The sequence below is a fragment of the Kogia breviceps genome, chromosome 4 (genome assembly GCF_026419965.1).
Source record: "Kogia breviceps isolate mKogBre1 chromosome 4, mKogBre1 haplotype 1, whole genome shotgun sequence".
Lineage (NCBI taxonomy): Eukaryota > Metazoa > Chordata > Mammalia > Artiodactyla > Physeteridae > Kogia > Kogia breviceps.
The window spans coordinates 181,760,931-182,014,175 of NC_081313.1; the positions used below are offsets into that span (position 1 = coordinate 181,760,931).

Genomic DNA, 253,245 nt, shown 5'->3' on the forward strand with positions numbered 1-253,245 from the left:
GGCTCCCAGAAGCTGGAAGAGGCAGGAAGGACCCTCTCCTGGAGCCTCCAGAGGGAGCACAGCCCTGTGACACCTTGATCTTGAACTTTCGGCCTCTGGATGGTGAAAGGAAAAATTCCTGTTGTCCCAAGCTACCCAGTTGGTGGTGACTGGTTACAGCAGCCCCAGGAGACTCACAGGCTCACCCTACACCCTGCAGTCTCTGACAGGTATATGCGCAAGACAAATGAGAGCTCCGCTCACCAAAGGCTGCTTCTAGAATGTTCCTAGCAGCTTTAGTCACAATAGCCCCCCACTGGAAACAAATATAACACCCATCAGCAGCGGACTGAATAATTCTCTGGCCCTCACAGAATGACACGCGCTCTGCCAACGAAAAAGAATGATGAACCAATCATTCCCACAGCAGCGTGGTGAGTCTGAGTCAGACAGGAGGGGACAGAAGACACCGTGGACACGACACAAGTGGTCTTCAAGGCCAGAGGCAATGGAGGCAGGATTGGGGTTACCTTGGGGGGGAAGTGACTGGGAGGGGCCGGCCCTGTTGTGATACTTGCCCCCAAGTCGCGGGTTACACTTTTCTGCACATTTAAATTAAAACCAAAACAAATCTGAGGGGCTAAGTAAACGTCACTGCTTCCAGCTGGGAAACAGGTGTGTGTCCGCTCACCTGTGCTCCCAGGTGACCTGACCCGGGGGGGCGGGGCCCAAGGACAAACTTCAAGGGGCACAGGGGGCGGGGCAAGGCCCCATCTCCTGCCCTGGACCCAGGCCACACCACCTACTTCAAACCCCCCGGGCCAGCAATAAGCAGATTAAGGGATCACTGTCCCCAGAGCCCAAGTGGACTTCTCGGCAGGGTGGGGGCTCATTAATAATTACCCTGATCCCTTCCTCCCAACAAATCCAACATCCTCAAATAAAAGTCAAAGTCCTCACCACACCTTGCAGGCAGGCTCCTGCATGGTCCACCCCCAGACCCACCTCCTCTCTCACCCTGGCTCATGTGGCTCCAGCCACACCGGCCTGCCTGCTCTTCTTCTAACCCACCAGGCATGGTCCTGCCTCAGGGCCTTTGCACATCCTCCTGCCTGGACCACACCCGCCCCCGTATTCACAAGACTTGAGCCCTCACCTCCTTCATGTCTCTACTCAAGGGTCACTTCCAGGGACTTCCCTGGTGGCACAGTGGTTACGAATCTGCCTGCCAATGCAGGGGACGCAGGTTTGATCCCTTGTCCGCGAAGATCCCACATGCCGCAGAGCACCTAAGCCCCACACTCTCTGGAGCCCAGGCGCCGCAACGAAGACCCCGCGAGCCTCAACCAAGACCCGACGCAGCCAAATAGAGAAATCAGTCACTTCCATAGAGAGGCCTTTCTCTGACCCTCCAACCCCTGCCCCTCCCCCAACTCCTAGTCACATATTTCCCCATATTCTCTTCCTTCTGACCTGTGACCCGTTTATCCTGTTGATTGTCACCTCCCCAAATCCTCAGGAACGGGGATTTTTGTCTCTCTGGGTCATGACTCTACCCTTGGAGCAAGGCCTGGCATACAGTAGGTGCTCAATATTTGTTGAGTGACTGATTGAATGAACTGGACCCACTGCTCACCAGTAGCACTCTCTCTGAGCTGCTTCCTCCCCCGCCGGAGTTCTCAAGCATGAGGACACAGGGCTGCCAGGTTGGCAGCTGCACAGAGCTGCCTCCTTTTCAGGAAAACTGTCTGTGATGGATAGATCACCAGCAGCTGGGGGCAAGCTGGGCCGCTCAGTGGGGAGAGGAGTGACATGTCCAAGGATTGCAGCACTTGGCTGATGTGTTCGGGCAGGAATCAAAAGTATCTCCAGATATGGCCCAATGGCCCTGGGACAGAATCCTCCCCCCCGCCCCCCGGTTGAGAACCACTGACTTATGGCCCTGAGAGCCACTGCCCTGTCAGGGTTCGTGGTTTCTCCTCCTAACCCTCCCCTTTGTTGGCACCAGAAGTTGTAAGCAACCGGAACCTGGGAGAAGCAGAGCTCGGGTCGGGGGGCGGACCGTGATGGACGCTACAGCGTCCTCCCGGCTGTGGCTGCAGATGCCTCGCGGGAGATTCGTCTCTGGGCGACAGTAGCTGCCCCTCGGAGATGCCCGTGGGGTTAAGGCCCCCTCCCCGGGGGTGGGCTGAAACCAGTGACTGACGGATGTGAAGGCACAGAACACGGGCCCCCGGGCTCCAGGAGGGCCGATTCCAGGTGCAGTACCAGCTCCAGACACCCCCCCCCCCGGACTGCTTCACTCAGCTCCCCCGACCCCCCAGCTTCCAACTCAGCCTGTGCTTCCGGGGACATGAAGTTGAACGGGGCAGTGGGGGGGGAGAGTGTTCTGGCTTTTCATATCCTATTGGGTAGGATTTGCTATCTTTTGCTTCGATGCTTTTGCGTCTATATCCACACGACAGGTGCATCACATTCCTTACTTGTTATGGCTCTGCCTGTTTTTTTTTTTTGTTTGTTTTTTTTTTTTTTTTTTTTGCGGTACGCGGGCCTCTCGCTGCTGTGGCCTCTCCCCTTGCGGAGCGCAGGCTCCGGACGCGCAGGCGCAGCGGCCACGGCTCACGGGCCCAGCCGCCCCGCGGCATTGTGGGATCTTCCCGGACCGGGGCACGAACCCGCGTCCCCTGCATCGGCAGGCGGACTCTCAACCACTAGCGCCACCAGGGAAGCCCCGCTCTGCCTGTTTTTACAATCAGGGTTGTGCTGGCCTCACAAAGGAAAGCAACGGCAGGTCCTAGGAGGTCCTGTCCGTGCCCACCGAGCTCCCGCCTCCCAGTTTCCATGAAGGCCAGGCTGACGTCCATGGCCAGCCTCCCAGGGCCTCTTTGCTGAAGGCTGCCTGGCCCTGGCCCCTGCGCTGCCTGCGGGGGCGCCGCCTGCGGGGGCGCTGGCTGGAGTGAACGGCCACCACTCCCCGCAGTCACCGGCAGGGTGGTGGATCCAGCCCCTCAGCACCTGGACAGGATAGGTCTCAGCTGTGCACTCAGCATGGGCGGGAGAGCAGCATGCTGGCAGGTGTGCTGCGTTTAGCCACACCTGCGTCATTGGTTTCTTTCCCCTCCCACCTCAATCTTCTCCCTCTTGGCTCTTCCTGGGATCCCTCCCACGTAAAGGACTTGTACTCAAATTCTTGCCCGGCCATCTGCTTCTAGAGGGAACGCAAGTGAGGCGGGGCTATTGCCTCTGGCTTGCTTGTCTGGAGGAGTTTTCACAATAAGGGGATTGTGAGGCCTTCCCTGGGGGTCCGGGGGTTAAGGCTCCGTGCTTCCACTGCAGGGGGCATGGGTTCGATCCCTGGGCGGGGAACTGAGATCCCGCACGCCGCACGGCACAGCCAAAAAAAAAAAAAAAAAGAAGGGGATTGTGGTGAGTGGGCCTGAGAGCTACCCCAGGAGGGGAGAGAGAAAGCGTGAGGACAAGGAGTGCCCGGGCTCATGTCTTTCGCAGCCACTTGGTGAGACCTCCATTCTGAGCCTCGGTTTTCTCATCTGTAAAGTGGGGCTGCCCAGCGCCTGCCCCGGTTGGAGGAGACCCTGTGCCCAAGAAGCCCCGCCCCCTGGAGCCCAGCGGACAGACGGTGAGATAAGGCTGGTCCAGATGAGCTTTACTGAGCCCTCCCTTAGCAGGCCAGGTGTTTCAGCCGCCAGCAGTGCTGCAGGTAGCGGAACCCGTGTCTGTGGTGGGGCCAGCTGCAGGTGGCCTCAGTGGTGGACTCCGAGGAGCGCTCCAGGGAAGACATGGATTGGCAGGAGGCGGGCAGCTTGGGCACCGAGGTGCTGCTGGTGGCTTCTGTTGTGGGCTGCTTCTGATGCCGTCTGCTGGACTTGGGGGCTGAGGCCCCTGGTCCATCGGGGGTCTTGTTGGGGGGCTGAGGGGGCATGGTGGTGCCACTGGGAGACTGCACAAGGGGGGCTCCCTGGCTGGAGGACGCGCTGGGACCCTGCGTGGAGCCTGAGGACTGGCGGGCCGTCTGGGAAGGGCCTGAGGAAGTGATGGAGGGCCGGGCGCGCTGCTGGCCGTGGACCTGGGGCTGTCGGGGGGACTGGGACTGCCCGGGAGCCTGGGGCTGCCCTGGGGCCTGGGGCTGGGTGGAGGAGTTGGCTCGAGACCGAAGCCCAGCCCGGAGCTTGCCGGGCAGCTGGGTGCCATTGCCAGAGCCAGTGGTGGGGGGGTATTGAGGCTGAGAGTGGCCCAGGTCGGTGGAGCTCCTGAGGGCCGGCTTGCTTGGGGACGAGGGGCTGGTGGTGGGCTCCACTGGGGAGTCGGCTGGGGGATCCACCGAGGACTTGGAGTGTAACGCGTCCTCCAGCTGGCCGGCCGGCTTTTCTGCACAGGGCCTGGGCAGGGACTTCACCTGTTCTTCTGGGGCTGAGTCACGCTTGCTTTGGCTGTGGAGAGAGCGCCCTGAGTGTGAGTGAGGCGGGTCTGGCTGTGTCCAGGGGCCCAAGGGCTGCGCTAAGCCGGTGGAGACCGGGACAGAGGCTGCTGGAGAGTGCCGGGGGCCAGCTTCACCTGAGCGGCCAGCAGCCGGCCTTGGCAGGGAGAGAGGCAGGTGCAGGCACTCACGCACGCACGCACGCACGCGTGCACGCACACACGTGCGCGCACACAGGTGTGGGCCCTCCCTACCTCCCAGGGGCGGGCGTTACGTACAGTCGGCTCCGAGGGCAGTGAGGGGCCCACTGCCGCAGCCGCCGGGGTGACGAGAGCCCGGCTGCGGGCCAGGGCGTGCAGGACTGGTTCCGGAGAGCGAAGGAGAGAGAGGCGGACAGTGAGAGGGGAAGATTTAGCGAGCACCCAGTGGAGGTGGTCCGGACGCCAGACAGAGGCCAGTCAGAGTCAGGAGGACAGCAGGCAGGAATGAAGGTGAGTGGGGCAGAGGGAGCCGGGAGACAGACAGACAGACAGAGACCGGAGAGACAGACACCCCTCGCCCTGCGGGCACGCACTGTCCCTTGTTATTCCGGCTGCCACGTCCAGGGCCCGCCCGCTGAGGTCGCTTATGATGCTGTCCACGGCCTCGTGATGCTTTAGGAACAGTGGACGTATGACGCGATGATACAGCATGTGAGCCCCGTTCCAGGGGCCGGGAACCATGCAGAACAACAGGAAGGCGCACTGCGGACACAGGGCAGGAGTTACACTCGGCCCCTGCTCTGTGCCTCGGGTTGGGGGGGGTCTCCTCCATCAGACGCTGGGCTGGGGTGGACCTGGCCACACTCATCAGACGCCTCTGTGGATGGGCCTGGCCTCCCCATCAGACACCCTTAGGGATGGGCCTGGCCTCCCCCATCAGACACCCCTGGGTACCCGCTCCTGGGAACCCCAGCCGCCATGGTGTGTCCCGAGTGGCGCCCACCTTGCCCGCGTAGTAGAAAGGGAACCAGGACAGGAGTAGATCGCTGAAGAACTCGGCCAGCCCAAACAGGCCGTACACTACCCAGTAGGTGAGCCACACGGTGTCGTCGTCTTTGCTTGGGCTCTCGATAGCTTTGATCCTGGGGGAGGCGAGGCAGGGTCAGGGGCTGCTCTGAGCCCCAGACGCCCCCCCGCCGTGCCCCCAAACCAGCGGGCACTCACGAAGCATATGCGGGGTATGCAAAGCCGATGAGATTGCACAGCAGAGACGCCCCGTACCCGAACAGAAGATACAGGCTTAGCAGAGTGGCGGCTCCTGCGGAGAGAGGGGGCCGGGTGTGGGCTACACGTGCTGAGCCCAGTCTCCAGAGCCCCGTTGGCCTGGCCCATGCAGCCTGCATCCATCACTCCTCCCAGAAGCCTCGGCTGCCCCTCTAGGAGGGGTTATTGCCCTGCAGCACCTGGGCAACCCTCATCGTGGCCCTGAACCCCACTGACATGTCAGTCTCCGCCGCGGGACTGTGAGCTCCCCAAGGGCAGGCTGGCACCTCAGGACTGGTCTGTACCGAGTGGCTGCCCCGTGTTTGTTGAATGAATATGTGATCTCCACAATTATAACCACCTCACTCTGGGTCCTATAGGAGGGGCTGAGCACAAGAGGCTAGAGTTTGAATATAAGTAAATGGGAGAAAAACCAAGACATGATTCCTGGAGAGCAGAGAAAGGCAACGATTTCTAACTTTTTGCTTAGTCCAGGGTCCCTTCCCCTCACCACTGCTGACTCTGGGGCGGGGGGAACCTCCCTGGGCACTGCGTCTGGGGTGCAGAGCAGCATCCCTGGTCCCCACCCACTTGATGCCAGGAGCTCCCCCCAGTCGTGACCGTCAGATGTCCCCAGACATCGCCCAGTGTCTCCTGGGGGCTGCACAGCCCCCTCTGAGAGCCCTTGTCTCAGTGGGAGGATGCAAAGCACCGTACTGAGAGTCCCCCTGACTGAGGAGAGCTCTCACCCACGACAAGACACCTAGCAAGTGTCTCTCTGCTTGCAGCCTCAGTTTCCCCAACTGTCAGTGGGGCGGGTAGTGGCCCTGTCTCCTAGGGCTGCTGTGGGGTTAGCTAAACAAGACTCAGTAGAAGGGACCCCGCCCTACACGTCTCCGGGGGCCCAAGCGCACTCCCAGCGATGAGGGCTCAGAGGAGAACGGTGTGGGGGATGGGGGCCAGGAGCATTAGCCACTCTGAAATCATAATGGTCGCTGCTGCATTTATGAAGCACTTCTTGTGTGCAGGTCTCTGTCCCGCCCTGCTCTGTTTCATTCAACAGCCAGGATGAAACGGAAGCTGGGGGTGGGGGTGGCGGAAGAGGCTCACGCTCGATCACTCGGGGAGCCTCTGGCCCCTGGGAGCATTTACAGCCTCTTCCCCCACCTCCAGGCTGTTATCTGTAGAGAGAGACAGAGGCCACTAGAGGACCAAAGGGCAGAGTCCCCTCCACCCTCCCCTCCACATGCATTAGCCTTTATCCCGGGGGTCTGGGGTCGAGAGAGGGAGGGGAATCCCCAGCTGGCCCTAGGAGGCCTGGTCATTGCTTCTTCTGGGTTTCCTCCCCGGTTACCTTGGAGGGGGTATTTTGTCCATCTCAGGCCGGTAGGGCCCAAGGGTCCCAATATCTGGGAGAGGGGGTGGGGGAAATGGCACCTCTTCCCCGGCGATTGCTGCTAGTTGGGGAGAAGTAGCTCTCTCAGAGCCCCTCTCTGCTCAATCCCTATTCCTGCAGCCTCAGCAAAGGGAGGATGACCTTGGACACGGGCGGGGACAGTCCAATCAGCAGCAGATGGGGTGGGGGTGGGGTGAGGGTGGATGCTCCAAACAGGGCAGACAGCAGGGGCAGCCTCCCACTCCAGGCCTCAGTTTCCTCCCTGTGACCCCCCCAGCCTACCCAGCAGGCCCCTCCCAACAGGCCCCTCCCCTGTGTTCTATGACCTAAATTCCCCTCCCACTGGTATCAGGGATGTTGAAAACAAGGCAGGAGGTCAAGGGCTTGCTCTCAGGGGCAGGTCCCTGGCTGACCCGACACAGATTGGGCACCAGGAACCTGGGGGGACAGGTTTTGGACCTTCCTTGGGCTGTCTGGCATGGGAATCCCCCAGCTGGCAGGGAAATGGGAGGAAAGTGGACTCCAAGGATCTGTACACAGATGCTCAAAACACGTGGCCTGTCCTCAGCCAGAGCTGCCCCCCAGTGTCCAAAGTGTCCTGTGATTCATTCCAGGGGGGCTTCCTGGAAGAGGTGGCAGAGGGCAGTAGGGTCTGAAGCACCAAAAAAGAGGGGAGGCACTTAAGGGACACTTACTGGACAGTTTCAGAGGGTGGCAGGGGCCACCCAAGGTCATTGAGGAAGAAAGGCAGAGGAGGGACTGGAATGGAGGTGACAGTTGGGGTGGCTGGACCTCCCTCTCCGTGGGCCCCATCCAACCGTTCTGCAACCCCATCACAGCAGTCAAACAACCCAATTCCGGACAGGGGAAGGGAGAGGGCAGGCCAAGGGCGGGGGTAGGAGGTGATATTAGCAGGAGAACAACCTGAGGGGAGGTGGGAGTGATCCTTCCCCTCCACGTCTGGAGCATCCCCTGGGAAAACGGGAAGATCTCTACACTTGCTTCCTTGCTGGAGTCCATCCGGGAAGAGGGTGTAAAGACTGGCAGGGCACTGGCTGCCTACCTGCCCCGTCCTCCCCCGGGGCCAGCAGGACAACTGGAAGAACCGGACTTCTGCCTGGCGGGCACCCATGGCCCAGAGGGAGGGGGCAGAGGACGGCTGCGGGGCCGAGAGAGGGGGTGGTCCTCGACCGAGGTCGCACAGCGGGGACGGGGAGGGGCTACGGGTAGACACAAGGTCCCGGTCCAAGACCCCTCCCCAAGATCTCAGTCTCCTCCCTGAACTGTGGGCTTGCCCCGCCGCCTGAGCTGGACCCCGCAGCCGGAGCTGGCCGGAGGGTGCAGGTCCGAGGCCCCGGTGGCCCAGGGCCTCAGTGTGCCCGTCGGAGAAATGGGGAGGCGGCCCCGAGAGCCCACCGACGGCTCACCCGCGGCCAAGTAACGCTTCTCGACACCGGTCTTGGCTTCGAGCGCCCCTAGCGCTTCGGTGGCCAAATTCCTCTGTTCCAGAAAGCGCTCGAAGCGCTGGCGCAGGCCATCCATGGCACCGGCGGGCCCGGGGCTGGCAGCTTGAACTTGACCGCCACCCCGCGCACCTGCCGTAGACCGTGCGCGCTGCCTTCCCTCCCCGCGAGCCGCACCGCCGGACCCCGGGGCCACTCTCCGCCCCCGGGCTGGTCTCCGCCCCCGGGCTCTTTTCCACCTCCTGTCCCCCGCTCTGTCCAATGGGAGGGCGGAGAGGACAAAGGAGGTGGGGCCCGCCCCGTCTCCTCGTCCGCATTGCCCCAGGGCCGGCCGCGGCTGCCGCAGCCGCGGCTTTGGAGTAAGGGGGCGGGGCGCGGGGGCTGAGGGCGCCGATTGGCCCAGCGGGAGCGGGGCGTAGCTGATTGGAGGGGCGGGGTCATGGGGATTATTGGCTGAGCAGTTGTGGGTGGAGCTGGGTGAGGAGCGAAGAGTGCTAGGGAGGCGGAGCTGGTGGGAGGGGCAACTGAGAAGGTGGGACTTATTCTAAAGAGCAATTCTGGTTGGACCGGGGAGGAGGCAAGGCTTATTCTAGGGGGAGGGTGTGTATAGGAAAGTGGGCGGGGCAAATAAGGGGCGGGGTCAATTATAGCAACAGTGAACCCTCACCTCTGGGTCAGAAGAATTGGGGAATCATTGTACAAATGGGGAGACTGAGGCTCCAGAGGGTTCGAGTCTGGGGAAAAACAGGGTGGGCATGTCTCTCCCCCAACCTGCTGTCAGATCTTCGCGCCCATCAAGTTGGAGAGCTGCAAGGCCCCCTGGGAGTTGAAGGATTTCAGGGGTTGCTATGGCGCCGGGGGCGGGGCGGGCGCTTGGGCCATCTCGGCGGTTTGGTCAGGAGGAGGGGCTTTCTGAGGCCCCGCCCCCGCCGGCATGCGGCTCGCCCGGAGTGCGCTCTGGCTGCGCCTGACCTTGGCCTTGGGCCTGGCACTCGTTGGCTCCATGGCTGTGGGTTGGGCGTCACCCCGGGCTCCCATCTATGTCAGCAGCTGGGCCGTGCGGGTGTCACAGGGTTACCAGGAAATCGAGCGCCTGGCGCGCAAATTCGGCTTCGTCAACCTGGGGCCGGTGGGTGGGACTCGGTCTGACGGGAGGGGGCGGGGGATGGACGACCCCAGACCCCGGCAGATGAGAGGGTCCCTCGCTAGGTTCCCCAGATATCAAGGACCCCCCAGCTCACTACTGCCTAGACCATCTCCAGATCCTGGGACCCTCAGAGGGCATCTGAAGCTCCCACCCGGGCACCTGGTTGGGGGAAACATAAGGAAGGGGGGCTGGCCCCTGTCCTGGGAGGGGCTCCATCAGGGGAACCAGGTCCCAGCCATGCAGCTGCTCCCCTTTATTCCCAGATCTTCCCTGATGGGCAGTATTTCCATCTGCGGCACCGGGGCGTGGTCCAGCAGTCCCTGACCCCACACTGGGGCCACCGCCTGCGCCTGAAGAAAGACCCCAAGGTGAGCCTGGCCTTGAGGCTGCCCCCTGAGGGATGTCAGCACCTCTCGTTATTCTTGTAATTGTAATAAATGTCTGTGTGACCTTCGGCAAGTCACCAGCTCTCTCTGAGTCTTGGTGTCCATTTGGCCCCCTAGTCTATACAGTAGGGAGCCAAATGGGGAAGATTTGTGCACAGCACTCACCCCAGGGCAGGTGGACTGTCAGCAATTTCTTGTCACCTCCCCTTCCCTCCTCTATCTCACCCTGAAAGATCAAAGTTCCCAGGTACCCCATAAAGAGACTGGGCTGGGGGAGGCGGGCCTGACTGGCAAGGAGGCAAGAAGCACGACAGCTGGAAACCCCACCAGGAGCACTGGGACAGAGAGAAGTGGTTGGTTCGAGACGTGGTTTGCAGGACAGAGGCCAGTCAGGGCTTGCTGATGGATTGGATGTGTGGGACAGAGAGAAATCAGGATCTGGAGTTGAGCAATCGAGGAGAAGATGGCCCTGATTGCTGAGATGGGGACGTGGGAACATGAGCCAGGTTGGGGGGGCTATTGGGAGCAGAACAAGGAAAAGGGGGAAAGGGCAAGGTCTGAGAAAGGGAGGCCTGGGGCAGGCAGAAGGGCATGTGCAAAGGCCCTGGACTGAGGCAGCCACTGTGGCTGCAGCAGAGGAAGACTGCTGGGGGACGGACAGGCAGGGGGCCTTGTGGGCTTTGGAGAGGTAGTGTTCAGGTACGGGTTTCACAGAGAGGGTTCCACAGAGAGTAATGCTGCAGTGTGCCAAGAATGGGTTGTAGAGAGGCAGCAGGGCAGGGCTGCTGGAGGACAAGGGAGGAGGTGGGTGTGGCCATACAGGGGTGACCTGCACCAGGGAGGGTGCGGTCGAGAGAAGTGAACACTGCAAGAGGATATGGGCATGTCTTGGGGAGACAGATTCTAGAACAGGGATGGGGACGGGGGCAGGGTTGGGACGCCAGGAGCCGCAGCCACCCTGAATAGCAGCCACCACGTGTCTGTGGGCCGCAGGGGATGGGTGCTCAGAGGGCTTCAGTCCCCTCCAGAGGCAGAGCCCCAGGCACACGGGGACCCCCAAGAGCAGCCCCAGCAAACACGGGGTCCCTGGCCCCAACACACACCACGTGGGCCCCAGGACAAGTAGGTGACAGCCCAGACACACTATGCCTCAGCCCCACACCGCTGCCCCTTGGCAGATCCAGGGAAGAGGCCGACGCCAGATCCTGGAAGCAGATTTGGGCCCTTTGACCAGGAATTGGTGGAAGGGCTGAGGGGCAGGGCCCTCTAAAGCAGCCTGGTGTGAGGGCAGGAAGCTGGGAGGAGGGTGGGCTGCTCGTGGGTCCAGCCCCTCCCGTGGTGTGGTCTCCCCGCCCACAGGTGCAGTGGTTCCAGCAGCAGACGATGCAGCGGCGGGTGAAACGCTCCTTGGTGGTACCCACGGATCCCTGGTTCTCCAAGCAGTGGTACATGGTGAGCTGGCTGGGCTGGGCGGCGGGGCCAGGCCAGGCCAGAGCCCCACTGACCCCAGCCCTGCCTTGCACAGAACAAGGAGGTGCAGCCGGACCTGAACATCCTGCAGGTCTGGAGCCAGGGGCTGTCTGGCCAGGGCATCGTGGTCTCTGTCCTGGACGACGGCATCGAGAAGGACCACCCAGACCTCTGGGCCAACTATGTGAGCCGGTGGGGCTGGGGAGGGGGCTGCCCCAGGTCCCACGGCTGGTCGCAGCCCCTCATGTCTCCATCCTCCAGGACCCTCTAGCCAGCTACGACTTCAATGACTATGACCCAGACCCCCAGCCGCGATACACGTCCAGCGATGAGAACCGGTGAGCCCGGCATCCCACAGGGCATGGGGGCAGCCCCCGCTACCCTACGAGGGGCCAAGGGGCTGTGACGGGCACCTGTCTCTGCCCTGGCACCAGGCATGGGACCCGCTGTGCCGGGGAAGTGGCAGCGACGGCAAACAACAGGTTCTGTGGTGCTGGCGTCGCCTACAATGCCCGAATCGGAGGTACTCAGGCCAGGAGGGTGGCGGGGCGCCTTTCGGCCCCACACTAGCCACTGGGCCGTGTCAGGGCCCCAGGCTCAGGGTCGGGGAGAGCTGAACCCCCCACAGACACCTCCACCCCCAGGGCGGGGAGAGTGCGGGGCGCAGGCGGGGTGTTTACCGAGGCCGCCTGCGCAGGGGTGCGCATGCTGGACGGCACCATAACCGACGTGATCGAGGCCCAGTCGCTGAGCCTGCAGCCGCAGCACATCCACATCTACAGCGCCAGCTGGGGCCCCGAGGACGACGGCCGCACAGTGGACGGCCCGGGCATCCTCACCCAAGAGGCCTTCAGGCGCGGCGTGACCAAGGTGAGCTGCTGTGGGGCACGGAGAGCCTGGGCCAGCATGCGAGGCCCACACCCCGTCCCCGTCTCTGGCCTGGTTCTCCATCTGCAGGGCCGAGGCGGGCTGGGCACCCTCTTCATCTGGGCGTCGGGCAACGGCGGCCTGCACTATGACAACTGCAACTGTGACGGCTACACCAACAGCATCTACACGCTCTCGGTGGGCAGCACCACCCAGCAGGGCCGCGTGCCCTGGTACAGCGAGGCCTGTGCCTCCACGCTCACCACTACCTACAGCAGCGGCGTTGCTGCCGACCCCAAAATCGTGAGCGCCCCCCCACACCGGTGCCCTGCCTTCCCTCCTGTCCCCCACCTTGCCTCTTCCCAGGACTGCCCGGTTCGCGTCTGACACACAGACTGGGGTCCGGGGACCAGGCCCCACGGTTGGCACCCCTTCACGTGCCCTCCCAGGAGGCTGGCAGCTGGGCGGCTGTGTTCAGGGCCCCAGACCTGCTGTCGTGCTCTGAGGTGTCTCTTCCTTGGAACGCTTGGGCCGTTTTGAACAAGGCCTGGGATTTCCTGTGCACCAGGCGCCTGAGTCCCTCTCTCTGTGCCCCCAGGTCACCACAGACCTGCACCACCGGTGCACGGACAAGCACACGGGCACCTCGGCCTCTGCCCCGCTGGCTGCGGGCATGATCGCCCTGGCTCTGGAGGCCAAGTAGGTGACGGAGGGATCCCGCCTACTGCCGGAGCTCCCCAGTGTGGCCCCGGCTCACCCTCCCTCACCCACCCCCAGCCCGTTCTTGACGTGGCGGGACATGCAGCATCTGGTGGTCCGGGCGTCCAGGCCAGCGCAGCTCCAGGCCGAGGACTGGAGGACCAACGGCGTGGGGCGCCAAGGTGCGGCAGGACTGGGCGGGGTTGGGGATGCCACGCCCACAGCGGGCGTGACCACCGGCGTGGGGCGCCAAGGTGCGGCAGGACTGGGCGGGGTTGGTGATGCCACGCCCACAGTGGGCGTGACCACCGCCCCTCCACGCAGTGAGCCACCACTATGGCTACGGGCTGCTGGACGCCGGGCTGCTGGTGGACTTGGCTCGCTCATGGCTGCCCACACAGCCCCAGAAGAAATGCATCATCCGCATCGTGCACACCCCCACGTGAGCGCCCTCCTCTGCCCACCTGCGCACCCACATCTAACCCCAGCCACGTCCCCACCGCCACGTCCCCAGACCTCTCCCCCAGCACCTGTCATTACCACCCTGGGGGGTGGACATGTGGAGGCAGGCCCCGAGGTCTCAGTCCAGCCATCTGTACAAGGAGAGGGCAGACTCTGAGCCCAGACCCTGCCTGCTGGCCGCCCATCCTCTAGCAGGCCAGCAGGAGGGGCCCTCGCCTCGCGTGCCGCAGCCCCCAGCCCCATCCTGCGGGTGATGCACGTGAGGAAGAACGTGTCAGCCTGCATCGGCCACGCCAACTACATCCGCTCGCTGGAGCACGTGCAGGTGCAGCTGTCCCTGTCCTACAGCCGCCGTGGGGACTTGGAGATCTCGCTCACCAGCCCCATGGGCACCCGCTCCACGCTTGTGGCCATCAGGTGCGGGGGCAGGGGACCGGGCCACAAACTCTCTTTCCTGGGCAACCCCACGAGGAGGAGACAAGTGCCCCGTGGGGTCAGGCGGGCTGGACCCCCCCCCGTTGGCATCACAGACACTTAGTGTGCTCGTGGCCGGTCAGGACTGTGGTTGTGAAGCCCCCCTCCTCCCCGCGCCTGCCTCTCTGTCCCAGACCCTTTGACATCAGTGGCCAAGGCTACAACAACTGGATCTTCATGTCCACCCACTTCTGGGACGAGGACCCGCGTGGCTTGTGGACCCTGGTCCTGGAGAACAAGGGCTACTATTTCAACACAGGTGAGAGCCGGGCACAGGCTGGGGCTCGAGCCCCACCTGCCCCGTGCTCTGGAGCTGGTGGCCTCCTTACTGCCCCCAAGCCCAAGGCACAGGGCTCCCGCTGGTCTCCTCCAAGAGGCTGAGCACACAGTGCTGGCATGTAATAGGTGTCTGGTTACCAGCGCACAGTGGGGGTTCAGGTATTTAGGGGGCAGGAGGTGTCCAGTTACCAGCGCGCAGCGGGTCCTGGGCGACCCAGGGCACCGTCTGAGGCTGGGAATCTGGGGAGGGTGGGGGCCCAGAATGGCAGGACGAGGCTGCTGACAGCCTTTTCCTCTTCTGCCCGTGCCCACCACCACCCCTGCCCAGGGACGCTGTACCGCTACACGCTGCTGCTCTATGGGACGGCCGAGGACATGACGGCGCGGCCCTCAGGCCCCCAGGTGACCAGCAGCGCGTGTGTGCAGTGGGACACAGAGGGGCCGTGCCAGGGTGAGTGCCCGGCGTATGGCTCACCTGCTGGGAGGTGGCAGGCGGGCAATGTGCGTGTGCGGCCTGGGGCAGGTCACGGCCTCACAGCCCGGTGGGCGTGTCCCTCCCTCGTGCAGATTGCCAGAGCCCCACCTACATCCTGGGCCACCTCTGCCTTGCCTACTGCCCACCGAGGTACTTCAACCACACCCAGCAGGCGGTGACGGCTGAACCTGGGTGCCCAGCCGCGCCTGCCCTGCGGGTCTGCTGCAGCTACCACTTGTCCTGCTATACCTGCCGCGGCAGCTCCCCGCTGGACTGTACCGCTTGCCCCCCGCCGTCCACGCTGGACGTGCAGCGGGGCTCCTTCTCAGGACCCGACCCCCCTGAGGGCCGCATCCCCCAGCCCACCGCGACCGCCTGCCCCTGCCACCACGGCCCGGCCCAGGCTGTGGTGCTGGCCCTGCTGGCCGTGGCCTTCGGGAGCCCCTCCTCTGCCGCGTCCTTCTTGTAGGCTGCCCGCCACCATGGGTGGGACCCCCCGGATCGGGGCGCCACTACCTCACCACTCCAGACCCCGCTGCGAGCTGGAACCCGGAGCTGGTTGACGAGGACAGCCAGCGTGCGCCTCCACCCAGGTCCCCGGTGGGCACCACTGCCCCGCTGCCCAGACGGGCGCCCCGTGGGAACCTGCCCCGGGAAGGCCCCGGCTGCCACTGAGGCCGCGGGCCAGGGGCAGCCTCGTGGGACCCTGCACCCCGGACCTGGCAGGTCCAGGTGAAAGAGGGGGAGAGAGAGAGAGAAGTCTTGTTGCACAGTTTGGGTCGGGAGAGGGTAATGGGGCAGAGCCCGGCAGTGACCACCATCCCTTCCCTTCCCGGAATGGGGGAAGCGGGAAGGAGAGCAGATGACACTGTCCAGAGTCTCGGGTACCACGTGCAACCTCAGAGTTTGCAAATAAAGGTTGAATAGGAGGTGCAAGTCTGTGGGCTCCTTTGGGGCACCGGCCCCTTCTCCATGGCATGATTGCGGGAGTCCCCTGCATATCATGTGGAGTCTGCCTTCCCCTGGGCGTCTGTCCCTGGAGAAGGAAGGGATCAGCTGGGGTTCTGGGGGTGGGATAGGGTCCCAAGTGATACCCACCCATGTGCTGCAAAGCCTCTGAGGCCCCACAGTGCGGCCTGGCCCCCTGTGGCTCTGGCTCCTCTTCCATCCTTTTTTCTTTTTTTAATTTATTTTTGGCTGTGTTGGGTCTTCGTTGCTGCATGTGGGTTTTCTCTAATTGCGGCAAGTGGGAGCTGCTCTTCGTTGCGGTGCGCGGGCTTCAGTAGTTGTGGCTCGCAGGCTCTAGGCATGTGGGCTTCAGTAGTCGTGGCACATGGGCTTAGTTGCTCCGTGGCATGTGGGATCCTCCTGGACCAGGGCTCGAACCCATGTCCCCTGCATTGGCAGGCGGGTTCTTAACCACTGTGCCATCAGGGAAGCCCTCTTCTTCCATCTTTATGCGTGAGTTTCTCTTTAATGCTGAGAACTAACAGAAGTGCAATTTGCAGTTGACAATTCACGCAGCATTCCATCCACTCAGCCTGTCTACCAGCTTCCAGTCATTACACCTTTGTCTATTTTCTGAGGTTGTCGGGAGGCTGAGGGAATTATGAGCTGGGGTACATTGATCTCACTCCTTCAGGCCTCGACCTCCTCATCTGGAAAATGGGTTCTCCACCTCTCTGGAACAGAAGGAGAATCCTGAGGTGCAGGGGTGTGGGGATGGGGGTGGAGTAGGGCATGGATGGAGTTAGTAAGAGTCCCTCCTCTGTCCTCACACACACCGGTGGGGTGAGGACATGTTCCTCCTGATTTTCAGAGCGGGGAGGCGATTTCCACAGGAAGTGGAGGCTGGTTGTGCCTTGACCATGGGCTTCACTTGAACTCCAAGGGGCGGTCCTGGTTTGTTTCAGGAGCCCCAGAGACACCCCCAGTATCCAGTGGCCCTGGGCCCCTGAGAATCTCCTTGGTCACCAGGCCCAGGTTGGCCAGCCTCATGCTGTAAAAGGAATGAGCCTCTGTCTAAGGCTGCAGCTGGACCCAATGGAAGCAGGTGGCTAGTGAGGGAAGGGAGACAGCCAGCTGCTCTCCGAGTCCTGCCCACGCCCCCCAGAGTCCCACCAAGCTCAGCCCCTAGTTCTGAAGTTAGGTCCAGTCTGTGTGTCCAGAGGCACCTGGCCTCCCTCTCAGAACCTCAGTGGCTCCACCCGTGCAACAGCATTAAGCCTGGCACCTGCCTCACCAAATACTCTCAAGGATCCAAAGAGGTAGTTTTCCTGCCTGGCACATAGTAAGTGCCCAAAATATGCCATCTTGGGGCAGTCGCTTTGGGAAATAGTTCCACAGACAATTAAACATAGAGTTACTGTAGGACTCAGTGATTCTGCTGCCAGGTACGTGCCCAAGAAAACTAAAGACACATTCACACAAAAACCTGTGCAAGGATATTCACAGCAGCCAAAATGTGGAAACAGCCTAAATGTCCATTAACAGGTGAATGAATAGATGCAGTGTGGTCCATCCACACATGGGAACATCACTCAGTCATGAAAAGGAGTGAAGCACTGACACTCCTTACGACATGGATGGACCTGGAGAACACGATGCTCAGTGAGAGAAGCCAGGCATAAAAGGACACACGGTGTGTGATTCCACTGATGTGAAATGTCCAGAACAGGTCTCTCTATATATTCCCAAACCATTGACCTGTACACTTTAAACAGGTGGGCCGCGCCTTGTGGCTTCTGGGATGTGAGAGCTTAGTTCCCCGACCAGGGATTGAATCCAAGCCCTCGGCAGCGAGAGCGCGGAGTCCTAACCACTGGACCGCCAGGAAATTCCTTGTAAATTACTTTTTATGAAGTTGTTTAGAAACGCGAAAACCTCCCTGGGCTCTGATCCTGTCTTCCCAGGCTACCCAAGAGGGGAGGGGCCAAGATCACCATCCAGCGCTACGCCCCCATCCCGGTGGGGAGGGGGTTTTAGAGACAGAACAGGCGACCCTGACGGGGATCTGGGAGGCCGGACCAGACGCGCGTGCTACGCCCCTGGCCACCTCGCTGGGGCTGGCGCAGCTAGCATTCACGGAGCGCTCGCTGTCCGCCCGCCACCTGGCGTGGTCTGCACAGTAACTGCTCCCACGACAGCCACGTGGGTTGGGGGCCGTGTCCCCCTTTTGCAGAAAACCGGGCTTCGGATGCCTTGTTAGGCAGCGAGAAGAGACGGGATTGGACCCTACGCCCACACCTTGGGCTTCCAGGCCCGGCGCGGGGAGGATGATGTCGCGTCCTTACTGGTTTTGGTCCAGTCAACTTCGTTGTTCGGATGGTACCCGGCCCCTCGAGGGCCCGGCCCCTTTAAGGGGGCGTGGCTTCGCGGCAGGCACGAGCCGGAGGAGGCCGGAAGTGCGCGTCACGGGCCTGTAGGGTGGATCCGCGCGCCAACCGGAAGCGGAAGTGGCCGCTGGGCCGCGGTTGCGGCTGAGGGGTTGTCGCGAGGTGAGGAGGCTGTCGCCCTGGGAGCTTCAGCGGGAAGCTGGGGCCTGGGTGGAGACGGAGGCTGAACCCCCGGCCCTGTGTTGTTCGGCCCTGGGAGGAGCGGGGCAGGACGGGCTTCCCCGGGAGCGGGTTCCGGAGAGCGTCTAGGTTTCGCTGGGCGGCAGCAACGGCCCGGTCCACCCTACTTTCTCCCACCTGCAGGAATGGGCTCCAAGGCCAAGAAGCGCGTGGTGCTGCCCACCCGCCCGGCTCCCCCCACGGTGGAGCAGATCCTGGAGGACGTGCGGGGGGCGCCCGCCGAGGACCTAGTCTTCACCGCCCTGGCCCGGGAAGGTAGGGGCAGCCCAGGTTGGGCAGGGGAGAGGCGGCCCAGAGACCCCAGCAGGAAGGGGCGGGGGAAGCGCCTGGCTGCCTTTAAGACATACTGGCAGAGCTGAGTAGTCAGGACGGAGACTGGCCCTACAATGCCAAAAATACGTAGGTCTGGCCTTTTGCAGAAAACGTGTGTCCACCCCTTGTTCGGAAGGTGGAAGCACATGAGTGGCATACAGTTGTAGGGTGAATTTTGTGTTCCACCCTGTGAGGTTCGTTTATTCATTCAACAAACCTTCACTGAGAACCTGTTGTGGGCCAGGTTCTGGTCTAAGCACTGAGGTGGATAGGTGATCAAAAAAGATGGAAGTGCCTGGGACTTCCCTGGCGGTCGAATGGTGAAGACTCGGCGCTTCCACTGCAGGCATCACGAGTTCGCTTCCGGGTCGGGGAACTCACATCCCTCCTGCTGCGCGGCGTGGCCAAGGGGGTGGAGGGGGAAAGTGCTTGCCCTCGGGCCATTCTAGTGGGTAGAGCCATTCAATATGTAAGGCTTGCGGGACGATAGAAAGTGAGAAACGCTTTGGGGCTTTGTTTTTTGTTGTTGTTTGGTTTTGGTTTGTCTTTGTGTCTTTTTTTAAAAGTTGAAGTACAGTTGATTTACAATGTTTTGTTAACTCCTGATGTATAGCAAGGTGACTCGGTTATACATGCATATACATTCTCTTCATATTCTTTCCCATTATGGCTCATCACAGGATATTGAATATGGTTCCCTGTGCTCTACAGTAGGACCTTGTTGTTTTTACATTTTGTATATAATAGTTTACATCTGTTAATCCCAAACTCCCAATTCGTCCCTTCCTCGCCCCCCCTCCTCTTTGGCAAGCACAGTTCTGCTCTCTATGTCTGTGAGTCTGTTTCTGTTTCATAGATAAGTTCATTTGGGTTGGTTTTTTTTCTTTTCTTTTTTTTTGGCCGCCATGTTCGGCATGTGGGATCTTAGTTCCCCGACCAGGGATCGAACCCGTGCCCCCTGCAGTGGAAGTGTGGAGTCTTAACCACGGGGCCACCAGGGAAGTCCAATTTGGGTCATTTTTTTTTTTTAATTTTTAAAATATGTATTGAGTATATATGGTGTACTGCTATAAAGTGAATTTTTTTTTTTTTTTTTTTTTTTTTAAATTTTTGGCTGCACTGGGTCTCCGTTGCTGCATGCGGGCTCTCTCTAGTTGCAGCAAGTGGGGGCCACTCCTCACTGTGGTGCGCGGGCTTCTCACTGAGGTGGCTTCTCTTGTTGCAGAGCATGAGCTCTAGAGCACGGGCTCAGTAGTTTTGGTGCACGGGCCCAGCCGCTCCACGGCGTGTGGGATCTTCCTGCACCAGGGCCCAAATCCGTGTCTCCTGCATTGGCAGATGGATTTAACCACTGCGCCACCAGGGAAGCCCTGGGTCATATTTTAGATTCCACATATAAGTGATAAATAGTTTCTGTCTTTCTTTTTCTGACTTACTTCACTTAGTATGATCATCTCTAGGTCCATCCATGTTGCTGCAAATGGCATTATTTCGTCCTTTTTATGGCTGAGTAGTATTCCTGTGTGTGTGTGTGTGTGTGTGTGTGTGTGTGTGTGTGTGCGCGCGCACGTACACACACCATATCTTCTTTATCCATTTATCTGTTGATGGACATTTAGGTTGTTTCCATGTCTGGCTATTGTAAGTAGTGCTGCTGTGAATATTGGGGTGCATGTGTCTTTTTGAATTAGAGTTTTGTCTGGCTATATGCCTGGGAGTGGGATTGCTGGATCATATGGTAGCTCTATTTTTAGTTTTCTGAGGAGCCTCCATACTGTTCTCCACAGTGGCTACACCAACTTACATTCCCACCAACAGTGTAGGAGGATTCCCTCTTCTCCACACCCTCTCCAGCATATATTGTTTGTAGACTTTTTTTTTTTTTTTTGGCTGCATTGCGTCTTCATTGCTCTGCATGGGCTTTCTCTAGTTGTGGCAAGCGGGGGCTACTCTTCGTTGCAGTGCGTGCGCTTCTCATTACGATGGCACGGGCTCTAGGCACGTGGGCTTCAGTAGTTGTGCCTTGCAGGCTCAGTAGTTGTGGCACACGAGCTTAGTTGCTCCGCGGCATGTGGGATCTTCCCGGACCAGGGCTTGAACCCGTGTCCCCTGCATTGGCAGGTGGATTCTTAACGACTGCGCTACCAGGGAAGCCCCGTTTATAGACTTTTTAATGATGGGCATTCTGACTGGTGTGAGTTGATACCTCATTGTGGTTTTGGTTTGCAGGTCTCTAATGATTAGTGATGTTGAGCATCTTTTCATGTGCTTGTTGGCCATCTGTATGTCTTCTTTGAAGACATGTCTATTTAGGTCTTCTGCCCATTTTTTGATTGAATTGTAAGAGCTGTTTGTATATTTTGGAGATTAAGTCCTTGTCAGTCACATTATTTGCAAATATTTTCTCCCATTCCATAGGTTGACTTTTTGCTTTGGTGGTTTCCTTCGCTGTACAAAAGCTAGTGAGTTTGATGAGGTCCCATCTGTTTATTATTGCCTTTATTTCTGTTATTCATTTATTTATATATTTTTGTCTGCATTTGGTCTTTGTCGTGCCACATGGGATCTTCATTGAGGCACGCAGGCTTCTCTCTAGTTGTGGCGCATGGGCTCCAGGGTGCGTGGGCTCTGTATTTTGCGGCACGTGGGATCTTAGTTCCCCCACCAGGGATCAAACCCTCATTCCCTGCATTGGAAGGCAGATTCTTTACCACTGGACCACCAGGGAAGTCCCAGTTTTGCTTTTATTTCTGTTGCCTTGGGAGACTGACGTAAGGAAATATTGGTATCATGTATGTCAGAGAATGTTTTGCCTGTGCTTTCTTCTCAAAGTTGTATGGTGTCATATCTTATATATAAGTCTTTGAGCCATGTTGAGTTTATTTTTGTGTATGATGTGAGGGAGTGTTCTAACTTCACTGATTTACACGTGGCTGTGGGACGATTATTTTTTTTGTTAATAGTAAAAAAAAAATTCCGTTCTTTGTTCTATGTGGCCACATTTCAAGGGCTCAGGAGCCTCTGGTGCCTCAGCTGGAGGGTGTTTCCATCACTTGGAACGTCATGTTGGATGGGGTATCCCCAGGAACAGGAGCTGTATTTATCCCTGGCCCACGGCTGGGTCTTCAGAGGCCACTTGAGCCCCAACTTAAGGATCCTGGGCCCAGTTCCCCCATGAGCAGTGCCGGGGCCACTCGAGGGCGAGGGGCTTCCCCTGCCAGCCTGTGTTCATGTCTAGGACCGTACCTGGCCTCAGTGTGCACTCTCTGGCCTTTCCCACCTTGTTACTAAAGCAGATAAGGTGATTTTTAATTAAATCCCAGCGTTTCTGGGCCTGTTTGTAGACAAGGGAACCAGGCAGAGCGTAGAGGACCTTGGCATGTCTCCAGGTGGCCCTGAAACCTGTGCTTTTCCTGCCCTGGTCCCCCCACCCCCGCCACGCCCTTTAGGAAGCGTGGTCATTGGGAAATGTGCGTCCATGCCCTCCTGGCCTCCTCTCACCTCCCTGATTGCTGAGAGCACAGGTGAGGCCGGCCGGCTCATGGTCAGGGTCAAGGCCCTTTCCAGGAGCTGGAGCCCATCCCCAGGCGGGGCCGAGGGACGGTGGAGTCTGGCCTTTTTTGTGACCTGTCCCCTTCAGTCCACTGCTTTCTTTAGGGGGTAAACTGAGTCCCCTGTGTGGCCAGCAGGCAGTGATACTGCTGTGTCCTGTCCCCAGAGCCCCCAGCCCCCTCTGGGAGGGCCGAGGACACTGAGGCCCAGCGGGAGCAGCTCTACCAGCAGAGCCGGGTCTACGTGGCCACGAACCAGCGGCTGTGGCACGCGGGCGCCCAGCTGAAACAGCAGCGTGAGGAGCTGTGTCAGGCACGCGAGGAGCTGGAGCAGGAGGTCAGCCATGTGGGCCAGGTGGCTCTGCCGGGCGCTGCGGCCGCCACCTCCTTGGGCTGACCTGGCTCCCCGGAGCCTCGGGTCCTCCGCTCGACACCTGGCCCGGCGCACCTCACCTGACACCTGGCCCCTGGGTCCGGGAACTGGGGTCCAGGCTCTCTGTTCCGCGGCCTAGACACGCCTGGCACCCAGAGACCCCGGGGGACACAGGCCGCCCAGGGGGTGGGATTGCCTCAGCCAGGCACAGGCCCCTCCCCGAGGGTGGGGTCCGGGTTGTGCGCATGCCCCTCGCCCTGAGGAGCCCCGACTGGACTTCCTGCGGGGCCCAGCCCCCGAGGGCCCTCCATCCATCCTCCCTTCCTTCCTCCGGTGACCCTGCTTCACTGCCCCCCCATCGGGCTGAGCTGGTGGGACCCACCCCTCTGCTTCGGCGGTCTCCGTGTGAACTGGGGGGGCCCCAGAAGAGGGTGGGGAGTTCAGTGTCCTCCCTGACGCGTGGTGGCTAAGGTTATGTGAGGAGCTTGTGGCCCCCCAGGGCCCAGATCTGAGATAGGGCCTCGTGGTGGGTGCCACCTCTCAGGGCCCCCGGCACCCTGACCCAGGGCCTGGGCGCTCTCCCAGGGCACTTGTCTGTCTGTCAGCTGTGGGGTTCTGTCACATGGGGGTGCCATGAGGATGTGGTCAGTCCACTGCCCCGGGCCATCACCCAGCTGCCCTCCTGTCCGTGCACCTTCGTCTGCGGGCAGGTGGGTGGTGGGGCAGGAGAGGATCTTAAAAAAGGCATCACCCTAAAAAACCCTTCCCATGAAGACCAGAGAAGCAGTAGGCCGGCAGGAGGTGGCCCTGGGGCCAGGCCCGTCATGGATGAGCCCGAGCCCCTCCGATGAAATCCCCGTGTGTAGCTGCCTGAACAGTGCCCCCATGGGCCACTCCTTTGCAGGGTCCCCAGAAGCTCGGGGCAGTGCTGGGACCCAGCACGCAGGGCCCTGATAAGGGAGACCCTGCACATCCCAGGAAGAGAGAGAGTCTGCTTTACCCTCAGAGACCCCAAAACTGGAGACTTGACCTTGGAGGCCCAGGTGTGAAAAAAGTGCGGGCTCATCTCTAGTGGCAGCAGTGGACGCCAGGCTGCCTCCTCCAGGTGCGCTGGCTAACAGCGGGCCCTTGGGGAGAGCTGCTTCCCTCTCCCTGCCCAGCCTGGCCTCCGGGTAGGGCCGCCTGTCTTTGGGGCACGGTCCACCCTCCGGATCCCCCCTGGCATCAGGCAGAGACACTCCACTGACTCCTGCTGGGTGCCTCCCCCTGTGCCTGTTCTGAGCGCTCTCCCTGCACCCCCGGGTCACGCTGGAGCGAGGCTCTGCAGGCGGCACGTGGACCCCCACCCCGGCTTGTCCCCTCTAGAGACGGGCGCAGGCATTGTGGAGCGCAACTCAACAGCTGTTTATTAAAGGTGCATGTGAGACGCCTGGTTCCGCGGCCTTCTTCCGCCAGATGATGGCTTTACGGTTGAGGGGACGGGATGGGACGGCGGGGGGGGGGGGGGCTGTACGTATTTACACATGTCCGGTGGCACTGCAGACCCAGGAGGGAGACGCAGGGTGGAGGGGGAGTCTAGACAGCTGGGCTGGGACGGCAGGGTTCAGTGATGCACCGAATCCAGCACCCAGCTCGTGGTGTCCGTCTGCCCCTGGGCCGAGGTCCGGGAGTGGGTGCCCTGTGTCCCCTCAGCGGGTGGCCGGGCGGCATCCTGAGGGTTTCAGACTTTGGTCCTCCAGCTCCTGCCTCAGACGACTATCCAGCAACCGCCAGTGCCTTCCTCCAGGAAGCCCATCTTCTCAGGGCCCTGGGCTCCCACTGGTCTGCTGGGCTGGGTGATGAGGCGTGGCTGGCCCCGCTGCAGGGGTTGGAGAAGGCAGAGGTGGCCCTGACAGGATGGCCCCGGCCTGGGGAGAGAACGCCTGGGCCAGACAGAGGGCAGCGGGGGCGGCCGGGGAGGGTCCTCTGCCCCCAGTCACGGTGGCCGCACTGCTCGCCGAGAGGTAGCTCTGGGAGTTCGCCCCACGGCCCACGTGGGGAGACAGGCACACAGCGGCCAGAGTGCCGTCTGGGTCTCCCAGTGCAGGGGGCTCCCACCCTGGCCCTCACGGCTGGATGAGCTGGGGTGGGTCCCCCTTTTCCAGGGGAGGCTGACCCGTGGTGGTGGGGGGCAGCATCCTTCAACCCCCATATCTGAGAAGGCGCTCGGAAGACCCCCAGCCCCGCCCTTCTGGCTACTGACGGGGACTGGGGGCCAGGGGCGGCCGGTATCTGAGCCGCGTCTGATCCTGATCCGCCCTGCGGCTGGGTTCGTAGCACCCTGCTCAGCCTCCGGCCTCCTCCGCTGCTGCCGGCTGGCCCTCCACAGGAGGGGCATGTGGTGCAGCCCTTCCCGCGTGCTGCATCCAAGCCCTCAGGCAGAGTCCTGGCGCCTGTCCTGCAGGACGGTGTGTCGGGTGTGAGGGAGAGGTTGCAGCGAGTCTGTGTGTCTCAGCGGCGGCACGGTGTCCGAGGGAGGGGAGGGACAGTCAGTGGCGCCCGGGGTGGAGATGGGGCCCCTCCAGCACCTCCTCTTGACTCAGCCCTGCTCCCCCTCCTCCCAGAGAAGGGACGGAAGCCGGCACAGCGTCCCCCGGCCTCTCTGAGCAGCTCTGCAGGGCGACTGTGATTGCAGATCCGCGGGGCGGCCGAGAGCAGCCCCTTCCAGAGCCGGGTTCTGCAGGAAGGCGGTGGGCGGCTCTTCCTGCAGGTGTGCCGGGGCTCCCCCTCCGCCTCCTCTGGGACCAGCTCCCTCCAGCACCTGTGGGCTCCAGGGCCCCGCCTCCGAGTCCCACAGCTGTGCTGGACCTCAGGGAGGAGGCCGTGCCCGCATGGAGCCCACAGATCCAGGGCCTCCCGCGTCGCAAAGGAGATTAAGATCGAAAAGGGAAAGGCCGGGGACCGGGCGGGCGCCTGCCGGGACGTCCTCCCTTAGAGTGCAGTCCAGGCCCGGCGGCGGGGCGGTCAGCCGGGCCCCGGCCTCCCCTCGGTGTCCCGCCCGCCTCGGCCAGAGCCCTCGCGGCACGCCTGCCTCTCCGAGTTCCTTACGAGGGTTGCGGGGGTGCTCCAGGCTCCCTACACTCGCCGTCTCGGGTGGGGCTGCCTTTCTGTGGGGCTCAACCACGCCCCTCCCCCGTGCCCCCAGCTGAGGCTGAACAGGCAGGCGAACCGGCTAAGCCCTCGTGAACAAATTACTCAGCCTTGCCGGTAATTACAGGCTTCCTGCTGCGCCTGCTCTGCCACGGTTGCCTGCCGCTGCCCCCAGCTGGCAGGCTCCCGTCCCCCAGGTCGGCGGGCGGGCACTGCCACCTCCCTGCGGCTCCCCGGAGGGGAGGGGAGGGGGTGTGGTGCTGATGCTGGGCCCGGTGGGGTCAGGAGCCCAGGAGGGCACTGCCGAGGACAGCCCCAGCCAGGAGGGTGGTCTCCGCGTGGGGGCCAAGCTGGGACGGCGTCCTCGTGGGCGCCCCCTAGCGGGGACGCAAGATCCACCCAGCAGCTCACTTTCCTTGCGGAGCCCCCTGAGCACGGAAGCAAGCGTTTACGCGGTGAGGGTCGGGCCCGTACGGGCAGGGCAGAGGCTCAGAGGGTGGGGGCCCGGGTGGGCAGGCGGGTGCTGGGACCACCCTCAGGGCAGCCAGACGGCCCTGGGCCGGAAGAGGACGTTCTGGAAGGCCAGCCCCGGCCACTATCCCAGGAGGCCGGTAAGGACGGGGGCGGGGGCTTTCTCCACGGCAGAGTCAGTGGTGGCTGCCACCATGGGGCTGGGCACGTAGTTGAAGGGGGGGACGCGGGCGGAGCGGCTGGGGGAGCCGTGTCGGCTGGCGGGGACGAAGGGGCCGGGAGCGGGCGCCTTGGCGGGGCCCGGCCCGTCCACGTCGCTGCCGAGGAGGAGGGAGGGGGGGCCGCCGGTCGTGGCCTGTGGGGTCGCCCAGCTCTCCAGGCTCGGGGACGTGCTCGAGTTGGTCTTGGCAGCCGCGAAGTCCTCGGTCTGGACCACGGCGTCGCTGGTCTTGCGCTGCGGAGGGCCTGTGGGGCCGTCCTCGGGTGAGGAGCCCAGCAGGGGCAGGGCGCGGGGGGGCAGCGTGCTCCGCAGGATGTGCGGGACGTCCTCGTCCCGGATGCGACGCCACGTGGTGCCCGGAGCGGCCTCCCCGGTGCTGCTGCGGGGCGCGTTGTCCGCCACAGGCCCAGGGGCGGGGGCGTCGGGCCCGCGGGCCACACTGATGTGAGGCAGGGAGGCATAGCGCTTGACCGTCTCGGGCCGGGCGGCCGGCGTGCGGACGGGCAGGCGAGACGGGCTCTCAGAGCTGGTGCGCCGGGGCGGCCGCTCGGCCGGGCCGGGCCGGGCCGTGGCGGGCCGCTGGGGGGCCGGAGCCTGCCGGGGGGCCGCCCGCAGCTCATCACAGCGCGAGGAGCATAGGAAGACGGCGGGTAGCGCGGGCCGGCCACGGCGGGGCAGGCCGGCCTGGGTAGCCGGGGTGGCGGCCTCGGCGTCGGACAGTTCGGTGCGTCGGCGGCGCAGCAGGCCCGGCGACTCCTTGATGAAGGTCAGCTGCCGCCGGAAACCGGAGCGGTCGGAGGCCTCGCTGCCGCTGGAGCGGGCGGAGGCCACACGCACCAGCCCTGGGCGGCCCCCTCGGGCCCTTGGACCTGGCTCCGGGGCAGCCCTGGCCAGGGGTGGAGGCCCCCGCCTGGTGGGCCTCTGCATGAAGGGGATCCGCACGGGCGACTTCTGTGTCTTGTGCTGCTTGGCCAGCAGCGCCCGGGCGGGAGTCTTGGTTGTGGGGGAGGCCCCGGGGCCGGGCAGGGGTCCTGCAGCCTGGGCGGCTGGGGGTGACCTCCTCGGCAGAGGCTGGGAGGCCGGGGAGGTCTGGGAGGAGCTCGACGAGGGGGTCTTGGCGAGGCGGGCGGGTGGCGTGGCACTCCTCTGAGGGGGGCTCAGCGCCGCCAGCTCCGAGATCTTGCCGGGTCGGTGCAGGCTTCGAGACCGCTGCTGCCCGGGGCCGGGGGTTTTGGCGGGGGCTGTTGGCTGCACTGGGCTTGGGGCTCCCGTCTTTCTCGGCACATTGCGGGGCCCAGGGGCACCTTTGGGCTGGGCCCGGGTGGCCGGGCTGGGCATGTAGATCACCGTCCGTCCCCGGAGCACGGCTGGCACCCCGGGCGCGGCCTTCTGATTGCCACGTGGCTTCTCCAGGCCGCCGCTGCGCTGGGCCAGAGCCCTGTCCTGTTTCTCTGGCCGCGTGGCACTGCCTGCTTGGCCCTCTGCCCTTGGCCGTCGCCCCTTCCTCTGCAGGGGAGGCTGCAGGGTGGAGCCCACCGACCGCCCCGAGGCGAAGGACAGGACGGAGTCGGACTCAGAGGAGGCCTCGCGGGTGGCCTCCGCCGCCGCCTGGTGTAGCCACGTGACGATGGAGTTGGCCCCCTCCTGGATGGCGCGCCACTCCACGCTGTCCAGGTCTGAGGCGTGGTCCGAGCCCGGTGCCTCCTCGCTGTGCTCCCGGGGCCCCTCTGCTGGCCTCTTCTGCTGCGCCGCTCTGGACGGGCGGCACCCTGGGCCAGACACCTGGGGCCGGCGCCTGGGCACAGCTGAGCCAGTGCAGCGCCGGAGCAGCTCTGCCTCGGCCCGCGGGCGTGGGGCGCCGTTGCGCCTGCCCCCAGGGCCCGGGTCCTTGGTGACCCCCGGCTCACGGGCTCGGGGCCGGCTGGCTGCGCGCTCAAAGGGCTCAGGCTCGCTCAGGGAGCTGGCGGAGGAGCTCAGGGAGTAGCATGGTGGTGTCTCATCAGCGATGAGGCTGGGCTGGGCCCGGTCCGGCGGCGCGACCTTGGGCGCAGCAACCTTGGGCGGCACGACCTTGGGCACGGCCTGCACCTCCTTCCTGCCACCAGCAGGGGACTCCCTCTTCACCGCGCGGGGGATCGCAGATGCCCGCCGCGGGGGTGCCACTGCCGCTGCTGCAGACGGCTCCTCGTCTGAGTCGTTGCCGTAGAAGCAGTACACGGCCTCCTCGGTGGGCGTCGTGAGGCACAGAGACTGCAGGGCCCCGTCCCCACGTGCCCGGCCCGGGTGGGAGCTGTCCCTGTCCCTGCAGGCACTCTGGGGCCGGCAGAGGGGCAGCTCCAGCCTTGTGCGGCTCCTGCCAGCCCCCCGGGGCTGCTCTGTGCTCCGGCCCGTGCCCCCCGCCCTGTGCCGGTGCCCAGCGGGCAGCCTGGTGGGTGCGGCACGGCCCGCAGCCTTCTGCCCCTGCGCAGGCCCGCCATCCCTGGGGGGTCCCTGCAGCGTCTCCTCACTGAGGGAGGTGGCGCTGGAGAAGGTGGCCGGCGTGCCCTCGGCCGAGTCGGTGCAGGACTCGTCCTCCCGTGCCGGGGCGGGCACCAGCATGTAGACGGGCACGGGCAGGGCGCGGCGGCCAGGCACCAGCGCCGAGGCCACCTTGCGGAGCCGGGCGGGCACGGCCCCGGCCCCACCCAGGCGCTCGCACAGCAGCTCCAGGTCCCGGTCGGTGGATGTCGGCCCTTCGAGGCGGCCGCCGGCTTCGTCCCGCCGGCGGTGCCCGGGGCCCGCACCTCCCCCACTGCCGCGCTCGGGGCAGGCCGGGGGCAGCAGCCGCAGCTCCACGTCCTTCTGCACGTACAGCTCGTGCAGGGCCAGCGCGCTCAGGCTGGAAGCACAGGAGAAGTTCTCGTCGGGCTTCTCCACGGTGAAGCGCACGCTGCCCGCGTCCAGCTCGGACGGCAGCCGGCAGCGCTCCCGGCGGTCGGCGATGTCCAGGAAGCGCTTCACGTAGCTCTCCCACTGCAGGCTGAACTGGGTGACCTCACGCTCGCCCGGCGGCGCGGGGGCCGGCGGGGGCGTCTTGCTGCGGCTCGGGGGCATGGTCTGACCGGGGCTGTCGGGCAGCTCGCTGGGGCTGACTGTACCGCTGCCCAGCCCGCTGCACGGGTCGCTGGCGACGGAGCTGGCGATGGATGGGCTCTCGAAGCTGCCCAGCGAGCTGACCGAGCTGCAGCGGCTCAGCACCAGCGGCGTCTCCTGCACGCAGTTCTCGGACGAGCTGGACGGTGTGGCGTCCTCCACCCCCAGGCCCCGGCCCCGCTGAGGCACCGGGATGGCCATGGGCAGGGAGGCGGCCCCCGGCCCCTGCCAGGCCTCGCTGGGGCCGGCCTCCTCCAGCCCCTCCAGAGATGAGTCGCTGTCGTCCAGGTCCCCGGCCTCACTGGGCCCTGGGCGGCCGGCCGAGGACAGCGAGGACAGGGAGCTGCAGCGGGACAGGCAGAGGGGCGCCTTCTCCGCCGCCAGCTTCTCGGGCACCTTGCTCAGGTCCTCTGCGGGCAGCCAGGCCTGTTTCCGGGCCCTGGGGGCCAGGGACCCTGCGCCCGCTCTGGCGGTGCCCTCGAGCAGCGGCACATGCTGGTAGGTGGGCGACAGCTTGATGGTGCACACGCGGGCATCTGTGGCCACGGCGTCCCGGGCCTTGGGCTCTACCTGGCCGCCGGGCAGGTTGAGGTCAAGCCGGCTGGGCCGCGCCTGGCCGCACAGGGGCCCCTCGCAGTGCTCGGCCAATGCGGCCAGCAGGCAGGGCCGCGAGTGCTCGCGGGGACAGTGCCCGTCGCTGATGCTGCCGCTGTTAAGACTGTCATTAGAGAGGCTGGCGTGGGCCGCCTTGAGCCTCAGCAGCGGGTGAGCCCGGCCGCCGGCCTCTCGCCGCCCCGCCTCGGGCCCCCGGCAAGGGGAGCAGGATTGCGCGCGGCCCTCCCGCGGGGCCTCCTGCCCGGGATCCCCAGAGCTGAGGCTGAAGCTGTCGTCGGACGAGGTGTGCAGGGCCGAGATGTCCTCCACAAGCCGGTCGATGCGTGCCACTGCCAGTGCCAGCTTGGCCTTGGCCCTGGCTGCCACAGCTGCCTCCCCGCCGGCCTCCTTCTCGGACTCCAGGCCGCCCCGGCGGGCGGGCGGGGCGCGGGCCAGCGCCTGGCCCTGCAGGAAGGGGCTGCCCAGGAAGAGGGGCAGCACGGCGGGGCTGGCGGGCTCGGCGGTGGCGGCCCCAGCGGTGGCCAGGGAGGGTGCGTCGTCGTCATCGAAGCAGCCCGAGTCGGAAGCGTAGTCCCGGGCCAGGCCGTCCAGGTGGCGCAGGGGCGGCAGGGGCTTCTTGGAGGCGGCCTCGGCCTCGGGCAGGCCCTGCTTCTCCAGGTGGTCGAGCGCCTGCGCCAGGTGCCGCGCGTCCAGCGCGGCCTCCAGCGCCCGCTGCTTGCGCACGTACAGGCTGGGCGCGCAGGCGCCGGGCGAGACGGCGGTGGCTGCCGCCTGGTACTTGGCAGGCCGGTGGGCCAGCAGGTTGCGCAGGGCGGCGGCGCTGCCCATGGCGATCATCTTGTGCTTGGAGTGCACCAGGTTGCGCAGCATGCCCACGGCGCCCAGGTCCCACAGCAGCTCCTGGTCGCCGGCGCTGCGGGCCGACAGGTTCCAGAGCGTGCCGCACGCGTTGCTCACGATGGTCAGGCTGTGCGACGTCAGGTGCTGCAGCAGCGTCTGCAGGCAGTTGTGGTCCCGCAGCACCTGCCTGCGGGGGCCCGAGGGGATAGGGGGGCGGGAGGGGTGCGTCAGGCCCCCCGCCCAGCCTGGACCCCAGCACCCCCTCCCCCGGCCGCCCGCCTACCAGCAGGACCGTGTCCACGTGGGGCAAGTCAAAACAGAAGGTGCCCAGGTAACTTTGCATTTCAAAGGAAGGGATACATTTTTAGTAAAAGCATATCTCACATATTGAATGTGCTGTACTTGTGTGAAAGCTTTCATTTATTAATGTCAACAAACTATTTAAGAAACAATACTAATGTGTTAATGTTATTATTTAAAATGAAATTTCATTAAAACCATCTCATTTTACTTCTTTAATTTTTATTTTACATTGGACTACAGCTGATTTACAGTGTTGTGTTACTTTCAGGTGTATAGCTAAGTGATTCAGTTATACATATACATATATCCGTTCTTTTTCATATTCTTTTCCCATTTAGGTTATTACAGACTATTGATTGGAGTTCCCTGTGCTACAGTAGGTCCTGTTGATTACCTATTTTATGTATAGTAGTGTATATAGTATACCTCATTTTAGGGCACCTGAATCTTGTGATATTTGGGATATACTAAAGACAGGTTTCTGTTTGCTTTTAAAAATAACTAAGTATTGTTTCTTAATTATTGGCATTACTAGTAAGTAAAAGTTTTATTTTACATGGTAAGATCTTTTTTTTTTTTTTTTTTTTTTGCGTTATGTGGGCTTCTCACTGCTGTGGCCTCTCCTGTTGCGGAGCGCAGGCTCCGGACATGCAGGCCCAGCGGCCATGGCTCACGGGCCCAGCCGCTCTGCGGCATGTGGGACCTTCCCGGACTGGGGCACAAATCCGTATCCCCTGCATCAGAAGGCGGAGTCTCAACCACTGCGCCACCAGGGAAGCTCACATGGTAAGATCCTTAGCGCAAGTATCTCCCATGCAACATTCGGAAATATATTAAAGATAGTATTTTTAAAAGAAAACAAAAATCTAAGTATTGTTTGTTAATTATTAGCATTATTAGTAAATTAATGTTTCTTTTTTTTTTTTTTTTTTTTTTTTTTTTTCCCGGTACGCGGGCCTCTCACTGTTGTGGCCTCTCCCGTTGCGGAGCACACGCTCCGGAAGCACAGGCTCAGCGGCCAGAGCTCACGGGCCCAGCCGCTCCGCGGCATGTGGGATCTTCCCGGACCGGGGCACGAACCCGTGTCCCCTGCATCGGCAGGTGGACTCTCAACCACTGCGCCACCAGGGGAGCCCTGGGATATGCTTTTTAAAAGTTATGTGTTTTCATACATCTGAAGCATTATTTATTAGTAGTATTAACAAATAATTTTATTTATTTTAATAAAGAACACATTTTTTCTTTCTTTTCTGCGGTACGTGATCCTCACCGCTGTGGCCTCTCCTACGTTGCGGAGCACAGGCTCAGCGGCCACGGCTCACGGGCCCAGCCGCTCCATGACATGCGGGATCCGCCCAGACCGGGGCACGAACCCACGTGCCCTGCATCGGCAGGCTGACTCTCAACCACTGCGCCACCAGGGAAGCTCACGTGGTAAGATCTTTAGCACAAGTATCTCCCGTGCAACATTCGGGAATATACTAAAGATAGTATTTTTTAAAAGAAAACAAAAATCTAAGCATTGTTTGTTAATTATTAGCATTATTAGTAAATTAATGTTTTATTTTAATTGATAAAGTATTTACCACAAGCATTTCCCATGCACTATTTAGGATATGCTTTTTATTTATTTATTATTTATTTATTTATTTATTTATTTTTGCGGTACGCGGGCCTCTCACTGTTGTGGCCTCCCGCGTTGCGGAGCACGGGCTCCGGACACGCAGGCTCAGCGGCCATGGCTCACGGGCCCAGCCGCTCGGCGGCATGTGGGATTTTCCCAGACCGGGGCACAAACCCGTGTGCCCTGCACTGGCAGGTGGACTCTCAACCACTGCGCCACCAGGGGAGCCCTGGGATATGCTTTTTAAAAGTTATGTGTTTTCATACATCTGAAGCATTATTTATTAGTATTAACAAATAATTTTATTTATTTTAATAAGGAACATTTTTTATTTCTTTTTTTTTTTTTTGCAGTACACGGCCTCTCACTGCTGTGGCCTCTCCCGCCGCGGGGCACCAGCTCCGGACGTGTAGGCCCAGCGGCCATAGCTCACGGTCCCAGCCGCTCCGCGGCATGTGGGATCCTCCCGGACCCAGGCACGAACCCGCGTCCCCTGCATCGGCAGGCGGGCTCTCAACTACTGCGCCACCAGGGAAGCTCATATGGTAAGATCTTTAGCACAAGTATCTCCCGTGCAATATTCGGGAATATACTAAAGATAGTATTTTTAAAAGAAAAATCTAAATATTGTTTGTTAATTATTAGCATTATTAGTAAATTAATGTTTTATTTTAATTGATAAAGTATTTAGCACAAGCATTTCTCCTGCATTATTTAGGATATGCTTTTTATTTTTTTTAAATTTTTTAAAATCATTTTTTATTTATTTATTTATTTTTGCGATACGCAGGCCTCTCAGTGTTGTGGCCTCCCGCGTTGCGGAGCACGGGCTCCAGACACGCAGGATCAGCAGCCATGGCTCACGGGCCCAGCCGCTCCATGACATGCGGGATCCTCCTGGACCGGGGCACGAACCCACGTCCCCTGCATCGGCAGGCTGACTCTCAACCACTGCGCCACCAGGGAAGCTCACGTGGTAAGATCTTTAGCACAAGTATCTCCCGTGCAACATTCGGGAATATACTAAAGATAGTATTTTTTAAAAGAAAACAAAAATCTAAGCATTGTTTGTTAATTATTAGCATTATTAGTAAATTAATGTTGTATTTTAATTGATAAAGTATTTAGCACAAGCATTTCCCATGCACTATTTAGGATATGCTTTTTATTTTTTTATTATTTTATTATTATTTATTTATTTATTTATTTTTGCGGTACGCCGTCCTCTCACTGTTGTGGCCTCCCGCGTTGCGGAGCACGGGCTCCGGACACGCAGGCTCAGCGGCCATGGCTCACGGGCCCGGCCGCTCCGCGGCATGTGGGACCTTCCCGGACAAGGGCACAAACCCGTGTGCCCTGCACTGGCAGGCGGACTCTCAACCACTGCGCCACCAGGGGAGCCCTGGGATATGCTTTTTAAAAGTTATGTGTTTTCATACATCTAAAGCATTATTTATTAGTATTAACAAATAATTTTATAAGAACATTTTTTATTTCTTTCTTTTTTTTTTTTTTTTTTTGCGGTACGCGGCCTCTCACTGCTCTGCCCTCTCCCGCTGCGGGGCACCGGCTCCGGACGTGTAGGCCCAGCGGCCATGGCTCACGGGCGCGGCATGTGGGATGTTCCCGGATCGGAGCACAAACCTGTATCCCCTGCATCGGCAGGCGGACTCTCAACCACTGCGCCACCAGGGAAGCTCACATGGTAAGATCTTTAGCACAAATATCTCCCATGCAACATTTGGGAATATACTAAAGATAGTATTTTTAAAAGAAAACAAAAATCTAAGTATTGTTTGTTAATTATTAGTAAATTAATGTTTTATTTTAATTGATAAAGTGTTTAGCACAAGCATTTCCCATGCAGTATTTAGGATATGCTTTTTAAAAGTTATGTGTTTTCATACATCTGAAGCATTATTTATTAGTAGTATTAACAAATAATTTTATTTATTTTAATAAAGAACACATTTTTTCTTTCCTTTTTGCGGTACGTGACCCTCACCGATGTGGCCTCTCCTACGTTGCGGAGCACAGGCTCAGCGGCCACGGCTCACGGGCCCAGCCGCTCCATGACATGCGGGATCCGCCCAGACCGGGGCACGAACCCACGTGCCCTGCATCGGCAGGCTGACTCTCAACCACTGCGCCACCAGGGAAGCTCACGTGGTAAGATCTTTAGCACAAGTATCTCCCGTGCAACATTCGGGAATATACTAAAGATAGTATTTTTTAAAAGAAAACAAAAATCTAAGCATTGTTTGTTAATTATTAGCATTATTAGTAAATTAATGTTTTATTTTAATTGATAAAGTGTTTAGCACAAGCATTTCCCATGCAGTATTTAGGATATGCTTTTTAAAAGTTATGTGTTTTCATACATCTGAAGCATTATTTATTAGTAGTATTAACAAATAATTTTATTTATTTTAATAAAGAACACATTTTTTCTTTCTTTTTTGCGGTACATGACCCTCACCGCTGTGGCCTCTCCTACGTTGCGGAGCACAGGCTCAGCGGCCATGGCTCACGGGCCCAGCCGCTCCATGACATGCGGGATCCTCCTGGACCGGGGCACGAACCCACGTCCCCTGCATCGGCAGGCTGACTCTCAACCACTGCGCCACCAGGGAAGCTCACGTGGTAAGATCTTTAGCACAAGTATCTCCCGTGCAACATTCGGGAATATACTAAAGATAGTATTTTTTAAAAGAAAACAAAAATCTAAGCATTGTTTGTTAATTATTAGCATTATTAGTAAATTAATGTTGTATTTTAACTGATAAACTATTTAGCACAAGCATTTCCCATGCACTATTTAGGATATGCTTTTTAAAAGTTATGTGTTTTCATACATCTGAAGCATTATTTATTAGTAGTATTAACAAATAATTTTATTTATTTTAATAAAGAACACATTTTTTCTTTCTTTTTTGCGGTACGTGACCCTCACCGCTGTGGCCTCTCCTACGTTGCGGAGCACAGGCTCAGCGGCCGCGGCTCACGGGCCCAGCCGCTCCATGACATGTGGGATCCGCCCAGACCGGGGCACGAACCCACGTCCCCTGCATCGACAGGCCGACTCTCAACCACTGCGCCACCACGGAAGCTCACATGGTAAGATCTTTAGCACAAGTATCTCCCATGCAACATTCGGGAATATACTAAAGATAGTATTTTTTAAAAGAAAACAAAAATCTAAGTATTGTTTGTTAATTGTTAGCATTATTAGTAAATTAATGTTTTATTTTAATTGATAATGTATTTAGCACAAGCATTTCCCATGCACTATTTAGGATATGCTTTTTATTTTTTTATTATTTATTTATTTATTTATTTATTTATTTATTTATTTATTTATTTATTTTTGCGATACGCGGGCCTCTCACTGTTCTGGCCTCCCGCGTTGCGGAGCACGGGCTCCGGACACGCAGGCTCAGTGGCCATGGCTCACGGGCCCAGCCGCTCCGCAGCATGTGGGACCTTCCCGGACCGGGGCACAAACCCGTGTGCCCTGCACTGACAGGTGGACTCTCAACCACTGCGCCACCAGGGGAGCCCTGGGATATGCTTTTTATTTTTTTTTATTTTTTATTTTTTTTATTTATTTTATTTTATTTTTTTTTTGCTGTATGCGGGCCTCTCACTGTTGTGGCCTCTCCCGTTGCGGAGCACAGGCTCCGGACGCGCAGGCCCAGCGGCCATGGCTCACGGGCTTAGTTGCTCCGCGGCATGTGGGATCTTCCCGGACCAGGGCACGAACCCGTGTCTCCTGCATCGGCAGGCGGATTCTCAACCACTGCGCCACCAGGGAAGCCCGAGGGATATGCTTTTTAAAAGTTATGTGTTTTCATACATCTAAAGCATTATTTATTAGTATTAACAAATAATTTTATTTATTTTAATAAAGTATCAAGTATCTCCCGTGCAACATTCGGGAATATACTAAAGATAGTATTTTTTAAAAGAAAACAAAAATCTAAGCATTGTTTGTTAATTATTAGCATTATTAGTAAATTAATGTTTTATTTTAATTGATAAAGTATTTAGCACAAGCATTTCCCATGCACTATTTAGGATATGCTTTTTATTTTTTTATTATTTATTTATTTATTTTTGCGGTACGCGGGCCTCTCACTGTTGTGGCCTCCCGCGTTGCGGAGCATGGGCTCCGGACACGCAGGCTCAGTGGCCATGGCTCACGGGCCCAGCCGCTCCGCGGCATGTGGGACCTTCCCGGACCGGGGCACAAACCCGTGTGCCCTGCACTGACAGGCGGACTCTCAACCACTGCGCCACCAGGGGAGCCCTGGGATATGCTTTTTAAAAGTTATGTGTTTTCATACATCTAAAGCATTATTTATTAGTATTAACAAATAATTTTATTTATTTTAATAAAGTATCAAGTATCTCCCGTGCAACATTCGGGAATATACTAAAGATAGTATTTTTTAAAAGAAAACAAAAATCTAAGCATTGTTTGTTAATTATTAGCATTATTAGTAAATTAATGTTTTATTTTAATTGATAAAGTATTTAGCACAAGCATTTCCCATGCACTATTTAAGATATGCTTTTTATTTTTTTATTATTTATTTATTTATTTATTTATTTATTTATTTATTTATTTATTTATTTATTTTTGCGATACGCGGGCCTCTCACTGTTGTGGCCTCCCGCGTTGCGGAGCACGGGCTCCGGACACGCAGGCTCACTGGCCATGGCTCACGGGCCCAGCCGCTCCGCGGCATGTGGGACCTTCCCGGACCGGGGCACAAACCCGTGTGCCCTGCACTGGCAGGCGGACTCTCAACCACTGCGCCACCAGGGGAGCTCTGGGATATGCTTTTTAAAAGTTATGTGTTTTCATACATCTGAAGCATTATTTATTAGTATTAAATAATTTTATTTATTTTAATAAGGAACATTTTTTATTTCTTTTTTTTTTTTTTTGCAGTACGCGGCCTCTCACTGCTGTGGGCTCTCCCGCCGCGGGGCACCAGCTCCGGACGTGTAGGCCCAGCGGCCATAGCTCACGGTCCCAGCCGCTCCGCGGCATGTGGGATCCTCCCGGACCCGGGGACGAACCCGCGTCCCCTGCATCGGCAGGCGGGCTCTCAACCACTGCGCCACCAGGGAAGCTCATATGGTAAGATCTTTAGCACAACTATCTCCCGTGCAATATTCGGGAATATACTAAAGATAGTATTTTTAAAAGAAAAATCTAAATATTGTTTGTTAATTATTAGCATTATTAGTAAATTAATGTTTTATTTTAATTGATAAAGTATTTAGCACAAGCATTTCTCCTGCGTTATTTAGGATATGCTTTATATTTTTTTTAAATTTTTTAAATTTATTTTTTATTTATTTATTTAATTTTGCGGTACGCAGGCCTCTCAGTGTTGTGGACTCCCGCGTTGCGGAGCACGGGCTCCGGACGCGCAGGATAAGCAGCCATGGCTCACGGGCCCAGCCGCTCCATGACATGCGGGATCCTCCTGGACCGGGGCACGAACCCACGTCCCCTGCATCGGCAGGCTGACTCTCAACCACTGCGCCACCAGGGAAGCTCACGTGGTAAGATCTTTAGCACAAGTATCTCCCGTGCAACATTCGGGAATATACTGAAGACAGTATTTTTTAAAAGAAAACAAAAATCTAAGTATTGTTTGTTAATTGTTAGCATTATTAGTAAATTAATGTTTTATTTTAATTGATAAAGTATTTAGCACAAGCATTTCCCATGCACTATTTAGGATATGCTTTTTATTTTTTTATTATTTATTTATTTATTTATTTATTTATTTATTTATTTATTTTTGCGATACGCGGGCCTCTCACTGTTGTGGCCTCCCGCGTTGCGGAGCACGGGCTCCGGACACGCAGGCTCAGTGGCCATGGCTCACGGGCCCAGCCGCTCCGCGGCATGTGTGACCTTCCCGGACCGGGGCACAAACCCGTGTGCCCTGCACTGACAGGCGGACTCTCAACCACTGCGCCACCAGGGGAGCCCTGGGATATGCTTTTTAAAAGTTATGTGTTTTCATACATCTAAAGCATTATTTATTAGTATTAACAAATAATTTTATTTATTTTAATAAAGTATCAAGTATCTCCCGTGCAACATTCGGGAATATACTAAAGATAGTATTTTTTAAAAGAAAACAAAAATCTAAGCATTGTTTGTTAATTATTAGCATTATTAGTAAATTAATGTTTTATTTTAATTGATAAAGTATTTAGCACAAGCATTTCCCATGCACTATTTAGGATATGCTTTTTATTTTTTTATTATTTATTTATTTATTTTTGCGGTACGCGGGCCTCTCACTGTTGTGGCCTCCCGCGTTGCAGAGCATGGGCTCCGGACACGCAGGCTCAGTGGCCATGGCTCACGGGCCCAGCCGCTCCGCGGCATGTGGGACCTTCCCGGACCGGGGCACAAACCCGTGTGCCCTGCACTGACAGGCGGACTCTCAACCACTGCGCCACCAGGGGAGCCCTGGGATATGCTTTTTAAAAGTTATGTGTTTTCATACATCTAAAGCATTATTTATTAGTATTAACAAATAATTTTATTTATTTTAATAAAGAACATTTTTTATTTCTTTTTTTTCTTTTTTTTGCGGTACGCAGCCTCTCACTGCTCTGCCCTCTCCCGCTGCGGGGCACCGGCTCCGGACGTGTAGGCCCAGCGGCCATGGCTCACGGGCGCGGCATGTGGGATGTTTCCGGATCGGAGCACAAACCCGTATCCCCTGCATCGGCAGGCGGACTCTCAACCACTGCGCCACCAGGGAAGCTCACATGGTAAGATCTTTAGCACAAATATCTCCCATGCAACATTTGGGAATATACTAAAGATAGTATTTTTAAAAGAAAACAAAAATCTAAGTATTGTTTGTTAATTATTAGTAAATTAATGTTTTATTTTAGTTGATAAAGTATTTAGCACAAGCATTTCCCATGCAGTATTTAGGATATGCTTTTTAAAAGTTATGTGTTTTCATACATCTGAAGCATTATTTATTAGTAGTATTAACAAATAATTTTATTTATTTTAATAAAGAACACATTTTTTCTTTCTTTTTTGCGGTACGTGATCCTCACCGCTGTGGCCTCTCCTACGTTGCGGAGCACAGGCTCAGCGGCCACGGCTCACGGGCCCAGCCGCTCCATGACATGCGGGATCCGCCCAGACCGGGGCACGAAACCATGTCCCCTGCATCGGCAGGCTGACTCTCAACCACTGCGCCACCAGGGAAGCTCACGTGGTAAGATCTTTAGCACAAGTATCTCCCGTGCAATATTCGGGAATATACTGAAGATAGTATTTTTTAAAAGAAAACAAAAATCTAAGTATTGTTTGTTAATTATTAGCATTATTAGTAAATTAATGTTTTATTTTAATTGATAAAGTATTTAGCACAAGCATTTCCTATGCACTATTTTGGATATGCTTTTTATTTTTTTATTATTTATTTATTTATTTATTTATTTTTGCGATACGCGGGCCTCTCACTGTTTTGGCCTCCCGCGTTGCGGAGCACGGGCTCCGGACACGCAGGCTCAGTGGCCATGGCTCACGGGCCCAGCCGCTCCGCGGCATGTGGGACCTTCCCGGACCGGGGCACAAACCCGTGTGCCCTGCACTGACAGGTGGACTCTCAACCACTGCGCCACCAGGGGATCCCTGGGATATGCTTTTTATTTTTTTTTTATTTTTTATTTTTTTATTTTTATTATTATTTTTTTTTTTTGCTGTATGCGGGCCTCTCACTGTTGTGGCCTCTCCCGTTGCGGAGCACAGGCTCCGGACGCGCAGGCCCAGCGGCCATGACTCACGGGCTTAGTTGCTCCGCGGCATGTGGGATCTTCCCGGACCAGGGCACGAACCCGTGTCTCCTGCATCGGCAGGCGGATTCTCAACCACTGCGCCACCAGGGGAGCCCTGGGATATGCTTTTTAAAAGTTATGTGTTTTCATACATCTAAAGCATTATTTATTAGTATTAACAAATAATTTTATTTATTTTAATAAAGTATCAAGTATCTCCCGTGCAACATTCGGGAATATACTAAAGATAGTATTTTTTAAAAGAAAACAAAAATCTAAGCATTGTTTGTTAATTATTAGCATTATTAGTAAATTAATGTTTTATTTTAATTGATAAAGTATTTAGCACAAGCATTTCCCATGCACTATTTAGGTTATGCTTTTTATTTTTTTATTATTTTATTATTTATTTATTTATTTATTTATTTATTTATTTATTTATTTATTTATTTTTGCGATACGCGGGCCTCTCACTGTTGTGGCCTCCCGCGTTGCGGAGCACGGGCTCCGGACACGCAGGCTCAGTGGCCATGGCTCACGGGCCCAGCCGCTCCGCGGCATGTGTGACCTTCCCGGACCGGGGCACAAACCCGTGTGCCCTGCACTGACAGGCGGACTCTCAACCACTGCGCCACCAGGGGAGCCCTGGGATATGCTTTTTAAAAGTTATGTGTTTTCATACATCTAAAGCATTATTTATTAGTATTAACAAATAATTTTATTTATTTTAATAAAGTATCAAGTATCTCCCGTTCAACATTCGGGAATATACTAAAGATAGTATTTTTTAAAAGAAAACAAAAATCTAAGCATTGTTTGTTAATTATTAGCATTATTAGTAAATTAATGTTTTATTTTTTTTTTTTTTTTTTTTTTTTTAATTTATTTATTTATTTATGGCTGTGTTGCGTCTTCGTTTCTGTGCGAGGGCTTTCCTCTAGTTGTGGCAAGCAGGGGCCACTCTTCATCGCGGTGCGCGGGCCTCTCACTATCGCGGCCTCTCTTGTTGCGGAGCACAGGCTCCAGACGCGCAGGCTCAGTAGTGTGGCTCACGGGCCTAATTGCTCCGCGGCATGTGGGATCTTCCCAGACCAGGGCTCGAACCCATGTCTTCTGCATTAGCAGGCAGATTCTCAACCACTGCGCCACCAGGGAAGCCCCTAATGTTTTATTTTAATTGATAAAGTATTTAGCACAAGCATTTCCCATGCACTATTTAGGATATGCTTTTTATTTTTTTATTATTTATTTATTTATTTTTGCGGTACGCGGGCCTCTCACTGTTGTGGCCTCCCGCGTTGCGGAGCATGGGCTCCGGACACGCAGGCTCAGTGGCCATGGCTCACGGGCCCAGCCGCTCCGCGGCATGTGGGACCTTCCCGGACCGGGGCACAAACCCGTGTGCCCTGCACTGACAGGCGGACTCTCAACCACTGCGCCACCAGGGGAGCCCTGGGATATGCTTTTTAAAAGTTATGTGTTTTCATACATCTAAAGCATTATTTATGAGTATTAACAAATAATTTTATTTATTTTAATAAAGTATCAAGTATCTCCCGTGCAACATTCGGGAATATACTAAAGATAGTATTTTTTAAAAGAAAACAAAAATCTAAGCATTGTTTGTTAATTATTAGCATTATTAGTAAATTAATGTTTTATTTTAATTGATAAAGTATTTAGCACAAGCATTTCCCATGCACTATTTAGGATATGCTTTTTATTTTTTTATTATTTTATTATTTGTTTATTTATTTATTTATTTATTTATTTATTTATTTTTGCGATACGCGGGCCTCTCACTGTTGTGGTCTCCCGCGTTGCGGAGCACGGGCTCTGGACACGCAGGCTCAGTGGCCATGGCTCACGGGCCCAGCCGCTCCGCGGCATCTGGGACCTTCCCGGACCGGGGCACAAACCCGTGTGCCCTGCACTGACAGGCGGACTCTCAACCACTGCGCCACCAGGGGAGCCCTGGGATATGCTTTTTAAAAGTTTTGTGTTTTCATACATCTAAAGCATTATTTATTAGTATTAACAAATAATTTTATTTATTTTAATAAAGAACATTTTTTATTTCTTTTTTTTCTTTTTTTTGCGGTACGCGGCCTCTCACTGCTCTGCCCTCTCCCGCTGCGGGGCAACGGCTCCGGACGTGTAGGCCCAGCGGCCACGGCTCACGGGCGCGGCATGTGGGATGTTTCCGGATCGGAGCACAAACCCGTATCCCCTGCATCGGCAGGTGGACTCTCAACCACTGCGCCACCAGGGAAGCTCACATGGTAAGATCTTTAGCAGAAATATCTCCCATGCAACATTTGGGAATATACTAAAGATAGTATTTTTAAAAGAAAACAAAAATCTAAGTATTGTTTGTTAATTATTACTAAATTAATGTTTTATTTTAGTTGATAAAGTATTTAGCACAAGCATTTCCCATGCAGTATTTAGGATATGCTTTTTAAAAGTTATGTGTTTTCATACATCTGAAGCATTATTTATTAGTAGTATTAACAAATAATTTTATTTATTTTAATAAAGAACACATTTTTTCTTTCTTTTTTGCGGTACGTGATCCTCACCGCTGTGGCCTCTCCTACGTTGCGGAGCACAGGCTCAGCGGCCACGGCACACGGGCCTAGCCGCTCCATGACATGCGGGATCCGCCCAGACCGGGGCACGAAACCATGTCCCCTGCATCGGCAGGCTGACTCTCAACCACTGCGCCACCAGGGAAGCTCACGTGGTAAGATCTTTAGCACAAGTATCTCCCGTGCAACATTCGGGAATATACTGAAGATAGTATTTTTTAAAAGAAAACAAAAATCTAAGTATTGTTTGTTAATTATTAGCATTATTAGTAAATTAATGTTTTATTTTAATTGATAAAGTATTTAGCACAAGCATTTCCTATGCACTATTTTGGATATGCTTTTTATTTTTTTATTATTTATTTATTTATTTATTTATTTTTGCGATACGCGGGCCTCTCACTGTTTTGGCCTCCCGCGTTGCGGAGCACGGGCTCCGGACACGCAGGCTCAGTGGCCATGGCTCACGGGCCCAGCCGCTCCGCGGCATGTGGGACCTTCCCGGACCGGGGCACAAACCCGTGTGCCCTGCACTGACAGGCGGACTCTCAACCACTGCGCCACCAGGGGAGCCCTGGGATATGCTTTTTAAAAGTTTTGTGTTTTCATACATCTAAAGCATTATTTATTAGTATTAACAAATAATTTTATTTATTTTAATAAAGAACATTTTTTATTTCTTTTTTTTCTTTTTTTTGCGGTACGCGGCCTCTCACTGCTCTGCCCTCTCCCGCTGCGGGGCACCGGCTCCGGACGTGTAGGCCCAGCGGCCATGGCTCACGGGCGCGGCATGTGGGATGTTCCCGGATCGGAGCACAAACCTGTATCCCCTGCATCGGCAGGCGGACTCTCAACCACTGCGCCACCAGGGAAGCTCACATGGTAAGATCTTTAGCACAAATATCTCCCATGCAACATTTGGGAATATACTAAAGATAGTATTTTTAAAAGAAAACAAAAATCTAAGTATTGTTTGTTAATTATTAGTAAATTAATGTTTTATTTTAATTGATAAAGTGTTTAGCACAAGCATTTCCCATGCAGTATTTAGGATATGCTTTTTAAAAGTTATGTGTTTTCATACATCTGAAGCATTATTTATTAGTAGTATTAACAAATAATTTTATTTATTTTAATAAAGAACACATTTTTTCTTTCCTTTTTGCGGTACGTGACCCTCACCGCTGTGGCCTCTCCTACGTTGCGGAGCACAGGCTCAGCGGCCACGGCTCACGGGCCCAGCCGCTCCATGACATGCGGGATCCGCCCAGACCGGGGCACGAACCCACGTGCCCTGCATCGGCAGGCTGACTCTCAACCACTGCGCCACCAGGGAAGCTCACGTGGTAAGATCTTTAGCACAAGTATCTCCCGTGCAACATTCGGGAATATACTAAAGATAGTATTTTTTAAAAGAAAACAAAAATCTAAGCATTGTTTGTTAATTATTAGCATTATTAGTAAATTAATGTTTTATTTTAATTGATAAAGTATTTACCACAAGCATTTCCCATGCACTATTTAGGATATGCTTTTTATTTATTTATTATTTATTTATTTATGTATTTATTTTTGCGGTACGCGGGCCTCTCACTGTTGTGGCCTCCCGCGTTGCGGAGCACGGGCTCCGGACACGCAGGCTCAGCGGCCATGGCTCACGGGCCCAGCCGCTCGGCGGCATGTGGGATTTTCCCAGACCGGGGCACAAACCCGTGTGCCCTGCACTGGCAGGTGGACTCTCAACCACTGCGCCACCAGGGGAGCCCTGGGATATGCTTTTTAAAAGTTATGTGTTTTCATACATCTGAAGCATTATTTATTAGTATTAACAAATAATTTTATTTATTTTAATAAGGAACATTTTTTATTTCTTTTTTTTTTTTTTGCAGTACACGGCCTCTCACTGCTGTGGCCTCTCCCGCCGCGGGGCACCAGCTCCGGACGTGTAGGCCCAGCGGCCATAGCTCACGGTCCCAGCCTCTCCGCGGCATGTGGGATCCTCCCGGACCCAGGCACGAACCCGCGTCCCCTGCATCGGCAGGCGGGCTCTCAACTACTGCGCCACCAGGGAAGCTCATATGGTAAGATCTTTAGCACAAGTATCTCCCGTGCAATATTCGGGAATATACTAAAGATAGTATTTTTAAAAGAAAAATCTAAATATTGTTTGTTAATTATTAGCATTATTAGTAAATTAATGTTTTATTTTAATTGATAAAGTATTTAGCACAAGCATTTCTCCTGCATTATTTAGGATATGCTTTTTATTTTTTTTAAATTTTTTAAAATCATTTTTTATTTATTTATTTATTTTTGCAATACGCAGGCCTCTCAGTGTTGTGGCCTCCCGCGTTGCGGAGCACGGGCTCCAGACACGCAGGATCAGCAGCCATGGCTCACGGGCCCAGCCGCTCCATGACATGCGGGATCCTCCTGGACCGGGGCACGAACCCACGTCCCCTGCATCGGCAGGCTGACTCTCAACCACTGCGCCACCAGGGAAGCTCACGTGGTAAGATCTTTAGCACAAGTATCTCCCGTGCAACATTCGGGAATATACTAAAGATAGTATTTTTTAAAAGAAAACAAAAATCTAAGCATTGTTTGTTAATTATTAGCATTATTAGTAAATTAATGTTGTATTTTAATTGATAAAGTATTTAGCACAAGCATTTCCCATGCACTATTTAGGATATGCTTTTTATTTTTTTATTATTTTATTATTATTTATTTATTTATTTATTTTTGCGGTACGCCGTCCTCTCACTGTTGTGGCCTCCCGCGTTGCGGAGCACGGGCTCCGGACACGCAGGCTCAGCGGCCATGGCTCACGGGCCCGGCCGCTCCGCGGCATGTGGGACCTTCCCGGACAAGGGCACAAACCCGTGTGCCCTGCACTGGCAGGCGGACTCTCAGCCACTGCGCCACCAGGGGAGCCCTGGGATATGCTTTTTAAAAGTTATGTGTTTTCATACATCTAAAGCATTATTTATTAGTATTAACAAATAATTTTATAAGAACATTTTTTATTTCTTTCTTTTTTTTTTTTTTTTTTTTGCGGTACGCGGCCTCTCACTGCTCTGCCCTCTCCCGCTGCGGGGCACCGGCTCCGGACGTGTAGGCCCAGCGGCCATGGCTCACGGGCGCGGCATGTGGGATGTTCCCGGATCGGAGCACAAACCTGTATCCCCTGCATCGGCAGGCGGACTCTCAACCACTGCGCCACCAGGGAAGCTCACATGGTAAGATCTTTAGCACAAATATCTCCCATGCAACATTTGGGAATATACTAAAGATAGTATTTTTAAAAGAAAACAAAAATCTAAGTATTGTTTGTTAATTATTAGTAAATTAATGTTTTATTTTAATTGATAAAGTGTTTAGCACAAGCATTTCCCATGCAGTATTTAGGATATGCTTTTTAAAAGTTATGTGTTTTCATACATCTGAAGCATTATTTATTAGTAGTATTAACAAATAATTTTATTTATTTTAATAAAGAACACATTTTTTCTTTCCTTTTTGCGGTACGTGACCCTCACCGATGTGGCCTCTCCTACGTTGCGGAGCACAGGCTCAGCGGCCACGGCTCACGGGCCCAGCCGCTCCATGACATGCGGGATCCGCCCAGACCGGGGCACGAACCCACGTGCCCTGCATCGGCAGGCTGACTCTCAACCACTGCGCCACCAGGGAAGCTCACGTGGTAAGATCTTTAGCACAAGTATCTCCCGTGCAACATTCGGGAATATACTAAAGATAGTATTTTTTAAAAGAAAACAAAAATCTAAGCATTGTTTGTTAATTATTAGCATTATTAGTAAATTAATGTTTTATTTTAATTGATAAAGTGTTTAGCACAAGCATTTCCCATGCAGTATTTAGGATATGCTTTTTAAAAGTTATGTGTTTTCATACATCTGAAGCATTATTTATTAGTAGTATTAACAAATAATTTTATTTATTTTAATAAAGAACACATTTTTTCTTTCTTTTTTGCGGTACGTGACCCTCACCGCTGTGGCCTCTCCTACGTTGCGGAGCACAGGCTCAGCGGCCATGGCTCACGGGCCCAGCCGCTCCATGACATGCGGGATCCTCCTGGACCGGGGCACGAACCCACGTCCCCTGCATCGGCAGGCTGACTCTCAACCACTGCGCCACCAGGGAAGCTCACGTGGTAAGATCTTTAGCACAAGTATCTCCCGTGCAACATTCGGGAATATACTAAAGATAGTATTTTTTAAAAGAAAACAAAAATCTAAGCATTGTTTGTTAATTATTAGCATTATTAGTAAATTAATGTTGTATTTTAACTGATAAACTATTTAGCACAAGCATTTCCCATGCACTATTTAGGATATGCTTTTTAAAAGTTATGTGTTTTCATACATCTGAAGCATTATTTATTAGTAGTATTAACAAATAATTTTATTTATTTTAATAAAGAACACATTTTTTCTTTCTTTTTTGCGGTACGTGACCCTCACCGCTGTGGCCTCTCCTACGTTGCGGAGCACAGGCTCAGCGGCCGCGGCTCACGGGCCCAGCCGCTCCATGACATGTGGGATCCGCCCAGACCGGGGCACGAACCCACGTCCCCTGCATCGACAGGCCGACTCTCAACCACTGCGCCACCACGGAAGCTCACATGGTAAGATCTTTAGCACAAGTATCTCCCATGCAACATTCGGGAATATACTAAAGATAGTATTTTTTAAAAGAAAACAAAAATCTAAGTATTGTTTGTTAATTGTTAGCATTATTAGTAAATTAATGTTTTATTTTAATTGATAATGTATTTAGCACAAGCATTTCCCATGCACTATTTAGGATATGCTTTTTATTTTTTTATTATTTATTTATTTATTTATTTATTTATTTATTTATTTATTTTTGCGATACGCGGGCCTCTCACTGTTCTGGCCTCCCGCGTTGCGGAGCACGGGCTCCGGACACGCAGGCTCAGTGGCCATGGCTCACGGGCCCAGCCGCTCCGCAGCATGTGGGACCTTCCCGGACCGGGGCACAAACCCGTGTGCCCTGCACTGACAGGTGGACTCTCAACCACTGCGCCACCAGGGGAGCCCTGGGATATGCTTTTTATTTTTTTTTATTTTTTATTTTTTTTATTTATTTTATTTTATTTTTTTTTTGCTGTATGCGGGCCTCTCACTGTTGTGGCCTCTCCCGTTGCGGAGCACAGGCTCCGGACGCGCAGGCCCAGCGGCCATGGCTCACGGGCTTAGTTGCTCCGCGGCATGTGGGATCTTCCCGGACCAGGGCACGAACCCGTGTCTCCTGCATCGGCAGGCGGATTCTCAACCACTGCGCCACCAGGGAAGCCCGAGGGATATGCTTTTTAAAAGTTATGTGTTTTCATACATCTAAAGCATTATTTATTAGTATTAACAAATAATTTTATTTATTTTAATAAAGTATCAAGTATCTCCCGTGCAACATTCGGGAATATACTAAAGATAGTATTTTTTAAAAGAAAACAAAAATCTAAGCATTGTTTGTTAATTATTAGCATTATTAGTAAATTAATGTTTTATTTTAATTGATAAAGTATTTAGCACAAGCATTTCCCATGCACTATTTAGGATATGCTTTTTATTTTTTTATTATTTATTTATTTATTTTTGCGGTACGCGGGCCTCTCACTGTTGTGGCCTCCCGCGTTGCGGAGCATGGGCTCCGGACACGCAGGCTCAGTGGCCATGGCTCACGGGCCCAGCCGCTCCGCAGCATGTGGGACCTTCCCGGACCGGGGCACAAACCCGTGTGCCCTGCACTGACAGGCGGACTCTCAACCACTGCGCCACCAGGGGAGCCCTGGGATATGCTTTTTAAAAGTTATGTGTTTTCATACATCTAAAGCATTATTTATTATTATTAACAAATAATTTTATTTATTTTAATAAAGTATCAAGTATCTCCCGTGCAACATTCGGGAATATACTAAAGATAGTATTTTTTAAAAGAAAACAAAAATCTAAGCATTGTTTGTTAATTATTAGCATTATTAGTAAATTAATGTTTTATTTTAATTGATAAAGTATTTAGCACAAGCATTTCCCATGCACTATTTAAGATATGCTTTTTATTTTTTTATTATTTATTTATTTATTTATTTATTTATTTATTTATTTATTTATTTATTTATTTTTGCGATACGCGGGCCTCTCACTGTTGTGGCCTCCCGCGTTGCGGAGCACGGGCTCCGGACACGCAGGCTCACTGGCCATGGCTCACGGGCCCAGCCGCTCCGCGGCATGTGGGACCTTCCCGGACCGGGGCACAAACCCGTGTGCCCTGCACTGGCAGGCGGACTCTCAACCACTGCGCCACCAGGGGAGCTCTGGGATATGCTTTTTAAAAGTTATGTGTTTTCATACATCTGAAGCATTATTTATTAGTATTAAATAATTTTATTTATTTTAATAAGGAACATTTTTTATTTCTTTTTTTTTTTTTTTGCAGTACGCGGCCTCTCACTGCTGTGGGCTCTCCCGCCGCGGGGCACCAGCTCCGGACGTGTAGGCCCAGCGGCCATAGCTCACGGTCCCAGCCGCTCCGCGGCATGTGGGATCCTCCCGGACCCGGGGACGAACCCGCGTCCCCTGCATCGGCAGGCGGGCTCTCAACCACTGCGCCACCAGGGAAGCTCATATGGTAAGATCTTTAGCACAACTATCTCCCGTGCAATATTCGGGAATATACTAAAGATAGTATTTTTAAAAGAAAAATCTAAATATTGTTTGTTAATTATTAGCATTATTAGTAAATTAATGTTTTATTTTAATTGATAAAGTATTTAGCACAAGCATTTCTCCTGCGTTATTTAGGATATGCTTTATATTTTTTTTAAATTTTTTAAATTTATTTTTTATTTATTTATTTAATTTTGCGGTACGCAGGCCTCTCAGTGTTGTGGACTCCCGCGTTGCGGAGCACGGGCTCCGGACGCGCAGGATAAGCAGCCATGGCTCACGGGCCCAGCCGCTCCATGACATGCGGGATCCTCCTGGACCGGGGCACGAACCCACGTCCCCTGCATCGGCAGGCTGACTCTCAACCACTGCGCCACCAGGGAAGCTCACGTGGTAAGATCTTTAGCACAAGTATCTCCCGTGCAACATTCGGGAATATACTGAAGACAGTATTTTTTAAAAGAAAACAAAAATCTAAGTATTGTTTGTTAATTGTTAGCATTATTAGTAAATTAATGTTTTATTTTAATTGATAAAGTATTTAGCACAAGCATTTCCCATGCACTATTTAGGATATGCTTTTTATTTTTTTATTATTTATTTATTTATTTATTTATTTATTTATTTATTAATTTTTGCGATACGCGGGCCTCTCACTGTTGTGGCCTCCCGCGTTGCGGAGCACGGGCTCCGGACACGCAGGCTCAGTGGCCATGGCTCACGGGCCCAGCCGCTCCGCGGCATGTGTGACCTTCCCGGACCGGGGCACAAACCCGTGTGCCCTGCACTGACAGGCGGACTCTCAACCACTGCGCCACCAGGGGAGCCCTGGGATATGCTTTTTAAAAGTTATGTGTTTTCATACATCTAAAGCATTATTTATTAGTATTAACAAATAATTTTATTTATTTTAATAAAGTATCAAGTATCTCCCGTGCAACATTCGGGAATATACTGAAGACAGTATTTTTTAAAAGAAAACAAAAATCTAAGTATTGTTTGTTAATTGTTAGCATTATTAGTAAATTAATGTTTTATTTTAATTGATAAAGTATTTAGCACAAGCATTTCCCATGCACTATTTAGGATATGCTTTTTATTTTTTTATTATTTATTTATTTATTTTTGCGGTACGCGGGCCTCTCACTGTTGTGGCCTCCCGCGTTGCAGAGCATGGGCTCCGGACACGCAGGCTCAGTGGCCATGGCTCACGGGCCCAGCCGCTCCGCGGCATGTGGGACCTTCCCGGACCGGGGCACAAACCCGTGTGCCCTGCACTGACAGGCGGACTCTCAACCACTGCGCCACCAGGGGAGCCCTGGGATATGCTTTTTAAAAGTTATGTGTTTTCATACATCTAAAGCATTATTTATTAGTATTAACAAATAATTTTATTTATTTTAATAAAGAACATTTTTTATTTCTTTTTTTTCTTTTTTTTGCGGTACGCAGCCTCTCACTGCTCTGCCCTCTCCCGCTGCGGGGCACCGGCTCCGGACGTGTAGGCCCAGCGGCCATGGCTCACGGGCGCGGCATGTGGGATGTTTCCGGATCGGAGCACAAACCCGTATCCCCTGCATCGGCAGGCGGACTCTCAACCACTGCGCCACCAGGGAAGCTCACATGGTAAGATCTTTAGCACAAATATCTCCCATGCAACATTTGGGAATATACTAAAGATAGTATTTTTAAAAGAAAACAAAAATCTAAGTATTGTTTGTTAATTATTAGTAAATTAATGTTTTATTTTAGTTGATAAAGTATTTAGCACAAGCATTTCCCATGCAGTATTTAGGATATGCTTTTTAAAAGTTATGTGTTTTCATACATCTGAAGCATTATTTATTAGTAGTATTAACAAATAATTTTATTTATTTTAATAAAGAACACATTTTTTCTTTCTTTTTTGCGGTACGTGATCCTCACCGCTGTGGCCTCTCCTACGTTGCGGAGCACAGGCTCAGCGGCCACGGCTCACGGGCCCAGCCGCTCCATGACATGCGGGATCCGCCCAGACCGGGGCACGAAACCATGTCCCCTGCATCGGCAGGCTGACTCTCAACCACTGCGCCACCAGGGAAGCTCACGTGGTAAGATCTTTAGCACAAGTATCTCCCGTGCAACATTCGGGAATATACTGAAGATAGTATTTTTTAAAAGAAAACAAAAATCTAAGTATTGTTTGTTAATTATTAGCATTATTAGTAAATTAATGTTTTATTTTAATTGATAAAGTATTTAGCACAAGCATTTCCTATGCACTATTTTGGATATGCTTTTTATTTTTTTATTATTTATTTATTTATTTATTTATTTTTGCGATACGCGGGCCTCTCACTGTTTTGGCCTCCCGCGTTGCGGAGCACGGGCTCCGGACACGCAGGCTCAGTGGCCATGGCTCACGGGCCCAGCCGCTCCGCGGCATGTGGGACCTTCCCGGACCGGGGCACAAACCCGTGTGCCCTGCACTGACAGGTGGACTCTCAACCACTGCGCCACCAGGGGATCCCTGGGATATGCTTTTTATTTTTTTTTTATTTTTTATTTTTTTATTTTTATTATTATTTTTTTTTTTTGCTGTATGCGGGCCTCTCACTGTTGTGGCCTCTCCCGTTGCGGAGCACAGGCTCCGGACGCGCAGGCCCAGCGGCCATGACTCACGGGCTTAGTTGCTCCGCGGCATGTGGGATCTTCCCGGACCAGGGCACGAACCCGTGTCTCCTGCATCGGCAGGCGGATTCTCAACCACTGCGCCACCAGGGGAGCCCTGGGATATGCTTTTTAAAAGTTATGTGTTTTCATACATCTAAAGCATTATTTATTAGTATTAACAAATAATTTTATTTATTTTAATAAAGTATCAAGTATCTCCCGTGCAACATTCGGGAATATACTAAAGATAGTATTTTTTAAAAGAAAACAAAAATCTAAGCATTGTTTGTTAATTATTAGCATTATTAGTAAATTAATGTTTTATTTTAATTGATAAAGTATTTAGCACAAGCATTTCCCATGCACTATTTAGGTTATGCTTTTTATTTTTTTATTATTTTATTATTTATTTATTTATTTATTTATTTATTTATTTATTTATTTATTTTTGCGATACGCGGGCCTCTCACTGTTGTGGCCTCCCGCGTTGCGGAGCACGGGCTCCGGACACGCAGGCTCAGTGGCCATGGCTCACGGGCCCAGCCGCTCCGCGGCATGTGTGACCTTCCCGGACCGGGGCACAAACCCGTGTGCCCTGCACTGACAGGCGGACTCTCAACCACTGCGCCACCAGGGGAGCCCTGGGATATGCTTTTTAAAAGTTATGTGTTTTCATACATCTAAAGCATTATTTATTAGTATTAACAAATAATTTTATTTATTTTAATAAAGTATCAAGTATCTCCCGTTCAACATTCGGGAATATACTAAAGATAGTATTTTTTAAAAGAAAACAAAAATCTAAGCATTGTTTGTTAATTATTAGCATTATTAGTAAATTAATGTTTTATTTTTTTTTTTTTTTTTTTTTTTTTTAAATTTATTTATTTATTTATGGCTGTGTTGGGTCTTCGTTTCTGTGCGAGGGCTTTCCTCTAGTTGTGGCAAGCAGGGGCCACTCTTCATCGCGGTGCGCGGGCCTCTCACTATCGCGGCCTCTCTTGTTGCGGAGCACAGGCTCCAGACGCGCAGGCTCAGTAGTGTGGCTCACGGGCCTAATTGCTCCGCGGCATGTGGGATCTTCCCAGACCAGGGCTCGAACCCATGTCTTCTGCATTAGCAGGCAGATTCTCAACCACTGCGCCACCAGGGAAGCCCCTAATGTTTTATTTTAATTGATAAAGTATTTAGCACAAGCATTTCCCATGCACTATTTAGGATATGCTTTTTATTTTTTTATTATTTATTTATTTATTTTTGCGGTACGCGGGCCTCTCACTGTTGTGGCCTCCCGCGTTGCGGAGCATGGGCTCCGGACACGCAGGCTCAGTGGCCATGGCTCACGGGCCCAGCCGCTCCGCGGCATGTGGGACCTTCCCGGACCGGGGCACAAACCCGTGTGCCCTGCACTGACAGGCGGACTCTCAACCACTGCGCCACCAGGGGAGCCCTGGGATATGCTTTTTAAAAGTTATGTGTTTTCATACATCTAAAGCATTATTTATGAGTATTAACAAATAATTTTATTTATTTTAATAAAGTATCAAGTATCTCCCGTGCAACATTCGGGAATATACTAAAGATAGTATTTTTTAAAAGAAAACAAAAATCTAAGCATTGTTTGTTAATTATTAGCATTATTAGTAAATTAATGTTTTATTTTAATTGATAAAGTATTTAGCACAAGCATTTCCCATGCACTATTTAGGATATGCTTTTTATTTTTTTATTATTTTATTATTTGTTTATTTATTTATTTATTTATTTATTTATTTATTTTTGCGATACGCGGGCCTCTCACTGTTGTGGTCTCCCGCGTTGCGGAGCACGGGCTCTGGACACGCAGGCTCAGTGGCCATGGCTCACGGGCCCAGCCGCTCCGCGGCATCTGGGACCTTCCCGGACCGGGGCACAAACCCGTGTGCCCTGCACTGACAGGCGGACTCTCAACCACTGCGCCACCAGGGGAGCCCTGGGATATGCTTTTTAAAAGTTTTGTGTTTTCATACATCTAAAGCATTATTTATTAGTATTAACAAATAATTTTATTTATTTTAATAAAGAACATTTTTTATTTCTTTTTTTTCTTTTTTTTGCGGTACGCGGCCTCTCACTGCTCTGCCCTCTCCCGCTGCGGGGCAACGGCTCCGGACGTGTAGGCCCAGCGGCCACGGCTCACGGGCGCGGCATGTGGGATGTTTCCGGATCGGAGCACAAACCCGTATCCCCTGCATCGGCAGGTGGACTCTCAACCACTGCGCCACCAGGGAAGCTCACATGGTAAGATCTTTAGCAGAAATATCTCCCATGCAACATTTGGGAATATACTAAAGATAGTATTTTTAAAAGAAAACAAAAATCTAAGTATTGTTTGTTAATTATTACTAAATTAATGTTTTATTTTAGTTGATAAAGTATTTAGCACAAGCATTTCCCATGCAGTATTTAGGATATGCTTTTTAAAAGTTATGTGTTTTCATACATCTGAAGCATTATTTATTAGTAGTATTAACAAATAATTTTATTTATTTTAATAAAGAACACATTTTTTCTTTCTTTTTTGCGGTACGTGATCCTCACCGCTGTGGCCTCTCCTACGTTGCGGAGCACAGGCTCAGCGGCCACGGCACACGGGCCTAGCCGCTCCATGACATGCGGGATCCGCCCAGACCGGGGCACGAAACCATGTCCCCTGCATCGGCAGGCTGACTCTCAACCACTGCGCCACCAGGGAAGCTCACGTGGTAAGATCTTTAGCACAAGTATCTCCCGTGCAACATTCGGGAATATACTGAAGATAGTATTTTTTAAAAGAAAACAAAAATCTAAGTATTGTTTGTTAATTATTAGCATTATTAGTAAATTAATGTTTTATTTTAATTGATAAAGTATTTAGCACAAGCATTTCCTATGCACTATTTTGGATATGCTTTTTATTTTTTTATTATTTATTTATTTATTTATTTATTTTTGCGATACGCGGGCCTCTCACTGTTTTGGCCTCCCGCGTTGCGGAGCACGGGCTCCGGACACGCAGGCTCAGTGGCCATGGCTCACGGGCCCAGCCGCTCCGCGGCATGTGGGACCTTCCCGGACCGGGGCACAAACCCGTGTGCCCTGCACTGACAGGCGGACTCTCAACCACTGCGCCACCAGGGGAGCCCTGGGATATGCTTTTTAAAAGTTATGTGTTTTCATACATCTAAAGCATTATTTATTAGTATTAACAAATAATTTTATTTATTTTAATAAAGTATCAAGTATCTCCCGTGCAACATTCGGGAATATACTAAAGATAGTATTTTTTAAAAGAAAACAAAAATCTAAGCATTGTTTGTTAATTATTAGCATTATTAGTAAATTAATGTTTTATTTTAATTGATAAAGTATTTAGCACAAGCATTTCCCATGCACTATTTAGGATATGCTTTTTATTTTTTTATTATTTATTTATTTATTTTTGCGGTACGCGGGCCTCTCACTGTTGTGGCCTCCCGCGTTGCAGAGCATGGGCTCCGGACACGCAGGCTCAGTGGCCATGGCTCACGGGCCCAGCCGCTCCGCGGCATGTGGGACCTTCCCGGACCGGGGCACAAACCCGTGTGCCCTGCACTGACAGGCGGACTCTCAACCACTGCGCCACCAGGGGAGCCCTGGGATATGCTTTTTAAAAGTTATGTGTTTTCATACATCTAAAGCATTATTTATTAGTATTAACAAATAATTTTATTTATTTTAATAAAGAACATTTTTTATTTCTTTTTTTTCTTTTTTTTGCGGTACGCGGCCTCTCACTGCTCTGCCCTCTCCCGCTGCGGGGCACCGGCTCCGGACGTGTAGGCCCAGCGGCCATGGCTCACGGGCGCGGCATGTGGGATGTTTCCGGATCGGAGCACAAACCCGTATCCCCTGCATCGGCAGGCGGACTCTCAACCACTGCGCCACCAGGGAAGCTCACATGGTAAGATCTTTAGCACAAATATCTCCCATGCAACATTTGGGAATATACTAAAGATAGTATTTTTAAAAGAAAACAAAAATCTAAGTATTGTTTGTTAATTATTAGTAAATTAATGTTTTATTTTAATTGATAAAGTATTTAGCACAAGCATTTCCCATGCAGTATTTAGGATATGCTTTTTAAAAGTTATGTGTTTTCATACATCTGAAGCATTATTTATTAGTAGTATTAACAAATAATTTTATTTATTTTAATAAAGAACACATTTTTTCTTTCTTTTTTGCGGTACGTGATCCTCACCGCTGTGGCCTCTCCTACGTTGCGGAGCACAGGCTCAGCGGCCACGGCTCACGGGCCCAGCCGCTCCATGACATGCGGGATCCGCCCAGACCGGGGCACGAAACCATGTCCCCTGCATCGGCAGGCTGACTCTCAACCACTGCGCCACCAGGGAAGCTCACGTGGTAAGATCTTTAGCACAAGTATCTCCCGTGCAACATTCGGGAATATACTGAAGATAGTATTTTTTAAAAGAAAACAAAAATCTAAGTATTGTTTGTTAATTATTAGCATTATTAGTAAATTAATGTTTTATTTTAATTGATAAAGTATTTAGCACAAGCATTTCCTATGCACTATTTTGGATATGCTTTTTATTTTTTTATTATTTATTTATTTATTTATTTATTTTTGCGATACGCGGGCCTCTCACTGTTGTGGCCTCCCGCGTTGCGGAGCACGGGCTCCGGACACGCAGGCTCAGTGGCCATGGCTCACGGGCCCAGCCGCTCCGCGGCATGTGGGACCTTCCCGGACCGGGGCACAAACCCGTGTGCCCTGCACTGACAGGTGGACTCTCAACCACTGCGCCACCAGGGGATCCCTGGGATATGCTTTTTATTTATTTTTTATTTTTTATTTTTTTATTTTTATTATTATTTTTTTTTTTTGCTGTATGCGGGCCTCTCACTGTTGTGGCCTCTCCCGTTGCGGAGCACAGGCTCCGGACGCGCAGGCCCAGCGGCCATGACTCACGGGCTTAGTTGCTCCGCGGCATGTGGGATCTTCCCGGACCAGGGCACGAACCCGTGTCTCCTGCATCGGCAGGCGGATTCTCAACCACTGCGCCACCAGGGGAGCCCTGGGATATGCTTTTTAAAAGTTATGTGTTTTCATACATCTAAAGCATTATTTATTAGTATTAACAAATAATTTTATTTATTTTAATAAAGTATCAAGTATCTCCCGTGCAACATTCGGGAATATACTAAAGATAGTATTTTTTAAAAGAAAACAAAAATCTAAGCATTGTTTGTTAATTATTAGCATTATTAGTAAATTAATGTTTTATTTTAATTGATAAAGTATTTAGCACAAGCATTTCCCATGCACTATTTAGGATATGCTTTTTATTTTTTTATTATTTTATTATTTATTTATTTATTTATTTATTTATTTATTTATTTATTTTTGCGATACGCGGGCCTCTCACTGTTGTGGTCTCCCGCGTTGCGGAGCACGGGCTCTGGACACGCAGGCTCAGTGGCCATGGCTCACGGGCCCAGCCGCTCCGCGGCATGTGGGACCTTCCCGGACCGGGGCACAAACCCGTGTGCCCTGCACTGACAGGTGGACTCTCAACCACTGCGCCACCAGGGGATCCCTGGGATATGCTTTTTATTTATTTTTTATTTTTTATTTTTTTATTTTTATTATTATTTTTTTTTTTTGCTGTATGCGGGCCTCTCACTGTTGTGGCCTCTCCCGTTGCGGAGCACAGGCTCCGGACGCGCAGGCCCAGCGGCCATGACTCACGGGCTTAGTTGCTCCGCGGCATGTGGGATCTTCCCGGACCAGGGCACGAACCCGTGTCTCCTGCATCGGCAGGCGGATTCTCAACCACTGCGCCACCAGGGGAGCCCTGGGATATGCTTTTTAAAAGTTATGTGTTTTCATACATCTAAAGCATTATTTATTAGTATTAACAAATAATTTTATTTATTTTAATAAAGTATCAAGTATCTCCCGTGCAACATTCGGGAATATACTAAAGATAGTATTTTTTAAAAGAAAACAAAAATCTAAGCATTGTTTGTTAATTATTAGCATTATTAGTAAATTAATGTTTTATTTTAATTGATAAAGTATTTAGCACAAGCATTTCCCATGCACTATTTAGGATATGCTTTTTATTTTTTTATTATTTTGTTATTTGTTTATTTATTTATTTATTTATTTATTTATTTATTTTTGCGATACGCGGGCCTCTCACTGTTGTGGTCTCCCGCGTTGCGGAGCACGGGCTCTGGACACGCAGGCTCAGTGGCCATGGCTCACGGGCCCAGCCGCTCCGCGGCATGTGGGACCTTCCCGGACCGGGGCACAAACCCGTGTGCCCTGCACTGACAGGCGGACTCTCAACCACTGCGCCACCAGGGGAGCCCTGGGATATGCTTTTTAAAAGTTTTGTGTTTTCATACATCTAAAGCATTATTTATTAGTATTAACAAATAATTTTATTTATTTTAATAAAGAACATTTTTTATTTCTTTTTTTTCTTTTTTTTGTGGTACGCGGCCTCTCACTGCTCTGCCCTCTCCCGCTGCGGGGCACCGGCTCCGGACGTGTAGGCCCAGCGGCCATGGCTCACGGGCGCGGCATGTGGGATGTTTCCGGATCGGAGCACAAACCCGTATCCCCTGCATCGGCAGGCGGACTCTCAACCACTGCGCCACCAGGGAAGCTCACATGGTAAGATCTTTAGCACAAATATCTCCCATGCAACATTTGGGAATATACTAAAGATAGTATTTTTAAAAGAAAACAAAAATCTAAGTATTGTTTGTTAATTATTAGTAAATTAATGTTTTATTTTAGTTGATAAAGTATTTAGCACAAGCATTTCCCATGCAGTATTTAGGATATGCTTTTTAAAAGTTATGTGTTTTCATACATCTGAAGCATTATTTATTAGTAGTATTAACAAATAATTTTATTTATTTTAATAAAGAACACATTTTTTCTTTCTTTTTTGCGGTACGTGATCCTCACCGCTGTGGCCTCTCCTACGTTGCGGAGCACAGGCTCAGCGGCCACGGCTCACGGGCCCAGCCGCTCCATGACATGCGGGATCCGCCCAGACCGGGGCACGAAACCATGTCCCCTGCATCGGCAGGCTGACTCTCAACCACTGCGCCACCAGGGAAGCTCACGTGGTAAGATCTTTAGCACAAGTATCTCCCGTGCAACATTCGGGAATATACTGAAGATAGTATTTTTTAAAAGAAAACAAAAATCTAAGTATTGTTTGTTAATTATTAGCATTATTAGTAAATTAATGTTTTATTTTAATTGATAAAGTATTTAGCACAAGCATTTCCTATGCACTATTTTGGATATGCTTTTTATTTTTTTATTATTTATTTATTTATTTATTTATTTTTGCGATACGCGGGCCTCTCACTGTTGTGGCCTCCCGCGTTGCGGAGCACGGGCTCCGGACACGCAGGCTCAGTGGCCATGGCTCACGGGCCCAGCCGCTCCGCGGCATGTGGGACCTTCCCGGACCGGGGCACAAACCCGTGTGCCCTGCACTGACAGGTGGACTCTCAACCACTGCGCCACCAGGGGATCCCTGGGATATGCTTTTTATTTATTTTTTATTTTTTATTTTTTTATTTTTATTATTATTTTTTTTTTTTGCTGTATGCGGGCCTCTCACTGTTGTGGCCTCTCCCGTTGCGGAGCACAGGCTCCGGACGCGCAGGCCCAGCGGCCATGACTCACGGGCTTAGTTGCTCCGCGGCATGTGGGATCTTCCCGGACCAGGGCACGAACCCGTGTCTCCTGCATCGGCAGGCGGATTCTCAACCACTGCGCCACCAGGGGAGCCCTGGGATATGCTTTTTAAAAGTTATGTGTTTTCATACATCTAAAGCATTATTTATTAGTATTAACAAATAATTTTATTTATTTTAATAAAGTATCAAGTATCTCCCGTGCAACATTCGGGAATATACTAAAGATAGTATTTTTTAAAAGAAAACAAAAATCTAAGCATTGTTTGTTAATTATTAGCATTATTAGTAAATTAATGTTTTATTTTAATTGATAAAGTATTTAGCACAAGCATTTCCCATGCACTATTTAGGATATGCTTTTTATTTTTTTATTATTTTATTATTTATTTATTTATTTATTTATTTATTTATTTATTTATTTATTTTTGCGATACGCGGGCCTCTCACTGTTGTGGCCTCCCGCGTTGCGGAGCACGGGCTCCGGACACGCAGGCTCACTGGCCATGGCTCACGGGCCCAGCCGCTCCGCGGCATGTGGGACCTTCCCGGACCGGGGCACAAACCCGTGTGCCCTGCACTGACAGGCGGACTCTCAACCACTGCGCCACCAGGGGAGCCCTGGGATATGCTTTTTAAAAGTTATGTGTTTTCATACATCTAAAGCATTATTTATTAGTATTAACAAATAATTTTATTTATTTTAATAAAGTATCAAGTATCTCCTGTGCAACATTCGGGAATATACTAAAGATAGTATTTTTTAAAAGAAAACAAAAATCTAAGCATTGTTTGTTAATTATTAGCATTATTAGTAAATTAATGTTTTATTTTAATTGATAAAGTATTTAGCACAAGCATTTCCCATGCACTATTTAGGATATGCTTTTTATTTTTTTATTATTTATTTATTTATTTATTTTTTTATTTTTGCGGTACGCGGGCCTCTCACTGTTGTGGCCTCCCACATTGCGGAGCACGGGCTCCGGACACGCAGGCTCAGCGGCCATGGCTCATGGGCCCAGCCGCTCTGCGGCATGTGGGATCTTCCCGGACCGGGGCACAAACCCGTGTGCCCTGCACTGGCAGGCGGACTCTCAACCACTGCGCCACCAGGGGAGCCCTGGGATATGCTTTTTAAAAGTTATGTGTTTTCATACATCTGAAGCATTATTTATTAGTATTAAATAATTTTATTTATTTTAATAAGGAACATTTTTTATTTCTTTTTTTTTTTTTTTGCAGTACGCGGCCTCTCACTGCTGTGGGCTCTCCCGCCGCGGGGCACCAGCTCCGGACGTGTAGGCCCAGCGGCCATAGCTCACGGTCCCAGCCGCTCCGCGGCATGTCGGATCCTCCCGGACCCGGGGACGAACCCGCGTCCCCTGCATCGGCAGGCGGGCTCTCAACCACTGCGCCACCAGGGAAGCTCATATGGTAAGATCTTTAGCACAAGTATCTCCCGTGCAATATTCGGGAATATACTAAAGATAGTATTTTTAAAAGAAAAATCTAAATATTGTTTGTTAATTATTAGCATTATTAGTAAATTAATGTTTTATTTTAATTGATAAAGTATTTAGCACAAGCATTTCTCCTGCGTTATTTAGGATATGCTTTATATTTTTTTTAAATTTTTTAAATTTATTTTTTATTTATTTATTTAATTTTGCGGTACGCAGGCCTCTCAGTGTTGTGGCCTCCCGCGTTGCGGAGCACGGGCTCCGGACGCGCAGGATAAGCAACCATGGCTCACGGGCCCAGCCGCTCCATGACATGCGGGATCCTCCTGGACCGGGGCACGAACCCACGTCCCCTGCATCGGCAGGCTGACTCTCAACCACTGCGCCACCAGGGAAGCTCACGTGGTAAGATCTTTAGCACAAGTATCTCCCGTGCAACATTCGGGAATATACTGAAGATAGTATTTTTTAAAAGAAAACAAAAATCTAAGTATTGTTTGTTAATTGTTAGCATTATTAGTAAATTAATGTTTTATTTTAATTGATAAAGTATTTAGCACAAGCATTTCCCATGCACTATTTTGGATATGCTTTTTATTTTTTTATTATTTATTTATTTATTTATTTATTTTTGCGATACGCGGGCCTCTCACTGTTTTGGCCTCCCGCGTTGCGGAGCACGGGCTCCGGACACGCAGGCTCACTGGCCATGGCTCACGGGCCCAGCCGCTCCGCGGCATGTGGGACCTTCCCGGACCGGGGCACAAACCCGTGTGCCCTGCACTGACAGGCGGACTCTCAACCACTGCGCCACCAGGGGAGCCCTGGGATATGCTTTTTAAAAGTTATGTGTTTTCATACATCTAAAGCATTATTTATTAGTATTAACAAATAATTTTATTTATTTTAATAAAGTATCAAGTATCTCCCGTGCAACATTCGGGAATATACTAAAGATAGTATTTTTTAAAAGAAAACAAAAATCTAAGCATTGTTTGTTAATTATTAGCATTATTAGTAAATTAATGTTTTATTTTAATTGATAAAGTATTTAGCACAAGCATTTCCCATGCACTATTTAGGATATGCTTTTTATTTTTTTATTATTTATTTATTTATTTTTGCGGTACGCGGGCCTCTCACTGTTGTGGCCTCCCGCGTTGCGGAGCATGGGCTCCGGACACGCAGGCTCAGTGGCCATGGCTCACGGGCCCAGCCGCTCCGCGGCATGTGGGACCTTCCCGGACCGGGGCACAAACCCGTGTGCCCTGCACTGACAGGCGGACTCTCAACCACTGCGCCACCAGGGGAGCCCTGGGATATGCTTTTTAAAAGTTATGTGTTTTCATACATCTAAAGCATTATTTATGAGTATTAACAAATAATTTTATTTATTTTAATAAAGTATCAAGTATCTCCCGTGCAACATTCGGGAATATACTAAAGATAGTATTTTTTAAAAGAAAACAAAAATCTAAGCATTGTTTGTTAATTATTAGCATTATTAGTAAATTAATGTTTTATTTTAATTGATAAAGTATTTAGCACAAGCATTTCCCATGCACTATTTAGGATATGCTTTTTATTTTTTTATTATTTTGTTATTTGTTTATTTATTTATTTATTTATTTATTTATTTATTTTTGCGATACGCGGGCCTCTCACTGTTGTGGTCTCCCGCGTTGCGGAGCACGGGCTCTGGACACGCAGGCTCAGTGGCCATGGCTCACGGGCCCAGCCGCTCCGCGGCATGTGGGACCTTCCCGGACCGGGGCACAAACCCGTGTGCCCTGCACTGACAGGCGGACTCTCAACCACTGCGCCACCAGGGGAGCCCTGGGATATGCTTTTTAAAAGTTTTGTGTTTTCATACATCTAAAGCATTATTTATTAGTATTAACAAATAATTTTATTTATTTTAATAAAGAACATTTTTTATTTCTTTTTTTTCTTTTTTTTGTGGTACGCGGCCTCTCACTGCTCTGCCCTCTCCCGCTGCGGGGCACCGGCTCCGGACGTGTAGGCCCAGCGGCCATGGCTCACGGGCGCGGCATGTGGGATGTTTCCGGATCGGAGCACAAACCCGTATCCCCTGCATCGGCAGGCGGACTCTCAACCACTGCGCCACCAGGGAAGCTCACATGGTAAGATCTTTAGCACAAATATCTCCCATGCAACATTTGGGAATATACTAAAGATAGTATTTTTAAAAGAAAACAAAAATCTAAGTATTGTTTGTTAATTATTAGTAAATTAATGTTTTATTTTAGTTGATAAAGTATTTAGCACAAGCATTTCCCATGCAGTATTTAGGATATGCTTTTTAAAAGTTATGTGTTTTCATACATCTGAAGCATTATTTATTAGTAGTATTAACAAATAATTTTATTTATTTTAATAAAGAACACATTTTTTCTTTCTTTTTTGCGGTACGTGATCCTCACCGCTGTGGCCTCTCCTACGTTGCGGAGCACAGGCTCAGCGGCCACGGCTCACGGGCCCAGCCGCTCCATGACATGCGGGATCCGCCCAGACCGGGGCACGAAACCATGTCCCCTGCATCGGCAGGCTGACTCTCAACCACTGCGCCACCAGGGAAGCTCACGTGGTAAGATCTTTAGCACAAGTATCTCCCGTGCAACATTCGGGAATATACTGAAGATAGTATTTTTTAAAAGAAAACAAAAATCTAAGTATTGTTTGTTAATTATTAGCATTATTAGTAAATTAATGTTTTATTTTAATTGATAAAGTATTTAGCACAAGCATTTCCTATGCACTATTTTGGATATGCTTTTTATTTTTTTATTATTTATTTATTTATTTATTTATTTTTGCGATACGCGGGCCTCTCACTGTTTTGGCCTCCCGCGTTGCGGAGCACGGGCTCCGGACACGCAGGCTCAGTGGCCATGGCTCACGGGCCCAGCCGCTCCGCGGCATGTGGGACCTTCCCGGACCGGGGCACAAACCCGTGTGCCCTGCACTGACAGGTGGACTCTCAACCACTGCGCCACCAGGGGATCCCTGGGATATGCTTTTTATTTATTTTTTATTTTTTATTTTTTTATTTTTATTATTATTTTTTTTTTTTGCTGTATGCGGGCCTCTCACTGTTGTGGCCTCTCCCGTTGCGGAGCACAGGCTCCGGACGCGCAGGCCCAGCGGCCATGACTCACGGGCTTAGTTGCTCCGCGGCATGTGGGATCTTCCCGGACCAGGGCACGAACCCGTGTCTCCTGCATCGGCAGGCGGATTCTCAACCACTGCGCCACCAGGGGAGCCCTGGGATATGCTTTTTAAAAGTTATGTGTTTTCATACATCTAAAGCATTATTTATTAGTATTAACAAATAATTTTATTTATTTTAATAAAGTATCAAGTATCTCCCGTGCAACATTCGGGAATATACTAAAGATAGTATTTTTTAAAAGAAAACAAAAATCTAAGCATTGTTTGTTAATTATTAGCATTATTAGTAAATTAATGTTTTATTTTAATTGATAAAGTATTTAGCACAAGCATTTCCCATGCACTATTTAGGATATGCTTTTTATTTTTTTATTATTTTATTATTTATTTATTTATTTATTTATTTATTTATTTATTTATTTATTTATTTTTGCGATACGCGGGCCTCTCACTGTTGTGGCCTCCCGCGTTGCGGAGCACGGGCTCCGGACACGCAGGCTCACTGGCCATGGCTCACGGGCCCAGCCGCTCCGCGGCATGTGGGACCTTCCCGGACCGGGGCACAAACCCGTGTGCCCTGCACTGACAGGCGGACTCTCAACCACTGCGCCACCAGGGGAGCCCTGGGATATGCTTTTTAAAAGTTATGTGTTTTCATACATCTAAAGCATTATTTATTAGTATTAACAAATAATTTTATTTATTTTAATAAAGTATCAAGTATCTCCTGTGCAACATTCGGGAATATACTAAAGATAGTATTTTTTAAAAGAAAACAAAAATCTAAGCATTGTTTGTTAATTATTAGCATTATTAGTAAATTAATGTTTTATTTTAATTGATAAAGTATTTAGCACAAGCATTTCCCATGCACTATTTAGGATATGCTTTTTATTTTTTTATTATTTATTTATTTATTTATTTTTTTATTTTTGCGGTACGCGGGCCTCTCACTGTTGTGGCCTCCCACATTGCGGAGCACGGGCTCCGGACACGCAGGCTCAGCGGCCATGGCTCATGGGCCCAGCCGCTCTGCGGCATGTGGGATCTTCCCGGACCGGGGCACAAACCCGTGTGCCCTGCACTGGCAGGCGGACTCTCAACCACTGCGCCACCAGGGGAGCCCTGGGATATGCTTTTTAAAAGTTATGTGTTTTCATACATCTGAAGCATTATTTATTAGTATTAAATAATTTTATTTATTTTAATAAGGAACATTTTTTATTTCTTTTTTTTTTTTTTTGCAGTACGCGGCCTCTCACTGCTGTGGGCTCTCCCGCCGCGGGGCACCAGCTCCGGACGTGTAGGCCCAGCGGCCATAGCTCACGGTCCCAGCCGCTCCGCGGCATGTCGGATCCTCCCGGACCCGGGGACGAACCCGCGTCCCCTGCATCGGCAGGCGGGCTCTCAACCACTGCGCCACCAGGGAAGCTCATATGGTAAGATCTTTAGCACAAGTATCTCCCGTGCAATATTCGGGAATATACTAAAGATAGTATTTTTAAAAGAAAAATCTAAATATTGTTTGTTAATTATTAGCATTATTAGTAAATTAATGTTTTATTTTAATTGATAAAGTATTTAGCACAAGCATTTCTCCTGCGTTATTTAGGATATGCTTTATATTTTTTTTAAATTTTTTAAATTTATTTTTTATTTATTTATTTAATTTTGCGGTACGCAGGCCTCTCAGTGTTGTGGCCTCCCGCGTTGCGGAGCACGGGCTCCGGACGCGCAGGATAAGCAACCATGGCTCACGGGCCCAGCCGCTCCATGACATGCGGGATCCTCCTGGACCGGGGCACGAACCCACGTCCCCTGCATCGGCAGGCTGACTCTCAACCACTGCGCCACCAGGGAAGCTCACGTGGTAAGATCTTTAGCACAAGTATCTCCCGTGCAACATTCGGGAATATACTGAAGATAGTATTTTTTTAAAGAAAACAAAAATCTAAGTATTGTTTGTTAATTGTTAGCATTATTAGTAAATTAATGTTTTATTTTAATTGATAAAGTATTTAGCACAAGCATTTCCCATGCACTATTTTGGATATGCTTTTTATTTTTTTATTATTTATTTATTTATTTATTTATTTTTGCGATACGCGGGCCTCTCACTGTTTTGGCCTCCCGCGTTGCGGAGCACGGGCTCCGGACACGCAGGCTCACTGGCCATGGCTCACGGGCCCAGCCGCTCCGCGGCATGTGGGACCTTCCCGGACCGGGGCACAAACCCGTGTGCCCTGCACTGACAGGCGGACTCTCAACCACTGCGCCACCAGGGGAGCCCTGGGATATGCTTTTTAAAAGTTATGTGTTTTCATACATCTAAAGCATTATTTATTAGTATTAACAAATAATTTTATTTATTTTAATAAAGTATCAAGTATCTCCCGTGCAACATTCGGGAATATACTAAAGATAGTATTTTTTAAAAGAAAACAAAAATCTAAGCATTGTTTGTTAATTATTAGCATTATTAGTAAATTAATGTTTTATTTTAATTGATAAAGTATTTAGCACAAGCATTTCCCATGCACTATTTAGGATATGCTTTTTATTTTTTTATTATTTATTTATTTATTTTTGCGGTACGCGGGCCTCTCACTGTTGTGGCCTCCCGCGTTGCGGAGCATGGGCTCCGGACACGCAGGCTCAGTGGCCATGGCTCACGGGCCCAGCCGCTCCGCGGCATGTGGGACCTTCCCGGACCGGGGCACAAACCCGTGTGCCCTGCACTGACAGGCGGACTCTCAACCACTGCGCCACCAGGGGAGCCCTGGGATATGCTTTTTAAAAGTTATGTGTTTTCATACATCTAAAGCATTATTTATGAGTATTAACAAATAATTTTATTTATTTTAATAAAGTATCAAGTATCTCCCGTGCAACATTCGGGAATATACTAAAGATAGTATTTTTTAAAAGAAAACAAAAATCTAAGCATTGTTTGTTAATTATTAGCATTATTAGTAAATTAATGTTTTATTTTAATTGATAAAGTATTTAGCACAAGCATTTCCCATGCACTATTTAGGATATGCTTTTTATTTTTTTATTATTTTGTTATTTGTTTATTTATTTATTTATTTATTTATTTATTTATTTTTGCGATACGCGGGCCTCTCACTGTTGTGGTCTCCCGCGTTGCGGAGCACGGGCTCTGGACACGCAGGCTCAGTGGCCATGGCTCACGGGCCCAGCCGCTCCGCGGCATGTGGGACCTTCCCGGACCGGGGCACAAACCCGTGTGCCCTGCACTGACAGGCGGACTCTCAACCACTGCGCCACCAGGGGAGCCCTGGGATATGCTTTTTAAAAGTTTTGTGTTTTCATACATCTAAAGCATTATTTATTAGTATTAACAAATAATTTTATTTATTTTAATAAAGAACATTTTTTATTTCTTTTTTTTCTTTTTTTTGTGGTACGCGGCCTCTCACTGCTCTGCCCTCTCCCGCTGCGGGGCACCGGCTCCGGACGTGTAGGCCCAGCGGCCATGGCTCACGGGCGCGGCATGTGGGATGTTTCCGGATCGGAGCACAAACCCGTATCCCCTGCATCGGCAGGCGGACTCTCAACCACTGCGCCACCAGGGAAGCTCACATGGTAAGATCTTTAGCACAAATATCTCCCATGCAACATTTGGGAATATACTAAAGATAGTATTTTTAAAAGAAAACAAAAATCTAAGTATTGTTTGTTAATTATTAGTAAATTAATGTTTTATTTTAGTTGATAAAGTATTTAGCACAAGCATTTCCCATGCAGTATTTAGGATATGCTTTTTAAAAGTTATGTGTTTTCATACATCTGAAGCATTATTTATTAGTAGTATTAACAAATAATTTTATTTATTTTAATAAAGAACACATTTTTTCTTTCTTTTTTGCGGTACGTGATCCTCACCGCTGTGGCCTCTCCTACGTTGCGGAGCACAGGCTCAGCGGCCACGGCTCACGGGCCCAGCCGCTCCATGACATGCGGGATCCGCCCAGACCGGGGCACGAAACCATGTCCCCTGCATCGGCAGGCTGACTCTCAACCACTGCGCCACCAGGGAAGCTCACGTGGTAAGATCTTTAGCACAAGTATCTCCCGTGCAACATTCGGGAATATACTGAAGATAGTATTTTTTAAAAGAAAACAAAAATCTAAGTATTGTTTGTTAATTATTAGCATTATTAGTAAATTAATGTTTTATTTTAATTGATAAAGTATTTAGCACAAGCATTTCCTATGCACTATTTTGGATATGCTTTTTATTTTTTTATTATTTATTTATTTATTTATTTATTTTTGCGATACGCGGGCCTCTCACTGTTTTGGCCTCCCGCGTTGCGGAGCACGGGCTCCGGACACGCAGGCTCAGTGGCCATGGCTCACGGGCCCAGCCGCTCCGCGGCATGTGGGACCTTCCCGGACCGGGGCACAAACCCGTGTGCCCTGCACTGACAGGTGGACTCTCAACCACTGCGCCACCAGGGGATCCCTGGGATATGCTTTTTATTTTTTTTTTATTTTTTATTTTTTTATTTTTATTATTATTATTTTTTTTTGCTGTATGCGGGCCTCTCACTGTTGTGGCCTCTCCCGTTGCGGAGCACAGGCTCCGGACGCGCAGGCCCAGCGGCCATGACTCACGGGCTTAGTTGCTCCGCGGCATGTGGGATCTTCCCGGACCAGGGCACGAACCCGTGTCTCCTGCATCGGCAGGCGGATTCTCAACCACTGCGCCACCAGGGGAGCCCTGGGATATGCTTTTTAAAAGTTATGTGTTTTCATACATCTAAAGCATTATTTATTAGTATTAACAAATAATTTTATTTATTTTAATAAAGTATCAAGTATCTCCCGTGCAACATTCGGGAATATACTAAAGATAGTATTTTTTAAAAGAAAACAAAAATCTAAGCATTGTTTGTTAATTATTAGCATTATTAGTAAATTAATGTTTTATTTTAATTGATAAAGTATTTAGCACAAGCATTTCCCATGCACTATTTAGGATATGCTTTTTATTTTTTTATTATTTTATTATTTATTTATTTATTTATTTATTTATTTATTTATTTATTTTTGCGATACGCGGGCCTCTCACTGTTGTGGCCTCCCGCGTTGCGGAGCACGGGCTCCGGACACGCAGGCTCAGTGGCCATGGCTCACGGGCCCAGCCGCTCCGCGGCATGTGTGACCTTCCCGGACCGGGGCACAAACCCGTGTGCCCTGCACTGACAGGCGGACTCTCAACCACTGCGCCACCAGGGGAGCCCTGGGATATGCTTTTTAAAAGTTTTGTGTTTTCATACATCTAAAGCATTATTTATTAGTATTAACAAATAATTTTATTTATTTTAATAAAGAACATTTTTTATTTCTTTTTTTTCTTTTTTTTGCGGTACGCGGCCTCTCACTGCTCTGCCCTCTCCCGCTGCGGGGCACCGGCTCCGGACGTGTAGGCCCAGCGGCCATGGCTCACGGGCGCGGCATGTGGGATGTTTCCGGATCGGAGCACAAACCCGTATCCCCTGCATCGGCAGGTGGACTCTCAACCACTGCGCCACCAGGGAAGCTCACATGGTAAGATCTTTAGCAGAAATATCTCCCATGCAACATTTGGGAATATACTAAAGATAGTATTTTTAAAAGAAAACAAAAATCTAAGTATTGTTTGTTAATTATTACTAAATTAATGTTTTATTTTAGTTGATAAAGTATTTAGCACAAGCATTTCCCATGCAGTATTTAGGATATGCTTTTTAAAAGTTATGTGTTTTCATACATCTGAAGCATTATTTATTAGTAGTATTAACAAATAATTTTATTTATTTTAATAAAGAACACATTTTTTCTTTCTTTTTTGTGGTACGTGATCCTCACCGCTGTGGCCTCTCCTACGTTGCGGAGCACAGGCTCAGCGGCCACGGCTCACGGGCCCAGCCGCTCCATGACATGCGGGATCCGCCCAGACCGGGGCACGAACCCACGTCCCCTGCATCGACAGGCCGACTCTCAACCACTGTGCCACCAGGGAAGCTCACATGGTAAGATCTTTAGCACAAGTATCTCCCATGCAACATTCGGGAATATACTAAAGATAGTATTTTTTAAAAGAAAACAAAAATCTAAGTATTGTTTGTTAATTATTAGCATTATTAGTAAATTAATGTTTTATTTTAATTGATAAAGTATTTAGCACAAGCATTTCCCATGCACTATTTAGGATATGCTTTTTATTTTTTTATTATTTATTTATTTTTTTTTTTTTTTATTTTTGCGGTACGCGGGCCTCTCACTGTTGTGGCCTCCCACATTGCGGAGCACGGGCTCCGGACACGCAGGCTCAGCGGCCATGGCTCATGGGCCCAGCCGCTCTGCGGCATGTGGGATCTTCCCGGACCGGGGCACAAACCCGTGTGCCCTGCACTGGCAGGCGGACTCTCAACCACTGCGCCACCAGGGGAGCCCTGGGATATGCTTTTTAAAAGTTATGTGTTTTCATACATCTGAAGCATTATTTATTAGTATTAAATAATTTTATTTATTTTAATAAGGAACATTTTTTATTTCTTTTTTTTTTTTTTTGCAGTACGCGGCCTCTCACTGCTGTGGGCTCTCCCGCCGCGGGGCACCAGCTCCGGACGTGTAGGCCCAGCGGCCATAGCTCACGGTCCCAGCCGCTCCGCGGCATGTGGGATCCTCCCGGACCCGGGGACGAACCCGCGTCCCCTGCATCGGCAGGCGGGCTCTCAACCACTGCGCCACCAGGGAAGCTCATATGGTAAGATCTTTAGCACAAGTATCTCCCGTGCAATATTCAGGAATATACTAAAGATAGTATTTTTAAAAGAAAAATCTAAATATTGTTTGTTAATTATTAGCATTATTAGTAAATTAATGTTTTATTTTAATTGATAAAGTATTTAGCACAAGCATTTCTCCTGCGTTATTTAGGATATGCTTTTTATTTTTTTTAAATTTTTTAAATTTATTTTTTATTTATTTATTTAATTTTGCGGTACGCAGGCCTCTCAGTGTTGTGGCCTCCCGCGTTGCGGAGCACGGGCTCCGGACGCGCAGGATAAGCAGCCATGGCTCACGGGCCCAGCCGCTCCATGACATGCGGGATCCTCCTGGACCGGGGCACGAACCCACGTCCCCTGCATCGGCAGGCTGACTCTCAACCACTGCGCCACCAGGGAAGCTCACGTGGTAAGATCTTTAGCACAAGTATCTCCCGTGCAACATTCGGGAATATACTGAAGATAGTATTTTTTAAAAGAAAACAAAAATCTAAGTATTGTTTGTTAATTGTTAGCATTATTAGTAAATTAATGTTTTATTTTAATTGATAAAGTATTTAGCACAAGCATTTCCCATGCACTATTTAGGATATGCTTTTTATTTTTTTATTATTTATTTATTTATTTTTGCGGTACGCGGGCCTCTCACTGTTGTGGCCTCCCGCGTTGCGGAGCACGGGCTCCGGACACGCAGGCTCAGTGGCCATGGCTCACGGGCCCAGCCGCTCCGCGGCATGTGAGACCATCCCGGACCGGGGCACAAACCCGTGTGCCCTGCACTGACAGGCGGACTCTCAACCACTGCGCCACCAGGGGAGCCCTGGGATATGCTTTTTAAAAGTTATGTGTTTTCATACATCTAAAGCATTATTTATTAGTATTAACAAATAATTTTATTTATTTTAATAAAGTATCAAGTATCTCCCGTGCAACATTCGGGAATATACTAAAGATAGTATTTTTTAAAAGAAAACAAAAATCTAAGCATTGTTTGTTAATTATTAGCATTATTAGTAAATTAATGTTTTGTTTTAATTGATAAAGTATTTAGCACAAGCATTTCCCATGCACTATTTAGGATATGCTTTTTATTTTTTTATTATTTTATTATTTATTTATTTATTTATTTATTTATTTATTTTTGCGATACGCGGGCCTCTCACTGTTGTGGTCTCCCGCGTTGCGGAGCACGGGCTCCGGACACGCAGGCTCAGTGGCCATGGCTCACGGGCCCAGCCGCTCCGCGGCATGTGGTACCTTCCCGGACCGGGGCACAAACCCGTGTGCCCTGCACTGACAGGCGGACTCTCAACCACTGCGCCACCAGGGGAGCCCTGGGATATGCTGTTTAAAAGTTATGTGTTTTCATACATCTAAAGCATTATTTATTAGTATTAACAAATAATTTTATTTATTTTAATAAAGTATCAAGTATCTCCCGTGCAACATTCGGGAATATACTAAAGATAGTATTTTTTAAAAGAAAACAAAAATCTAAGCATTGTTTGTTAATTATTAGCATTATTAGTAAATTAATGTTTTATTTTAATTGATAAAGTATTTAGCACAAGCATTTCCCATGCACTATTTAGGATATGCTTTTTATTTTTTTATTATTTATTTATTTATTTTTGCGGTACGTGGGCCTCTCACTGTTGTGGCCTCCCGCGTTGCGGAGCATGGGCTCCGGACACGCAGGCTCAGTGGCCATGGCTCACGGGCCCAGCCGCTCCGCGGCATGTGGGACCTTCCCGGACCGGGGCACAAACCCGTGTGCCCTGCACTGACAGGTGGACTCTCAACCACTGCGCCACCAGGGTAGCCCTGGGATATGCTTTTTAAAAGTTATGTGTTTTCATACATCTAAAGCATTATTTATGAGTATTAACAAATAATTTTATTTATTTTAATAAAGAACATTTTTTATTTCTTTTTTTTTTTTTTTTTTTTGCAGTACGCGGCCTCTCACTGCTCTGCCCTCTCCCGCTGCGGGGCAACGGCTCCGGACGTGTAGGCCCAGCGGCCATGGCTCACGGGCGCGGCATGTGGGATGTTCCCGGATCGGAGCACAAACCCGTATCCCCTGCATCGGCAGGCGGACTCTCAACCACTGCGCCACCAGGGAAGCTCACATGGTAAGATCTTTAGCACAAATATCTCCCATGCAACATTTGGGAATATACTAAAGATAGTATTTTTTAAAAGAAAACAAAAAGCTACGTATTGTTTGTTAATTATTACTAAATTAATGTTTTATTTTAATTGATAAAGTATTTAGCACAAGCATTTCCCATGCAGTATTTAGGATATGCTTTTTAAAAGTTATGTGTTTTCATACATCTGAAGCATTATTTATTAGTAGTATTAACAAATAATTTTATTTATTTTAATAAAGAACACATTTTTTCTTTCTTTTTTGCGGTACGTGATCCTCACCGCTGTGGCCTCTCCTACGTTGCGGAGCACAGGCTCAGCGGCCACGGCTCACGGGCCCAGCCGCTCCATGACATGCGGGATCCGCCCAGACCGGGGCACGAACCCACGTCCCCTGCATCGACAGGCCGACTCTCAACCACTGCGCCACCAGGGAAGCTCACATGGTAAGATCTTTAGCACAAGTATCTCCCATGCAACATTCGGGAATATACTAAAGATAGTATTTTTTAAAAGAAAACAAAAATCTAAGTATTGTTTGTTAATTGTTAGCATTATTAGTAAATTAATGTTTTATTTTAATTGATAAAGTATTTAGCACAAGCATTTCCTATGCACTATTTTGGATATGCTTTTTATTTTTTTATTATTTATTTATTTATTTATTTATTTTTGCGATACGCGGGCCTCTCACTGTTTTGGCCTCCCGCGTTGCGGAGCACGGGCTCCGGACACGCAGGCTCAGTGGCCATGGCTCACGGGCCCAGCCGCTCCGCGGCATGTGGGACCTTCCCGGACCGGGGCACAAACCCGTGTGCCCTGCACTGACAGGTGGACTCTCAACCACTGCGCCACCAGGGGAGCCCTCGGATATGCTTTTTATTTTTTTTTATTTTTATTTTTTTTTATTTTTATTATTTATTTTTTTTTTTTTGCTGTATGCGGGCCTCTCACTGTTGTGGCCTCTCCCGTTGCGGAGCACAGGCTCCGGACGCGCAGGCCCAGCGGCCATGACTCACGGGCTTAGTTGCTCCGCGGCATGTGGGATCTTCCCGGACCAGGGCACGAACCCGTGTCTCCTTCATCGGCAGGCGGATTCTCAACCACTGCGCCACCAGGGAAGCCCGAGGGATATGCTTTTTAAAACTTATGTGTTTTCATACATCTAAAGCATTATTTATTAGTATTAACAAATAATTTTATTTATTTTAATAAAGTATCAAGTATCTCCCGTGCAACATTCGGGAATATACTAAAGATAGTATTTTTTAAAAGAAAACAAAAATCTAAGCATTGTTTGTTAATTATTAGCATTATTAGTAAAGTAATGTTTTATTTTAATTGATAAAGTATTTAGCACAAGCATTTCCCATGCACTATTTAGGATATGCTTTTTAGTTTTTTATTATTTATATATTTATTTTTGCGGTACGCGGGCCTCTCACTGTTGTGGCCTCCCGCGTTGCGGAGCACGGGCTCCGGACACGCAGGCTCAGTGGCCATGGCTCACGGGCCCAGCCGCTCCGCGGCATGTGGGACCTTCCCGGACCGGGGCACAAACCCGTGTGCCCTGCACTGACAGGTGGACTCTCAACCACTGCGCCACCAGGGGAGCCCTGGGATATGCTTTTTAAAAGTTATGTGTTTTCATACATCTAAAGCATTATTTATTAGTATTAACAAATAATTTTATTTATTTTAATAAAGTATCAAGTATCTCCCGTGCAACATTCGGGAATATACTAAAGATAGTATTTTTTAAAAGAAAACAAAAATCTAAGCATTGTTTGTTAATTATTAGCATTATTAGTAAATTAATGTTTTATTTTAATTGATAAAGTATTTAGCACAAGCATTTCCCGTGCACTATTTAGGATATGCTTTTTATTTTTTTTTTATTTATTTATTTATTTTTGCGGTACGTGGGCCTCTCACTGTTGTGGCCTCCCGCGTTGCGGAGCATGGGCTCCGGACACGCAGGCTCAGTGGCCATGGCTCACGGGCCCAGCCGCTCCGCGGCATGTGGGACCTTCCCGGACCGGGGCACAAACCCGTGTGCCCTGCACTGACAGGTGGACTCTCAACCACTGCGCCACCAGGGGAGCCCTCGGATATGCTTTTTATTTTTTTTTATTTTTATTTTTTTTTATTTTTATTATTTATTTTTTTTTTTTTGCTGTATGCGGGCCTCTCACTGTTGTGGCCTCTCCCGTTGCGGAGCACAGGCTCCGGACGCGCAGGCCCAGCGGCCATGACTCACGGGCTTAGTTGCTCCGCGGCATGTGGGATCTTCCCGGACCAGGGCACGAACCCGTGTCTCCTTCATCGGCAGGCGGATTCTCAACCACTGCGCCACCAGGGAAGCCCGAGGGATATGCTTTTTAAAACTTATGTGTTTTCATACATCTAAAGCATTATTTATTAGTATTAACAAATAATTTTATTTATTTTAATAAAGTATCAAGTATCTCCCGTGCAACATTCGGGAATATACTAAAGATAGTATTTTTTAAAAGAAAACAAAAATCTAAGCATTGTTTGTTAATTATTAGCATTATTAGTAAAGTAATGTTTTATTTTAATTGATAAAGTATTTAGCACAAGCATTTCCCATGCACTATTTAGGATATGCTTTTTAGTTTTTTATTATTTATATATTTATTTTTGCGGTACGCGGGCCTCTCACTGTTGTGGCCTCCCGCGTTGCGGAGCACGGGCTCCGGACACGCAGGCTCAGTGGCCATGGCTCACGGGCCCAGCCGCTCCGCGGCATGTGGGACCTTCCCGGACCGGGGCACAAACCCGTGTGCCCTGCACTGACAGGCGGACTCTCAACCACTGCACCACCAGGGGAGCCCTGGGATATGCTTTTTAAAAGTTATGTGTTTTCATACATCTAAAGCATTATTTATTAGTATTAACAAATAATTTTATTTATTTTAATAAAGTATCAAGTATCTCCCGTGCAACATTCGGGAATATACTAAAGATAGTATTTTTTAAAAGAAAACAAAAATCTAAGCATTGTTTGTTAATTATTAGCATTATTAGTAAATTAATGTTTTATTTTAATTGATAAAGTATTTAGCACAAGCATTTCCCATGCACTATTTAGGATATGCTTTTTATTTTTTTATTATTTATTTATTTATTTTTGCGGTACGTGGGCCTCTCACTGTTGTGGCCTCCCGCGTTGCGGAGCATGGGCTCCGGACACGCAGGCTCAGTGGCCATGGCTCACGGGCCCAGCCGCTCCGCGGCATGTGGGACCTTCCCGGACCGGGGCACAAACCCGTGTGCCCTGCACTGACAGGTGGACTCTCAACCACTGCGCCACCAGGGGAGCCCTGGGATATGCTTTTTAAAGTTATGTGTTTTCATACATCTAAAGCATTATTTATTAGTATTAACAAATAATTTTATTTATTTTAATAAAGAACATTTTTTATTTCTTTTTTTTTTTTTTTTTTTTGCAGTACGCGGCCTTTCACTGCTCTGCCCTCTCCCGCTGCGGGGCAACGGCTCCGGACGTGTAGGCCCAGCGGCCATGGCTCACGGGCGCGGCATGTGGGATGTTCCCGGATCGGAGCACAAACCCGTATCCCCTGCATCGGCAGGCGGACTCTCAACCACTGCGCCACCAGGGAAGCTCACATGGTAAGATCTTTAGCACAAATATCTCCCATGCAACATTTGGGAATATACTAAAGATAGTATTTTTAAAAGAAAACAAAAATCTACGTATTGTTTGTTAATTATTACTAAATTAATGTTTTATTTTAATTGATAAAGTATTTAGCACAAGCATTTCCCATGCAGTATTTAGGATATGCTTTTTAAAAGTTATGTGTTTTCATACATCTGAAGCATTATTTATTAGTAGTATTAACAAATAATTTTATTTATTTTAATAAAGAACACATTTTTCTTTCTTTTTTGCGGTACGTGACCCTCACCGCTGTGGCCTCTCCTACGTTGCGGAGCACAGGCTCAGCGGCCACGGCTCACGGGCCCAGCCGCTCCATGACATGCGGGATCCGCCCAGACCGGGGCACGAACCTACGTCCCCTGCATCGACAGGCCGACTCTCAACCACTGCGCCACCAGGGAAGCTCACGTGGTAAGATCTTTAGCACAAGTATCTCCCATGCAACATTCGGGAATATACTAAAGATAGTATTTTTTAAAAGAAAACAAAAATCTAAGTATTGTTTGTTAATTATTAGCATTATTAGTAAATTAATGTTTTATTTTAATTGATAAAGTATTTAGCACAAGCATTTCCCATGCACTATTTAGGATATGCTTTTTATTTTTTTATTATTTATTTATTTATTTTTGCGGTACGCAGACCTCTCACTGTTGTGGCCTCCCGCGTTGCGGAGCACAGGCTCCGGACGCGCAGGCTCAGCGGCCATGGCTCACGGGCCCAGTCGCTCCGCGGCATGTGGGACCTTCCCAGACTGGGGCACAAACCCGTGTGCCCTGAACTGACAGGCAGACTCTCAACCACTGCGCCACCAGGGGAGCCCTGGGATATGCTTTTTAAAAGTTATGTGTTTTTATACATCTGAAGCATTATTTATTAGTATTAACAAATAATTTTATTTATTTTAATAAGGAACATTTTTTATTTCTTTTTTTTTTTTTTGCAGTACGCGGCCTCTCACCGCTGTGGCCTCTCCCGCCGCGTGGCACCAGCTCCGGACGTGTAGGCCCAGCGGCCATAGCTCACGGTCCCAGCCGCTCCGCGGCACGTGGGATCCTCCCGGACCCGGGCACGAACCCGCGTCCCCTGCATCGGCAGGCGGACTCTCAACCACTGCGCCACCAGGGAAGCTCACATGGTAAGATCTTTAGCACAAGTATCTCCCATGCAATATTCGGGAATATTCTAAAGTATATATACTAATATATATACTAACGATAGTATTTTTTAAAAGAAAACAAAAATCTATGTATTGTTTGTTAATTATTAGCATTATTAGTAAGTTAATGTTTTATTTTAATTTATAAAGTATTTAGCACAAGCATTTCCCCTGTGGTATTTACGATATGCTTTTTAAAAGTTATGTGTCTTCATAAATCTGAAGCATTATTTATTAGTAGTATTAACAAATAATTTTATTTATTTTAATAACGAACACATTTTTACTATTATTTAGAAAATGCATTTTTATTTTAATAAATTAATTTAAAATTCAGTATATTCCACAGAATATTTGGGATATACTTAGCTATGTCTTTTCATGCATTAGAAGTATTACTTATTATTAATGTTATCTAGTAGGTAATAAATATTTATGCTAATGAAGAATAAGCATTGTTACATTTATTAATATTGCTTAGTGAATATTTTAATAAAGAAAAAAGTATTTATTATTAATATTTAGAAAATTATGTGTATTACTAAGTTAATTTAAAATTTAGTACAAGTATATCCCATGCAGTGTTTGGGATGTACTTATACTAAATATAGTACTTTTAAAGTAAACAGAAATCTAAATATTGTTTTTTAGTTATTAGCATTATTAATAAATTCATGTTTTATTTTAATTGGTAAAATCTTTAGTGCAAGTATATTCCATGCATTATTTGTGATATACTTTTTAACAGTTACGTGTTTTCATACGTTAGAAGCAGTACTTACTGTTAACGTTACCTAGTAAGAAGTAAATATTTATGTTAATGAAGAATAAGTATTGTTTACTACTTAGTGCATAATAGTTTGATAAAGAAGAAGCATTATTAATATGACTTAGAATGCTACGTATATTTTTACTAAGTTAATTTAAAATGTGGTACGAGTATATCCCAGGCAGTATTGGGGATGTATTTATACTAAAGACAGTCAGCGACCGGGGATGCATCGGGCAGAGCCATTCGCAGGAGGACAGGGCGAGGCTCCCCGTGGTTCAGCGCAGAGGGGGAGCCGCCAGCCCCACGCCGGCTGCTCCCGGCCTGCACCTGCCCAGCGCCCTCCCCTCGCCCCCGGCTGACCTGTAGTCCTCACGGGTGGCGATGAGGCTGGACACGTTGCGCAGGATGCCGCCGCCGCTCTCGATGATGGCCAGCGAGTTGCTCTGGCACTTGTAGGTCAGTGTGCTGACCAGGAAGCCCAGGGCGCCGTCCACCTGGCAGATGGCGGCCTTGTTCTCCGTGCTGTGCGCTGAGAGGTTCCACAGGGCGCTGAGCACGCTCTTCAGGGTGGACTCCTGGGCGCGGGGCAGGAGCAGGAGGCGCTCAGCGGTGGGGCCCCGAGCCCCGCCCCACCCACGGGCCCGCTCCCTCGAGGCGCCGACCCAAGGCACCCAAATGCCTTTTCGAGTAGAAGTCAAGAGTAACACAGCAGCCACGGCAAGATCTTTTGGGTTGGGAGCCCCCAGCCTGGACCCGCTGCCAGGTGGCAGGTTGTCTGTGTGGCTCGACCTCCCCCCAAGGTGGCAAACTCAACACCTGCGGCCAGTGCCTCCCGGCCGCGTGGCTGGCACTCCGCAGCCGTGGCCCCCCCCCACCCTGCCCGGTGCCCACCTTGGCGGCTCGCAGGACGCACTGCGTCAGGGCCGTCACGCTGCCCACCTCCCTCAGCGCCTTCTTGCTGTTGATGTCCGCCCTCCAGGACAGGTTGCGCAGGATGCTGGACACCACCTGGGTGAGTGCAGGGCAGGCTGTGTGGGCCCGGGCCCGACTTCCACGGCGGCTCGCGGGGCCCACCCGCAGGCCCCACGGCGGCGGGTGGCAGAGCCCAGGGGACGCCCCCCACCCCCGGCAGCACCGCAGCCTCCCGGGTACCTGGTGCAGCTCCTCACTGTCAGACGCCAGCTGGGCCACGATGGCCTCCATGCAGCCCCGGCGGGCACACAGTGCGGCCTGTGCGGTGAAAGGGCAGTCATGCCACGGCGGGGCAGGGGGGGGCACCTCCCGGGCTGACTGAGCACCTACTGTGTGCTGGAGCTCGAGCCCCACCCCCCATCTTCACCACCACAGGGGAGGGAGAGCACTCGCCCCGTCGCTCCGATGAGGAGACTGAGGCTCAGGCAGGCGCGGACACCCCCGCCCAGGCCCAGAGGCCCCCACTCCACAGGGGCAGCAGCAGAGGGGCCAAGAGGATGGCGGCCTGGACCCCGGGCCTCAGTCTCCCCGCCTGTCCCCGCCTCTCAGTGCTGCTTCGAGGTGGGGAGGAGGCCAACGGGGCTTAGCCCGGGCGATGCTGCCCCGCCCACTGGCCCAGCCGGGCACCTTGTTGGCGACGTCCCCGAAGGTCAGGTTGGTGAGGGTCATGCCGGCGTATCGGCGCAGGGCCAGGTTGAGAGGGTCCCGAGTCATCTTGTGCATCTCATAGTCGACCTGCAGTAACTCCGCCACGGCCTGCAGCCCACCTGTGGGGACACGGCAGGGCTGGGGCCAGGTGGGCGCCCCTCACCACCCCGCCTGCCCGCCTCCCAGCCTCTGCCCGCGCAGCTCACTCTACCTGCATGCCCTCCCCTCCCTCCGATCTGCTGTCCTCAAGCCCACGTTTGAAGCCCAACTCTGAGGACACCGCCTCCAGGCAGCCTGCTGTCTGGCTGGCCCAGCCCCACTGGGTGCCCTGCACCTTCACGCCCGCCTCTTTTCTGCCCTCAGCCCCCAGTCACACTTCGTCCGGCTGCCGGGCCTTTGCACATGCTGTTCCCCTGCCCAGAATGCTCTTCCCCACGGTTCGCCCAGTGTCCTGGGTCCCCTTCTGCTCAAGAGTGACTTCCTCAGGGAAGCCCCCAACTCCCCAGATGAGAAGCTCCCAAACCATTAGCCAGCAAGCCACTGAGGGCAGCGCTGGTGGCTGCCCCGCTGCGTCCCCAGGACGGACCGGACGGCGTGTGCTCAGGAGCCACTGCTGATGGCCCACACACACGATTTTTTTTTCCCCTTATTTTCTTTTTAAATTTTTTGGCCATGCCACGCAGCGTGTGGGATCTTAGTTCCCTGACCAGGGATCAACCCAGCGGCCCCTGCAGTGGAAGCACGGAGTCTTAACCACTGGACCACCAGGGAGGTTCCTGCACACACAGTTCTTTACTCACTAGGACAACTGGGTTCTCACTTTACAAAGAGTAAATGGTCGGGACTTCCCTGGTGGTCCAGCGGTTAAGACTCCATGCTTCCAAAGCAAGGGACACCCAGGGTTCGATTCCTGGTCAGGGAACTAGATCCCACATGCTGCAACTAAAAGCCTGCATGCCCCAACTAAAAGATTCTGCATGGGGACTTACCTGGTGGCGCAGTGGTTAAGAATCCACCTGCCAATGCAGGGGACACAGGTTGGAGCCCTGGTCCGGGAAGATCCCACATGCTGCGGAGCAACTAAGCCCGTGTGCCACAACTACTGAGCCTGTGCTCTAGAGCCCGCGAGCCACAACTACTGAAGCCCGCGCGCCTAGAGCCTATGCTCTGCAACAAGAGAAGCCACTGCAGTGAGAAGCCCGCGCACCTCAGCAAAGAGCAGCCCCTGCTCGCCGCACTAGAGAAAGCCCACGCACAGCAACGAAGACCCCAATGCAACCAAAAAAATTTTTTTAGTTAAAAAAGAATTCTGCATGCTGCAACTAAGACCTGGTGCAGCCAAATAACTAATTTTTTTTTTTTTTTCAGAGTAAATGGTCAGCGGGAGCAGAAGGGAAAGAACCTGCAGGAACCCAAGCACACGCAGCCCTTCCCCCTCATTCAGCAACAGGCTCATCCTCGGGACCCGGGACCGACGAGGCAGTTTTGCTGAAGAGCCACGCCAGAGGGGACCACGCTGGGGAAGGGGCTTAGCAGCACAAACCTACAGACTTCCAAAGCGAACTTGTACGTGTGTGCACACAGCAGCCAGAAGGGGGAAACAGCCTGAGTGTCCATCACCAGATGATGGAGAAACACACCGTGTCCCTCCCCACACGGGGACGTCCCTCAGCCACGCAGAGGGGTGAAGCCCCGACCCTCGCTGCCACGTGGACGGACCCCGAGAACACGACGCTCAGTGAGAGAAGCCAGACACAGAAGGACCCACAGTGGGTGATTCCATGGATGGGAAACGTCCAGGACAGGCAGATCCGCAGACACAGAGCGTGGCTTTGTGGTTGCCAGGGGCTGGGGAGGGGGATGGGGGGCTGAGTGGTTAATGGGGATGGAGTTTCAGCTTGGGAAGGTACGATTAAAAATGGTTAAGACAGTAAATTTTATGTTACATATAATTTACCACAATTTTTTTAAATGTTTAGGGAACTCCCTGGCGGTCCAGTGGTTAGGACTCGGTGCTTTCACTGCTGAGGGCCCGGGTTCAATCCCTGGTTGGGGAACTAAGATCCCATAAGCTCTGCAGCATGGCCAAAAAAAATTAAAATTAAATTTAAAAATGTTTAAATACGTAATTAGAAGTTGGAGCGGGGAGCTTCCAAAGCCTTTTTGCTTCTTAATCTGGAAACTCCACTCCCCGGAACCCACACAAAGGAAAAAAAAAATAACAATAGGGAAAAAGAGGTTGAACTGAACTGTGCCTGGGGCACTTTCACTGGAACTAAGGGGCCACTCAGCTCATCACGCATCCCTTGCCTCACTGACGGACACCAACGACATGCCAGCATTTTCATCTCGGGACCCCTACACACGCTGAACATTTTTTTGGGGACCCCAAAGACTGCCACCAACAACAAAACAAACATCCCACTCGAAAAACGGGCAGATGACCTAAATAGACATGTCTCCAAACAAGACATACAGGTGGCCAACAGGCACATGAAAAGATGCTCAACATCACTAATTCTTAGAGACCTGCAAACCAAAACCACAATGAGCTACCACCTCACGCCCATCAGAACGGCCATCGTTAAAACGTCTACAAATGACAAGTGCTGGAGAGGGTGCGGAGAAAAGGGAAGCCTCCTGCGCTGCTGGTGGGCATGTCAGTTGGTGCAGCCACTGTGGAGAACAGTGTGGAGGTTCCTTAAACAACTAAAAATAGAGTTACCATATGATCCAGCCATCCCACTCCTGAGCATATACCCGGACAAAACTATAATCTGAAAAGATACATGTGCCCCTGTGTTCACAGCAGCACCATTTACAATAGCCAAGACAAGGAAGCAACCTAAATATCCATTGACAGATGAATGGATAAAGAAGACGTGGTATATATAGATACAATGGAATATTACTCGGCCTTAAAAAATGAAATAATGCCATTTGCAGCAACATGGATGAAACCAGAGATTATCATACTAAGTCAGACAAACACCATATGGTATCACTTTCATGTGGAATCTAAAATATGACACAAATGAACTTATCCATGAAACAGAAACAGACTCACAGACACGGAGAACAGACTTGTGGTTGCCAAGGGGGAGGGGGGTGGGGGGAGGGGTGGAGTGGGAGGCTGGGCTTAGCAGATGCAAACAAGTACATATAGGCTGGATAAACAGCAAGGTCCTACTGTAGAGCACAGGGAACTATATTCAACATCCTGTGATAAACCATCACGGAAAGAATATAAAAAAAGAATGTATATATAACTGCATCCCTTTACACCTGAAACCAACACAATATTGTAAATCAACAACAATAAACAACATTTACCACACTAGAAATGAAAACGGAGAAATCTTTTAAACCCCAGAACGCACAGCCCAGCAGTCCTCAGAGTAGGAGTGCCTGGAAAACCCCTCTGAACACACGCGCGCGCGCGAGAGTGAAAAGGGCAGATCGCATCTTCATGGAATTATCAACATAGCAGTGAGTGTGCAGGCCTCTTGGAAGGAGCTTGGTAACCTCCAGGCGTCCCTGGACCGGCTGGCGGAGGAAGGACTCCAGACCTGTGCCCCCCCGGAAAATGTCTGCCACTCCAGATGCCCCCCCCCCCGGAAAGGCTGCACCTGGGCGCTCCCCCCCACCACCATTGGGTTTCGAGCGCCGGAGTCTATGTGGCCGGACCACGTGAGACCTTACAGAACCTTTGAGTGCTTTGACCACCTGCCGGGTGAGAAGCAGTGCCTCGTTTGGCCCCTGATAATTCCTTTCCCCATGCTTTGATTACTTTTATGCGGAAAAGATGCTGTAGTACTCCCAAACCTAAAGCTTCACAGGGTCGCTCCGCCTCGACCACCCAGTAGCTCCGATTCACCATTTCTCCTGGCTTCCCGGCCTCTCCCCTGTTCTCTGAGCCCCAGGACCACTAGTGCCGAGAACCTGCCCTGCGCTGGGCGAGGAGGCCCGGAGGCCGTCCAGATCGGGGGTAGCTCCAGCTCGCGGGGGCGGCGAGGGGCACTCACCCAGCTCGTTCATGGCGCGGCGGTATTCCTCGTCGAAGGACAGCTTCATCACGGCGCAGGTGGCCTGGCAGATCTGTGGCTCGATGGGGACCGGGGCTGTGGGCAAGGGGGCCGGGTCAGAGTCCTTCCACTGCAGGAAATGTCGCTTGGTGGGTCCCCGCCCCTCCCTGCAGTCTCCACCCTGCAGACCTGCCAAGACCTGGAGCTTTACAGAGTGCTGCCCGCCGGGCGTGCGGGGTCAGCCCCAGAGCATCGGCCCCTCTGAAGTCAACAAGGAGGGGCCTGCCTCCCCCAGCCCGGTGCTTAGCATCTGACAGTAACTTTGCAGACGGCCCCAACAGCTAGGAATCTCAAACTCTGCCCCCGCCTCCCGAGGGTTAACTACAATCGATCCGTTCAATCAACGACCGTTTCTTGAGCATCTATCTACCCTGTGACTATCCCTTCGCCAGTCTGGCTTCACAGGTTCCCAGGAGGCCTCGGCCGGCGCGTGGCACAGAGCAGGTGCCCGGCAAAAGCCAGAGGCCGCTGTTGCTGCCAGCGGTGCTGCCCTGGCACCCGGGGAGCCCAGGCTGCCGCCCAGCGCGCAGAAGCCGCTCGCTCACTCACCGCCGCCGGCGCCGCCGCCCTCGGGCCCGCCATCCTGGGCCTGAAGCCAGTCCCAGCAGGTCTCACAGTAGGCACGGATCTGCTCGAGCACGTGCAGGACGCGCATTTCCTTGCGCGCCAGACCCTGGTCCGGCTGGGAGAAGACGATGTTGTGCAGTGCCGCGTTGGCGCGCATGCGCGCATCCTTGGCTCCCGGCGCCCCTGGGGTCCCGTTGCGACCCCCAGCCCCGGCCTCGGTGCCGTGCAGGATCTGCAGCAGCAGCGGCAGGCAGCCCGAGCGGCGCATGGCCACGCAGCTCTCAGGTGAGCTGGACATGGCGAGCAGCGTCCGTGCCGTGTCCTCCTGGTCACGCGTCGCCAGCATGGACAGCAGCCAGAAGACCACCTCCACCTGCGAGGGGCAGGAGATGTCAGGGTGGGGAGCCCCGCCTGGCTCACCTGGCCCCAGCCGGGCCCACCTGCACTCCCCCTAAACGGATGGGGGTCCTATGACCTCAGCCCAGGAGAATCTCTTGCTCACCCCACTACCCTCATCCTGCATCCTCCCAGGGACACACACACACACACACTCCACTGCAGAGATGCCCCCAGCCCAGGGACACACACACACACACACACACACACACACCACTGCAGAGATGCCCCCAGCCCAGGGACACACACACACACACACACACACACACACACACACACACACCACTGCAGAGATGCCCCCAGCCCAGGGACGGACGGACACACACACACACACACACACACACACACACACACTGCAGAGATGCCCCCAGCCCAGGGACGGAGGGACACACACACACACACACACACACACCACTGCAGAGATGCCCCCAGCCCAGGGACACACACACACACACACACACACAGACACACACACACAACCACTGCAGAGATGCCCCCAGCCCAGGGACGGACAGACACACACACACACACACACACACACACACACACACACTGCAGAGATGCCCCCAGCCCAGGGACGGACGGACACACACACACACACACACACACACACACTGCAGAGATGCCCCCAGCCCAGGGACGGAGGGACACACACACACACACACACACACACACCACTGCAGAGATGCCCCCAGCCCAGGGACACACACACACACACACACACACACACAACCACTGCAGAGATGCCCCCAGCCCAGGGACGGACGGACACACACACACACACACACACACACACACACACTGCAGAGATGCCCCCAGCCCAGGGACGGACGGACACACACACACACACACACACACACACACTGCAGAGATGCCCCCAGCCCAGGGACGGAGGGACACACACACACACACACACACACACCACTGCAGAGATGCCCCCAGCCCAGGGACACACACACACACACACACAACCACTGCAGAGATGCCCCCAGCCCAGGGACGGATGGACACACACACACACACACACACTGCAGAGATGCCCCCAGCCCAGGGACGGACGGACACACACACACACACACACACACACACACACACACACACACTGCAGAGATGCCCCCAGCCCAGGGACGGACGGACACACACACACACACACACACACACTGATGCCCCCAGCCCAGGGACGGAGGGACACACACACACACACACACACACACACCACTGCAGAGATGCCCCCAGCCCAGGGACACACACACACACACACACACACACACACACACACACAACCACTGCAGAGATGCCCCCAGCCCAGGGACGGACGGACACACACACACACACACACACACACACACACACACACACTGCAGAGATGCCCCCAGCCCAGGGACGGACGGACACACACACACACGCACACACACACACACACACTGCAGAGATGCCCCCAGCCCAGGGACAGACAGACGGACACACACACACACACACACACACACACACACACACACACACACACACACACCCCACTGCAGAGATGCCCCCAGCCCATGAGAGCCAAATGTCCACCCCATCAGCCTCACCAGTACTCCTAGCGGTGCCCCCCAAATATACAGAACAGGTATCCACACCCACGCCAGGCTCCGCATCACAACCCAACCTCCCGGAATCACTTCAACTCAGGGTGACACTCCCACACCTGGAGATGCTTTATGGAGGCCTGGAGAGGGAGGGGCCTTCAAATGCAGCAGGGATGCAGGACCCACTTCACCGCGTATCCCAACCCAGCCGCCGCCACTGCCCCCACCCCGCCTCTCAGCACCCTCCTCCAGACTCCCCTCACCTTGCTGTTGCCCGGCTGAGGGGCACCATCCTCAGGGTGCGTGGGGACCTCAGCCTCGGGGTCCTCATCCATCGGCATCGACTTCACTGCCAGCAAGGCCTGTGGGGAGAACGCCAGGCCTGCGGGTTCCGCCCAGGGGCACCCCACAAAGAGCCCAGGCTGCTGATGCCTGCCCTACCCCCATGACGATGTGGCGGGGCCTGCAGACGGATTCCTGAAACCTGGGCAGGGCCCGGGGGTCTCCCTGCTGCCTGGGGCTGTCACCACACACTAGGGCCCTGACTCCGCCCCTCCTGGTACCTGGGGCTCGGTCTGTTGCACCCGGTCCTGCGCCGACAGCAACTCCTTGTCGATCTGCTCCAGGCGGGAAGCACGGATCTGCGTGGGAGAAAGGGCACACTGAGGAAATCCCACCTCGGCTCCGACTCCGCTCACACTCCCAATACGGCCCCGTCCCCAGTCCAAATCCTGCCCCATGCTGACTCCGCCCAGTTCCTGGTTTGGCCCCATCCATTGCCCAAACCCCACCCTGGGCTCTGACCCCGCCTCCCCCTTGATATGGCTCACCCACTCTCAACCCGCCCCCTCCCCCCCCAGTTATCTGACTCCATTCACTTCCTGGTCCCACCCAAGGTCCAACCCTCAAGCCCAGGCTCTGGCCCCGCCCACAACTTAAACCCCAGGCCATCCCTCCGGACCCACCTGTTTTCTGAGTTGGTCCCGCCATTTGACTGTCAACGCCCAAGTCTTCAGACTCGGTTCCTCACACTGGTCGCCCCGTCCCTAGCGTTCTGGGACTCTGTCCTCTGAGCCGGGCTCTACACTAAGCCCTCTCTGGCTCCGCTCATACCCAGCTCTAACTCTGGCTCCGCTTCCTGCGTCAGGCCCCACCCGCAGGAGTCTCTGTCCTCTGACTCGCCCGCAGGCACATATCCCCGCCCATTAACAATATCTGCGCTCCTCCCACAACCGCCCGCTGGTGCATGGCTCCGCCCAGGCTCCGCCCCAGCCGCACCTGCGCCCGCTGCACCATCTCGTCCGAGGTGCCGAAGCGCTCCTCCATCAGCGAGCGGATGTGTTGGGCTTCGAACTCCAACTGCTGCCGAATCAGATCCATCTGCATCGAGAACTGCTGGGAGGGGCGGGTGGGCTTCGGTGAGTTGGGAGGGGGTGATACCCGGGCGAGGGCTGGGCCTCCGCTCCGCTCCGCCCCCCGCCATGGGCGGGGCGGGGCGGGGCGGGGCGGGGCGGGGCACTGCAAAACCCCGGGCAGCTCCGCGCGCTCACCGTCTCCACGTGCGGGAGTTCGTCCAGGCGCTTGGATAGGCCCTGCAGCTGCGAGTAATACCAGAGCTTCTCCTTCTCCTCCTTCTCAATCTCATTCAACAGGAAACACCTGGCGGAGGGCCGGTCGGTGGACGCGGGCTCACAGAGCGGGAGCCGTTGCCATACGTGTTTGTTTACCCTGATTTTTGTAATCACTTGTGGGGTGCTTACTGGGTGCCAAGTTTAATAGGTAGTGTGGCAAAGTCTCGCCCGTGGTGCCCCCGGCACTGGGGTGGGGATGGAGTGCAGAAATTATTTGAAAGTAAAAAAGTAACTCCTTTGTAAATTTGGGTCCTCGGAGAAAGGCTCTGAGGAGGAGGCTGTCCTAAAACCTCTCGAACACCGGCTAATCTCCCTCTAGCCTACGCAGTGCAAAGTTCGGGCTCGGATTGCTCCAGGTGCAGTAGAGTCTCTCTCTTCACACCCTGTGAGGAGACACTGCTATTCCCATTTTACAGAGCAGAAGTCTGAGGCTGGCAGGGGCTAGGGTTCTTGTTTGAGGTCAGACAGCAAAGCATGGACTTAACTCCAGGCTGCTCCAGAACTTCCCTGTGTGACCCCACACAACGCAGCCGAGCTGAGCTAGGCACCCAGACCCTGCCTCCTTCTTCTGGCCTCAGGCCCAGGTTTCTTGGGCTGCAGCCCTTTCTCCACAAAGGCTGCCTTGAGCTTCTCTGGCTCCAGGCCTGACTCTGAGCCCTGGCACTGGACACAGCCCTGTCCCTGGTGACGCCTGTGTGTCCAAGACCCCTGGGGACGTCTCCCAGGAGCCTTCCCCTTTGCCAGGAATGCCCCCCACCCCGCCCTTGTCCTCCAGCTGAGGTCAGTTGGGCCAGGAGAGGGGGCTGAGGGGCCACATGGGGATGGGGCAGGGAATGGGCAGGGAGACTCGTGAGGTGGGTGAAGCCTTATGACCACTGCCTGTGGCAAGGTTCCCCGCCATCTCACCGTTCCCGGTCCAGTTCCTCCAGCAGCTGGATGGTGGCCTGGCTCAGCTCCCCAAAGCTGTCCTTGGAGGGCCCAGAGCTGTGCACCGGGCTTCCCTCGGGGGTCCGGGCAGTGGGCTCAGGGACCAGAGCCGGGGGCTGGAACTTGAGGTTGTACAGGCTGGTGATGTCCATCTGCAGGGCTGGGTGGGCACAGAGGGAGAGGCTGACAGCACGCCCCCTGCCCCCCCTCCTCCCAGCTCTCTCAGGAAGCGGACCAGGGTGGCCCCAACTTGCCTGGGGGAGGGGGGTGTGTCCCGAGGCCAGCCCCTCACCTTTCAGCTGCTCCAGCACCTCAGTCTGCCCCGAGGACACCAGCACGCGGGCCTCCTGCTCCAGCTTTCCCTGCAAGTGCTTCAGCACCTCCTGAACATGGAGGCCGGAAAGAGAGCGGTCAGTGGTCCAGCCCCGTGAGAAGCCCCTGTCCTGCCTGCCTATCCCTGGGCCCAGCACCCTGGTGTCTGTCCCTGTGACCCGGGTCCACGTCCTCCACCGAGCCGCCCCTCGCACCTTCATGCCCGATGTTTCTGTCTCCAGCTTGGACAAGTGGCTTGAGTTATCCCGAAGCTCCTGCCTCAGGTGACTGTTCTCGGCCTTCAAGGCCTCCACCTGCCGCACCAGCTGCTCGTAGGGCGCCACGGAGCTCGTCATCTTCAGCTCCTGCAGCGCCTGGGCCCACGGGAGAGAGGGATCATCCGAGGGTCTGGGTAGGGGGCGGCCCTTGACCTAAGTTCCAGCCCTGGGTTGGGTCTCAGGCAGGGGTGGCTGGCGTGGGCTGCTGCAGGCGGGATGGTGCTGGCCCAGGGAAACCGGGGGACAGACGGCCTGGCAGGTGGAGTGACAGACACAGGCAGGGACAACAGGAGACAGAGGGACAGAACTGTCGGAGAGGTGTTCAGACAGACAGCGGAACTGACCAACAGACAAGACACAGACAGACACTGACCCTCGCTGTGGGGCTTTTAGACACACAGACAGACAGCCGGCTAGATAGACGGACAGCCAGACAGTTGAAACTGGCAGGGGGACTTGCCAGCCCAATGCCACCAGGCTCAGAGACACACAGCCAGAGAGACAGACAGACAGATAGATGGACAGCCGAGACCCTCTACTGAATGAGCACAGCCGCCCAGAGGCTGGGTGGACAGACTGCCAGCTGGCCCAGATGCTGGACAATAAGAACGCCGTTTAGGTTCCAAGAAAGCAATGGACGGGCTGATGGTGGCCCCAGCAGCTGGACGGCCAGCCAGCCAGACCCAAACCCACCGCGGTCCGCGGTCCTCCTGGGGGTCTGCAGCCCGGACACCCCCTCCAGCAGCGGTTGGATCCGGAGTAGCTACCTGCGCAGCCCTGGTGCCCCTCCGGTCAGCCCTCTGTCCGTAGAGCCCCCGGGGGCCGCTGCCCCCTCCCCTGGAACCGCCACTGCAGCTTGCTCTTTGTGTGTCTGGCTGCCCTCCTTGCTCCAACCCAGCCTCCTCCCTCTGTCCAGCTAGCCGGTGCCTCCTCCCTGGCTTGGCCCTCTTGAGCGAGCAGTCCCACCACCAGCCCCCCTTTCCCCTTTGTTCCCTCCCATCAGCCCTCACCCCTCCCTCCTCCTTTGTCTGAGATGCACCAATGGCAGCCCATTCCCTCCGCCACCTCCTCCCTGGGAGCCCCCTCCCCAAATCGGTCAGCCGCCCCTGCCCACAGGGGGGCACCTGCCCCTTCCTTCTCCCTCCACCACCGGGGCGCACCCATTCCTTCACTCGCTCACTCATTCTCTCCTCCCCACAGGAGCCCCCCACCCACTGTGGGCACAGCTGGGCCTGGAGTGGAGGGGGGGGGCTCGGCCCCAAGGAGGAGTCAGTCCATTCTAACCACTCAGAGGACCTACTGCGTGCCTGGCCTTGTCATCTGACGCCTTGTCACAGTCCTGAGCCTTGAGCCTCAGGGATCACCATTTGACTGTTCCCAGAGAGAGAAACTGAGCCTGGGGGGACGCACCAGGCATGACTGGGACCCAGACACTGCCCTGGAAGTGCCCACAGGTCCAGGCAGTGCTGGAAGCACACAAGCCCCGCCCCCGCCGCAGGCCTCAGTTTGCACATCTGAGGAATGGGGAGAACTCGGTCTACCAGGCTTGTCTTATGGGCCAACTAGAGGGCCAGGTGGGATGGCGGTCATGGAGCAGACAGGACAGTCCCATGGGTGACAGCGTGTCGGGTGGGGGAGCCTGGCGCCTGTGGACCACAGTCCCCCCCTCTCACCCTGATACTGATCCTGGCCGAGGCTCAGGCGGGGGTCCCAGCTGGGGATCAGGACCCAATGGCGCTGCGGCAAGATCCCTGGGGTCCGGCTGGGGCCGTGTGTACTGGCTGAGGCCACCATGCCATGCCCAGCCAGGGGGAAGCACTAGTCCCGTGCCTGGCCCTCGCACTCGGCGAACCCAGACCCCTCCTGGGGCCCTCTCCCCAGGTTGCCCCCAAGGGGCTCTCCTGGAATGGCCCAGACCACCGAGCCTCAGACCTTGCACTCCCCCCCCACCCAGTGGTCACTCCTGCGTCCCCCTCAGACTGAACTTGGTAGCAGGGCCACGCATCAGGCTCCCTCCCATTCCAACCTGGGTCCCCAGGTCCCACCAGCCCCCCCGAGCTCTACCCAGCTGGCCCCTCCCAGGGCAGCCTCGCCAGCCTCTTCCCGGCCTCCCACGATCCCCTTTTCACGCACAGCCAGAGGGAAAGTTGGAAGTTGGATTCCATTTCTCCCCTGCGCCAATGCCTCCACGGCTCCCCAGTGCCCTCGGCATAAGCTGGGAACCCTCTGCATACAGCCCGCATCACTGCCACCGGCAGCTCTTTCCCCCAGGCCATTCCACACGCAGTTTTCCTGCCCGGAGCACCTATCCTAACTCCTGCCATGGTCACAAGGCCACCTCCTCCCTCCTGCCTGCCCCTCACCCCCAGGCTGCCTCGGGGGACGGCATCCCAGATGTGTGCACCGATAGAAAAGCACCAATAGCTAGGGGTTTTGTCTGAATGACAGTGAGGGGCCGCACGTCCTCTAATTAAGCTGCCACCCAGAGAGGTGCAGCACCATTCCCCAAGACACACAGTGGCTTGTCCGAAGACTCTGGGAGGTCTGGGTATTGAAACCTGTGAGTGGGTGTTTGCATGGGATCAACTGCAGAGACGCAGACGCCCACCTCCCTGGGACACAGTTTCTCCTCTGGCCCCGCCCTGAAGAAACGGAGGCTCCAGCCTGTGTGCTTACAGGCGCGGCAGAGAGAAAAGGACGGAGACTCCGGCAAGGCGGAGGCCGCACCCGCGCTGCCCTCCACCCAGGGAAGGCGCCCGCTTACTTTATCTCACTGGGGTTGGGCTGACTGCGGTGCCGAGGGCCTGGGGGTTCCTCCCTCCGAGCAGCTATGCCGGCCCCGCCCAAGTTCCCAGTCCTCCGGGGCTGGGGCGGCCGCGGAGCGCGGGCTCCAGGGCTCCGGGGTTTCAGCGGGGCGGACGAGGACTCCGCGTTAGACAAAGCCCAGTCCGGGCCTCGCCAGACGGCGCCGCCACTCCGGGCGCTGGGCGAGACCACCGCGAGCGGGGGAGGATGCGGGATGCAGGCGCGGCGGCCAATGCCGGCACGGGAAGATGGGCTGGTGCCATGGCAACAGCCAATGGCGGCCCGGGGCGGGGACCGCCGGCTGCTGCGGGGCTTCGAGCGGGTTCGGCGGGTGTGTGGGTGTGGGGGGGGGGGGGGGGGGGTCGGCGGGTGTGTGTGTGTGTGTGTGTGTGGGTGTGGGTGTGTATGGGTGAATCCCCCTTAGGGAAGGGAGCCTCCCAATGACCATGACCTTGTGTCCTCCACTCCATTCCGGGGTGAAATGGCCTTTCAGATCCTGCAATGGCTGGATCTGCAGAATTTGAGTGTAAGCCATCCAGTCTTGGGTGTTACATCAGAACCTTAGGGTGGAGGGAGGGAAGCTCTAGGGGCGGGGCAGGAAGCCCCTCCCCACGGATCCGGCCTGGCCTGGACCCGATGGGTCAGGGCAGGCCAGGGTTGGGGATCCAGCTGGACCACCCCGTCGAGCGTCCTGGCTGGCATGGGGGGTGAGCGTGGGGGATGGGCAGGCGCACTGGGGAGCACCTGGGACCCTACATCTCTCCGTGTCCCCCTGCCTGGCAGAGTGTCAGCGCCTCCGTTACTTCACGGCCCCTTCTCGGAATCTCTGACTCTCTGTGTCTCTGTCCCACGTGGGACCCATAATTCACCCTCGCACAAGGGAAGCCAGAGGAGGGAGGGGGCTGGGCTCCCAGGAGTACCCGTCCCCAGCTGTCTCAGATCGTCAGTGGGTCCCCGGAGGCCACTTGAGGGTTTAACACCCAGAGGCCTAATCCGCAGCTGCAGCTCAGGCCGCCTGCTGCCCAAAGGACGAAGGAGACATGGGTTTGGGGCCTGCCTCTGTCTTCTCTTGGCTGGGGGGCCAGGACAAGTCGTTCACCTAGAGACCCTCAGTTTCTCCCTCTGTAAAATGGGGAGGCGGCTGCAGCCTTTGTAAGGGCTGGTACAGGGAAGGACAGGACAGGAGGGGCAGCCAAGGACACAAGGACCACGGCCACCATAGTGTCTCCTGTTGGGCCGGCTGCAGGAGGCCCCTTGTGTCCCACCCTGGGAAAACAGCGCTGGGGGCGCCGAAAGAACTTGGACCTTGCGTGTTCCAGAGCCTCCGGGGCCAAACACAGCTGCCCCCAGGCTGTGGGACCCGGGAGGGAGGGCGACAGGCAGAGGCTGGGAAGGCCGCACTGAGAAGGGGACACCGGTGCGGGGCCTCTTCAGCATCAGTCAGAGTTGGGCATGGGATCAAGGAGGGGAAAAGCATTCCAGGCTGAGGGAACAGCACATACAATGCCTGGAGCCAGGAGAGATCAGGGCCCACTCAAGGTATATGGACTTCGGTGGTGGGGCTGGACCAGGGAACTGATGAGGCGTTGAGAGCAGGAGGAGTCCTGGGGCTGAGCTGACCACGGGAAAGCAGGGCAGCATGGGCAAAGCTGGAGTGGGGGCGGGGAGAGGACAGAGCCCAGGGCCGACTTCAGCTCCACCTTGACTCCCCTGCATGACCTGGGGCATGGCCTCAGTTTCCCCTTTTGTTCACTGGGAGGTGGTTAGAGAATCCCTGCCCCAACCCCCATGGGACGAAGTCTCAGCTCCCCCATCCAGTCCTAGATGCCACTGCTCTCCAGGCCCCTCTCAGCCAGAATGTTAGAGCTGGCAGGGGGCTTGGAGGGTCCAATGGCCAGTCTTGTCCTCATACACAGGGGAAAACTGAGGCTCAGGGCAGGGAGCACGTTGCTTGAGTTCATGCACAAGCCCCCCCAGGCCCTCCCTGGGCGTTCCTCACCACTCTGGGTGGGGCTGGGGCCTGGAAGGTTGAGAGCACATGAGGACTGAGACCCCAGGGCAAAATGCCCGTGTCCCCAAGCCTCTGGAACATCACGTCCCTGACACCACCCCAAATCCTTGACCCTGTAAATCTTTGAGCCACAGCCAGAAAATCGGGCATCACGGTAAATTCTAGAAAGACAAGAACCTTCGGAACCCTCAGAGCCTCTCAGGACCCCAGGCCCAATCTCGGGGTGCCCAGGCCTAGTGGGGGTCCTCTTCCCAGTCTCCCTCCCTGGTATCGTCTGCTCCCTCTACCGCACGGGGCTCGATTCTCCCCATCTCCACCATAAAACAACGCCGCCCCGAGCCTGGCACACAGCCAGGTTCATTCTTGGGCCTTCTGAGCCTGACCCTGGGCATCTCTGCCCCCTTGATTCCCCCCCCCTTCCCCACTGAGCCTCCGCCGTGTCAGGGGCTGGGGATGGAACCAGGAGTGTCCCCCGACTCGGAGCTGGATGGGGGTGGGAGACAGGGGAGCAGGAAGGCAGCAGGTGGTCATGAGATCGCAGAGACGGGCTCAGGCTGTATGACTGGGCAGGGCCCTGACAGGTGAGGAGAGAATGCCACTGGAGGTGGGGGAGGGGTGGGTCCGGCTGGTCCAGGCCGCGTCCCCGAATCCCGACCCGGGATGGGTCGCCTGACCACCGTTCTGGGCCTCAGTTTCCCGGGCTTGGAGCGGGCGGGCTCGCGGCCCCTTCAGCACCGCGGACAGCTCCCGCCGGCCTCCGGGCTGTGTCCTCTGCGGGCGCCTCCGCCCCGCGCTCAGGCTCCAGCCCAGCTCGAGGCGTGACCTTGGGCTCCCCGCTGCACCCTCCCAGCCTCAGTTTCTCTTAAAGAGGGGATGTTATAGCCCCAGAATTCAGATTTCGGAGGCCAGCAAAGCGCTCGGGCCTGGTGGGATGGATATTACTATGAACATCCGCGTGGGCGAACATCTAACTCAGCCCTACGCTCTGCGGCCAGAAGGGGAAACTGAGGCCTGGAGAGGTGCAGGGCGTGGCACGGTCCCCCAGCCGCCTGCGCACGGCGGAGCCTCGGCAGAGCGAGTCCCCGCCGCAGGCCCCCCGCCGCAGGCCCCCCGCCGCAGCCAGTCTTCTGGTCTGCGCAATGAGGAGGGGTCCGGGGGTCTGTCTCGGAGGCAGAAGGCTGGGCCCGGCGTGGCCGCGCCTGCGCAAACCCGGAGGTGGGGGGGTGGGTTGTGGCTGCGGCGCGGGGGAGGGGCTGCCAGCCCTGCGAGCAACCTGCGGCGGTTTCCCTGGTAACGGTCTCCACAGCGACTGCGCTAGACCCCAGACCCTTGGCGATTCCCTGCGCGTGCCCTTGCGCCTCCCGCTGCCGCGACCACCGTTCCCGCTGTCCTCACCCCATTCCGGGCTGCGCCTCTCCCGCCCCAGCCGCGCCCACGGTCAGACCCCACCCCCCGCGGCCGGGACCCCCGCGCCCTACCTGGTCGCCGAAGAAGGCCGAGTGCAGCAGGCTGAGCAGCCCCAGGAGCCCCATGGAGCCGCGGCCGCCTCAATCAGTCTGCGCCCCGCCCCTCGGCCGCCGGGGGAGGGGCGGGAGGGACGGCAGGGAAGCCTGCGCCTGCGCGGAGCAAGGGACGGAGAGGGGGTCACACGGCGGGGCAGGCGGGGACTCTAACGCGAAGGGGGCGAAAGAGGGCGGGACTGGGGGGCCCGCCCGGGCGGGGGAAGGGAGTCTCGAGGGACTGAGGACTTGGGAGGGGCGGCGTGAGGAGATCCCGAGTGAGGGAGATGGGGGCGGGGACCAGCGTGAGCGGAGGAGGAGGGGGGAGGGGCGGGGGTCCAACGGGGTTGGGGAGCCCTAGAGAGGCGCGGGAGGGGTCCCTGGGGGCGGGGGAAGAGCAGGGAGGGGCTCTCACGGGAGCTGGAGAGGCGGTCCGGTGTTGGGAAGTGGGCCCGGGGTAGGAGGGGTTCCCTGGAGGATGGAGATCTCGAAGGGACGGAGGGGGGCGCCGCCCTTCGGCCTCAGTCGTCTGCCCGCTTGGACAGTGTCCCCGCAGTGGCCGGGGCCGCGCGTTCCGTTCATTAGTCATTCAGCAAACGTTGGCTGCGCGCCTGCCGTTTGCCGGGCTCTGAACTGGGCGCTGGGCATGAGGGGGACTGGTGGGCTGCGACACCACACGTAAACCAACTTTCAGTCATTTACCAAACACTTATTAAACACCTACTGCGTGCTGGGCCCTATGCAGTCAACAAAATAGTCAAAACACCTGCCCGTAGGAAGCTGACACTGGGGGGAGAGGGGCCGATAGTCAACAGAACATGTTGGCTAGAAGTGGGCGCTGAGGAGGAAACAGCAGGGGAGGTGGGGGGCTACGGGAAGGGCACTTGAGTGGAGACCTGAGGGGTGACCCAAGAGAGAAGAGCATCCCGGCAGAATCAACCGCTAGCGCAAAGGGACGGGGCAGGGGGTGAGGCCGAGGAGGGGACTGGGCGGGTCAGGCCGTGCAGCGCGGGGGTGGGGGGACGAGGGAGCCAGCCCCCAGGGCGGGGGGCAGTACAGGGACGCACCCCGCTCGCTGCTCACAGGCGGCCCCTGGCAGCTTCGGGAAGAACAGGCCGTGGAAGGTGCCGGGAGACGAGGCGGGGTCCGGGGCGACTGAGGGCGTCCGGGAGGGGTGGGGTAGGGAGGGATGGGAGAGGGGGGATGGAAAGGGACGGTGGGGGTGGCGGAGGGGGCGTTATCACGAGCTCTGCTAAGTCCCGGGGAGTAGAGAACAAGCGACGAGAGGAGGAAGAAGCGCTACCGTGGCCGGGATGGTGAGGGCCGGCCTCCGCAAGCAGGTGCAGGGAATCAACGGGAAGGGCGTCCGGCGGAGAGCGGAGCCCGCGGGAAGGCTGGGAGAGGCCGAGGAACAGCGCGGGGCGGGGCCTCCTGGGGCACGGCGGACCCTAGGCGTTCTTCTGGAGCCTGGGGAGGTCCCAGGATGACACGCATTAAATTGACGTCCAGGTGGGAGATGGTGGAGGGCTGGCCAGGGTGGGTAGCAGTGGGGCGGTGGGAAGCGGTAGATCCAAGTTAGGTTCTGAAGCTAGCTGACCGACGGCGGGGAGGGAGGGGTGTAGAGCCCCGAGTCCCAGCGAAGGAGTTGCCTCTGAGACGGTGGAGATGGCGCGCAGGCTTGGGGGGCCCAGGACAGATTCAGGAGGGACGGGACAAGGAAGTAGGAACGTAGCGCGGCCTGAAGGCGGAGCCCGGGCCGCCACCAGACAGGAGAAGGGCTGGGCGGGGACGTCCGGGTCTGCAAGGACTCCTGCTTCGCCCCCTGGACCGCCCCGACAGTGCTCCAAGATTCGGGCGCCACCCGGCGGCTACAGTGCGCGCCGCAGTCTGGATAAGACAAGGTGTTTCGCATACAACACCAATATACAGTCTCCTAATCATACGTAATTATCATACAAACTGCAGAAAATTTAAAGTGATGATCATTGCCACTCCTGCCCTAAGCCCACCCAGGTGACCTGTGGTGGCCAGGCTGGAAGGTTCCCTGTGAAGGCTCAAAAGGCGACCCTGGTTATGGGGGGGCCCGATGAGGGGTTTACACCAACGCTGCTGTCCCAGGGAGGGTCCTGCTCATTTTTACAAAACAAGTAACTCTGTGCTAAAGGTTCACTCAATAATTTTGACTCCGCGGGCCAGGAAAGCACCGGAACAAATATGAATGGGCATGTCTGTGTGCCAGTAACACTTCATTTACAAACAGATGGCAATGTTTGCACACCCTGTCCAGAACCCATCCCCACTTCCACCAGCACCGCTCCACTCCGCAAGATGGAGGGGCTCACACCGCTGGCACGTGCATTTTGCTCCTGCAGAAGGGCCTAGCAGCTCCAAAGTTACGCACATTTGTACAGCTTTTCGTGCCCAGAGTCAAAAACCACCTCCCTGCAAAGCGTCGGGTTTGCCCAGGGCATTCCTCTCTACTCTTCCAATCCAATGTAAAAAACATGCTTACTTCAACAACTGCTTTATCTTTCCTTGTTTTTAAAATACATTTATTGATTTATTTACTTATGGCTGTGTTGGTCTTTGTTGCTACACGCAGACTTTCTCTAGTTGCGGCACATGGGCTTTCTCATTGTGGTGGCTTCTCGTTGCAGAGCACAGGCTCTAGGACTCCTGAGCTTCAGTAGCTGTGGCACTCAGGCTCCAGTAGTTGTGGCTCGTGGGCTCCAGAGCACAGGCTCAGTAGTTGTGGCACATAGGTTAGTTGCTCCACGGCATGTGGGATCTTCCTGGACTAGGGCTCAAACCCGTGTCCCCTGCAATGGCAGGTGGGTTCTTAAACACTGCACCACCAGGGAAGTCCTTTGTTTTCTTTGTTTCTTTGGCTGCGTTGGGTCTTTGTTACTGCGCAGGATTTCTCCAGTTGCGGCGAGCAGGGGCTACTCTTTGATGCGGAGCGCGGGCTTCTCATTGCGGTGGCTTCTCTCGTTGTGGAGCACGGGCTCTAGGCACGCAGGCTCAGTAGTTGTGGCGCAGGGATTAGTTGCTCTGTGGTATGTGGGATCTTTCCCCACCAGGGCTGTAGCCGGTGTCCCCTGCGTTGGCAGGTTGATTCTTAACCACTGTGCCACCAGGGAAGCCCAATTGCTCTTTTAAATTATGGAATTTCCAAAAAGACAATTGAGGCTACAGTGGGGGGAGGCTACCTACTTCCTTTCTAGTTGTGCGGCCGGGCAGGCAGGTCCTGTTCTGATGGAAGTGAATCTGGTCCATGTTGCCCAGAAACCTTCCATGGCAGCCCTCACAAAGGCCTTTAAACTCACTGCGAGGCAGACAGCTAATCTCACCTGACACCCAAGCCTCTCATGATGGATTCAAGTTTCTAGCTGGTTCTTCTGAAGCCAGAACAGGCTCAGGGGGCCATCCACAAGTGTGTCAGTGTTCTATCCATTGAATGGGCTGCCAGCCCCTCACTTCTCACCTTTGCCATTACCCAGGTATCCTATCTAGTGCACTGGACCCACGGGCTGCCTTCCCCACTCATCCTTCCCTCCTGCCAGGTGTAGGTCAGGCCCACATGTCCTTTCTCAGCCCACGGAAGCTCACTGTTTCTGCAGCGCTCTGGCTCCTGGCATGTGCGCGTGTTAGGAACTAGAGGTGCAGCAGCGTTTTGACGTGTGTCTGTTTATACATCAGCCCTGTTCCTAACAGGCTGCTCTCTTCTTAAGGGTTTTTAGGAGCCCTCCATGAATCAGGGACACAAGACAGACTGCAAAGAATCTAGTCTCAGCACTTGGGTCCTTCTGCCAAACTGGGCCCACCCGAGTGCTTAATCCTGTCTCGTAATCTGTTTCCTGCTTTCTCCACTCGAGGTTGAGGTTACACACAATGAGCTGTGCTTTCTGTTCAATTTAACTCCAGATCAAGATTTAACAGTACGAGCAAATTACGTTAAAACTGAAATTCCGGAAAAGGAGCCCAGAGCAGCAGTCACAGGGGGAGAAGCTCCTTTCAACCATCTCCTCCCCGCCTCCATGGCTGGACTGTGGCCGCCCCTCACATTCTAAACTACGGTGCACACTTGGGCGCCTAAAGGCCGCCTGCAGGACACCCCCTGCTCCCCACCTTGGCTGATGGCAACTCCAGCCTTCCAGTAGCTCAGGCCAGAACCTGGGAGTCCCATCCGCTTTCTTCCACATCCCCCCCGCGAGTCGCAGGGACCCCTTAGGGCCTCACTGCTGCTTGGACAGTCACCGTGCCTGTCCATCCACTGGGGCATCGGCCATCTTTCCCATCGTGAAGGAAAGTCTGACCAGGAAGACGTAGGGAACACGGTGGAGACCCCACCCACAGGACACCCCAGGAAGGCTCAATGCAAGGCTCGGGGCCCCGGGGTTACTGTGGAAGGTTTCTGGAAGCTGATCAGGAGCACACGGAGAGCCAAGAAGAGGCACTGATGCAGGCAGCACAAGCCCCTGGACATCCCGGGACTCATCACAGAGCCCAGCCCACCCGTTCCCTAGCCTCAGCCTACCCGAGAGGGGCTGTGTCTACAGCAGGAAACCCAAGGCCACATGCTGTCCAACAATGGCCCATGACCCACCTGAGCCTCCAGGTTCTGTGACCAGGCCCAGCCCCTTCCCTGGCGGGTGGACCGGAAGCACCACAGATGGCAAGGACTGGTCGCACCCGGGACTAGACAAGTCTCTACCTTTATTGGCCAGCAGGCTACTTAAGGGGGATGAAGCGGGAGGAGTGGGTGGCCCCAATGCCGGGCCGGCCGTGCTTCACAGGCTTGTAGGTGATGGAGAACTCGCCTAGGTAGTGGCCGATCATCTCGGGCTGAGGAGGAAGGGAGCAGGGTGGTCAGGGGGGCGTGGGTGGCCAGGCCCCGCCCACCCCGGCCCAGCACAGCCCCCACGCACCTTGATTTCCACCTGGTTGAAAGTCTTGCCATTGTAGACGCCCACCATGCTGCCCACCATCTCGGGCAGGATGATCATGTCACGCAGGTGCGTCTTCACCACCTCGGGCTTCTCCATGGGCGGCGCCTCCTTCTTGGCCTTGCGCAGCCGCTTCAGCAGCGAGTGCTGCTTCCTCCGGAGGCCACGGTTCAGCCGCCGCCGTTGCCGCGCGCTGTACAGCTGCATCAGCTGCTCACTGCAGGCAAAGCGCACAGTGCGGGCAGCCTAAGCCCCGGCTCACCCCCATCGCCCGCCCACTGACATTCCCGCTTCCCATAGAGCCCCCAAAGCAACACTCGCAGCCAGGCCAGGGCCCACGGCACCCGCGCCGAATGTTCGGGATAAAGCCCTCCGGTTCAAGAACGGCGCCGCTTCCCCCACGCTGTCTACAAACAAGGAAGCCGAGCCAGGAAAAGACGTATAGCTCAGTTGAGGCCGAACTTCGCGGGCAAACTGCTCTGCCCCGAAGGCCTCAAGAACCCAGGAACGGAGCCACCCTGAGAAACCCACAGCCAACGAGGACCCTGTGCTGTGCCCCCAGAAGCCGGCCCCTCCGAGTCAGACCCGCGCACACCTCCAAGAAAAAAGGCGTCCCCGGCCGTCCGCAAGCCTTCCTCCCCACCTGGGGGCCAGGGCGTCGCAGCCACCCTGCCTAAAAGCTTCCAGCTCCTCCAGCCAAACCTTTGACCAGGGATCGGCAAACTCCCCCCCACGTCCCAAATCCCAGCCTGCAGCTGCCCGATCTCAAGAGGCTAGCGAGCTAGGCCAGCGTTTACATTTCCGAGCGGACGAAAACACATCTAAAAGGGACACGTAGAAATCCTCTTAAATTCGATCCTCAAAGTCTCTACGTGGAGTTTTATCCGCACGCAGCCCCGCCCTCTCCATTACACACGGTCTACGGCCGCGGCCGCAGGTCAGGCTGCAGCCCCCAGCCCTCGGGCCCCCGCCCCCACGCCCGGCAGCCACTTACTAGGACATGTCAAGCAGCTGGTCGAGGTCCACGCCGCGGTAGGTGAACTTACGGAAGGTCCGCTTCTTCTTCTGCTCCACTTCCGCCTGCGCGGGCCGGGATACCGGTGAGCGGGACCCCGAGACCCACCTCCCAGCCTGCGGCGGCATCACCGGACCCGCGGCTCCCGCCGAGAAACGTGCTACCCTCCCAGGTACAGAAGCCCACGGGGGCGCACCACCTCGGGCCCGTCCCGGGGCAGCACGGGCGGCCCTGGGCTACGGGGGCTCGGCTGGGACAAGCTGGCCGACACAGGCCTTCCCTGCCCCGGGTCTTTCCGACACCCAGCAGGCCCGCCCTGAGCCCCCATGTCCGGCGGCGATTCCGGAGGCCTTCAGGAGGCCGCCGCAGCCGCGCAGCCTGACCCCGGCCTCCACTGCGCGGCCAGAGCCCGGATGGCGCCGGATAGGCCCGGGACAGACACGATAACCGTGACACTCACCATCTTGTCGGCTTTTCAGAAAGGATCGTCCTTTGTGCGCCTGCGCAGTTATCGCGAGGCCTCTCACGTGCCCCTCCCCCGGGCTGCGCGCGCGCGCTTCCGCTTTCCCAGCGGAGGACGCGCGCCCTCTGCTGTCCGGAGGCCAGAGCGCTGGCTGCGAGGAATAAAGGAGCCTCTGCCAACCTTGGGTGCTCGAGACCCCCCAGGCTGGGGCCGGCCGCCTAGTATTTGGGAGCCCCTTCCTCAACTGGGGGACGTGGGACGCGTCGCCGCCCGTTTTGGAAACTCATATTCGTGCTCCGTAATCTCCATAATGAAATTCACGTAAAAAAGTGTTTATGGAGTGCCTGTTTGCAGTAAGCGCGCTGTCTGGGTTCGGGACTGGCCCTCCCCTAGGGAGCTCGCGTCCCAGTGGGCGAGACAGACCCGTAAGAAACAAGGTCATACAGATATCGGAGCCAAAAGGAAACTCGGGGGGTTGGGACACTGGCTTTGTACAGATGGTCAGAAAAGGCTTCGCTGATAGGGACCAGCCAGCCTTTAACAGACGAAGTTATATCGATATAAAGTAACAACTGCAACATTGCAGTGCTAGGTTTGCAACACATAAGCATGTAATATTTCTAACAAGAAGAGCAAGGACGGGCCGAGGGATGAGAGCTATACAGGAGTACGCTTTCAATAGTCACTAGAACAAGGTGTCCATCTGAAGGCGATTCTGGTACATTAAGATGTATGTGGTCCCATGTGGTCCAGCAATCCCACTCCTGCGTGCATACCCCAAAGAACTGAAAGCAGGGACTCCAACAGATTTGCACACCCATGTTCACAGCAGCATGATTCACAGTAGCCAAAAGGTGGAAACAACCCGTGTCCATCCATGAATGAGGAATAAACACAATGAGGTCCAGCCACACAGTGAAATATAATTGAGCCTTAAAAAGGAAGGAAATTTTGACACACGCTACAATGTGGATGGACCTTGAGGACATCAGTGAGAGAATCCAGACATAGAAGAACAAAATACTGCATAATCCCACCCATGTGAGGTCCCCAGAGGACCCAAATCCATAGAGGCAGGAAGTAGATGGTGGGGGTCAGGGGCTAGGAGAGGAGGATGGGTAGTTAAGAGTTTCAGTTTGGGAAGAGAAAGTTCTGGAGATGGATGGGCGGGGATGGTTGCACAGCAATGTGCATGTACTTAATGCCACTGAGCTGTGCACTTAAAAAATAATTAAAAATAGGGGCTTCCCTGGTGGCGCAGTGGTTAAGAATCCTCCTGCCAATGCAGGGGACACGGGTTCAAACCCTGGTTGGGGAAGATCCCACATGCCGCGGAGCAACTAAGCCCGTGCACCACAGCTACTGAGCCTGCGCTCTAGAGCCTGCGAGCCGCAACTCCTGAGCCCACGTGCCACAACTACTGAGGCCCACATGCCAAGAGCTCGTGCTCCACAACAAGAGAAGCCTGCACACCTCAACGAAGAATAGTCCCTGCTCACCACAATCAGAGAAAAGCCAGTGTGTAGCAACAAATAAAATAAATTTTTTAAAAAAAGTTAGAAATGGCCAATCTTGTATTTTATTTAACTTTTTTTTTTTTTTCTTGGCTGCGTGGCATGTGGACCTTAGTTCCCTGACCAGGGATCAAACCTGTGCCTCCTGCAGTGAAAGTGTGGAGTCTTAGCCACTGGACCACCAGGGAAGTCCCCTACCAATCTTATATTTTGTCACAGTAAAAAGCAACCCAACAGATGCGTGTGGTAAACTATAGAACAGCCCCTAAAAAAGCTCAAAAAGCACAATGAAAAAAATTAAAAGAATTAATTTTCTAGCTACACTAGAAAATAGTCACTGAATGCAAAAGAAAGCCGTAACAGAGGCATACAAGAAAAAAAGACGTGATACATCGAAAACAGTTAAACGTTTGGCAGGGGTAAGCTCCATGAATGGATCAAGGATGCAACCAGCCCTGCAGGGAGGCTGAGGTCCTGGAAGAGGGAGTGAATGTGCAAAGGGCCTGAGGTAGGAATGAGAAGATAAAACAAGAGAAAAGGCCAATGCCCTCCCCTCCCCCTGCCTCATGACTCCACCGCACCTCACTCAGTTTGCCCTCACTCAGGTTGCGTGTGGGGCACACGAGGTGACTGTCTCCAGCCCCCTACCGACTAGGCTTGGCCAAGTGGCTTTGTGAGGAGCTGGGGCTGGCCTGGAGGGGACGGGAAGTCTGAGCCCTCCTCAGCCATTTCCACAATGGGGCGGGGTGGGGGGGTAGCCAATTAGGCTTCACGCAAAGGAGGGGACGTCCCTCCGTGCCCCAGTGGGGTACAAGCACTGTGTGTGGGACTGCAGGAAGTGTCTATCAGGGTGTGAAGGTGAAGCAGGCTTGCCCAAGTTTATGGAGGCAAACGTGGTCCTGGGAGCTCCCGGCTGGCTGGAAGGCCCTTCAGTGATTGCACGGCACCCTTTGGCCAGGAGACTGTAATTTTGCAGAGAATTCATCTTGCTGATGTAAGGAGTTAACTTTTAACAATGCAACGACACGTGGTGGGGACTGGAGGCTGCGGGCACGAGGTCCGCCACTCTGCCTGATCCTGCTGCTTCTGTGAAGCGGAGGGATGGGAGGAGGAGGGGTGCAGTCTTGGAGGGTCATCCTGGGTCTGGGGGAGAAGATGCCCGATTTCACTGGCTTTCTGGGCTGAGCCAAGCTTCCCTTCCCCCACAAAGTGCACTGGGCTGGGGCTCTCCGGCCGTCTAGTTCACCGCATTCTCAAGCCTGGCACACTGGAGCCACATCCAGGATTTATGTTCTGAAATCTTGTCGTTTTTACGACAACAGAATGGCCCCATCACTTGACGTGGCAGAGGGGACTCTGCGGGTGGGAACTCGTCCCACCCCGCCTCCCTGGCCCCCAGGTTCCCTCTGCATCTCTGGGATCCCCCTTTGCTGCTCCACTGCCCAGGCCTGGCCCTGCCTCTCGGGCCCTGTGAACAACAGCTGGGCCCCACCAAGTGCCCACCATGACGACCTTCAGCTCCCTGAGCTGCACCCCACCGGCACTGAACTGGGAGTGCCGCCAGCCCCCCTACCCGTGTCCACAGCCCACTTTGTGGAAAGATGAGCAGCCTGCCCGAGGCCACAGTCCAGGTGTCACTCCCGCAGGGGCGGGGGAGGCTTGGCCAGCCCCACCCACGTGTGTGCAAGTGGCCTCTGAACCCTGGGACCCAGGGTCCCTCTCCCAGTGGGTCTGCAGCTCTGACCAGGCCCGCCCCCAGACCAGATCCCCCAAAGCCCCAGACCCGCCGAGGAGGGCCTGGGCTCCCCGCAAGGAAAGGGGCTCCTCCCAGCCGAGGGAATAACGGACACAGCATGGGTTTCTAATCCAAACGCACTTTCTTTATTCAAACCGGTCAGCGGGGACGCCCTGAAGCCCCAAGCGCGGGAGATGGGCTGGCCCGGCCTCCTGGTCCTTGACGCCAGGGCGGACGCAGGCGAGCGCGGCCCCACGGCGCACCTGCAGATGTGGCCAGGCACGCCAGTCGACAAAAGCAAAGAATAAACAAAAAACAAAACACACTCAGTAGATTTCTTCTTTAAGCTCCCAGAGTTTCTGGACCAACGAGTCCCAACCCTCAAAGCCAGGAGTGAGGGACTAAAAACGCCCCTCACCTCCACCAGTGCCGACAGAAACCCTGTTTTAAATTAAAAAATAAGCGAGTATACATTGTAGAAAATTTCTCTTAAAAATCTCACAATTTGTAAATGTATATTTTTTTCTTTAACATAAAAGTTTACAATATACGGTAAAATAAAGGCTCAGGAAAATAATTTCAAAAAAAAGGAAGAAAAAGAAACCTGAAGTTTTGAATTAAAGCTGAAGAATTTTTTTAACCCTGTTGTTGAACCAGTGACTTTTTTATTGAGCTGATGGGTTAGAGAAAGAATACGTTTAAAAACTTCGGTCCAGATGCCCACAGCCACCGCCAGAAGCCCCCCACGCTCCAGTTGGTATTTTCCCCAAGTCTGTGATTGTCACGAGTTCACAAGTTTGAATCCTGGCCTCCGCCGCCTGACATCCTCAAGGTGCTGCGGCTAGCGTCGGTAGGGGTGGAATCCTTGTACGTTGTGGTTCTGACCGCGTCCAAAGCCACTTCCGCCGGCGGGGGGACCCCCCGATCCGGGCACCGAGGGGCCCCCATAGGAGGGGGGCTGCTGGCTGGGGTCTGAGAAGCCCTGTCCGAAGCCCGCCAAGTCCTGTCCGTAACCTGTGGGGAAGAGCACGGTGAGTTGGGACCACTTCGCTCCCACTGGCACCCAGGGCCGGGGCCCTGCGCGGGGCAGGGAGTGGACCCGGAGGGTGGAGGGCCCACCCGGGAGCCTCGGCAGGACCCTGGGCAGCTGTCTTGCACAGAAAAAAAAGCAGCTCCGAGACCCCTCGGACCCCTCGTCCGTCCCGTCTGCTCTCAGCCCCTTTCCCCACTCACTGCCCTGCCCTCACGGCCAAAGAGGCCCTTGAGCCCGGAGACACAGATTATCTGGCCTGCCTCGGTGGGCCACAGGCTTCTAGAAAGTTTGTCTTCGGGTGGAACACAGGGTAGACTCAGCACAGATTTCAGGATGGGAGGAAACGTGACAGGCCAGCCTGAGGTACAGGTACAGAGCTTGGCCCTGACGGTGCTGCCCGCACAGCCCGTCCAGGTCGGGCAGCCCCTCCTCCAAGCAGGAGCAGACCCGCACCGTGCGCGGCAGAGGGGGTCGTCCCGGGGGCCCAGACGCCCACCGTACTGCCCCGCGGAAGGAGAGCTCGGGGCCAGCGGGGCGGTGGCCGGCCGAGATCCTTGCCCCGGCAAGGGCCCGTCCCCGAGGGCACCGCCGAGTCCACCCCCGCCCAGGATGGCAGAGGAGGCGACATCGTGGCCCGGGCGCAGGCAGTGGGGACCGTGGAGGAGGAGGCGCCACCTACCTAGGCCACATCACTGCTCAGCCTGACCATAAGAGTGTAAACAAAGTGAGGGCCGAAGCCTGGCGGCTCTGGAGAAGAGGTACCCAGGCCTGGCAAGAGACGAGACCAGGCTGACTGCCCCAGGCGGCCTCGGCAGAGGAGCAGGGGTGGGGAGGGGCACACGCGCTGTCGCTCGCACGCCCCCACCGGGGGCCGGCGACCCCACACCCGCCACCGCCGCCGCGTCCTGCTCCGGGCGAGGCGAGAACCCACATGCTCAGGGACCGCGGCCCGGCCAGGCCCCCAGGGGAACAAGAGCGTGCAGTGCAGGGGTGCTGGGGGCATCTGTTCAGCGCCAGCAGAGCCCCAGGCCCACCCTGTCCCCACAGGAGCTCCTCTGCTGGGTGCAGAGCCCAGGCTCCAGCATCTACCTGGCAAGCACCCCTAGGGACGCACAAGGCTGACGTCGCACGACCCTCACACCCGCCCTGCGCCCTACAAACCCAGACACCCAAGGCGGCAGGGCCTGCCGGGGCGCCCCCAGGCACAGGCCCTGGACAGCTGCCAGCCGCGGATGCTCCTCCGTGCCAGTGCCCTGGCCGAGACCCCAGAAATCAAGCGCCTGCTCCAGGCCCACTCGAGACTGGGTCTCTCAAGCTCTCCCCGTGGCGCGTGGACGCGGGGAGCGAGGCACTCACCGTACTGGCTGTACGGGAAGTCGGGCTGTGCCGACGGCGGTTTGCTCATGTCCGGGGCGGCCTGAGACGGAGGCGGTGGGAAGGCCAGAGGTGCAGCCCCCGGAGTGGCTGGTGGTGGGGGGACCCCCGGGGGGGCGAACTGATCTGGTGGGGGAGGTGGAGGCCCGTATCCAAAACCTGCAGGCAGACAGACAGGAAAGAGACACAGACGCGGTGCTCGGCCTCGGCGAGCCGCCTGGACCACCTCCACCCCAGCAGCCTGGCCTTGAGGACACCCACAGGCCGGGCCCACAGCCGAGGAAAGGACGCCCGCTGGGCAGAGCCCGATCAACCGCCAGCCTGGCAGCACATGCCTAGCGGGGCAGGGCCACAGCCCGGGTGGCCTTGGGAAAGCGGGAAGTCGTGAGCCGCCCATGAAGGGTGCCCCGCTCTTTCTCATCAGAAATGAAACTGGCCGGGGGCTAGGCCAGGAGCAGGTGCCCCTCCTGTAAGGGCACGCGGTCATCAGGTGCCCCGCAGGCCCTGGTCCGGGCTACAGGGCTGTACTGCCCGGTCCCGGGGGGTGGGGTGGGGCGGCATCACTGGCCACAGGGGGCCGCTGAGCACGCCGCCCCAAGGACCACGAGGGAAGGAAGGCGGCCGAACGACACACTCAGGTGGCTGCCTGTCGGCCCTACAGGATCAGGTGAGGCACTTCTCTTCCCCGATGGACACAGTCACGTGTGGCCACACCCCCTCGACCCACAGTGCTGGGGGACGGAAGGCCCACTCCAGCCCCCCAGGGGTGCTGACCATCTTGATGCCTCTTCAATTACAGCTGGGCACAGAGCAAGTGAATCAAGCCCCCTCAAGTGAAGCATGGAGAGCAGGTCCCGAGGGATTAAGGTGAGCAAGAAAGGGGGTGGGGATCTCTGTGCCCAACACCTCCCAGCCCCCCCGCCCCCCCAGCAGGGCCCGCGGCCACTTACTGAACTGCGGGGGCGCTCCGTAGCCCTGGGGGAAGCCCTGGGGAGGGGGGAACCCTCCAGGAGGGGTGGACACGATGTAAGAGGTGAAGGGCGGGGGCGGCGGGGGGGCTCCTCTTCCCGCGGGGGGCGGTCCGTAGCCACCTGCAACACAGCGAGCAGGCTGAGGGCGGGCAGAAGCCCCCAGCCCCACCCAGCGGCTTCACACCCTGTTCTCGCCATCTCCTCCCCACAGGGACTCACCGATCGCCTGTCCTGCCGGCACCCACATCCCTGCAGGGAAAACAGAGAGGGGTGGGTGCTGCGTCAGCGCTATGGCGTGGACTGGGGATCCCCGCCCCCCGCGGGACCTGGTGTCCTGACGCATCACGGGCGCAGGGGAGGCGTCAGGAGGGGGAGCCTTCCTTGGGTCGCATGGTCCCAGCTCTTCCAAGCAGCCCCTTGGACGGGAGAGCTGGGACGCCCACAGAGTAGGGACTCAGTCGCGTGTGCGGGACTCAGGCTGGGAGGCAGGAAGCCAGGGCGGCCTCCGGCCAAGCGCTGATTCTTCCCCTGCTTGTGGGTGTGAGGGCATCTAGTCTCACTAGATGGTCCCCTACAGCCGTGGCTTGTTTTGCAATAAAAACCATTCTAAAAGCCAGCCCCGGAGAGACCAGGAATAAAGCCTGGAGCCATGCAGAAACGGGTCTATGAGCTTGGGGGCACCCAGTGCCCTTCCCTGGACAGTGTTCCTTCTCTGGGTTTCTAAAGGAAACGGAGGCTCCTGGATACTGGGTCGGGGCCCCTGGCCAACCCAAGCCTCCCCCAAGCTGTGCGTAAAAGCTCTGCCAGCCCCACACGGAGGGCCCACAGCCCAGGGAGCTGGAATAGACCCAAAGGGCCCAAGAGGCGGGACTCCATGCCTCCTCCCCGCTGGGTGGAAACCCCGCTTTCCCCAGAGCCTCTGACCAGAGCCTGCGAGACAGGCCACGTCCATCTCCCACTCCGGCCTCGTGGCACCTGCCCTTGGGGACACACCTCCGTCTTCCGCCGGAGGCACCAGCCCAGCACTCCCAGCGCCCGTGGGAGGCAGAGGGGATAGACCCACCCAACCCTGGACAGGGAGGGGCCCGGGCCCGGGTTCCAGCCCCCACGGCCCGCACGCATGCCAGCGGGCACGTCCCAGCTACGGACGGGCCTGTCGGAAGGGGCACCAGCCTTACCTTGCGGGCCGTACCCCTGCTGCCACGTGGGCGGGGGCTGACCTGCCCAGCCGTTGGCAGCACTGGGCACCACCCGGCTGCCCCACTGGCTGGCCCCCGGCTGGCCCGGCGCTTGGCTTTTGCTGTCCCGTGGCTCGGCCCGTTTAACTTCCACCTAGACAAATCGAGCTCTGGTTTAGGGAAACGCTGAGGGTCTCAGACCCCCTTCCCTTCAGACACACCCTCAGATAACTTACAACTACACTTAGCATCTTATTATGACTTAAAACTAAATACTTAACTATAAACCTTATTTAGGCCGGTAACTTTTTTTTCTTAAAAAAGTTTTTTAAATTCTTTTGTCTAAAAAATGTTTCTCAGGTACAACAGATCCAACTGTAAGACACACGAAGCCCCACCCACTGCAGAGCAGGGCTGAGGGCCGATAGCCCGCAGAGTTCTGTGCGTGACAGGGGTCTTTCAGTCCAGTTAAGGGGCAGTGTCAACCCAGGGTCACGCAGGCCAGGCTCGTGCCGACCACCGCGGCCCTCCTCTTGGCCTCCCCGGCCGGCCGTGCAGGCCCTCTCCAAAGCCCCCGCCCTGCCTGCGCCCCTCAGCTCATACCTGAGAAACACAGTTGATTTACTTAGGTGTTTTATTTAAAATGTCTAATGGAAGATAAAGACTTACCTTCCCCAGGCTAACGCTTAAAGAATCTCAATTAACTCAAAATAATGTCAGAGGGAATGGATGTGATAAGAGAATCTTACATTACATCTAACAAAAAAGGTAAACAAACATGCAATAAAATGGACATTTGAATCAGTAAGCAATCTTCATACTGTGTTAGGTCAGCAGCCCAGGACCCTTCCGCTTTTGGACGTGCCAGGAGCCACAGCATATGGAGGGCGGGACAAGGGGACCGAGGTACCCATCCCACCAGGTCTAGCCCCGCCTACACAGCCTTTCCGATGTGGGCCGACTGACGGCAAAGACCCCCGATTCCAGGGCTGCGTTAGCATTCTAGAATCCCCAGTTATTCTTGTCTGTAGGATAAATCTTAGCGAGGAGAAAGAGACAATGAATTCACTTGGAGTCGTCCTTGGGGTCTCACAGCCTTGGGGTCTCACAGCCTGGTGCGCCAAGCATCGTATATTCAGAATCCCATCAGTTCTGCCTAAAGGCGTTCCTGGGAGAGAACAGACAGGCGGGGACAGAGGCACAAAGACCCCACCTTCCGATGCCCCGAGGATGCTCCGTGGACAGGAACAAAATCCCCAGTAGCTCAGGGCGGTGGGAAAGCAGGACCAGAGAACCCATTTCAAAGAACTCTAATGAGTCTTCACACTTTCCTTAAGGGAATTTGGTTCCTGCTTACAAAGCACAGCAGCCCTGTGATTTAAAAAGTATACATATTCTTTTAGTCTTCCTATGCTGCCCCTTAGCTTTTAATTACAAGTGGGCCTCAGCCCTTCGAGACAGGGCTGGAGCTGGACTCTGCCCCTGAAGGAGGACCTCACTTCTCCCCAGCTGTAAACGCCACAGGACCTTAAAACACGGGACACGGGCTCCTCTGAACGTGTGTTCGTAACAGCGCACACCCTTGGAATCTGCAAGCTAACCTTAAACTAGGAGCATCAGTGAACGTCTCAAACCGAGAGCATGACTGTGTCTCCTGCAGTCAGGTTCGGGTGGAACTGAGTCAGCCGCCCATCTGTAAAGTGAGGGGGCGGGGGGGGGGGCACCCCTGGGGCCAGATTCCCTCCACGTGTCAGCCAACGAGTCGGCCAGGGCTCCGGCAGAAGGGCTGGGCTTGCCGAGGGGACGAGGACAAGCCGAGGGCCCGGGAGGGGTGGCAGCCGGGCCGACTGCACGGCTCCCCACCAGCTACTCAGGTGAGAGCTAGTTCTCAGCAAGCTCAGGGCCAGAAAATGAGGGGTCGGGCCACCTCCCGAGAGGTTCCCTCCGTGGCAGCAACACAGTATGAAGATGAAACAACCAGAGGTCACTTGACTGCATGGAGTTAAGAACTATCAGGAGCATGTGGTCGGTACCGAGTTCACAGTAAGTGACCCAATTTGAAAACCAATCCTTCAGGATGTTTACGTTGCCTTCAGTTTTACACAGAACCTGTTCTCAAAGGTTCACGGCCCGGCACTTTACGGGCCGGCGTGGGACAGGAGGGGAGGGGAGGGGACACACATCTGAAGGAGTGGTCACTGAAACCAAGCCTGAGGCAACCCGTGACTTCACTGGATGCCAGCCTGCCCGCCCGGCCGCCCTCCCCCCAGGGGCTCCCAGCACCGGGTCCGACCCCCAGCACGGGCTCCCGGGATGACCAGCCCGGCCCTCCTCCTGTCAAGGGGTTTCCTCTCCAGTGAAATCCCTAGGTTGCCTAAGGCTTAGTTTGGTCTTAAGGTAAAATAAAACTACAACTACACACTTTTTTGCCCATGATGTCGTGAAAATGCATGTTGACAGCCTGGTCCACTGATTGTTCGTCCTCGAAAGTAATAAATCCAAAACCTAGCCAACGACGAAGAGTGAATCAAGGTAGCAGGGTGTTGTGACACAAAACAGGATGATGAACAGTATTAGGGACGGGCCGAGGGATCGACCGAGGGTTTCAGCGAAGCCTGTGTGCGAGGCCGGGGGCGTGAGCACGTCTCAGCCCAGACGCCGCTTCCTCCTCAGAGGTGACCTTGGAACCACCGGGGCGCGTCTTAGCGGCAGCCCGAACAGCGGGGCGGTGAGGGCCCGGCCGGCGGGCAGCCCCGAGCGTGTCATGGGTGCGCTTCTGCTTTTCTGAAACCCAGGGTCCTCCCCCTCGGCGGGCAGTCGCTTTGCAGCTAGTGCTGACAGCAGCCGTACACTGTTCTAGCGCCTTAACGGAGGTGCATCTCTACCAGTTAGAGCCTCGCCAAGCTTGCCCAACGCTGTTGGGTAAGCCCGAGGAGTCCTGCCAAGGTAACGTACGTATGTATACAGGTGTCTATCTATACGTAGCTGCATAAATAAATACACAGAGATACAGGCCACGGTGAGTTCCAGCAGGTCAAACACTGCTGTCGGCAGCAAGAGCAAGAGGCACCATGTCATCAAAAGGACAATTTCAAAGGGAAAAACAATTTAGCGTTTCCCAAACACGAGAGAGTGCAGTATAAACGAAGTTTGCTGGTCTGGTGAGCGCGGCCGCCTGGCTAGCGTGGAGTGTCCAGCCCTCAGGCTGCTGCTCTGGCTCCCCAGGGCCCATCTGCACTGAGAACTACAGGCCCCCCAAGGCAGCTGCCGGAAGACCCCGAACAACAAAGGATAGGCCAGGGGAAGGGCCAGGGCCGAGAAGGGGCGGAAGACGGGGGTGGGGGGAGGGCACAGAGCACTGCGGGGAGGTGGCCGCACCCAGGCGGCAGGGGAGGGAGCGCCCAGGAAGGAGCAGCTGCCTCCAGGCCTCTCAAGCTGAGCAAAGAAGGAAGGGGGAGCACAGTCGGGCGGACCTCCGGGAAAGCCTCCTGGCAAAACTGTGGTGGGAGAAGGATGGAGGAAGGAAGGCAGCTCAGAACGGTGGGCAGCAGCCTCGCAGGGAGGCCCGTTCTCTCCGCACACGCACAGCCTGAGCGTGACACACACGCACACAGAACCTGCACACGGCGTGGAGAGGAACTGTGAACAGACCGGAGGAGACAGACCGGAGGATACGGGCCGCAGCGGCGGGCACGCGGGAGGGTGTGAGGGAGCAAAGGTGGCAGCTGGGGTGTGTGGGGACTGAGCCCCGGGGCGGGGACGCTCAGATGAGGCTCAGATGGGGCGAGGAACAGGGAGGGAGGGAGGGAGGGAGGGAGGCTTCGCAGAAGACTCGGGAAGGAGAGAAAGTAGGGACGAGCTCTCAGGGCGCCTGCCAACCAACTGCTGGCTCTGGTGCGGCTCCCGCCCTCCACCTGCCTAGCACTGGGGGCCACGCGGGGACTCGCCAAGCCCCACGGCGGAGGATGGAAGGAGCCACGCGGGAACGGGGCCGAGGGGTGAGCCCCGAGCGCTCTCCCGCAGCCCCTCCTGCCCAGACCCCGCCCAGGCCGCCTGGCGCCCCGGGGTCCGGGCTGAGGACCACGGGCGGCCCACGGGGTGCCTGAGAGCTGCCTCGGGACTCCCGCGTCCCAGGGCATCCCAAGATCAGAGGCAAATGGTGGAACACAACACGGGTGATGAACGGCATGTGAAAAAGTGCACGTTTTCTCCAAGTGCAGGAGTGTCTGAAGCCACAGGGCTCGCGGTCCTTAGAGTGCAAGAGGCGGTGAGTCGTGGGGAAGGAGCCCCGGGGCGGGGCTTCTAGGGATGCGTCTGTCTGTCAAGAGGCGACATCACCGCTGAGGAAGCGGAACAGAAACACACTGAAACTTCGTTTACACCCCACTGGAGCAAAGCCCGCTCCCTCCTCTGACTGCGGGACTGGCCTGTACCTGTGTGATATAATTTAGCACCTGGAGAAGAGAAATCTAAAGAGATATCGTTAATCACAAACAATTCACAGAGAGAAAAAGAAAAACAACTTACTTAACGTTACTGTACTTTACTATGAAACACTTAAGTATGTCACTAAGCATGTACGTCTACGTTAAAATTAAGACTAAGACTTAACAGCTTAACCGACATGAAGTGAGGATACGTTACTTAATCATGGAGGAAGAGGAGGATGAGGTTCAAATGGCAAACTATTCTCCAGCATGGCGGGCGCATGCTGCGGGCGGCGCCGGCCACGCTTGGATGCCTCGAGGGGCTGGGCAGGGCCCACAGGGCCTGGTGCACTTAGCTCACAAGGCCGGTCCAAAAGCGGTTCAGGAACCAAAACACAGAGGCAGGGACAAATAGCAGCAGCCGGGGGGGTGGGGGGGACAAAAAAGAAAAGAAAGAAAAACAAAGGGCATGGAAATGGGGCGCCCAGTGTCCCAGCCCCGCAAACCAAAGTGGACGTGCAGGTGGGCGGCTGGGGGAGCCTGGTGCGGACGCACTGGGGTGGCTCCTTGCCCTCCTCCCACCTGCCCCGCCGACTCAGGGGAAAAAGAACAAGAAAAGAAGAAAAAAATCATGGGATGGATCAAGGGAACTCCACGTTCAAGCCGAGCTGGGGCAGACCTAGCCTGACGACATGAAATGAGACTCCTGACTTCGCTGGAGTGAACTTAAAACAGGAGATGGTCGTAATTTAGGAAGTTCACAATTTAAAAGAAAGACTAATCTTTCAGGACACCCTTAAAAACAGAAACCATGTTGAAATTCATGCCAAGTTGTAAAAACTGCAAAAGAACGAGCTTAAAAAAAAAAAAAAAAAGGTTGTACTGCCTGCCCTCGGGAAGCAGACAGGCTGGGGCTGCATGGGAAGGGACTTCAGTCTCCAAACCACCCTCTCCTGAGGCAAGGCTCGCTAGAACCACCACCTAATTGTGAGATAGTTTGCCATCTGAGGGGAAGGCCAGGGACAAACTCCATCTCTTTTACCTCGAGGCCTCTGCTTTTCCGCGTCGTAGATCATGACCACTTCCGTGACCTGGAAGGGAGATGGGCGTCTGAGGGCCCAGGCCTGCAGGTGGTACAGGCACATCTGCCCACAACACTCCTGGCCCCCACTGCCTGAGACTGGCTGCCGAATGCAGGAAGTCCCGAGGCAAAAGGCCGGCTTCCTGGGCTCTGAGACCCACGGGGCCGAGAGCAGACCAAGGGGTGCTCACAGGGAAGGGTGGGCGGTGGGTCACCAGGGGCCCAGGCCCCACGTTCCAGTGGGGAGAAGAGAGCCAGGACCTCCCACCCGGGATCAGAGTCCCCAGCCTGGCTGGGCCACCACGCTCCCCTCCTCGTCCGCCCCGCACAAGTTCCTGCCAGGCCCTGGGCACACACAGGCACCACCAGGCAAGCACGCTGTGGCCGGGGCATGCGTGGCCGGTGGAAGCCTGGTGGACTTCGTGTCTCTGCTTCGGATGAGGGGACAGCCTCCCCACCCACTGGCCCTGTAAGCTCTCCCTGTGTCCTGTCTGCCCCGCTAGAACCCAGCTCCCCAAAGGAGCCCCCGTGAGATTCTGACGTTTTTTAGCCTCTTCCAGAAAACAAACCCACCCAGCCCCCATGCTAGGGGAGGGGGCGGAAGCCTCACCCAAGCCCGGCCCCTTCTCCCTGACCCCGTCTAGCACTTTCCGCCGCAGTGCCTAGAGCTGACCCGAGGGCCTTCCAGGAGGTCAGCCTGCCCCATTTACAGTGAGTCCTCTCCTGGGATGGTAACAGGCCACGCAGGGAACGCATGGGGCTCTGGTCTGCTTTGTGCCAGACTCAGCCTCCCCAGGACACAGGGCTGCGCCACTCCCGCCCTGACCGACCCGCTGCTGGCGCGGGGAGAACTCACCACTCCGAATTTCTTGAAGTATTCCCTGAGCTCTGTCTCACCACAATTGTGAGGAATTCCACCGACAAATATCTTATTTGATTTACTGTTATCACTCCTGGGTCCTTTCTGCTGTTTCAAGGAGGAGAAGATGGTCAGTTCACGTGGGGAAACTTCCTAACGCTCCCCGCTGTTGTGCACGTTGTGGCCTCTGAAGGTCAGACCAGACACCCCAGGAGCCCAGTGAGTCCAGAAAACCCCAACGGCCGCTGTACGAACGAACGCGTCCACCCGCCGACAGAGGCCTGGGTGCCCCAAGCGCGCCCACCCACGGCGCCTGCCAGCTCTGCGGTGTGGAACTCGGGGCTTTAGGGGAGGAGAAGGAGTACCAGGGTGGCCCGCACAAACCAAACCGGCAGACCAGGCTCGCTTCCAGGGGCAGCGTCTAAGCTGGTGACGCAAGGACGGTGCAAAGTTCGGCTAACTGAGGCTCAGTTGCCCCCTCTTCCGCCTTCTGGCCCGGACCCCACCCTCTGTGGACACCCCAGGTTGCCACCTCCTCCCACCCCCCCAGACACCAGCAGCTGGGGACGCAGAGGCCGCGCTTTTGGGTGTGGGGGCGGGGTGCCAGCGGCAGGGGAAGGCGTGGAGGTGGGTACACACACGGCCGGCCCCTGCAGCCATGGGTTCCGCGTCCTTGGATCCGACCAACCGCGGATCAAAAATATTCGGGAAAAAAAAAAATCCCACAAAGTTCCACAAAGCAAAACTTGAATTTGCCGCACGCCAGCCAACTATTTACACCATATCAGGTATCGTGAGTCATCCAGAGATGGTTTAAAGTGCACAGGAGGACGTGCGTAGGTTACAGGCCATGTTACGTAAGGGACTTGAGCGCCTGGATTGTGGTCACCTCGGGGGTCCTGGAAGCAGTCCCCGCAGATCCCACCGAGGGACGGCTGTGTAGATCACTGACGCTGACCACTGATGAATCTGGGCAGTGTGTTATTTAGGTGTTCACTGTACCACTCTTTTTCTGTATTTGATATTTCCTAACAGAAAGCGGGAAAAATACGCCCTTGGTCTGAGGCTCCTGATGGAAATGCTGGTGCCCGGGCCCCAGCCCCGCATGGCCCCCAGGCCAGCCCATCCAGCAGGGCTTTCCTCGAGGATAGGGCACTCTGGGTGACGGCTGGCCTGGCGCCGGGGGCCACAGGCGGCTCACAGAGTCCCAAGGTGGGTTCTGAACTCAGCAGGCCTCCTCCCTGGAGGGGAGCAGTCAGCAGAGCGCTGAGTAGGGGGTGGCGGGGGGCGCAGGGGGGGGCGGCCGGGAGCAGTCGGCGCGGATACAACGGAAGGTTCCTGACGACAGATGGCTATGAGCCATCGTTTGCAAGGTAGACTAATAAGAAACTTCTCAGCTACAAGATAAAAAACTGCCAACACCGAATCAACTCGAGCAGTTCTCGGCGGCTCAACCTCATGCCGGAAGCCCTCCTGTCGCTCAGTCTGAGTAAGCAAGGACCCAGGTCGGAGACACGGCTCCCCTAGCGTCAGCGGCTGCGGGACACCCAGGAGGAACCCCCAGCCCCTTACCCAGCCTTCCTTTGGCCGCGTCCTCTCCGGCTGCATCCCCCGAGGCGTACATGGCTTTGGGTCGATCTGTTGGAAGTTTCAAAGGAGCAGTGGTGAACAGGAGACTTGTTCCCCCCAGAAGAGAAGGTGTTAGCAGCAGGGCCGGGGCACAGGGCCCATCAGGTGGCCTGGGCCGCATCCTGGCCCAGCGCCCGGTCTAAGCTCTGAGCCTTAACCCCTTCAAACCAACCCCACGGGAAAGCAGTCCTTGACACACACACACACACAGACACACACACACACACACACACTCTGGAGCCACACACAACCAGACGGAGAGCTTTCTTCGGGGACCGGCACTCACGTTTCGGCCATCGAGGGTGTGTGGTCTGCTGGCCAGCACTGTGCCCACGCAGTTTGGATCTTTGAATTTGACGAACCCAAAGCCTCGAGACTGGTTGGTTGTCTTGTCTTTCATGATCACACAGTCCACAACCTCTCCATACTGGGAAAAGTAGCTGCGCAGCGTCTCTGCTCAGAGATTGGGACACACGCACAAGCAGAGCAGGACGTTAGGCAGGTCACACTCTCCCAGCCCGTCAGCCTGACCTGGAAAGGGTGCAACTAGGAACCTTTAAACTGGCTGATCCACTGACGTGGGGGCAGCGGAGAGGGTGAAGGACGGGGTGCCAGGGAAGGGAAGGTGCACCCCAGGTCCGGGGGAAGAAGAAAGGCCACAGCTGAGTAGGCAGAGCCAGCGGATCCCTAGCCCCCCTGGATCCACCTCCACATGCCAACAGCCTCTGCCTTCAGAGCCGGCCACCCTCCCCGGCTGTGACCGTGACCATGACCATGAAGGATCGGGACGAGATCAAGCTCCAAAGCCCACAATCATGCATCTCTGCCCCCATCAACTCCTGACCAAGTGCCCCTTCCCAGAAACCAAGACAATAAACAAGTCAGGAATTAAAGACAATTCACACAATGCAAAGACCGAGGTCCACTCACACCTACCTTGGGTGGTGCTCCAGTCAAGACCGCCCACGAAGAGCTTCCTGCAATGCAACGAGAAAACATTCAGGGTCAAGACGGTTCTGCCCTGGGAACTCCCTGGCGGTCCAGCGGTTAGGACTCGGCGCTCACTGCCGGGACTGGGTTCAAGCCCTGGTCGGGGCACTAAGATCTGCAGGCGGCATGGCCCAGCGCCCCCCGCAAAAAACAGGGTTCTGCCCAAGGTGCCGGCCGCCCAGCCTACCCTAAGGTGGTAAACCAGGGCATGGCCATGGCCCAGCCTCATCAGTCAAAGGCATGAACGAGGCCTCCAAGATCTGCCCACAGGGCGGGAGAGTTAGAACGTCCCAAGTCGCACGTACACGCTGACCTCAACCACAGTAAGGAAAGAGAGACCGACGGCACCCCCTACCGTGCCAGTTTGGGAGCAGGATCACGGGGCAGCTTCCCAACTGCTCAGCAAACACCAAAGGTTTCCAAGTCCCGAGCTGAGATCCCACGCAACGAACGCAGACGACAGCGGGGATGAGGGCTTTAGGACAAAGCTGGGATATGCAGCACGTGGTCACAAGTAAGGACCCACAAATCACTGGGGAGGTCCCTGGAGCTCTGACGTGGCAGGGTGGCCCGGGCTGTCCTTTCGGACAGGTGCCCTAGAATGTTTGAGAGGAAAACTTCGGGTGGCCTCCCTGCCTAGTGTCCACATAGTCCCGGGGCGGGTCCAGAACCCAGGAGCCTTCCACTGCCCGCCACTCTCAGGCTGGCTGCGCCTAAGTGAACGGAGAGGTGCCCTGTGCTGTGGGATCTCAACCCAATCCGGGGCGGGTGTGACAGGGCAGCTAGGGGACGGGGCTCTCCATCCTACCTGCTGCCCCGGGAAAAGGAATGACACTGTCACCCTCAGGACGGCACCCAGGCACTGTCCCCATCCACAGCCAACCCCACCTTGCTTGGCTTGAAGACAAAACAGCCCCCCGAGGCTGAGCGCGCTGAGCCCCGGAGCGCACCAGAACCGGCAGCTGGGATGCAAGGACAGACCCTTGCAGGGCAGTGGCCCTAGCCGCACTCAGGGGTCTCTCCCACTGCGGCTTTCTGCCTGGGGGAGAGAAACTCAGCGTGGAAGAAACAATTTCCCCGCCCCAGACAGGTGGCCCCTGCCATACTCAACATGCCCCCGTCCCCCCCCACAGAGCACGTTCCGGGATGGGGAGGCCAGGAGCTCACACCCGGGCCTCGTGACCTTCCCGTCCTGTCCCCTACGCACCCAGGCTCCTCCTGCCTCCCAGAGACCCTGGGGAGTACAGCCCGCAGCTGTGCCCCACTGCCCCAGGGCCTGGCACCCAGGCGGGCGATGACCGAAGGGCCCTGAGGCTGGCATGGGCCGCCTCTGCGCCCAGGCCTTGGGCACGAGCACAAACGGGTTTGCTGTGGAAGAGCGGCTTGAAGAAACAAAGGACCTGGAGCATTCTCAGAAAACCTGAGGCAAACGCCAGCTCACTCAGAGGAACCCCACCTCTGTTTAGCCTGTGCGCGACCAGGAGAGCAAGGTTGCCAGCCAGTCCCTCGGAGCAACCCAACCCCCATGCCGCTGAGGAGGAAGGAACTGGTCTGACCAGTCCACGTTCCAGCCCTCGTTTAAATTTCAAAATCAGACGTTAAGGGGAAAAGAGAGAGAAAGGCCATCACCTGTGCAAATTGACAAAACCGGAATCTGCCCTGTGGATTAGATGATGATGTGGTGTTGATATGTGCTTCCTGATTTTATCACTGTGCTGTATTTAGAAAATGTTTCTGTTCTTGGAAAACAGGACACACAGGAGCGTCCAGAGGCGCACAGGGCTGGAACGTGGCACGGAAAGCACGCAGGGGGCCGGCGTGAGGAAGTCGTGGCGACTGTGCCCCGTTCCTGTCACTGCTCTGCGAGTCCCAAGTTATATAAACTAGGAGGCGAAAGCTGCTCACCCGAGAAGATGCCAGGAGCACAGCTGGCACAGGAGAGAGCTCTATGTGACCGGAGACCCCATGCCAGTGTTGCGCTGGGTGCTTTATGTATTTCCTTTCCTCCTGCTCCCTGTCTGCAAATGGAAGGTTCTGGAAGGCCCAGGGAGACCTCGCTGACCCGCGGTGGCAGGGACTCGGGGGCCTTAGGCAGACTTGGCGCCATCGCCGGTATCGCAGCCAACACATCTGCACAGGGCGCTGCCCACCCTACGGCCGTCGGGGGGTGGCCCGGACAGACTTGCTTGGCACCAGGTGACCTCAGGCCTTTCTGGGCGCTTACACGCGACTCAGCAGATGAAGGGTCAGCTGACCCCACGTGGCAGCCTCTCTCCAGCCCTTCCCTGCTCTGAAGGGTGCCAGAGTCATCACTCAGCTGAAGCTGGAAGCTGGGGGGCCCTCCCACAGACCCCGCCCCGCCCCCAGGGGACCTCCTGGCTCTGTCACACCCCTCCATCCCTGGAGACCCAAGAGGATGTCTGCAGTCAGCGCTGGCTGCCGGGGCCTGCACCCCGACTGCCGGGATGGGGTCGCTGCCTTCCTCCAGGAAGGGGTTCGGCACAAGTGACCGGGTGCTGGGGTCCGGGAAACACTCACCCTCTTCCGGCTGCTGAATGGAAACCTGCTCTGGATGACTCTCCTGTTCTTGCTCTGGGTACTTTAGGACAACTGTGTGGTATGTACTCCAGAAAGTCAGGCTCCGGTGGCTCCCCCGGCCCAGGCTGCCCACTGCAGGCACCACGGGCCGCGCCCAGGAGGGCAGGGGGCTGAGGCCAGGACTCCTCACACGGTCCAGCAGGCGGCCCTCTCCTCTACAGCCTGTGTTCACAACTTTCTGCAGCCAGGGAGCCACCCCACTTCCAGCCCTTCGGCTGTGACAGACTGGACACCCCAAAGACAGTGGTTGGGGCAGGGGTCTCACCCTGCAGGCCAGGCTCCCCTCCGCCAGCCGGTGAGATCACCTCTCACAAACCATGGGGCCTCACAACACATGGAAAGCTTGGGCCGACCTTCGCTGCACACGTGGGAGGCGCGCCAGCTCCCGACAAGACACCACAGCCCACCGACCCCCGCCAGCCGGAGCCCCCCAGACAGCGACCTCCACCAAAACACAGCCGCGCTCGCCTGCAGGGGTGCCCCCAATCCTAGGCTGGCCACCCTGGGAGTGACCTTGGCCGAGTCCCCTGACCCTTCTAAGCCTCGGTGTGCCCCGTCAAGGGAGGGATCAGAGCTGAAGCTACAGAGGTCCAGCGCAGCCCAGGGCAGGGGCTCTGAGGAGGGGCCCCGCACAGAGGGCAGCACGCCACCAGGTCCAGGTGCTGGGCCCACTGCAACGGCCAGAACCAGAAGGAAGTCAAGCAGAGCAGACCCCAGCATCACAGCCAAATGTACAGGCGTCCAAACAGCCCTGGGACACACATCCTAACCCAAGGGAGCAGGCGGCAAGGACACACTGGGAACCAGGCCTCAAAGAGCAAATGCTCCCAAACAGGGGTCTCACCTGGACAATCCTGCCCCCAGGGGGCACTGGACCACGTCTGGGGACATCTGTGGCTTCTGGCATCGAGGGGGTGGGGGCCAGGGATGCTGTTCCACACCCTGCAGAGCCCAAGACAGCTCCAAAATGCAAGAGAGAAGCCCCAGAGAAAAGGCCCTCCACCCCCACCCCTACAGGGCAGGAGACACCTCTTCCCCCACCACACAGTGGGCCCCCCCCACAGGGCGCTCACACCTACAGGCCTCAGGAAGCTCGGCCTTGCATGCTCCCGGTCTACACCCACGGGTCCAGCCAGAGCTCAACGGAAGGCTCTCTGCCTCTGTAAGGAACCATTCCAGAAAGAGCCGCGCCCATGAGGGACCCACAGGCTCCACCCCAGGACCCCTCTGGTGCTAAGTCACCTGAGCCCTCATGTGCCCCCACATCACCCACCTCCCACATTTCCGCCCTGAGCAGGTGTGCCCACATCTCTCTCCAGAGACCCAGTGCTGCTTTCCCTCCCCTCCCCCAGGTCCCTCGTCGTCCTGGGACCCTCCCCTCCCCTCAGTCACATCCAAGTGTCCCTGTCTCACCAGCCCCAGGGAACGCCAGCAGAACCACATCTGCCAGATAAAACCCCCATCAAACTCCTCTCCGGCTCCATGACACATCAGCCCCCAGAACCTCAGTCCGGGGAGCCCTCTTTAAGCTTACTCTCCAAGGCCACGGAGGAGACCGGGACACAACCCTGACTGCTCCCCGGCTCTCAGCAAGGTGAACACCCGTCTCGACGGGCGGCCCAGGAGGGAGGACATCCACCTGTGGCACCCGGGCTCCACGAGGGCCACACGTGACACCTGCTGCTCCTATCGGGCCTCTGCCCTCAAGACCCGCCCGGGCTCTGCTTGGGCCACTGTGACAACCAAGATGACGAAAATATAAACTAAAAGCAGTGGCCTCACCAGCCCCTGTACAGTCCAGACGTGGAGAAGCTTTGCCTTCAAAGGCTCAAACTCAAAATTGCAGATCCCCGACGCGGCAGCACCCCAGGCATCCACCCACTTCCTGAGGACGCAGGTACCGTCCCCAGAGCCGCCCCTCTGGCCTGGGAGCCGCTCGGGAGGGGCTGACCAGACACCAAAGCGAAGGAGGTCTGAGGGGAAGGTGGGTGTCTTCAGCGATTAGTGAGACTGTCACATCCCCGTAACATGGCTGCCACTTCATCTGAGCATGGCGCGCGCTCCCACACGGCGACCACCGCAAGTGGGCAACGGCGGTCCCACGGGAACCTCCAAGAGGGCCCGTCGCCAGGGAGCCGGATGGGGCCACAAGCGCTGAACTAGCACAGCCACACAGAGCAAGCAAGTCAAGGGGGACCCGGACTTCCCACGGCAAATGGAAAGAAGGCTCCCACAGAAAACAAACTGACCAATGTTTTGGGCGAGGCAATAAAGTTTCTGGGACACCTGACATCTACAACTTTAGAACTTCGGTAATCTGGGTGCATTCACCAGGGTGGTGAGGGGAACGCGGCCAGGCAGGTCCCTGATCCCGATCCGGGTTCAGCTACTTGCTCTGCAGCCTCCCCAAGCTGCCTATGGGTCTGGGGTGGGTCTGCGGTGCCGAGGGTGGGACCCTCCAGACCCAGCCTTGGATCCTGGCTCCGCCCTCTCCCAGGGGTTGGTACAAGCGGTAGGGGTGAACCGCCAGGGACCCCTGTCTGGCCGTCTCCTCGAGGGCACACCGAGGGGCAGGCCTCTTGGATCTGGAGGCTCCCTGCCTTCCCAGGCGAGAGGAAAGGCAGCCCTGGCCTAAAGAAGTCAGCCTCTTGGCCGCAGAAGGCTTGGCTGTCAGGAAAAGAGGCCCATGTAGCTGTGGAAGACCTGCTGGCGCTCCCGCAGGTCCTGCCCCTTTCTGCCGCAACTTTCTTTCTGCCCACATCCTAGCTTCCCAGCGGAAGCACGGCAACTTTTCACTTACCCGACACACAGCTCAGACTTCCAGTGCCTGTACGTCTTTCCTAACCAAAGCAGGCTAGGAGCTACACGCCTTCTTTCTGGTCCTCTAAACGCTGTGGGGTTCTAGAGGGGGGAGCCCACAAAACACACTTTATGTTCTATGGTGTAACGTGCTGCTGGAACCTGGCGGGGGCTCAGTGAGGCCAGCCACCCACCAGCCAACAATGACTTACTCACCAAATCAAGCGTTTTGTAAACACCACATCTGTTCAAAGCTAAGTGCACGGAGAAATGTACACAAGGCCACGGAAACCCAGCCCAGGCTGTTTTGCCGTCTCCGCAAAAAGAATTTAACTGTAAAATTACGCTGATGCTGTAGAAACCAGCCTCTGCAAAGAAAACTAGACCAAACCCCTAGACTAGGGCAGAATGGCATTTCCTAGCTCCTCTGGGATCACTCTCCTCTCCAGCTCGTTTAGCATTAGGCAAAGCTATAATTATTAAAAGGGAAACTTAGCTATAACAAATCTTCTCTCACCAATAGTTGCAACAAGGAGAAAGACCTCAGGAACAAGCCTGTCTGTCCACCGCCCAAGTTTCTCTTTCTCTTTATCTTAAACCCGCCCATGGGAGTTGGGTGGGGGCTGAGCAGGAAGGGGCTCCATCAACATAAAAACAACAGTTGCAGACACCCCATCAGGTGGCGCGGAGGCGCTGAGATGGTGGACACTGCGGGGTGCGCTGCTTGCAGACCGGGGACGGCCCCCCATGACCTTGGCCCTCGGGCCTTCGGCTTGCGAAACTACACTTGGGAAAAGAGTAGACAGTGGAGTGGGCACTCGCTGAGTCCCGGGTGGGAAAAGCTGGGCGGCAGCAGAACTGAAAGCCCCCCGCCGACCGGGCCGCCACGTGCGCTGACCCGCCAAGTTCGTGCACGGGCTGGGGGCTCCCTGGACCCCACAGGTTCCTATTCGAGGTCCCCAAGGAAAAGCATGAGCACGGGGACGGTTCCGCCCCCCCCCCGCCCAGCGAGAAATCCAGGAGCGGGGGAAGACAGAGTGTCCCGGACCCCCACCCCCACCCCCGGTTCCCGATCGAGGGTCTCCCTGCGGTAAACTCCGGCTCGGCGGCGGAGTCTGCCCTAGGCAGGAAACAGCAGGAAACCCCCAGAAACCCCCAGTTGAGGCTCGGGGTTCCTGGCCAGAAAGCGGCAGGACGCCCGGACCTCCAGAACTCCCCGGATCCCCCGGTGGAGGTTCGGGGTCCCAGGCCACGAGGCGGCGGGACACCCGGACCCCCCGGTTGAGACTCGGGGTCCCCGGCCACGAGGCGGCGGGTCGCCCGAACCCACAGAACTCCCCGGACCCCCGGTTCCCGCTCGGGGTCCCCGGCCACGAGGCGGCGGGGCGTCCGGACCCCCAGGTCCCCCCAGGGGCCCCCCGGCCCGTCGCGACCCCGGGCTCCCGGCCGCCGGCTTGGCACGGCCCCGCGGCGTGACCTTGACGGGCCGGGCGGGTCTGGGCGGGGGCCGGCCGAGGCGGCGGCGCGGGCCGGCGCGTCCTCACCCGATCTCGTCGGCACCCGAGTTGTTCATGGCGGCGGCGGCGGCGAAGGCGCTCGGCGTCCGGGCCCCCTGGCTCGCTCCCGCCTCCGGAAGGTCACTGGCCCCGGCGCCCTCCCCACAGCCACGGCCCGGATCTGCGCAACGGCGGCGGTCGCGCTGCCTCCTCCCCTCAGCGCCAACGGTCACCGCGCGACCCCGCGCCCGCGCCGCCGCCCTGCGCACACCCGGGCGCGCTCCCGCACGGGGCCTCCGTAGGCGGAGCCAGGGGTGCGCCCGTGTGCGTGCGTGCGTGCGTGCGGCGGGGCCCGGGCCGTCGCCGCTTGGCCGCCGCGCTTCGGCCTTCCTCCTCGGCGACTGCAAGCGTCGCCGCGGGGCACGTTGGGAAGTGCAGTCCCGCGCGCCGGCGCCGGCCCCGCCCCGCCCCGAGGAGGGGAGCGCGCGGATCGAGCCGCGTGCGTGCGCGTGCTGCGAGCGTGCGTGCGTGCGCGGCGGCGCGGGGCGCGTGCGCGGCCGGGAGCTCGGGGCTAGGCACCGCGGGGCGCAGGCGCGGCTGCGGCTTCCTTGTTCAGCCTCGAGTGCGGAGCGGGGGCGCGCGTGGTGTCAGCCGTGGGAAGAGGCCACGCCCGCACCCCGCCGGGCCGCGGGAGGCTTTGGCGCCACGTTCAGCTCCTGCGCCTCGACTCCCCCGCTGCCCCCAGAAGACGATACCGACGGTCAGAGAGGCTCATTCACCTGCCCAAGGTCACTTAGGGAAAGAACTGGAATCAAATCCAACAGTTGGCTGTAGGTCCAATGATTATGAAAACACATTGAGTCCCTGCCATGTGCCAAGGATTGTCCTGCCCTCATTTGTCCACACCGGTGGTTTTCACCCAGGGTGATTCAGCCTCCTTCTCCCCTCGGGGGACAATGAACCATGTCTGGAGATACAGTTTTGGTTGTCACCACTGGAGGTGGGTGCTACTGGCATCTAGTGGGTGGAGGCTGGGGATGCTGCTAAATATCCTACAATGGGCAGGACAGTCCCTCCAGCAAAGAATAATCTGCCCAACACGTCAACACGGAAGGTGGAGAAACCCAGGTCTGCACGGACCATAATAAAAGCTGACCTGAATGGGGTTATCAGATGGTGGTTTGTGCTGCGTGGTGACTTTCCACTCACTTTCTCAGCCTCTCGGTAGCCTGACAATATAACTGATTCACCATAAAATGAAACAAATGTGAGGAATCAAGGAACCAGGTCACAGGCAAACAGTATAACATGAAACATTTAAAATACACCTCACTTTGGCTACTTTACAGTTTGCAAAGCACATTGGCATCATCAGTTCCACCAGAGAGTAACTCGTTAGTCCCCATTCATAGGTGAGAAGCAGAGGCTCAGCAGAGGGGAAAGGACTGGCCTCAGGTGGCATTGGGCAGGTGTTCTGTCTTCCCCCTGGGGGCTCTGTGAAGTTTTTCTGGTCAGAAGAAACCAGTAACACTTGGCGGGGGGGGGGGGGGGGTGCTGGCTCCACACTGGGGGGAGGCGGGGGGAGCACGGCCCAAGTTCTCAGTCAGACAGACACGCCCTAGGTTGCTCACAGTGCACTATTAGAAGAGCAGAAAATTGGAAGCAACCCCCATGTCCATCCACTGGTGACAGGATAAATAAACCACGAAGGGCGTGAATGACATGTACAGGATGTGGTCAAATGAAGGAAGGCAGACACAAACTGTTTAAAAGAAAATACTTTTAAAAATACAGACACCTACCAGGGATAAAACAACAAGCAGCTATGTACCTGCCACTGAAACGAACACGTTAGCGTTTTTGTCACGTTTGCTTCAGATCTTTTTAAGAAAATGAACTTGACGGTTTGCTTTTCCCTCCTCCCCGTTCACTTCCTTCCTCCCACCCCAGGGCAAACGATGGGACAAAAACGGGTATGTGCACACTTTCCTGAATTTACTCCTAACGTGAGTTCAGGCATACCCAATACACAGAATATAGTTTTGGCTCTTTTTTTCATTGTGGTAAAATACATGTAACATACAAGTTATTGTTGTAACCCTTTTTAAATGCACAGCTTGGTGGCATTAAGCACATTCACATTGCTGTCCAACCATCCTCACCATCATCTCCAGAACTTTCTCATCTTCCCAAACTGAAACTTGGGAAGTTTGACTCCCCAGCCCCTCCCCCAGCCCCTGGCCCCCACCATCTACTTCCTGCCTCTGTGGATGTGACTCCTCCAGGGACCCCCTGTGAGCGGAATCAGACAGTATTTGTCCTTTTTCATCTAGCTTATTTCACTGAGCATCGTGTTCTCAAGGTCCATCCACGTTGTAGCGAGTGTCAGTGCTTCACCCCTTTTCATGGCTGAGAGATGGTCCCGAGCATGGAGGGACCACATAGCGTTTATTCATCATCCGTTGATAGACACTTTGGTTGTTTCTACCCTTTGGCTACTGTGCATAATACTGTTAAGAATGTGGATGTACAAATAAATGCCCATTTGGTTCCTTTTACTTTAAAACATATCTACATGTAACGCTGTATACACATACAGTGTGTGTATAGCTGTGTCCATACAGCTACATGGACATTGCCTGGTAGAGAAGAGACCTGGGCAGAGGGTAGAGATCATGGGGACCTTGTTCTGTCATAGCTGCCACGTGACTTGTAATTATGTCATGTACTTATTACTTATTCTTGTCCATTCCCCCAGTAAGCTGTGAGCTCCAGAGGAGTCAGGGCTGGGCCCCCTGGGGTGAGGAATTCAGTATGTGCTGAATAAATGGGTGACTTTCACTTCCCAGGAAAGAGCTGCGGGCTGCTCTGTAAGGGGGGCTGGTAAGCTTTCTGCTCAGGGCCACACTGTAAGTATGTTTGGCTTTGCCAGCCGTTAGGTCTCCACGGCAATGACTCTGTGCTGTTGTAATTGGAAAGTGCCAGAGTCCATATGTGAACAAGTGGTCCTGACTATAAACTTTATTCACAGACATGCCAGTGTGACTGTTGTATAATTTTCACGTGTCTTGAAAGAGTCTTTGGATTTTTTTTTCAACCATTTAAAAATGTGAAAAGCAGGACTTCCCTGGTGGCCCAGTGGTTAAGACTTCCTGCTTCCCCTGCAGGGGACATGGGTTCAATCCCTGGTCAGGGAAATAAGATCCCGCAAGCCTCACAGCATGGCCAAAAAATAAATAAATAAATAAATAAATACGTAAAAAACATTCTCAGCTCACAGGCTGTATCAAAACCACAGAAGGGGGATGTGACCTGCAGGCTGCAGTTTACCAGCTCTATAATGTTAGAATGTTTTGATCAACTGTGTCCCTTTTCTAATCAGAAAATACATATTTTCCTTCTTTTAAAGCATCTTTTAAGACTGTGGTCTGGAGTCAGGCACACCCCTGTTCGCATCCCTCTGCCACTGATTTGCTGTTGTGTCCTTGAGAAAGCCACCTTCCCTCTCTGAGTCCCGTCTGCAAACTGCAGATAACAGCAGCACACACACGCCAGGCTCTCTTGAGAAAAGTGGACACGATGAATGACCACGTGTCAGTAATTCATTTGAAGCCATCAGCTGGGCAAGAGTGGTCACTCCATTGAGAGAAGAGGACCCCAGCCAAGGCTGGAACAGAGACCCCTTGGCTGAGTCGCCAGCCAGATTGCGCCATGCCCTCAGCCACTCTTGGGGATAGAGTCCAGGCTGCATGTAGGCGACCACTGGGAGGTGGCAGCTTGGCCAGACACGGGTGGTTGCTTATCTCCTGGGCACCAAAGCTGCAGGAAAGGCTCCCAGTTGACCACCACCTCGGCTTCCTCTTACTGTCTGTGTGGGCAGTAGCCTCTGAGACTGACCCCTACTTTCTGATATTCATAGCCTCCTGGGATTCCCTACCCTTGTGTACCTGGCTTCTAACCTGTAGGATACGGCCAGGGTGAGGGGATGTCCTTCTGTGATCAGATGGCAAACGGTTCTGACTTCCGTCTTGCTAGAAGCAAGTTGTCACTTCAGGGAGGCCCGCATGGCCAGGACTGAATGGAGTCAACAGCCAGTGAACAAGCCTGGAAGCGGACGCCTTCCCCCGCTCTGGGCGACACCTTGACTGGCAGCCCTGCCAGAGGTTGTGAAACACAGGACCCGGCTAGGCTAAGCTGCACCTGGATTCCTGACCCACCGAAAAATGATAACCATGTGTTGCTTTAAGTGGCTACATTTGGGGCAATTTGTTACATAGCAGTAGCTGATGAATACAGCCTGCCTTCTGTCTCCAGCCAGGCATTCCAGGGCATTGCTTGAGTTGGGTGACAGTAGTGAGTGCCACCTGTTTACGCGGGTGGCCCAAGGGTGCTGGCATAAGGATGCCTGCAGAGCCCCCGCCACAGTAACCAGGACAGCTGTGAGGAAACTAGACGGGCTCACGAATTCATTCAGCGTGAGCCCAGCCCTGGTGCCTGGTGACATCTACTCATCCTGCCTCCACCTGAGGGTCTCGTGGAATCCATGCTGTCCCATCCAGACCACATTAGACTCAACGTGCCCTCAGGAGTCATCAAGCATTTTCTGTGTGCCAGGCGGGCCGGACAGACAATACAACCGTGAAGGAATACCTTTGGTGAGTGAAATACCAAAGAGAGGTACTGAGAGATGAAACAGCTTTAAATGGGCCATACCCAGCCTGGAGGGACCCGGGGGGCCTCCCAGAGGAGGTGTGGGCTTGGGCATGAAGCAGAAAGAGAAGGAGACCAGGCCAGGAGAGAGGAGAAGCTGTCCAAGCAGAGGGGAGAGCGTGTGCAAAGGCCCAGGGGCAGGAGGGACACAGGAGCTCTGCAGGGGGTGGGAAGGGCCAGGGGGAGGACTCTGGAGCCCCATTAAGGCTGTGAGCAGCCATCCAGAGGTGGACGCAGAAGGGCAGGGCTGCCTGGGTTCAAACTCTGTGACCTCAGCCTCTCGGGGCCTCAGTTTCCCCATGTGTTCGCTTGGATGTGCAAAACACTTGGTCCAGATGCGGTGCTCCAGGCTCACAGCTGGTGGTCCCCTGTGTGCAGATAGATGGGAAGGGGAAGTCATGTTTCAGAACCTGGAGGAAACCCCAGCTCGCCTTGGGGGCCGGTCTCAGCGTGGCCGGCAGAGGACACAGCTGACCCCCAGGGCTGCCCTGCGGCAAGGCTTTAGGGGTGGGCACTGCAGGGCTGTCCTGCCTGCCGTCCGGGGCTGGAGGGCCCAAGGACCGCTGGGGTGGGCATTTCAGTTCCAGCACTGGAGGCCCCTGTGCGCTGAGCCCCTCATCAGGCCCCTGGGGTCTGAGGTGACCTGGGGGAGTGAGGTGAGCTCAGGAAAGGGGAGAGGCAGCACCGCACAGGAGTCAGAGTGGGGTTCATCAGGGGTTCCCACACACCGCCCTGCCGGCCATGAGATTACCCGCTTTGCCTCTGGAGCCTCAGTTTGCCCACCTGTGAAATGAGGGCGATAGAAGAAACCACTGCAGCGCTTCTGAAGATTAAGTGATTGTATTTATTTATTCTGTTTATTTTGGCCCCGCCATGCAGCTTGTGGCATCTTAGTTGCCGGACCCGCGCCCCGGGCGGTGAAAGCGCAGCGTCCTAACCACTGGACCGCCAGGGAATTCCCTACTTCCAACCGTGTCTGGAAAATCCTTAGACCCTCACACCCCGGCAAGGAGGAGGCTATTGACGCGGTGGTGACAGACGAGGAAACCGAGGCAGGAAAGCGACTGGGTGAGGACTCCGAGGTCTCGCTGCTCTGGTGCCGAGTCCGCCCGCCAGGCCTGGCGGCCGGGGAGGCGGGGGCGTCGCGGGGGTCCGGGAGTCAGTGGGGGCCGCCTTCCCCGCCGCGGCCGCTAGGGGCCGCGCGGGCCGCCGGGCAGTGCGCTCGCGCCCCGCCCCCGCTCCGCCTCCCGTCCGCCCCCTGCCCAGAAGGCCCTGCAGGGACGCGACCGTACTCCTCCCCAGCTCCCGGGGCACGCCGTCCAGCCCGCAGCATGAGCGCCCCCGCCGCGACCCCTATCTTCGCACCCGGAGAGATCTGCAGCCCCGCGTGGAGGGCGGCGCCCGCGGCTTACGACGCGTCGGACACGCACCTGCAGATCCTGGGCAAGCCGGTGATGGAGCGCTGGGAGACCCCCTACATGCACGCGCTGGCGGCCGCCGCCGCCTCCAGAGGTAGCGCCCGCCGGGCGCGCGGGGTCGACCGAGGCCGGGGCCGCTGGGACCCGGCGCCCGCCCGCTCTCCAGCGACGTGGCGGAACCTCTGCGTTCCTCTTTCCTCGCCTGGAAACGGGGCCGCTCGCGAGGGCAGCGGGGTAGTCCTGGGGCGCTGCGGGAGCCCTGAGTACCGGGAACCCCCTCTCCGGGGGGGCACCGAGGCCCCGACCCCGCGAAGGGGTCGGGCTGGGTCGGGGGATAGGTTCTCAGACGCGGAACTCAGCCGCCGGCCCCCCCGCCCGAGGTCGAGGACAGGGGAGTGGCGGCTTGGCGAGGTGCTGCCCAGGCCCGCTTGGGTAATGTTCCTGCCCAGGAGTCGCGGGAGGCCCTGCCCTGGCTAAGAATAGCTCTGGTAAAGCTGAGGCCTGGAGACAGCTGTCGGGGGGTGGCCCTGCACCTGGTGTCAGATCCCGCGGGGTGCCGAGGGCTCCCCACGACCCCCAGAGGCCGGGCACACCACCTCTGGGCTTCTGTGTTCCCATCTGGCAAATGGGCACAGCCAGTGTCCCTGCATGGTTAGGGCGTTTCTCCCCTCCTCTATGACCCAAAGGGGCTCGACCCCCGCCCCTCACTGCTCCAGGCCTGGGCCTTGAATCCTGGTCCTCCCTTGCCCTTACTTTGTAGATTTCATTGTTTGTTGCGGGGGCAGGAGACGCTGCCCAAATCAGGAGTTAAGCGCCCTCAGTGCAAACAGCATAGGCCAGGGCTCAAAGTCCAGGGTCTGCCTTGCCCCGTGGGCCAGCCCAGAAGCCGCCATCCGTGGCCTCCCCGGCAGGCCACCCTCTCTGGCTGCTGGACCCGGGCCCACGCTGTTCCCTCTCAGGGCTGCCCTGTTCTGTTCCACCCCCCACCTTTGCTCTGCCAACCGCTCGCTCCTAGTGGCAGTCGTTTCTCTCTGCCAAGGCCCTGCCCCCGCGCCCCCTCCTCCAGGCAGCCTCCCCAGCCCCACCCGGTGTGTAAGGCGTGGGCTCTCTGTCTGCCCAGGGGGCCGGGTGTTGGAGGTGGGCTTTGGCATGGCCATCGCAGCTACGAAGGTGCAGGAGGCCCCCATTGACGAGCACTGGATCATCGAGTGCAATGAGGGTGTCTTCCAGCGGCTCCAGGATTGGGCCCCACGGCAGCTGCACAAGGTGCCCGCCTCTGCCCGAGGTCCCGCTCCTCACGCGGAAGGCCCCGCCCTCGGAGTGGGTTGGGGACCTGGGGTGGCCGCAGACATGGGGGAGGTGGTCTTCTCTCTTGGGAGTTCCTCTGCCCCCTCCCTGGCAACAGGTGAAGTCCTGGGCCCCCTTTGTCCCTCAGCCTTCTCTTTCTTTCTCCCCTGCACCAAGGTGGTTCCCTTGAAAGGCCTGTGGGAGGAGGTGGCGCCCACCCTGCCAGACAGTCACTTCGATGGTGAGGGGCTCTGGGCACTGGGCGGGGGGCCTCTGCCTGGATTGCCAGCCCCTCTTTTGCCTGCTTCTGAAGCACACACGCCTTGATGTGTCACTGGGGGGGCAGAGCCCGGGGGGCAGGCACAGACACGTACAGCAGCCTGGCACTCGGGTGCGTGGACACCTCAAGAACGACCGGATGGGACACAATTCGTAGGGGCGGCTGCAGCATAGCGAACTCTGGGTTCCCAGCCACCGCAGCCAGTGTCCTGACAACGTGGCTTCTGTCCTCCCGAGCAGGGATCCTGTACGACACGTACCCGCTATCTGAGGAGACCTGGCACACACACCAGTTCAACTTCATCCGGGTAGGATCACTTGCGGTGGGACGGGGTCTGCCAGCCCTAAGGCGGGGGTCAGCCCGGTGGGCGCACCTGCTGTCCACACAGGAGGCACCTTTCCGCCGTTCCCCTGACCTGGCGGGAGGCCCGATGGGAACGCCCCTGCACCCCCCCACCCCCTCCTGACCACTGTCGCCCCCACCCCGGCCAGGACCATGCCTTCCGCCTGCTGAAGCCGGGGGGCGTCCTTACCTACTGCAACCTCACCTCCTGGGGGGAGCTGATGAAGTCCAAGTACTCAGACATCACCACCATGTTTGAGGTGCCGCAGCCTGGGCGCTCCCTGCCCCGCCCCCCGCCCCACCCCCGGCAGCGACTTTGGGTGGGGAGGCAGCTGGGGTCACCTGAGACCTGGGGAGGGTCCCTTGCCTCTGGGCCTGGGGGCTCATCTCTTGGGTGGACTCTGAGCCTCCATTTGTGCATCAGAAGAGGTTTCTCCCTAGCTCAACGACCTTAGATGGCTCCCCAGTGCCCTCGAGACACAGGGAATCAGCCCAAGGTCCCCAGCGGCATCTCCTCACTCTGCCCCCCTCCACCCGGGGTGCATCTTTATGGGTCTAGCCGCCCCTTGTCTTGGGCCTTTGCCCACTCGGCTCCCTCTGCCTGCGAGGACGTGCGGGTGAGCGGCCTGGTGATACCCCATGACAGCCAGGAAGCTGTGTGGACACTTGGAGATTCTGACCAGCCCTGGGCTTCAGCATTTTCTTAGCAGCCCCGCCCAGTCCCCAAGGGCCTTGGCACTTGTAGGGGTGGCTGGCACGGTGTCTCCTGAGGCCCCAGGGCCCTGGAGGTGACTCGGCACCTCCCTCTGGCCAGGAGACACAGGTGCCGGCCCTGCTGGAAGCGGGCTTCCGGCCGGAGAACATCCACACACAGGTCACGGAGCTGGTCCCGCCGGCCGAATGCCGCTATTACGCCTTCCCGCAGATGATCACGCCCCTGGTCAGCAAGCACTGAGCCCACGGGGCCCACCGGCTCAGCTGCCCACGCCATCCTGGGCGCTCTGGGCTTCAGGAACCCCTAACCCCCGGGCCCCTACTGAGCGCCTCTGTGGCCGGGAGTGCAGGCTCTGGCCCCTTCCTTGGCCCTGGTCCAGACCCACACCAGCCGCATGGCAGCAAGCTTCCCTAACCTTCTGCGCAAGGGGACGACCACTGCCTTCCTACCATGGTCCTGAGAATGAAATAAACGCTAACACTGGGTCTAGCCAGTCAGCACGAGGACACAAGCGTGTGCCTGCTTTACTCTTCCTGCCCCTCCAAAAAACAGTGCAAGGAAAGAAACCTGTTAAATTGACCACCAACGAGACAGGGGCTATACCACTCCAGTTTCTGATCCTGCCTCTGAGCCCCCGCCGTGCCCACTGCAGACACTGCCCATTAGTCACCCACGGCCCCTCCCACCCTCCCTCTGGTGGGCAGCTGGGGTCCCCAGCGGAGGTGGAACTGGGCCAGGACCTCAGAGCAGGTGGCGGCCCCAAGGCCCAGACCCTCTGGTCCCACCCAGTCAGGCTGCACCGCGATGCCTCGCTCTGAGTCGACGCCCCCCCAGCCCCGGCACCGGGACACCCTGGCTCCGCCTGCCCTGGGCCCTGGTGCCCAGCTGGTCGCCGCGGTGCCGTCTGCTCTACCCCGACCCGCTCTTGGACGCGTCCGCTCCCGCCTTCATGGGTGGGGCCTCCCACTGGGCCACGCTGGGCCCGGCACGGGCCTCGGCATCGCCATGCACAAGAGACAGGCCTGACCCCGCCAAGCAGCACTCGGCCCGCCTACCTCCCAGGCTCCCACCCCCGGCCCACACACCACGTGGAGCAGGGGCAGCCAGGCGGGTTCACCAGGTTTATTGACCGCCTCTGGGGCAACAGCGCAGCAGGGCGGCCAGGCGGCTGGCACTACCTGCGGTACCAGATCTGGAGCCTCTTCTCACGCTTGATCTTCTTCTGCAGCTGCAGGATGCCGTAGAGCAGGGCTTCGGCCGTGGGCGGGCAGCCTGGGGGGCGGGTGACACCTCAGTCTCCCTGCCCTTCCCCCTCCCCTCTGCTCTGCTCCACGTGGGGGCAACCAGGCCACTTTCCAGCGAGGGGAGGGGCAAGACAGGGCTCTGCCCCAGCAGCCCGTTAGGTCTGCACCAAGAGAGCTGGGGGGCTTGGCCCATCACGGGAAAGGAGCCAGAGGGGGGCAGGGTGGGCAGCTGCTGACCCCAGGGCTGACCTCCCAGCCAGGATGAGGGAGGCCTGGGCTACCCCTCCCAGGCCGAGCTGCCCTGTCCCCGGCCCTCCCACCACGTGACCCGGCTCGGGACCCGGGAGGACAATGTGGGCTGCCTGCCAAGCCCCAGGCCACGCCGGCGTCCTGTGAGGACCCTTGGAAAGGAATGGGGGCAGACTCTTCAGGCTGGGAGACCCTCCAGAGACAGCGGGGGGAAAGGCTGCGGTGTCACTCTTATCCTTGGCCCCCAATCTGCTTATTCTTACAAGGGGGCGAGCTGTCTCAGCGGGGCTGCGGGGGTTCTGTGAACCGGGTGGGGGCCGCGTGGTCGCCGCCTGGGGACTCACCTGGGACGTAGATGTCCACGGGCACAATGCGGTCACAGCCCCGCACCACAGAATACGAGTAGTGGTAGTAGCCGCCTCCGTTGGCGCAGCTGGTGGGGAGGGGAGCGCCAGCCGTGAGAGCCTCTCCAGTGACCCCGGCCTCCGTCCCTCGTCGCAGCCCCCCATCCGCACCCCCTCCCAACCTCAAGCAGGTGCCAGGCGGTCAGGAAAGGGCAAGACTGGGACACAGGTCACAGGAAAGACAGCGGCCACCTGAGACCTTCTGTGGGGCCGGGTGGGACAGAAACAAACGGTGGGACTGGGAACAGACGACGCTCAGTGAGAGAAGCCAGACGTGAAAGGACGCAGCGTGTGATTCCACTGACGGGAAACGTCCAGAACAGGCCAGTCCACAGACAGAGGGTGGGTTCCTGGCTGTCAGGGGCTGGGGGATGGGGGTGGGGAGTGACTGCTGATGGGGACGGGGCTTCTATTGGGGTGATGGAATGCTCTAGAATTAGAGAAGATGATTACACAACACTCAGAATGCATTAAAATCCACAAAATTGTATGTTTTGAAAAGGTGAACTCTGTAGTACGTGAATTCTACCTCAACCAAAAAAGTCAGGTGACTAAATGGCTTTTAATGATATGGAGAAATGAGGTGCTGGCTAGACGGTGAGGGGGCTGCAACGAGCTCCCAGCAGGACGTCCTTCCTGTGGTCTTAACACAGAGAAACACAACGGAACTGGACGGGCTGTTGGGGTGGGGGAGCGACTATAACAGGACAGAAGGGGATGTTCTGGACGACCCCAATCAGAAAGCAGCACAGAAACGAAACTGGAGGAGACAAGCCAGCGTGTCACCGGCGTGTCAGTCGCTGGAGCCCCCGCCCCGCCGGGCACTCACCTCCCCATAGACACCACGTAGCGAGGCTCTGGCATCTGGTCGTAGACCTGGAAGAGACGGGGGTCTGTGTGCAGCTCAAGCCTGGGGGGGGTGCTGGGGGGTTGGGGTAGGGGCAGGGGCGGGTGGGCTGGTGGGGGTAGGGGAGGGAGGGGTTGGGGTGGGGGCAGGGGCGGGTGGGCTGGTGGGGGTAGGGGAGGGAGGGGTTGGGGTGGGGGCAGGGGCGGGTGGGCTGGTGGGGGTAGGGGAGGGAGGGGTTGGGGTAGGGGCAGGGGAGGGGGGGCTGGTGGGGGGAGGGGAGGGAGGGGTTGGGGTAGGGGAGGGGCGGGTGGGCTGACGGGGCACACCTTGCGGAGCGCGGGGGCCATCTTGTTGGTGAGCGTCCCGGCCACGATCATCACGTCGGACTGGCGGGGGCTGGCGCGGAAGACCACGCCAAAGCGGTCCATGTCGTAGCGGGGCGCGGCCATGTGCATCATCTCCACGGCACAGCAGGCCAGGCCAAAGGTCATGGGCCACAGGGAGCTCTGCAGGGCAGAGCAGTCGGCCCGTGAGTGGGCGAGTGGCCCACCGTGTTTAAAGAGATTGGACGATTTCACGTAGGAAAATCTGTTTCTAGCCTTTTCTGGGCCCTGCCCACAGCAACCATGTGACCTCCAGATCCCGAAGGCCGTCCCGGTCATCGGCCTGAACCTGATGCCCCAGCCCAGGACTGTGTGACAGGAGGGCCAATTGAGTTAGGCCCGTGGGTCTACACTTCCCAGCAGCCACATTACCAAAAAGAAAAACAGACAAAAATAAAACCAAGTGCAATTAGCCTTAATAATATAGTCCACGTAACCCGGAATATCCTAAATCCCAGCCTCCAACATGGGCGCTTGCTGCTCTGAGTGCCCAGTGGCCACACATGGCACAGATCTAGACCCTGGGGCTCAGCACCCTGGAAGGTCTTGTTCCCAACACCGCCTGGACTCAAAGTGCCAATTCCTCCAGGAAGCCCTCCTGGATGCCCCCTGACTTCCCTCCATCCTTTGGTGCCTGATATCACCCCCGCCCCCACCCACAAGCTGTTCTCCACCAGAGCTTTCTCTGCCTGTCTGTGTCCAGTCTGGGATCTGGCCAAGGTCCCTGCTGCCCTGTGGATGTCCCAATTCAGGTGACAGGGCTCGGGTCACACAGCAGGCAAGGGCTGCCCAACACGGCAGGGCCATGGCTCCACAGCGCATGGCCACAGCGACCATTGCCGCCCTGGAGCTGTGGGCCTGGAGGGACACTCGCTGTGGACTCGCTGGTCACACAGACACCAGGACAGCACCAGCCCGCCCGTCAATGGGGGATTGTTACCCAGCCAGGCACCCCGAGAGCACTGAAAGGAACCACTGTCCTGGGACAGAGGACACATGTCCGGGGGGAGACATGGACAAGCACGTGAGCACGCAGACTGTCCCACGGCCAACGTGGGGGTGGGGTGAGGGATTAGGATATTTGCTGGGAAGGAGCTACTGTCTCTATCATGTATTTCCAGTTAAAAACATGGGTTTCCCGTCAAGAGAGACAAGAGAGGAATGAACACAAGATGGAAGGAGAAGAACAGGAGGGAGGTGGCTCATCTTCTCTGGGGGCCGATGCGGGCGGCAGGGAACGCCGAGGGAAGTCAGGCCAGGAACTGCTGGGGGCAAGGCAGGGGTCCTGAGACAGAATCAAAGCCACAGGTCCCCACACGGAGGGGCCCTGGGGGAGTCCGGCCCACTCCGTAGCCACGGGAGAGTGGCTGAGCAGCCAGAGGGGCCCCACGGACGCAAACGGGGAGGGGCTCACCCGGCGGGCCCAGTTGATGAGGTCGTCCAGCTTGGCCACCACATACTCGCCCCGGCTGCTGGGAAGGGCAGCGGGTTTGGGGACCACGGCTCCGGCCTGGGACACGGCGGGGTGGGTGCTGGGCACGGGACACAAAGCAAGGGGAGGCATCAGCCAGGCAGGTTATCCCCGGCCGGGCCCAGCCCAGAGCAGCCTCTCAGCGGGCAGGACAAAGCCGCGGTCACGGCGGCTCCCCAGAGCGGCACTGGAAGTAGCCGTGAGGCCAGGTCTGCAGCAGCCCTACGTCCCGCCTGGGGCAGGACGCGCCCGCTCAGCACCAGGGTGAGAGATGGTGTGGACAGGCCTCTACCGCCTGAGGCCCAGCAGGACCCTGTCCTCTCGGGGACTGTTTCGCCGTCTGCAAAACAGGCTCGGCTGACATACTCTTTAGCGAGGGCCCTTCCGGTCTGGAGCTGTGCAGCCGTTGGCCTGGGCGCACAGGAGCAGGCTGAGCAGGACTCTGAGGGCAGGGACGCCCTCACATACCCCGCTGGGTGGTGGGAGTGCCCCGGAGTTGCCACGGGCTGCTGCTGTGCTGGGGTGGGGGGATGGGGGGACTTCAGGGTGTGTGGGCTCCCGGGAAGGCTGGCCTCACCTGCTTGGGCTGTCAGCGGCCGAGCTCGGATGGACCCCGCGCACCTGCAGAGCCGCGCCCACGCCAGAGCTGCAGGGAGACAGACCGCCCACGATTAGGAGCCCGGGGCGCCCCAACGCGCTGTGACAGGGTTACCCCGGGGCCAGGATGGGGAAACTGACCAGGGGGTCAAACCCAGCCCACCGCCGGTTTTCGTAAATAAAGTTTTATTGACACATAACCACACCATTCACTTCCTTGGTGTCTGGGACTCTTTGTAGAGAGGCACAGCCAAAAACGGTTACCATTTGGCCCTTTATGGAAAAAAAAATATCTGCTGATCCCTGGTCTAGAGTGTGCCTGGTTTTCATTTGATACTTCCCTCATTTCCCCCATCTTCCCTTTGCTTTGCAGTGAGTGTGTATTTTATTCGTAGGGAAAAGGCCTTATCAAAACAAACTCAGCCCAAATCCGAGAGCCTGGCAGCCACCTACCTTCCTGTCCCAAGGAGGCCTACATGGGGCTGCCATCAGAGCAAACGTGCTGAATGCCTTTCGTGCGCCAGGTAGCGACTGGGCTCTGAGGGTACTAGGGCAGGCAGACGTGGGGTTGGATGCCAGTTGGCCCCTGGCCTGGTGCTGAGGGAGGGCCCGCCCAGATCTGAGGCCCCCTGACAGCCAGCCCCCTCTGAGCCCCTCCCTGCCAGGGCCTCATTGCAGGGTGTCAGGATCAGAGATGCAGACATGCAGGCATTGGAAGGAAGGCAGGCAGGCAGGCACTCACCGAAGAGCAAGGATCCCGCGGAGCAGGCCGGGAGCTGCAGAAAGAACCACAGGGTGGGGGCAGTGAGTTGTGGCAGCACCAGAGACCACAAATGGCCCGGAGGGTCCAGCCTCCAGGTGTTTGCCCGTCAGGCCCCCCACGTGGTGCGCCCGCCCTCTCACTCTATCTCCATTCCATTTAACAAACAATTGATAAAGAGCAATCTTTCAGGGGAATTCCCTGGTGGTCCAGTGGTTAGGACTCCACGCTTCCACTGCAGGGGGCTCGGGGAGCTAAGATCCTGCAAACGGCAAGGTGTAGCCAAAAAAAAAAAAGTGATCTTTCAGAATGTGAACCAGACAGTGTCATTCCCCTGCTTCCAACCCCACACTCCACATCAGAGCCACCTTCTCTTTCCTCAGGAATGTCAGTGTCCCTCCTGTCTCAGAGCCTTTGCACTTGCTGTCCCCTCTGCCTGGAACACCCCTCTCATGGGGCAGCTTTCAGCTCAAATGCCTGGGTCTACACTAGCTCCCCAGGCCCTCTTGATCCTGTCACCCTGTTCTATCTCTATCCACAGGTCCTCCTGTGGCGCCTGCCTCCCCCTGATGCTAGGGCCTCCCTGGGTTCCCCAGTGTCTGTCTCGGCCTCGGCTCAGACTGACAGGCATGTGTCAAGTCAACAAACCCATAGACATCAGCGAGGCTCCAAGCCCTGGGCTGGGAGTTCTGGGGTTTCAGAGGCTGGGCAAGGAGTCCAGGCTAACAGCCCAGCCCCGGACTCTTGTGCAAGCTGCCCCTCTCTGAGCCTCAGCTCCCCCACCTGAAAATGTAGGGCTTTGGGTAATCTCACAGCACAGTAAATGCCCATCAGCTCCAAGGTGAGGGGATTCCAGCCTCTAGACCAGACATTCTTAGCAAGGGGCCGCTGTTGACGATTCAGCAGACCGGTGAGCTTCCACCGGGAAAAATACCCTCTTTATTGTCACCAACGTCTTACTGAAAACTGGCCTTTCCTTAAAATCTGAGTGTAGCCAAAACCACACAGGTATTAGCGAGACCGAGGATTTTTCACCAACAGAAATGACAGTGGTTTCCTAACCCCGACAGAGAGGCTGCAGCCAACTCTGTGTAAAGGAACGTGTCCACTTCTCACTCCTTCAAAGTCACAGCAGTAGGCAGATCCGCCACTAAACCTCGGCTTTCCAGGCATGAATAATGAAGCACCCGGACTGCGAACTGACCCCCGGTTCCCAGGCAGTATCCTGGCAACTGTCAGTATAACCGCTTTCCTTTGCAACCCTGTGAATCCATCCTATGCGTTTAATCGCTAATCGGAGGAAAGGTCCCCGGAGCAACCAGCGTTTGGACGCCTTCTCTGCGGGTGACCGCCCCTTCCCGGGGTGGCAGGGTGCCGGGGGCGCATCCCTGCCCGGCCAGGCCGCGTGACCTCCAGCGGTTCCAGCCGCTCTCTGGGCCTCAGTTTCCTCGGATGTCGGGGCTGCTGTCCCCTCTCCGCCTCCTCCCGGAAACTTCAAGGGCAGCATCCCGGGCCGAGACTGGGTCCCTCCCGCTCCCTCCCCGGCCCCGTCCCGAGGCTGGGAGCCTGCGTCGCCCTCGGCCTCCGCTTCCCCAAGCGGCCGGGCGGAAGGGCGCCCGGAGCGACCCAAGCCCCGACCCCGCCGCCCCGACTCGCTCACCCGCCAGTGCCGCCATCTTGGCCTCGGCCTTCAGACAACCTCTATGGTCCGTCCTCTTCAGAGCTCCGGGTCCCCCGGGCCGTCGCCCAAAGTGCCTCGGCTCGTGCTCGGAAACCGGAACTTGGGCGGGGACGTTCCGACTCTGTGGAATCTTCCCCACCGCGCGCCGCCAGACGCCCCACGCAGGACAGAAGGCTACGGAAGTGCGCGGGGAGGGTCGTGGCAAAAGAAGGCGAGCCGTCCACCCTCTTCTTCTTACCAGGGGAAGGAAAAGACAAAAGAACACACCCGTCCCTGGGTGGGCTCGAACCACCAACCTTTCGGTTAACAGCCGAACGCGCTAACCGATTGCGCCACAGAGACCGTGCTGCAACCCGTTTCTAGGCGCGACCCTACGAGGCATGCGCAGCCCGCAGGGGCGGCCCGAGCTGCGCCTGCACGCAAGCGGCTCAGCGTGGGGCGGAGTCGGGGGCGGGGGCAACCCGTGCTGCGCAGCCGAAATAGCTCAGTTGGGAGAGCGTTAGACTGAAGATCTAAAGGTCCCTGGTTCGATCCCGGGTTTCGGCAGGCGTTTTGGCGCGAACAGCGTTCTTTTTTGCTCCAAGCTGATCCAGCTTCTCCCAGCACTTTTACCCAGAATGTGTCGATTTTGACCTTTCCTCCCCAGAATCCTCTCCATTCTTCAGATGAGGAGCTGGGCTGCTGGCAACGCGGGAGGGCTTTAGAACAAGGCCTCATCCCCACCCACCCCGGTCCACCCCCAAAACTACGATCCCAGCCCAAATGACCCCCTTCCCGACTCCCATTTACAATATTTTTTAAGTGGCAGGATTAGAACGAATGTGATTGTCAAAAGGAACACTACTGAATACCAAAAGCGCCAAAAGGGAGTTTGCAGAGACACCTTCTGCTCGGATGTCGTTTAACTGTGACAGTCCTGCTGGGTACCTATTCTGCCCATTTTACAATACATATGGGGAAACTGAGGTTGCCCCGTTCCCAACGGGGGAACGCAGGTGAGGAGCAGGGCTGGCTCCTGGCGAGGGAGGACCACCCCAGGTGTGTCCTGGAGCCCGACGGCACGGTCCCGGGAAGGGGAGGCGGGGCGCCGGTGGTGACACACAGGAGAAAAGAGCGGGGCTGGGCCGAGGGACAGGTCTGTTGGGAATCCTACACCTCCTTGTCCTCAGTTCCCACAACTGGCCAGGCTGTGGAGCTGGAATTTTTTAATTAAAATAAACCTTGTACTTCCAAATAGTATGATTCAGAGAAAAGTTGTCAAACCTAGTACAGAGTTCGCTGTACTCATCACCCAGTCTCTCCTACTGCTAACATTTTACACTGACGTTAACAATTCATGACCCAATGTGTATACATCACCAACTCATGTCCAGGCATTATTGAGGCTCCTGTTTTCTCCTAACGTTCCTTGTCCTGTGAGCCAGGCACCTGGGAGCCAAGCCCCCCGCCTCACTCGAGCCCTCAGACATCTGACTGCGACCTCCTGAGACCACAGAACAGCCCGGTCAAGAGAGAATGTTGCTTCCAGCCGCCAGGGGCCGGTTCACTGCTAAGGCGGGGATGCATAACTAATACAGCAGGGGCATCAGCTGTCAGGGTGATGGATTGGATGGGGAGGGGAGGTGGACAGGAGGTAAGAGCCTGCATCAGGAAACTGGGACGTCAAGGGAGAGACCTGAAACAGAGAAGGAGGTCTGATAGAGCAGGGGGTTAACAGAGGGTTCACCACAATTCCGGGAACACTGAGGGTCAGTGAGGGGGTGAGGGGCAGGTGGGTAGGTGGGGAGGAGGTAGGGGGGAGAGGAGGGGGAGCCAGGGCTGGAGGAGGTGGGGAGCAGGATCTGGAAGGAGTGGAGCAGGGGCAGGAGGATGGGGGGAGCAGGGGCTGAGAGGGGAACCAGGACACGAAAGCCTGGCCGTAGAAGCCATGCACTCGGGGGAGGGGCACTGACCGCACTGCATAGACGTGCCTGCCTGATTTGAGATTGTGTGTGGGTGTGCATCCCTCGTCTTAATCAATTTCCTAGATAAATGACAGACTTAAAGAGGTGCGCAAGTGAACACAAGGAAAACTCCCCCTTCCAGGAAGTGGTTTTGTTGATGCACCGCTCCTTGCACTGGGGGGTCTGATCGTCCCCTCATGCCATCTGGGCTGGAGTGAGAAAGGTACAGCGACTGTAGGACAAGCATCGCAGGGTCTGGGGTCAGGGGTCTGGCTGAAAAAGGTTCAGGAAGGGTGGCTGTGAGTGGTGAGAGGTGACCGGGGCAGGAGTGGCCCCCCGGGGAGGGGACGGGACACGGGGTGGGGGTGGGGGTGAGCAGGGTGGCCGTGCAGAGGTGCGGGCTGCTGAGACGCCAGCTGGATGGAGCCCAGACAGCTGAGGGGGAACGCCGGGTGAGGGTGGGTGCAGGGAAGCTGGGGCTGTGGTGGATGGGGGTGCAGGAGGCCACGGGCCGGCCGGTGGGGGCCCCGGCTGCACCCTGTGTTATGCTGGGTCTCTCTTCTTGATGCCAAAGCAGCCCAGTGCGCCGGCTTCCCGGGGGCCAGGGCCACCTCACAGCCCCTCCTGGAACATTCCTCACTTAGTCAGCTGGCTCTGCCTTCCTAACCACTACCCAGCGCCAGTTTGGGGCATCAACAGACGCCCACCCAGCACTGCCTGCCCCAGTGGCCCTGGGACAAAGTTTCAAGACGAACAAAAACATAATACAGTGGGAGTCAGGAGCTGAAGACACCTGCTGGGGCGCAGGACTGGGAGGGGCTGGGCGCCGAGCAGCAGAAGCCTCCGGCACCTCTGGTCAGCACCCGGCTCACCTGACAGACACCGGCTCTGCCCGGCAGACAGGGAACCCACCTCCCCAGCCAGGCTAGGGAAGGAGCCTCCAGAAGCAGCCGTAGGGTACAGCGTGGCCGGCCCGAGTGCCCGAGGTGGGCTGCGCGTGGCACCCAGGAAAGAACAGGCAGGGCTGCAAAACGGCATTTAATTCCAGTCTGAATAGTTCAATTCCACAACCAGAGCTCAGAACACAGATATATAAAAATACTTCACGACAACGGAATAGTCCACATGGATGCCTCACCCACAAGGGCACCCTGCTCTCCATCCTGACCCACTTCAAGGAGGCCTGCTGTCTAGACCTTTCTAGAAGGGAGCGAGGCCACGGCACAGATGCTGGTGGGGCCATCCTCCCAAGCCTGGCCCACGTGGGACGCGCCCCCGACCGCCCTGGGGGGCAGCTCAGCAGGACCTCCAGGGCCGTGTGTCTGCACCTCTGCTTAGGTTTCAGCAAAACCAGCAGAGACACCACACGCAGGTCCCCACAGTGACCTCTGCACCTCCTTCCCGCGGGGACCCAGCCTCCTGTCAGGGTCAGGGCCCATGTCCCCAGCGCCCGCGAGAACCTCTCCCCAGCTGTCCTCTGCAGCAGCCGCTCGCTGGCCGGTGCCGGCTTCGGGGAGGACCGGCCGTGCTCAGACGCCGCGGCGCAGCCGTCACGGGCGGGGGGTACTTGGCTGCTTCCTTCCACAGGCAGCCTCGCGTCCGCTTAGAATAAATAATCCACCGTGTGTGGCTTTAAACCAGAACAGAATTTCTGTGACCACGTCAAGGACCGGGCCTTCACACAACTCTCTCCAAAGGTGTGGCGGGCGCGGGGAGGGGGGAGGCCCTGAGCCTGGGAGGCTCAGGCATCGGGGGACCCATCTGTGCTTCGGGCTTCCAGACAAAGGACTGGTTTCCACAGAAGCCGGGCCGCGACCTCACGGCCCAGGCCGTGCACACAATGACCTTGGCCGGGCCGGGCGGGCGCAGCAGCCCGGTGGGATCATCACAGCTATCTGGACAGTTGGCTGCGCGGTGACAAGGCCGGGCGGAGAAACCCACATGGGGGCCGTGCGGAAAGAGGCTGGAAAGACTGCCAGTCTGTCTGCTCTCCTGCACCAGTCCCAGCAGAGGCCAGGGCACGGGAAAGCAGCGGGTCTCGGGTCCTGCCTCTTACAAACACGGGTTTGCCTCAAAAACATGTAACAGAGGCACAGCAAACTTAGGAGCCGTCGTAAGAGGAGCCACACACAGGAGGGAAACAAACGGAAAAAAATACATTGATGTTGCGGGAGCCGTACGTTCATATCAGTCTTTAAAGCTCCTGTTTAATGTTGGGTACAGTGCTTTTCAACATAAAACACAAACGTGCACCTTCTGTGAACCTACACGGTACAGTCACAGGTAATGATGTAAAGTTAAAAAAAAAAAAAAAAAAAAGTCTCTGTCCTTTCAAACCCTTTCAGGAGCTGCACCTTCCACAAGAGCCAGGAAAACAGAGGTGGCAGTCGTCAAGGAGGCCGACGGCCCGCCTGTACTCCAGAGCGCAGGGCCTTGCCTCCACCGGCCTCAGCTTCGCCGGCTCCTTTCTTCCAGGAGCTGCGTATCAAATATTTCTTTTTCCCTGCAAAACCAAAAGGAGATCACTTCGTTTTAGTCAGCAATGGTGTTTTAATAAACATAAACCCTCTCCCAAGGCAAGAGAAATCAAAGAAAAATAAACAAATGGGTTCCTAACCAAACGTATAAGCTCTTGCACAGCAAAGGAAACCATCAACCTATGGACTGGAAGAAAATATTTACAAATCATGTGACTGAAGAGGGCTTGATTTCCAAAATACACAAACAGCTGATACAACTCAATAACAAAAAAACAAACAATCCAATCGAAAAACGGGAAGAAGACCTAAATGCAAATTTCTCCAAACAAGACAGACAGGTGGCCGACAGGCACACGAAAAGATGGTCAACATCGCTATTAGAGACCTGCAGACCAAAACGACAATGAGGTTATCACCTCACACTGGTCAGAATGGCCATCGTTATAAAGTCTACAAGTTAACAGGAGATCTCCCTGGTAGCGCAGTGGTTAAGATTCCGTGCTCCCAATGCAGGGGGTATCACCTGATCCCTGGTCAGGGAACTGGATCCCACATGCATGCCACAACTAAGACCCGGTACAACCAAATAAATAAACATTAAAAAAAAAAAAAAAAGTCTACAAATAGCAAATGCTGGAGAGGATGTGGAGAAGAGGGAACCCTCCTCCTACACTGTTGGCGGGAATGTTAAGTTGGTGCAGCCACTATGGATAACAGTACGGAGATGCCTCAAAAAAGTAAAAACAGAGCTACCATATGATCCAGCAATCCCACTCCTGGCATATACCCAGGCAGAACTCTAAACTCGAAAAGACAGGGACTTCCCTGGCGGTCCAGTGGTTGGGACTTCACCTTCCAATGCAGGGGGTGTGGGTTCTGTCCCTGGTCAGGGAGCTAAGATCCCACATGCATCATGGCCAAAAGACCAAAACGCAAAACAGAAGCAATATTGTAACAAATTTAACGAAGACTTTAAAAATGGTCCACGTCGAAAAAAATCTTTAAGAAAAAACGAACAGATACATGCACCCCAACGTGCATAGATTGCAGCACTCTTCACAACAGCCAAGACACGGAAACAACGTAAGTGTCCACCGATGAGTAGATAAAGAAAATGTGGTACGCATATACAATAGCATATTACTCAGCCATAAAAAAGAACAAAATAATGCCATTTGCATCAACACAGATGGACCTAGAGATGATCATACTAAGTGAATTATTTGTAGTTTTCTTTGGCCATGCCACGCGGCTTGCGGGACCTTAGTTCCCCAACTAGGGATGGAAGCTGTGGCTGCGGCAGTGAGAGCACGAGCTCCTAACCACTGGACCGCCAGGGAAATCCCCACACTGAGTGAAGTAAATCCAGCAGAAAGAGACAAATACCATACGGTGTCACTTATATGTGGAATCTAAAATTTGACACAAATGAACTTATTTGCAAAACAGACACAGACTCACAGACATAAACTTATGGTTGCCAAAGCGGAAGGGTGGGAAGGGATAAAGTGGGAGTTTGAGATTAACAGATGCACACTGGTATATAAAAAATAGATGAACGTCAAGGATTTACTATATAGCACAGGGAGCTATACTCCGTATCTTGTAACAAACTGTAGTGAAAAAAATCTAAAAAAAAAGAACACAGACACACACGCGTATACGTATAACTGAGTCACTTTGCTGTACACCTGCAAGTAACATAATATTGTAAGTCAATTATACTTCAGTTAAAAACAAACAAACAAAAAAAACTCCCATCAACAGAGAAGTGAGTGTTTCCTGGGGACGGAGCTTCCGTCTGGGAAGATGAGAAAGTTCTGGAGATGAAGACTGCCCAACAATGGGAGTGTGCTGAATGCCACCGAGCTGTGCGCTTGCAAGAGTTAAGATGCTCAATTTTACAATATGGGTATTTCACCACAGTGAAGAAAAATACACTACAGAGAAAAAATGACGAAATATCAAATTGTCCTTGAAATGGCTATCTGTTAACAAAAGCATTACACGATCAGTTAGTTGACTGGCCGCCCCTCTGAGGATCAGCAAGGACTGTGACCGTGAGGGGGACGACCCAAAGGTAACCGGAGTGCAGCGGCCTAAGGAGCCCACGAGGAGACCCAAACCTGCCGTGGTACCAAGGCTCGATGGTTTGGGCACAAGAACCTAAACGCAACCACAGTGTGAAAAGAAGCAGGAGGTGGGGCTTCCCTGGTGGCGCGGCGGTTAAGAGTCCGCCTGCCGATGCAGGGGGCGCGGGTTCGTGCCCCGGTCCAGGAGGATCCCGCGTGCCGCAGAGCGGCTGGGCCCGTGAGCCGTGGCCGCTGAGCCTGCGCGTCCGGAGCCTGTGCTCCGCAACGGGAGAGGCCACAGCAGTGAGAGGCCCGCGTACCACAAAAAAAAAAAAAAAAAAAAAACCCCAAAGAAGCGGGAGGTGGACACACCGGGACAGACCCACTGCCCGACTGACAGGTGGCCCAAGGGACCCGTGGCTGCCCAGGCTCGGCGCTCAGACCGTGTCCCTGAGGCGGCAGGGCGCGGCCGGGGCACAGCCCGCGGCCCTCCACAGGCAGCCGGGCGGCCTGCAGCCGGCTGAGGCCGTGGGAAAGTCAGGGCGCCCTCCGCCCGGCGGCCCGAGCAGGAGGGTGGCGGCAGCTGGAGACGGGCCGCTCGGACCTCACTGCCCCGGGAGCACCGTCTCTCTGCTGGGTGTGCAGGGCAGCCGCTGAGGCTGGGGACAGTCTGTACCACCAGACCCTAGTTGAGTCTTCAGCCTGTCACTGGCACGCGGCCCCGCCTGCTCCCAGCGAGGCCTGGCAGCCGGCCCAGAGACGGGATTAGGGGCTCCAGAGCGCCAGTCCAGGGCGCTAACCACGCCAGCATGAGAGGAACATCTTGATCACGGCATTCTTCCCACCAGCCAGGGAGGTCCGGGCAGCGGCTGCTGCTTAATCTCACTGTTTCCTCAAACAGCCGTGGCATCGAGGCAACGGAGGAGAACGTTGGGGAGGCAAACGTCAGCCCCATGAAGGACGTAGGGCGCGGTGGGCCCAGCTCTGCCCGCTCGGACCGGGGCCCCCCAGCCCAGCCACTGCAGCCGCCGGCGTGGGGAGACGAAGCCCTTCAGGACGCAGCGCGGCCCGCCTACCGGTAGCTGAGCGAAGGTCCCCGTATGTACTTCTCCTCGGCCGTCTTGTAGTCCACAGCGTCCACTGCGGAAATGGCGCAGATGATGGCCTGCAAGAGGGCAGCGCACGTCAGGCTCGGGCCGGGCCCGGCAGCTCGCACCGAGCTCGGAGGCAGGCGGCCGCGTGGGCGTGCGGTCCAGCCACGCCCCGGCCGCCAGAGCCCTCCCAGCTCACACTCTGCAGTCTGCGAAATCTCTGCTCCTGATGTCTCCAAATTAAATCTACAATCCTCTTTTGGATGAGATGAGAGTTCATGTCACTGAAAGCAGAGAAAGGCAGAACCTGGGGACTTCCCTAGCGGTCCAGTAGTTAGGACTCCCCGCTTTCTCCGCCAGGCCTGGGTTCAATCCCTGGTTGGGGAACTAATAAGATCCCACAAGCCGTGCGGTGTGGCCATAAAAAAAGGAAAAAAAAAGGAAAAAAACAAGAAAACACAAAGCAGTAATCTGAATATACAACAGATGCCTGATATCAAAAGATCACTGTTGAGCTTCCCTGGTGGCGCAGTGGTTGAGGGTCCGCCTGCCGATGCAGGGGACGCGGGTTCGTGCCCCGGTCCGGGAGGATCCCATGTGCCGCAGAGCGGCTGGGCCCGTGAGCCGTGGCCGCTGAGCCTGCGCGTCCGGAGCCTGCGCTCCGCCACGGGAGAGGCCACAGCAGTGAGGGGCCCACGTACCACCAAAAAAAAAAAAGATCACTGTTACTTTTTTGGTGTGAAATCATAGTATCGTAGCTATTTATTTTTAAAGAGTTCTTCTGGTTCAGAGCAGGGTCTCTCTCCCCTCGGCACGGCTGACACAGGGGCCGTCCTGGACCGTGGGGTTTGGCGCACCATCCTGGTCCCCCACCCACCGGATGGCAGGAGCCCCCCACTCGTGACGACCACAGACAACCCCAGACGTCCCCCAGTGTCCCCAGGGGGCAGGATCACCCTTTTTAGAGACACACACGAAAGTATGCGCGGATAAAAAGCAATCCAGGAGGAGGGACTGGAGGTGCAACTGGAGCAAGGCCACACCATTCCAGCGGGTGACGGACACGTGAGGGTTCACGGCACTACTTAATTTTTCTTAACATATTTGAAATTTCCACAACGATAAAGCTCAACACTTTAGAGCCTGGTGACATCTTCCCACACGTTCCATTCATGGCCGGCAGTGTCCTCCCTGAACTGAAGAACGGCCAAGGGGCCGCGCACCAGCTCCTCGACCGCCTGCGCCCCAGCTGAAGCGCGTCTGCAAAGCTGAAGCTCCCCCTCCCCCGGGTCACGGACCAGCCGAGGGGCCCAGGCCGCAGCACCCAGCCCACGGCGCCTCGGGGAGACGCAGGCCGCCAGGCCCCCCGGCCCCGCCCGCGGACGGCTCAGCAGGCACCGCCCCCGGGAAGGCTTCTGGAGGACGACGCCCAGGCCCCGACTCCCCGGGGTGCCGCAGGGCCTGCTGGCGCTCACCTCGGGCAGAAGCACATCCAGGACGAAGCGGATCCCGTCTCTGTGCCCACGTGCCAGCTGCCTGCTGCCCGCCTCTTGGTACACCCCCTGCAGGTACTTCACCACCAGGTCCAGCTGCTCCTCGTCCTCCAGATACGTCTCCACACAGGTCACGTACTGCCCGGAGCTCAGGAACGTCTTCAGCCACCTGGACGGCTTCCTGTTCTTCAGGATGGCGCGCAGGTGGCTCTCGGCACCCCGGGCCTTCACGATGTACTCCACCAGCTTCTGGTTGGCCCGGTCCCGGGCGGCCCGCGAGCGGTCAGGGAGGACCTTCCTGCAGGCTGGCCTCCTGTCCCGCGGGCTCCCTGCCGAGGCCTCCTCGGGGCCCACCCCGCTGAGCGGGGGGAACCTGGTCCCCTGGACATCCCGCTGGATGGACTTGCGGACGGGGGAGCCTGCGGAGGAAGTGTGCTCCCGTGACTGGGTGCTCTCGGCTGCGCCGGGACAGTCCCCGAGGGCTCTCCCTCCAATAGGCCACCCGCCCCTCGCCCCGGCTCTGCCCTCCACCCTGCTTCAGCGGCACCCTGCAGATGCCAGCGACAGGAGGGCAGAGAAAGGGCTACGCAGAGGCCCCGGCCCCAGGCGGGTGACCTGGGCACTGGCGGCAGGTATGGGTGTGCAGCCGCCCTCCCGGCCCCACAGCAGAGGGAAGCGAGGGGACCCCGTGGACCCAGGCATGGCTGGACCGTACGCCTCAGGCTTGGGGCGCGCTGCCCGCCGCACACACCCCTCCAGAGCTCAGAGAAGACTGCCACTCCTAAAGGGCAGAAGAGCGGGTCCCACCTTAAAGGGGCTGCCGGCAGACTTACTTATATCAGCCGCGTAGTATTCCAGGAAAGAGCCAGCGAAGGAACCACAGCCTGCACAGGGGCGGAAGGGAAGTCAGGTCACACACAGGACTGGACCCTGCCAGGTCGTCCAGACGGTGTGCACCCTGACCTCAAGCCCGAGAACGCCCCACGGCCAGACCTGGGACGGATGGAAACCAGACCGGATTCAAAGGAAACTGCTCTGTTCAGACCCAGGATGAGCCTCCACCAGGCGCCTGCCTGTCCGTCGGGATGGGGAGAAGCCTGCTCGGGAACGGGCCAGACAGCTATGGGGGCCCGGCCACCCTCCACCCTCGGGGGCCCTCAGGGGAGGCCCCGCACTGCTGCCCCCCGTCACTTCGTGCAGGGGCACCGGAGCCCCACGTACCAAGCCGGACCCTGTAGTCGGTGATGAGGGAGACGCACCAGCCGATGGCCTGGTCGAAGTCCTCCTTGGCCTCGTCCTGCAACAAGACCCAGACAGCGGGCGTCAGCCAGGAGCGCCTCCAAGGTCCCGCATCCTCAGTCCCCTCGTCCAGGAAGGGGCCTGCAGAAGCCCCCGCACAGGGCTCCCTGTGAGGCATGTCTGGGGCCGGGGCTGCTCAGAAAACGGTCACCTGTGAGCTGAGCCCTCGGGGCTGAGAGAGACACCACAGACCCTGAGAGCAGGAGGCCGGCTGACGGGCCATCGGATGGAGAAGATGTGAGGCTGCAGGAGATGAACCCCGTGGGAGACGCCTCTGGGCCCGCGGCCCTCCACTGTACACGGTCAGTGGGAAGAAGTGCTGCCCGGCGGAGGGACCCCTGGCCTGTGACCCTCACAGCAACCCAAGGCCATCAGCCCCGGTGAGAACCCCTGAGCTGGGATGACAAGTGAGAGTAGCCCGAGGCCCACAGGCGTGTGATGGGAGGGGCGGGCAGCTCCAGAGGAGGAGGGCGCTTGGGCCACAGCCAGGCTCGCTGGCCAGCACCTGGGACGGCAGGGTGGCGCCGGCACATGCCCGAGCTCCCACGGCCTGTTTCCAGGGAACGTGCCCAGGAATCCGGGTCTCGCGAGGCCTACGTGCCATCTTCTCGAGCCCAGGCGTCCTTGAGATAAAACCCATTCCTCAGGTATTTGAGGCACACGAATCTCAAACTCGATTCCCCCCTCCCCTCTGCCCCCGCCCTCCGGTCCCAAGAGCCCAAGGCTGGGTCCAGTGTGGGTGCTGACCTTCCGAGCAGCGCCCGCACTCGAGGTCCGTGGCCTGCTGCCCTCAGAGAACAGCCCCACAGCATCCCACTCACCCGGGGAACCAGCTCAGACACTGCTTCGCACACGGGAAGGGGTCACCCCACGCAGAGCCCAGAGCCCGCTGACCGGGGGCCAAGCAGACACCCGCATCGGAGCGGGGCTCGTGGGCCCCACTGCCCGACCCAGTTGCAGTCTGTGTTTTTGAAAGTTGGGACAACGAAGTGGTGGGTGTGTCAGAGTTAACAGACGGCACCCTGTGTGGACCAGCTCCTGGGGACTCGTGGGCCGGGCCGGTCACAGGGCCACGGCGATGGTGCTCCCTGACATATGTGGTGCTCAGGCTCACGGCCTCAGGGTCTACGGTGCCCTGCCCGGGGGCGGCTCAGACGCAGCCGCAAGTTGGGGGCCTTGGCCCTGGGCTCTCCCACCTCCCCTCTGCGCAGGGCGCCCTGTCCTCCACGCCAGACCTGCTCAGTGGGGAACGGCCAGCAGCCGCCCCAGGGACGCTGACCCCCAGCGGAGCAGCCGGGGCCAGGCGTCACTCCCACAACTACCGCCGTCTGAAGGGCCTCGCGGTGGAGGACACCGTTACCAGCCACCAAGCCAGCCCTTCAAAGCAGCACAAACCACCATCACGTACCAGAAGTGCCTGCTTTTCTTTACAATCAAAGTGCTTCAATCGCCGAAGAGACACCGTGATGCTGGAAGCAGAGAGAGCAGAGGTTCACGGGAACCAGCCCCACCTTGCGACCTAAAAGCGCCCTTCCTCTGGGAAAGCGTGGGGCCTCTGCCAGCGCCGGCTCGTGGGTGGAAGGAGCCCCTCGGAGCCGGGCCCAGGTGTGCCCACGCTTCCAGGCCGGCTCCGGGCACACGGTGCTTCCGCCCCCAGTCGAGGACTAGGGGCGTGACCGGGCAGGGGGCTGCTCACGGTCCCTGCAGGGAGCCAACTTTGCTGCTGTTTGTGGGAAATGGGGGCCCAAGCAGTGTCTGGCGGGGCTGACTCTGGAAGTCGACAAGCAGTCTGGAAAACCCGACCATCTGGCCGCGTCCCTGAACACAGGCTTTGCGGGGACCCTCGTCGGGGCTCCGGACCCCACCCCGGCCCCCTTCGCCAGCCTCCACCCAGAAGCACTCGGCAAGAGCAGAGAACAGTGGGTTTACCCTCTCCCTTTGGGGTTCATGTTTCCTTCAATGAAAAGCACACTCGCTTTCTTATCTCTTCGCCTGACGCTTTTGACCTGTTGGCAGATCCAAGAAAACCAGGTGTCAAGGACCCAGAAGGTCGTGGGTTTTCGACACTTTCCTGACGTCACACCTCGTCGGGCATGTGGTGAGGAACGCAGTGGCTTTGGGCTGACAGCCGACACCGGGTAACGGGAAACGCTCAGAGAGCGCCGCGTGGCCCTCAGCGCTGTTCCGACCGAGCAGAGCCAGGGCTCTACAGGAGGAGTCCCGGCCGCCGCCTTCAACAGTCCCGCCCAGCTCAGGGCGCGGTCCTCCTCACTCTGTGGGACGGGCAAAGCAAGCTCGGGGAGGCCTGGCCGGGCTCAGCAGAGGGCAGGCGGGAGGCGGCAGGCTGTGGACCCCGGAGGGGCCCCTCTCGGCGTCACCAGCGCCGTGGGAGAGGCTGGAGCCCGCGTGCCACGGGTATCTGCACTGCTGGCACCCATGAACCAGCAGGGCCCCCAGGAACTGGGGAAAGCGGAGAGACGGGGAGAAGGCTGCCAACCGCAGGGGGACCCGGGCACCTCGGGAAGCGAGGGTCCCCGATAACCAGCCCCCGGAACCCTGCCGCGGAGCCGCACGGCACCCCCAGCTCAGCTGCACGTCTGCGCTCCACCTACAGATGCCGCCAAGGTTTCATCCTGTTCTTCCCGGGACGGTCAGTCACGTGCCAAGGGGCCGTGCTGACCCGGATGAGCTCAGACTCATCGCGACAACAAAAGCCGCTCCACCGTGGCAGCTATCTTCTGGATTTACACGCCACTGCCTCTTCCTAAAAGTTAACAGGCTACGGCTAGAACCGTCAAAACCCTGTCCCTGCTGGAAGACAAAGGGGGGGAAATTAAGGTGGAAATGGCAGGGGCGAGGGCAACCAGGTGGTGCCCCTGCCTCACAAATCCTCCAACTGACCGTGGGCACCGTCCACGCGGGCGGAGGAGGCACAGCCAGGACGTCAGCCACACTCGAGGGCGTCTGCTGCACTGGGGGCGCAGCCAGGACCTCACACACCTGCTGTGCAACGGATGCCCACCCTAATCTGCACGCTAAAAAGCGGAAATGTCGAATATTTAAAATGAGCAAACCACGGGCACTTTTTGGAGGCGGGCTTTCTAAGCCTGCTTGATAAAAACCTGACCTATAAGCCTCACGATCCTTGGTGCCAGAAGGCTGAGACCCCCTTTCCTTAGGTAAACAAACGCATTCACTTCGACGCTCACAGACCCAGCGTTTCCCCAGTAACAACAGAACAGTGAACCACCTGCCCGGGTCCTGGCGTCAAGAACGGAGGACACTGGACCTCAGGCTCGGGGGACCAAATGGGCGAGCAGGGGGCGGAGGGGGATTCTTACCACTGCGGGCCAGAAGGGGTATTTTTGGTATTTAAGCCAGACTAGCATTCCTACTTCAAACGAACGTGGTTCTAGAATTGAAAGAAAGAAAGGAAAACAAAAAGAGACAAGTTAGATCCATATCAGGCACCAAAAGCAGCTGCTGGAGAAAACGCAACCACGGAGACATTGTTTAAGCCCAGTGTTGACTAGTTACCCTAACAGACCGAGAGTCTTAGGGGCAGGTTTGTAACTCCTGCCCCGGGAACCCAAATGCCGAGCACAAGCGCGGCCAGGGTGACAGCTGGTTTCCTAGCAGTGACCGTGTGCCGTGCTCGTGGGGACCGGGGCGGGCGGGGGCTCGGTGCCACCTCTGCAACTGCTCTGTCAGCCTCAGGTTACTCCAGAATAAAGCACTTTTTAAAGAGCATGGCACATAAACAGAAAGGAGACCACAGCACACAATGAAGACCCCATACGGGGACCGAACTTCTGAAAAGCTCATCTGTCTGGGAAACTGGGGGCTTTAAAGGGTTAAAAAAATAAGAGAACTATTCAAATAATCGTAAGATAACTACAAGTAACTTCTCAACAAAATTTAACTGCATCCTCAACCAAAAAAGTTCCAGGATGTGTAAATAACTCAAATATTCAAAAACCAGCCACGCTGCGGTGCCTGACAGGAGGAAGGGCTGTGAGAGAAAGGGGACCTGGGGGACAGGGAGCTGCCTGGGGCCCATGCGGAGCACTGGTCACCCGCGAGAGGAGCGTCGTGGCCCCCAGGACAACGGGTCACGGGTGCAGACAGCCAACCTGGGCCAGCCGGCCAAAACACCAGCAAACCAAAACCAAATGGAAGACAAAACTGGGAGAAGAGCCAACGCCCGGGTTTCTGGGGCTGTAACTGACCCCCATGTGGCGACGGAGACAGAAACGCCCTCTGCAAGAAGGCACGGTGGCCCCCTTGCGCCCAGCGAGCCCACGGGGAGCTGACCCCAGTGACCCCCCAGGAGCCCAGGCGGAAGCATCCAGACACCCCAGTAACCAGCCGCCACCAGGAACGATCGGCAGAGGCCGCGGGAAACGCCCGAGACTCGCTTACACAGAAAGGGCAGGGAGCCTGCTGCGTGGGGACAACGGGGGACCGGGGGGGGGGGGGGGGGGGGGGGCTCCAGGCCAGCCCCCCGGCCGTGCAGGAGAAGCCCCCAGGCCTCCCGTGCTGCTCGTGCTACAGCCTGTGAACGCGTAAATGTTTCACAACAAAAAGAGCCAAAACCCAAACCCAAACCACACCCAGACCACGTTAAGACTAACGGTTAACGGGCGAGTCTAATACTGAAACCCGTCCTCAATTATTTCGCTGAAAGCAATCTAGCTTTCCGTTCCTGGCCGGTTCTGACCTTTGGGCCTGTGTCTGACCCCCTCCCGGGGAGGACGGGGGCAGCTGACCTGTGCCCGGGGGAGGGGGCGCTGCGCACACGTGGGGGCAACGAGCCCCTGCTTCTCGAGGCGCCATCCGGGAAGGCCGCGAGGCAGCGCCAGGCCGCGCCCAAGCAGTGGCGACGGAGCCCATCTATTCACTCGGCTGCCCTCCTCCGTCCCCTCCGAGTGGACAGCAGGGAGTCCGGGCTGTCGCGCCCCAGAGAGCCTCCCCTCACGCGGTCGTCCTGCACGGCGGACCCCGGACTCACGAAACCCAGGCAGCACAGCGAGACACCTTCCCCGGACGTCGGGCGCCGCAGGCCTCCCCCCAGGAAGGCGTCGCTCACTTACCGCGGTACAGGAGGATTCTCGGCGGCTCCTCGTCGTCCTCCTCCTCCTCCTCCTCTGCCGCCAGGAGAGAGTTCACGGCGTTCAACTCCACTGACTCTTCAGAAGGTGGACGGGCTGCCAACAAGGGTAGATCAGACTTTCCCGGTCACAGCGCTGGGGACTCACCCCGGGAACAACGTCTCCCGATACGTGGGTATCGGCGCAGAGAGCAAAGCTGCCGCGACGCAGACCTCCCCGTGGCCTCGCTCAGGCAGGGCAAGTCGGTTAAAGCACGTTCAACAGAATAAGAGAGAAAGGAGGGCAGGAGAGACCGCAAGCGCGCGCAGAGAAGGTGGAGGAACTGAGCAAGGAGTCCTTGCACGTGGCCTGTCCCTGCACGCAGGTGCCCTCAGACACGCGGGCAGGGGGCAGCCCTGGGGCCAGGCCCCTTGGGAAACCGTCCCCGCGTCTCCGGCGGCGGGGAGAGGGCCCCTTTCAGGGGCCGAAGAAAGGCAGAAACCCAGGAGTGACTGCGGGGCAGGCACGGCGCAAGGTGCCAGCAGTGCAGAAATGAAGATTTCCAAATTAGCATTTCAAAACTAAGCGGGAGGCTACAATGTCCAAACGGAGGGAATCACAGCACCTGGCTGCAGCCACACAAAAATAAATGACACGGGAATCCTTAAAAAGTCAGGAGCCTCTTAAGCGAGTTAATCACTTTTGAGATTCCTGCCAATTTAATGGGAGTGCATCATGGCTTCTGCGACGGGGAAGAAGAAAGGAACTAATCCTCGGGGAGCAGATGCAGCATTATCACGGCCTCACGCTTCCGCCCCGCGCCCCTCCGCTCCCTCCCTCCGCTTCAAAACAAAAATAAAAACACACAAGTATTTGGGAGCAGTTGAGGTAATTATAGCCCAGTGGGAGAGACAGACGAAAAGGACTTAGGAGATCTCTGCTCGGGATCTATCTTGGTAACAATCTCATTCAGAATCTGGTTAAAAATACACGGGTGCCTGGCTCCGGATGGGCCGTGGGAGAAGCAGACGCCGCCCCCCTCCCCGGCACACGACTCACCCACCCTCTCCCGGGCTTTTACCTCCCTCCAGCATCCGGGAGTCTCTGGTCTCCTCTGCGGGGCCGAGCTGAGTGGGGCCGCGTGGAGCCATGCGGGGCCCCGGCCTCTGGCCGCCGTACAGGCACAGGTGCTGCGCAGGGTGGCCGCGGGCACCGGGGCCGCCAGGAGGAGCCTCGGCCCCGCCTCCGGGAGGCGAGCGCAGGGCTGCCGGCCCGGCCCCGGTCTCACTCTCTTCCTCCCCAGCTCCCTCTGAGGACGGAGGCGCTTCCTGACCCCAGCTGGGCCCCCGTGCCGGGTTCCTCTCCCATTTACTCGGGGTCGTTGTCCGGTTCACCGTCCGGTCTGCCCGGTGTTTTCTGGGTCCCCGTCCGTCCTGAGCACCACTGCCGGCCAAGGAGACAGCTGGGGCGCGCAGGCCTCCCCTTCTCCCGAGCCCCTTCTTGTGGTCCACTCTGCACCCGGGGTCCTCCTTGCAAGCGGGCAGGCCGGACAGCCTCTGGGGCGCACGTTCCCTCCTCGTGTGCCCAGGACTGCCCGACGCGTCTTCGTGGAGCAAAGGCGAAGGGCCGGGGTTGCAGAGCGAGGAGGCCGGTTCCATGGGCTTCGCTCTCAGAGCCCGAGTGGTCCTCTCTTCCCTGGAAGAGCTTTCCTGACGCGGACGGGTTCTCTCATTCAAAACATCCAGAGCCACGCGGAGCGACCGCCTGTAGGCCAGCTCCTCCAGGGGCGCGGCAGCAACCTCGTTCTGCGAGGCTGAAGGACAGAAAAGGAACAAAGCCTGGTGACGGGCAGCCAGCCGGCACCGGCACCCGAGCGGCCCTCCACCGGCTGGGGCGTCTCGCTGGGACCGCTGGTCTCGGCCCCCGAAGGGAGGCTGAAGCTTCCCACCTACATCTTCCCGAAGGAGGGACCCGGACGACAAAACAACAGTTCAGGGCTGCAAGGCTGCCCTTTCCCAGAAGTAAACGGACTGACCCTACCCTGATTGGGTTACAGAGATACATTCCTCCAGGTTACAAAACAATGCCGCGGCAACACGTATTCAGATGTTTCTCCCATCCTCTCTCAGCGTCACAGTTTCAAATTCAATCAAGGTCAACAAAAACCCACACCAACTAAATAAAGAACTCTGCGGGCGGTGTACTCTTGGGGGGGGGGTGGTGAACAGACGACTAAGAGGCTCCTCGTGGGCCAGTAAATCGCCCACGCTTCTCCGCAAGGGCGTTTCCAAGCCAGCAAGCGGCACCAGGGGCCTGGACACTTCAGCCTGACCTCCCCGCTGCAACAGCTTTCCTCGTTCACTCCGACGCGCGCAGGCGCCGTGCTCTTTATCTGAACGAGGGGACGGAGGCGACGCCACAGCTCAGCAGGCATAAATGATGCCTCCATCAGCACAGTGTTTGCCCGTCTAATGGTAAAGGCGCCCACAAGCAAGCGGCCCCCCAACACGGGCTGCATGAACAGTCACGGCCTCCGAGGTGCTGGTCGCCGCCGCCCGAGGCGAGCATCGTGCTCTGAACGAGAGCGGTTTCCCCAGAGACGCAGAAAAATGGACCCTACGTCACAGTCACCTCTGGAGATACCCTGGGCAACCTTTACGCAAGACAGAAAGTTCTCCGCACGTGAAGTAAGCACGCCCAGTCTCAGAAGGCAGAACGCTTCCGCGTCTGGGCCTGTGGAAGGGCGCGCCTAGGCCGGCGCCCGGTCGGTCTCCCACGGGCTGTGTGCACCGTGGGCAGAGCCGGGCCGGGCTCAGGCCAAGTCTCTCTGACCTACGACAAGACGCAAGGAGGCCGGAGTCTGGGCTCCACTTCCAGCCCGCCTCGTGCCGCAACCCCCCGCCCCGACAGCCCACAGACACTGTGGCAGCAAGGCTGGTGCCGGTCACACCCTTTTTTCTCCCCTGGGCTCAGTGATAGAATTTAAATACACATCCAACTGCTTCTCAGACCTTGGGCGGAGGCCAGACCAGCAACAGAAGCTCCTCACTCTTGCTGCGTGATAAGCAAAACACATAAAAAGAGGAAAAGCCTCTCCCCCTTTCTTCAGGGAGGTGCGCCCCTTCTGCATGGTCTGCAGGGCCGCGGATGTGGCCTGTGGACCCTGATGCCACCACTGGCCATCCTGGGAGTCAAGAACAGGACGGGCAGGCTTCCCTGGTGGCGCAGTGGTTGAGAGTCCGCCTGCCGATTCAGGGGACGCGGGTTCGTGCCCCGGTCCGGGAGGATCCCACGTGCCGCGGAGCGGCTGGGCCCGTGAGCCATGGCCGCTGAGCCTGCGCGTCCGGAGCCTGTGCTCCGCAATGGGAGAGGCCACGGCAGTGAGAGGCCCGCGTACCGCAAAAAAAAAAAAAAAAAAAAAAAAAAAGGACAGGACGGGCTCGAGGGGCAAATTCTCGAAAGGGCGAAGAAAGCAGACCCATCTCCTCCGGTTCCCTTGTATGAAGGGGAAAACCCTGAACAGGGTCGCTTTGCAGACCTGAGTCTCCATCTTCTCCCAAACTGCCTCTTACTTTATTAAAACCTCACAGTTACTCAAAAACATGCTCTTACCTAACGAGGAAGCAATGCCTTCAATGTGAGACTTCTTCAGGATCTGGGCTCCCGTGCTTTTCACCTTAATTCTGCAGGGACAGGAACGGCCGTTATACGCCACCAGCCATGCCACCAAGATGTTTTCAAACATGTTTTGCTTTAGACGACAAAAGAATTAGATTCATTTTCTTCCTCTGCACCCTTCCACTCAAACCAAAAGTCACGGCCAACTGGGAATTCATGCACCTGAGGTGAGAGGCACCAAGGACCCTGGTGAATGTTTTTGTTTTTGTTTTTTCCTTTCCCCTTTTAAGACAGAAACGGTTGGCTGGATTTAAGAGCAAAAATGAATTCAAATTGTGACTTTTATGCAGCAAATCCCACTTTCAACTGCACAAATAACTCCTTTGTTAGATTTTCAGAGTAGAGGATAATGTCACTAAAAGCTGTTTATGGCCCAGCAGGTGTGTTTTAGTTTAAAAGGATGGGCTTTCCTTTCAAACTCGAGTATTCAATTACCTTCCCAGCCTCGGGGAAAGTGTGAGCTGTGGACTAAGCAGGCTTAGGAGAGGCTCTGAAGAAAGAGGGACGGGGACGCAGGGAGGCGGGAGCAGGAGCTGACTTGATTTCATTCTCTATTTAGACTTGGGAATTCTCCCGTCAGACACACATGACCTGGGCATTTTAATCATTCCCAGTCATCTACGTCCTTCCACCACGGACGATCAAGAACACAACGTAACGTGCTTCCCCACACCCATACGTTTGCCTTCTGAATGCTAAACGACAGTTTCTTGTCAGAGGCACAGGCTCAAACATCAAATATCCCAAAACTCAGGGGGCTGTCACACAAGTTTCTGAAAAAAAGACACACAAATACATCTGTGGGAAAGAAACAGCCCTACTTGAACCCCAACGAGCGTTTACCTCGCGTTTAATTTACATTCGTTCCATTTTTGTACTGATCTCGCTGGACATCAGTACCTCGTATACATCTTCAATTTCCAAACTTTCGTGAAATAAAATCAGTTGTTTTCCTCTTTGGGTTATTTTGACCCCGTTTATAACTAAAAAGAAGCCCTTAAGAGCGCTCTTTGCTTTTTTGGGGGAGAGAATGGTGGTATCAGAAATCCCATGGAAAAAAGACAATATCACAAAAACACAACACTTAACTTGTTGTCTAGGGAAAGTATCTGAACGTTTAGAAAAAATCCCTTTTTTCTCTTATTTTTGGCTGACTTCTCAGTTCCGGCCAAGACCTACATTAGAAAAAAAAAAAAAAGGAGAAAAAAAAACCTTGTCACTGAGACACAACAAACAGCTAACACAATGTAAGAAGCCGTGGTGACCCCAAAATACAAATGCAGCAGATGATTCTTCAAAGAGCAAAGGACTCCAGAGGCGGGGAAACTGAGGCACAAGGTGCAGCAGCAGATCCAGACCAGAACCAGGGTTTTATCTGGCCCTCTTCCCACTACGCTGCTGGGAAGCCTCCCTGAGATTCTCCCGTTATTTACTATCAGGGCTCCCGGCCAGCTATTTCCTTGAGTTACAGCCTTACATGCCTTTTTATAGCTGACTCGGTTAAATTTTTTTTTTTTTTTTCCCCAGTGTGAGGGGGAAAAAAAAGACACTTCCGGAAGCATAACCTTGTAAGCACTCAACCAAAACCCCATTAGATGGGGAAGGAGGGAGAAGCGGTGCCAACGGAGAGGAGCGCCAACTGTTCAGACTCAATTATTTCGCTGAAGCAGCTCCTAGGTATCTCCTGATAAAGATTTTACTTGTCACCCGAAAGTCATTTCTAATTCCTGAAATTACAGAAGAACGGCTGTCACCTTTGCAGGCCATAATCGCTTTTTCCATCTGCAGAGGACGTACTTGGCATCCGTCATGATTTAGACTCATGTGGTAAGCAGTAATGATTTGGCACAAAGTACTTGAAGGTCTGACGCGATGTGCCCTGCAACAAAATTTGCACGGTGGTTTATTACATCGTTTGCTTCCCATTTCAACGCAGACACAAGCCTCAAGGGCAAAGGTTAGCGGGGCTGATCCTCAAGATGGTTCAATTCCATCATCCTGCACTGAGTGGGCTCAATGCCAAAAAGAAGTCACTGGCCTCAGTGCCTAGGGAGGCGCCTGGATGATTTTCATAAATAAAATACAGCCAAAGTCCCTCCCAAAGGTTCTGTCTAGATTATTTTTAAAAGGCTCCTGAATAAATCAGCCTGCCTCCAACGTCGGCAGGAGAGGCGTTGTAAACAAACAAAGCTTAAAAACAATCAAAGCTTACAACCCTCCCATGTTTGGGGAGTTAACAGTTGACCACAGCGCAAAAAAATAAAAATCAGAGGAAAATGACTGCTCTTTTGGCTGCCGTGTCCCTGAAAGGACTGGACAGCTGCAGACCGTTGATTACATCAATGGGGAAGGCTGGTCTGGCCGTGACAGTAAAGGACGTGGGGGGGGGGTCGTTTGTGCAAAGAGGGGTTCACCCCGGCAGAAGAGGGTAGGTCCAGTTAGCAGAGGATGGGGGCTTCAGGGAGCAGAGGTGGGGCTTCAGGGAGCAGAGATAGGGGTTCAGGCAGCAAACGAGGGGCTTCAGGAAGCAGAGGTAGGGGTTCGGGGAGCAGAGATGGGGGTTCAGGATGCAGAAATGGGGTGCAGGCAGAAAAGGGGTTCAGAGAGCAAAGGGGTTCAATGAACAGAGACGGGGGCTCCCACGGCAGGGCGGGTTACCGCCCTGAGGAGCCTCTTTCGGGGTTCACCCCTCCCCCAGGCCCGGCCCCGCCGCCTCAACCCCCGCCCGGCCGACCCGAGGGGCGCAGCCCGCCGGGCTCACCGGGCGCCCCGCCTCCCCAGCACGGCGTCCCCGAGGCCGGCGCGGAGGGCGAGGTGGCCGCGGCGGTCCAACGGCGGTTGCACCCGCGCCGCCCCAGGCGCAGCCGTCCGCGCCCGCGCTCACCGCCTCCGCCGCCTCCGCCGCCGCCGCCGCCGCTCCCGCGGGCCGGGGGCGGGGCCAGCCTGGCGGCCGTGCCAAGCCCCACCCCCGCCGCCGACCAATGGGGAGCCCGCGTTCGCGCCACGGCCCCGCCCCTTCCGCCCGGCTAGGCGCAGAGAGACAGGCGGGCGTGCGCTAGGCTGTCTGAAGGGCGCGGGCGGGCGTGCAGGCTCGAGGTGGGCGGCGACGGCGGCGACCTCCATCTTCCGGCCCGGGTGCCCGCCGCCTCCTGCCTGCGCCTGTCAGGCCCGCGCGGCCCTCGAGGCCCCTCCCCGCCGAGGCCCTGAGGAAAGCCTCGAGAGCCTTCCAGAACCTTCCACGGCCTGAGGCGCCTGAGGTGAGGCGTCGCGGCGGTTCCGACCCGCGCCCACCAGAGGGGTGGTCGTGCATTTCGCACATGACCCACTCGTGTGGGCGGTGACCCAGGAAGCAGGTACCCCGCCGGCCGCGTCAGTGCGGTGGTCGCCGTGGGGTCGGTGTGAAGACACAGTGTGGGGTTCAGGTGTGCGCAGTGGCGACCCCACGGACGGCCGCACACGCGAATGTGTCCCCTCTGCTCCCGGCCGGACCCAGAGCGTCTGTTGGGTAGAAGGCAGAATTCGGGGTTCGGCGTCTCGTGGCGCCGCGTTCAGGGGCCGGTTCTGCTCGGCCCGCTTCGTTCGGGGAAGTTTTGTGTCCAACGCGGCGGGTCGCGAGGGGGCCGTGGACACCGGTGCAGCCCACGCAGGGCCAGGTGGCCGCTCGCCCCGGTCACGCGGGGGTCGGAGTCCCTGTTCACAAGATCAAGGTGTTGTTGAGTGGGGTCCCTTCGTGGCCTCCTTAGGGCCCCGAATGCATGGAAACACGGGGGGGCGTCTCAGTCCACAGGCCATTTGGATGCTCCATTTCCATCGTTTGAGAAAATACAGATTCCGCCGTGGTGCAGGCTGGCTTGCTCGGTGTGTGTGTGTAAAGACATCTTCATCTTTGACGTGGCTCATGGTTCAGTAACAAACATAATATGTTTTTTCTGCCATCGTCCAATTAGCAAAGGTGAGAGAAATTCTCAGTCCCGGCCCCCGCGCAGGGTGTGAGATGGGCAGCTGTAATTTGGGGCTGCTGAGACGTGTGAATTGGTACCTTTCTGGAAAACGACTTGACGTTATCTGTCAAACGCCTCGAAAACGTTGCAGACCCTCCAACCCCGCAATTTCCACTTCCAGAGATTTATCGTAAAGATATATCAGATGTGCACAAAGATGGGTGTGCAGTGATGTTTTCTGCAGCGTTACTTTTGTCGTGGAAAAAATCAGGAGGCCCTGAGATGTCCAACAGTAGAGGTGTGGTTAGCTAAAATATGATGGAAGTTGTTTTGGGGTTTTTTTTTTTGCGGTACGCGGGTGTCTCACTGCCGTGGCCTCTCCCGTTGCGGAGCACAGGCACCAGACACGCAGGCTTAGCGGCCACGGCTCACGGGCCCAGCCGCTCCGGACGCGCAGGCGTAGCGGCCACGGCTCACGGGCCCAGCCGCTCCGCGGCATGTGGGATCCTCCCGGACTGGGGCACGAACCCGCGACCCCTGCATCGGCAGGCGGACTCCCAACCACTGCGCCACCAGGGAAGCCCGGAAGTTATTTTTTGAAATGTCTTCAGTAACAAGAAATATTTATGATGCATTTCCAGTAGAAGGGGAAATATTTTTAATGAAAGCCAAACAGACTTCTGAGAAGGGTGGATCTTGTCAAAGAATGTTCCCTCACGGACTCTGCCCCTCATTTGTGCTGCTTCAGAAGTAGACCCTTTGGTGCAACTGTGAGTCTCGATGATTTGGGATGTGTGCTTACTCTTTAAACGAATGTTTGAGTGACTGCTTGGTGACAGGAACTGGGCATACAGTGGTGAGGAAAATAGCACTCAGGGAACTCAGCCTGATGGAGAAGACATTTAATAAAACCACAACTAAGACTGAAACACTTTATAATTATTAATTTTATTTAACGCGAGAACCCTAAAATGTTAGTATAATAATCGGCCCTGGGCTTCCCTGGTGGCGCAGTGGTTGAGAGTCCGCCTGCCGATGCAGGGGACACGGGTTCGTGCCCCGGTCCGGGAGGATCCCACGTGCCGCGGAGCGGCTGGGCCCGTGAGCCGTGGCCGCTGCGCCTGCGCGTCCGGAGCCTGTGCTCCGCAACGGGAGAGGCCACGACAGTGAGAGGCCCGCGTACCGCAAAAAAAAAATAATAATAATCATCAGCGCAGTTGTTTTGGTGATCACTGTACAACAGAGGACCACGAAGTCCATTAGCTGAAAGAACCGAGCTGTTCACTCACAGTTGTGCAGTTTGGCCGGGGCTCAGCTGCGTGCTTCTGCCGGTCTTGCCAGTGGCCACGTGGGTGCTTGTGTTCAGCTGGAGAGTCCGCCAGAGCCTGGGCCTGTTGGGTGTGTCTCTCCACATGCTCGCTTCAGCAGGGAAGCAGACTTGTTGCCTACACGGCTGCCCAGGGTTCCCAAGAGCACAACGGTGGACGCTGCCAGTCCTTCTTAAGGTGTAGGCTTGGAGCTGGCACGGCCTCACTTCCACCATGTTCTCTGGGTGAAAGTGACTCACAGGGCTAGTTCAGATATAAGGGGAGAGGATTATACCAGCAGATGTGATTCATCGGGGACTTTCAAGGAAACTGAGATAGAAAGAGGTTAAGTCGCCTGTCTAAGGCAGAGCTAAGACTTGAAACAGGAAGTCCTGCTCCAGAGTCCAGCTTGGTAACCACTGTACCAAAAAATAAATAGAAGTTCTGAAGAAGTTAATACAGGAGAAGCACAGGGAGCTTTGAGAATTACAAAGAGACAACCTTGTCTGGAGCTGGGGTGTGGGTGGGGATCAAGAAAATAACGTTTCACCCTGAAACCTGACGTCTGAATGGGTTGGGAGAGAGCTTTCAGAGCTTAGGGAACTGTGCAAAGGCCCTGGGGTGGCAGAAGGCCCAACTCGTCAGAGGAACTAAGTGAAGCCTAGTGAGGCCAGGACCGAGGTGGAGTGACACAGAGGAGTCCCTCGGGGCTTGGATGTGCCCTAGGAAAATTTTTTTCTATCTTATTATTTTTAAAATAATTATAGATTCATAGAAATTTGCAAAAGTAGTACAGAGAGGTCCCTTGTACCTGTCACCCAGCTTCTTCCAAAAGTTATCTTATTTAACTATAATATAGTATCTAAACCAGAACAGTGACATGGGGACAGTGCGTGTAGACTTCTGAGTCATTGTATCTCTTGTGTGGATTCGTGTAACCACCAGTCAAGATACAGGGCATTTCTCTCCCCACAGAGAGCTCCCTCCAGCTACCCTGGATAGACCCCCGCCTCAACGCCACGCCTCACCCCTGGGCACCAGGACTCCTCTCCATCTTCGTCATCCTGAGAATGTTCTACAGAAGCGACAGTGCAGCACGGAACCTTTGGAGCTGCGTTTCTCTTACTCAGCGCAACACCTGGGAGATGCCTCCAAACCCTCGAGTGTATCAGGACTGCCTTCCTTTTTGTTACCAAGCAGTATTCCATGCTGTTCGTGTGCCGGATAATCTCCCTATCTTAAGGTCCCTAACCTCAATCCCACCTGCAGAGTCCCCTTTGCCATCTCACGTGATATATACAGAGTTTCCAGAGATGAGTGTGTGGACATCTTTGGGGCCCATCTGCCCACTGCAGGGATCAAGGGCAGTGGGGGGCCTGAGTCACCTAGGCCTTGGATGTACTATGTCTGCCCCACATCCCATGGGTCCAAACATACCCACCCAGCTATGCCTAGGTACAGGCCGGCTGGGAGAGTTGTCCTTATTCCGGGGGCCACATGCCTAATTAAGAATGGGGTTCTGGGCTTCCCTGGTGGCGCAGTGGTTGAGAATCCGCCTGCCGAAGCAGGGGACACGGGTTCGTGCCCTGGTCCGGGAAGATCCCACATGCTGCAGAGTGGCTGGGCCCGTGAGCCATGGCCGCTGAGCCTGCGCGTCCCGAGCCTGTTGCTCCGCAACGGGAGAGGCCACAGCAGTGAGAGGCCCGCGTACCACACACACACAAAAAAAAGAATGGGGTTCTTCTATTTGAGGGAGAAGCAATATTGGAGGGCAGCTGACAAACTCATAGCAGAAGCCATCCACACCTCACCCCTATGTAACTCAGAGCAGCATTTTTGTTACTTGGGACCCTTACCCATAGCATGTAAAATAGAGGAGAGGCTGGTGCTGTGACTCCGGGGGGCCAAGAACAAACCCCAGTGAGAAAGGCACCTGCGTGTCCTGAATCGCTCCTGCCGAGACCCCAGGTGCCAACGGCCACACCTCAAGCTGTTGTGCCAGCGGCCTCCTGTTGGCCGTTCTCCACCCAGTCTCCCCCCTGCTGTCAGTGTCTTTAACTGGGTGGCAGGCAGAATCCTAAGCTGGTCCCCAGTGGCTCACGCCCTTGAGCGTGGGTAGAACGTGCGATGGGACGAGAGTCACGTCCTGATCATATGATACTCTGGCAAAGGCAAAGGGATTGTCCCGATGGAATGAAGGTCCCTAATCAGTTGACCTGTAGTTAATTAAAAGAGAGATTATCCTGGCTGGGCCGGGCCAGATCGAAGGAGCCATTTAGAAGAGAAAGAAGACTGGGTTCCCCTGGAGGCTGCAGAGGCTCTCCTGTGGTCCATGGGGAAGGAAGATGCTATGCGTTATGCAGCTGCCAGGAAAGGAACTCAGCCAGCAACCTGTGAACTTGGAAGAGGCCTCAGCCTCGGATGCAACACAGCCCCAGGTGACACCTGGATCACTACCAGGGGACCCTAGCAGAACACCCAGCCACAAGTGCCCGGGCTCCTGACCCACAGAAACTTTCAGATGGTGTTGTTTTAAGCTGCCATTTGCGGTAACCTGATGCAGCGCAGGCGTCCCTTGGTCCACTGAGGCAGAGTTCCCGAGTTCCCTCTCCCGCCTTCCGACGCTTCTGTTCTCTCCAGGGCCACCTCCCCCTCCAGTCCCAGCTCAAGTTTCGTGAAACCCTCCCTGGGAGCCCAGCCCAGGGAGCGGGTTCTCCCTCTGAGCCCCCGGCCGGTCTGAACCTAAAGCATGGTGGTCGCTGGCACTGTTCCCGTCTGTTTGGTTCTCTCTCCTCCATGGGGCGCATCCTGCCCACTTGATGCAGACGTGGTCAGGGCACTTGCTTTGGCTGGTGAAATGTGAGCAGAGCACCGTGGCCAGCATGCATGTCCCCTCATCCCCTTTCTGTCCACCCTGGGGACCGGCTCTGCCCCTGATGCTGGCTGCCCCACCAGCCGGGCCCGAGAGGAAGGAGGATGGTGATACACGGATGAGCGCCACCCGCTCTGCTGGACGGCTGCTGGGTGAGTTCCCGTGGCTGCAAACAATGACACCCCTGGCCCCACACTTCCGGAGACATCTGAGATCGAGGTGTGGGCTGCGCTGGTTCTTTCTGGGGGCTTGAGGGAGATTCTGCCCCACACGCCTCTCCCCGCTGCTGGGGGCTCTGGCAATCCTTGACTTGTAGACACATCCTTCCCCTCCCTGCCTCCAACTTCACATGGCTTTTTCTCCCTGCCAGGTGTCCCTGTGTCTCCTCTTATACGGACACCAGCTGTTGGATTTAGGGCCCACCCTAATCCAGTACGGCTTCATCTCAACTAATTACGTCGGCACAGACCCTATTTCCAAATAAGATCACATTCTGAGGTCCTGGGTGGACCTGAATTTGGGGGGGATGATGTTCAACCAAGTCCCACTAGTGTCTGTGAGAAATGAACCTTAGTTGTTTATACATGCTGAGCTGCGGGGTGTTTGTCACTGCAGCACCACCGCGCGAAGCCTCGCTGATTTACGCTGTGATATAATTATTTGTCTACATACTTGTCTACCCGAGACGCTGACCTCCTGCTGACAAGAGACAGTGTGTCTTTCGTTACTGTATCGTAGACGATGGTTGGAGAAAAAATTAATTTTACCAGCTGGTATCAGAACTCATTTTAGACACCAACTGGGCTTGTTTAGGAAAATACCGTAATTAGTACTAGGGGACAGTGAGCAAGGCCCTGAGGACGTGAGATGAACGGGCCCACGGGGAGACAGCTGAACTCCTCTGTATGAGAAAATAGCTGCGTTCGGGAGGAGAAGGAAAGGAGCCGCGAGAGGTGGGGACCCATGGAGATCAAGAGGGAGATGGGGGAGCAGGTGGGGGTCAGGGACCCTCGACATCCCGTTCGCGGGCCTCGAGCCACGAGGCAGGATTGGCCAGAGCCTTGCGGAGCTGGACCAGCTAAGCTAAAGCAGAGAACTAGCCTGCACGGCCCAGCCCAGCAGCCAGCGGGAGCCCAGCAGCCAGGCGCCCCGGCCGGCACTTGTAGGCGTGCAGTACAACCGTGTCCGACAAAGATGAATGTTAACGTGGTTGTTGGAAGGTGCCCGCGATTCACAAGAAGCCCAAGGAGAACCAAGCTACTAATTAAAACAATGAAACCCTACTGTGCCCAGGTCCCCACAGAGCCGAGGCCCAGCTCATCTGGTACTGACCTCAGCCAGAAGTGGGCGCAGGGCCGAACTGGAGGAGGGGCACGCAGAGTTCTATCATGTTCTTTAGCTTTGTCTGGCTGCCTTAGGCATGTATGACTTCTGTATTGTTTTTTTTAAAAAAAAGAGTAAAGGGCTTCCCTGGTGGCGCAGTGGTTGAGAGTCCGCCTGCCGATGCAGGGGACGCGGGTTCGTGCCCCGGTCCGGGAGGATCCCACGTGCCGCGGAGCGGCTGGGCCCGTGAGCCATGGCCGCTGAGCCTGTGCGTCCGGAGCCTGTGCTCCACAACGGGAGAGGCCACAACAGTGAGGCCCACATACCAAAAAAAAAAAAAAAAAAAAAAGAGTAAAAAATTTTAAGACCACCAACATAATGCTAGCTCTCTTCTCTGATCTGTGTCCGCCTCTGTCTAGGCCCCAAGGGGTGGTCAAGTGCTGCTGAGCTAACTGCTCTTTGCCACACTGTGTTGACCCCCATCCCCACAGCTGCCCCACTACCCGCTGTCCCGGGAGCCCAGACTCCTCCCTTAGCCTTCAGGCCTCATCCATGGCTCCGCTGACCACTGTGAAGGAGCCGTGTGCCCTTCTCAGCACTGACCCCACTGTGCACTGACCGGCTTTAACGCCAGAGTAGGGTCTCCCCGTGCGACTGCTGATGCTGAGGCCAGTCGTTTTCTTCGGGGGGGGGGGGCTGTCGCAGGCACTGTGGGGTGTAGAGCAGCATCCGTGGCCCCCATCCACTCGATGCCAGGGGCACCCTCAGTCGTGACAACCACATATGTCCCCAGACATGGCCCAGTGTCCCAGGGGAGCAGAATCTCCCTCGGGTGAGGCCCACGGCCATAGACTAATTGCATCCCTGCCAGCAGTCCTGGAAGTAGCCCCTCCCGGGTCAGCCTGCTCCCTGCAGTGTCCTCAGGACGAGCCCTGCACCTGCACCCAGGGTATGCTTGACAACTGGTGTCTGAACAAATGAAGGGAAAGGCAACCCTCGCAGCAGGCAGATTTCCTCCAGAACTTCTCTGTGTAGGTCAGCACTGTCCTCTGGGCAGGGGCCACAGCAGGAGGAGGGGAGAGCCCAGGGGTCAGGCGGTCTGTCCCGGGACGTCCTTCACCAGCTCCCGATGTCAGCCCGCCCCATCTTTCTCCCTCCGCCATCTACTGGCATTCCCAACCTGACTTTGGCAAACGGAACTTGGTTTTCCTCTTCACACAAAACCTTCCTGCCTGAGACCCGAGACAGTCCAGCCACGCACCTCAGTGACCAGCCGTGTGCATTTGGCACGTGGCTATTCTCGGGGCTCAGGACTTGGTGCCATCCGCGGGGCCTGTGCTGGCAGGGGACTAGCACCTCAGATGAAATGCTAACGGGGCAGCAGCTGGAGCGCCTGGCCCGGGAATCCCAACACAACAATGATCCCGTCTGTAGAGCGCTCCAGCTACCCCTGGCCTTGGAGAGAAAAGCGTGTCACCAGACAAGGATGTGGCCTGTCTAGAATCTGGAAAAGGCAGGAACCAGAGTCTCCCCTGTAGCCTCAAGAAAGAAATGCAGCCCTGCTCACACCTGGATTTTAGCCCGTTGAGACCCATGTTAGACTCCTGATTTCCAGGACTGAGAGAGAATCAATGTGTGTAGTTTTAAGCCTTTGAAAAAAATTGCAGTTGTGGACAATGGAAGAAGAAGAAAATTATCCATGCTCTCTAATCCCCATTTTATGTATTTCCAACCCACCCTTACAAATACCAAAAATATTAAGCATGGGGGCTTCCCTGGTGGCGCAGTCGTTGAGAGTCTGCCTGCCGATGCAGGGGACGCGGGTTCGTGCCCTGGTCCGGGAAGATCCCACATGCCGCGGAGCGACTAAGCCCGTGAGCCATGGCCGCTAGGCCTGTGCGTCCGGAGCCTGTGCTCCGCAACGGGAGGGGCCACAGCAGTGAGAGGCCCGCGTACCGCAAAAAAAAAAAAAAAAAAAAATTAAGCATGGTGGTATTACTAAGAACACAGTTCAAAAATACATACCATCTCACACCCATTAGGGTGGCAAATGCTAAACAACAACAAAAACACAGGAAATAACGAATGGGTTAGGATGTGGGGAAATTGGAACCCTCTTGTGTGGCTGGTGGCAATGAAAAAAGTACAGCTGCTGTGGAAAGTCTGCAGGGTCCTCAGAAATTTAAACATAGAATCACGATATGCTCCAGCAATCCCACTCCTCAGTACATACCCCAAAGAAGGGAAATTAGGGACTCAGAGATATTTGCATACGCATGTTCATAGAAGCATGATTCACAACAGCCAAATGGCAGAAAAAACGCAAGTGTCCATGGACGGACGATGGAAGAACACAGTGTGGTCCATCTACACACGGGAATGTTATTCCTCCTTAAAAGAGGAGGGGCTTCCCTGGTGGCGCAGTGGTTAAGAATCCGCCTGCCAACGCAGGGGACAAGGGTTCGAGCCCTGGTCCGGGAGGATCCCACGTGCCGCGGAGCAGCTAAGCCCCGTGCGCCACAACTACTGAGCCTGCGCTCTAGAGCCCGCGAGCCACAAGTACTGAAGCCCGCGCGCCTAGAGTCCGTGCTCCGCGAGAAGCCACCGCAATGAGAAGCCCGCGCACCACAACGAAGAGTAGCCCCAGCTCGTGGCAACTAGAGAAAGCCCGCGCACAGCAACAAAGACCCAACGCGGCCAAAAATAAAAATAAATTTAAATAAAAAGAGAGTCTTGACACCTGCTACAGCGTGGATGAATCTTGAGGACGTGATGCTCAGAGAGGCGCGCAGACACAGAAGGACAGATACTGTCTGATTCCGCTCACAGGGGGTCCCCGGGGGAGTCACATCTACAGAGACAGGGAGTAGATGGTGGGGGCCGGGGGCTGGGGGAGGGGGAGGGGGAGTCCGTGTTTCCTGGGGACGGAGCTTCAGTCTGGGAAGATGGAAGGCTCCAGGAGATGGATGGTGGGGACAGTCACACGACAACGTGAATGTGCTTAATGCCACCGAGCTGGGCACTTAAAGATGATACATTTTCTATTTTACCACATAACATTTTTTTTTTTCCCCTCTAAATCCATCCCTACAAGCAAGCATTTCCCGTACCCCGTACCGTGTGGGATGCTTCCTGGTGTGTTCATTGTTCGCATCAGAGGGCGACAGACACCCCGCCAGGAACACGACCCCGTCGTGGCCCCCCTTCATTTCTCCCGTCGCTGCGTCCCCCACTCCGCGGAGATCCGCGGCGTCCCCAGACCAGGAAAGGGCGGCGCGCTGCAGTGTCTCTTCAACAAAGAGTCAAGGATTAGGCCCCGTTGAGTTTCCATCCTGTTTGCCTTTGATTTTTTTTAAAAAGCCTTTCATTTTAACTATTAGGCATTTCAGGGCAGGCTGCACTGTGTCATCTGCATTTCAAAAAAGCGCCGCTGTGAGGATTTGTTTTCTTCCTTTTTTCTGCTTCCTTGTTCTTCTCCCAGACGTCGGTAATCTACAACCGTCTTTTGTTTTCTTCAAGGTCCTCTATCATATTATCTCACATCGTTCCAGGCAGTAACTTTCTTCTTTGTCTGCAACTCGTCCACAGGACACAGCGCTGACCGCCACCCCCCGTCCAGTCCCCCCAGGGTCCAAGCCAGCACTCAATGTGGCACCGGGAACCCAAATTTCTCAGGGCCACCCCAACCCCGTTTCGGTTCCACCCAAGACACACTGAGGGGAAATAAGGATGCTGCCTTTCTAAGTCCCCGAGAAGCTCGGCAGCCACTCGCGGCCGCCAGCTGCAGGAGGAACCCAGAACCGAAGCGCCGGCCTGCTGGCTCCTGGCTCCGGGCTGGGCCCCAGCAGGAACCAGGCTGCAGGCAACCAGAGGCACAGTGGCTGTCGCCTGCCTGCCACTGGGCGGCTGCCCCTCAGTTCCACCGTGTGCATTCGAAGGATTGTTTATTTCGGAGTCTAACTGTCACACGGGGGCAGTTTTCAAAAACTGTGGCGGAACACACATAATCTAAAATTAGCATCTAAGTGCACTAAGCACATTCACACTTGTGCAGCCATCCCCACCCTCCACCCCCAGAACGTTCCATCTTCCCAAACTGAAAGCCCGTCCCCATGAAACCCTGACTGCCGTCCCCCACCCCCCGCCGGCGACACTGGGGCCGTTTGGAAGCTTGGGTTCAACTTTCCGTGTCCATACACGTCTGTCGTTGGACAGACTAGGCCGTCATGGATCTGGTTAAGAGATAAAAACCGCAAGCATTTTATAGTGTTTTAGTTGAGTCATATTTTATATTCGCCACGGTTCGCGGGTCGGCTTACTACACGCACCGTGGTATATTTAGTCTCTTAATTCTTTTAATAAGGAGCAGACGACTTCACTGTACGATCTTACTAAAGCAAAGTGGGACGACGCCGGGAGGTGTCGGTCTCCCTACCATCCAGACGTTCATTCTCTGAATGTGAAACTGATCAATAAAAATTCAAAACCCCACGACTGCGTGTCAGAGCGACAAGAGCTGGAGAATGGTCGAGCTTCCAGCTGATGACGAGCAGGATCCGGAAGCCGTGGCGCTGCCGCCCTGTCCGCGCCCCCCAGTGCACCCCTCTCCCAGGCCGCCCAGGGCTGTGTGTCTCCCACCGCTTGGGACATCAATCGCCGACCCCCTCAGCCTGGCCGCTGAACGGCCCCGCGGCACCCGTCGGCGCTCACCAGGACCCACCGCCTCGGTGGTACGATATAGCTGTGAACGTTTCCGTAAACACTCCCTTTTGTTCCTTCTTTCCTTTTCTTCATTTTTGTATGAAAATCCTAGGCTCTGATACCTGCTTGCAACAGCACCATACATCAGAGTATAAGGGAGTGAGGAAACAGAGGAAAGATAATAAAAAATAAACTTTTGGGGGGATACAGAGTGCGTTTGCCGCGTTCTCAGCCGTGCTGCCGCCCGCTCGGCAGTTTGCCTCGTCCTCGGGGGCACGCGAGGTGGCAGAAGTAGCTCTCAGGATGGAGAGATGGCCTGGCGAGGGCGGGCCTGTGCTGGGGGCCTGTGTCCTTCTGTAACTTGACGGCAGGAGCCGTGATTCCCATCTGCACGTGTAACCGAATGGCAGGGAAACACAGACAGACGCACGCGTGGGGCTGGCAGGATCCGAACGGGCTCCTGGGCTGTGCCGGCAGCAGTGGCCTGGATTGGATGCTCTGCTGTCCGCTTACCCTAGTGCCTGGGGTCTAGCTACCCTCTGGGCGCTGTGGTATCTAGGTGCTGCAGTATCAAGGTGCCGTGGGTATAAGATGTCACTGCTGGGGAGGCTGGAGCAAGGGTGCCCTAGTACGTACACAGCTGCCTGTACATTTCTTTGCACCGTTCCGTGACTCTATAATTACTTCAAGTAAAAAGTTTGAAACTGGGCTTCCCTGGTGGTGCAGTGGTTGAGAGTCCGCCTGCCGATGCGGGGGACGCGGGTTCGTGCCCCGGTCCGGGAGGATCCCACGTGCCGCGGAGCGGCTGGGCCCGTGAGCCATGGCCGCTGCGCCTGCGCGTCCGGAGCGGCTGGGCCCGTGAGCCGTGGCCGCTGCGCCTGCGCGTCCGGAGCGGCTGGGCCCGTGAGCCGTGGCCGCTGCGCCTGCGCGTCCGGAGCGGCTGGGCCCGTGAGCCGTGGCCGCTGCGCCTGCGCGTCCGGAGCGGCTGGGCCCGTGAGCCGTGGCCGCTGCGCCTGCGCGTCCGGAGCGGCTGGGCCCGTGAGCCATGGCTGCTGCGCCTGCGCGTCCGGAGCCTGTGCTCCGCAACGGGAGAGGCCACAACAGTGAGAGGCCCGCGCACCGCAAAAAAAAAAAAAAAAAAAAAAAGTTTGAAACTGCATTTAAACAAATGAAGGCAGGGCTCCAGAAATCAGTTCTCTCCCCAGGCCGGCGGGGCTGCAGGTGGACGGAGGCGAGTGGACACCTGTGTGACCACACGCCATGGAGAAGGCCTTTGAGCCCGCACGGCGGGACGGCGGGGCGGGGAGCGGGAGGCCTGGGGACATGGGCAGGTCCCTCCTCTTGGGGGCTGCACTGTCCTGATTCTGCGTCCCCTCACACTCAAGCCAGGACCGGTTCCCATCTGTCCAGGAGACGTGGGGGCCTCTGAGCAGCCCTGGCTACCCCCCACCCCAGGTTCCTCCCGACCTCAGCGTTCGCGGGATGTCCGCCTGTGCCCAGACCCACGAGCGGGCAGCTCAGAGGGCCTGGACTGCGGGCTGTCCCCGATGGGGCCCAGCTCCGTGGGGACAGAGCCCTGTAATGCATCTAACACCCCGCAGCACGTTGTGTTTCTGCAAACCCGTGTCAAGGTCGGAGTCCCCTACCTGGAGACAGCGCGCGCGTGTCCTTGTTAGGATAAAGGAGGGCGGATATTCTGCTAGCTAGCAACCGGAGGTTCTGGAAGCAAGAGGGAAGCGCCGTCCTGAAAACGCAGCCATGGTGGAACCCACGGGACTCCGGGTGACAGGGAAGCCACCGCTGTGCCCCTCCGGAGGGCAGTGGCTGAAAATGAAGTGCCCCACCACCACAGTGACCCCGAGACCCCCGTGCTGGAAATTGCAAGGACTCCCTGAAAGCGCCTGTCCCATCGGGGCACCGTCTCTGGAATCGGGCAGGCTATCGCGGCAGGACAGTGCCCTCAGAGCTCTCCGAAAACAGCTCCTGTCCCCAGGATGGAGGTGGCGAGTTGAGAGGAAGCTTTTAAGTGCTGCTCCCGTCTCCTGAAGCCAACGGTCCCAGCACAAAGGTGCCGGCAAGGACAGGACTGGAATCCCAACGACCTTGACAAGATAAAGACACCCTTCAGCAGTGGCGGGTGCGTGGGGCTTGAATCGGACCTCCGAGTCCACGTGTGAAAAGACCTGAGCCTCAGGACCTCAGACCGAGACCTTGTTTGGATATAAGGTCGTTGCAGGTGTAATCAGGGGGCCCTGATCCAACACGATGGTGTCCTTACAGAAAAGGGACCACGTGGGCACAGATGCACACAGGGGAGAGCTCTGTCAGCCTAGGGCAGGGTCTCGCCCCCTCCCCACTGCTGCACCTGCTGCTCCTCCTCTCTGGGGCACGTCCTGGCCACTGTGGGGTGTGCAGCAGCCTCCCTGACCTCCACCCCCTCGATGCCAGAAGCCCCCCCCAGTGTGACAGCCACAGATGTCCCCCAGACGTCGCCCAGTGTCCCCTGGGGGCAGGACTGTCCCAGTGCGTCCCATGACTGTGGGTAAATCTCTACTAAAGGTGTCTCAGCTCATGTGCTGCCTTTTTCAGTTGAAAAGAACATATAGTTTCCTTTAAAATGGTCCTACAGAGATGCCACCAGCGATTAAAAGAAGTATTTCCTTCTGAGATCCAAGGAAGGGCACGTACTTTCTTTTTAAATATGAATGACCAAACACCTGAGTATTTTTTTTTAAGGACACAAAAATGTTACTTTTTGTTTTCAGATTCTGAGATCTGAGGTTTTCCTTTAATTTTTTTTTTCAGAGTATGATTCCTGTTAAAGTTCAAAAACAGGACAAAGTAGACATTTCATTTAGGATTGCAGATACAAGTGGTATCCTCTCATTTTTAAAGGTCATAAAATATGAGTAAAACGCCAAAACGAAATAGTTTTAGAAAACAGAAGAGCCCAGTTATCAATGATGTGAAATATGCCAGAGGTGCTGGGTGTCTGTCCTGAGGTCTCCCCCCAGGACCTGAGTCCAGGGGACATGTGACCCGAGTTCACAGGAGACCCCGCGGAGGTGGGCCTGGACCAAGGACTCCTCCCCGAAGCCACCTCCCCAAAGCCACCTCCCCAGGCTAATAACCACGAGAAAAACACTAGACGAACCCCAGTTGTGGGGCTCGTTCTACAAACCCCCTGACCCATCCCCCTCACAACTGCCCAGGGCACCAAACGAGGCACGACTGAGAAACCGTGACAGCCCAGAGGGGCCCAGGAGGCGGGACGCCTGGACATCACGGGGGACCCTGAGGAGGTCAGGGGAGCCCGAGGAGATCTGAACAAAGCATGGGTGTCCGTTAGTCACGTCTCGAGTTCGTTGTTTGTGACAAATGTACTGCACAAGGGGAACCAGGTGTGGGGCTCCCAGCTCCTACCTATCATTATTTTAGCGTAAATCTAAAACCCCTCTGAAACCTACAACTTATTCCGAAGCGACAAGGAAAGTGAGTTTGGTTTTGAGAAATCGGCGCAGAGGTGCGGGGACAGTGGGCCCAAGGGGAGACCGGGTGGCCAGCGCCTGGCCCTTCCGAGGGTGGCGGCCTTTACGATGCCTCAGGACTGCTGGGGGGGGGGGGGAGCCACGGCTCCCAGGACGGGTTTAGCGCCCGCGGGGCAGGGACAAGGCCCGACTGTGGGGGGCGGGGAGAGGAGCCAGCAGCAGGCGTGGGGCCGGCCAGGTCCCAGCCCCCATGCGGCCCAGCCCCGTGGCTACCTCAGGCTCTCCCCTGACCCGGTGAGGGAGGGACTTGGGCAACGGGCATGTCTCCTGCACTAATAGTAAAAAGCAATGCCTGTGTTCGGTTAAAGGGCAGCTGTAACAAAGCACCACAAACTGGGAGGCTTAAACAACACCTGAGATCAGGGGTCCCAGGATGGCTCCTGCCGAGGGACCACCCGCACCCCACCCCCATCCCCACTCTCTCCCAGCTTCCAGGGGACACGGCGCCTCCCAGTGTGTCTGTGTCCAAAAGTGCCCCCTCATAAGGACACCAGTCCTGCTGCGTTAGGACCACCTGCTTCCGTGTGACCTCCCCTGAATAACTACTCCCGCAAAGACCCCGTTCCCACACAGGTCCCACTCTGAGGTGCCGGGTCAGGACTTCAACTTCTGAGTTTTTTGGGGGGGCACAGATCAATCGATAACAAAACCCGAACTCTAAGGACGCGAGTCCACATGCGACCGAAGCCGGCGCCGGCGCCCAGACCGTTCTCTCCCCTCCCTCCTGGGCACGCGGCCCGAGGCCCCGGTGTCCTGGCAGCCCCACGTGGCCACGTGACCTCTCACGTCCGGACGAGGCGCAGGCGAATCTCGCTTGGGATCCCAAGGGCCGGCCGGGCACCTGCGCGTTCCTTCCCGCCGCCCGGCCCCGGCCCGGCGCCCATCCTCACCTCCCGCGCTGGGACACCTGCTCCACACCTGCTCCCCCGAAGCTGCCCCGTGAGCCCCGCCGTGGGATCTGAGGGCGCCGCTGGGGCAGCGTTGCTCTCCCACGGGGGCCCCACCCCCTGCTGTGCGCACGACGGGGACGCCGAGGCCCCGGGTCCACCTGGACCCCCAGAGCCCAGCCAGGGGTCCCGCCCCTTGGCTGTCAGCTTCTGTGGCGATGGCCCCGTTTCCAAACGGCAGAGAGGCTGGGGCAGCTCAGCGATCGACCTGAAACCACACGCCAGGGCCAGGAGAGGAGCTTGCGTGGGCCCAGCGGCTCCCAAGCCCCAGGCTCTGCACTGCAGGGACTGACGCCGCTCCAGCGCCCGCTCCCCGGTCCTCCACCTCGGGCACCAGGACGCAGCCCCTCTCTCGGCAGGATTCTCAGAGCCAGCCTGCGGGGGCCCAGGTGGCTCCCTGCCCCATCTAGTCTCCCAGGGCCCACACTCTGAGGCCCGGGCCTCGGTCTGGGTCCCTGGGGGAGGCTTAGGGGTGGAGGGGCTCTCTGCGTCTGCCCCCTGGCCACGCCCAGCATTCCCCAGACCCTCAGCCTGCCCAGCTCACAGAAGCTCTATATACAGTTTGTCTCAAGGCCACGGACGTGGCTGCTGAGGGCCCAGGCACAAAGAACATTCACAATTTCCAGAGCAGGTGTTAGAACACAGCTCCCAGACGTGTCCCTACCCTGGTCCCAGGACCTGTGGACATGTCATCTCCCATGGTGAGGGTCCTCATAAGAGGGAGGCGGGAGGGTCAGAGGCAGAGAGAGACGGGAGAGGCTGCGCCGCTGGCTGTGGGGATGCAGGAGGGGCCGCGAGCCAGGGATGCGGTGCCTCTAGAAGCTGGGAAAGGCGGGAACCGCTGCTCCCCTGGAGCCTCCGGAAGGACCAGCCCTGCCCAGGCCTGGGTTTAGCCCCGTGAGACCCCAGTCGGACTCTGACGTCAGCACTGCGAGAGAACCAAGCTGTGTGGTTTTCAGCCACCAAGATTGTGGTGACTTGTTCCAGCCGCCATCGGAAACACCCGACAGTGAGAAGCCCCAGAAAATCAGCCTCAGGGTCACGCAGAGCTCCCTGTGGCTCCAAGGACCTAATGCTTCAATGACAGCCTGTCCTAAACAATAAGAACACAGTCTGCTTATCGAAACGCTTTACATGTTCCTGCTCCAGTGGGGGCCCCAGGAGGTGCTGCAAAAGTGCTGAGCAGCCGTTTGAAGAGGATGCCACAAGTGCAGGACCCTGGGTGGGGGACTGAGAACCACCAGCTGGCCGGTTCCCATGCGGCCGCCGGTTCCCATGCGGCCGCCGCACCCAAGCAGGTGTAGCTCTAAGCCCAACAGGAAACTAACAATGCTTCTTGTCCCACCGTTCCCAAGTTGTTCTTTTTTTTTTTTTTTTTTTTTTTTTTTGCATTACGCAGGCCTCTCACCGCTGTGGCCTCTCCTGTTGCGGAGCACAGGCTCCGGACGCGCAGGCTCAGCGGCCACGGCTCACGGGCCCAGCCGCTCCGCGGCACGCGGGATCTTCCCGGACCAGGGCACGAACCCGTGTCCCCTGCATCGTCAGGCGGACTCTCAACCACTGCGCCACCAGGGAAGCCCAAAAGAGTCAATTTTTAAAAATAATACATATACATTTTTTATTTACACATGTTTGTATATGTATAATTAGTTTAGTGGATATTTTCTGCTCTCTTTTCTGAGTTCTCTCCAAAATTTCTACCACTTAAAAACTTTGTAATTTAGGGCTTCCCTGCTGGCACAGTGGTTGAGAGTCCGCCTGCCGATGCAGGGTTTGTGGGTTCGTGCCCCGGTCCGGGAAGACCCCACATGCCGCAGAGCGGCTGGGCCCGTGAGCCGTGGCCGCTGAGCCTGCGTGTCCGGACCCTGTGCTCCGCAACGGGAGAGGCCACAACAGCGAGAGGCCCGCATACCGAAAAAAAAAAAAAAAAAAAAACAACTCTGTAATTTTAAAAAGTGCTTTTATGAAACCTACGATAACAAATGCTGGAGAGGGTGTGGAGAAAAGGGAACCCTCCTACACGGTTGGTGGGAATGTAAGTTGAAGAAAACTCTAATTCAAAAAGATATATGGGGGTTTCCCTTGTGGAGCAGTGGTTAAGAATTCACCTGTCAATGCAGGGGACCAGGGTTTGAGCCCTGGTCCGAGAAGGTCCCACATGCTGCGGAGCAACTAAGCCCGTGCGCCACAACTACTGAGCCTGCGCTCTAGAGCCCACGAGCCACAACTACTGAGCCCATGTGCTACAACTACTGAAGCCCGCGCACCTAGAGCCCATGCTCTGCAACAAGAGAAGCCACTGCAATGAGAAGCCCACGCACCGCAACGAAGGGTAGCCCCCGCTCGCCACAACTAGAGGAAGCCCATGCGTAGCAATGAAGACCCAATGCAGCCATAAATTAATTAATTAAATACTTTTTTTTAAAAAAGTTATGTGCACCCCTATGTTCATAGCAGCACTGTTTACAGTAGGCAAGACAGGGAAACAACCCAAATGTCCATCGACAGATGAATAAATAAAGAAGATGCGGTACATATACACAGTGGAATACTACTCAGCCATAACAAAGAACAAAATAACGCCATTTGCAGCAACGTGGATGGACCTAGAGATTATCACTAAGGGAAGTAATTTAGACAGAGAGAGACAAATACCATATGATATCACTTATATGTGGGATCTAAAATATGATACAAATGAACGTATTTACAAGAGAGAAACAGACTCACAGACATGGAGAACAGATTTGTCATTGCCGAGAGGGAGGGGTGTGGGGGAGGGATGGACTGGGAGTTTGGGGTCAGCAGATGCAAACTATTATACACAGGATGGATAAACAACAAGGTCCTACTGTAGAGCACAGGGAACTATATTCAATATCCTGTGACAGAATATAAAAAAGAATGCATATATGTGTATAAATAAATTACTTTGCTGTACAGCAGAAATTAACACAACAATATAAATCAACTATACTTCAATAAAAAATAAATTTAAAAAAAATGCTTTTATGGACCCTTGGTGCGTATGATGCGTTGATCTTCCTCCCAAAAAGCCATCACCCCAGTCTGACCATGAAAAACATACCAGCAAACCCCAAGAAAGGGGCGTCCACATAACTCCGGACCCGTTCCCCTCACGACTGCCCAGGGCTCCAAACAAGGCACATCTGAGAAACCGTCACAGCCCAGAGGGGCCCAGGAGACGGGAGGCCTGGGTGTCTCGGGGGGCCCTGCAGGGTCCTGGGGCAGAGAGCATGTGGGCTTCAAGGAACCCTGACACAGCAGTCAGTGTGGGATTGTTAGTTGTGAGCGACGTACCAGGACACGGTAAGATGCTGTCTATCAATGGGGGGCACTGGGGGCAGGGCACATGGCAACCGTGCGCCATCTTTGCAACTTTTCTGTGACTCTAAGACTGTCTGAAAAAATAAAGTCTATTAATAATAGTGAGAACAATAATAAAAGGTCCAGAAAATTCTTTACAAGCATGGAGTTCCTTGGCCCGTGAAGCAGTCAGCCCGGTTTGTCCTGGGGGCGGCCAAGGGGTCATTCTCTCACGGGCAGCGGGCGCCCGGCTAAGGCTGGCGCTGCACGCCGCACGTCCGGTCCCCTAGAGCCACTAATCCTTCCGCCCTGGACCAGGGCCCGCCCTGACCTGGGACTGGGAGTCGGGGGTCCCTCTGTACCCGTAGGCATCCACACGCCCCCACTCCCACCCTGCCCCAGCCCCAGGCGGCACACGGAGGCGTCCGTCTCCCGGCCCTGACGCAGTTTTGAAACTATTTACATTTTCACCTCCAGGCAGATGATGGGTTTCACTCGTGTTTGGAAGGTTTCTGTGATACAATTTGCGTACCTGGTGCGCTCCTGGGGGCCAGGAGCCTGGTCCTTCCCGCCCAGGCCTGTGCAAAAGCTCTGCTGTATGTCCCGAGAGATTCCCACGCCCGCAGCAGCTCCAGGGTCCAGCCTCCCGGGCTCAGGGTCTCCCGGTGCGGCGGGCCCTCCCGCACACGCACCGCGGCCTCACCTGCGCCTTTTCGCTGGGCCCTGCAGGAGCGCAGGTGACCCCCTGCAGCCAGCAGTACTGCACACAGATGTGTGTGTGTGTGCCAGAGGGGCCCTGTCCAGAGAGGCTGCAGGTGCAGCGAGTAGGAGCCCAGGCTGTCGGCCGAAAGGGGGTTTCAGAGAGACGACGGGTAACTTTAGTGAAAGCGTGAGCCGCAGCATCTGGGGCCTGCTTACCGAGAATCTGTAGCCATCCAGCGTTCGACCCCACTGATGGGAGATGTCCAGGACAGACAGATCCACAGGGACGGGGAGCGGGTTCCTGGTTGTCAGGGGCTGGGGAGGGGGCGGGGGTCACTGCTGATGGGGACGCGGGGGGGGGGGCTTCCTTTGGGGTGATGGAATGTTCTGGAATTAGATTGAGGTGACAGTTGTACAACAACAAATGCCACTGAACTGTTCACTTGAAAATGGTCACTTTCACTTTATGCAAGTTTCACTTCGATGGAAAAAAAAAGAACTTCAGGCACCACTTCAGGGGGGAATTTGTCCCGTAAGCCGGGGCATCTGACGGGCCCTGCTCTGCTGGTTGGAAGATATTCTCCATAGGTGGGGCCGTGACATCCCCACCCAGGGCTTCACAGAGACAGGGACCCCCCCCACCCCCCAGTGGGAACAGCCACCACCTCTCAGCCCAGAAAGCCGTTCTGTGTGCAAGTGGGGCCCAGACATCCAGCTTCTCCCCTCCTCCCCCCACCTGCAGCCCCAGTTCCAGGAAATACAGACCCCGGGTGGGGGTGGGGATATATTAGGAGACTGGGATTGACATACACACACTGCTATGCATAAAATAGATAACCTGCGGTAGAGCACAGGGAACTGTACTGAGTGCTCTGTAATGACCTATATGGGAAAAGAATCTTAAAAAGAGTGGATATATGTATATATGTATAACTGATTATTTTTGCTGTACACCTGAAACTGACACAACACTGTAAGTCAACTATACTCCAATAAAAGTTAATTACCAAAAAAAAAGGAATACAGACCACAGGAAGGGGGTGCAGCCTGGCCCTGAGGGAGGACGGGGTGGCCAGGTACCTATGCACACCTTGGACCCCCGGTCCCCAGAGGTGCACCAGAGCAAGGACCAGCCGGCAAGGCAATCGGTCCTCGGGTGTGAATCACTGCTTGTCGCTGGGGTGCGGCCCCTGCACGCACAGCTCCACGTCCCTGCTGTTTTGCACTGATTATGCATTCAGCGGAGGAGAGGAAACGCCAACGCCTGGCCTCGTGTTTTATTCATGGATCCCTGGCTATGTGTAACCGGCACAGGTTTTTAGCGGGGAGGCCAGGCCAGCACGAGGAGCTGTGGTCCCCTCGCCGCCAGGCTTCTCTGGAGGTCAGGGGAGGGACAGCTGGCACCTCCAGGCCGCAACCCCACCGCGGGTTCTGCCCCGACAACCGGAGGCTCTGGTTGGAAATGCGCAGTGCCTGGTAACTTCCGGAACAGGCTGATGGGGGACAGAGGGCTGCTTATTAAAAGAAAATAAGACTCACCGCTGCCTGCGAGTCTTTGCTCTGCAAGCGTCTCGGAAGTTGGGTCTGCCCTCATTTCTTTTCAGCGCCTTTCTGTAATTTTGCATTTTCTATAATTTTGCACAAGGCAGCTCAGAGGGTTGGCCTGAGCTGGGCCGGGGGTTCCCGAGCCCCCCTCCCACCTGGTCACCCAGATCGGAGCCACGATCCTTGGTGGTCAGATAATCGCCCCCCGCCCTCCGCCCGAGCCCACCCTGCTGCCAGCCCCTGTCACAGCTGGTCACGGCCGGCACCGTCCCCGTCACTGTGCCCCCGAGGGGAACACACCAATCAAGGGTCAGGACGCTGCTGGGCAGGGGTGTGGCCGGTACCCGCGGAGCTGGCCGGAGGGGCTGCGAGGACCCCTCCCCCGCTGCTCCCCTGAGAGCCCCCCAGTGCCTGGACGACGAGGTTCTGACCGTGGCCACCATCGGCCAAGAGCTGTCAGCCCGCCTTGTTCAGCAGGTGGAAAGGAAGGTGTCGCGTATTGTCTCCCCCAAGGGACGCACGGAACAGCGACAAAGACAGCCAGCCAGGAAGGGCCCCGGGTCCCCACTTTCCACAGCGGCTGCAGGGATGGCAGACAGCAGCAGGCGGGGACGGCAGAAAACCCGGGACGACGGTCGCATTGTGCGCCCAGCTCCTCACCGCGCCACGGGCCGCGGCTTTCTGCAACCGTGTCCATCCGATTTCGGGAGAACCAGACCCCGGGGGAGGGTTCAGCGGCCCACTGTGCCCCCGCCTCCCCTCCACCCCCGCCAGGCCTGGGGTCCCGCTGAGCACTGGCCCGCACGGCGTGTCCGGGGTTGGACGCCAAGGCCTGGGCCTCGTCCCCTTGTCATACGACCGGCGGAGCAGCGGCGGGTCACCCCCTCGCCCCGGCAGCTCACTCGGTCCCTGCCAGCCCACCAGGGTCCCCCTCCAGGCGTCAGTCTGCCCTCCCTTCCACATCGGATCAGGGAGCTCTGCCTGCGCGCTGTGGGTCAATGTTCAGGGCCTGTTCAGGGAGGACTGAATGTAATCTGCAGGAAAATTTCCAGAAGGCTAAAGGAAGCAACATTCTGCTTGCAGCCAAAGGAAAACAAACTCAGAACACGGCACGGAATTTCCTGCCTGGAGCAGTGGGCAGGGGGGCTGGGGTGGGGGTGGGGGGCGGCGGCTCTCCGGCCTGCACGTGGGGCTTCCTGGGCAGGGGAACGGGGTGCGCAGCCAACCTGCACGGCCCCATTCATTCGCCCCCTGCACTTCGCAGATACGGACCATCTCTGCCCGCGGGGTTCAGGGTCATCCTGGGGCCATCGAGAAAGAAGACGGAATGTCCCGCCAGCCCCAAACCACACCGCTCAGCACCGCCACACCTCTCTCCCACCACCCAAGCCAGACAGGAGCGCTCAGTCCTGGCAAGAAGGAAGGAGACAAAGACCCAGAGGAAAAAAATGGACCAGAGACAAGGCAGCAGATGTCAGAAGACACACAACCACTAAAGATACCCGAGGGGGAGAAAAAAGGATCGCATCACCCGTGATCGCACACAAGTTAGAGTAACCACCTACCTCGGGGGCTTTTTAAATCGTCCAAGATGGAAAAGGAGGTCCACCCGGCCTTGCCCGGCCAGCAGGCATGAGGACCTGAGCCGCCCTCCTGGAGGGCAATTAGGTGACTTCTGTCCAGAGCCCTCGCGGGGCGGGGGGGGCTGCCCCCTGGGAAAAGTCCCAGCGAGCGTCAAGCCATGGCCCTGACCGGAAGGAGGACGGTGCAGACACCAAAACCTCTGTCCCAGGAGAACAAGCCACATGGGGAAAGGGCCATGATGGTGAAACACTGTTAAGCTTCAAACGGGTTACAAATCAGCAGGCAAAACACCTCTGATCGGGAAAAGAAAAGTGGATGAGCACGTGCACACAGGCGCTCAGATACACGCACGCACGCACGCAAGCACGCGCGCACGCACGCACACGCACGCACGCGCACGCACACGCACACGCACACGCACGGACACGGCGGGGCTAGGGTCTCACACCCCACGGTGCCAGTGTGGGTCCTGGGAGGAGAACTTTGGGTGAGTTTGTGGCTTGGTCTGGAGTGCTTTTCTGCGCTTTTCACGCCTTCTCCCACGCTGGTGTCCCATTGTCACAAGCAGTAAGAAGACAAGAAGCGTCTGTAATGGGCAACGAGCCACAGCGAGACCCGGGAGCTGGCCAGCCCTCAGGCGAAAGGGCAGGCATCCAGGAGCCAGCTTTGCACCCCGACCCAGCACTGACACTAATTCCCTGTCGGAGCAGGGGTTATCACTGCCCTTGCGTGACCCTCCTCTGGCAAACGGTGACACCTGTAAAATCACAGACTGTCGGCTCTGCAGAGACCACGTATAATGACGGCTTCCAGCCATCCATCCGGGCACTGAAGGACATCACACACACACACACACACACACACACACACACAGGCTGCCCAAAATATAGGCGTGTATTTTCCAAAAATTAAAAACTGCTTTTTTTGTTGTTTGTTTGTTTGTTTGTATGGTAAAAATACCTCCTTGTGTAAAAACTTTGTAAACATTCAGAAAAAGGAGAAAGGAGACACTCCCCCAGACCGGATGGATGTCACCGTCCCGGGAATAACCCCATTGGAGAGTCTGTGTGTTTTTATACGAACAGGATCATATTTTTTATGCTGCTTTATTATTTTTTTTTCTACTGTATTTGGAGCTAATGACAGAATCACATCAACATGCACAGACAGCACGGAGAGGCCCACCTACCCATCACCCAGCTTCCCTCCACGGTCAAAACCAGGAATCTGATGCTAAGATGCTACATAACGTCGGGCATGTGTAGACTCCTTTGTATCAGTTGTCTCACTGCATCTCCCGTGTAGATTCCTGTAACCATCACCCCAGTCAAGATCCATGCCTCACCAACACCTCCCCCACCACCGGCACCACGATTGTTCTCTGCCTCTGTCATCCTGAGAATGTTCTATAGATGCAACCAAGCATGCAGCTTGGAGCCTCTGGAGCTTAGCGCAGTACCCAGGAGAGGCCTGCACCGTGTCGCCCATCCCCACGGCCGAGGAACATTCCATGGCGTGCACGTCCCAGCCGGCACGGCCAGTCACTTCTTTAGGGCATCTGGGTTGTTTCCCATTGGGGGCTTTCGAAAATAAGCTGCCCTGCACGTTTGTACACAGATTGTGTGCAGGACGTGAATGTTCATTTCTCTGGGATGAACGCCAGGGATAAACACAGCAATTGCTGGGGCGCGTCCTAAGTGTTTTACATGCTGTCTGGCGAGCTTGACACCAGCATAGCGGGGACAATATCCCTCACCGCTGGATACGCTCGTTTACAGGGGCTGCGCAGGGTCCCCTCCACACAGAGGTGAGTCCCTGGGTTCCTCGGAGATGAACGTGCAGGTCGCTGGCGGGTATGCAGCCCCAGACACACGGCGCCCGCTGACTGCTGTGACTCAGGCCACACTTTTCTAGAAGTGGGTCAAGGACTTGTGCTCGGGTTGATATGTGGGGCCACATGCCCTCCAGCGCGTTTAAACTTTTTCTATGTTGCCTTTTTTTTGGTACATTGAGATATCATTGACATATAACATTGTGCTAATTTCAGATGTACAACCTAATGATTCCATATTTGTGCATATTACGAAATGATCACCACGATGTCTAGTTCACCTCCTTCCACACTTAGTTACAAATTGTTTTTTCTTGCTTTTTTTTGGCCATGCTGTGCCGCGTGCAGGATCTTAGTTCCCCCTACCAGGGATTTAACTCTTGCCCCCTGCAGTGGAAGCTTGGAGTCTTAACCACTGGACTACCAGGGAAGTCCCAAATTATTTTTTTCTTGTGACGAGAACTTTAAATATCTCTATCAGCAACTTGCAAACACAGGATACAGTGTTAACTATAGTCAGCGAGCTGTAAGTTACCTATCTTGTAACTGGAAGTTTGTACTTTCGGACCCCCTTCGCCCAATTCTCCACCACACCCCCTCTGACACCCACCCATCAGTTCTCTGCATCTATGAGCTTGGGGTTTTTTTTTAATTATTTATTTTATTTATTTATTTATGGCTGCGTTGGGTCTTCGTTGCTGCTCGCAGGCTTTCTCTAGTTGCGGCGAGCCGGGGCTACCCTTTGTTGCGGTGCGCGGGCTTCTCATCGCGGTGGCTTTTCTTGTCGCGGAGCATGGGCTCCAGGCATGTGGGCTTCAGTAGTTGTGGCATGCAGGCTCAGCAGTTGTGGCGCACGGGCTTAGTTGCTCCGCGGCACGTGGGATCTTCCCGGCCCAGGGCTTGAACCCGTGTCCCCTGCATTGGCAGGCAGATTCTTAACCACTGCGCCACCAGGGAAGCCCTGAGCTTGGTTTTTGTTTCAGATTCCACGTTGGAAGTGAGATCGAACAGTATCTGTCTTTCTCTGACTTATTTCACTGAGCACGTGTTAAACCTTTAAAAATAGATGATTCAGACTATATATAAAATAGATAATAAGGACCTACTTACTGTAGAGCACAGAGAACTGTAATCAATACTCTGTAATAAGCTATATGGAAAAAGGATCTAAAAAAGAGTGGATATATGTATATGCGTAACAGATTCACTTTGTTGTACAGCTGAAACTAACACAACATTGTAAATCAACTGTACTCCAATAAAAATGTTAAAAATAGATGACTCAGGACATCGGTAAGAAAAAAAAAATAAGTGTTTTTACCAATATATATCATATATATAATATATGAAGGATATATACAGTGTAGCCAGTTTAAATCTCTATCAGTCACACAGCCCCGTCCAAAACGCACACACACACAAAAAGGCATCTCCTTTTGGGTGACGTCTTTGGCTGTTGGGCTAAACATCACTCCCATCAAGAACTGCATTTTCACTGAGTTTGCCCATTTTTCTCCTGGGTCGTTGGTCGTTGTTGATTCACAGCAGAGATTTGTATATTAAGGATATTAATTGTGTGTCCCAGTGGCTACACATACGTAATCTGTTGTAAACTTTTCAGTGGTCAGATCGCTGCGTGTTTTTTATTGATGGTTTCTGGCATTTAGAGCAGATTTGGGCAGGATTCCCTCATCCCAAGACTAAAAAGAAACTTATCTGAAATTTCTTCTAGGACTTTATGGATCTGTGAGTGACCCAAGGATGTCTTTTTCAAGTGAACTTTTTTACTGTGGAATAATTTGAGATTTTCAGAACATTTGCAAAGGCAGCGCGTTGTGTTCCGACACCCGGATCCTCACGGGAACCTCTGATGGGGGCGGGGGGTGCACCCCTAACAAGGAAAGCAGCCTTTCTTTGATTTCACCCATTTTTCCACTTCTTTCTGCTCCTGGACCCCATCGAGGATTTCCCATTTCAGTTCTCATGTCTCCCCAGGCTTCTCCGGCCAGAAGTTATTGTCATATAAGGATCTGCTTGATTTCCCCACCCCCGGTGGCATTTACACGAAATTTACACAACTTTAGAGTCCATTCTAATCTCTAAAGGCGGGTTTTCTCATCCCTGAGCGTTGTGGGTTGCCTTGTGTTCCCTGGAAAGATAGGTCCACGTCCCAATGCTCGAAACCTGTGAACGGGGCCTTATTTGGAAATCGGGTCTTTGCAGTTGTGATCAAGTTAAGATGAGGTCGCACTGGGTTAGGGTGGCCCTGATGCAATGGCTGGTGTCCTTGTAAGAAGAGGGACATTTGGACACAGACGCACAGGGAGTGGCCACGTGACCACGGAGGCAGAGATCAGGATGATGCATCTTCAAACCAAGGATTACCAAGAAACCACCAGACACTGGAACAGGTGGGAAGGACCCTCCCCTGGAGCCTCCGGAGGGGGCATGGCCCTGCCACACCTGGATCTTCACCTTCTGGCCTCCAGACCTGGAAGGAAATAAATCCTATTGGTTCTGGGGGTTTTTACAATAAATTTATTTATTTATTTTTGGCCGCGTTGGGTCTCCGTTGCTGCGCGCGGGCTCTCTCTAGTTGCGGCGAGCGAGGGCTACTCTTCGTTGCGGTGAGTGGGCTTCTCACCGTGGTGGCTTCTCTCGTTGCGGAGCGCGGGCTCTAGGCAGGCAGGCAGGCAGGCTTCGGTAGTTGTGGCACGTGGGCTCAGTAGTTGTGGCTCGCGGGCTCTAGAGCGCAGGCCCAGTAGCTGTGGCGCACGGGCTTAGTCGCTCCGCGGCACGTGGGATCTTCCCGCACCGGGGCTCGAACCTGCGTCCCCTGCATCGGCAGGCGGGTTCTCAACCACTGCGCCACCAGGGAAGCCCTAAATCCTATTGTTTGAAGCCACCCAGTTTGTGGTCGTTTGCCACGGCTGTCCCAGAAAACCGTATACCCAGCCACCCTGCAGAGCTCTGGGCGCACAGCGCAGGAGGACGACCGGGCCAGGGCCAGGGGACGCTGAGTGGCTGCGGCACGTGGGGACACCCTCCTAAATGCCGCTTCGGAGCTCCCCCCGATGGGGAGCCTCTCTCCAAACCGGCTCTCCTACAGAGGGAGACACCACAGAGGCCGGTGCCCCACATCTGCATTGATTATGAAAACCGCAGGTAAAAGCTCAGAGACCAAATGTAGCATCTCTGCCACAACGCAGGGCAGCCAGGCTGGCTGTTTGCGGGTGCATGGCTGGTGGAGCATGATACAGGCAGCCTCTGTGCAAAGCAGGATGGCGGGCCCCCCAAATTAAACATTGACTCACCATGTGAACCAGCAATCCCACCTCTGGGTCACCTCTGGGCGCAAGCAGGGTCTCAGAAAGATATTTGCACACCCATGTTCACACCAGCGTGCTTTACAACCGCCAAGAGGTGGAAAGAGCCCAAGTGTTTATCAATGGATGATGGAGAAACAAATGTTGTCCATACACACAGTGGGATATTATTCAGCCTTAAAAAGGATGGAGATTCTGGGGACTTCCCTGGTGGTCCAGTGGGTAAGACTCCGTGCTCCCAATGCAGGGGGCCTGGGTTTGATCCCTGGTCAGGGAACTAGATCCCACATGCATGCCTCAACTAAGGAGCCCGCCTGCCACAACTAAAGGAGCTGGTGAGCCACAACTAAGGAGCACGGCTGCCTGAAAGAAGACCTGGCACAACTAAATAAATTAAATTTAAAAGCAAAAGAAAAGGATGAAGATTCTGACACCTGCTACAACGTGGACGGACCCTGAGAACACGACGCTCAGTGAGAGAAGCCAGACACAGAAGGACACACAGGGCGTGATTCCATTGATGGGAAACGTCCAGAACAGGCAGATCCACAGGGACAGAGAGTGGGTTCGTGGTTGTCAGGGGCTGGGGAGGGGGAGGGAGGTAGACTGCTCATGCGGACCGGCTTCCTTTTGGGGTGATGGAATGTTCTGGAATTAGAGGTGATGGTTGCACAATCTTGTGAATGTACAAAATCCCACTGAAATTTTTGCCTTAAAATGATTAATTTTATGTTGTGTGAAGTTCATCTCAATTAAAAGGTTGCCTTCCTAATTTCTGTTCTTCGTATTGCAGAAGTCAGGCATGGTCGCTGCTAACTAAAGCCCTCGGAAAAGTCTGTAGCCCTCCAGGAAGCTCGCACCTGTGTTCAAAGTTCTCTCCGGGGAGAGAGGTCTGTGCAGACAATGCTGTTTTTATGTAACAGTGAAAAAGTAATGTCAGTTACAGCTGTGGTCCCCAAGCTAAGGGCAGCTCACTCCACCCCTGTGGGCTGCGAAGGACCTCAGAGCCCACAGAGTCAGGAGTGGCTGCTGATGAGGGTCCCAGGCCCACCCATCCTTCTGGGGGGGGCCTTCTCCAGCGGGATCGCTGCTCTCGCGTCTGCAAATCTGAGCCTCGCGTCTGCTTCAGGCCCAGAGGGGCTGCTGGGTCCCTGCCCCAGGCCCGGAAAGAGGGGAAGGAGACCCGTGGCCTCTCCCAAGCCCTAGCTCATCCCCACCGGGCACTGCCCAGACATGATGCACTCTTGGGAGACTGGGACGCCAGCCAAGCCCCAGGCCCTGACCGCTGTGTCTGAGCCGCTGCAGGGCTCAGGACTCTGCAAGTGACTCCATACCAGCCCAGGCCGGGGCAGGGGATGGGTGTCCCACTGCTCCCACTTCACAGCCAAGAACACCGAGGCTCACGGAGGTCTCAGCAGGCCCCAGCCCCAGCCAGGGCAGGGCTGAGATCTTCCAGGACCCCCATGCGCCACCTCGCTGTGCTCAAGCCCCCAGCCTCCCGAGGCCCCCTGCCCCCAGAGCTCGAAGCCAGGGCCCTCGCACGGGGCACCTCGGGGAGGGGAATCGTCTGTTCTCCTTAAGCCTCCATCTTTAAGCCGGCCGTTGCCTTGGCAACGGTCTGTGGCTGACCTTTGCGCGGGAAGAAAGGGTGACCCTCCCAGTGCAGCCCCCCTCGCTGCCATCCCCACCCCCCGCCCCACCGCGGTTTAAAGGCATCTGTCTAAACAATACATTATGGATTTCTCTGCCGGTGCTCTCAGCCTGAGAATTTCAACCCAGGAGCTCCACCGTGTCCTAAACTTGAGGAGGGAACGGTGTCCTGGGAAGAGGGTGCTGGAAATGCACGCTCTGGGCTGGGGTGGGCCTGGGAATCAGCGAACGCTGCCCGGAGGGCCCAAGACGCAGTCGGGCCAAGATCGGGGCCCCAGCCTCAGTCTCCCCCTCTGTACCCTGGACCCAGCAGGACCCAGCAGGTGGAGGTGACTGGAGCCCGTAAGAAGCAGTTCCCCAAGCAGAGCCACTGCCACGCCAGGCACAGGGACGCGCTGGTCAGTGTGCAAACCAGGCCCCTCCTCTATTGCCCTGGACGGGGAGGAGACTCCCAGGCTGCAGCCGGTCAAGGCCCGGGGTCATCACTGGGCCCGGTGCCCCCTCAGGGGTCAGACAAGGGCTGAGGGCGGGAAGGGGCGGCTGGCTCAGTCGGGCCACCCCCCCACACGACGGTGAGTGGCTTCGGGCACCAGGACCCTCGTCGTCACCAGGCACAGGAACCCACCCCCAGGCCCTTCCCTCCAATTCCGGAAACAGTGAGGGAAACAAGGAAATGAGATCAGGGAGGAGAAATTTTCCTCCAAGTTCCCGTTGGGAGGATTTCTGCCCTGGGCTCCTTTCCCCAGCTCCAGGCAGCCCCCCCCCCCCGTGCCTGGCCCTCCTGATGGGCCCACCATCGGATCACGTCCCTCCCCTGCTCCAAACTCTGCTGTGGCTCCCCAGGGACCTCGGGGGAAAACCAAACTCCTCCCTGAGGTCCCCCAAGCCCTCACTGGCCTCCCCACACCAGCTGCCCAGAAGACCTGCAAATACACCTGGCTGTCCCCGACCTCAGGGCCTTTGCACTGGCTGTGTCTTCTGCCTCAAGTCACCTCAAGACACTCCTCCCCTTTCAGCTCAAATGACACTTCCTCTGAGAAGGCCTCCTGTTCCCTCCCTTAGAGCTTGTTGAGACAGACAGGGAGAGATTGAGGCAGAGGGAGATCCAGGCAGCTTTTGGAGCTCACAGATTGCCGGCTCCCTGAGGACAGGCACCGGCTCTGTCTTCATTTTTATTTTATTATCTTTTAAAATTTCATTTCATGTTCAGACACAGTGCACGTGGATTCCATGCCACACCCTGTTCCAGGCGCTTTACAAATACAGACCCACTGGACCCCTAACCACCCAGTTACCCCGATGGCTGAAGGTGGAAACTGAGGCCAAGGGAACAGGTCTCTCTTTTCCTGCTGCTCCCCTACACCCAGAGCACACAGTCGGTGCTCAATGAATGCACACGTATTATGTGTTATGATACCAGTCATTGGATGAGGGTTCACTCTATTGACCTCATCTTCACTTGATCACATCTGCAAGGACCCTATTTCCATACACGGTTCCATTCCGGGGCTTGGGACTCGGACACATCTCTCTGGGGACACGATTCCACTCATAACGGCACGTCAGCAGGTCTGGGCCCTCCCTCCTCCGCCCCCCTCTGCACCGAACCCTCGGCCTCCCACCCTTCCCCACGAGGTCTGGGGAGATGCCGTGAGCGTGCCGAGGGCAGCGCCTGAGGCCCCACGGCCTGAAATATTGGGACCTGACATTAAGAGGGGCCCCTCTTAGGGACTTCCCTGGCGGTCCAGTGGTTAGGACTCCTCACTTTCACTGCCGAGGGCACAGGTTCAATCCCCGGTCGGGGAACTAAGATCCTGCATGGCACAACCCAAAAGAAAAACAGAAGGCTCCCCCCTTAGATCCAGAGTCAGGCCAGGAGGCCCTTCCTGGGGGCCTGGGGCGCTCGGGGCCAGCAGAACCCAAGGGTGTCTGAGCCCTTTCCTGAGTCCCTACTGCCACGGCTGGCATACGGCAGGTGCTCACAGATGGGGCCACCCCGGAGCTTCGGGACGCTGGGAGCGGACATGAGGCAGCCCCTAGGCCCCCGGGGGTCCTGACCTGGCGGCATCGGCTCACCCTCAACCCCAGACTCAAGAGGACTCATGCGGCTGCTGGCCCAAGGCCACAGAACAGAACCACCCGAACAGCTGCGGCGTGGGGTTCAGGGAGCTGCTGGGCTCAGGGGGCCCGGGAGGGAGGCCGCTGGCCTGGCAAAATTGTGCCCGGCCCCAGCTCCTCCTGTGTCCCTCTGTGTCCGTCCCTCTCTGTGTCTCCCACCCATTGTGTGGCCTTTGGCCCCCGTCCTCTCTGGCCTCTGTCCAGCAGTCTCCACTCTGTCTCTGAGACCTCCTTCAGGAGAAGGAGATGGATGCGAGGGCAGGGACTTATGCAACCCCTCCTCCTTGAGGACCGGGACGCAGGTCACCTGGCACCCCAGGCAGAGCAGGGCAGCTTCCAGGGAGGGCCCGGAACCTGCCAGCTGCCTAGCCAGCGGAAAAGGGGGCTTTAGTGCCCCCACCAGGCTGTAGGCATCAGGTGGGTGCTACCCACCCCCAGGCCGGGCTCAGGGACCCCATCCCCTGCCCTCCCCACGTCTGCACAGCAGGTGCGAACTCGCTCCTCTGGGACCACCCCTCCAAGGTCAGGGACCAGAGGAGGAAAGTGGCCTTCCTGGATTTCTGGACAGAAAACCGAGGGGTCGTGGACACTGGGACACCCCCTCCACATGCCCAGCTTGCCCTCCAACAACAGCGGTGGTGAGACCCCCATCTGCGGGAGCATACAAGCCGGGACCCGCTGCGCAGTTGCCTTTAAATGAAAAGCAAGTCCGGGCACAGGCGTTGTCCCGGTGTGACATGAACACATTAGGTGCTGTTAAAGCCCTTTGGCCAATGGAGACACCGGGGTCAGGGCAGGGCCACCCGGAGACACTCGGGGTCCATGCCCCTGACCCCGCATGAGTCTTTTTCCCGGAGCTGCAGACGCCCCGACCCGCAATATGCTTCTGGCCTTGGTGGGCCTTGACCTTGTGTGAGGGTTTCATGCACAAGGCAAGGGATGATTAAAGGGTTTTCAAGAACAGCATCCCCTTGGGCTTCCCTGGTTTCGCAGTGGTTAAGAATCCGCCTGCCAATGCAGGGGACATGGGTTCGAGCCCTTCTCTGGGAAGATCCCACATGCCACGGAGCAACTAAGCCTGTGCGCCACAACTACTGAGCCTGCGCTCTAGAGCCCGCAAGCCACAACTATTGAGCCCATGTGCCACAACTACTGAAGCCCACACACTCTAGGGCTCATGCTCCGCAACAAGAGAAGCCACGGCAATGAGAAGTCCGCGCACTGCAAAGAAGAGTAGCCCCCGCTCGCCGCAACTAGAGAAAGCCCACGCAGCAACGAGGACCCAACGCAGCCAAAAATAAATAGATAGATAAACAAATAAAATTAAAAGAAATAAAACAAGAACAGCATCCCTGTCATAAACTCCAACAGAGTGGGAAACAGCCCAAGTGTCTCTCAGTGGTGAAGAGATAAACACCACATGATCCCTCCACACGCAGGAGCATCACTCAGCCACGTAAAGGGGTGAAGCACTGACGCTCGCTGCCACGTGGACGGACCTTGAGAACACGATGCTGTGAGAGAAGCCAGACACAGAAGGCCACACAGTGTGTGATACCACTGATGGGAAACGTCCAGAACAGGCAAATCCACAGAGACAGAGTGGGTTCCTGGCTGTCAGGGGCTGGGGTGACTGCTGATGGGGACGGGGCTTCTTTTAGGAAGGATGAAAATGTTCTAGAATCGACTGTGTTGATGGACACATAACCTTGTGAATATAGTAAAACAAATGAATCATACACTTTAAATGAATGAACTGTAAGGTATGTATCTCAATAATGTTAAAACCATGACATGCCCTCCTGCCCTGTGTCCCATTCCTCCCTGACTTTGGAAGTCCACCCCAGGTAAGGCACAACTTCGCCCTCACCCAGGGCCACATGCAAGGAGGCCTTGTCTGGAAGTCTTGCAAGGTAGTGAGCTTCCCGTCTCCAGAGGCATGCAAGCAGGGAGCAGCAAGCCGCGGGCAGGGCTCCCTGCCCTTGGTGATGAATAGCCTCTGACTCAGGCCCAGCACTGAAAATCCTGGATCTACTGGCTGCTAAAACTACCTGGTATCTCACACACTGTGCCTGGTGTAGGGGCCCCAGGGGTGAGCTCTCTGCTGAGATGGCAGCCTCAGGGCCTGGTGGGGCCGCTGCCATTGCACATACATACATGTACGTTCACATGCACACATATAACTGTTTGGGCATTTTTCCCTTCTTTTCTTCAAGTAAAGGAGCCTGTCATGGTCACGGGGCAACGGTGACACCGTGGATTTCACGGTGCTTTCATCATCGCCGGCCTGGCTCACAAAGGCCCCTCTAAGCCCTCTCCTCTATTCTCTACGTGGGAGCCTCCTCGTTCCCTATTAACTTCAAAAGTCTCAATCCCATTCGGGTGGGGACAGAGGGACAGCAGGCCGGCCGGGGGCCCTGGGGACCCTCCTTAGGCCGGCAGTGTTCCCGCAGGTCTGAGGGTCTCTGACAACCCCCCTCCCCACCTCAGCACCTCCGGAAGCAGAGGTAGAATGCTGAGCCACCCACAAGGGCCACTCCTTCCGGGCAGGAATGTCGGGAGTGGGCAGCGGGTTCTGGGCATCCAGGGGTTCAGCTGACATCATTTCTCGCAGCTGAGAAGCGTCTCTGGACCCCGACTTAGGCCGCATCCCCTGAGCCTCCGTCTCCTTACCTGGAAAATGGGGCCGATCCCACATCCCCCAGCTGTCGCCCACCCTACCCTTCCTGTCCGAGCCGGGACCCTCCCGAGCCTGGGCCATGTGGCCTCGGGAACGTCCGGCCATGCCCTGGAATTCGGATTAACCCTGAGGGCAGTGGGGAGCCTTGGATTTAGGCAGGGGAGGGTCACCGTTTGACTTGGGGTTTTGAAAAGTGCCCTGGTTGCCCCAGGAAGCAGGCAGTGTGGGGTAGTTAACCGGCCTGACCCAGAGCAGAGTCGCGGATGAGGGAAGGGGCAGATGCCATGTGTGTCGTACAAGATGGGGACAGATGGGGGGGTCAGGGAGGAGGCGGATCCCTGCGGGACCCCGGCCTGGGTGTGCTGGCCCACAGGGAGGAAGGAACCAATCAGGCTGCCTACATACGATATTCAGACACGAATCTCATCAGCACCCTGACCAACACGGAGAAAAGGACAGGACAGAATGGGAATATCCACACACGGGAGCACCACTCAGCCACGCAAAGGGGTGAAGCCCTGACACTCGCTACCACGTGGACGGACCCCGAGGACACGACGCCCAGTGAGAGAAGCCAGACGCAGAAGGACACACGGGGTGTGATTCCACTGACGGGAAACGTCCAGAACAGGCCGATCCACAGACACAGAGAGCGGGTTCCTGGTTGTCAGGGGTTGGGGGAGGGTGGGGGGTGACTGCTTATGGGGACAGGGTTTCTTTTGGGGTGATGGAATTTTCTGGAATTAGACAGAAGTCATGATTGCACCACACTGTGAATGGACTTGAAAACACTGAACTGCACACTTTGAACGGATGAAGTATGTGGTATGTGAATTACACCTCGATTAGAAACAAGAGAATCACTGGGTCTTCTGGGTAAGAATGTACCACTCACTCCATCAGTGTATGAAGCCGTCCTTTTTCAAACACATTTGCCTCCTATACTCGACCGTGACTTTCTGGAGGCAGTGGGGCACAACCCCCCCCAGCCTCTTTGTCATCAATATTGCTTGAACTGAAAGTGAGAACGGGGTCGGCACGTGGGGGAGGGTGTGCCCAGTGGGGCTGCCCTTCGCCTGATCGGCCAAGGGTCATCACACACGGGAAGGGAACGGGCCTGTGCAAAGGCCCTGAGGCAGGGACAAGATTCATTTGTTCCAAAGAAGAACAGGATGGCTGGCTCGGAGTGAGCAAGGAGGAGGGGCGGCCTATGGGGCCAGATTCCTTACTCTCAGTGCCGTGAACCCGTATAGAGAGGTGGCTGGGGAGAAGGTTCGGGGGCAGAGCAGGGTGCTGAAAGACGCTGGAACCCCAGTGCCACCCGAACAGCAGATGGCATGCTGGAGAAGGATAGAAGCCGGTGCTTTTGCGGGGGGGACACCTCCCCACAATGAAAACAAGAATGGCTGCCAGGGCAGTGTGGCCTTCCTGGGGCCCAGGACATGGGAAATGGCCACCAGATAGGCTAATCATACCGAAGGAGGGACCCAGGTGTGCTCATTACACAGAAGGGGCCCACCATGTGCTAACTGCAAAGAGGAGGCACCGCGGATGTGCCAGTTGTACAGAAGAGGAAACCCAGATATGCTAATTACACAGAGGGAACTCCATATGTGCTAATTACACAAAAGGGGGCCCACATGTGCTAATCACACAAAAGGGGGCCCACATGTGCTAATCACACAGAGGGAGCCCCACACGTGCTGTGAATGACCAAACCCTCTGTGCCTCAGTTTCCTTTTCTGAGAGATGGGTCTCCCAAGAAGACGAAGCTGTACAGCAGAAACTGACACAACCTTGGAAAGCAACTATACTCCAAAGAAAGGAAAAGAGGATGAAGGGAGAAGCCACTCGCCAGGGGGCAGGTGGAGCTGGCAGAGGCAGGAGGCGGGCACGGGGCAGGCTTGGGGTTCCAGTCAAGGGTCAGATCCGACCCTGAGGCTCTGGCAGACAGGCGACAGCCTGGGGCCGGTGGCCGACACCTGAGCCCACTCTGGCTGTCCACCGCTTGAGCCCTGCGGCTCCGTCCCTGCCCGGGCCCCGCCTGGACCCCACCCAGCTTCCCCCCTGGCCCTGCTGGGCCCCCACTCCTGCCTGTGCCCAGGCAGCCGGAGGGAGCTGGGAAACAAAGTAACTTAGACCATGTCAGTCTCCTGCCCTCACCCACCATGGCTCCCCGGTGCTCTCTGCACAAAACTCAAGTCCCCCCCTACCCATCGTGGCCCACAAAGGCCTGGGGTGGAGGCAGCCCCGCCCTGCCGCTGCCGCCTAGCCTGCGGTCCAGCCTGGGCCGGGGAGAAGCTGCCCCCGTGTGCAGGCCACTCACTCTGCCCGGTATCCCTCATGCCCCAGGTTTCAGCTGCAACACCACCTCCTCAGAGAAGCCAACCTGGGTCCTTGCCCGGGGGTGAGGAGGGGGTCCTGAGGACCTGAGAAGACCCACCCAGCCTCAGCAGCGCCCTAACTCAAAAGGACCCTCGCAGCCCCTGCACGCCGGCGGGCACCCAGCCTCAGCCTCCCCAGCCGCTTACTCGCGCCGCTGCCAGGCTGCGGGCGTTCGCTGGCAGCTGCCGAGTCTGAACTGTGCGTTCGGTTCACACACAGGCATCCGCGCGGCGGCCGGGTCAGGGGGTCGGGGGTCAAGGTCGGCCGGGTCCTCACCGCGCGCGCTCTGGACCCGCCCCTTCTGCTCCCGCGCTTACCCCTCGCAGGCTGTCCGCTCCGCGGGCGGCGCTTCCCTCTCACGGCCTCTGTTTGCAGGGCAGGGGGCTCGAGCGCGGAGGGGTCGCGGGCGTCCACCCAGCAGCGTCCGCTCAGGGCCTCCGCAGCTCCGGACCGCGGGTCCACCCGCGCCGCGTCTCCACCGGCCTCCTTGCTCCACCTAGCGGCGGCCGGAGCCGGAGCCACGCGGGGCCCAGGGAGGGCGCGGGCCGCCAGGCGCACAGCCGGGGTCGGGGCCCAGGGGGCGCGCGGGGCCCCGGGCGCACAGCCGGGGAGAGCGCGGGGCCACCAGGCGCACAGCCGGTGTCGGGGCCCAGGGAGGGCGTGGGGCCGCCAGATGCACAGCAGGGTCGGGGCCCAGGTGGGGTCCTCGGGGCGCACAGTGGGCGTCGCCCCCTGCCAGGTGCACAGGCCGGAGCAGGACTGCGAGGGTGGGGGGCGGGGCTCACAGCCAGGAGAGGTGGAGCTTCATAACGCCCCGCCCCACGCCGTTACTCTGAGAGGGAAGATTCTCCCACAGTCTCTTGTTACAAGGTGGGGAAACCGAGGCACGAAAGGGACAGGCATGCCCCAAGGTCACCCAGAAGGGAAGCCAAGTTCAAACCAAAGTTCACCGACTCCGGACCCCATTTATGTCCTTCCTCACCCCAGAAACTGTGGGGGGCCTGGAGTCCCCGAATAGTGGGGTGAGGATAGGGGTATGTGGATGGGGGTGGGGAGGCGGTGGCTGAGAGTCCACTCTAGAGGGACGGACGATCGCCACCACTGTCCTGCCTGGGACTCTAGGACAGATCTGAGCTGGGACCAAACCCCAGCTCTGTGCCATCAGTAAACTTGGCCAGCAGCCCCCCCCCACCCCCGCGTGGCCTCAGTTTCCGGATCATAGGGTAGTTGATCATAGGGTAGTTGTGAGGGGGATGAGGCATATCGTAGGCACTAAATAAATGTTGGCTGTTGATTAGCATTGAATCGTACTGTCACCAGGCTCATCCACGCTCCCTCTGCTACCCGCTCCTTACCTGCTCCTGCCACACGGTCTCCTTGTGCTCTTCCAGGGCCCTATGCTCCTGCTGCCTCAGGGCCTTTGCACGTGGTCCCCCCCCCCCGCCCAATGCCTGAGAGTCGCCTTACCCTGATTAACTCCAGCTCAGTTTTGTCTACTTTGGTTCCCACTATGTCCCCAGCGTTCCACCTGGGATCAGGCACAGAGTTGGTACTCAAGAAATGCAGGAGGTCTGATGAAACAGGCCTGGCCCCAGGCTCCCTCCCCCCATTTCATTATTCCTGGGAAACGGAGGCCCAGAAAGGGGCAGCAACAGCACAGCCCTCTTGGCACCAGGCGCAGGTGCCTGGGACCTGGTGGGGCAGGCTGAGGAAGCCACCACATCCCCCTCCCTGACCCCAGCCCCCGAGGAGGGCCAGGCTGCAGAGGCAGAGACCAGGCCAAATTGAAATTGATCGTGGGGAACAGCTCGGCAGGGTGGAACAGACACGCGGCCACTGGGGAGCCCAGGGGCGCCCGGGCGTGCGAATGCATCCCAGCCAGCGGTGGAGAATCGTTTAATCTTCGCTGAAGGCTCCTAGCAGAGGCGGCCTCCAAGGAGCCAGAAGGCTAAGTTGCCACAGCTGCCAGAAGCGGGGACACCCCCCTCTCCTCATGCCTTCACCCCATTCTTCCTCAAGCATTTAACAGGCATCTGGTTATTCAGTGTCTTAGTTTCTCCTCGGCCAGCCCTGCCGGGTCGGTAGAAGCAGACGGAGGCAAAATGCTCCTCCACGGTGGCCCAAGGTCAGGTCTGGCTAGCCAGGGCTGAAGTCAGCACCGTCCTGAGCTGCATCTATTGAGTGCCTGCTGTATGCCTAGCCCCGGGCTCAGCCTGATTGGTGAGGTTCCTCATTTTATCTTCACAACAACCCGGGTGTTACTATCCCCCGTAACCAACCGGGGGAGGCCCAGAAAGGAAGAGGGCTCACCCACACCCACGCCCTCGGAGTGGGACTCACCCTGGGGGGCGGGGAACTGAGATTTGAACCCAGGTCACAGAGCTCAATGGCCAGAGCGTTTGCCACTGTTTCTGTGGCCCTCGTCCAGGTGGGGAAACTTGTCTTGAAGACAGTGGGAGTTATGGAGGAGTCTAGAGCAGGGGAGGGCAGTCCGGTCAGAAAGCCCCTCCCGCCCTCCAGGCCAGGGTCTCCCGGGGCCTTCCCAGAGGGAACACAGGAGCCATGCTTAGCCATCCCCCAGCCCAGAGGCGTACACTGAGGCACAGAGCCAGTTAGGAGCCCAACACCCAGCATGGCTGTGGGATGCCTTCCAAGACGCCCGGGCTGCCTGTGACCTTCCTAAGTTCAGGCTCAGAGGGGGCAGCTGCTGGCCTCCGGGCGCCAGCCTGGAGGTGGCAGGCCCTGGGGGCTTCCAAGGGCTCTACCTGCCCTCAGTTTCTCCCACGGGCCTCTGCGGGGTGGTGACCAGACACGTGGCCAACGGGGCAGCCGTGTTCCCTGAAGGCCCTGTGACCCTGACCCGGAAGCCCCCCCTTGGCTCCTGGGGCGGGGGTCACACCCGGGCCCATCTCTCAGGGCCCCTCCCAGTGAGGGCCTCAACCCCGGGATTAGGGGGCCGGGGTCAGGGGTCAACAGCATTTGCCTCAGTCCCTTTCAGGCCTCGAGCAGATCCGTTCTCCCTGCCACGTCGAATTTCCTGGACAAAGGCTCAGTGGCGGGACTGGCCGGAGGGCCGGGCCGAGCACCCCTGGGAAAACCGCGGCAGCTCAGGGACGGTGTCCGCCTCCCAGCCGCCTCTGCCCACACGGCCCCCGTCAATCCCCAAACGACCCGCGGGCAGCCCCGGCGGGCGCGCCCATGCTACAGATGAGCAAAGTGAGGCTGGGAAGGGACTCAGCTGGGCCACCGGGCCGGAAGCCGCTCTGCTGAGGGTCCGGTGGGGGTTCTGTGCGGGCCTCACCCTGCAGGGGCCACAACTGAGTGTGCGGCACCGGAGACGGTGTCCGGGCCGGCGCGCGGGCGGGGCGGGCGGCGGACAAAGGCAGGCAGGCCGGACCCGCGGGGGCGCGTTCCGCTCGTCAGCGCCGGTTCCACTTGAGTCCATCCTGGACAGGCTGGAATAATCCCTCCCGCGACCGCTGCTGGGCCGTGACGACTTGAAGGGGCCCCGCGGGCCTGACTGACGGCCAGGCCGGTGCGGGGGGTGTGGGGGGGGGCGCCGGGAGCCCGCCAACAGCCCCCAGTGCTGGGAACAGCACCAAACCACCACGGATGACGACATGGGGAAACCGAGTCGCGGGGGGCGCACACGACCTCTCACATCACACAGCCGCGCCGGGACCTCCCCGCCCCCACCAGCAACACAGCCTCACCTGTGACCTGGAGGAACTGGGGGGGCCTGGGCCCTGCTGAGTCACGGGAACCACCCGCCTCCTGTTCATTCCCCAGCACCTGGGCGGCGGGTACACACAGGTGTCTGGACTGGAGCCAGGCCAGGGCCCCCAGGAAGGGCCCCGCTGGCTGCTGCGGAGGCCGGTAGACAAGGCTACCTGCCACGTGCCTCCATCTCTCTGGCTCGGGCCTGGAAGGGTTTCTGCAGGAGGGGACAGATCCTGGGAGGAGGAAGCAGCTGGAGGAAGGCCCAGGGGCAGGATAATTAGCAGACTCGTGGAGCGTGAGGGTGGGATGCGGTCGGCGGGAGTGTGGGGGCCAGGCTGGGGAAACTGAGCCCTGGGGGGAGGTGTCCTTGGGGGTCAGTGTTCCGCACAGAATGCTGGGAGGGGGACGGGGACCAGTTGGGCTAAAAACCCTCCCGGGGCTCCCTCGTCACCCTCAGAAGGAAAGACGAACTCCCTTTCTGTCAACCTCCTGCCACACCACCCTCGGGCCTTCCTGGGCTCCGGCCTTTACTGCTTCCACCCGGAGTGCCCTCCGCGTTGGCCTCCTCCCCCTTTGGCCCCCGGAGTTGCTCCCCAGTGGGCATTTCTCTCCCACAAGACCCCTGGCTGCACGGGCCCCGGTCTCCCTCCCCGTTGTTCACTCTTTGGCCTCAGCACCGGGCTTGGCAAACAGTAGGTGCTCAATAAAGCCATTCTGAAACCACAAAGGCATAGGAGCCACTTAAAAAGGCCCGGGTTCCAGGGACCCTGGACTCATAGGCCTGGGATCCGGCTCCTCCCCTGAGGGGCTCTCCGTGCCGGCCGGGGCCTGGGCTACTCCCGGCAGCTTGATCAGGACAAAGACCCTGCCTCTTGTCCCTGCTGTGTGACAGCCATCTAGGCCACACCTCGCCCTCTGTGGGAAAACCCACCTCGGTGTGCAGGCGGAACAGCAGTGGGCCATGCTTGGGCCGGGTCCACTGGGGGTGCCGTGGGGCGCGTGCCCTGGGAGGCCCCCTTTCACTCTGGGTCTCTGGGTCCATCTGGGCCTCAGTTTCCCTCGCCGAAAATGGGTCCTGGCTTCTGCAGAGGAAGACCTCTCTCACTCTGCCTGCCCCGCCCCCGCCTCCCCGGGGATGGCTCCCTTGCAACCCTCCAGGGGCCTCCGCTCGGCTAATCCACCAGCCAGCCTGCGCCTCGGTTTCCCCTCCCGGCTGCCTAATCCCTGGATTGTTGGAGGCCGGTTTTACATACGTTTAGAGGCTTTTCATAACAGATTTACTGGGCCCCAGAACGGCCCTCGCTGGGTGATTAGCTTCTCCTTAATTGAAAACTCCCTTCCCACCCTCTGCCCCTTTGGGCCGAGCTCAGGCAAAGAGATGGGGCCACGGAGCACCCCCACAGCTGTGCGGTCCCCACGGGGGCCTCCCCCTGCGCCCAAATGGGGTCTCCCTGGTATCCACGTTGACGGGGTGGGGGGCTGCCACCCCCGCCCAGGAGGGGCTGAACCTGGATTCAAACCTATTCTGTCACAGCCCCACGTCCATTGATACCATGGCTTGCAGGGGGTGGTCTCCCCAGCGCGGATGTTGGGGGGGTGTCTCACTCAAACCTGGGCCTGTAGGACCAGGTCGTGGGCGCCCACCCTGGGGCTCAGAATTCAGGTCTTGGACCCAGATCTCACTCCCTGAGGTTCCCAGGATGCCCCCCCACCCAGGTCCCCAGCAGGCTCCAGGGGTGCCAGAATGTTCGCCGATAGAATGAGGGATGGTCGAGGGGCAAGAGCCAGGGACGCATCCCCACCCCCCCACCCCAGCCATCGCGGCCGGGTCCCCAGCCGGGAGACTTAATCAAACCTGTCACGAGGTTGTGGGCCGGGTTACTTATCTGGTATATATACGCATTTTAATATAAAGATCTGCCAGCCAGCACGGCTGACACCTGCGGTGCCCCCACTGGCCCCCTCATCCGAGAGAGGCTGTTCCCCACCACCTCCCCATACCCGGGCCTCCTCCCCCAAGGAACAAACGCTGGAGAAAGAGGCCAGCACCTCCAGCGCTGTTGGTGGGCAAGAGCACTTGATTTGGAGTCCATGTACAAAACACACTCAGTAAGTCATTCAACAAATGTTCGCTGAGGGCTGGCTGACTTTGTGCCAGATGCTGGGGCCATGGGGGGAGGGGAGAACCAAAGGTCCTGCCCTTAAGGGTCATCTAGAACCCCCAGGTAGAGTCCCCTCTGTGTGCCATTATAGCTCCATTTTCCAGACTAGCAAACTGAGGCTCTGAGAACAGCGGTGGTTCATCCGTGGTGGTGGCGGCGGGCCGCCTCCCTCCCCACTCACCTCGTGCTGACGGTAGGGTCCCAGCTGTAGGGCCCGGGGCTGGCCCGCCCCTCCTCTGGCCTCAGCATCTCATCTGTAAAATGGGTCTCAGCTGGGTCTCATCTACTCGCAGAGAGGTCGGACTGAGGCCCAGAAGGGAAAATGCCCCCTCCCTCGGGGGGGTCCCAGTGGAGAGAGAGGCTGAGTGGAGGCTGGGACCCAGACCTTGCACCACACCACACAGCTGGGGAAACTGAGTCCCGGGGGAGGGGGCAGCTTAGCCAAAGCTCTCAAACCGGGCCTGTCCACCCCAGACCGGAGCTCACACCCCCACTTTCAGTAAACGGGGAAACTGAGGCCCAGAGCGGGCCCTCCAGGGTGAGATGAGTTCAGGGAACCGCACCGCTGGTTGCGGGGCCCATCTGGGCGGCGGGGGCGGGCGGAAAGGGGGGAGCGCAGTGGACAGGACCTCACGGGAGGGGTGGGGCCTTGTCCTGGGTACCTGGGGGCAGGGATTTGAGCAGGGGAAGGAGTGCGGGATCCAGGACCTCGGGCTCGGCGGCGTAGGGGGCGTTAGGGGAGGGGGCAGACATGCCTGGATGCACCGCCTGTCTCAGGGGCTAGGACTTTTCGGGTGGGGGCACCCCCAGTCTCGCCCCCCGCTGCCCTTCCCCCGCCCGCCCGCCCGCGGGTCCCAGCGGCTGCAGGAGGCTTTTAGGCACTTAGAGCCGGAAACCGATGGGAGAGAAGCAGCTGGTCCTCTGGCCCACCCCAGCCCGGCCCGAGGGCCCCCAGGGGCCCAGCACCGCGTCTCGGCCGCCTCTTCCTTCCCCCAGGCAGCCCGCCGGGGCTGGGGCGACTCCCCGAAGCCGGCCTCAGATTCCCGGGGAGGGAACAGTAGACGGTGCAAAGAAATCCTGGAAGCCACAGAGGAGGGTGGCCTGGGGGCTGCGCGGATCCGGGGGCGCCATAGACAGTACGCCCCCTCACCTCCCTGCACTGGGAGGCCACACAGCCTGGTGTTTCCTGGAGGAGGGGCTTGCAAGGCGGCCCCCACCCTGGCTGCTGTCGGGGGACCCAGGCCTCCTCCATCGCCGGCTGCCCTAGGCCCAACTCAGATACGACTCCTGATCCCACGGAGGCCTGGGGCTCACCCTGGATTCACCCCATTGACACGTGGGGCCTGGTGAGGCCTCAGTTTCCCCCTCTGTGCAGGAGAGGGGGGGGGTCTTCTCCACCACTCGCTGCCCCCCCTTCCCCAGGGACTGAATTATCCATTAGGGCCCATCGATCACCTCCGGGCCTCAGCCTCCGTTTCCGTTTCCGGATCAATGGGGCAGGTGAAGGGCTGTCAGGTGGGCGGCCCCAGAGGGAGGGGCCCCGCCCCGGACACGCCTGCCTCCACCCCAAGTTTCCGGGCTCCCATAACTGAGCCAGTAAGCGTGGAGAGGATGGATGGGGGATGGGGTGAGCTTTCTTCTCCAGCAGGGAAGGCACAGAAGGGTCAGTGGCCTCCTGGACGCCTCCCTGAAGGGAAGCCGGGGTCCTCGGGCTCAGCAGTTCCCCACCCAGCGTCCTCTCCTCCTCCCTGGCCTCCAGTCCTGCCCCAAAGCCTCCCGTGGCGCCCCCCCTACCCATCTCCTTTGCCCCTGCCCGCCTCCCCACCCAACCTCCATCAAGATCAGGCGAAGAAAGGCCTCAATCGCCCAGCACTCCGTCTGTGTCCTGCACCTGCCCCGTGCCCAGCATTTGAGGCCCCTCCCTGTCCCAGGTCCACACCCAGCCCCAGCCCTAATCATCCTTACAAGTATTGTTCCAGTAAGGACCACCGCCAGCAGCTCCGGGGAGGGGGGCGGGGCAGGGAAACTGAAGGTGGGAGGGGCTCCTGGCTCCCCCCGCCCCCACCTGTCTCAGCCCCACCAGCCCAGCTGCAGCCACTTGATTTCCAACTTGTGTGTCATCTCATGTGATTTATGGCTCCTCAGGGGCTCCCGGGCTGTGAACTCGCTTTTTATTTGTCTGTCAGCGGCCGCCTGGCCACCTGCAACCCGGTTCACAGGGCCCGTCACCGTGGCCTCCTCCCATGACCCATAAGCCCGCCAAATATGGGGCCCGGGGCCCCCTGGGGCAGGCCCCGCTGTCCTCGCCCTGATGCCACAGACAGAGGGAGGGCCCTGCACTGACTGCACACAGTAGGTGCTCACTGTTTGCTGGGGGGCGCTGGCATTGACATGAGAAATGGGGGGGGCAGCAGCACCCCAGGAAGACGGAAGGCCCCCGAGGTAGCAGGTGTCAGGAGGTAGGGGCAGCTGGAGGCACCTAGACTGGGGACGTGAGCCCCAGGGCCCCTGGGAGGGTGGCCTTTCCTCCAAGTGACATGACCCTCTCTGTGACTGTGGTCAAGGGACCTGATCGGACTCCTGAAAGCCAGGGGGGGTCCCCATCAGTCCAGAGGGCGAGGCGTGAGCCCCCTCGTCAGGGCCACGGGGGGGGGGCGTCGGGGACCCAGGGTGTGGCCTGGGGCTTCTCCTGAGACAGCGCCATAGATTAGATAGGGACTCAGGGGCCCAGAGAGGAAGGGCTGTGGGGTGCCCTCCTGTGACTGTGGGCATTGATGCCCCCAAGCCGAGGCGGCCATGAATCTGAGGGGGGCCCCCGACCGGGAGGCCTGGCTCCACCCGAGAGCAACCGTCAGGATGTGGGGGAAACCTCAGGACTCCCCCTCCCCACCTCCCTGACCCCCGCCCTTGGGGATCCTCCGGGTACGCGCAGGGCCCCTTTACCGACGGCCGCCCTGGGGGTACCCCGCTGTGCCCAGTGCAGCCCCAGGAGTGAGGGGCCACTCTGCACCTTGGTGGTGGCCCCCGAGGCCGTGGCTGGTGACCGGTGATGGCCAGCGTGGTTCCTGAGAGACCCAGGCCCCAAACGCAAGCATCTGTCGGGACAGGGGTGCGCGCAGGTGGGCGCGGCCGTGGGGTTCCTCCACACACGTGTGTGCACGCGTGTCTGTGCATGTGGCAGATGACAGGTCCCAGGGGAGACTCCTGACTGTGGACCCGTCCCCCCCGCCCCGCCCTCTGGGGACTCCCGGCCGGGAAGACGGACAAGTAAAGAATCAGAGATTTGTGTTGTATGAAAGGAGAGAAGGTTAGCACTCCCCTCGACCAGGATGGAAGAGGCCCTGGGGCCTGACAACACGCATACGTTAAGACATTGCCACCTACTTCGGGCATCTAACCACTGTTTTTGACGTGGACCATAATGTTCATTGCAGCTCTATTTACAATAGCCAGGACATGGAAGCAACCTCAGTGAACCTACTTGCAGGGCAAGAATAAGAGGTAGACATAGAAAAAGGACTTGAGGACATGGGGTGGGAGGGGGAAGCTGGGGCGAAGTGAGAGAAGCATCGACGTGTATACACTACCGACGTATATACACTACCGAATGTAAAATACTTGGCTGGTGGGAAGCAGCCGCATAGCACAGGGAGATCAGCTCGGTGCTTTGTGACCGCCTAGAGGGGTGGGAGGGAGACGCAAGAGGGAGGGCATGTGGGGACATGTGTATGCATATGGCTGATTTGCTTTGTTGTACAACAGAAACAAACATAGTATCGTGAAGCAATTATACTCCAATAAAGATCTAATTTTTAAAAAAGATTCATGTGGTAAATTAGATGTAAATAATGCCTGGTAAATAAATACACATTATTGTGGGGAAAAAAAGAAGAAAAGAATCAGAGATTTGACAGCAGGGGGGTGGGGTGAAGGCCACTTGGCCAGGGAGGTCTAGAGGGGACATGTACCCCTTATGAAGAGGCTGGGGGAGAGAGTCAAGCGGTGGTCTGCAGAAAGGGCACACCAGACAGGGGGAACAGCACGTGCAAAGGCCCTGAGGTGGGAATAGAGCTATTTTTATACTTACCCATCCAAGGTCACCTTTTTGTGTTAAAATTTTGTCTCAAAAGTTCTCAGAATAGCTAAAAGGAAAAAACCCAAATGTCCATAAACTAGTGAACGGACAGAAAGTCACCCCTCCACACACGGGAGCATCACTCAGCCATGAAAAGGAGAGAAGCCCTGACACTCGCTACCACGTGGACGGACCCTGAGACCACGACGCTCAGTGAGAGAAGCCAGACACAGAAAGACACGCAGTGTGGGATTCCGTTGATGAGAGACGTCCAGAGCAGGCTGATCCAGAGGAACAGAGAGTGGGTTCCTGGTTGTCAGGGGGTGGGGAGGGGGATGGGGCTTCTTTTTGGGGTGATGGAATGTTCTGGAATTAGATGGTGGTGATGATGGCACAACCCCGTGAATGGATAAAAATTGTGGAATCGTACTTTAAATGGATGGATTGTGTGGTATGTGAACCATATCTCAATAACTTTTTTTTTAAATAACAAAATCCAAGTGAGCTGCTACGATTCTGCCCCACGACCCCTGCATTTAATCCTCGCCCTCCAGTCTCCTCTGTCGCCGTGGCCGAGTTGGGGTGTTCGAGTGCGGGGTCTCAGGGGAGTGGACATAGGGGGGCCTCCCCCCTCTCTGAGCCCCGGGGTCCTCTCCGCAGAGTGGGGGGGATCCCCTGGCTCTCCCTCCGTGGTGTTGGGCAGTGGCCACCCTCCGTCCCACTGCCGCTGGGCAGGGCAGGCGGGGCGCACACAGGGGTCTTTGTGCTACTTCCCGGCCTCATTAAGAGGCAGCCCCTGTCGCTGGACCCAGCACGGCCGAATTAATTAGCTGAGAGCCTTCCCCCTCGGCTAATTGTGCCTGCGACGCCGCGGTCCCTGTGGGTGTCACTGAGGCAAGGGGCAGCCCCGAGGCCCCAGTCTCTGCCCTGTTCTGTGCCTCTCCGGGGCCAGGATGGGGTGAAGGCCCCTGGGACCCCAGAAGCCTCTGACACGTGTCTTTTGGAAAGCCAGGAGGGAATTCGAGATGACAAGCCCCCACCCTTGCCTGGAGCCGTTGGAGAAACTGAGTCACCCCTCCGCAGAGCCTGGCGACCAAGACGGCACCGAATTTGGTTGGATCCTAAAAGACCTGTCATAGAACCCAAGGACAGCCCCCAAGTGAGGATGAGGGTACAGGAGGCCTTGACTGGCCGTGGGGTCCAGGGATTCCCACCTGCTCAGGTGCCTAGGGTGACAGACACTGAACAAGCCCCCGCTGTGTATTCAAAGCCAGCGCCGTCTCTTCCCTCCAGCCTCCCAGCTGCCCCAGGGGAGAGGGGCTTGTTCCCCTCTCCTAGGGGTGTTATGAAGGGCACAGCACCCCATAAGATGCTCAGTTTGGGGCCAGGCACCCAAACGATACACAAAACCAAAGGATCACCACCGGTCCCGGGGTCCCCAGACATTCCTTAAAGACACCCCTCCCCAGCAGGTTCCAGACCCGACCTGCGGCCCCCAAACAGACACGCAGCCTGGATGCTTACGCTCATTTTATTATAAAAAAATACAGAATCCAAAGTTGATTGTGACGGGGGTGGGGGGGCCCGTCGCCAGCTCCAGGCGTGGCAATGCCGCCCGCCCACGACCCCTACAAAAGTCCCCCACTGGCGTGCCCGAGCCATCCCCCGGCGGCTGCACGCCATATATATTTATATATAATATATATATAAAACACAGATCAGGAAAGGCGGGTAGAAATATGAAATCTGTATAAATGCGCTGTTTACTTCATTAGAGTGTTTTTGGGAGGGGGTTTCTCTTTTTTGGTGGTGATGTTCCCCTCCCCCCCCCGTTTTGTTTTGTCCTGTTTTCCCTTTTCTTACAAACATTATTAGTCATACAGTAGAGGGAAGGGGGTCTGACAGACAAAGTTTATTGTGAAGTGCGGCTTCTACGCTAAAAAGTCTACCCCAACCCCCCCATCAAAATAAAAGCCCCCCCCCCGCCTGCCGATGAAGGGGTGAGAGAAAAAGAAACATTCCAGTCCATCCTCAGGAATACAGTAAAAATAAATCACAGTATATACTTGCTGGCTCTATTTACAGAAATATAACATCTTCTCGGCCTCGGGGGCGACTGTGTGAGGCTGGGGGGACAGGTGGGGCCTACGTCATCTCTAAGACGTTGTGACGCTATGATTTCGAGGGGGCCGGGGCTCCATGGTGGCTGCTGGTGAAACCCCGTGGTTTTCTGCTCTAGGAGACAATCACCAGGAGGGAGGAGGGTAGAGCTGGCAGGACAGGGGTCTGAGGGCCCCCGACCAGAATCGGGGGGACTCACCACCACCCCCTTCTGCCTCAGGCCAGCCTGTCCCGTGGCACCTGGGGTTCCACTCCATGGTTGCCTCCACCCAGGACCCAACAAATGGGGTGACCACACCGAGGGTGTCCCAATCCCCCTCCTCTCAAGGGGGCCAGGGACCCCTGCCCCGTCCATTCTGCTTCCTTCCCAAAGTCACAGGTGACAGCAAGGAATAAGTTAAAATAAAAACTCAAGTCTTTCTGATGCAACCATGAAAAATACACTTAAAAAACAAAAACGAAAACCAACGTCACCAAGAGATCCCAGGGTTCAGCATGTCTCCCGGACAAGACAGCACGGCGAGGAGCTGAGCAGACATCCAGCCCCTCTGGCACAGGATGGGGGGACCTCGGCTGCCCTCACCCCCCTCCAGCCCTGGGGCGGGTGGACGGCCCCCTGCCTGGCAAAGCAGCACCAGTCGTGGGAGAAGCGGCGTCCCTATTTGGTCTCAGAGGCGGGCCATCAGGGCGGGGCCAACGTCCCATTGGGGACTAGGAGCCCAGGAGGGTCCACAGCACGGGGACGGTGCTGAGGAAGAGCTGGCAGCTGCGCAGGCCGCTGCATGAGTTATTGCTGGTGAAGATGGGCTCGGGGGCCTCATACAGGGTCTCGTCTGGGGGGACAGGGAGACAGGGGGGTCAGTAGCAGGCCTCCCACCCCCCACCCTGCTTCCTAGACCTCACCACGACCTGACATTCTTAAACATCTCCATTACGGGACTTCCCTGGCAGTCCAGTGGTTAAGACTCCGCACTCCTAATGCAGGGGGTACAGGTTCCACCCTTGGTCAGGGAGCTAAGATCCCATATGCACTGCGCAGCCAGAAAAAAAAATTTCCATTTCGCTGCACCTCTGAGGGCACAGAGATTCCTGCCCACCTTGGCTGAGGCTTTGCCTCCAATGCAGAGCACGGCAAACAGCAGGCGCCGGGTGAAGTGGCGAGGCTGCAGGACCCCCCTTCCCTATGTTTCAGAAGCTCAGAACATGGACCCGTTGGTCCATCTCAGAGAACTTCCGTGATACCTGCTCAGTGGGTCAAAGGGGCTTCGGCCTCAGTGAAGCCCAGCCATGGACTTCAACCCTCATTCTTGAAGGTCTGAAATGGCCCCATTTGCAGATGGAAAAACAGAGGCTCAGGCAGGGCCTGTCCCAGCCATCGCTGAGGTTGTGGGACTCCCCAGGCTATGCCATGCCCACCTCCTAACTCCGCTAACGACTCACTGGATTCTGTGAGTTAAGGACCCTACATGAACCCCCACCGAGAACTTACTGGTCGGTCGCACATAAACCTTCAGCCGCAGGCAGGGTCGGTCCACAGCATTGGGGGGCGTGGCAGCTGGAAGAGAGGGGTTGGGGGTTAGTAGGGCAGGAGGCTCTTGGTGCCTGAGACCTCTTGGGGCTGTATCCCCTTCCCTATGCCCGTAACCCAACCCTGACCCCAGGTTGGGGAATCCACCCATAAAACTCCTCATCATACATCAAAGCCCCAGACACAATGCCCATGATTTCCCAGAAGTCCTCTTGCACTCTCTCCCTACCTCTCACTTTGCTGAATCCTAACCCCAGAGATGGGGGTCAGGTGAGGTGTCTATGTCACCCCAGGGCTCCATCTCACCCCAGGGCATCACAGGGCAAAGTTCAAAGGTGATGAATAAAAATAGGTGTGTTTCCAATCAGCAAAAAAAGGGAATTCCCTGGCGGTCCAGTGGTTAGGACTCTGAGTTTTCACTGCCAGTGCCACGGCTTCCATCCTTGGTCGGGGAACTAAGATCCCGCATGCCGTGCAGCACGGCCAAAAACAAAACAAAACAAAAATCAAACAGCAAAAAAAAAAAAAAAAAAAAAAAAAAAAAAATCAGTGTAACCAAATGATTGACCAGGGATCAAATCCCTGCTCTCAGTTGCCTGTCGGCAAGTCACCCCCTATCTGGACCTCATCTGGCCCCTTGGAGGTGCTTTGGAAATCATTCTTTCCATCTGGGTGACGCCGGGAACCCAGTTACCCCTGGGAAGGAGGCAGCTTCCGGCCTCACCTGGAGAGCGACCCACACCGCCGAATCACGTGCAGGCCGAAGTGCATTGGGTCCTCACACCTAAAACTCCACCATAGGGCTCCCAGCTCCTTGGCCCACTGGGCGGGTGGGGGGCGTACCAGAGCATCAGCCATGAGTCAGGAGGGAGGAGCTCGGGGACCAGGACAGGCGCAGGGAGGAAGGCCTGAGGCCCTGCGGGTGGTGGGGCTCACACACGTGAACAGGCACGGGCACCCACACGGCTGCGGCTGGGGCTGCCCCCTCCCGTGCTCTCGGCCGGTCCTCTCTGTGGCCATCACCTCTGCCCGCCCCCCAGAAGCCCCTCGTGCTGGGAGATGAAGATAAAAAGCACGTAATAAAAGTAACATTCATCACAGAGATAGGACGAATAATTACAATAATTATCTTTATGAAACTCCCGTCTCCGAAAGAAAAATGTAATTTTTCTTATATTACGGAGACTTAATTTAAGCACCTTCTTCCCCTCCCCCACCCCCCTTCTTCCCTGTATTAAAAAGAAAAAATCCAAATAGAGAAGAGAAAAGAGAAAATGGGAGCCTTGTAGAGTTTAATCTGACTCAGCAGGAACCGGGGTGGCGAGGCGCTGGGTCCCTCTCCAAAGCCCCGGGGGCAGAGCCCCTCCTCCCACCTGCTCCCCCATCAGCCCCCAGGACGCTGAGAAATGGGACCCCACAATCCGTTGAAGTCTCACCGCGTCGGGAGAGGCATGAGTCTCAGGTGGGCTCCCTGATACCCCCTCTCGGCAGGGGCGATGCCTGGACCCCAGTATTCCTGGTTTAGGTTCTCAGACTAGTCTGCCAAGGTCCCACTGAACGGGAACTTGAACCCAGCCCCGACTCTGCCGCCTCCCCAGACCCTGCCCTTGGCACTTGATGGGAAGGAAAAAGGGGCCCCTTGGGAACCCCTGATGCCCAGGACAGGTGGGTGCAGCCTATCCGGCCCCCCCCGCAAGGCTCACAGCAGGACACGCATGCCCAGTGTCCCAAGGCTGCCACCAAAAGCTCCTCGGGGAATCTGGGCGCGGGTGGGCTGCTGGGAGATGGGGGGGTGGGCCCGGGAGACCCCTGCAGGGTCCAGGGTTGGTCGCCCTCACCCCCTCCCTCAAGATTCCGCAGGCCTCAGTTTCCCCCCTCAGTGCAACGGGTGGACGGCACCCCCGGTCTCAGTGTGGGACAGGCTGACCACATGGTCCCAGTCCAGAGGCCCAGAGGCTTATCCAGAGGCCGAGGTCACAGGGGGGCTTGCGGGGAGGATGGCGAGACCACCGGAGCGCCCGCCCGGAGACAGAGGCCAGCGCAGAGGAGGGCCCCCCCCCCCGCCCGCGCCCCTGCCCCGCCCCCACTCACAGATGTAGTAGTACTCGTGGCCCGGGCGGAACTCGAAGCCCAGCGAGAAGGGCGTGAAGAGCTGGAACTTCTCCGAGAACTTGAGCGGCCCCCCGGGCGCCGCAGGCCGGTTACACTCCCAGCGCTTGAAGCCGCGCTGCCGGTGGTCGCAGGAGGCGTGGCCCTCGCCGTTGACCATGTACAGCACGTAGTGCTCCATGCGCTCGGCCGGCGGCAGTGGCGCCCCGTAGTGCGGGCAGTAGATGTCCAGGTAGTCGTTGATGCTCACCTCCACCGTGTAGCCGCCGCCGTCGTCCGCCGCGCCCGCGTGGAACCTGGGGGCGGGGCCGGCGGTGGCGGTCAGCGCGGGGGGAGGGGCGGGGCCCGAGATGGGGATGACGGTTCAGTGCAAGGGAGAAGGGGAGGGTCAGGGATGGGGTAAATGGAGAGGGGTCGGCGGTCAGCGCGTGGGAGGGGACGGGGTACGGGACAGGGAGCACGAAGGCGGGTGGAGACGGGTCAGTGCAGGTAGAAAGGGGTAGGTCAGAGATGGGGAAGGGGGAGGGGTTAGGGGACCGATGGGCGGGCACCCTACCCACAGACAGGTGCCAGGGTCCGAGCCCACGGCCCCCTGACTGGCACAAGCCTGCCCCACCAAGGCCACGGCAGGCTCCTTGAGACTGGGACTAGCGCTGAGCCCACGAGGTGGGCGCTGGGGAAGAGGGGCTGCCGCCAGGCATTCTGGGTAACCACATGCAAACGAGTAGGTGCCACGTGACTCGGAGCCCCCCAGTCTCTCCACCCCCTGCAGAATCCACATCTGGGTCCCTCAGCCGCAACAGGCCTGGCACAAGATGTCCCCCCCGCACCAGGAAGCCCCTCTCCAAAAACCTGACTGCTTGACTTCAATGCCCCCTCCTCCAGGCAGCCCCCCACGCCATCCCCAGATGCAGCCTCCTCAGCTTTCCTTTTGCAGATTTGCCTGCCAAGGGCAAGACTGTACTTTCAGGGGTCATTTCTATAGTTCGTTACTAGAGAGATTTTAATATTACTCAGCCATTAAAAAAAACGAAATTGAGTTATTTGTACTGAGGTGGATGGACTGAGAGTCTGACATACAGAGTGAAATAAGTCAGAAAAAGAAAAATAAATACCGTATGCTAACACATATATATGGAATCCAAAAAAAAAAAAAGGTTCTTAAGAATCTAGGGCCAGGACAGGAATAAAAACGCAGACATAGAGAATGGACTTGACGGGGAGGGGGAAGGGTAAGCTGGGATGAAGTGAGAGAGTGGCATGGACTTACATACACTACCAAATGTAAAGTAGACAGCTAGTGGGAAGCGGCCGCATAGCACAGGGAAATCAGCTCGGTGCTTTGTGACCACCTAAAGGGGTGGGATAGGGAGGGTGGGAGGGAGACGCAAGAGGGAGGGGATATGGGGATATATGTATATGTATAGCTGATTCACTTTGTTATGAAGCAGAAACTAACACACCATTGTAAAGCAATTATAGTCCAATAAAGATGTGAAAAAAAAAGCGGCCGAGGGCAGTGTGGGACACAGGCCAAGTGTTCCCAGCCTTTCTGGGGCAAGCTCTGCCCCTCCCCTAGCCTCAGTTTCCCCAGAGGTTTGGCATAAAGGATGCTCAGGCTCTCCCTCACTCAGTCCAATTCAGGGGTGCCCTGGGTTCAAGACCCCCAGCCCCACCCGTTCCATCCTGTGTGACATCCTTCCTTCTTCCTCCAGAGCCTCCAAAATCTGGCAGCTACCCCTCAACTTCCTGGTCACCCCACCAGCTTCCCCACCACTGACACCTCCACCCCAAGCCCTGCCTCCCAGGCTTTGCTCTGGAGGTCTCCCCACACTGTCATGCAGCCTGCACCCCTTTCTCTGGCGGGGGGGGGGGCCTGACCCAGGCTCATCTGTCAAGGATGGAGGTCAGCTGAGCGAGGGACCAGCAGCTCCCCTTCCATCACCGCCTCGGGCTACAGCGCCAGGAGCCCCTAGACCTCCTGGACGCAGTGCCCCGGGCCCCTGTCATGTAAACGTGGTCTGGACCGAAGGGGGACAAGGGGGCCTCCCGAGAGGGGCTTATTAGCACATAAAAGGCCTGAGCACCAGAGGGGTGCGGGGTGGGCTCCCCGAGCCTCCTCCACTCCCTGTATCGGCTGGGAAACTGAGGTCCAGTGTGGGTCAGAGTCAGGGAGGGCTGCTAGGATCCCAGCCACGCCGCTGCCTCCGTGCCCGCCACGCCAGCCGCCCCGGCCCACGGGAGGGAGCAAGGCGGCCCCGATGCCGGGTGCGCTAATTCCCACAGCTGGCATCTGAGGGGGCCGGCTGGATTATCAGATGGCATTGGCTGGCCGCCCGCCGCCCGTGAGACTGTGCCAGGTGGGGGCAAGGGCTCCTGGGAACCCAGAGCTGGAATGACGGAGACAGGGGACCAGCTCACGCTGCCTCAGTCTCCCCCTCCGTCAGCGTGGTGACTCACGTCTGAGGCTGAGGTCAAGGCTCGCAGAATTTCAGGTTGTGGAGCAGGGGGAGCGGATTCACCTCCAGCCCCTTGCCTGCTCCACTGGGTTCGTCCAGGGATGGGGAGGCCACCCCCTCTCGCAGAGGCGGGAAGGCGTTTACAGAATAAATGTGTCTGGCCTCGGGGGTCAGTTGGGGGGCCGAGGAACCTCAAATGTGGTTCAGTCACAGGTTGGAACCCAGCTGGGTCTCAGCTCCTCTTTTCAAAGCCTCAGTTTCCAAGTCTGTGCCGTGCGGATGGTCCTCGAGGCTGATGGGAAAACTCCAGCTCTGTACACAGCAGGCGCTGCATAGATGCATATGCGGGGCGGCCCTGGGCCAGGTTGGGACCCTGCCCGTCCCTCAGACAGCTCCACGGCTGGCCAGGCACGGGCGTCTCATTGACCGGGCGCGTCCTCCGGCCCCTTGGGCACGATCGATGCAGAAGCCGCTCCAGGCTTTTTGAAAAGTCATTTTCGCTCCTTCCCGGCCCCACTGAAAGCCCCATTGATCAACCGATCGATGGCAGCTGTGGCCCAGCAGCCGCCCAGGGACCCAGCCTCACCCAGGTGGGCTCCCCTCCTCCCGCAGGGGAGGCTGTAACGCGGAACCACGGGCAGTGGGGGGGAGTCCTGGTCCTGGCCTCCGGCCCTCGGTGTTCCCTCTTGTCCCTGGCACGATGCCGAGGGAGGGATGTATACTCAACCTGAAAGAGAACGTGACTCCACGCCTGGTCTTTCTGGAGAGAACGGACTCCAGAAAGTGGGCTCCCCTTTCCTCCTTCCTGTCCCATCAGGCTTGCATCCCTCCCCCCGTGACACCTGCACCGTCAGGTCCCCTCAGCTCAGTTTCTGAAGAACATCAGAGAGTGAAGCTGCTTTGCTGCCTCAGAGGCTGGACGCCTGGGCCCCACTAGGGCGGCCAGACTCCTGGCCTCCCAAATTCCAGGGCTCACTTTTCTGAGTGTATATCAGACCCCGTGACCCACTGTCTCAAAGCCCTCCGTTAGCTTCCCCCGCACAGAACAAAATCCGCAGTCCTCCCAGGCCCACGAGGCCCTGTGTGGTCCCCATCCACCCCCAACCCCATCGCCCTCTGGCTCCCCCAGCTCACTCCCTTCCGGGCACACCAGCCTCCGGGCTGCCCCTGGTCCCACCCCAGGGCCTTTTTCGTTTTGGCTGCATTGGGTCTTCGTTGCTGCACGCGGGCTCTCTCTAGTTGTGGCGAGCGGGGGCTACACTTTGTTTCTGTGCACGGGCTTCTCTTCTCTTGCTGCAGTTGCAGAGCGTGGGCTCTAGGTGCGCGGGCTTCAGTAGTTGTGGTGCCTGGACTCAGCAGTTGTGGCTCGCGGGCTCTAGAGCGCAGGCTCGGTAGTTGCGGAGCACGGGCTTAGCTGCTCCACGGCACGTGGGATCTTCCCGGACCGGGGCTCGAACCCGGGTCCCCCGCATTGGCAGGCGGATTCCTAACCACTGCGCCACCAGGGGAGCCCCCACCCCAGGGCCTTTGCACATGCTGTTCCCTCTGCCTGGCACATTTTTCCCTACTTTTCCCAACTCATCTCGTTTGGACATCATCATATTTATACGTTTAAGCAGCCCATTGTCTGCCTTCCTTGGATCCTGGGGGTTGGCCTCCTTCTCTGCCCTTTTCCCTGTAGCCCGCACAGGCCCTGTATACAGTGGTGCTCGATATGTGTTTGCTAATCAAACAAAGCCCAAAGTCTCGAGGTCTTTGAGGTGCTAGAGTCATGGGGAGCAGAAAGCTGCACCCAGGTGAGGGAGTGAGGACCCCAGACAAGCGGGTCCCCAGGAGACGCCTACACCCACACATACACACCTGAGCTCTGGCCGCCTAAATGGACCACTTTTCTCCCTTCCCTGCTCTAAAATAGTGACGGCCTTGCTGCGTTGGCATTCCTGTTCCAAGTTGGCACCTCACCCCTGCTCAGAGTGACGGTTATGCAGGGGAGTGGGCCCCCACCCCAAATGGAGCCTGGTGAGAGCAAGACAAAGCCTTCATTTCCTCCTCCCTTAGTGCCCAAGCCTGACATGCAAATGCTCCGCCGGAGCGGCAGATAGAGATCGAAATTCTCACTAAGGGGTTAATGACTGATTTGGGGATGGTTCCCAGACGGGAGGGCTCCCCGAGGCTTTCAGACCTCCCCGCCCCTGCCCCGCCACCCCTTCACCCCCAGCTGTTCACCTTGCAGGCAGTCCCCCCAAAGCCCAGGTGACCCTTACCGGCCGCCACCGAGCCGTCCACCACCCCTTCCCCAGCGACACCCAGCTCGCAGCTAAGCAGCTCCAACCGGGCAACTGTCAAGTCATTAGATGCTAATAGCAAAGCCACTAATGAGGAGTCTCACCCAAAATGGGGGTGGGGTGCTGTGCCACCTTCCCAGACTGGAAACTGAGGCAAGGGCAAGGCAGGCAAGGCGGTCTGTGTCCCCCTCACTCCCTGTGGCTCCGCCTCTAGCTCCCTGGTCTGAGTCCATGCACAGCTCCCACTAAAGGCGCTCAGACATGCCAACAAAGATCCCAGCAAACAGCACGCCCAGGCCAGCCTGAGTGGGCAAAACGCCCCCGAGGCCCCGGGTGGGCCGAGCTCGCCGATCCCCGCCTGCCACCCCCAGCGAGACCCCTGAGACCTCAGTGTCCTCCCCCAGCTTTTCTAGGGGCCAAGAAGACACGTTCCCCCATCCAAGGCCTGGCCGCCTTCCTCCTGCTGGCGGGAAGTGGGGAGGACCTCCCAGAAAACTAGGGCCCCAGGGTGGTGCAAGATCAGCCGAGAAAGGACGATTATGGCCTTGTGTGTAGATGGGTAAACTGAGGCACGGGCCCCAGAGCTGAAGCGAGAGGTAAACAAATGGGGCTGGGGGGGCGGGAAAAGTAGGGGGAGGGCCTCAGGGCCACCCCACCCCTCAGGCCTCGGTCTGAGGCAGGAGGAGGCCCAGGAGCACGGTCCACGGGGCACGCCTGCCTCGGTCACCCCGCCCTCCTCTGCTCCCCGGTTTGCACGGTGTCCCTGAGGCTCCTTGGCCAGCCCCACGCGTGGCTGCCTCTTGGAGGGGGTCCCGCCACTGGACCCGACTTCCTCATGACCACAGATGAGTCACTTTCTCTGGGTCCACGAAACGGGGGCCCAAGGGGGAGCCCGACCCACGGGGTGGGCACATTAGGGGGTGCACGGCTGGGTTGGGGCAGGCGAGGGGCAGCACGGCCCAGGCGTGCTTCGGTGACCCGAAGCCAGGGTCCCTGCGTGGGAGGGGGTGTGGGGACAGGCCTCCCCCCAGGGCCGGCCGGCGCAGAGCTGGGACTCGGGCTTCTGTGCTCCCAGCCTTCAGCTGCGCGTCTGCCACGGGGCGGCCACAAAGGCGGCTCTGCCCCTTCCCCGCATGGCTCACCAGGTGGGGGAACGCAGCCGAGACCCCTCTGGACCCATCTTCCAAAGAGACAATTTCCCCAAAGCAGCACCTTGGGGGGGCAAGGCTGGCCAAGTGCCGGGTCCTGAGGAGGAGGAGAGGGGAAGGGGGTGCCCCGGGGAAAAGCCGCTGAGAGGCGGGAACCCCCAGCAGGCCCGGCTCGGGAGCTGCGGAACCAGCCGTCGGCCCTGCAAGAAGCCTGTCTCCCAGAGCCCTGTTCACGCACCTGCCGTCCCGAGGAAAACCACCTTGGCACCCGTGACCTCGAGGGACCCGTGAGCCTCATGGGACGTCTTCTGGGGGGTCCCGAGGTCAGAGACGGACGCCCCTTCCCCGGCCCAGCTCCCAGGCAGGCTGGAGGGCCCGCCCACACCGCCCTGCATCCTGAGCTGGTACCCAGCCTCAGTTCCTTCCTCTGCAAACTGAGCAGCCTGGGGAGGGGAGAGGCCCACAGCAGGGAGGGACCAAGGCTGGGGATAGAGAGCCGGCGGACCCCAACTTCAGCGCCCAGGCCCCCGGCAGGGAGGGGGCATCTCAGAACCACCCCCCAGCCCCAGCACTGCGGTTTCCCCCACTAATGCCACGACTGCTGCAGATGTGAGGGCCTGGTCCCCGAGGCTCCCCCACTTGCGCACGGGAGCTGCGTCGGTTTCCTCTCCCCCCCCCCGGGGGCCTCTGATTCCCTGGGGTCACGCCCATGCCTCGCCCGTCCACGCCGCACCCTGCTGCCATCCACAGAGCTGCCATCCACAACCCAGCGACCCACTTCCTTGAGGAGGCGCGGGGGCTCCGAGCAGACGAGCTGCCCACCCGAGGGCACAACCGGCCTTCCCGGATCCCCAGGTCCGAGTCCCGGCCCCCCAAGGCCCCCCAGACCCATGTGTCCTCACTCTCCAAGCCACCCCCCACCCTATCCCGCAAGCCGGCTGGTCGAGCCTCTTCCAAAGGAAACAAAAAAGCCTCATGCGGCAAAATATGGCATCGTCCCCTCCAAAGCCGGTTCCCCGGAGGCCTGGGCGAGGCTGGCAGGGAGCGGGGTGCCCGACATCGGCCCCCCCACCCCCGTGGGGAAGATGCTGCCCCAGTCGCCATCTTCCCACCCGGTCGTTTGAGAGGGGAACGTGGCTGCTGCCCACACCCGAGGGAGATCAGATCCTCCACCCAGGTCCTCACCGCTGGGTCCACGCGGGCTACAGGCCCCCAACCCGGTGGGGGCCCCGGGGACGGCGGGTGTCCCGCCGGTGCCAGCTCTGAACCTCGACGGCCCCTCTGCACCGAGGGCAGCAGGGAGCCCATGGGACCTGGCCGCGTCCCCCCAGCAGAAAGACACTGGGCTGGAGGAGGGGGCGGAGGAGGAGCAGCCGGGCGGGCAGGGAGGGCAAGCTGTGCCCCCGCTGGTGCGGAGTGTCTGCCCCCTCACCGGAGCCCCCGGGACGGCCAGAGCCGGGCCGCACGCACAGACACTCTAAAGACGTGCGTGCATCCCACGTACACACGCACCTGCTCCCCGGGTGCCAATGTGCACACACAGGTATACACACGCACCTCAGACACCACGTACATTCCACACCCAGACACGCTGCTGCAAACATGCATGCACCCCGCACACGTGCGGGGTACTCCAGGCACACTCACGTGGGCGCGTGCAAACATCCAGGGCCAGGGTCGCCGTGCACGCGTAGGCACACTAGCGTCTGTGTGGCAGGGTAACGCATGTGCTCCACACACACACAGTTCTGCACCTCCCAGGGCCCCAGGACCCCCGAACATCACGGGCGAGAGCACGCAGCTACACGCAGTGACACACGCAGACACACCCTGCAGCCCAAAGACACTCCTGGGTGCCCCCAGGTCCCCCACATACACGGATGCCCCCGCAGCCCCACGCTCGGCCCGTGAGCAGCCAGCCAGGACCCCCGGCCCAGTCCCACCCGGGCTGCGGACAGGTCCAGAGGCGCCCGGCAGCCGGCCCGGGAGTGCCCGGCCCAGACAGGGGCCGGCCCGAGAGACGGCTGGACGGACGGCCTGTCGGGGTGCCGGGGCCAGGTGGCTGGACTGGGCTCCACCCTTTGGCTGCGGCGGAGGTGGGTGCAGGGCTCCCTGGCAACGTCCGCCAGTCTCACGTGCGCGGGAAATACACGGCACAGCAGGAGAATGCAACTGGGAAGACATAGCCACATACACATTACCTCGGCGCGGATACCAGGCCCACCCAGGCGGGGGTGGCCGGCCTCACTGCGGCGCCACCTGGGCCTGCTCCTCCTCCGCTGGCGGCCCAACTGCCCGCCACCCGAGCCTGCCCAGCCCCGGCTCCGTCCCTGTCCCCACGGCGCCTTTTGTGTGCACCCCTGTCTCCAGCACGGCCCCCGTCCCCGCGTTCCCCGTCTCCTCCGCCTGCCGCCACCACCAATCTCTCTGTTTCGACCCCAACCTCGTCTCTCCCCGCGCAGGCCCGTCTCTGCCCGCGGGACTGCCTCCTGCATGGGGCCCGCTCAATGACTCCACACCTCTCCCCGCACCCTCCGACCCTGGCAGCTGCCCCCGGGACTGGGCGCCCTCAGCAAGTCTCCATTCCGGGTGCCCTCGGACCACGAGGCCGGACAGCACCCCTCCTCCCGTGACTGGCACATACCCTGTCACCGGACGCAGATTCCAGTCCAGACACCCCTGGATACGAAACCTCCTGAGGGGCCCCCCGGGCCTCCAAGGCCCCCTTTGGAAGAGCCCTTGAACCTCAGCGATGGATGGAGCCCCAATTCTGGACCCAAACGGGCTTCTTGGGCAAGGGGCTCCCCAGGGCCCCAGACCTCATCGCAAGAGGTCGGGGAGGTCACCTGCCACCCAGGATGCCCCAGGCAGAGAAGGGGGAGGAGAGGTAGGAGAGGGAGGCCCTGACCGCCACGGTCTGCTCTGGACAGCAAGGCGGTCCCCTCGGGCGGCTGCTCGGAGCAGGGCTATCAGGTCAGCAACAGGAGCCCGGCCCCAGGGGCTGCCTCCTTCCCGGCCGAGATCCTGCCTGCGGCCCGGTGGCAGGTGGGGCAGCAGGCGGCCCCAGCAACCCCCTTCTGTCCCCGTTCGAGGCTCCTCGCGTGTCTGGCGTTTGCTAGAACAAAGGACAGGCCATGCCGGGACGGAGATTCCGGAGCTGAAACCAAAAACTTGGGCCGGGGAAGTGCTGCCCGCTGGGCTCCCTGCTCGGCCGCGAGGAAGAGCCTTAATCAAACCCACATGTGACCAGCGGGGCGGGCCGCGCGGGGGACCAGCTCCATGGTGGCCCAGGCCAACCCTCCTAGGCCCGGGGTCTCTGCCCTCGGCCCCGGGGCCCAACCCCATAGCCAGGCAACGGAGGGGGGTGTCTGGGCGCGCTGCCTGCCCCCACCCAGGACCCTGACTGCCCTGGTCCAGGCCAGCCTCAAACATAGCCCTTTATGCAACTTTCCAGCGGAGGATGGAGAACGGTGGGGGACGGTGAGGGGACGGCAGGCTGTGGAAGGCGGTGCGGCTGGCGCTTGAAAACCAGGAGAAAGTGACTGGTAGCAGAGAGGGTCACGGGGCGGGGAGGCCAGCGGCTCTGCCCCCACGTGCAGCCCGGTTGGCCTCGATACGACGGTGACCCTGACCGCGGGCCAGACCGGAGCAGCAAGACCCCGAAGCCCCATCTCCCACGGATCCCCAGCCCGCCCCAGCCTCCCAGACCCTGCATGGCCCGAGGCGCCTGCTGCTGTCCAGGATGTGGTCAGTCACCAGCAAACTTTTCTCACTCGACAAACAAGGGCTTCTGCTGCCCTCCAGATGGCACTCAGCGTCTGACACCGAGGAGGACTGCAGGCAGGCGGGCGGGGCAACTCGGCCGGGCGTGGCAGGCTGGGCACAAGGCCACCTGGGTCCCTGCCCCAGCTCTGCTCCCCTGTCCGTGACCTTGAGCCAGCCGCTCGGCCCCTCTGTGCCTCAGTTTCCCCACCAGCGCCAGGACAGGAGAGGACGCCACCTGGTCAGGACTCCCGGGACAGACCCCCAGCCCCCTTGGTGCCTCAGTCTCTCTGTCTCTGCAAAGCAGGGGCCAGGGACCCTCTGCAGCGAACGTGGACGCCGGGCCGTAGGGAGGGACATTCTAACTTCCCCAAGTTCATCTGGGGAGCCGCCGGCAGGACGTACCCCTGGATCCCTCCCCCGAGGGGCCACTGTCCCCCACCTCCGGGCGCGGCTCAGTGACAAGGTTCCCGGGAATCCCCACCAACTCTAAAGCCAGCGGAGGTCCCTGGAGAGGCCAGAAGATGGGGTGCCCCAAGTCCGGGGAGGGAACTCAGGGCCGCACTGCATCTGAGGGTGCCAGAGGGGATCCCCAAACTCCAGGGCCGGCGGCGCGCCGGGGCATGCAGGGCGCCCAAATCTGCAGGCGGCGGGGCGCCCTGGGGGTAGATGCACACGGAGCGCGAGTCCCCCAAACTCTGGGGCCCGGAACTCCCTGGGGGCGCCCGTGAGAAGCGGGCGCCCCCACTCCGGGGGCAGCACGCAGGGTCGCCCCGAGCCCGGGGCGGGAGACCAGGCTGGGATGGGGGCGTCCAGAGTCTCCCGGCGCCCGGTCCCCGCCCGCGGCCACGCTCACCTGGGGTTGCTGCGGTTCCAGTAGACGGCGTAGCGGTCCGAGTTGGCGCGGGCGGCGTCCTCGGCGCGCGCGAAGGGCGGCGGCGGCGGCAGCAGCGGCAGCAGCAGCAGCAGCAGCGGCAGCAGCGGGCGCTGCGCGGGCGCCATGGCCCCGGTCCGGCCGCCGCGCTCGCCTGGCCGCCGCCTGCCAGCCGTCTCCTCCTCCTCCGCCGCCGCCGAGCGGGCGGGCGCGGGGCGGGCGGGAGGAGGGAGCGCCGGCGCTTGGAGATCCCCAGCCGCCCCCGCCTGAGCGCGCGCGACCTCGGGCGCCGGAGAAGTCAGGCGGCGGCGGGCGGGGCGCCGGGGTCGCCCCGGGCGCCGGCCCGGCCGCTCGGACTGTGAGAGCGCGGGCCGTCGCCGCCGCACCGCCGGGGAGGGGCCGGGACTCCGGCCTTTGTCCCGCCCGAGCGCCGGGAGGGCCGCGGGCGCCCCCTCCTGCCGTGCCCCAGCCGCGCGGGGGCTGGGCGGGGGGCTCCAGCCCCCGCCGCGCCCCTACCTCTCCACCCCCCGCCCCGCCCCGAATTTTCCAGGACGCGTCCCCCCCCCACCGTCGGGCTGCCTGCACCCCCGGGGTCCTGCCCCCCGCAGCAACTCCCCCCCCCCCGGCCACCCCAACTCTGCGGGGCCCTGCATCCGCCCCTGTCATCACAGGACCAGGCCGGGGTCGCTGAGTTGCTCTCAATCACCTCCATTCAAGTCACCAAGCGGGTCTCCAGAGCCTGGCCGGGCTCCAGGAACAGAAGACACAGAGATTGCTCACCCCCATATCCCCTCCCTCATTCAAACCCAGACCCCAAAATCGTAAACCAGGCCCAGCCAATGCCGTACCACCCTGGCCAGCCCGGTGAAGAGTTTTACAGTCAGGCTGACCAAAGTCCAACGCCAGTGTCCACTGCTGCCACCCAGGGGGACCGCAGGGCAGTCACTTCTCCTCTCTGAGTCTCTGTTTGTTCGTCTAGGAAACAAAATAGGCACCCTAAGGGTGCCGGGCATAGTAGGTGCCCAGTACTCCCAGCAGCCCGGAGTTGGGTCCAGGCCAACAGCAGCTGGGAGCACAGGGAGTCTGACGGGGCGGAAGATGGGAAGGGCATCAGGCGGAGGATGCAGCTTCAGCAAAGGGCTAGAGTGCCTGATGGGTTCGGGGCACTCTGGCCACTCCCCGAGGAAGGGGGCAAATTGCTGACTGTGGAACTGGGAGACTGTCCTTCACTTGTCCTCATTCATGCCATAGTTTCCCTCACCAGACTCTGAGTGTGTGGAGGTACGCTGTCACCAAGTGCTGGCAGGAAAGTGCTATAGAGGTGCCCAGCCAGATTCCACCTCTCCGGCTTTGTTTCACTCTCCCAGGCCTGGCGCAGGGTCTGGGAGCCAAGAGCTGGAAGGTCCCCATGTGAGGGATTATCCAAACTCCTCACCAGAACCTCGAGAGGCCAGAGACTGGCAAACTAAACTTTGCCCCAGCCAGGCGGGGATGGTAAATGCACCCGCCCCGATATGCTGTGGCCATGTTCCACATGTGCCCTGAGCTTCCTGCTCTCCTTCCGGCACTTACCCCTCTTTGCTTGGGCTGCACCGTGCCTGGGAGGCCTTCCCCCACTCTCCCTGTAAAATTCTGCCTCCTCTTTCAAGGCCCGTTGTCCTCCCTGTACTTCAGCCACCCCCCACCACTCCCCCGCCCACAAGGTTCTCTGTTCTCTGCCCTCCAGGGAGCTCTGCCCATCTGTTTGGGGTGTTCTGGCTTCTGGGTTGGTCCATTGACTGCAGGTGCCCAAGTTTGAAGTCCCAGGGCTGGCTGATGTGGCTCCACAGAGGAGGGTGGGAACCTGCCCCCAGGTGGTGGGTGGGGCAGGCCCGGGAGCCCGAGAGAGGACCAGAACTGGCCCAGGGTCACCTGGTAAGGCCCCAAACAGACCATCTGGACACCGCTGGAGTGAGGGCCTGTGGCTCCAGCCACACAGGCCAGGCTCGGCCCGGGCTGGCTGGTCTGGCTCTTTGGGAAGTCACGGGGCCACCACTCTGGAAGGCGTGGGGCCTGAGCCCAGGAAGAGGGGCTGCGAGCCCAGGGGTGCCAGGCCTGGCCGGCAAAGGGGTCCACCCAGAAGCTCTCTTTGCCCTGGGACGAGAGCATCCTCCATGGCATGGGACCTCATGGATGGGCGAGGGTCTCTTCTGTCACACACAGCAGGACTTGGACCCGCAGGGCTGCAGGGGTGTGGGAGACAGAAGGGCACAGCAGGTGAGGGGACATCCGGCAAAGGCCTGGATGGGTCGGCTCATTTGCATGCAGGGGCCACCGAGGCGAGAGCCGCCGCCGCCGCTGCCGAGTGGATTTGAGCCGAAGCTCCGTTTTCCTTCTGTTCTTGTCTCTCTCTCAAGGTCAGAGACGGAGCAGGGACAGGAACAAAGGCGCACGTCCCCCATTCAACCTCCCTGCGCCCGCCGGGCTCCCGGAGGAGGGGGCCCCGGGGAGGGGAAGGGAGGGCAGAGCTGTTCCACGGTCTGGCCTCGGGCAAGGCGGGGACGGGGGCGTGGGAACAGCTGCCCAGCTGCTCTCGTGGACCCCTGCCCGGTGGGCCCCACTGTGGGCCCCCAAGAGGCTCTGTTGCCTCCCAGAGTGGGTGGCCATCCCAGCCTGCAAGCTCTACCGGCAGGGGGGGGTCAGCTAAGGTCAGGGGTCGTTCTGGACTAAGCTTCTGCTGGAATCAAGGGTCAGTGGTCAGGCTCTTTTTGGGGACCGGGGTCAGTCTTAGGTTCAAGGCTCAATCAGGGTCAGGGGTCATTCAGGGTTGACTGTCAGCCCCAGGCCCAGGCCCAGGGCAGGGTTTTTGATGGGGTCTGTCCCCGTCCACTGCAGTCTGCACTCCTGGGCTCGAAGGTCCACCTCAGACTCAGGGAGGGTCTTGTCCGAGCCAGGCCCAGACCTGCCCCTAGTCTGTGCCCAGCACCCCGGCTCCAGCACCCACTGTCCCCTGCCCACCCCGACTGGCTCCTGACCCACCACTGGTCACCCACCGCCCCACGAGCCCCAACACATCACACACCACCCATCACCCTCTGCCCACGGACCCCCAGCCCAGTGCTCACTCCCCATTATCTGTCACCCCAGCCCACAGGGTGAGTTCCCAGGGCTTCGCATCAGCGACCAGCGCCCCCTCAACCTTCAAAGGCCACAGCGCCTTGGAGAAAGCTAAAAATATGCGGGCAAAGATTTCTCATTACGGAAAATATTGGACCCAGTCTGCCGCCTGCTCCGGCTCGAGCGCTTTTCAAGAGGCGGGAAGGGGTCGCCGGGGAGGGCAGGGGGTCTTGGCGGGTCTGGGGCTTCACTGAAGCAGGTCAGAGCGGGTCTCAAGGAGAGTTCTCCAGGCTGTGACTAAGCATAAACAAAGTAACCTGTCCCTTTCTCTTGCTGGTAAATTAAAATTCCCACCCTCGTGTCCAGTGTCCAGTCAGGCCCTTGAAACCTCAGCCCGGACCTCAGATTCCTGCAAGCTCCACTGCCAGGCCAGCGCCGGACCAAGCAGGCGTCATCCCGGGTATTTCCCCCCCCTCCCCCGCTCCCTCCTCCCCCCTCCCAGCCCCAGGGCCCTGGACACAGACCCCCTCCTCCCAGTGGTCACCTGACAGTCTGGGGGCTAGACCACCACTGTCCAAAAGAACTTCCCACAAGGATGGACAAGTCCAACACAGGCACCACCAGCAGCTCCACATGGCCACTGGGCACATGAAATGTGGTCAATGCGATGAGGAGCAGGACTTTAGACTTCATCTACGTTTAATGAAGTGGATATAAATAGCTAGTCGTGGTCACCACACTGGGTGGAGCCGTGCCCAGGTGGGCACCTGGACCGCCACTCTTGTCCGGGACCAGGACATCAAGGCCTGCGTGGAGAAGGGAGGTAGCGGCTCAGACAGCGCAGAGAGGAGATGGGGGGGTCGGGGCTGAGCCCCCGGGTAGGATGGGGGATCAGGGGAGAGGTCCTGGGAATCCCAGGGAGGGCACAGCTCCCTCGCCTGCTGACCCCAGGGGAGCGGGGGCCACGTCGAGGGAGACCACGTCAGAACCAGCAGAGGGTCTCCCACCTACAGGGAAGACGCCTGGTCTTGACCAGCTTCCCCGCCCCCTCCCGGCCCCAGTCCCCAGACGGAGAACCGAGGTTGGGGGCGGGGCCGGCTAGCCGCACAGCGAGCCTCCCGGGAGCCAGAGACCCCAACGTGGCCCCCGGGCCGAGGGGGCTGCTTTGCTGCGTGTCCAGTGGGCACTCCCAGGGTGGGGGCTGGGGGACGGAGGTGGCGGGAGAGGCCTCGAGGGCGCCGGGCTGTTGGTCTGCGCACCCTCACCCGGCGCGGGCTTGGGACCCGCTGCGGGCGACACCCGTGTGTGCGCGCGTGTGGGCTTGTGCCCTGTGTCCGTCCCGCACGCCTGGCGGCCGTGTCGCCTGTCCTCGCAGCTGTGTCATGCCTATGCCCGTGTGTGAGTGCGGAGAAGGTGCTGGAAGGCCTCCCGAGCCGGCATGCACACGCACACGCGGCCCTCCAGCCATCCGGGCCCGGGGGCCTTTCATCTCGCGCTGACAGGCCCCTCTCCCGGCTCTTAGCCGCCGAGAACTTCCCGCTAATAGTGCATTAACCTTGGCGGGGGCTGCCAATTACTCGGCACTAGCGCCGGGGGCGCGGTGCGCGCGCGGAGGGCGCTGACAGGCGCAGGGGCCGGGAAGCGGGCGGGGCTCCCCCCCACCAGAGGGGGGCGGGCAGGAGGCGCGGGGCTGCCGTGGCACGCGGTGTGTTCCCGGCTACGGATGGCAGAGCGCCGGGTCTCTCCTGGCCTCATTAGAGTAATTAACGTGCCTTTTGAAGCTCGAGAAATCGCCCAGAAATGTGGGAAAGGGGCGCAGATCACGGGGTGGGGGCTGGGGGCGGGCCGTGGACGGTGTCTGAGCGCCTGTTAAAAGCGTGTCCCGGCGGGTCAGACACGGAGAGAGACAGAGTGACAGCGAGGGACAGACAGAAACCCAGGGAGGCTGAGTGAGAGGCAGTGCAGATGGAGAGAGACACCAACAGGGAGACGAGCAGAGGTTCAAAGACAGAGACGCAGAGACAAAAAGCGATGCGTGGAGAGAGACCCACAGGGGGAACAGATGGGGAGAAAGGGCGGCCAGAGCCCGGGGGTCAGGGGGCGTGACATCTCAGGGCCTCCCAGGGACTCTGGCCTCACTTCCTCAACCCTCCCTGGCTTCTGGGGACCGGCTCGCCACTCCATACAGGACCCTCCCAAAGAATGGGGGGCGGGCAGTTAGGACTTCCTGGAGGCGGCAGCTGGGCACCAGAGGGGGAAGAGGAAGTGTGAGCAGACTTGGGGCAGGGTCGGGGGCTGCCAACAGAGATGCCCAAGGAAGCCAACTGGGGGCCAATGCAGAGGACCCCGGCTGGAGTGAGGGGTGGCCAGCTGACCATGTCAGCTCTTCGGCAGGAATCCAGGCTCAGGCTGAGCCAGGAGGATCAGCAAGACTGCAAGGTAGACGGGCCCCAGGGGCTGATGGGTCTCGAGTGGGCAGCAGGCTGGGACCATCCCACGGTGGACATGGCAACAAGGTGGGGTAGAGAAGGTGTGCGAAACAGGGCCCCCGACTTCGAAGTACTTCCGCACCTGTACAACGGTTTGCCTCAGGCCACCCCGAACCACAGGCCAGCATGGTAGAGGCCGGGCAGCACAAGGCTGCCACCTGGTGGCAGCTCCTCCTAACGACAGCTCCTCCTAACGACAGGGCCTCGGTGCCTCTAGCCGGCGGCCCGGGGAGACCTCAGGCTGTGGGCAGCCACAGGCCAGCCCCACCTCTCCCACTCTCCAGGACCACAATGACAGGGTGCGGGCGGAACAGGCCAGAGCTGGACTCCGCCTAGAAACAAGGCCCACAGAGGAACTCATCAAGCCCCTCACCAGGGATGGGGACTGAGGCACCCCAGTGGGGTGCAGGTGCCCGGGATGGGGCTCAGTTGCCCCAGTGGGATTGAGGTACACAGGATGGATCGCAGGTGGCCAGGATGGGCACTCAGGTACCCCAGTGGGAGTCGGGAGCCCAGAATGGGGCTCAGGTGGGAAAGGGGTTAGGTGCCCAGGGTGGGGATCGATTGCTCCAAGGGGATTACGGTGCCTGAAAGGGGGTCAAGTTCTGGGGATGGCGCTGAGGTGACCAAGATGGGGGCTGAGGTACCCCCATAGGACTCGGGTGCCTGGGATGAGCGTCAGGTTCATCAGTGGTTCCACAAGAGGCTGATGGGGGAGAGGCAGGCTGGGCACAGGAAGCCTCAGGCTGCAGGAAGCTCCAGACCCGTACACTACAGCCTGGGGTTCCTTAGGAAACACCCCTGAAATAGTGCTGTGAGTGTGGTGAGGCAGAGAGCATGGCCCTTAGGGGCCCCAGGCTGAAGGCATTATGGACAGGGGAGCCCTGAGCAGGAGCTCTGCGGGATGAATAGGAGTTCTCCCTAGGCTCAAAACCAGTGACTGACAGGGTCTTTTTCCAGGCAGGTGGGAGTAGTTCTCCCCCATCTCTTTGTCTCCTTTGTGGGATTCCTCACGGGACCCTCTGGACACCTGAGGATGGGACCAAATGGTCACAGGTGGGAGAACTAAGGCCCACATGGAGCCCAGGTCTGCTGCCCACCCCCCCCACCTGTGAGCCAGAGTGCTGTGTCTGGCCCACTGTGGAGCTGGGTACCAGCTACAGAACCACTGGCTGCCTTTATTGTCCTCAGCCCAAGGATACGGAGCTCCCAGACAAGCCCCCCAGCCCACCCGCCTACCAGGCCTCGGCTTGGGGCTGCCACATCCCCACCAGGAAGGGCGATCGGCACAAGTCACAACGTGGCCAGGGGGCCTCAGAGTTCTGCGTGCTGCTGCCGGGGGCCCTCTGGCTCCTAGCCGGTATCCTGGGCGCTCTGGTCCGGGGGCAAGGCTGAGGCGGCTTCCAGCAGGCCGGGCAGGCCCCACACAAGCTCTTTGGCGGCAGGAGAATCAGCGGGGCGTTCCAAGCACTGGGAGGGGCCCTGTCTTTTGTCCTTCTCACAGGGCCGCTGGAAATGCTGCCTTCCCGACCTGTACATCTGGAAACAAGGGATAGGACGTGAGAAGTGTTGGGTGGGGAGCCCGCCCCACCCGCCCCGCCCCTGCCCCGCTGTGCCTGTGCCTCTAACCTGCCCAGCCCCTACTCCCAGCCTGCAGGCTCTGCCGACTCCCTACCTGAGGGAAAGGGGTGCCCCAGCCAGGAGATGCCGAGACCAGAGGGATTCCCAGGCCATACCCACACCACCTCCCTTGGGGGGCTTGGAGAGTCAGAATCGTCCTGTGGTCTCTCAGTTTCTGTGCCTGAGCCCCCGACAAGCTGGGGTTAAACAGGCCATCCCTCCCCGCGCTGGCCCTGCGCCCAGTGGCCACAGGGTCACCTCCGTCGTCAGCCCTCTTTCTTTGTCTCTGCCATTGCCTCTGCCTACGATGCTCTACCCCGGGGCTGGGGCCGTGGAGAGGCCGTCTCTGACCCACACACCCAGCTTTGGTAGCACCTCGCAGTTCATTCTCCATCTCTGACACTGATCTTGGCCTTCGGGGTCAGGCCCAGAGCAAACGCCCACTGACTCAATCACTGCAGCCCGTTCCCATCTTAAAGAAATGGGAAACTGAGGCTGGGAGATGGACGTGCCTGGGACGAGGCCACACAGCCTGCGACGGCAAAGCCAGGCCCGGCCACTGTTGTGTGCTGACTGCACTGAGGACCTCACCGGCCGACAGTCCTCCTAACTCTCTGGCCTGCTGACCCCACCCCCCAACCCAAGGAGCCCCTGAAGGTGTGTGGAGGGCTGCCCTACCATCTCAAGTTCCTTGTTTCAAAGACCGTCTCCTTGTCGCTGTCCAGCGATGCCATCTCGGTGGGGTCCTCAGTGTTGGCCAGGAGCCCGTACCTCCTCCGCTGAGGTTTTTTCAATCTGGAAGCAGACCCAGGCTCACTCAGCGGCCCTCTCATGGCCCTTCGGTGGAGCTGCTGACACCCTGCCCTGCTTCCCACCTTCTCCGATAATGCTCGTCTGCTCGACTCCCAGAGTCTTGCTGTGAACTTTGCGGTTCCAACTGCGTTTCTTCTCATAATGGTCACAATCATTATCAGTTGCCGTGGACAACTCCCTTGGCAGGCTCCCAGGGCGTAGGCCCTTGGGCGAGGACCCCTGGGAGGGGGGCGCTGTAATTCCGTTTTACTAATGAAACGACTGAGCCTTAGAGAGAGTTTGCCAAAGACATCAGTAGAAGGCCGTCACGGGCAGAAGCCCCGGCTCCTGACCACCACCAGGGAAAGCACGGGACCGACCCTCTGTGGTGGATGTGGCACGTATTCAGATGGGAGACGAACACTGTGTACCCACAGCAGTATCAATGCAAGACAGAAAAGGCCCCTTCAGAGCATCTGGATATGATCAGCTCTGCGTGACAAAGGCCCTCTGGAGATCAACCCCAGAGAGGAAGCCAAACGGGGAGGACAGGGGCCTGAGGAGGGGGTCACGGGCGTGCAGAAGGCAGGGCGTATGCTGCGGGGAAGGCAAAGGGGGTCCTCATCTCTTTGGGAGAGCGTGGGCAAAACCTAAACACTGACGATCACGGCCAGCTCTGGGCTGAAGAAACAGGAAGAGCAAGGTGCGGGGGCAGGCTCCCGCCCGGCCCTGGTCAGGCTGTGGGCGTTAACTACAGGGTAGGATGCGGCCAGGCCCGCGTGGCAGATGCAAGTTGGGTTAGTGGGCGCTGCGCTCGTCGTCACCGGGCTGGGGGAGCCGCAGAGGGTCCCGGAAATTCCCGGTGCCCTCATCATACCGCAACCTCTAGTCTCGGTGGCTGCATCTAGAAAACCGACCCCAACATCCCGAAGGAGCGGCGCGTCACATGATTGCCTGACCCCACCCACGTCCCCACCCACGTCCCCACCTACGTGACGATGGCGCACCGCGCCGGAGACGCGGGGCTCTCGCGCCGCAGCAGTTGGGGCGCGAGGCGCGCGCGGATTGGCCGCGCCAGGGCGGCGGCGGCGGCGTGCGCCTGACGCACCTGTATGCCCGGATGAGGAAGTAGAGCACGGCCAGGACGATGAGGCCCGTGACCACGTAGAGGGAACGCAGAAGCGGCGAGTCCGGCGAGCCCAGCGGCCAAGGGTGTGTGCTGTTGGGCGGCGCGCCGGGCTGGCTCTCGTTCGTCAGGGCGGGCCGCAGCAGGAGCGTGGCCTGCGTGCGGCGCAGCGACGGGGGCGTGGGGTCCTCGGCTCCGCACAGCAGCGTCGGCAGCAGCAGCACCGGCAGCAGCAGGAGCCGCGGCGGCAGCACACGCGGCCCCATAGCCCGGCGGAAGCGGTAGCCGCGCCCCGCCCCCGCAAGGATCAGTCACTCACTGGCGCGGGGGTGGGGCTAGCCAATGGCCCGCGGGGGCGGGGCCTGGCTCCCGGAAACGCCCGGCCCGGTACCGCCCCCGACTGCTCACCTCGCTTCACCCGAGCCGGGGAGGTACCCCGCACGTACCCCGCCCCCTAAGGCTCGGAGCCGCAGTTCTGTCCCCGGCCCAGAGCGTGAGCACGGCGGCCGCCCCTATGGGGGCTACGATGAGGGGACAGGCGCGACCGTGCCCTGCGGGCGGGCCTCCCACCTGGGCTCTGGAACTCTCCCGTCCCCGCCCCCAATCGCCCTGGGCTTCGGTGACCAGCATGGTGGCCCGCTGTCCCTGGCCCTCCCGGAGGGGAGACCTGTCCCCGCTGTGAACCTGGGCATCCCGCCTTTGGCGGGGCCCAGGAGGAACCAGACACATCCCGTGGGAGAAAGCGGGGTACCGGTGACCCAGACCTCACCCAGCCGCACCCTGCTGGGAGTTGAGGTAATCCGCCCAGAGCCCAAGGCAGCTAGAGCGTGGAACCAGGGCTCAGCCCCAACGTTCTGCACCCCAAGAGCAGGGCTGGAGGCAAGCAGCCCGGGAAGACAGGCCGGCTCCAGGGGCGGCCAAGCTGAAGGTGCCCGGGGTTACTCTGACAAGGCCTCCGCCTGGCTCTGGGGGACACACCGCCAAGGGACCACCTCCTGGGCTCCCTCGGCCCGAAAACTGCCCCGGCGGGGGGGGGGGGGGGGGCAATGAACTGCCGCCTGGCCTTCAGGGTCTGGATCCAGCTCCTGGCCAGAACGAAGGCCCCAACAGGAGGCTATCTCTAGCGGAATCCCGGCCACAGCCCCTCCGGCCATGCCTCAGGCTGAAGCTCAGTGTCTGCCCTCCACGACGACGCACCCCACACCAGACTCAGATTTGTGGGTGGACACACCATCCCTTTATTCAGATGCACCTTCCACATTGGTCTTGTCACATGGCGAGTGAGGACTGGCCGCCGTGCCAGCTGCACACGCCCATCCTCCTGGAGCACCTTGAAGCCCCGTACCCCAAGCTCGCCAGTGAAGCACCTGCTGGAAAGACGGGAGAGGTGAGAGGGGCACACAAGGGCTGCTCCAGCAGGAGATGAAGACGCTGCCCCCGACAGGGGTCACACAGCCACGACGGGGGAGAACCCACCGCAAGGGCCAGGGCCACAGAGCCACGTCTCCCACCCTGAGAAGCACTTACAGGTGACGGGCTGCAAGGGCAGGCAGCTGTGCCGCTGGGTCTTGCTCCCGGGTGAAGTTCCTCCTGGGGCAGTGACCCCAGGTCATTGTTGCTCTCTGGTCACCCTTCCGGGTCGCACTGGCTTCCATTCAACCTGCCAAAGCAAAGGAGTGTTAACCCTGACACCCTAGCTGAGCTCACAGCCGCCCCTCCCCGACTCCCCCGAAACCATCCACAGCTCCTAGGAGGGTCTCAAGCTAGTCATCGGGGCCAACCCAAGAGGCCCCGCCACGGGCCAGCGTGCCCAGGGCGGGCCTGCGCCTTTCGGATGGGCCAGGCCACTTTGTACTCTTAAGCAGAGCCAGCTACCCACTTGGGATGGAGCTGCTTAGAAATCGGCGCGGGCTCTGAGAAAAAACTCATGGCAGCAACAGACATCAGAGAGAGCTAGTAGTTAGGAGTGTGACTCAAAGAGGTCTGGAAAAGACAGTCAATTGATGAACAAAAAATTCCAAAAGGCGGGGCGTTTGGTGGTCTCCAATCCTGCTCAACTGCCCGGGCCGCTCGCCTGGCTGCAGGCGGGGAAGGGCAAACGGCCGGGGTCTGCCTTTAGTTCTAGCTTGATTTTTTTTTTTTTTTAAAAGAAAAAGAAAAATCGAAAAGCAAAAAAGTCAAAGGAACATTCCCCGGGTACACGACTTTACTTTCAAATGAGCTCTCAACAAGAGGAGGGATGCGGACGAGCAAAAGGAGTTACCTCGAATTACAGGACTATCTCCACATATGAGCTAGCCCAGGGAGCAGCTTGCGTCTCAGAGGTTTCTGTTGGGCGCACAACACTTCTGTCCTCCGAGGGGCTGCAGCTTCCATAGGCTAGCAGAGAACGCTCAGAACTTGTAAAGCAACAGCAGAGCTAGCTAATGAGCCGGTCAGTCTGTGGTCACCCGGGGACCCTGCCTGTGTCTGCTCTGTGGCCTGCTTCTAGACTAAGGGGTTCAGGGTCAGCGTCGGGCGCCTGCGTGTCCACCGTCCCTGATAGGCTGCCCGCCCCATCGAGCCTTCCGGCTGCCACGGCCAGAAGTACCCTGGGGTGCCCTGCGGTCCGAGAGCCCGCTCCCGTCACCCACCTGCTCGCCTAACTGGGGCCGGTGGCCGTCGGCTGTCACAGGGGCCCAGCCAGCGTCACTGACCCTGCCTTTCTCCTCTAGCTGTGGCAGCCTCGCGCGGGACTGCGGACCTAGTCCTCTAGCTGCCCTCTCTGCTCAGGTCTGCCTGCCTCGAGCCCCTGGAGGGCGCGTGTGGTGCAATCAAAGGGAGATGGTCAGAGCGAAGTTCATTCAGATGGTCTTTTAATCGGCTTCGTGAAGCCAAAGAAAACTGCGTACAAGAATTCCTTCACCACTTCAGATACAACATTGACGGGATATGCGTACGTCTTCCGGCAAAAAAGGACAATATAAATACACATTTTCAAGAACCTCTCGGGGATGTCTGCAAGTCTACTGTGGGTCCCACAGGACAGGTGGGCGCCCGGGCCGGGCCAGGGCAGCCCGGGCACTCTGCTGCCACCCGCACGGTTCTACCACGCTACACTCAGAAACGTGACACCGAGTTGGAAAAAAGCTACAACTTGCTCAGCTTGCGACAAAGAGCAGATTCAGAGTCTGTTCAATCTCAAAGAGAAGTGACTCGGGGCACCCAACTTCAGAGGGCCGACCCCACTGAAAAGAAAAAGAAAAAAAGCAACACAACCGAAAGCAAAAAAAACTCTCACAACCCCTGGTGATTTTCTAAAAAAAAAAAACAAAACTCTTGGCTCACGGTAAAAAGGTAAAAGTAAAACTGGAAGTGCTCTTCAAAACGTTTTTAAGACTCTTAAAAACGGACAGCGCTTCCTTAAAAAGCAAAGTATAGTAACGAGGCCATCTGGGGGCCAGAAGCAGTCAGGCTGTGTTTGACAACATCAGAACCAATAAGACTACAAAAGTGGGTACAAGGAGGTGTGATCACTACACATTAACGATTCAGCGGAGCTCCCAAAATCTTTAAATATACGGCCATTGGAAGGACGATCTCGAGCAGGAAGGATTTTTACTCGTTGTGTGTAGCTGAGAACAAGAAGCAGGCACAGTGTAAAGGCGCTGAAGCACGCGACGAGAGGCAGCATTCCACTCCCGGCCCAAACCTGGGGGCTCAGCCCTGGGGGCTCGGGAGCGACCAACCCCCCCCATGGCCGAGGGTGGCGGGCACGGCCCACATGCACGGATGCGGCCTGCTCTGCTCGGTGGGCCCTCGCTCTCCCTTTCCTCCTTGGTCAGCCTGGTTTTGCCTTTACGTTCTGTGGCAGAAGTGGCTGCTGGCACCGAGACCCAAGAGGGCAGTCTCGTCCCTTACGGGGCAAACATAGTGACCGGGTCTGAGCACTGCCCAGAGGGCACCGAGGCTCACTGAGCTCCCACCACAGGCCCGTGGAGCACCGCTTACCGTAACTGTCGTAGCTGTCTCTGTAGGACCCGCCCGAGCTCCGGTCACCGCAGCTGCCGCCCTGACTCCGGCTGCAGGAAGGACACAGGTGAGCCCCGGGGGCCACCTCGGGGGACTCTCACCAGTCCCCGTGCCAGCGTCCCCACAGAGCCTCCCAGGCCCCCCTGCGCAGGACCGCCGCCCGTACCTGCTGTAGTAGTCTCTGGAGCCTCCATAGCCCCCACTCCTGGACTCGAACCGGCTCCCCCCGTAGCCACGGTCCCCTCCTCCTACAAACGGGACGCGAAGGAGGAGTGAGTGTCAGCTCCTGCAGCAGCGCCCCCACCTTGTACCTGGCAAGTGGCACTCACCTCTGGAGAACCCACGGCCCCGGCCTCGGCCCCCGCGGAAGAAGCCCCGGCCCCCGGCAGAGCCACCTCGGTACCCGCGGGATCGGTTATCAGACGATTTGCCAGCCTGGTCGACCCGGATCTGCCGCCCATCCACAGACTGGAGATCAGAAGTGGACACGGTTAGCCTCTGCACCTCCCGCCCTCGGTCTGTAGCCCGGACCCACTGGACCCCGGAGCAGCCGGCCCTCACCTTCCCGTTCATGGCCATCATGGCGTCCTTGGCATCGTCGATGTTCTCAAAGGTGACAAACCCAAAGCCCCTTGATCGCTGGGTCTCCCTGTCCTTCACGACCACCACTATGCAGGGGAGAGGTCCACGGTCAGCACCCAGCCCTCCCCGTGAGCAAGCCCACTCAGCCACCAGTCTGGCACCAGCCTCACCTTCTGAGATCTGTCCATATTTTGAGAAGACCTGCTCCAGTGACTGCTCGTTGGTATCAAAACTCAGCCCTCCGACGAAAAGCTTGCCTTCATCTGATGCCATGGCGGCCTGTGACAAACATCATCATAAGCCTCGGAGGTCCTGCAGGGGATTCGAGACTCAACGCCCCCACCCCCGACTTGACTTTGTACAAATAACATATGTTTCGAAGGGAAACGCTGGGAAACTATTTTTCTGCCCTTTAATCATCCCAAGCCCACACCCAGGACTTAATTCAAACAAACCCTTAATTCCTTTATCACTTTGCGTCCCTGGCCGCTTTTCTGTGTTTGGGCCAACTCCGCTCGCCAGACTGGCGGAGGGGGGGGGGGGGTCCCTGAAAGCTGGGGCCACACCGCGTTTCTGCAGTACTGCTCAGTGCTGCCTGGCTGTGGGGCCCCAGAACTCCAGCGAGGGCACGCCCTCACGGGACGTTTAGGGCTGCACCCTGAAAGCAGGCATCGGCCACCATCGTCACGGGCTGAGTGCACCTTAGTTTCTGCCCGTTGCAAACAGCGGGGGGGCTAACTCCTAACCCGACCGTCGCGGAGCGGACGGAGTGGCAACGTGCTTGGTCCACTGAAGGGCGCTGTGCAGGCGGGGCGGGGACTCTGCGCCCGGATATCAAAGCGGGGCGGTGCTTATACCGACCCTTTACAGGCTGGTAGCCTCCGCTGAATGGCTCCGAAACACAGGCCAGAAGGCGCCCTGCAGCCACGCAACTGGGACCCAAACTTTGGGCGTTGGGGGTGGCACCGGGACTGTGTCGCCCTCGCACTACTCCAACGGGAAATCGGGGAGGAGCCCCAGCCCGGCCCCACCCACGCGCGCATGCGCCCCGCGCCACTTCATCCGGGCACTCGGCGCTCCCGCCATTTCGCAGGGCGCAGCTTCGCGCTCGCGGCCGCCATTTTGCGGCGGTGTCCCGCTCGCGAATACCCTGGCCCACGGGAGATGCCCTCCGGCCGCGGTTCGGCCCGGTCTCCGCTGCCCCTCGCCGCCGGCGGGGCGGACTACACCCCGGGCCCGCCCCGGCACCGCCCCCGCCCAGGGGCGTGCCGCCGCCGCCCCGCCTCCTCCGGCCGGCCGCAGGCCGCCCGCCGCCCCGGGCCCGTGGAGCCGGTGCCGCCAGGGCCCTCACCACTGAGTCGGGCAGGTCCCTGGCGCAGGCGGGAAGACGGCACAGCACAACGACCCGAACCTCCTAACGCGCGAACTGACTGGGGGGGCGTCCTGCGCCCGCCTTATGTACTTCGTCTCCAGGCCCCGCCCCCGAGCCCGCCCCTCCGCCCCGCGCAGACCAATTCGAAGCCCTGGAGGCCGTAGCTGTGCCTCATATTCATGAGCTGGGGGCCGGACCTGTGCCGGCCCCGCCCCCTCCCGCGAGCGGGCGCTGGGCACAGTGAACGGCGGGGACGCGCATGGTCCGCAGTCCCCCGCCCGCGCGCGGGAGGCGGGGCCAGTGCGCGGCGGGGCGGAGTTGACCCACTTCCGCGCGCCCGGCCCCCCTCCCCTCCCCCCCCACCCCGGCCTGTGGCGGAGAACAAAGGGGTTCGGGCGGCTTCTGCCAGTGACCCAAGCCTCCTGGGAACCTTTTGGGGTCGCTGGAACCCAGACCTTTGCGGTGCTCCCGCAGTCGCAGTCGGCGACTTACCGACCTCACCCAGGTCCCTACACCCACCCGAGATCCAGTTCTCGGACACCCCAACTTCATGTGAACCCCGATGTCAGTCCTTATGTACTTGCCAACATAAACGACAGCCAAGAACTCTCAGAACCCCAACGCTCCACTTCGTGTGGTCCGCCCCAAGGCCCGCCCAAACGGTAACATTGAGGCAGCTCCATTTACGTGGACTCCAATATTCTCCACGATCCCAATTCTTCTTGCTTCCCAACTTTGGGTCACCCCAACTTCACCCAACCCAGTTTGCCTACGAATCCCAACCCACAACCACACCTAACTCCCACTCCAATCCGGACTTCACCCAGTCTGGTGCAGCACCCACACCCCACAGTCACCTGGCCAGACACCTACCTTTTGCATCCTAGCTCTAGACCTCAGGCTGACCTCGACTTGGGCTCTCAAACCCACCATTGTGCCCAACTCTCGAGTCTCCACTGCACCCCAGAATTCAGCTCAGCCCCCCCATCTCCCTTTCACCGCTGTGCTCCAGCTGCCCACCAGCACACTGTTCTGCACCCCCAGAACCCACTTGGCTCCTCCTTCTGCATCTTTTTTCTGTCTGGGGGTCCCGAGACCTCTGCTATCGGAAAAACCAGCTTTGCAGAGATCTTCACCCCCAAGGCTGTTCCTGGGAGCCCCTCTTGTGGTCACCTCTTTCCCCCTGCCCAGGCCTTGGCTCACGTTACCTTCTGTGGCCCTGGACCCTTCCATGGGTGGAAGAAGCTAGTGCAGACCCCTGCCTGCCCAGACCAGAGGCCCGAGCTATACCCCTGCCCCAGAAAGTCTTCAAAGGGCATACCTTCTGCATAAAAGGGGGAATTTGAGGGACCTCCCTGGCTGTACAGTGGTTAAGACGCCGCGCTTCCAATACAGGGGGTGTGGGTTCAATCCCTGGCTGGGGAACTAGGACCCCACATGCCGCACAGCACGGCCAAAAACGTTAGGGCGATTTGAGAACAGAGACCCCTGCTTTGCTGCCTACCTCAGGAAAGTTCCAGCCCCACTCCAGGCCCCAGACTCCATGGGTCTAGCTGACGCAGTAGGAAAGAAACGAGAGCATGGACACTGTCTCCTGTGACAAGGCCGCTGGGACCCCTCCTCGGGCTCAGGACCCCTTCCCCCAGGCAGCAGCTCATGACTCATGGCAGCCGTGTCCGCACCTCATCCCCCCACGCCACAGCCCCCCCATACAACTCCTCATCAGCCGCAGCCTGCTGCTGCGTGAGCCACTCACGCAGGGCGGTTACTAAAAGGAGCAGAGAATCAGCACTCAGCTCTCACCCTACCGCCGGGGCCCATGGAGGGGGCCTGGGGCCAGGCATGCCCAGCCCAGGAGTAATCCCCCCCGCCTTCTGATCTGCCCCCCCAGCAAAGTCAGGTCGGCGGCTCCTGTCCCCAGACCAGGCGAAGGGGTCCTTGCAGTCACGGGGCCCCTCATCACTCTTTGCCCGCCCCCCGCCCCCGCCCCCGCCCCCGCCCTCCCTGTTCTGTGCTTCCTAGTCTGCCTTCTCCTGGTTTTGTGAAGTTCCCTGGTTCATTCATTCATTCCACCAGCAGATATCAAGCGTGTACTTACTACGAACGTGTTGCTGGGTACGGGGCTCCATGCGTACCCACGAATGTCCTGGGTTCCCATCACGGTGTGGACCTTTACCTATGGATACCTGTCCCCAGGTGCGCCTGCACCAGACATTGTGTGGGAACTGTGTGCTTGAGTCTCAGGTGTGTTACCTGTCTGCGCACCTGTGTTTCTGCGGCTACCGACGTCGGCGTGTCCCTGTGACTCGGTGTGTACCTAGGACCTTGTGAACCCGTGAGGGGCGAGATGGGGGGGGTGGTCTCAGGAGGCTGGCACCACCTTCCTCCTTGCCTCGGCCGCGACTCCACGCTCTCCCCGCGGACACAAGGGGGAGCTACGGCCTCGCTGTCAGCCTGGCCGGGGGCTCCCGGTCCCGCCCCGCCGTCCAGCCGACTGCCGCGAGCACCAGCGTGGGAGGGGGTTCCCGTCCCGCCCTCAGGCCCACCCTCGCGTCTCGGCCCGAGCGCTGGGGGGTGGTCGGCGAGGAGGGGACTTAAAATAGCCGCGGGCGGGGGCGAGGCTGCTATTCACGGCCGGGACATGCGGTGCTCACCGCCTGCCCGGCCGGACGGGCTTAGGCCGGAGGTCCCTGTCTGCACACTCACAAGACGCCCCTCCCCGGGCGCCCGCCGAAGACCACCCCCGGGGCTGCGCCGGCGTTGCCACGGGGACGGGGGCGGGGCCTCCTTGCTCCCACACCGCCCCCTCTGTCCTCCCCGCGGGATCGGGCCCGCCGGACGCCGGGTCCTCCCCCGACCCCGGCTAATGACCGGGCGGGAGGCGGTAATGAGCGTCTGGGCTCGGGTCGGGCGTGGACGGGATGAAGGGCGCGTGGTTGGGGGGGGACCCCGGGGCCCGCGTAATTACCGGCCCCTCCTGGCCGGCCAGGCGGGGGCCGGGACGGTGCACCTGGAGGCCGCCCGGCGCGGGCGCGGAAGGGGTCCGCCCTGGCAGAGACTCCAGCCCGCCCGCCTGGCCCAGATCCCCGGGGCTCAGAGCCAGGGAGGGGGAAGCGGGGACTGGATGTGTATGTACGTTGCCAAGCGTGGTGCACATGTGTGCCCGTGGGCAGGGGACTCGTGGGTACAGAGATGGAGAAACAAGTTTCCTGGGGACCATGCCTGTGTGAACATGAAAATGGGGCCGTGTGCCAGTGCACATGGCTGTGGAAGTGTGTGCATAGAACTCACACGTGTGTGTGTGCGTGTGCACACATGGAAACGTTTGCATGGTCATGTCTTACGTGAAAGAACACAAGGGGTTGTGCGTGGACCCCAAAGCATGTGCATAACCAGGATGTGGGATCAGCCGGGGACAGCGCTGCTGCGTGTGCATGACGCGGGGGAACCGGGACTCACAGATCATATGTGCCCATGGCTGGTGGCGTGACTCATGCCCCTGGGGTGGGAACATGTCACGCCGCGCAGTCAGCAGCCGCCGGGGTCTCTAGGGCAGAGGAGAGCTATAGGAGGCCAGAAGCCAGGAGGAAAAGTTTAACTTTTAACTGCCTCCCCGTTCCCCCCCAACCCCGTTTCCCACCTGCATGAGTAGGTGGGGACATCTGAGATCCCTAGGAGGCCCCAGGTGGCTGCCAACTGTGAATTGGCAGGAGATTCAGCTGCCTGCGCCCTGGCCTCAGTTTACCTCCTGTTCCTAGGAGGGGTCTTCCTGGCGGAGGGGGACGTGGGAGGGGGCACCTGGGTGGAGCTCCCTGTGACTCATGGCCCAGGAAGGTGGAAGCTGCCACTCTTCTGCTCGTGCCCCAGCCCCCATCCCAGAAGTGCAAAGGCCACGCAGCGCATGGGCTGTGCTGGTGACCGCAGTCCCCACCAACGGCAGGCACACGGGCTGTGGAATGAGACCCGGGGGACACCCGGAGGCCCACACCAATAACATGCATTCATGCAGAGGACATACGTCAGGTGTGTGTGGAACGCCAGGGCCTGTGCATGCGCAGAGACCCCTGTGTGCTCGTAGAAACCCCAAGGCTTGCCTCGGTGGGGGCTGGGGATGCAACCCCCTGGGTTTCCGAGACGGGGGGAGGGCTGAGGTCCACAGCCCCGCCCCAGGGGCGGGAGGAGCTGACCCCCACTGATGCCCTGTCCGCTCCCTTGACCTTGGCCCCACGTACAGGCTCCCTGCAGGCACACAGAGGGGCCGAAGCACCCCTGACTGGGGCTTTAGCATCTCCATGGCAACACTGGAGTGGCAGCCATGGAGAGCACACCCCCCTGGGGCAGCTGCCAGGGGCTCAGGGAAAACACCTGTGTGTGTCCAGGCGGCCGCACACAGCGGTCCCACATCCTGGCCCCCACACCCAAGCAGGCGGACACAGGTGCCCATGGACCTCGTCCAGCCTTCGATCACCATCCCACCCTGGAAGGTCAGCCACGGCCCGGTGCCCAGCTGTGCAGGTAGGCGGTGTCCGGGCTCCTGTCTGAGCCTCGGGTGCATCATCTGAGAAGTGGCCACAGCAGCAGCATCTCCTGGGGTCAGCGAGGGTGATGGAAGGGCAGCCGGCGACAAAAACACACCACGGAGGGGCTCCCAGTTCTCTGCCGTTCTTCCCCGTGTCTCAGGACACTCCAGGGAATCGCCGGCCATGCCGGAGGAAGCCCCACTTCTTCTGGGGGCGCATACAGGCCCCTGCACCTGCCCCAGCCCAGTGGCCGGCTCTGCTCGGGCGCGCCTGCAGGCGCGCACGGTGCGTGGGTAGTGTTTGTGGCTGGAGCGTCCGCGGGTTTGGGTGCCGCCTCGGCTGAGCTGCGTCTCTGAGGGTCTGAGTTTGGGGCCTGCCTGTTGTGACCTTCAATTTTGCGGGTTTTGTCAGGGAGGTCTTGGCCCAGGGTGAGAGTGGGTTTTGAGAGTCACACAGTTGATTGAGGTTGTGGCCCCCAAAGTGTAGCTTGGGGCGGGTTTGGGGGTGTGGGGGCGGTGTGCATTGGGGTCCCTGTGCTGCAGAGCCGGAGCCTGTCACTCAGGTGGGATGGGCACGTATCCGTTGACTGCGGAGAGTGTGCAGCGCGTGTGTGGGACGGGGAGACGGGTTGGTCTGGGCCTGGTGGCGGCAAGAGGCCCTGCGTGGGCGTCTGGGCTTGTGTTGATTTTCCGCGAGGCCTATGCATAGCGTCTGAGGTGTGGGCCGTGTGCAGGGCAGATGTAGCCAGCTGTCTCGGGCCACCGGCTCCGCCTGCCGGCGGGCGACCTCCTCCCCCCGACCCCATGGGGCCGGCCCCGCCCACATTCCAGAAGAGTTGGGGGGTGCCCTCCCCAGCCCCCGCCCGCTCCTGATCTCTGACCCCGGCTCAAGCCCACTCCCAGAATCCCGGGCACCGAACGCCGCAGCAGCTGGCCCCAGGGAGGGGCGGCGAGGCGGGGGTGGAGGCTGGAATGTGTGCCGGGGGTGAGGGAGGGTGCCCCCGAGAGGGGGCGGAAGCGGGGGAGGGGCCGGGAGGAGGAGCCGGTGAGACCGAGACGGGAGGAAAATAGGGAAGAGACCTCCAGGGACAGATGGAGACCCGGACAGGAATACAGACCAGAGATCGAGGAAGGCGGAAAGGGGAAAGCAGAAAAACACAGGAAAAGAGAACTCAGAGGGAGCAGGGGGAGGGGCATACGTGGGTGGGGGGAACAGAGGCAGCAGGCCAAGGACAGAGGCCCCTCCTGTCGTGGAAGGGCCCCAGGTGACAGCGGCCCCGCCCGCACTTGCGGGCTGGACGCTCTCCCATCCCGAGTGACACCAGCCGGCTGCCTGTCCTCTGCCCTCCCGGGTCTGGGCAGCCGTGGGTGGGGCTGGAGTGGAGACTTCTGGGTGGGGCCCCAGCACCCTAGGCCGTAGCTCGGCGACTCCCGTTCCCAAGGTGCCTGGAGAGGAGGGCGTTTCCGCCAGGCGCGGTAGGGGTGGCTGTGCTGGGGCAGCCGCCGGGTGCTGGGGGTGCCGGAGCTGGCCCCAGCGGGGCACCACTCCGTCTCGTCTTCCTAGGGGCCTGGTTCCTCCCAAGCCACCCCTCACCACGTCCTTTGGCATTTCAAAACCGTGCAGCTTGCCCCAATTACCCATTTGGCCGCCCCCAGGGGACTCCGGCCTCCAGCAGAAAGACGTGACCCCAGTGACCTTCTATTGCCCGCCCACAACTGCCTCATCACCCCAGAAGCCAGCACCTGGATCCAGGCCTCCGTCCGGACTCCACACCTTGGTAGCCACACCTGTCCACACCGCCAGCCCCAACCCCCATCAGTCTCAGGGCTCTCTGCCCGCCCGGCTAGACCCAGGGGCTAACCTCGGACCAAAGGTTTGCTGACATTCTCGCCACCCGGCAAAGGCGACCCTGTTTACGCCGACCGCGGCCCGCTGCCTTTTCAGAGTGGACTCCTGGCCACAGCAAAACTGCGCCTCAACCAGGCAGCGACAAGGACTTCCTGCCGCCATAAGCCCTCCCGGGCCCCCAACTGTCCCGGCTCCTGGCTTGTAGGCTTCCAGGTGCACAGGGTCGTCTCCTACTGCTTCCCTTCCTCCAATCTCCGAGCTCCCTGCAGCCCCCTTGCCAACTACCCGTGAACCACAGGCCACGTTCAGACAATGCCCCATCGGTCCCTTCGCAGGCCCCTCCGAAGCCCAGGCAGAGCGTCCAGAAAGCTCCTGGGATGTTCTGGCCTTTGCCCTCTCCACCCGCCCCTCCTCCCTGGGGTTCCCATCTCATCCCCCCACGAAGCCAGACTTGAGGAATCATCCCTTTCGAGTCCTTGCCTTCACCTTTTGGTTTAGGCCCCCGAAATTGACTTCCCAATTGTTCCCCAAATGCACTCGCTTTCACGTCTTCAGACATTTGCACACGCCATGCCCCCCACCTGGAGCACCAGTTCCCTCCTCCTATCCTTGGCAAAGTCCTATTCCTTTGGCAGGGCCTCAACCCAAGTGCCCTCCCCCCGCTCCTCGCCCTGCGCTCCCCCCAGCCCGGGGCTCGCGCACACGGGGTCGTGGGGAGGGAGCAACAGGCAATGGCCCGGCTTAGGAGGGGGGGGTGCACATACGGCGCCCCCGGGTACGCCCCCTCTTCCGTCCCGGAGCTGCCGCAGGCGTCAAACCCCTTGGCGCGCATCCCGCCTCCAAACTGCGGACGTGCGGCCACGAGGGCCGCAACGCCTCCGCGCCGCGCCGCGCCTGCGCGCTCAGCCGGGCCACGCCGCAGTCCCACCTCCGGGCGGCAACCGCGCACGGCTATTGGTGGTTGCGGAGGAGAGAACGACGTGGCCACCAATGAGGCGTCCCGGGGGTGGGCGGGGCCTGGTCCGCCCGACGCGAGGACGGGGGCGGGCGGGGCGCCCTCCCCATGGTGACGTCAGGCCCGGTTCGCGGCGCGTTGCCATGGAAGCCGCGTTTCCATCCCTGCGGGCTTCCGGGGGCCGCCCCCTCCCATTCAACTTTTTACTCAATGGGGGAGGGGGAGGTGCAGGGCCGTCCCCGCCCCCTGTGATTCCGCGGCCCCTGCCTACTCTGGGCCTCGGTTTACCTTTCCGTGCTGCCCACGCCCACGTGGCCTGGCCTGCTGCCTCTCCGGTCGCTGCACCCCCTTGGCTGGGCACCTCTCCCCTCTCAGCGCCCCCTTCAGGTGTGTGCGTTTCAGGCCCGCGCAGTGGGAAGGGACCAATGGCCGCAGCACCCAACCACCGGGGTGGGGTTCTTCTAGGACTCCCGGGCAGGGCTGTGACCCTCGGACCCCAGGGCTGGGCGCCAGGCAGCGCCCTGAGGAGTGAGTTCCCCGGCAGTAGACCAAGTGCCCCCTGTCCTGCAGCGTGCAGACACAGCCCCCGTGATTCAGCGGGTGCCACCATCTACTCCCTGCTTCCGCATCTCCCACCCAGCCCTATAGCGGCCACCTGGGTCACAGCCCTGACCTCCGGGGACCCGGCTGCGTGGGCAGGGGGTTCGACCTGAGCTGTCCCACCCACACTTCCACCCTGCGGTCCTCCGGGCCCGCTGGGACGTTTGCGCCTTTGACCTGAAGGTCTGAAGGGATCAGCCTGACCTGGGCATCCTGCCTTCCTGGCGTGGGCGTGCGATGATTTGGGGGTGACTGGGTGGCAGGAGGGACAGAAAGGCCTTAGCAAGCTGCTCCCAGGACACTCCTGGGGCTGCACCTGTTTCCCTTCCCCATGGGCGGGACTCCTAGAACTGAGGCTTGGGAGGGCAGGGTCTTGGGGTATAAGAAATCAGCCCGGGGATGGTGGTGGCTAATGTAACAATCACCCCAGTGCTCTGGAGCAAACGGTATTTCTCTTCGGGCCTCGGTTTTCTCATCTACCAAATGGGAGGGTAATTAGTTCTCTTAGGTGGCTGGGTTAAGTGAGGAAATAACATGTGAAATGACCTTCAGTGTTATGATTGTGTGTCTTTGCCCAGCCCCAAAGTGGATGAAGGTGGGACTCGCCACCTGGCCCGGCCCTCAGGGAGCTCCAGGTGGGCAGGGGTGGGAGATGCAGACCGGGGAAGTTCCCAGGCAAAGCAGGGGCGCTGCCTAGGGGTGTTCCTGGATAGGGCACGGCCCGGAGGCTTAATCCCGATGGTCAGGGATGGGGAGCGCTGGAATGCAAGGCCGGGCAGGCCGAAGGGAGTCCACGCAGGGCTGGGGTGGAGCCAAACCGGGAGGCCTCGAGCGCCAGCCCTAGGCCCTGGCTTGACTCTAAGAGGAAGAGGGGGTGCTCCGGAGGCCTGGCGCCATACCCCAGCGTTGGGGCTCGGGTCAGGGGTCTTCAGGCCGGGCCCCCCACGCGTGGGCGGGCGGACGGAGGTGCTTCCCCCTTTCTGGGGCTGGGGAAACCGTGGCGCAGAGCCTGCGGCCAGGTCTCCCTGGAGACTGAGTCCCTGGGCTCGCCTGCAGCCCACTTTAGAGCCTAGAACCGAGAGGCCCCACCCAGGGCACACAGGCGGGCAGCCCCGTGCCCACACCCTGCAGGAC

General features: G+C 57.3%; 12 protein-coding genes, 3 long non-coding RNA genes, 3 other non-coding genes and 1 pseudogene across 42 annotated transcripts; 9 read left to right on the forward strand and 10 right to left on the reverse strand.

Annotated features, from left to right (window-relative positions):
* Positions 1–3,626: 3,626 nt before the first annotated feature.
* REEP6 (receptor accessory protein 6) lies at positions 3,627–8,855 on the reverse strand. Of its 3 annotated transcripts, XM_059060391.2 has the most exons (6): positions 8,482–8,746; positions 5,620–5,713; positions 5,399–5,537; positions 4,989–5,157; positions 4,693–4,775; positions 3,627–4,427 (listed from the first exon to the last, which is right to left on the reverse strand). In XM_059060391.2, the coding sequence occupies exons 1-6, from the start codon at positions 8,594–8,596 to the stop codon at positions 4,413–4,415; spliced, it is 615 nt and encodes a 204-aa protein (XP_058916374.1). In that variant the 5' UTR covers positions 8,597–8,746; the 3' UTR covers positions 3,627–4,412. The 3 variants fall into 3 exon arrangements, with proteins under 3 accessions (XP_058916374.1, XP_058916375.1, XP_058916373.1); XM_059060392.2 differs by lacking the exon at positions 4,693–4,775 and having other exon boundaries at positions 8,482–8,855; XM_059060390.2 differs by lacking the exons at positions 3,627–4,427; positions 4,693–4,775 and having other exon boundaries at positions 4,785–5,157; positions 8,482–8,685.
* Positions 8,856–9,451: 596 nt separating this feature from the next.
* PCSK4 (proprotein convertase subtilisin/kexin type 4) lies at positions 9,452–15,712 on the forward strand. Its single transcript, XM_067033469.1, is given in 17 exon segments — positions 9,452–9,646; positions 9,928–10,032; positions 11,410–11,502; positions 11,576–11,704; positions 11,782–11,858; positions 11,955–12,043; positions 12,218–12,390; positions 12,478–12,690; positions 12,986–13,086; positions 13,165–13,268; positions 13,411–13,528; positions 13,741–13,965; positions 14,157–14,281; positions 14,630–14,752; positions 14,869–15,213; positions 15,216–15,287; positions 15,290–15,712. Coding segments are annotated over 17 exon segments (2,337 nt in total). The 3' UTR covers positions 15,340–15,712.
* A 2,040-nt stretch (positions 15,713–17,752) lies between these two features.
* C4H19orf25 (chromosome 4 C19orf25 homolog) lies at positions 17,753–24,013 on the forward strand. The gene is made up of 3 exons (XM_059060400.2): positions 17,753–18,273; positions 18,475–18,606; positions 22,382–24,013. The coding sequence occupies exons 2-3, from the start codon at positions 18,477–18,479 to the stop codon at positions 22,609–22,611; spliced, it is 360 nt and encodes a 119-aa protein (XP_058916383.1). The 5' UTR covers positions 17,753–18,273; positions 18,475–18,476; the 3' UTR covers positions 22,612–24,013.
* APC2 (APC regulator of WNT signaling pathway 2) lies at positions 23,968–98,102 on the reverse strand. Of its 3 annotated transcripts, none has more exons than XM_059060294.2 (16): positions 97,844–98,102; positions 97,408–97,545; positions 91,051–91,209; positions 90,816–90,906; positions 90,503–90,683; positions 89,516–89,624; positions 89,244–89,357; positions 88,529–88,606; positions 88,229–88,327; positions 85,984–86,374; positions 85,375–85,470; positions 81,329–81,468; positions 80,882–80,959; positions 80,621–80,737; positions 80,090–80,304; positions 23,968–31,181 (listed from the first exon to the last, which is right to left on the reverse strand). In XM_059060294.2, the coding sequence occupies exons 2-16, from the start codon at positions 97,459–97,461 to the stop codon at positions 26,312–26,314; spliced, it is 6,792 nt and encodes a 2,263-aa protein (XP_058916277.2). In that variant the 5' UTR covers positions 97,462–97,545; positions 97,844–98,102; the 3' UTR covers positions 23,968–26,311. The 3 variants fall into 3 exon arrangements, with proteins under 3 accessions (XP_058916277.2, XP_066889312.1, XP_066889313.1); XM_067033211.1 differs by having other exon boundaries at positions 89,244–89,360; positions 97,844–98,095; XM_067033212.1 differs by lacking the exons at positions 97,408–97,545; positions 97,844–98,102 and adding an exon at positions 93,878–94,106 and having other exon boundaries at positions 89,244–89,360.
* Positions 32,570–40,165, forward strand: LOC136794195 (uncharacterized). Its single transcript, XR_010840582.1, has 8 exons — positions 32,570–32,731; positions 33,275–33,466; positions 33,712–33,897; positions 34,506–34,626; positions 37,879–38,070; positions 38,316–38,501; positions 39,614–39,734; positions 40,067–40,165. It is a non-coding gene; the product is annotated as an uncharacterized lncRNA (long non-coding RNA).
* LOC136794122 (uncharacterized) lies at positions 44,054–78,200 on the forward strand. 5 transcript variants are annotated; one of them, XR_010840489.1, is made up of 17 exons: positions 44,054–44,233; positions 44,566–44,697; positions 45,241–45,432; positions 45,678–45,863; positions 46,473–46,593; positions 49,838–50,029; positions 50,275–50,460; positions 61,723–61,914; positions 62,160–62,345; positions 66,380–66,571; positions 66,817–67,002; positions 71,722–71,913; positions 72,159–72,344; positions 73,950–74,070; positions 74,404–74,535; positions 77,626–77,746; positions 78,078–78,200. It is a non-coding gene; the product is annotated as an uncharacterized lncRNA (long non-coding RNA). The 5 variants fall into 5 exon arrangements; XR_010840490.1 differs by lacking the exon at positions 44,566–44,697; XR_010840488.1 differs by lacking the exon at positions 44,054–44,233 and having other exon boundaries at positions 44,513–44,697.
* A 4,025-nt stretch (positions 98,103–102,127) lies between the features above and the next one.
* RPS15 (ribosomal protein S15) lies at positions 102,128–103,929 on the reverse strand. The gene is made up of 4 exons (XM_059060402.2): positions 103,850–103,929; positions 103,369–103,454; positions 102,357–102,591; positions 102,128–102,273 (listed from the first exon to the last, which is right to left on the reverse strand). Exons 1-4 carry the CDS (start codon positions 103,850–103,852, stop codon positions 102,160–102,162), a joined length of 438 nt encoding a protein of 145 aa, XP_058916385.1. The 5' UTR covers positions 103,853–103,929; the 3' UTR covers positions 102,128–102,159.
* A 3,295-nt stretch (positions 103,930–107,224) lies between these two features.
* On the reverse strand, positions 107,225–127,819 carry DAZAP1 (DAZ associated protein 1). Of its 7 annotated transcripts, XM_059060359.2 has the most exons (14): positions 126,257–126,605; positions 126,042–126,142; positions 120,999–121,239; positions 120,590–120,630; positions 119,940–120,106; positions 119,597–119,662; positions 118,022–118,132; positions 117,127–117,175; positions 114,080–114,162; positions 111,658–111,811; positions 110,699–110,728; positions 110,459–110,599; positions 109,491–109,667; positions 107,225–108,115 (listed from the first exon to the last, which is right to left on the reverse strand). In XM_059060359.2, the coding sequence occupies exons 5-14, from the start codon at positions 120,051–120,053 to the stop codon at positions 107,943–107,945; spliced, it is 1,098 nt and encodes a 365-aa protein (XP_058916342.1). In that variant the 5' UTR covers positions 120,054–120,106; positions 120,590–120,630; positions 120,999–121,239; positions 126,042–126,142; positions 126,257–126,605; the 3' UTR covers positions 107,225–107,942. The 7 variants fall into 7 exon arrangements, with proteins under 7 accessions (XP_058916342.1, XP_066889315.1, XP_058916339.1 ...); XM_067033214.1 differs by lacking the exon at positions 126,257–126,605 and having other exon boundaries at positions 118,022–118,129; XM_067033216.1 differs by lacking the exons at positions 107,225–108,115; positions 126,257–126,605 and adding an exon at positions 108,799–108,902.
* Positions 127,820–133,488: 5,669 nt separating this feature from the next.
* GAMT (guanidinoacetate N-methyltransferase) lies at positions 133,489–136,799 on the forward strand. Of its 2 annotated transcripts, XM_059060374.2 has the most exons (6): positions 133,489–133,758; positions 134,785–134,930; positions 135,129–135,192; positions 135,471–135,538; positions 135,723–135,833; positions 136,388–136,799. In XM_059060374.2, exons 1-6 carry the CDS (start codon positions 133,578–133,580, stop codon positions 136,526–136,528), a joined length of 711 nt encoding a protein of 236 aa, XP_058916357.1. In that variant the 5' UTR covers positions 133,489–133,577; the 3' UTR covers positions 136,529–136,799. The 2 variants fall into 2 exon arrangements, with proteins under 2 accessions (XP_058916357.1, XP_058916361.1); XM_059060378.2 differs by lacking the exon at positions 135,723–135,833 and having other exon boundaries at positions 133,495–133,758.
* Positions 136,800–137,395: 596 nt separating this feature from the next.
* Positions 137,396–144,307, reverse strand: NDUFS7 (NADH:ubiquinone oxidoreductase core subunit S7). The gene is made up of 9 exons (XM_059060388.2): positions 144,221–144,307; positions 143,904–144,098; positions 142,226–142,259; positions 141,464–141,532; positions 140,830–140,947; positions 139,359–139,538; positions 139,015–139,061; positions 138,126–138,214; positions 137,396–137,560 (listed from the first exon to the last, which is right to left on the reverse strand). Exons 2-9 carry the CDS (start codon positions 143,917–143,919, stop codon positions 137,463–137,465), a joined length of 651 nt encoding a protein of 216 aa, XP_058916371.1. The 5' UTR covers positions 143,920–144,098; positions 144,221–144,307; the 3' UTR covers positions 137,396–137,462.
* On the reverse strand, positions 144,193–144,266 carry TRNAN-GUU (transfer RNA asparagine (anticodon GUU)). The gene has a single exon. It is a non-coding gene; the product is annotated as a tRNA-Asn (tRNA).
* Positions 144,308–144,397: 90 nt separating the features above from the next.
* On the forward strand, positions 144,398–144,470 carry TRNAF-GAA (transfer RNA phenylalanine (anticodon GAA)). Its single transcript has one exon. It is a non-coding gene; the product is annotated as a tRNA-Phe (tRNA).
* A 2,422-nt stretch (positions 144,471–146,892) lies between these two features.
* On the reverse strand, positions 146,893–203,311 carry PWWP3A (PWWP domain containing 3A, DNA repair factor). 8 transcript variants are annotated; one of them, XM_067033227.1, is made up of 14 exons: positions 203,175–203,311; positions 164,825–164,949; positions 164,160–164,245; positions 163,005–163,075; positions 160,474–161,205; positions 159,396–159,509; positions 157,644–157,714; positions 156,232–156,308; positions 155,711–155,771; positions 154,225–154,300; positions 153,837–153,887; positions 152,986–153,422; positions 151,496–151,584; positions 146,893–148,370 (listed from the first exon to the last, which is right to left on the reverse strand). In XM_067033227.1, exons 2-14 carry the CDS (start codon positions 164,879–164,881, stop codon positions 148,316–148,318), a joined length of 1,977 nt encoding a protein of 658 aa, XP_066889328.1. In that variant the 5' UTR covers positions 164,882–164,949; positions 203,175–203,311; the 3' UTR covers positions 146,893–148,315. The 8 variants fall into 8 exon arrangements, with proteins under 8 accessions (XP_066889328.1, XP_058916311.1, XP_066889332.1 ...); XM_059060328.2 differs by having other exon boundaries at positions 163,005–163,143; positions 203,175–203,285; XM_067033231.1 differs by lacking the exon at positions 203,175–203,311 and adding an exon at positions 165,955–166,015 and having other exon boundaries at positions 163,914–164,245.
* Positions 166,091–169,630, forward strand: LOC131755865 (uncharacterized). The gene is made up of 2 exons (XR_010840492.1): positions 166,091–166,327; positions 169,294–169,630. It is a non-coding gene; the product is annotated as an uncharacterized lncRNA (long non-coding RNA).
* An 8,713-nt stretch (positions 203,312–212,024) lies between the features above and the next one.
* Positions 212,025–212,148, forward strand: LOC131756510 (U6atac minor spliceosomal RNA). Its single transcript, XR_009335684.1, has one exon. It is a non-coding gene; the product is annotated as a U6atac minor spliceosomal RNA (small nuclear RNA).
* A 2,181-nt stretch (positions 212,149–214,329) lies between these two features.
* EFNA2 (ephrin A2) lies at positions 214,330–229,228 on the reverse strand. Its single transcript, XM_059060389.2, has 4 exons — positions 229,083–229,228; positions 218,555–218,868; positions 216,425–216,490; positions 214,330–215,768 (listed from the first exon to the last, which is right to left on the reverse strand). Exons 1-4 carry the CDS (start codon positions 229,226–229,228, stop codon positions 215,647–215,649), a joined length of 648 nt encoding a protein of 215 aa, XP_058916372.1. The 3' UTR covers positions 214,330–215,646.
* LOC131756530 (small nucleolar RNA U3) lies at positions 219,527–219,620 on the forward strand (annotated as a pseudogene).
* A 6,615-nt stretch (positions 229,229–235,843) lies between the features above and the next one.
* On the reverse strand, positions 235,844–238,516 carry FAM174C (family with sequence similarity 174 member C). The gene is made up of 3 exons (XM_059060404.2): positions 238,206–238,516; positions 236,984–237,100; positions 235,844–236,224 (listed from the first exon to the last, which is right to left on the reverse strand). Coding segments are annotated over exons 1-3 (402 nt in total). The 5' UTR covers positions 238,490–238,516; the 3' UTR covers positions 235,844–236,223.
* Positions 238,517–239,437: 921 nt separating this feature from the next.
* On the reverse strand, positions 239,438–244,291 carry CIRBP (cold inducible RNA binding protein). Of its 3 annotated transcripts, none has more exons than XR_010840494.1 (8): positions 244,168–244,291; positions 242,987–243,095; positions 242,796–242,902; positions 242,564–242,702; positions 242,401–242,482; positions 242,214–242,284; positions 239,751–239,883; positions 239,438–239,590 (listed from the first exon to the last, which is right to left on the reverse strand). XR_010840494.1 is itself a non-coding variant. In XM_059060394.2 (7 exons), the coding sequence occupies exons 2-7, from the start codon at positions 243,087–243,089 to the stop codon at positions 241,821–241,823; spliced, it is 519 nt and encodes a 172-aa protein (XP_058916377.1). In that variant the 5' UTR covers positions 243,090–243,095; positions 244,168–244,291; the 3' UTR covers positions 241,062–241,820. The 3 variants fall into 3 exon arrangements, 1 of the variants encoding a protein (XP_058916377.1); XR_010840493.1 differs by having other exon boundaries at positions 239,438–239,593; XM_059060394.2 differs by lacking the exons at positions 239,438–239,590; positions 239,751–239,883 and adding an exon at positions 241,062–241,837.
* Positions 244,292–253,245: the final 8,954 nt, after the last annotated feature.

Excerpts from the sequence above, each read along its gene's own strand:
- EFNA2 (XM_059060389.2), bottom strand. The coding sequence starts at position 229,228 with ATGGCGCCCGCGCAGCGCCCGCTGCTGCCGCTGCTGCTGCTGCTGCTG. Across the intron at positions 216,491-218,554 it reads CCACGAGTACTACTACATCT|CTGCCACGCCCCCCAATGCT; the intron begins GTGAGTGGGGGC and ends CCTCTCTTCCAG. Across the intron at positions 215,769-216,424 it reads GGTTTATGTGCGACCGACCA|ACGAGACCCTGTATGAGGCC; the intron begins GTAAGTTCTCGG and ends CTGTCCCCCCAG.
- NDUFS7 (XM_059060388.2), bottom strand. Across the intron at positions 140,948-141,463 it reads GCCGCTGACAGCCCAAGCAG|CACCCACCCCGCCGTGTCCC; the intron begins GTGAGGCCAGCC and ends TCCCGTGCCCAG. Across the intron at positions 139,539-140,829 it reads TCATCAACTGGGCCCGCCGG|AGCTCCCTGTGGCCCATGAC; the intron begins GTGAGCCCCTCC and ends TCTGCCCTGCAG.
- RPS15 (XM_059060402.2), bottom strand. Across the intron at positions 102,592-103,368 it reads CAGCTGCTTGACATGTCCTA|TGAGCAGCTGATGCAGCTGT; the intron begins GTAAGTGGCTGC and ends CTTTGCCTGCAG. Across the intron at positions 102,274-102,356 it reads TCAACCAGGTGGAAATCAAG|CCCGAGATGATCGGCCACTA; the intron begins GTGCGTGGGGGC and ends CTTCCTCCTCAG.
- REEP6 (XM_059060390.2), bottom strand. The coding sequence starts at position 8,596 with ATGGATGGCCTGCGCCAGCGCTTCGAGCGCTTTCTGGAACAGAGGAAT. Across the intron at positions 5,538-5,619 it reads GCATACCCCGCATATGCTTC|GATCAAAGCTATCGAGAGCC; the intron begins GTGAGTGCCCGC and ends CGCCTCCCCCAG. Across the intron at positions 5,158-5,398 it reads CTTTCTACTACGCGGGCAAG|TGCGCCTTCCTGTTGTTCTG; the intron begins GTGGGCGCCACT and ends CTGTGTCCGCAG.
- APC2 (XM_067033211.1), bottom strand. The coding sequence starts at position 97,461 with ATGGGGCTCCTGGGGCTGCTCAGCCTGCTGCACTCGGCCTTCTTCGGC. Across the intron at positions 90,907-91,050 it reads CAGAAACATCGGGCATGAAG|GAGGTGCTGAAGCACTTGCA; the intron begins GTGCGAGGGGCG and ends CTCCATGTTCAG. Across the intron at positions 81,469-85,374 it reads CCGCGCCATGAACGAGCTGG|GTGGGCTGCAGGCCGTGGCG; the intron begins GTGAGTGCCCCT and ends GTGTCCCCACAG.
- CIRBP (XM_059060394.2), bottom strand. The coding sequence starts at position 243,089 with ATGGCATCAGATGAAGGCAAGCTTTTCGTCGGAGGGCTGAGTTTTGAT. Across the intron at positions 242,703-242,795 it reads TGATGGCCATGAACGGGAAG|TCTGTGGATGGGCGGCAGAT; the intron begins GTGAGGGCCGGC and ends TCTGATCTCCAG. Across the intron at positions 242,483-242,563 it reads GGGCCGTGGGTTCTCCAGAG|GAGGAGGGGACCGTGGCTAC; the intron begins GTGAGTGCCACT and ends TCCCGTTTGTAG.
- C4H19orf25 (XM_059060400.2), top strand. The coding sequence starts at position 18,477 with ATGGGCTCCAAGGCCAAGAAGCGCGTGGTGCTGCCCACCCGCCCGGCT. Across the intron at positions 18,607-22,381 it reads CACCGCCCTGGCCCGGGAAG|AGCCCCCAGCCCCCTCTGGG; the intron begins GTAGGGGCAGCC and ends TCCTGTCCCCAG.
- DAZAP1 (XM_059060355.2), bottom strand. The coding sequence starts at position 127,613 with ATGAACAACTCGGGTGCCGACGAGATCGG. Across the intron at positions 118,133-119,596 it reads CGCGGCCAAAGGAAGGCTGG|CAGAAAGGACCCAGGAGTGA; the intron begins GTAAGGGGCTGG and ends TCCTTGAAACAG. Across the intron at positions 117,176-118,021 it reads ACTTCAAGAAATTCGGAGTG|GTCACGGAAGTGGTCATGAT; the intron begins GTGAGTTCTCCC and ends TCTCCCTTCCAG.
- GAMT (XM_059060374.2), top strand. The coding sequence starts at position 133,578 with ATGAGCGCCCCCGCCGCGACCCCTATCTTCGCACCCGGAGAGATCTGC. Across the intron at positions 134,931-135,128 it reads CCCCACGGCAGCTGCACAAG|GTGGTTCCCTTGAAAGGCCT; the intron begins GTGCCCGCCTCT and ends CCCTGCACCAAG. Across the intron at positions 135,834-136,387 it reads ACATCACCACCATGTTTGAG|GAGACACAGGTGCCGGCCCT; the intron begins GTGCCGCAGCCT and ends CCCTCTGGCCAG.
- FAM174C (XM_059060404.2), bottom strand. The coding sequence starts at position 238,489 with ATGGGGCCGCGTGTGCTGCCGCCGCGGCTCCTGCTGCTGCCGGTGCTG. Across the intron at positions 237,101-238,205 it reads TTCCTCATCCGGGCATACAG|ATTGAAAAAACCTCAGCGGA; the intron begins GTGCGTCAGGCG and ends GTCTGCTTCCAG.
- PWWP3A (XM_067033227.1), bottom strand. The coding sequence starts at position 164,881 with ATGACGGATGCCAAGTACGTCCTCTGCAGATGGAAAAAGCGATTATGG. Across the intron at positions 164,246-164,824 it reads AGCGATTATGGCCTGCAAAG|GTCTTGGCCGGAACTGAGAA; the intron begins GTGACAGCCGTT and ends TTTCTAATGTAG. Across the intron at positions 151,585-152,985 it reads TGGATGTGCTTCTGCCCGAG|GCCATCATCTGCGCCATTTC; the intron begins GTGAGCGCCAGC and ends GCCCTCTTGCAG.